The sequence below is a fragment of the Falco rusticolus genome, chromosome 5, assembly GCF_015220075.1.
Source record: "Falco rusticolus isolate bFalRus1 chromosome 5, bFalRus1.pri, whole genome shotgun sequence".
NCBI lineage: Eukaryota > Metazoa > Chordata > Aves > Falconiformes > Falconidae > Falco > Falco rusticolus.
The window spans coordinates 51,052,434-51,340,791 of record NC_051191.1 but is presented as its reverse complement, the minus strand read 5'-3'; the positions used below and the strand labels follow the sequence as shown (position 1 = coordinate 51,340,791).

The following is a 288,358-nucleotide window of genomic DNA, read 5'->3' as shown; positions in this document are numbered from 1 at the left end:
GTGCACACATGAAATTGAGTAATCCAGCAAATATTTTGTTTCATATTTTTCAATAATTTAGGTTATATTTTAAATTTTCAAAATACTCTATTTTCATGTTTGCATTATAAACGTTCCTAATGATTGCAGCTGAAATCCAAACTCTCTTTAGTTAGGCTCTGTCAATATGTATGCCATAGCAAGAGACAGTCCCAGGCATAAGCAGCATATATTATAACTAGATAAATAACAAACAAATAATTTTTGTCCCATTTTTGCATATAAAAGACTAAGACTTACAGAAAATTTAAGTCTTGCCCAAAATCACATATAATTTTTCCAGCTTTTCTGCTACAGTGTGTGCTGAAAGGACAAAAAAAGCCAAAACACATACATTAAAGTACAAAATTAATTGCATTTTTTTTTGGCTGGGTTTTTAGTTTTCAAACATTTGTTGTTTTTATTAGTTTTGTAATTAAAATAATTCTGTATATGGGACTATAAACAGTCCTGGTTCATAACTGTTTGGATTGATATGCAGAAAAATTACACATATATATACAAAGTATATTATGCTTGAATATGTTTTTAACATCTTTAATTTAATATTGACATAAATATGTCAATGTGTTGTATTTAATTTCAAATTTGTTTTCAGTTTTCACACAAGCACGTTTCAGGACGTGACTTGTAACTACCCCCTTCCTGTTGTAAAAAACTTGACTCTAACAGAACTTCCACAAGTATTTTCCTCCATTGTAAAGCTAAGCAGATCCTTTTGTGCACCTTCTGCTGAAATAATATATGATCTCAAAATAGAGCTTTTATGCCTGAAAATGGATAATGATGGAGCCTGGTGACAGCTATGGACCCAAAAGGCAAACAACACTGATGGAATGCTTCACATCTGAATTTAGTTGGCTGCAGCACAGACATTTATAGCTGATTTGTTCCTTTGCAACCAAATGAGAGAAACAGTAAATTTTGCAGTCAAGGGACTTGACCTCAGGACAAGGTGAACTCTTTCTGAGATGCCCCAGTTTCTCTCCGTTGATTACAAGGAGGGTATGAATGACTAGATGTGATGTGTTGGATACATCAAGTGAGGTGATTCCTGCTCTTGGTGTCTATTCATGTCACTATTTATCAATCAGAATTATTAAAATACACTATTTTTCAGTCACTGCTCAGTGAGTAATGGTCACTGCATGGGTCACTTAACCACCAATACAAGTGGTGTACATTAGCAGGTGTCTTTAACTCATCCTGATTCCTCAAAGACCACAAGGTCACCTTAGGATTGCTGTGCAACAGCTTTACTACAGCAGTGGCAATAGCCCACCAGGATCAGTGTATTAACTGAAGACTTCAGTCATCTGCCTTAGGCACCATCACTCTATACTAAACTAACATATAAGTGAGGAAAAATTGCATATATCAGTTATATTTCAACTCCAGTTTCCTTAATTTTGCTTCCAACATCCAAACTTCTACTTCCTGCACAAGGTGATTTTAGGGCACCTTCTATCACCAAAAAAGAACTAAGAAATGTTAGAATTTGCATAAGCTTTTTTGTATGGCTGCCATGCCAAAAAGAGGTGAAGACTGACATTCACTGAACGCCATATAAACATAAACTACAAAATAGTTTAAACAATGACATTGAAAATATTGACAAAAAAAACCCCAAAACCACAAAGAAGTACCTGAAGATATGAAATTGGTATCTTCAGGGAGAAAAAATGCTGCAATTTAATCTTTTAAAACTTGTATGACATAGTTCATTTTCAAGGGATGAAATAAACTTAATGATCACTGTGCTGAGGTTGAACAGGCACAAGATTAGGATCTTTTCCTGATTGTTTTAGCTGTCTCAGCATGATCATTTAGACTTTTAACTTCTTTGTCTGTTACAGAAATGACTTCTCTATTTCACACCCTACTCTGGTTCTCACAGACTTTGCCGGTACATAAGTTCATGCAAATGCTTTGCTTGTGGTCTGCATATCACATTTGCTGCATTTCTTCTGAGGCAGAGGTGCTTATGCACCAAGACATTTGTTTCTAATTTAAGAATGCCTTAGCCTGACTAGGACAGATGACATTATAATCCCAGTTTTACCCATAAGATTTTAATTACCTTACACTCTTATATACATATGCCAACTATTGTCAATATTCATATGTAGATGCCATTTTAATTTCATCTTACATAAAATAAAAGTGTGTCTGGGTATTTTGAATGAGAACAGAATAAAATTGTCATCATTCATCCGTGAAATGTTTATTCCTTTGTTATGTCTCCGTGACTCATGCTGAATTGTATATTACCCCTCAATGAGTTCTATGGCAGCCCTTTGGCAACTTGTAGAAAGATGCAATTTAAAGATCCATAAAATGTTTTGAAATATCTGCAGTTCTGATTTTCTTAAAGTTTGTACCAACATGGATGTTGGTTACAAGCTATGAAGTGGAGTGGCCTGGCAAAGAATAGACCAGACTTCACTCTTAGCTCTGTTAATGGGTCTTGTAGTGTTCCCAGGGCTTTGTTCATGCATGTATGTATGCAAGTAGGTACATATAATTTTAAAAACTTCCAGGCTGTTCTGTTTTCCCTCTACATGTTTAAGGCTCACTTGCGTTTTATCTACTTAGCAAGTTGGAATTCACATGCACTTGAGTTTGGTTTGCTTTGGAGAATCCAGAAAATCTAATTAGTTTTTCAAGAGATCCTTTGAACAGAGATTCATGAGACCTCATGCAGATATTTCTTGCAGAAGTTCTTAGAATCACAAAGGAACTTTCCTTGTAGGTGGACCAAGATTTGTAATGAATGCTTGACATACACGAGACTATGCAGTAAACCTGTCATTACAGAGCACACCACTGAGTCACTACAGGGATTTTATTCACTTTTAGTTAAAGTTTGGAAAAGGTATGCTGATGGCTGTTGTTTTAGTGTTTGGGGGTTTGTTTTAATTTTTCATTGCTGGTTTGTAGTCCTTTTCAATATTGCTAGGGGACAGTATTTATATTCTGAAGCAGTCCTGAAAGCAAGTTATTTTCATATCAACAATTCAATATACAGGCATAGCTGGCTGTTTTGCTTCAATATCTATTGTATTTCACTTTGCCATTTTTTCCCTCAGCACCACTTTTTCAAGGGTTTTCAGTTCTTACTCATTTGTCTCTTGGTGCAAGAGTATAATTAAGATAACAGGAATTAGGTTTTTCTAGCACACTCTGGTATGGAAACTAAAAAGTCCAGCCCAGGACAATGTTGTCCTGGCGTGGAGCAATACTGCACAAAGTCCACTTTCCAGAATACTGGGGAACAACAACATGCAGTATGGCAGGCTAGAGGCAGGTTGCAACAGGCAGTTCAGTGATTTCAGAATTTGGTTTAACTTAACCTGAGTTCTTCCTTGCGATCCTGAACTTGTTGAACTGTTTAATTACTGACTCTACAGTGAGATCAGTTGTTCAGTGCCAGCATTTGTCACTGTAGATGCATTTTCTCTGACTTTCTTGCTCTTTCCTTTTAGGAAATACCCTAAATACAGTGTAATATTCATGTGTCACTCATTTTCCATAGCAAATGTCTACTAAGTGACTTTTCCAAAACATTTACACAGATATGTGGTTAATGTGTAGATTAAAGGTACAAAAGATAATTGGGGTTAATTACAATACATTACTGGTGCATGAAGCTACATGTTCAGGAAAATTTGCTTGCCAAAAAATTAAATATTTCTACTGTTATGCATTTCTAAATGAATATAATTTTCAGCATCTTAACATGTCTCCAGCTCTAGACAAGTTGCAGCTATACTTATAACGTAGAAAAATGTAGTACTTTAAAACTAGCTCATCATTATGGCAGAAATTTTATTCCATTGTTTGATTCCTTGAGGTCAAGATGGGAAGAAATTGAGCTTTTTTCATTCCTAAATACTCTGAGTACCTAAAAAAAAAATCTTACAGATAAATTTCTTTTATCACACTTCCTCTTAAAAAAAATTATCTACCCAAATGCTAAAACAATTAAATGCAATCAATAACCTAAACTTCTCATTGTGAACTTAAAAAGTAATCTTCATTTTGTTGAGCTTCCCAACTTATAATATATACATATGCATATATGTATGTATATATATACATATATGTATGTATGTATGTATATATGTATGTATGTATATATATGTGTGTGTGTGTATGTGTGTGTGTATATATATATATATATATATAACAATAATGAATATCCAGCTTTCAAGGACAGAAAAATTCTTAATTACACTGACAAGGCATCAGCGATGCCCATTCTGTCACACTCTTTCCTTCTTCCTCTGCTCAGAAACATGATACGAATGGCTTGTATTGTCTTAAGCTATGTTGATGACTCAAGCTGTGGCAGGAAAGAAGTGTGTAGTTATAACTTTTTTTCAGGGACGGCATGTCTTTTACAAAAATCTTAGAATAGGTCTATGAGCAGTCATGATTTAAACAGGTTTTCAGTCTCATAGTTTATTTAATTTGGGAAACTGTTAGAGCAATAGTAGAAAAAGCATGGAGTTTTTTGCTGTAGTGTATGCAGACCTTTGCTGTTACAGTATAGCTGCCATGTCCGTTCCATACATCACTGTATTCTGATGCATTATGCAGGTATAGAATGATAAATTTAAGAACATATGTAGAGTGCTGTCCCAAGGTTGCTTCAGTGAAGCACTATTTACTTCACAGTTTTGGTGGCTGGCCCACTATTGAAGTAGTAGCCTGAGCCACTCATATATACTAGATCAGGAAATATAAACTGTGGAGTTCACTGGAGGCAGAAGTCTTGCTAAGCTGGATGCTGTCTTTTTACCCTAAAGAAACCAATGCTAGTGGTAGGAACCTTTAGCCACTTGGGATCTCATCTGCCAGGAGAAAAGCATGATGGAAGGAATATGGTAACTATATTTACCTTGTAGCTCAAGAGTCAAGAAGTCTAAACCACTTTGTTGGGAAGTGAGAGACCTAGCTTGCAGACCCCATACAACCTAAAAGTGAGTCAAGGTACAGCTTCCACCTGGCAGATAACTCTTTTAATTAGTAGCCCATGAGGTATCTTCAGTATGGATGCTCCAGGGCACTCATCCTGAACTTGATGCAGTGTGCAGCTAGGGAGTCGAGGGTGATGCTCCCCAACTGAGCAACAAGAGCAAGCTTCTCATTCCCAGAGCTTTCAGTCACCATCTGTACAATAAAAAGAAATGGCAAGATGCTTCTGATTATTCTCTCTTGTCATTCCAAGTTGTTCAGTCACTACTGAATGGCTAGCTAACTAACCGGGGAAATAAAAATCTATCACATACTGAAAATCTCCTGAGAAGCAGAATGAATGTCCTGCCGACACTGTGCTCAGCTGCAGCATGGGTACACTGCCAGCAGTACCTCAGCTAGCTAGTTTCAACCCAAGACAAGCCACACTTGGATGGGCCTTCCATGGTGTTTTATTTAAGATCATATTGAAATACCTCAGATGATGTTGCAGTCATGTCAAACCTGGCCCATTTAGCACTTTGCAGTAGAAATTATAGAGCTTTATTTTAGAGATGGCTTCCCCAGATTTGGTGGTTCTGTCTATGGCTTTGGTTCAGTTAAGTACACTTAATGTAATTTAGAAGACTCCTATTTTTAAGTATTAATAGTGTAATTTAATGGCAAAGTTGTGTACATCCTTAAATAATATGATGAACTGAACATACATTTACAGGATATGCTATGAATTATGCTACCAAAAATGTTAACAGTATCTCTCTATTTATAGGACATCTGTAATTCAAAAGTGCTTATCACCTCTTTCCATCATTTGGGGTCATAAGACAAACAAAATCTTTGTTCCCTTCTGAGTATTTTGAGCTGAGTATTTATGTCGTACTGGTCCCTCCTCATATTTTTTTCCTTCCTTTTCCCTGCAACACGAGTTAATTGTTCTCAGACAGTATGTCCACAGAAAAATATGATTCCTTAGCAGATTTTTTCAAGTGTTCTCCTGAGGTCATCTTAATAATTCTTCATCTGCAGTGTGGACATTCACATGATGTTCAACATTCCTCTGAGAGACCACGATTTAAGCTCTCTCATTTGTTTCTCTGTGCCCTTTTGAAGTATCTGTCTTGTGCAGTCATACAGGAAGGTTGAACATAAGCGGTATTTTAGTAATCTCAGGAGAATGAATAACATAAAATTCATAGTCTGCAGAACTGCATTTGAAAGATAGAGAACTAAAACTTTTCAATCGGTATCTTACTGTTTAATCTATGGCAACACAACTATTTGTATTTTAAGTAAATGTGGAAACATTTTTTTATATTCATGCTAATCTTCATAGCTGAACACCATTTTTCTATTTAAGTTCTGCTGATGCACTCATCATTCAGTGGCACAGCTCAGGGAGGGGGACCCAACAGCAGGACACAATTGCGCAGCCTAGGAAAAATCACTGGGGTTATATCCTGAACATAGGAGAGGCTTCATACCATGGGAGACAGCCTGCTTCTGCAACTGGTGATTAGTTGCTGTATGAAAAAACATAATGAAGTCGTACCCTAAATAGTAAAATAGAACTCATTTTTTCACCTACTTCACATTGTTTTCACCTCTAATATGCAGACAGTCTTTTTTAATTAAAATTCACACCTTCTAGGATATTTTAAACTGCCTCTTGTAAGAAGAGATTTTCAGCTAGTGAAAATGAAATCCAATTGTATCACAAGATTTCTTCTTAATACCTAGCTAATATAAACTATTTCTGTCAGGTCTCCTTGTACAGCCTGAGAGGCTCAGACATAACCACAAAAATCCCTTTTGGAGACTAATTTATAATCTGGTCTGGTGTGTGCATATGCATCTGTCAAAGGATATTTGTCACCTGATTACAAGTTTTCAAGTACAGACTAAGAGTCAGGTTTTCAGTTCTGCCTTGAAAGATCCAGACATATTTATATGTCAACATTATTTTGCTATATACTTTGTAAATTATGAAGTTAAAAAATACAAGGAAGGCATAAATGTTGTTTTAACATTTGAAGGGAAGGTGATCAAAAATCAAGTGATTACTACTTTGGCAGCAGCAACAGATCTAACTAAACAATCCCACAGCAATTTATGAAACTGAGTTGTCTCAAGGCTTCTCAACAGTGTGGGCAAATTGAATTTCAGTATTTCAGAAATGGAACCAGGATGAGGATGCTTATGCCACGGTAAGGAGAAGTAAAGGAAACATGGAAGGGCAGGAATAGGAATAGGCATGGATATACTGCCCTTGGAAGTATGGGAAAGTTGGACTGGATGACTACAGGGAATCCCCCTTCTCAGCTCCAGCAGGTTTCCTCAGCAATTTCCCATCCCACTTCCTTCTTCCATTGCTGAATGGATCAGTAAAGTAAAAGTAAACAGGTTTGTGCCAATTACAGTAAATGTTGGTTGGGGGTGGGGGGTGGAGGGTGGGGGGTAAGCTCAAATCCCACAGGTTATAATAAGAAAATAAGTTAGGAAATCTACATACCGAAGTATTCCCAGGGAAACAGACTATCTTTTGGTCCTGTCCCACTCCCACTGAACTCAAATAAAATTCCTACTGGCTTCAAGGGAAACAGAACCAGAACCTATTTTATGAGGTGAGTGTGTTGTATTGAATTTTCTTGATTCATTTTCAAATGTAACTTCAAAACTTAGTTCTGCTATTTCAGACTTCAAGGTTCTATAAAGACCTATAAAGTTGATAATAAGGTATTATTGAAAAGATTTGTATACGGAGAACAAGGTAATTTAATGACCATGTAATTTTACTCATATGTTTAGGAGAAAAAAAAATGCATTGGTTGTAATTATTAAAAAGACATAGGAAGTATCAGGTTGTTAGTATAGCTGGTGTACAATCAAACGTTACTCTTTTTTCTCATAGTAACAGGATTAATTAATATCAAACAAAGAATGCCTTCAGAGAACTTTCTAGCCATAGTGCAAGGTTATTTGTATTTTATATGATATGGAGAGACCAGAGTCTCACTGATTTTTACTTTTTTTTCCAGAACCTGGAAAAACCTCAGAAAATCTCCTTCACATACACAGGGCTCTCTGTGAAATAATTTTCTGACAAAAGAGCTGCCTTTGCCTAGCCTTAGCCAAGCTACTGACCTTGGCCTTTCAATGCCAAAGGTTTCATACAACAAAGGAGAACACCAATGCTGAAGCTTATTTTATCTGACAGTTCCCTAACACAAACTGTATCTGAGTAATTATGTTCCAAAATATGAGTGTGGTTTAGTTTTCAGAACTTATTTTGAATTTTTGAAAATTCATGTCTTTTTAAAAGCAAACCGAGGAGCCCTAAGAACTGTGTTTACTGTGAGCAAAGATGAAGATTCTCTGACTCAGAGGAAAGGAAGAGCAGATTATGTACATATATATTCATCTTCTTTTTCTGAAGGCTTTTTTTACCCTCAAGAGAGAGGAATGCAGTGGGTAAGTACATGTGTATCCCTCTTTTTTATGGGGAGGGGAGAGGAGAGTGGAGACAGGAAAGAGATGAGGGAGGGGAGGTAGATGTCTCTTTTTCTCCCCCTTTTTGTTGAAGTAAGCAGTTCTTTTGTCTTCCTTGTCCCTAAAGAAATGTATGCTTTATTATAAAGTGCACAGGCTTACACAAAAATAGCTCATCAGATACCTATAGGTTGCTGCTAGTTTATGCTGAAAGCGTCAGTTGATGGAAACACCTGTTTTTCTATCCCAAAACTCAGCTATCAAGTGAGTACACAAGGAGTTTTTTCACTGGGGCCACAGGACTTAAAGCAAACAAGCAAAATCTGATGGAATCTTAGGTTTGCAAAGGACCTAAGTTTAAACTCTCAGTGTTCAAATGAGTTAGAACTCAGGGCAAAAGTGTTCTTTCATGCCCTGGCTATAGGATTTTCTTGAGAATCTCTTTGTCTTTCTTGTTAAAACACTCATAGGCAAGCCTCATTTTTCTTCTATAACTAGAAATAGCAGAAGCAATAATGAATAATAATCTGATCAGGGTCTGCCAGCAAGCCTGGACTGCATGAGCCTTTCATACAGAGATTAGGAGTTATGACTCTTTCCTTTGATCTCTAGTCTCGTCTTTGGCAGTTGAAACATTGCCAAAATGGACCTTCTACACTTCATGTCCACTCTGTGCTCATAAGCTTAGGCTTCTGTGAAACTGTGCTGTAATGAAATCTGTCTCTATCAACAATCATAGGAGATTTTCTTAAGCTGTGAGGCAGGATGCAACATTTTTGAGTTCTGATCCATTTATATAATGACCACAGGTTGAAATTAGAAGTCTCAAGGATTTACCTTTCTCTTGCTTATACAGAATATTAGATTCACCATAAAATGAAACAGAACATAGCAGATACAAATCAAAATTAATACAACAGCAACAAATGAAATGAATGTAGAGAAAACTGGCTCAAAACTTAGTGCTGCTAGAGTTAAAAGCAAAGCATCTAGATATTTTACAATTGAGCTCATTTTGATTAAAATAGTATGAGTGAAAACATATTTTGTGAATCTGTACCTTTGTAGATTATCTTTTTTATTGCAGATGTTTGAAATACGTTTTCTTGGAATGAACAGCTGAACAAAAGAAAAAATCAATTAATTCCAATAGGTTACTATAACCTGAGCAATCAATTGCTATTTTCTGTTATAACTTTTGCTCTATAAATGACCATCTCAAGTATTAAGGTATGCCTTACATACCCATTCTCATCTTTACCAAAGACCACAGTTTTCTCAGCTGTTTTTCTCCTTTTTTTTTTTTTCTTTTACACAATTTTCTACAAGCTTACAAGAACAGAAAGTTGAAAAGAAACAAGTATTTGTACTACTGATAGGGTGGAGTATTAGTTTTAATTTAATTATCACTAATATTTTGCCTGTGTTAAGTCTCCCTGAGTGCTATCAGTCTGGCACTGTTAGTAGTTTATTTTCTTGAACCTGCTTTTGCAAAAAAAAGTACTTTGACACTTTTACTTTACCCTTGTACTGTAAGATGTTTTATATGTTTATTGCTTCAACTCTGAACATAAAAACTCTGATAGCTACAGTGAACTCATTACTCTGGAATAGAGCAAGTGTCCAACAGAGATCTCAAAATTAGGATTTCTTGTAATCTGAGTAGAAAATTCATTAACTGGCTTTTCCTATGGACTTTTATTAAGGAGATAACACATTCATTTGAAAATCTTCATCACTTCCATATGCTTGCCATCTCCAGGCTGCATTACTATAAACCTATATATCTCTGGCTCTAGATGAGAGCAGGGCAGTGTTCCAACTGCAGGGAATGGGACAGCCAGGTCCTCAGTTAGGTGAATCACTACAATCATTTCCCATTCCCTGTTCAAGAAGTTGCATTGCTCAGCTTCCTAAAAAAATCAAGAATGTATAAACACTTTGCCCCCAGCAATGGTATTTCCAGATGTTAAGCACATTTCAGGATTCCAGAATGGAATGAGACCTCGGGGTCTCATTATTTTCTTTTTTTTTTTTTTTTTTTTTTTTTTTTGGGGGGGGGGGGAGGGAGGGAGGGAGTTGTAATGAATAAGAAATTACTTTCTTTCCTCTCCATTTAATAAGCAATAGTTTTAAAGTTATCACTCTTGTCTTGACTATGGGGGACAGGGCTTAAAATTCTGTTCTTTCTGATTCAGATTATAAAGTTACTTCCCCAATTTCTCAGGCTACATAATTTGTTTTGAGAGGGATACCGATCGTAAGATCCTGAAATGTAACAAATACAGGTTCATGTCCTCATTTGAAAACATTAAACCAGCACTTTAACTTGGGACTTCTATTTTGTAATTAAATGCCTCCACTACAAGGCTATGAGCTGTAGGTTATGAGCATTTAATTAGTATTTCTCAGTTGGATCTAGACAGGACCTGGGTACATCAGTAGCTGTACCATCCCCTATGATCCATCAAGACAAGGGGGAAGTACAGTTAACTACAGTAAACACAAAATACTTGCAACTTGGACAAATTCTTCTTCTATAACTGCTCATAAGATGCAGAACTACCACAGCATATTCAAGTAACTAAATTCCTTAAGAAGTCTTTTCTATTATGCTTGAAAGAGTTATACCTTAACATGCGTTTTCCAGCTTTTTGCAATCTTGAGGAGCCAAAATCCAGGTTCCTTCAGTAAGCCCAGCTCCTAACATTTGCTGTGCTAACTGGGTTTATCTATGACTATTTACATGCCATTGTGACAGGACCTACAGAAAACCCTACAAGGAGAAAAGAAGTAAATTCCCTAAGCAAAAATCCTAGAAATTTGATTCTGTGAAGGACATTCAACAGTGTCTGAGGGTAAGTCTCAGTTCCTATGGTATTTTAGGTCTTTCACCATACATTTTCCTCTCCCATTAATTTTACTGCTCATTTCCTGCAATTGATATTGGCAATATAAATAAAAAGATGTAGAATGAGGAGTATCTTAGTGAAATAAATACAATTTAGAAAACTGCCATCTCTCCTGCCTTACCTGGAGCCTAAGAAATTTCTTTAACTATTAAACTCACTTGGTTATCAACAGATCATCTTGATAAAGGACATGGAATAACTTCTATAAAATCAAACATGAAAGAACTAAAAAAAGCTGAACTTCTGATAATACAAAGTTCATTGTGGGTGGTTAATTATGGACAGTGGATTTTCTTTCCACATTGTGTTCTTTTTTATTGGAAGTTGAGTGAATTGTAAATACAATAAAGAGAAATAGCTTTCATATGCCCCAGCATGCAGCAGGAATGATTAAAAAGACAGAAATTTAACCCACAGAGTTTCTGTGTTTTGAAGAGAGCAATGATTTTAATCGGTGCTGTTTGTTTGTTTTCCAAATCTGGGGTTATGGCTTAATTCAGAGACTCTGCAACTATTTAACATTTTCCCACATTTGTCTTGAAGTGAAAGAAAGTCCTCTTTCTGCATTTCTTCCCCTTGGATACATATATATGTCCTGTGGAGCTCAGGTAGAGAAAGATTAGATGAGACATTTTAAAAATGTGTGAAATGAGATGACTGTAACAATTCAGTGTGGATGAGTCCTGTAGTCTCCTGGCTATGGGCACACCCATTCTCACCTGTAGTCACATACAGACGCTACCCCATGCTAACATTTCAACCCAGGCATTTTGAAAAGACAGGCGTTAATAATCTAGAGTGTAAAGGGCTATTTTATGATGATTACTAAGTGTGATAAATTGTGATGAGCAGTTCAGCTGATTTGATAAGCACCATTTCTTGAAAAGCAGGATTTTGTGTTCAGAAGATGCTTACATCTCTTGAAATTAGAGTAAATAAAAAATATCCAGTATTCACTCCCCAGAAAATACTTCTAGTTCCTGCATTGTTCTGAAGGTTTGCAGCATTCTGGAATCTATGTTTAGTCTCTTAATTGAAACCCCACAAACCCAGCTACCAGCAGCCCCTAACATCCCCAGTCTGGGGTAGACCCAGTTCTTTCTGCCCTGTGTAAAGAGGACCAGATCTCCTGGGACCCACATACCAGAAGTCACCTGCTGAGAACTCTCTGGGTAGCACTGGATTTGCTGAAAGTTGGTGAACCTGAAGATATTTGAAATAAAACTTTTCAAGTGAGCCAGTACTAATACTAACAAATGAAACATTATTTTTTTAGAAAACCTCTAACCAACTCAAACATCAAAATATGTATTTAGTGATATAATCAGGTTGTTGAGTTTTACTTATGTACTTATGCCTTAAGTGTGGCAAGTAAGAATGCAAATCTGAGAATAGATTTTTTTTGCAATAATACCCATCCTAATTTTCATGGTAGTGACAGAATTTTATTTTAGAACTGGGTCTTGTATTTCTGCCAATGCACAGCATGCTTGACCTGCAATGACCTTGCTATTCCAGTACTAAGCCTCCCCTGAGCAAACTCTGACAGTCATGCAAACTATGGTAATGTGGATGTGTAGCCAGTTAATAGGAAAGTAACATCAAGAAATTAATTTCCACTTGTGACCTGAAGCAATTCTCCAGATAAGATTGCTTAGAGATGTAATCCAGGGTTCCCCAGTTTATAAGACCATGGCCTAATAACTGGTTTTCAGCTGGCTGTAATTTTTAAGTGAAGAGTCCAAAAATATAATTTGCCGATAAAACCAAATCTGAGATACCTTCACAGCATGAATTAATGGGACCAAAGTAGGACAATAAATTTGCATTAGCTGGGTACCCCTTCTTTTAGTGGAAAGTCAGGCATGTGCTTTGATGCAGTTGCTATGCAAGTCTATTGAAGTAACAAAGAAAATACAATTTTATTTTTGAATGGCACTAGTATAGTTCTTGGAAGATCATGTGATCTTAACATCAGCTTAAGCAATTCAAGGAGAGGCTGGAGCTCACCATGTGATGTACAGGGACCAGCTCTCACCCACCACACCGTTGCCTGTAGCAACAGGGAGGCATGTGATGGCTCTGGTGTGTTACAACCACACAGCAACAACAGTGAGAGCTCGTATTTAGATGAGAGGGGTGGAAGTATTGATTTGGACAGCTGGAGTTTCCCAGTGCATTGCAGTCATAATGCAGATTGATAATTCCGGTGGAAAAGGGGACAGGTATAATGAAAACCCTGTGGGCAGAAAAGCCAATCAGTTTTCTAAGATGAATTTTGAAGAATTATCCATTTAAAAAAAAAATCAAGCAGGTATGCTTATCTCAGCGTTGAAAACACTAGCTTCGGGGTGTTTTTTTCATCTTTGTCTACTATATCATAATGTAAGAAAAAAGAATGGCCAAGACATTAACAGAGGGTTATCATATATTCAGTAATGAAAATAAAGAATGAAGTAGAATGTATAAAGCTTTAAGAAGAAAAGGTAAGATTTATTCAATTTTCAGAGTCCTTTTACCCCCAGGAACTGAAATAATGATAAAACAAAGCAAGCTGAGAAATTGTGCTCATAGGCTTCAAGTCAATATACCCAGATATTAAATTTGCATTAGCCCACTATGTACCTGCAGCCAGACAGAATGGCATGCTCCTGCCATATCCCAGAAACTCAAAACCATTAATTTTATTTTTCATTCATCTTAATTCCAGTAGATATCTAGAAGCATTATCTGTACAGCAAGTTAAAAGTCTCCAAGTGGAATTGTGTTATATCAGAAAATACTACACAACATATTTTGTCGAGATACGATTTGCACCATAACTACTCAGGGTAGTCCCACAAGCTGGAAATTTTTCCCATGTTGCATATTTCAGTGTTTCAACTTTTTTTTTCTCATAATCAATTTTTTTTTAATTTATTTTTTAAGCATATATTCTGGATAATATATTGACTTCAGTGCTGGTTCAAAATGCTTTTTAGATGTTCGAGTAACTAAAAAGTAATTTTGAAATGTCATTTCATGTAAATCAATTTTTCTTTTTCTAAACAAAAAAATTGTCAAAAAGTCTGCAGAAGTTTAAATCCTTTTCTGCTCATAAACCTGTATTTGCAGCAAAAATTTACTCATTAAGTTACAAAACAGGATAATGTTGTCTTTTTGTCATATCCTTTCTGAAAATGTTTCACAAACATTTTTCACAAAAATACCTAAACCCTACACCTTTGCAGTTGTTATGAGTACATGCTGCAATAATTAGTTATAGGCTGTGTTTGAACAACAACAGCAGCAAAAATGACTCAGATGTCTGGTAAATAAGGAGCTTTAAGTAAAATTCTCCAAAGCATTTGATTGAAGCAGTTTGGGGGTTTGCATTCACCTGAGCCATATTTCTAATAGTAACAGTTTATTTGTTATACTTTAATTATTTAATATTTTCTGAGGAAATGCTTTTTTCAGCAGAAATTTATTTTTGCAAGAATAAAATTACACACAAGTTGTAGAAACCTATGCTGTCAGACCATCACATTGTGCAAGTGTTCAACACCCTAATTCAGTCTGCAACAGGATCTTTCTATTGGATGTAGCAGAGAACATAATGGGACTTAGGCAGATCTGAGATGTCTAAAACAAAAAAATCTCCTCATACTCCCACACAGTGGTGTCTAAACCTGCTAAGATCAGTTGGTTCCTCCCTGTTTGATTTTAAAGTTCTCTAAACTCTTAAAATTTTGTTTCAGTGCATGCCCAGGGCTTCCCCAGCCCCAGGAGGTGCTTATCTCCTGCCTAAGCCTGGTGAAGATCCAGAAACAAGGCATTTCTCTGCCAGGCTCCTCCAGGGTCTGACAAAGGCTGACAGGACCTCACAAAAATGTTGTGGCTGCTTTCTTTCCAGTTGCAGCTGGGGCGGGGAGGTAGTAGCCACAGAGATTCAAGCATTCAACCAGGAAACAGGCAATCTGGACTGAGTTCTCTCCTTCGCCTGAGGGATTCAAACCCACAACACCTACCTCCCAGGAAAGTCATGTAAGAACGAACCTGTAGGTTATTTGAGGGAACAGATGCAAAGCAAGTATTTGAAGGGATGCTCTCTGAATATTTATCTCTGTGGGTTAAAAACAGAAGTCAGATGGATTTAGGGGTTCTTAGTTGGGCATCCGTCTGAGCACAGGGAGTCTGTGTCATGGCTGATGTAAAGTTACAGTCTTTGGAGAAAGGACCCAGAAATCCCCCAGCACTGTTCAAGTCCTGGCCATTAGCCTACAGCACTAAGACCCTCCTGCACTTGCATCATGAATTTCAGTGCCAATAGTGGAGAGGGACAGCAAAACGGGATCTAACCAGGCATAATAATCATTGTTCAGTGAATGTGTGGCCTTGCTACCATATAATGAAGCTTTAGGGCGTTGAACCTCTCTTACTAAGAATTTTGAATCCAAGTGGGGACAACTTCTAACAGAGGTGTAAAAGACAAGCAACTACACCTCTCTTTCTCTCCCTGTCTCCCTTCCCTGCCTCCACACCTTAAATTTAAAGAAGAGTAAGTCCCACAGCCATTTAAAAGAATGGACAGAAGTGTCTGCCATAGTTTGCATGCACTCATCTGGACCTTTTAAAAATACAGTGTTCTTCTGCAGCCCTTGCTCTTCCTTTGCAACCCACTATTTCAAATGTGCTGTTCCTCAGTGTGCTGTGCAGACTGGCCACTTCCCAGCATCTCCTTTCTGGATCCCATTCTGAAACAGCTAATTCTCCACTTCCTTTTTGTTGGAAGCCTATGTGCTTCATTCAAAACTTAGTTTCTGCCAGGAAAAAATGCCTAAAACATAATTAAACATACACATTTTTATGTATTAAACATTATACTTCTTTAAATGCAGAGATTCAAGAAATGGAAAGAACCTGGCTTAATACTCAAAGCGTGTAAAGTAATTAGAAAAAAACCCAAAATATTATTTTATATCAAAGCTAAACATTTGTGATGTGAAAAGCCTTGTATTACTTTCTAAATTAGATAACTTTCTCATTAGGCTTGCTTTCTTGGTGCCACCATTACTGGAAATCACTTGTAAAAGTAATTTGGATGCCGCACATTCAGCCAGTTACACTCAAAAGGCTGGTTAAAGTGAAAGTGAGATGACAGTTTGAAATGGAATTATTATTGCTTTTTCCCTTCACATCCAGTCAATCACAGTAATATAATGCAGTTTAATTCTGTGAATCTTTGTATATCTTATATCAAGATTACTCTTTTGATTGTTTGCAGATCAGAGATTTCAGAACAGAAAGAGGGAGTCTGAAGGACCGCTTTGATTTAAATACACCATTACCACTTTTGTTAACATTTTCCCTGCTTCATGGTATCACATAATTGGGAAAGTCTTAAAAAGAGAAAAAAGCATATGATTACAATAAGCACCATAGTTATAAAAGTTCTACATAGTTTAGCACTGGGAGCCTGAATTTATTTCATTGCTACAATATCACAATGAACAACAACATGTGCATACACGTATATAGGTATAAGAATGAACATATAGACATATGAACATGTAAGTACCTATTCCATACAGAGAAATATAACAAAAGGATGGTGACAAATGCACTTGCATTTACATGGCAGTTTCCTTTTTTCCTTCATGCACTTCTTGTTTCTGCATCCTTAAATAAATTCTGAACAGTTAGTTTCATATAAACAACATTTTGGTCAACCCCCCAATTTATACTGAATCTAGACTTTTGGCTTACCTTGTGTAAGTGCCATCATGTACCTTTGGATAGTTGTTTCACTGAAAAATAACATAAAATGAATGAACAATAAACAAAGGTATTTGAAGAGTCTACTGCTAGGCAGAATGATCTTGTTAAATCATCTATTGTTTTGGAAAACCTACAGGTGAAATAATTTACAAGGAAAGAACCTGAACATTCCCTGACATGCATTCTGAATTTATTTCTCATAGGTTAGGAACTTTAAACTGTAGGGGGAACCTGGCCAAACAATATAACATAATTGTAATTTTTATTTATATAGGCAAAGTGCAAGCTAGTAGATTTGAAGACTATAATTATAATAGTTGCTGTTTAGGAGCAACCCATGCCAAATGTTCGGAGGGACTTAACTAGATTTACAGTAAAGTATGGGTTAATAAGAAAATTAAAATACGAGAAAAGAACATGACACCCAGAATCCAGAATTTAGGTTAATGTTTCTACATCTTCTCTAGATACACAACGTTAAGTATCAAAAATCTTGGTTTTGTTCCCAGTTCTACAAATTATTCCCAGATGGGAGTAATGTTAGAAATTGCCAAAATGCAAAAACCCCCATATTATTTTCCTTAACTTGTTCTGTTAAAATCAATGACCTCTTAAATTCTCTAAGGATTCTTGGAGATGCAGCAGAGTTCACAGGCTGAGAAGAGACAGCTAAAGCAGTTTCAAAAACTTGGACTCCAGCAAAGCGTTTGACACTGTTAACCGCAGCCGCCTCCTCCTAGACAAACTGGCAACATACAGACTAGATGTGTGGTCAGAGAGATGCGTAGGAAATTGGCTCACAGGCTGCACTCAGAGGGTGGCAATCAATGGTTTTTACTCAGGTTGGCAGCCTGTCATACATGGGGTCCCCCAGGGATCAGTCCTGGCCCCCACGCTGTTCAACACCTTCATAAATGTTCTGGACAATGGGACTGAAAGCACCCTCACCAAATTTGCTGATGATACTAGCATGGGTGGTGTCTTTATTACTAAAGGAAACAATCCAAAGTGTTCTATAGAGTACTTTTTATGCTGTTTTTATGTCCAGCCACTTCTTTTGATACCATTAGTCCATTACGCCTAAGCAGAAAAGGTGCTACCCACATTTATTCTGCCTAACTTCGTGCTTTTGATGGTATATGCACTCTGCTCAGCAGTGGCGGAGAAAGGGAGGAACAAACAGAGCACCCCTGTTGTATTTTCTCACAAGTACTGTCTGATGGCCTTGTACTAATATTTTATCTGAATTTGAAATTATGAAGCCAGTTTTCTTATGTATTTGTATATGAAGATTGGATTCTTTGGTGTCTATCTAGGAGTGAGAGTGAGTTTGGGTGAATTTTCTTCTGTGCAAGTTGTTTATTTTCAGAAAACTTGGATTTCTATGAACATAACAGTTTTGAGGCTTCTTTTTACAGTTTTGAGGCTTCTTTTTTCTCTTTCATGGTTAATATCTACAAATGGATTCAAAAGAATGGAATGTGCCTCCACCAGCACTCACACATGAAGTATGACTGTATAGAATTTTTTTTTCTTGACAAAGTTGTAATCCCACTCTCTCACTCTTTGGAGCGACAACAGAACTCCTTTTATTTTAAAAAAATCACTTTCATTGTTAAATAAATATTCTATTATAAAGCAGATTTTTTTTTAAAGTGTAGTTTATCCCTAAATGTTGCCAGAAGTCAAACTCATGTCTTCAGGAAAGTACGTGTGATTAGAAATGTGTACTACATAAGAAGCTAATTTATTTAACTTTATGGATAACCTGAGAGTTCACCTAGTGAGAATCATTTCTCACCATGCAAGAAGTGCAAATTGTATTTGAAATCAATATTTCTGATTAAAATCAGCACTTCTGAGCCTCATTTTGACTAACCCCAGTTTGCTTAAGCAGTAACCTCATTTCAGCTGAGAACATTTTCAGCACATGCACTTTCAGTTCAGTACTCCGCTCCACTCTACTTTTGCAGGATGATTCTCAAACACTTGTCCAAGCCATAGCCACCAGGCTATGGATATGCCTTGAGTATTTTCCCTGCCATTTTTGCAGCTGCTGTGCTGAAATAGTTGGCAGAGTAGTAGCTGAAAATTTCTGCTTTCCTCTCAGTTGGTGTCTCTTACGATTCTTCTGATCACCTGCTGTTCTACTACTGCCTTGTGATCACTGGCCATCTGGACTTCCCAGTGACAGCCCTACTATTTTATCTTGTGACATCATTCTGATGCATTCCTACATTTTTCTAGATGTGTTTTAAGATGCAGCAGCAGCCAGGCAGAGAGCTCAGTGCCATATTTCTCATTCTGTGAATATAAACACATTTCTATCCCAAACCCAGAGAAATACTCTGGGGAAAAAAAAGGGGAGGGGGCAAAAAAAAATATCAGTTTTTAATCAGTTTTTTAATCTGTTTTGATTTTGTTTGTACTACATCCACCTTCAGCTTTTAAATTGTGATCTTTTTGACTTGCAAAATTCACATTTTTACTTTTGAAAATGTTGAAATATTCCTTTGTGAGGTGCTTTGTATACCTCCAGAAAATAAAACAAGTCAATATTTCTTCTTTTTCTGAGTAGAAGTAATCATTTCTCCAAAGTGAAGAAAGTAAAAGAAACCTGGTAAAACATGTTTTTGAAGTTTCCCTGTTTCAGTGTTTGTGTTTTTTTAATCTTTAATATGTTTTGGTTTACCTCGAGAAATGTAGCTGACCTTATGCCATTGCATCTTCATAACGTCCTCTCAGAAATGTTTCTAGCATTATCATTGGGTGACCTGACAGTGCGAAAATTTTCATTGTGATTCTAAAGCAACACTTTCTTTTAATCCAATATACTTGGGATCATCTGGAAAAGGAGAGAAATAATACTGCTAGAAGCTTACTAATGGTTTTAGTTATAGATAACTTTATTTGCTCACCAAGAGAACCAAGCTTGACTACAAAATGGTTCCTCAATAGGCCAAAAAGGTACTGGCTATCCAGCAGCTGCTTCTACTGCTTTAGTACAGACATGTAATTAAGTGGCTTCATGAAACTCATTTCCAAAAGCCTAATAGTAGTAAGGTACAGCTAACTGCAGTAACTCAGATGATAATTAGTTGGCTTAAACAACAGAACTATGCCAAGCCCCAACGATGTGAACTAGAGATTTATTCATGTAGCTTCCTCTCAAGAGCGACATCACAACATTTGGATTGCCTGGCATCACAAACAATAAATAGTAAGTAAAATTAGTGATGCAGCCAGACAACAGTGCAAAACTGCACCCCAAAAAGCACCTACTCCTTTACAACAGAAGTCATATTTTGTTGGGCCAGTGCTCTAATTGCTCTGATGTCATGCAAAGGTGGTCACCGCCCCTGGCAGCTATTTTTCAAATGAATAAGCATAACTGATCAGATTAATAATTTTCTGACAATCTGAAACCAACTGTTCAGGTTCTCCCCCTGAAGAAAGCCAAATACCAGCAGCTGTGTGCTTAAACACGTATCACAGGGATTATTAGCTGGGAGATAGGTCCCTCACCCCTACAGTAGGATACTTTTATTTGCTGTGTAGTTGTCTAGAATTAGACACCTAAAGAACTAGCAAGTATACTTAAAGATTTTTAATACTCAGAGTGATAATTTTTTTTTTGAAAGATATGGAATGTTGGTCTAGATCTCGCCCTTTGCCTTATACTTTGTCCTGGGCAGCATAGCAGACCTGCTGGCACAGAACCAGCTACTGAGATTGTCCTCAGTGGTTGTGACAGAGATGATACCCATTGCTCCCAAGCAGGCACTGGGAAAGGGCTAGGATGAGCTATACCTCTGACAAAACATAGGCCCCTTCTGCTCCTGGTGGTCCCCTCAGACCAAGTCCACACTGAAGAATTCAGTAGGCACAGGAGAATCGGATGGAAGGAGTTGAGTGAGCAAAAGTTCACTTAGGAACAATACAATTATAAGAGCAAACCTGGGCATTTATGGTTCAGTTTTGTTGTTCACAAGAATGATTTTAAGATCATTCATTACAAAGAGGAAGGCACTGCATATTACTAATGTTGAACTGTTCTACCGCATTCAACACTACTGATTTCCAGGAGTGTGAATAGTACTATGCAAATGGGATAAATAGAAAGTAGTTCTCATTGTTGCTGGAAAATATATTTAAGTTGTGTATGAAGCTTCTGTTGTTCTTGAGAAGCAGAGGCTCAAAATTTATTTGCCAAATGAAATACATAAAATGCCTTTCATTCTCGCCTGTATCTTTGAGAGAATACTAAGGAGACAGCAAGGGAAAACATAGTCTGTGTTGATTGAGATAGAGCTTTAGAAACGTATCGCAAGGCTAAGAGTATAAATAAACTGTAAAATTATCCGTATTGCTTGAAATGTTGTCACCCTTAAGAAAAAACATCCATTGTAATTTCATTGCCAACTAACTTACACTGAAGTGAGATAACTGATTTTTAGAAAATTAAGAAACATTTGAGCAGCTGTCAGACTGTTCTTAATTCAAGCACCACCTTTGACACAGCCCTTCAACAGTCACAGCTGGATTCCACTGGGGTTTATGGAATACTGGTAGCTATTTATTCTAATATCGGTTCTTTCAGGTCAGTGCCTATTTGGCACTTAACTGTCAGAGGTCAATTCAATATGGAAGAAATACAGGTTTTTCACAGTACTTGGGTTTTCCATAAGTCACATCACTCTGCATCAATAAGAGGTTTGGAGGTTAACTTTATTACCTTGACTGTAGTTCAGGAGATAGAAATAGCTAAAAGTAATTTTTCAGAGATAAAGTAGCTCCATGTTGTCCCATGAAGTCTTGGAGGGATTGATACTGGGAGATTTATTAGAATATATACAAATGGTTGTCAGGAGGACCAAGCATTGGGCTTTTTTCCCCTGAAAGTCACACAAGGAGAGCAGGAGTGGGGGAGTCGCTGTAGCTGTGAATTCCCTGACCAAGGTGATATCTCCAAAAGAGACATAGCTGGTTACCAACATTCTCCTTTCAGTCTCCAGTGCACAAGGGAAATGTAGACAAAAAATACTGCAAAAGTGACATGCAAAGGTGCTGACTTTGCTGGTCAACTGGACTTCACAGCTGTGTTACCCTATGATTGTAACTCTAGCATGGCTGGGGCTGGGCAGGGAATCACAATACTGGTATTTTGTAGATGGCTGGCAAGCTGAGTTCCTGAAGAATAGTTTTTTAATGAAGGACTGTTTATTGGATTACTGTTTGCACCTTGGATATTTTTTCTTCTACGTACAGTGAAATTTTAAACTGTAAATAAACTGGTTTTGATACAGTAGAGAGCAGAAAGACTGGAAGAAGAATTTCTCTGACCATTTTGTGCAAGGAATTGAATTGTAAGTCTCCAAAAGAGGTAGTCATGTTTTTCTTTATGAAATGGATCTCATTTGAAATGTCAACCTTTATTTAGACCGTTAAAAATATACAGAGAATTCTCAGAATAAATGGCTGTGTTATTACTAGGGCTTTCTTCTAGTGGTGGAGGTTGGGAGTTCATCCATTCTGTTTTCAGCCACATGGGTATTTGGATTTAACATAAAATTTGATTTTTAGGAATAATTTTCAATAAGGTTCAAATAAAAGGTGTATGTTTAAAAGGTCAAACATACTAGAAAATTCCCTGATCACTCTTTTAATTTAGAGAAACAAACTGATTTTTTATTTATATTTTCAAGTTTGTTCTGCATATGAAATATCTTTCATTACATTATTGATGTCCATGAAAGAAAGGCATGATTAAGATACAAGATACACAATTACCATTTTTCCATGTAAAACTCTGAAGACTTCAGATTTCCTGAAAAATTTCTTATACAAGAAATGTCTAGTTGTTTGTTTACTTGGTCATACAGATTTATGCACTCAATTAAATGGATCTTTAAAAACATATCATAGCTGTTATACCCCTTAGAAACATTGGAAATTTTTTAAGACATCTCTGCATAATAATGGTGTTATGTAAACATAATCCTGTTTCTAACTGTTTCATACATTTCATAGAATCAAGGACAACTTTGTCTGCAAGGGACCATGGGACATTCACGGTGCCTCCCAAAGCAAGGTTAGTTTAAGTGTTGGTACAGGTTGTTCAGGATCTAGTCCAGCTGAGTTCTAAAAATATCCAAGGCTGAAGACCTCACACCTTCTTGGAAAGCATGTTCCCATGTTCGACGAAAAAGGCTTTGTTTCATCATAGATGGCTTTGATTTTCTAAACACTCTTAGTAAATCAGTTTAAGTACCTCTGGTCAGTAAATGTGATTAAAGCACCAATTCAACCTAGTTCTGCAGTGTTTAATTTTAAAGACATAAGTAGTTGTTCTGAATTGTCTGACTTCAAAGGTAAAAGTAGTTTGACTGGCAGTCCTAAATCCTATTTTAGTTGGTTTCATTGGAAAATTCTAGCTCTGTGCTAGGTGAAAAGAAAAAAAATATATAGGAAGGTATGTTTCCTCATACAGTACCTGGCATTCCTTAGTTCAGTTGGCTTTTCAGGGAAATATTTTTATTTGGGGGTAAAAAAAAAGCAGTTTAGAAAAGAAAAGGAAAAAAAAAAAGGAAAAAAAAAAATCCTGGGTCCATTATACCTACCTGTTTAATATTTTTCCAGTACAGTGAGATTCTACTGGTCTTTTTGGTTATTTATATTGGCATAAGACCAACAGCCAGGAATAAATTTTGGATGTAGATTAGACAGAAGTTTCTGCATCAATTTTCCAAATACAGCAGTAGAAAAAAAAATTATCTATTTTTAATATGGACCAAAAGAAGATCTATGGCTTCCTTTAATGGCAGCGGATATGCTGACACAGAAGATGTCTAATTAGGGTTTGCTTTGTCGTAGAAATATGCTATAGCTGATTCATGAGTGACACAATAGACATAACATGGCTAATCCAGGAAGTAAAAACAGTTTATGTATATATACACATGTGTATGTGTATTTATTGCCTTAAAGATGTATAGGTCAAGATCTTATAGAAATGTATCCAAAGGATTACTCCTTTAACCCAGAGGTTAAGAAGGATTTACTCTTTTGACCAGGAAAAAATTCTGCAATGTAACACACTGTAAAAATCCTTATGTATATATATTTAAAAAAAAAAAAAATAGACGTCCTAAAAATATTTTACAACCTTTTAAAATTCTTGTCTAAAATTCTTTTTAAATCTTCTTTGTTTTCTGTTACCAATGAAGAGAAGAGGTATTGAAATTTGTCCTAATCTAAAATATTTAAAATTAATAAACTTCCAGTAAACCTAAATATGGGAGAAAGACTTTTGTGGCAATACAGTGAATGACAACATGAAATCAAATGGTGCAGCTGGGGTAACTGACTAGTACCTACACAGTTAATTTCTTTTATAATGCTTTTGTAGGTAAGGTGTATATGGTTGCAACTTTATTTGTTATCCATGTGAAGAGTCTTACATTTAAGAATGACTTATCCATGTGAATAAGGAGATGAAGTTTTAACAAAGTATGTGAAGATCCTTGTAAATGTAAATGACTGTGTAAATTTAAATCATTGTATTAGATTAATGAACCTAAGAAACTGGTAATTTAGAAACTAGAAGTTATGACCCTGAAGTATAGCAAGCTACTTCTACAAGACATTTCTGCACTCTCAATTATCACTACGTACAGCAATGACTGAAGATACTTAGTAACCTTAATAATCCAGTTCAAAAACCATATCGTATTCTTGTAATCCACAGGCACCTGCATTTACACCATGCTTGAATGTTTATTTTAGTGATGACATAACTAACTAGTCAAGCCCCCTCATCCTACTCAGTAATTGGTACAAAGTAGATGTGACAATGTCGATGAACACAGACATTTTCAAGGGTCATAGCAGTTAAAATTTCAGATAATGTGTTGTAAATTATAATCCTATTAGAGGAATAAGAACAACACCTGGGGGAAAAAAAACCAGGACTGGCAAAGAGATTGCTTTGTAGAAAGTGACTATTAAGTTTCATGCAGGTTTAAGACTTGAGAAGTCTTAATTGGTCAGTCACAGTCTGAGCTACATTGGCTCACAGCATAAATGCAAACCGTAAAATGCTAAAGGACCTTCTTAGTGAAAGTATTAAGGGCTGAAGTCCTCACACAATGACCAGGATTACCAAAAATATAATTCTCTACTGAGGATCCATAGCTAAAAATGACTCAAATTCCATTAATCACACTGAAGATTAATAGCATGTGTAGAAAAAACACTGCAGATACACAGAACACAATGAGATCACAGTGTGTGTGACAGAAACCTGGGGACACTGCCCAGTCCATTTTGTGATTTGTGTATTTGATGAAGACAACTGGTGAGTGATATCTGAGAAACTACTGTTATATTTTATTTCCCTGCCCCACTGCTCCACTCCACTACTTCAGTTCTCCAGAGGTACTTCTTGTCTTAGTAATACTGAGCTAAGACATTCCAATGGAAGAACATATCATGGGACAAAAGATAACGGCTTATGAAGTGCTCTAATGGAATCACATGGAGAGAGAAGATCATGATCTATGCAGGGAATATTCTTGGGACAGCAGAAAAATTTAGGCTTGAGGAGGTTTCCATCCACAACGTTAGCACAAATTAGTAGTGGCTGAAAAGGGGTAAAAATCACAAAAACTATTTGGAACTGTGGGAAGTATGAATCATCCTGGGAAATAGTAGATGAAGGCACTAATTTAGTCCAGAGCAGTACCTAACCCATCTGCCTGCACTAGAGATACAACAAAGTCATGGCCCCACCACCACTTGCGTGTTGGGAAGCTCATGTTTGCTGAATCTTTTAAGAAGCTACAGGTTTAAGACTTTATTCTTTCTTCCTCAGTGAGACGGTGTGGTTTTGTAACACAATTCCTTTGTGATTCATGTTATTATGACACAAAATGGAGAAAATATCTATTAAGTCTGATCTTTCTTCTTTTAATTTTAAGCTTCTCTCTAAGACAATAGACTGTATTTTTCCAGTCATTATTACAGCCATTATTACATTAAATTAAGAAGAAAACTGTAATATAGTTGTAGTATTATTTTAGAACAGCCTATTTGCCTTCTCCAAAATTTTAAGTGTTTGTGGAATCATGGTTTTATATTCCTAACACAAATTTGATCAATCTCTAAATCAGTTGCAAATTGTAAGTCTAAACCCCTCCTAAGCCAGAATTTCAAGTTAACAATTAGTTTGAGATAATCTTCAGTTTGAGATAAATATTTCCTATTTTCTTTTTATACAAGGGTTTCAGAAGTGCCTTGGGCAAAGCCACTTATAACATATGAGTGGCTTACTGCAGAAACCTAGCACGAAGCTTTTTGGTGAAAAGTACTTCTAGCTTTGAATGTTGGTGCTTCTTCACAATTGATTTTATTTCTCACGTCTGCTGCACTTTCCATCTTTGAGGCACTCATTTGTGATTACATACGATATAGTCCTGGAATTGACTATTTGGGCCACTGATGTCATCCCCTGGGTATAACTACATTTATTTTTTTTTAACAGAAGGAAATCCCTAATTTTATTTTTCAGCCCTAATGAGTCCTTCCGCTGTTATGACCACATGAAGATTACCCACCATCTCACACAAAAGACATCAGCTTCCATGTAGGTAGGTGTAAAGGTAGGATGTAAGAGAAATGTGATTCTTCTCCAATCTAATGCACCTGCCACTACAGCTCAGTCAAAAACTAAAAGGGGTAAATAAGTGTCACCAAACATAAATACTTGTGTAATATACTTCCTCCTGAAGGAAAGAGAGACAAGAATATGAATTACAATTTAATCTAAGCATTAATCTTTCAGAGCAAATAATTACGCTCTCTCTCATTAAGGGGTTGAGCTAATTATTCAACCTACCATCATATTATGCATCTTTGGACTAAGGAGTATGTCATCCTGTGTTTTAATAACACAAACTCACAGCACGGTCAGTTCCAAAATTCTTCTAGGGATGGCAAGGCACTTGATAATATGTGTTGGTGGATACACTTCCAGTCCTTGAAGAAGAATATCTGCATTTATATAAGATTTTTCTGTGTTTGTGTATGCAAAGTAATTTTGTAGATAGCCATTTTATTTTATTTTCAACACACTCAAAGAAATCTTTGCCTCATTGAGTAAAAAGGTTTTTTATGAGAGAGATGAAGGTATAATGGGTTAATTTAAAATAAACTGCTAGCCATTCTGATAGTGCTGGTTTAAGAATGCTTTTATTCATAAAAGGAGATTTTGCCACTACATTTTTTCTAGTAATTGAATAAAGAAGAGTTTTCAAATTAGGTTAATGAATAATGCTTTCTCATACATTTTTCCTGTAAATAGGGGGAAGAATACATCACAAAAAAATCATGCAAATTCTACCCCGAATTGAATTCACTAATTTAAAATGTAATCTGTTCTGTTGGGCTGCTGAAAGTAATTACTCCAATAATTAGGGCAGCAGAGAATAAGGCATACATCTTCATCTTCTCTGTGTTAGAGATGCAGATGTGATTCTCTGCTCACTGCTCCAGCTGAAGTGTATGGGACAGCCTCTCAAGGGGAGCAGAAAGTGTGCTGGTCCCAGATTCCACATCCCATTCTCTGCTGAGTCTGCTACAAGGACAGGCAGGTGCAGCAGACTGTGGGACAGCTGCCAGCACTTCAGCAACTCCAGCACGGAGGTGATGATGTCTGACTTGTTTTCTGCAGCTGCAGGCAAGGGGGAAACAGTTCATTGCAGAGGACAGGGGTGAGCATCTGGGAGCTAGCTTGTAAGAGCAAACTGTTACAAAAGCAAAGATTTTTCTTCTGATCTTGCAGAATTTCCTCTAAGAGTGACAAGCATAGTTTTTCACTTTTCCCTTGTTCTGAGATAGTAATGTACTGTAGTGGTGACAAATTGTCCTCTTTTCTCGACATTTTAGCTTGGCTGGCAGCCTGTTGCTCCATCCTCTCTGTGTTGCCAGTTCCCACTGCCTTATTGAAAACTTCATAATATTTGCTATTTTTTAAGTTTTTGCTCCAAAATGGTACAATTAGGTAGGAATTTAAGGTTTTCTTTATAACAGTATGCTGCTCTAATCCTACCATACATGGAAAAAAGCTTGAACATGAAACCTGTATGTAGTCTGGAGACTCAGAAATCATAAAGTAGAAAGAAAATTTTTCTTTTTCTTTTTCTCTTTTTTTTTTTTATTTATTTAATCTTGTGAGCATCAGGTCAGACAAACGGAATTTCCAGGCCCTACTCATGAGTCTCACATGTTTGGAGACAGTAAAATTAACCTCCTTCCCCACCCACCCACTTCCTGACCAGCTGCATCAGCAGAATGAGGAGGCACAGATATGCTGCCACCATCACCTCCAGGGCCCAGCATTATACACATCACCATGCAGGCCCAACATGAGGTTGAACTTCTTTTCCTGATCCCAAATGGCTTCAGATTTCCTAAAAAGGAACCAACTGGTAACACCTGAGCACAGACAGGGAAAACTGTTTAGTACGAGATTCTGCTTCAAACTATTGAACATTACTGCCTTCTTATCTTGACAGGAACAGCTTCTGCCTCAGAAACTGTGCAAGTCTGTTCTGTACTTTCTTAGTGAATAATAGCTCTTCCTCAGACACGCTGTACAGATAAAAATTGGAGACAAAGCTAAAATTTGTTCCTGTAACTCAAAAGTGATATATGAAAGTGAACTACAGAAATCCAATCAATGTCAGGGGGGACTGAATGGTTAAATCATTTCATTTATTTCTGAAACAGAGAGACAGCCCCTTGAAAAACACTGCATGAGGAGATGTGAATATCTCTGGCTTAGGTTATTTGTCAGAAAAAATATTGCATGCATACATATGGTAGCTGACCAATAAGGACTACATGGGCATCATTCTATTGCTTGCTCTGCTGTCAGGCTCTGCGGCCCAGGACAAATAACTTCCTCGCTAATTCTGCTGTACGGTTTTCCTTGGGAATAGAAGTCGTCATAAGCTTTATATCGTCTTCACAGGAAATTTATAGCATGGCAACAGCATCACTTCTGTAAAGAGAACCACTGCGTTGTAAACATCCACTGACTGGAGAGGATAGAAATCCAAGAGATTACCCCTAATGGAATTATTTAATATGACACATTTCTGAATACAGAAAAAATGAAAATGTTGTAATGCTAGGTAGTTTTTGACCTGAATAACTTTGTAAATCTTCAATCCTGTATATTTTATTTAAAAAAATATATATAAAACAAGTTCTTGGGCATGAAAACATGCTTCATTCTCACACATGCAGGGAGAGATGACGTGATTAAGGCAAAGTATTGAGCATTAAAAAATGTGTGGTGAAAGCCGAAGCATGCTGAAGTCAAAGAACACTCTACTAGTTTCTCGGGCTCAAGTTTTCACTCCAGATTGTGTGTGCTTTGCCAGAACCTCCTGTTATCATCATGGGCAAATTGCATATTTTCTTACTCAGAAAGCATTTACCTATTTGCTTGACTTTAAATGTATGAGATTTCTACTTGGGCTTTCTGAATCTCATTTTTCCTTATCTCTGTGATAAGCGTGAAAAACATTTCATTGTCAAGCACACAAAGACAACTCAAAGCAAAATTAAAACTGCAGTCTGCATGTAGAAAGCAGTCTGAAACATTCATTATCATTGCAATGTCTATAAGGAATCAATCTTGGTGTCTTACAATACTGGTCCTTCCACGGTAGAGACACCATGTCTGAGGCTAGCTTTTATAACATGTGTTACTATCAAGCTTGTCTAACATGAGTGAAGAATGAGTCAGCCCAGATCCAGACACGGGTGCAGGCTTTTGGCCCAGCACCAGGATACGTTTCAGAACCCCTCACAATTAAATCTGAAAACACCACGTGGGAAAATGAAATGGCCAAAGTCATGAGGGTGAGTGGCTACATTTTCACCTTTTTTAAAGCTACCTGACTGCATTTTGTTCCTCTTGGAAGGCAGAGCTCCTGAATCCTTTCTTAAAGGTAGCTACCGCTGTCCTTCTAGCCAAGGTGGAACAGAGATTGTTCCTTCCTCCTAAAACCCAGCTGTAGATGGTGGTAACTCAGTGGTTAGAGCACTTCTGCTCACTTGCCCGGGGGCTGTCTTACAACCTAGCAATCCTCCAGCTGCATCTGGGGCCCTGCCCACCCCTCATTAAGTTTCCAAAAGAGTGCATGAGAGGGTAAATTTCACCTCTGCCTTTGGAATAGCAATGCTCTGAAGGAAAATAACACTAGATTTAGTAGAGCACAAACCGGCAACAAGTGAAAGCTTGACTGTTTCATCCAGTGACTGGGACACTCCCCCAGGAGTGAGCTAGTTCTTAAATGGGCTATTAAACCTGCTTAATTACCTCTACCTGCTGCTGTGTCTTATTCCAGAAGGGTGTATCTACCTACTGCTGTGTCTTATTCCAGAAGGGTGTACCACCCTTGTGTACTCAGTAACATCACAGGAAATTTCTGCTGCTCTTCTCCTCTCTCAATAGAGAGGAAATACAACGTTAGCCATTGAAGATGTTCAAACTTCTTCAGCTGAAAATCAGTTTGCCTTTTATGCCTCCCTTCCCCTATTTGAACTTTGTTGCTTTCAGCCTGCATATCCCTACCTCTGAGTTCAGTCTGGGATTATTCCTTCCCTTTCAGAAGCCACTCTGTCATGGTAGGAGCAGAGGCAAAGTGGAGAAAGAAGAAGGTTGTTTAACTTGGCACAAAACAAACCCATAACTCCTTTTCTCTGTTGCATTCTGCAGAGCTCCACTCCCTGGTCCTATCTCCACCAAACCCAATTTGCAAGCACTCACAAGTCCTCCACGTGTTGGGTGAGTGTGCAATTGCACACACAAGTTTGCTTGTCTGCAATCCCACGTGGTCAGTGAGCTCTAAGGACACTGGCTGGGCTAAGCACCTCAATGGACAAGACCCAGCTGGTGGATTCTGCTTGGGTTTAGAGACAAGAAATGATCTGAGCGTTGGTCGTGGAGATGGATGAACCTCATAAAATACAGTTAAACAAAAGAAAGCAAGAAAAATCTAATGATTTTTCAGACCCACAGCTTTGGTTTTCTGTAGTGTCTGTCTATACTTCATTTTTTCTGATGTTAACTTTAGTTAAATATAGATTCTTTTATTTCTTTACATTTCAGATTATTTATTAACCTCAGGGCACTCAGCTGATCCTGTAAGCCTGGTTATTGCTTGATCTGTTCAAAAACTAAGACTTTTCCTGCACAAAGAGTTATTATTGTCAAATCCTAAATGATATGCTGAACCATTGTGAAACAATGTGTCTCATGACACATCTGTCAGTGGTCATATTTAACTGGTTTGGGGTTTATATTTTTTACACATAAATTGCATTTCCAATTCCTAGTTCTTTATAACTGAAACTATATGAATGATAATTAAGCCTCATCAAGCTACTACAAGTATAGATATGAAGAGGCTCACATAACACCATTTACAAAAGGATAAAAAATGTACCAAGAATCCAAGAATGTCATTCATTCTTTGAAGAATATTAATAAAATCAACTACTAAAGCTATGAGCTCCCTCTTTGACATTCAGAAATCAATCTGATATTTCTTTTGAACTCATAAATCAATTGGAAATAAATTTGTGGAGGAATTTAGAAAGCAGTTTAGGAAAGACAAGTTGATGGTAGATGTTTTCATGGTTTTGGTTGTAGTTGTACTTCTCAAAAATTTTCTCCATGAGACTGCATAATTTCTGGATTTTGACTTCTTTCAACCCCATTTAAAATAAGTAGTTTTACTCAAATCAAAAGCAGACCTCTCCCCCAATTAAATTGGGGCTGTGACACTCCCCTCAGCTATTTATGGCCTTACCTACGGTTTTAGGTAAACATGATTTTTCAGCTTTCACTCCTAAAAGACAAGGAAGTTTGCTGTTGTGCCCTGATGGTGAACAGAGTCCAGGACTGCGGCAGAAAGATCCAGAGAATAATGTCCATGCATACCTCATTTCAAGTGTCTTTTACAAACACCTGAGGGTTTACTAGAACTTCCTGGACTCACTGGGAGAAAAGCAGCTTATTATTCCATATTTCAGGGATCCTGAGTATTTAAAATTTTTCCATAGATCTCAGATGTAACTGAAACTTCTTGGTTTAATGGCTAAGCAGTTTCTGGGAGAAAAATCTTGTTTACTGTCAACAGATCTTTCCATCAGTCATTCAAAAATAGATCCAAGGGCCTCACTGCACCACAGGATAAGTCAGTCATATACTCAGGTTCAACAAAAGATAGTACAGACCCAGTCTTGTGTTAATGCACAGGACAGGTATGTATAGTGCAAATTCATTTCAAAGAAATTTCTAGCAAACCTGAAAATTATGAATGGTGACTTTAATGGCAAAGAATCCAACAGCAGTGTGGTTATGAATAGAAATCACACAGGAATTCTATACCTCTGCATTACTGAGAGTGGAAGAAAGGCTGTGTCCTGTTTAGGAAAATTACTTGAAGCTAAAGGGGAAACACATAGATGCTTCTCTGTTAAGCATGAAGCCTGGGCTGAATGTGGCCTCACCTATTTCAGTGGAGCTGACCTTCTCATTCTAGGATTTGAATTTGTTTCTGTAGCTGCTGATGCAAGAAAATTGTTGGGAGCTGCTGTTAGTCAGCTGCCCTTAAGGCTAGTTTATAATTATTGAAGACAATTACAAGATATGTTAAACTATTATGTGATGCTATTTGAACAGGTTAAAACTTATTAGAAACCACATAAAAACTTCTTTCATTAATGCCATGAAACAGTCCAGTACCTCATTTTTGTGTCATAGGTAAACTGCTTTTACAAACACACCCTCTCATGTACAGTACTGGCCTACAATCACAGCCAAGCAGATTAAGTATAAATTCAGAATCATTAGATTTGGGTTATAATTTTCTTTCGCTACCATTAAGGTGTAGGTTAGGGAACAACCTCTTAGTAGGGATGGTTTGAATCTCTTTTGCTCATCATTCCCTGTTCAGACCTGCTTGCTCTTGCTGCCACATTGTTCACTGCGCTCTGCCAGCTGCACAGATTCTTGCATAATGTGTACCCATGGCCTGAGTCCCTGCGTATGACCTTACAGAAATCATTTACATTCTCTGAACAACAGTTCATAGTCATCACAGAGTGCAGAGAAACTTTTGTTATTATGTGTATTTACAATTTGTCTGCAAGGCTGGTCTTCAAGGATGACTACTGAGTGCTTAGCTGGGCTGACCTGCCACCACAGCTCAATAAACTATCCTGTTGAGTTAGTTGCTGACTGATGCCTTTTCTCACATTTAGAAGCTCTGTTTCATACAAATTTCACATATGTTTTCTTCCATTTTGCATGAAGTAAAAGTCTGGGGATTAAATAATTGTACTTATTCCATGAAACAGCATGCTTAAATGCATTTCAATGTCAAAAGACCAAAATAAAGTTTTCAGGTGTGAAAATTAAAAACTGAGGTCTCCATTTCTTAAGTACTAGAATTTAAAAAGAAAATTAAAAACCTAGTCATGCCATGAATTACAGTAAAAAACTTGAAACTACAGAGCTAGGAAATAGAATACTAACACACCTTTTGATTTGGGAAATATTTGTCCTGACGTGCCACTTGGCACACTCAAGTAAGGGGCGCAAAAGGTATGTAAGTAAGTTTATAGCACTCCATTAGCTATACATATCTTGGACCTGAGATTATAGTAATAAGCAGGTTTCTACCATTAAAATTTCAACAGCATTACACTTCCTGTGTCTCTTGGTTACATCTTGAGTGCTTGATTTACCTTCGCCTTGGATCATATAAGTAGGAAGCAAAAAAGAACTGTTGATGACTGCTGCCTCTAAAGAGGCAGAGCTAAGCTGCAGGTTTCCACTTCCTTCGTGAAACATGAGGATAACAGGAGGAAAATCAAAAACTAACTGTTGGTGTGAGGGTCCTTCTGAGATCATGTATTCTTTTGGCTATGGAGAAAACAATCTTTTTAAGAACTAAGAAAAAAAGTACAGCTAACTTGAAAGATGGGGTCAAAGCTTTTCTGATTTGAACCAAATCTGGCCTCTATCAATGGAATCATCCTAACAGAGTTATCTGACATATAAAAGAAAGTATTTCCCAGTGTGTTAGAGTTCACACTTCCAGAGGAGTTCTCGTGACTCAGGAGTTGTCTAGAAGAATTCTGTAAACCTAATTAGTTATGATGATCTTGAAAGTTTGTATTTTGGACAGCTTAGCTGACCCAGTTCTCCAGCCTTTGAGGTGAACTTGTCAAGAACATTCAAAAATTCTATGAAACATGTCAGAAGTCTGACTTAAGATATGAAAAAGATTCAGATTTAACCTTGAAACTCCCTCTGCCTTGTCATTATTGGATGTCAGAATTCATAAGACAAAGAGATTACGTATCATTTGATATTTTGTAGAGTAACTCTTTTTTTGATTCACAGACTGTAAAAATGTGTCTTGTGTCAGGCTTTCCTCCTGGTCATTGAGGGCTAAATTTAATAATAAACTAGTCTGGATTTTACCCACCACAAGTAAGTTAGTTTAACATTCAAATGATCTTGTCCACCAGAATCCTCTGTCAGCATGGGGATATTGCAATCAATAATCTCTTTATTAAAGAAGTTCTTTAAAGGCAATTTTGCATAACAAAGCAAAAGCAAACAGCTAAAAATACTAGAGATTCCAACCAGAAACCCCCCAAAAATTTCAAAACTTACTCCATTGTACTATCATCTGGCAGTACATACTCAGAAGAATTTTATTTTCTGTACTTTCATAAACTTCTCGCTTTTCTTTGCCAGATACGTATGAAAATGTCTACAGAAAACCTAACAACACAGTACTAAAATGCATTTAGTAAAAATACCTTTGTAATATAAACAGAAATGCTATCCAAACTTGTGTCTTCTTAGACTGGATTTACTATTGATGGTATAAGCTTTGTGCAAATCTGTGGATGAAGCTGTCTGGCCCTTGTCTGGACTTAACTGGCTTCAACAAAAGCACTGAACACCTTCTCACTGATAAAGAGCAGAAGCACTGATTGTTGCTAATAGGACTAATATGTCTAATATGCAGACATAGCTTGCTGATGGCTGGATTTGAAGCAGCTTCACTTGAATTTTATAAATGAGTTTATTGTGATCCTAGCATGTGAATTTTGACTTTTACCATTGGAGAACCCGACTCAACTAACCCTACCAATAACAGTGGAACTACTATTTATTACAGCAGTGCCCAGTGACTCCCAACAAAGACCACTAAACAAATATACAGAGTTAAAAAGCAAGTCCTATATCCAAAAGGCATAACATTTAAAACAAATACGTCAGACAAACACAAAAATGAAGTGTCCTTGTTCCACTTTACAGAGAGAGATTTGGAACAATAAGAGATTAAAAGATTTGCCTACAATGACCCAACATATCAATGGCAGAGAAGGAAAATGAATCAAGAATTTCTGAGTCTTTGCCTATTGTCCTAAGTGCAGTGCTTTAAAGCTGATTTCAACACTTTATTTCTACATCAAGATCCAGCCAATGATGGTCTTGAATAATTTTTTTAAGCTTAAACCTCTCCTTTCTATTTACATTTCTAAAAATACTCACAATAGTTTATCCTACCTGTAAATAACACATTCAGTACATTACACAATATATTTTATAGAAAATACAATCTAAAGGAGTAAATCTAAATTTTGACACATGAACAAATACTCATCTATTGTTATGAAGGCAGGAGAGGGAATATATACATTCAATTCTTTGGACATTCCTCTTTTCTCCAAAAAAGCTGGAGAAAGCACCGTGATCCAAGTTCTGTTCTTGCTTGCACTGTTATTCATCTTGAGGAACACCACTAAATGTGGTGGAGTTATACCCACGTGAACTGGTGTGAGGTAAAGAAGAACCTGGCCTTCCTCTTCCTGAAGAATTCCTCTTTGGCTTTTACAGTTACACAGGACACAATGAAACGAGTGCAATGCAAAGAAGCCAATTACAGCATTATTTGAAAGATATATTTTTTTCATGATGCACTTAAAATCAATATGTCTTTGAGTGGGAGGAAATTGAAAAGGCTATAAATAAATATAGAGAAATATTCCAGTGGCCTTTTTCCCCTTCGTGTTTGCAGAGCCATGCCAACATTTTAAATATGTTTGCTCTCAGATCTTTCATATGTATTTATTATTTCAGCAAAACATAACAAGTCTGTGCAGGAAAAAAAAATAATCGCGACCTGGAGGTTTTGAGCTAGTGTATATAAGCAAGAATCACTTAGAAATCTATGATCTTTAGCACTGACATGATCTTTAGCACTTTGGAAAAAGCATACCAGTGACTCTGCTATTTGCTTTTAAAATATCAGACTACCTCTGTTACTTTTAGTCTAGTTTCTCTAAAACATCACTACTTCTAATATATGGATAAGAACACAATTAGCTAGTGTAAATTACCACAGACGACTGAACTTACTGGGGTTATGTTCAGGATTTGAAAAACATAAGGGCACAAAGCTATCTGTCAGAAGGAATGAAAAAGAATACTTTTCTTTCTAGTAAATTAGTATTTCAAGCTATTTACATACAGTCATAACCCAGTGTAATAATGAGTGTGGAGATCACATCACACGGAGCTATAGGATAGCAGATTTAGGAAGTATGCTAACAGTCTAACACTTCAGCAGCATTTCTTAGGAAAAGAAGACCTGATGGCATAGCCATGCTGTAATACCTTTGTGAGCACACAAGGCTACAAGTGTGCATGCAGGGACATGCAGACGCATCCTTGCCTGAGGGTCCATCTGTCATTCCTTCCTCATATCTTTTGCATCTCTTTGCCACTCTCATCCAGATTTGCCAGAGGAAGGTTTGAAAGGTTTGAAAATCTGAAGGTTCCTTCCTATTATAGTAGTGAAAGCAGATGACTGAGGATAGGAGAAAGCCTCTTAGAGGAAGGGCTGCTACATAAACATACCGTTGATTAGTAAAGTAAGATATTATACAGAAAAGAAATGGTCAGAATACCTAAGCACAAGAATCCAACAAGGGCTTGCTTAGGAGTAGCAAAATGAATGCTAGATTGAGACTAGGGACATTTAAACCGTACTTATTGCCTTTACTTTCTGTGGTGAATGTAGGGATGTTACCAGAAGTTTTTATTCCATTCCTTTGAGCTGCTCAATGAATGATACATAACTGTGTCTGAATTGGCAAAGGAAGTAAGATGGTTTCACAGAAACATTAAGAGTGTATCTAATCCACCTAACCATATAAAACATCACTCTGATAATTACTGATGAATGGTGTTACTTAGAAATAAGAGCATGATCAATGTGATATGAGAACATATCCCAGTCCCAGCCTGAGCATACTGGAGATGAAGGTAACAAAGGTTGTAACAGTCGTGTTTATCAAATAATCCAGCACTGAACCCTGGTTCAGACTGAAAAGCCATTGGGAAAGGCTTTATTTACATTCTGCAACATTTTTTTTTTCCTGTAACTACACCTATTAAATGAAACAGTGCTTTGCCAAGCTGTGCTGCAGACTGAAGAACCACAACCAGTTTCAACGTAGTCATTCAAAAACATGGATGTCGCCTTCCTCAGTCAAAGTAGAATGATGATGTTCATGATCAAACACTCACTGTCAATTCATGGTGTTTACAAGCAATGTAGCATCTAAGAATCATGTGCTGTACTAGACTTCAATACTTCAGGTTGATATCTGCAACCATATTAAAATAAGACCAACAGCCAAATAGTAAACCCGTGGCTTCCAAAGCACAGGGAAAGTGTGGAACTACAGGCAGAGATCTAGGTAGGACTAAGGCTCAGGAAACATTAAACCATTTGCATCTGTTTCATACAATGGAGATAATAAGGGTTGCACCACCCAGCCATTTCGGACACCATTAAATTCTTTATCCTACATTCAACAAAAAGAGGAGAGGTGGAAATTCTCTTATAGTCCCTGCACTTCCCATGGTCACCATAAATGTCTAATACTAGCAGTCTGTTCATCCGAAGCTGCCAAGTCCTTTGCCTACTCTGGAAGGCCCTTTGAAGTTCCCCTTGCACTTCATGATGTCTCAGCACACTGCAATGGAATTGAATTTGGGTTGAATTATACATTCTGTCTGATAATCCAAATAAAGCGTTTACAGGCAAAGAGGCAATCATCTCTCTCGCAGCTTTCATTTTCATTCACTGGATTTGAACTTACAGTTCATTGACAATAGGTGCCCTGTTGAGTGTTGGCAATAATGAGTTGGGCTGGGCCTGCAAAACATACAGACCCAGTTGGGAACCCACACAGTAATGCAAATTTAATCCAGCTGCAGCTACACCAAAACCCCAAGACATGCAGTATTACTAACTACAGCCAAGCCAAGCACCCACAAAATAGAAGATTTGATCATTTTCTACAAGCTTTTTAATAAATTCAATCTGTGGCTCCCCTCCACCCCCAGTCTTTTTTTAAGCCTCTATGTTTTATTGTAAGCTTTTCTTTTCAGCCAGGAAGGCTACACATGAACTTTTATAATGAAAGCCACTGTTCTCACATGAGAATCTACTTTAAGAAACAAATCAAGTATTATCTCACATTTAACAAACCCTAGGAATGAGCACACTCTAAGACTATTAAAAGCTTTAATTAAAACAAACCCAGTGTAAAATGTGTTTACATAAAAGACAACACTCACTGTAAGCTAATTTTACAGTTACTTTCCAGTAGTTCAAGATTTTGAAACTGCTAATGCATGCGAACACTGATTTTTATTTGCAGACAGAAGTATTTTAAACGATCATTTAAAGAGGCCCAAATTCCAGTAATTTGCAGAGGAAAAAAGTCTTTTCAGGGTATTTAAATGCTTTATCCAGTTTATCTGGAATTAAACATTGATCCTTTGTCTTTGGAAACTCCTTATTTAAGTCAATATAAAACAAATTTGATTTACTTAAAAATAGTTCAGGCTGCGAAAAATTGAAATATAAACACGTATTATTTCAAGGGACAATAAATGATGGAAATCTAGCTGGGAGATTTTATTTTACAAAATATGAAATATACAGATCATTCTAATCACCTTATTGTCATAAGGGATAAATTCCATGAGTTCTGTGATCAAAGCATTGTGCAGAACTGCCTGCATGTGTATTTAGCATAATTGAGGCTTAAAAATGTTTTTTAAAGAAAGAAAGGTCACCTTCCATTTTGAAATATTATTAGATCGCTGGGATCATATGTTAATGTCACTACATGTGTTAAAGCAAGAAGGATAATATTTACTGTAGTCTTTTTGGAATTCTGAATATTTTTGTAAGAATGGAGAACAGGAGCTTGGCTAGTGATTATTCAAAGAGCTAGCAGCTCTGACTCAGTCTAAAAAAACAACTGTTCACACCTTACTTTTTTCTTTTACATTTTCATTCTGGGTGTTTTTGTTGATGGATGATAGTGTTGTAACTGCTACTATCCTTCTATTAAAAAGTGGTTTCCATTTTTCATTACAAAGAGCTTTTCATCCTAGACAAATTACCTCCTTGATCTGTCCTGTTCTTTTAAGTTTGTAACCTCAAATTCTTGGAGACCATACCTGAAATTACCCCATCTGTTCTAGCCCAAACTAATATTTAAAATATCTGAACCTGTTCCCCATGACTTTTGTAGCAGAGTAGCTTTATCTATAGTATTATGGGAGCTCCCCTTTTAGAACATACACATGACATTGACAGAAAAACTCACATCGATTAAATTAGCTTTGTAAAAAGTACCAAACAACTTAGAAATGCCCTCTGGGAAATGCAGATTCTGTTCCCCCAAAAGCTGAGCAGTATGGTGAATATAAGTGCAAAGCAAATACATATAAAGCAAATACATATAATTTTTATTTCTTTCAGAATATGAGAACAAAATAACCAGGAGACATTCACACCACTGTTTTTCTAGGACTGCCTAGCCATGTAGGCAGGCATATAGTTCATTTGTGCCTCCCTACCTTGTTCAAAAATTTGCTGGGAGCTTCAGTCACTATGCAATTTCAAAGTGCCTGCTCTGTTGGTATGTGGCATCTAGCTTGCAACTGTAGCTCTATCAAAATTCAAGCCTAAACTGAGCAGTGTGGGATTTATTTAGAGTCACTTGAATTCTCCTTAAGTCCCCTGGAGAATTCCCCAAGCATTATTCACAGTGAACACCATGACTATTTGTTTGATGTAATACTGACAGTGATTCCATCCCCTTATACTATCTAGTGTTATAATACTTGGAGTACCAAATACAGAGCTAGGAAACCTGAGTTTTCAGTCTCATTCTCCTCAAAGAGTTGAAGCCACATTGATATTTTAAGTCATGAGACACTGCGAGTCAGAGCATTCAGAGTACTTTTACTGAAATTTAACCATTGTGTAGCCAGGCACGTAACACCGTCAGGCAGATACTAAGGAAGAAAGAAGGAGCCTTATTTTAATATAGGGGTTAGGACACTCTATGTACTGAGAGGCAGAACAAAAATTCCAACCCCTGAAATGTATAAATATTTTACACTGGAGAAGTATTTGCCAAAAACACCCAACAAACAAACAAAAAAACCCACCAAATACAGAAACCAAACCAACCAAACAAACAAACACAAAAATAAAACCAACAAAAAAAAAAAAAAACATAAATGCATCATGTTTTTTATTGTAGTATTATGTTTTAGACCAGCCAGGGCTTTGGACCAGTTCCCCAGAAAGCTGCATGTGTATCAGTGCCAGTGCCCAGCCAGGGCTGGGAGCAGGGCTAAAGGCAGCAGGATGATCCCTTTATCAGCAGAGTGCTCTTAGGCCACACGAAAGCAACTGTGCAACTACAGTCTCTAATACCAATTTGTGGAGGGGATTTATGCAGTTATAATTTCCCCCTGCACTCCCACACCAATAATCCCTTTAGGGACAATCTCCTAATTTTGGTGATACAACTTTTGAATTAGCTGAACTGGATCCACTCACTATCTTATTGAGTTTTAACACAGTTTCCCATGCCAGTCATGGGACAACACACTGTCTCTGAACATAATTTCTCTGACAGTGTAGTGCCACATGGCTATCACCTTCAGACTTATTCAATATATCTTAAAGTGTGAACTATGTATAAGATATGTATGTTATGGCATTCTGTAAATCTTGTTTTTCTATGTCCTGTATTACTCTTAAGCTCCCTGTGTCCTCTAGTGTCTGCCTATCAGAATTGCACTAATTGGCAAATATTTGTTTCCATTTTCTTTTCTCAAAACATTAAAAAAATTAACTTTCCACCCTACAAAATTTCTCCTCTGTTCTTTCTTATTCCTTTTTTTCTACATATTATAGTAAAAGTGATATTTTTATAGCACTATTTTATCTTGTTAAGCACCAGCAGCATATGTGGCAGTATTGCCAATTACATATATGATCTTATTGCACACACACACATGTCTATTATCTCAATATCTGTGTGCTTGCTGGACATTTTAGCAGCCAGTATGTACATTTTATTGTGAATGTTGGTGCAGGTCTGGGTAGTAGTGTAGTATTGGTAGTATGGTATAGCTTTTTCTTATGTACTGAAGCACATTCTCCTCTCACTTGGGCATGCCAAACTGTCACTGAGGACAACAGGCGCTGCTTCTAGTCATCCTAAAATAATATTAGGGTACAGATCACAGTACATTTTTACAGAATTTGGATTTTAGCCTATTGTGGAAAGCCAGTATGTGAGCATATAATTGACAACCGTTTTACAATACAGATGCATTAGGAAAAAAATCAGATTCCACATGTGTCTTTATTTGGGGCCTCCTAAATTCTTGACTATGTAATATTGAAGTGTGATCCAATTAATCTAGTGTTAGCCATTTCAAGTTGTAGAAACTATAAGGTAGTGCAGCTAGGCTCCCACTCAAACCAGAAAATTTAAGGTGCTTCTAGAGGATGTCATTCTGTAATATCTACCCAGGAAAAGTAGGATGAATCACTCTACAGGAGTACCTTACTCTCCATATGTACTAGAATACTTGTCCAGCTTTTACATGGCTGCATTTACCCAGATAATCACATCCTTAAGTAAGTGATTGCTCAGGTATCTGCCTAGCAGGATCACGTTGAGACTACCATGAAGAACAATGGGGTCCCAAAGAGCTGACTGATTTGCTAGGACAACCTCCTCAGAGTGCAAGAACTATCCATGCTGATGTGCAGGAATTTGTGCAAGTGTGGCAGGCTAGTATGAATAATGGTCAGCTGGTCTCAAACACAAAACTGGGGTAGCTGGGTACTGGTCTCAAATACAAAAAGGCTGTATACAGGAGGTGGAAATAGCAATAGGCTCCCCAGGAGGAAAAGACAGACACCATCCAAGCATGCAGGGATGGATGCAGGAAAGCCAATGTTCATCTGGAGCTGAAACTCTTGAGGTGTAGAGGAATTGTAGAGGAACGAAGGCAGGTTAATTAACATTGATAATATACAGCGGTGGGCTTGTTTCAGGGGCCGTGGGTTGGCTGATATGGATAATGTGCAGCTGTGGCTGGTTCCTGCTAAGTAGTTAAATAGCTCTAAGGGGTATGGAAGAGGAGGACTGAAGGAAGAGGAGTGCTAGATGAAGGGAGACCTGGAAGAAGCAGAGGGAAGCCCCTGATGTAGGAGAGACAAGGAGAGGTCCTAGGAGAAGAAGAGGGCCTGGATGAGGAGAGGCTGGCTGGAAGAGAAGCCTAGAAAAGAAAGATTCTAGATGCAGCAGAAGCAAGAAGCAGGGTGGACTAGCCTGAAGAGGATGAAGAAATGGCATGGACAGTAGGTGAACTTTTGAAACCTTGTGGGGGATTGGTGGCTGTGCTGGGAACTACTTATTGAAGTTAACCTGATGTGTGATGGTAACAGCCTTGTTGCAGCTGGCTAGTTTTGATAGTGCTGCAACAACTGGTGCCCTGTGTGAGGCTGAGTTGGACTACAACATTGAGGGATGTGAATGGTGACAAGAAAGTCTTCTGTAAAGTAGACTGGCAGCAAAAGTCTAAGGAAAATGTGGACCACTGCTCAATGGGGTGGGGAATCTAGTGATAAAAGACATGGAAAGGCTAAGATACTCCGTATTTACAGGCAATATTTGTCCTCCAGCACCTCAGATCCTTGAGCCTAGTAGGAGGGTCTTGAAGGAGGGGAGAATAACCTATGGTACAGGAAGCTAGAGTGCTTCAACAAGTTGGACATTCACAAGCCCATGGATCCATGTGGACCTGGCTGATACCACTGAGCAGCCACCTTCTATCATCTTCAAAAAGTTATGGGGTGTGTGGGAGATTTGATAGCTGCAGAGAAAGAAATGTCATACCTATCTTCAAAAAGTACAAGGATTGTATGGGGAACCACATGGCAGTCAGCCTTACCTTACACTCTTGGAATATGATGGGACAAATCCTCCCAGAAGCTCTTTCTAAGCACATGAAGAAGTCCAGTCATTGGAAACAGCCACCTTGACTTTTCCAAGGGTGACCATTCTTGATTACCTTCTATGATGAGATGATTGGCTTAGTAGGAATTAAAAAAGTAATGACCACTAAGTACCTTAAGGCGGCCTTTGTCATAGTCTCCCATAATATCTTTATATTCAAAGTGATGATAAAAGGACAGTATAAGAGGACTATGGGGAGGAAAATTGGCTCAAAGGATTGTGATCAGCAGTATAAAGCTGAGGTGGTGGCTTCTTAATTATGTTACCCCTCAAGGATCAAAACCAGGATTAACCACCTGTTAATGACAGGAATGATGGGATAAGCCATACCTTCAGCAGTTCTGCAAATATGTAGGAAGAACAGTCAATAATCTGGAGGGCAGAGCTGCTATTCAGAGGGACCTTAACAAGCTGGATAAGTGGGCTGAAAGTACAGGTTGGGGGGGGGGGGGGGGGGGCGCAACTGGGAAGAACACACTTGCAGAAGGTACCTGGGGCTTCTGCTAGAAAACAAATTGAACATGAGTCAGGAGTGTGCACTCACAGCAGAGGCCAGCTGCATCCTGGGATATATCAGCAGGTGTGCAGTCAGCAGGCTCAGGGAAATAATTCTTCTCTTGTGAGAGAGTACAGCATCCAGTCTTGTGGTCCCCAGTACTAGAAAAACATTGGCATACTGGAGCAGTTCTAGCAGAGAACTCCAGAATAGTGGTCGATAGGACGTGACACAGGGAGGAGAGGCTGAGAATTGGGTTTGCTTAGCTGGGAAGAGAGGGGCCTAAAGGGAATTCTTAATGCTGGCTTCAACTACATATTGAGAAGTGGCAGAGAACATGGAGTCAACTCTTCTCAGAGGTGCACAGTGACAGATCAAGAGGCAAAGGGCACAAGCTGTGACATGGGAAGTTCCAGTCAGATGTAAAGAAAAAGTTTCTCACTGGAAGGGTGGTCAAACACAGGAACAGGTTGCCCAGATAGACTGTGGAACCTCTATCCCTGGAGATACTCAACACTTACCTGGATATGGCCTTGAACAACCTGATCTAAGTGGACCTGCTTTCAGCAGGGGACTGGACCACATAGTCTCCAAATGTCCATTTGGATCTATGTTATTTTGTATGGTTCTATGATTCTGTATTTAGTTTCCATGTTGAATATTACATGCATGGAAAAGAACTATTTTTCACTTGCTTATATCCTGCTCTGTATTACACACCTATTCAATGAAATGGATCTAATTTCTAATGAAAAAGTATCTTCTATTATTTTACCAGATTGTTGGGATTTTTAAACATAATGTTTGTTATAGTGAATTTAAGTTATTTTGATATTTTGGAATTATATTTATGAACTAAAATTCAGATTCTTCATATTTTCTGAAGTATTCTGTAAATTGCAAAATGAAGATTACTGAAAAGAAGTGTTGTTTGCTTAATTATTATTTAATATCCTCCTGAAATTGTATTTTCAGACTGAATTACATCAACAATGAGATCAAAACCTCTTCTACCATTACAAACATAAAGTTAACAGGTATCTGTTATTCTTAATGCAAATAAACACTTAAGTGTGAGAGACTTCATCACTGTGTTCCTTAGATTTTTTTGCTGGTGGCAGAACAAAAAATACAAGCTTAGAATTCAGATTCTGTTCCAAGCATGCCATTTACCTGTGGACTGACATGTTTCTTTTATATTAAGTTCTCCAAATAAGAAATTCAGCCTGTGGCAGGCAATTGAAATTGAAATCTTTTAGGCTAAATAAAAAGAAGTTACCAAACTTATAAACATCAGAAAATGGTTAATGAAAAGGAAAGTTTTAGACAAAAAATAATTCACAATGCTATCATTGTAAAACCATGTCTTCCCCAGTTCTCCTCAAGATATTTCAGGTCACCTCGCTGCTCAGAGGACAAACTGTGTTTTAGGGTTTCAAGCTTACTCCACCTGAACCACTGAAGCAATTTCATTAAAAGAATAGTAAGAGCCATTCAGCAAGAAGGAAAGATGTCTACTACAACACTTCCTGGAAAAGCTGATAAAAGTCCAATATTTATAAAGATTCAGTGACATTTTTTGAGATTAAATTGTACAACAGACAAGGATAAAACAGAGAAAGACTAGAAGGAAAGGTAAAGGCCTAAAGAAGTATCAGCTATGTTTAGTAAATATTTTTTCTTGACTGAACTGGATAGAAGGTTTCTTCTGTTTCAAAGTGCAGTATACTATACAGTACTATTTACAACACCTTGAACAAGTTGTTCTGGAGACTCAGGAACTAATGTTCAGCTTATCTGGAAGTTTTATTAACCAGCTAGTAAACAGCATAGTACCTTGGACTTTAACACACACAATTTTGTAGCATACTACCATAGCCATGAACAATAAACAAAGATATTAAAGCCCAAATGTTAATATATTAATGATTACAATGTGTAAAGCCTGATGAAAATTTCAGTGGAAGTCACTTCATTGACTGTCATAGGCACAGATCAGATAATTCTTGCATCACAGCAATGCTCAGAAGAGTTCATGATTCATTTGGCTAAATCTTATTCTTTCTGATGTTTCTGAATAGCTGACCAGTTAATTAGTGAGATCAAAAATATCTGAGAAAGTAAAAAGGGTGAGTTAAAAACAGGAAAAAAAAGTGTTGCTACTCACTCTTGATGGAGTCAATCTGACTGCTAAACTGGCTCCTATGAATAATAATGCAGAAGAATAAAAAGGAGAATTATCAGGACATGTGCCTGAAGACACACACAAACTGAAATCTCTGCTCTGGCACAGGCTTGCTGTGTAATCTCCAGCAAGTCACTTGGACCTACATTTACAGAAGTATCTTGAATCTATTTCAAGTGTCACACAATTCAGTTAAGTGCTAAGTGTTCCAGTGCCCTGTGAATCTAAATACAGTTGGACTCAATGATCTTAAAGGTCTTTTCCAACCTAAATGATTCTCTGATTCTTGGTCTTAACTCCTTGAATGGGGATAACAGCTCTTTCCCATCTGACAAGAAGGTGTCAATGATGGTACATGGAAGATCACAAGACACATACTGCGCTAGCGAGGATTAGATGAGTATGAATAAGAAACATTTTCATTACTGAACTGACCCACTCCATAGCCAGAATATTTCTATTACGTACCTCTATGGGAAGGTACTACATATGGAAGAGGTAAAATAGGTCATACTTTTCCCTGAGTAAAAATGAACTACTCTCATGTTCAACCTCACAAATTGAGATATTAAAAATTATTCTGCCTGCTTGACAATACTCAACTTTCAGGGTGTCTGTGGAGTGAACAATCAATTCTTGTTGCCATTATTCATATGATTTTGTTTTGATATTGAAAGCTTTATTCCTTTTTACCCAATAAAATTTTCTCATAGATATGTGGGGAGCATGGCTTCATGATTTTGTATTGTTTGGTTTAGCATATTCATGGACTAGGTTCTGTACAAGTAGAGGACAAAAGAGGTCTTTTACTCTACAGATTTTACATTCTCTTTAACTACTTCCTGTCCTTGCAATACTGTTTGCTTTCACAAGTCAGGTCAAATATTTCACACAACAAACTTTGGACATCTGTGATGATCCTTGAATACATGGGAGTTTGTTGGCAGACAGTGCTTGATTTTCTAATTAAAACTGATGGAAAGCTTTACAAAATTTCAGAAAGCCTGCCAAAGCCAAATGGCACTGAACTGATTTTTACCCCCAGCAGAATATTAGTATTTTGTGGGGTTTTGCTTAAAACTATTCTTACCTGGCTAATCAGCAGGCTGATAGTAATCGCAGTTAAGATCAAAACATTGTTTTCAAAACACATATTTAAATATTCTTCACATCCCTAAGCAAGTACAGATGAACAGTTTTCAGGAAAAACAATTTCAACTTTTGAATTCATATTGCATCTTTATAAGAACATACTTTTAAAATATTCAGAACTTTCTGCATGTTATGATGGGTTCTGATATTTACTTGCCAGAAAGCAAATACATTAGTAATGTGTACTGCAGAGAGTTAGCTATAACATTTTTAAAATTATCCAAACTAAACAGATGGTTCTTAAGTAAATCTGATATTTTTGTATGGAAATGTTCCAGAGCTTGTGACTTAATCAAAAGGGAATTTGCTTTTATGTGAGCATAACTGAGAAATTACCTTACAAGTAAAAGCTTGAAAGAATATCTTCAAATTTTCACTATTTTCATGCATTATGCATCCCAAAATGGACATGGGTATTTTCCAGACTACAGTCTATGCTTATTATATTGCTTTTACAAACAAAGTATAAATTATTACATAGCTTAAAGTAGCTATAAATATGATAAAATATATAAATAAATGCTTTCTATACTTTGGAGTGATCTTTTAATAATGACAAGGGTCTGTAGAAACAGGGAACAATTCCAAACTGATGAGTGAGGGAAGACAAAACTAGATGCCATTTGACAACATCCTTTCTATTATTTACTGTCCTGCATTCTCAAGAAACAACCTTTGCCCATTTAATTTTTGTTCTCATTGGATAGTACTATTGACACTGGAGAGTTTATAGAAGACAATATTTATCACTTCGCTCCAGCTCAGGTGATGATATCTGATGGTCCTATGCAAACTAGTCCCTTGATATTAAGACATGTAAATGCTAACATGAACTGATCTCAGGAAACACATAGCCTATTTCAATGCCTTGCTCATTCCTTCTGTCTTGTAAAGTACTGGAGATGCTCTGGAAACAGATAATAAAAACAGGTGGAGACATTGCTGATGTTCTGTAAGTAATGAATAGTAATTACAAGTGGAAAATGTACTGTATGCTTTTTATATACTGTCACTTTCCGTTGTCATCATTGATTTTCCCAGCATGGATTTCAGAATGCCAAGACACCTACTACTTCTTAAACTACTACTAAATGTCCCTGTGATACCGACCAGGCACAACTCCTGTTTTCTTGAAGTATCCTTAATTTAGAACTGCCTACATGACTGACACCTAACAAGTAAAAGCCAAGGCTTCAGAGTGACCAAAGACAAAATAATGAATATTATTAATACTTTGGCATTTGTAAAACAAGTCTTGGTGGAAAACACATTGTACATATTGTTTTCCAAAGTCCATTTAGTAGCAAAAATTACAGTCTTCAAGACAAGTTTTTTATTTCTTACGATACTGTATGTTGAATCACTTGGGACGTCACAAAACCATTTCTTCAGACTGGATTTTGTGCATGAACATGGGATCTGAGTACTATTTTCCTTGGTTTTGTTCCTTTCCCACTGTGTGACATTGTATCTTCCACAGCATTCCATATAGAATAGAAATCCTGTAATGTGATAATTCTAATATGTATAAAGACTGTTGCACAGAGGCATTTTCACCCCAACTACTGCTAGCTATTAGTTGATTAAATTAGCTACATAGTTTCCCTCTGTATTCAGTAGAGAGAGTTTTCTGCAGGGGATGATTCCCCTTTGTGTATCATTTCCCATCATATGCACTGGACAGTACAGACTTAAGAAAAATATGAATTTAAAATACACTTTTGAAAGGAACTTTCTTTCAGACTCGTAAGTTATCTTCAATGTTCGTCCAGAACTATGAAACTCACCTCTGCAAGAAGTTATATTAACAGACTCACAGCTGGTCTATAGAAGCATATTAAACCATATTAAACTGTTAAATTGTAGTGTAATTAAAAGCTCATGATGCAGAATTAAGTTGAAGCATAGATAGCAGGCCACTGGTCAAAAACATTGCTAACAACTTCTAGAATAACTGATCCTATACAAATGCTTTAAAGGACTTTTCTGAAAAAGGAAACAAATTAAACAAATTACATGCTGCCAGGCCACAAAAATTACTATGATTAATAATTAAGTATGTGTGCTGACAGTATTGATTTGCAAGCTCATTTGAGGCTTTCAGCATTATTTCTGAGTCTCAGTGCAATACCTATTTAAATGCTCTCACAGTAGGAGCTCTGTTTTGACCTCATAGTGTCTCTGCTTGTCCATGGTTCAGGTCAGTATTGTGACCTAAGCAGACCAAGTGTTTCATGATATCTAGCAGTCAAAGATATTAGGCAACTCATCTTTTTTTCAGCAGCAGTAAACTTCAGTGACCTGAACTTCTGCTCCTACATAGTCCTTCAAAAGCCTAATCTCATCCATAATATTCCATATAACAGCAAGGAATCTGCCCACTCACATCAGATATTAGCAGCAGATCTTGAAAAATTAATATTTTGCTAACGGAGGGTTTTTTTAAAAGTTCTGATTGCTATACACATTTTTGGTTGAGGCAATGTATTTGGTGGTGATATTTTGTGGGGTTTTTTCCTTACATTGTGCTGCACAGCATTCAGAATGTTCCGCAGAGGTACCTGCTCAGCCAGATTCTCATTCCCATATTCAGAAATAACTTAATCAATTCTTTTGTTCCATTGATTGTGGAGCTGTTCATAAATACGTATAGCATTTGATATATGCATATTGATAAGAGTGTGGACAGATCATACAATCTTTGATCTTTTGTTGATATTCAGGTTTCTTCAAGGGTTACTTGCAAGCAGCAGCATTCTAACCAATTTGCCAAAATGATCTAAGACATGTCATAGCCATTGCACTAATGGGAAAGTTGAAAGCAAAAGATCAATGAAATGACCCAAATCACATACATAGCACTAGCAGACACAAGGTGATTAGCCTGAATGGAGCCCAAAGAGCCAGGGAACATAGTTAGATGCATCTGTTCTGTCCTGAAGTAGTAATTCCTATCTCTCATTTTTAATAAGCACAGAGGCATATAATAATAAGCATAAAACCAAACTTGATTCTATATCTAATGTGATACAAACTTGTGTGAGCACAAATCTGGCCAGGGCGTGTTGCTTTGGGCTAGGGGAGTTAGTAATTCATATTGGCCCTTGATTAGACATCTTTGCAAAGCCCATTAAAATACACCTTCAGCAGTAATTGAAGTGGGCAAGCTGATCACAGTGTGATTTATAGACACTGTAGCAGGGAATACATACAGAGGATAACTCCTAGGCCACTGAAAGGTTTCATTGCAAAACAAGAAAAAAGTGAGGCTTCTCCAACTCATTCCCCTTGCTACAGCCAGCCTAAGAACAAAATTCAAAACCTTGCACAGTGAATGATGATGTTACCGTCATTTATTATACTTCAGCAACACTTAATTAAGGTTGAGATCAACTGCAATTACAGTTACTATAAAACAAATTTAACTGCAATCTTTCAACCAATTTTCCTAGCACAAATAGCTGACTCCAGAATGCATCATTCCTGACAGTTCAAATCTTTCAATATGCAAAACTATCACATAAAACAAGGAGGGCTCCACCATTATAAATTAACATTTAATGAAAAAAATTTTGATGATATAGATGCATTTTGATGGAGTAAAACTAATTTATTTGCGCTATACCCTGCCTGAATAGCAGCTGGATTGGGAGAACTGTATGAACCTTACGAAACCACTGTCAGGGGAGGTTTTCTCAAACCATATATTTTGGAATTATGGAACAGGGAAGCAGCAGGACCAGTATGGATTCAGTATAGATTACCTTTCATATAATATTGTGAGGAGTGCTCAAGCTATTGGAGTTGCTATATGTAAAAAAATTAAATGACTGAATAAAGCTTCAAAGCAGAAGTTACTAGTGACAACAGTTATGTTGGTATTTACTGTTGCTTCCTCTTGTTAAAAGCGAAAATACATATTCCTTATATTAGATCTCTACTTGGACCTAAAATACAGGCTCAAACAATAAAATTAGTAATTCATTAGTATATTTTGCATGCCATGATACCAATGACTCCTATTATCAATTGTATAGTAGAGTACTGTTGTCACCTGCTAACAGACACAGGTTAGCATCTAATGCCTTCTCCTTCCTCTGCTGATGTCCAGGAAAGAGGGACAGGCCATTCCTCAAAAAGGAATAAAGCTGTCCCTTACAGTCTTGATTCAACATTCCTGAACAGGAAGAGTATGTTTTGTTGCAGAGGAGAAACTGAAAATATATTATCATGCACTCCCCTTTAAAATCATTGAAGCATCTGAATTCCTCAAATTAAGTTTTCCACATCTTCTATGTCTGGTTGACGTGTAGAATGCGTACGTTCAAACCAACAGTAATACAGCATACAGTGAGAACTGACTAAAAGCATTTTTTTAATTAATTGCAAGAAACTATTTTGAAATTATCAGCAGTTTCACATAATTTATTTACATATCTCTTCTTTCTTCAGGAGTATCAACACCAGTATTGCCATCTGGGTAACAAACACCAGGATTTGAAAACTCATATACTGAAATAAAACCCCCAAATTATGTACAAACATAATACTGAAAGTGAGCAATGCAACAAAAAATTCCAGAAGCTCATGTATAATCCTTCATGACTATTATTTAGAGTCATTCCAACAAAAGTAAGAAATATTCTTTTCCTGGAAACCCTTAGAAAGTGACATCATAGTTTAAGAGGCATGCTTCCAGCAGAGCACAACTCACTGTTTTGGGCTTAAAGACAAAGCCGTAACTGTCTTGGACATGAAGAACAAAAGCCACCGTTAAGCAGCTACGCCCCACTAAAGAAAACTTTCATTTCATTATTTCCTGTTTGAATTATCAGGGTACTTACCCTAAGTACCTAAGCAGGAAGAAGGAACAAGATGTCTAGATATAGTACCTGGGCTCCTCTTACTGCTGTGGCAATTGGTATTTATAGTGCTTAACAAATGAATCAGTAGAACAGTTCTCTGCTTCAGCCTTCACATAGTCTAAAACAGATCACTGAAAAAGGGTGACAATAAACAAAAGGCAAAGGAAAAAATGTAATCAAAGTGATCATAAGAATGTATAGTTACAGTGTAATTTTTAAAAATTAAAGTCTTCTTCCCTTAAAAGGCAGGAATTGTATGTAACTGGAGTATCCAGGTAGGTCTGCATAGGTAACAACTTCATAACCATACTCTCAATTTCCATATTTTGGGGCAAACTTTTTATTTCTTCAGCACATACTAAGCACATGAGCACATACTGAGAGATAGTTACTCTGCATAATTTCAATACTAAATTAAAAACAAAACTCCCTTTCAGTTTATGAGAAAGTTGGAGTCTGATTTACACTTACTCTAACTAGTAGACATTTGATTTCCACAACACTTCCAAGGAATCTCAAGCTGATGTAAAAGTAATAACAGATCCAATTCCAACTAACAGACAAGAAATATATGCCACTAGCTGGTTCTCACCTGAAGAAACTGTAACACAATGTATTCATACTGTCACTTCTCTTTTTTTCTTTTTTGAGACTTCCATTTACAAACTTATTCTAGAAAAACAATTCAATCTTTGCAATGCAATTACTGAAAAGATGAAATAGTTGTATGATAAAAGGGTATTATTATTATTTATGCTCTCTACAGTCACAGAAATAAAAAGAGATATTTTAATAAATTCAGAGGATGGTAACAACGTATGAGATGTAAACAGAACATACTAAGTTGAACAATGTGAACCACTCCCAATGAAATCAGAGAACAATTACAAGTTTACAGATTTTTCCTGTTTGCCAAAAATTAGTAGCACATGTACAAATACTATGTGGACAAAGATATAGTTCTCATTAAATAGAACAGATTCAATGCTATCCTCCCTCTTTGTCACTGGCTGGTTTTCTATTTCTACTTTAACCATTTACGCACAGATATGGAAAGTAGCAGGGGTTTTCATTACTTCCATCTCAAATGCTTCGTCCCAGAATTACTGCATTGCATGGTTCCCATCCCATCAGCTGCGAACTGATGCTCCTTGGCATAGCCAATGCAGACAACTCTTTAAGGGCACAACTGTTGTTATGTGACCCAAAACTTTCTTCTCTGTGAAACGATTTGATAGACACCCTGGGAAAAAGGAATATGTATATGGAGAGGCCCAAGCTCCAACCTGTGTTTATTTCACCCACATATTCATCTAAGGGATCTAAACTCTTGTCAAATGCAGGCCAAATGCAGTGTGGAAAATTATATAAGGAAAAGATCAATAGAGTTGATTTATATAGTGATTCATCTATATGCCATACACCAACAGAAATAAATTGTATAAATTATAATGATATATAAATTGTAGATATAATGATATATATTTTCCCCTATTTTGATAATCATACTAACAATGAAAAATATACAGAACAAAAAAAACCCTATGCATTTCAATCCAATACTGCCACCTTGTGAAAAAAAAAAAAATCTATCACTGTTTCTGTTGATTTATCCTGCAGTCATTTGAAACAAAAGAAAAAATATATTTATACTCACATAACACACTCAATAAATTGCTTCTGTCAAATAAAAGCCACAGACCAAATGTCTAAAGCATAAGACACAGAGCCGGGGTGGGGCGGGGGGTGGGGAAAAGAGGATTACTCTTTTAATTCAAAACATTTTTAAATTATTAGTTTGAAGCTGCTAAATAAGAAATTGAAAACAGAATTTTTACCAAGAAAATTCCATTGAAGACATTTAAGTAGTACTTCTGTATTGGTATTTTCTATCTTATTTTCATTCTTCTGTTTTCAGTTTTGAATCACAGCTGAAAATATAATCATATATTCAGTTTAATATGAAACAGATATAACTAAGCCTATCAATTACAACAGGATTTATTTTCTTCAGGTAATGCTTTATAAATTTAAACAGTCACCTGATACATTGAACAAGATAATAGTAGCAACAGTAGAAGCATCAAGATGGTGTCTGGTCTCAGTTTCTTTTAATGTTACATTGTGCGTATGTATTTCTTTTTTTAGCATTTTTTTCTTAACTACTAAAGACATTTGGAGGCAGCATGTACATAGCAAGATTTATATCGCAAAGATGGCAAGAGTTACATAGCCTGGCATACACTTGTCCGTACATTCTTCATTACACTTAGTTTACTAATTACTAAGGATACCAGCTGAAATGAAGAGAAAGAACGACAGTAAAGATATAAGCCCTCCTTTGTCTACACAACCTGATTCAATAGCAGATACAGCCTAATGATTTCAGCACGATCCAGCACACAATTCTAGCAAAGCCATGACAGCTGTCAAACAGTGCTACCAACTGTCTTGGACTAAACTCTGAAGTAAAACTTTATGCTTGTGAAGTGAATCTCCCAGTCATCCCCACTTAATTTTTCCCCCAATTTCTGTTGCAGAATGTAACAGGGTGTGAAAAGTTGAATACCTTTTAAATTAAATCAAGAAATCATCTGTCATCAATAGCAAGTGGGTGCTTGGCCAATGGAAGGGCAAGCAGAAACCCTGCCCGTAGCAACTGCCCCTGAAATACATGTAAGGTGTGCTTTAGAACCTGAGTACCAACTCAAAGTGCAAACACTTGTAGCTGTCAAAAGGACTGCAGTGAAGTCATATGAGCATTCTCACCTTGAGCACAGTTTAGCATATTTTAACGGGAAAGATTGCTAGCACTGTAGACTCTCTGCTACAGTACTTTTATATGTATATATTATTATTATTATTATCATCATCATCATCATTATGGGATACCATGTCTTCTGGGCCTGTCAAGATTTTTGCACAGAGTGAAACTTGTATTATTTGTCCCCCACTTCCCTTTGTTCCCTTTCGCCTGTCTTGCCTCTTCTGTAAACATACCCTGGCATTTTGGTCTGCCTGGCTTCATGGTACAAGCTGAGAGGAGTCCAACAGCAGCAGTGTTAGAAAATGGTTTCTGCAACGGCTGCCAACGGCAGTGGTGCTACACTTCTCATATGTAAGGCAGGCAGGCACACAGATATGCACAGATGTGTGAACATAACCAGCATAGGCATACTCTTCAGAAAGTATTTTCTAATGCAAAGGGATTTGTTTGAAAGGAATTGTTCTCGTCTGCTGTCAGAATTACTACAGATTGATTACAATAAGAAGTTATGTCTTCTGTTACTTGTAAAACAGAAAAAAATGACAAAGATGAAGCTTCTGCGGTCACAAAATACCTTGCATTAACAACTTATTTTACATACAAAACATATGTAACATATGTATCAAATTTGTTGAATAGAAGAAAAGATTCAGCAAACACAAGTTTGCCTGGCCTGTGGAGATCCTCATTGCCTGGATTATAAAACTTCTGTTGCTGAACTGCACAATGAAAAAAGCTGTAAGTTTCTCAAACTAGCTCAGCAGTGGATTTGGGTCAATAATGCACCACGTAAACTTAATAGACAGTATTAGATAACTAGTTTTGCACTTTCCCTGAAGAAGATCCACTACTTTTAAGAGTAACTAAACTTCATCAGAATTTTCAAAACCAGAATGTATTAAAACACTAGTGCAATGCATCGTTCTAGTAAAAACCCCTGAATGGTTACATACTTCACTTGAAAACTGCCACCTGCAATAGGTCTGTTGTAATAACCATGCTTTATTTTGTTTCAATGCTTTATTTTGAGCCATTTTAATAACAAATCAGTTTATCTGAAAAATAGAAATATTATCTTTATAAAATTATATAATTTGACATTACATTGTTACAAGAAAATCCTTACCACCTCTGAAAACTTCTCTCCTACCTTAAAGAGCACAGTCTCATAACGATGTTTTTTACCTAAAGTCCAACTTAACCACATCCTTACATAGAGAAGTTTTCTTGTGTTGATTGGTCCTGACCTCCTGGTTACAGGTAACAGGCCAACAGAAACATCTTTTTCATTGGCAAAGTTGTTTGCTAAAGGCATGACACAGTGCCCATGGTCTTCGGTCACCATGATCACAGCATAACACACATTACAAAACAACTATCAAGTGCACATTCAACTCAGTGCTTGAAGACTTGACCACATTGAAAAGTTCGCTGCTGTAAAGTGAGAGAAATCGCAGGGTGGATTTCAAAAGCGTGAGTTCCCATTGTTTTAAGATTTAAATGTCTTACTCATCCATTAATACTAGTGACAAAATAGTAAATGATTGCTCATGAATCCTGTATTTTGCAGTTAACATCTGTAAGTCATTCAGAAAGGTACTCGGTTTATTTTAAAGACAGTAGATGGGAAAAATGCCTACCATCCTGGGCAGATCCTTCTCATTGCTCATAAAGGTGCTCATTTTGTATGTAAAACCTGTCTTTACCTTTCAGCTCATATTTTTCTGTTAACCTTCCTTTGCACCTTGGTATTCGTAATCAGACTTTAAGGACAGATGCATACCCTACAAGCACCGCTACATACCGAAATTATCACCATCTGCACCCTCCCTGCCCCGTATCATTTTTGCTAGACTGAATTGCACGGAGCCTTTAATTCTCCAACTACTGGCCATTTTCTCCAGCTCTCATGTCATTTGTATGAGCCATTCCCTGCACTCTTTGATATATATTTTTAACTCTCATTTGTCGCTGTCGGCCCCCAGCGCAGGCCCCCGCCCCGGCCCCCGGCGCCAGCGGGCCGCCGGCCGTTCCAAGCCGCCGCGGCGCCCCGGCCCGCGAATGCCGAAGGGCTGCCTGGCGGGCTCTCATTTCTCACGCCTCTGCAGTTCTCCTGGCAGACAGGACGCCAAACCATTGTATTTTAATCCACCTTTGCTATACTTTGGTCTGGTTATTATTTTTTTTTTCAATTAATTGCTGATTCCAAGTTATTCTAAACACTGAATTCCAGTCTACTGCTTAAAATACGTTAAATAATAATAATAACCAAAACCAAATAAACAGTACGAAAAGGGCTGCGCGCTGTTGTGCCCCGCGCTGACGCAGGGAGCTCCCGCCGGGGGCCGCCCGCCCCAGCGGCGCCACCCGCCAGCCGCTCGCCAGGTTTGGACCCTCCCGCTCGCCTTCGCGGCCGCTGTTTCCCGTTGCCGTGGAGACGCTCCCGGTTTAACAGCACGGCGGCGGAGCTCCGGGCTTCCCCGCGGAGGGTCTGACCAGGGGCGGTTGGGAACTGTGGCATTTCGGGGCGGGAGGGCGGGCGGTCTCCGCAGCCAGCTAGAAAGGCGGCGACTCCGGTGGGACCTCGGCTGAACAAGAGGTGAGTAACCACACCGAGTAGGTCGCGGAGGGCTATAGGTGCCTTGAGGAACGGACTGCAACTCCCAGTATACAGAGAGCGGCTCAACGGTCCTTCCGGGAAACGGCGGTGGGCGGGCGGGCTCCCCGCCGCGGGGCCTGCTGGGAGCTGTAGTTGATCTGGGGGGGACTGCTTCCCGCCCCCACGGCTGAGGTGCAGTCAGCGCCGCCCTTCTGCTCCAGGGGCCGGCGAGGGGCGAGCAGTTGCTCGCTGCTTCTGAGGTAGCGGGTCTAGACTGCCGCCCTTATCCCCTAATCGGAGCTACGGCTGAGGAGAGGGGTCCGCATTGCGGAGGGACGGGGGACTGTGAGGGACCCCTTCCTCTCCTATCACCATCCGTCTATAAAGTCTTGTACTTAAGTGAGTTGGGCCATTTCTCATGGCTTTCTCTGTATCATTGCAACTTCATGGAGTGCTTCCTAGGTTCTTAGTCTTATTTCGTAATTGTTAATATGTATTTATTGTTTGAAGTTTTGTTTTTTTTCTTTGCAGCTACTAGGGCTGCAAAAAAAAAACAAACAGCCTTGTGAGGCTTAGGTATACCGCTGATCCTGTCCACAAGGAGCAGCAATCAAGCAGAGGTTTTTAACACTCAAATTTTGTAACACTTGCAAAATTTAGAGAGGTAGACTGAGGACGGATTCTCTTATCACAAACCACATTTTTCTTGTTTTTTTGCTTGTTGGTATGGAGTGAGCTGTTCAGAACAAACTGCTGTTCCTTTTTCACGTTCAATAAATACATCTCAATAAATTTATGCTAAATGAGCACCCTCTGGTTCATGCACTGCTGAAAGTTTGTATTTTCTTTGTGTAGCTTTGAAAACAGATAAGACACTGTGAAAAGCAGAATGTCTGAAGATACTGAAGGAATTGAAAAAGAAATAGAAACAGAATTAAGCAGAATTAGTGTTTCTTCCCTTGAAGCAGATAATTCTGACACAGAGGTATTAGAAGAAGCTTTGAGTGACAGTGAGACAGTAAGTATTTAGTGGGCTAAAACTTACTCTATTTCTGCTTGAAAGTAATATGGACGTAGAAAAGCCTATCTCGTGAATGAAATTTTTCCTGAAATACCTAGCCTGAAGATTTCTTCTAAAAGTAGTCTCAGTAATATTGCTTCATGAAAAATGTAACCTCCAGTGGTGACAAGCCAATAAATGAGATGGATATTGGCATTCTGCTTAAGTAAGAAAATCAGATGCTGAGATAATGATTTGTTTTAGAATCCTCTGAAGCTGGAAGCTTTTATTAAGCTGATGGGTTAGATTAAATACGGATGAATAAGCCAATGATTCTTTATTTAAATCTGTATTTAAATCTTAAAAAGAGACTGACTTATGTTTTAAGACTTCCAGATACTAATTTCATCTAAAGTAGTGCTTTAGGTCCTCTCTTTTTGGATGGCTTCTTATGTTGGGGAAAGATTTTCCTTTGAAATCCAACCAGTTATTTGGTTCCTTTTCAGTTATTTAAATCTTTCAGATTTGTAGCAAAAGGATTGGTCTGTAGGATATTGGGGCACATGATATTGGTCATATGTGACCATAAATCATGTGTTTAATATGACATAAAGATAGGCAAAGGCATCAGTGAGAATTATTTAAGCACTTACATGCTGAATGCTAGCAATGTTAGCTGAATTTACATATCTGAGAGAAGGCAGTCCATTTTCCCAAATCCGTGCAGTAAAAGGCGGTCTTTTGAATAGGAAGTGTGCAGTAAAGAAAGTTGAAGCATCTGATTTGCATGCATACTTTAAACATTAGTAAATTTAAAATTAATTTATTTTCTAAAGAGTCTGAACATTTTTAAGAAAAAGATCCTGTGCATCATAGGTATTCATTAATTTTTGTCTTAACATTTTCCGTAATTTCTTGGTCCAAAACAATTATAAAGAAAATGTTAATTGAAACATGTTTCTGAAGATAGTAGAAAATAAGTTACTAAAATGTGTTCCAATCAAAACTTAATTAGAATGTAATTAAAAATGAGAATTATTAATTGGTCAGTGGGTGGTAAGACAATGCGAAGAGTACAGGAACTGGGAACAATTTTGTTAGCAGCAGGTACTAAATCTCCATCAGTGCTTTATAGGTGAAGCCAAAAGTGAGTCTTTGTTCTTGCATGTCAAGTATTTACCTCTGGTAATGGCTGTGATATGAAAATGTAGAATTTATGTCAAATGCCATGTTTTTCTAGATTTCAGATGACTTGCCAGAATCAGTTCTCTCCTATTTAAACTTTATAAAGAGCAGAAATCAAGATGCTGAAAAACTTATACTGCAAGACTTAGAAGATGAAGGAACGACAAGTAAGCAGGGGTCACAGTTAAATGAAATATTTATGCACCTTGTATTGCCAGTCAAAGTTTGACTAACAATCATCAGTAAAACGATGCAAATGTTTAAGTAAAGCAAGCAGTGAAACCTATTGCAACAGCTTCTGAATGCATGCTGGAAATCTCTAGGAATAAACCTATGCAATGCTGTCTAACATCAGAGTATGAATTGAATTTTTCTAAAAATTCATCTGATGCCAAACCATAGATCGAGGTAAGGTGCAGGATCATTCCCTGGACCAGGACCTAGGCCAGACTCTTAATCTGAAATGAAGTCATTAGGAGATGAAGCTAAGAGTTCAGATACAATTGAACCACATAGGGTATGTTTAAAGTCTGTCTTTAGAGATATCCAAGCTAGCATTAAATGAAATGACCTTGTCATTGGGGAACAATATTGCCATGTCAGCTGTGTGACTGAGGACAAGCTCATAGTCTTATGTGCCAGAGAGCTGGCTGCTCTGTTCTTTTTCACATCATCTTGGGTTTAACACTCATTTAGTGTAACAGTCTTTGTGAACAAATGTTCAATATTGTCAATATATTTTAATATTTGAGGAAGGTTTCTTTCTATCTGTTTTTTTGTAATGGACACTTTTTTTTTTTTATTACTTTTTCAGTTCTTTGTCAGTTTTTGACCTGCCCAATACAAGTTCTACTGTGTTTTTCTACACAGAAGATGTTGTTCTGTGTTCTGTGCTGTGAAATTCTTTCATACTTGCTGTCACTGGATTCTTACAATATCAGTGTGTGTTTTGGTTACATGTATTTGCTGCTTTTAATGTAGAGAAATGACTCCCATACATATTTGAGTAAAAATGGGGTGGGGGTGTAAGAATTTTAAAGGAAAAACAATCCTTTATTTTAGTTTATGGAAATATAGTAGCTAAGCAATATAGAGCAGAACTGAGTGCTGGTAAGGGATTGTCTCTTTATGTACTAAATTATATTTATTTCTTCTTTAGGTAACATTTATGGAGTAGTTTCTTGCCATGCTTCAGATTACTTGGCAGAATTGGCTTCTGAATATAATGAAAATCCGGATCAATTTAAAAAAGAGGTATACTCCATTTAAACAATATTTATATTGAAAAAAAAATCTATTAAGTAATTTAGATAATTTACACTTGCTTTGTTGGCCTCCTGAGGAGACCGGTAGATGTGTTCAGTTTTGTTGCTGTCAGACTATCCATAAAGTGTTAAGATGAGTTTGTATATGCTGTTCTTTAGAACTGGGATATCAGCTGTAATACACCACATCTATAAGTTTTAAAATTTGGAATAAATTCTCTGTGTCAGTAGTTGAGCTGCTGAGCACAAAAGCCAAAATTAAGCAAAACAGAATAACTCTTTATTGTTAATTATTTGCAGAATATTGTCTCAATAGTATGATAACACTTTTAAACTTCTCTAATCGTTACTTTTATGATGATCAGGAGGATGTGCTACTGTTAATCTTGCTACTAATATATTCCATTATTTTATAGAAAAGGTAAACATAATGTCTGTAACTTTCAAAGACAAATCAAGAGTTATGAACCTAGGTTCTCTTATATTTTCATACGATTCGATTAAATAACTTGCTAAAGTTCTAAGAAAAACATAAAACTGTATTTAATTCAATCACTTTTAATTTGTTGTCTGGCTTTTATTGGGAGCACGTTTGCAAACATGAGTCTCCGAAGACCATTGTTTAGAACAGCACAATTACTTTATGTGACTTCAGCAGCATTACAAATATTAACATATGCCCCACGCATGTGATGAACAGATGATAAATGAGAAGGAATAGATTACTTCTTGCCAGCAAAGAACAATGAAATAAATATAGCAATCTCTGTGCCTATAGCATTATTTTCACATAGACTTCTTAAAAATTTACTTTGTAACTATCTCCTCCCCTATGTGCATAACAGTATTAATGCATAAATAGTGCTTAGTTCCACAGAAAGTAAAACAAATCCCAAACGCAAACATTTATTTTTCAGGTAAAAATGTAAAATATATTAAAAAAACACATAGAAATAATCCAATATTTATTACTCTAGCAAACAATATTTTGATGGGTACATTTGCGTTATTCAATGTCTAAGGATTCCAGTCAGTAGTAGGTTTTGTATTACTGTGCTTGTCATATCATGAAAAGCTCATTCTTATTCTGGAAGATTTTTATAATGTTATGCTTTTAATTTTTTCTTGTTCTTTAATGACAATATTAAATTATATTAGGTACGGTTTGAAACTGAAGATGAAGACTTGCAGATTGCTGCAACACCTAGTTATAATAGTCGGTCCACCAGTGAAGTGGTCACTGATGACCATTTTGTTACAGGTAAGCAAATGCATTAGTTGTTTGGGTGAGCTGATCTTTTTAGTGTCACATCACTGTTTCCTGCTTTTCTGTTTTCATAAATATTGTAACATTCTTTGTAAAGAATGACACAGCACAGTATGCAATAGATTTTTTTATTTCATGAGCTGGACATGAGCAAATACCTGTGCTTTTATCTCATTTCAGGATCACAAAAGTATCCTAGTCTTTAATGTTTTGATAGAAATTTGTTTCAAAAAACACTACCCAAAAATTATTTAAATAATTATGAATACAAATGGAAGCCAGATTAGAGACACTAAGTAGGCTGTGCTGTGGCCACAACTTGTTTTATTTTTTTATAGCCACACTGGCTGAGAGCATTTCACTTCACTGTACCCTTTACATGTTTTGAGGTAGAGTGCAACTGTTATAAAACCCCTGCTGATAGCTACAGATGACATTAATCCTGAAGCCAAAGTGTAATCCTGAAATATACATTGATAGAATAAGTACGATTGTAGCAGAGTCAGTAAGTGTGCATCATGATAATAAGACTTCTTTGATAGAAAAGACTCATGTTGTAGTTTTGATTTCCTTGGGGATATATATACCTGGCTGTATCAGCACAGAATCCTTTTCTTGTCATTAAGACTGTTTAATGTCCCCCAATATTTACTAGGAAGTTAAATAAAAGGTTTTCTTGGTTGATTACAAATTCATAGCTGATGCTGAAATGAGCATAAGCCTTACTCACTGTGAAGCAGAAGAAAGGTGTGGACAGGTGTTTGAGTACTGGGTGAAAAGACAAAAGGAGCTGGAAGATGAGAAGAGGAAAAAGTGGAAAGCTGAGGGGGAAGCACATGAAAAATGGAATGAAGAGGAACACACAAGAAGGGTGCTGCATCTGGAGGAATTTGAGGCTGAAAGAATAAAGTTAGAGCTTCTTCATAAGGTAATTAATGATACTGAAGCCAACCTGTTCCCATCTAGACTATGTGAATTCAACATATAATGTGAAAAAGAGAGTACTATCCCAAACTGTATAACTGTCCTAAACTCTGTCTACTTGTGATACCAAAGCGAGATGTAAGATTTATATGTATAATCCATTGGGGTTTATGTGTTTACTGCTTTGTTCAGCAGTGAATGAATTTGCTATGCTAGATGTTAAATTATTCTTTAGGCTTTACCCTTACTCAGTTTTTATATTGTGACACCAGCCAAAGTACTGGAAATTAGAGTTGTGCTAAATTATTTGCAAATGAAAAATAGTCACTGTGCCTTAATAGAAAATACTTCATTACTTTGGACCTCCCAACCCAATTTCATATTTAGATGAAAAATCGTAGGTGAGGTAATCTGAACCAAAATTACTAATTTCAGAAATGCTGGTGCTGTACCTCATCTAGGTAAAAGTTACAATATGCCCTTTTCTTGTCTGTATCTGGGAAATTGAGTCAGACTTCATCTACGGAGTTCTGCCACAACAGAACATGTCTCCGTATGTTGACCGGTCACATTCTCAGAGTATTTAGTTGTGTTTTGCTGTAGTGCATGATGCATACTGAGGGATAAAATTTGATAGCTCTCCACAAGAGCATAAGAACATGAAGAAATGTAACCCTCAGACATTATACATGTGGGGCCACAATATTTTATTATTTAGCCTAAATATTTGTATTTTGAGAGATGCATTAACACTGCGTTTTCAGTTAACTAATTTGTAGCTTTCTGAAAGAAGTGGGCAATTTGGTCCCAGCAAGGTAATTCAGGTCACCAAAATTAAGGAAGAGCTCAGTAAGTGAAAAGACCTTTGATGTCTGAAGGCCAGCTCAGTGTCTGATATAGCTCCATTTTCAATAGGCCACAAAATTAATAAGGCTTCCTCTGTTCTTTGATGTCACAAACCATTTTTGGATGTAGAATGGCTTTCTTTCTCCAGACAAGTTAGGGCACATCCCTATTTAGACACTTTGATAGTACTGTCACTAGTGCACTCTTTTTGGAGGTGAGAGAAGTGACTAACTTCCTCCATTACAGAATTATCTAGAAGTCTAGTCTCCTGTTGTCTGAACGGCATGCTTCTGAATATGCATGAAAAGCAGTGCTTAGGCACCTGGGAGACTTCATGCTCCAAGTTGGAAATGGTAGTTTATTTGTACTTGTTCCTTCATGTCCTGCTGTGTATTTGATTTGGCTGGTACTGATTTATCTTGGCTCCACCAAGAACTATGTGATTCTGGATCAGCCTCTGGTTTTTAGGTGCTTACTGTTTGCTAATTTTCAGTCAGATGTAATTCCAAATCATTTGGAGATTTTTTTCTGATCGAGAATATGTTGGGAAAGGAGGGACATGCTATTTATTTGCAAGTAGCGAGAAAATAGACTTGAACTTTCATTTTCTGTTTAGAAACAATTCCAGTGAAAAAAAATTCTTTAGCTTTACTGGACAAAATTCCTGTTTGAAAGATTTTAAGATTACCAGCATCATACCAGTCTAATTAAAGGGAGACTGCTACTTTCAGAGTGTTTGTTTCCATAATGTTTCTGTTATCTACCTGTACTTTGAATGGTTGTTTCATAAAAGTAGGTTTCATCTTCAATAGTAGCATGGAATTTGGAGAGGAAGATGGCAGTTGTTTGGGTCAATACCAATACACTGAGTCTCTGAAGGTATGCATCTCTCAGAACATGACCCAATCTGCATTACTGATGCAAGTTTCTAGTTGTTTATTTTGATACTCACACAGCTGAATTTCTCATTTTAATTCAGGCATTCACAAAAGTAGACTGTTAGAAAGTCAAAAAGATGGGGGAGATTGGAAAGAGGGTGTTTTGTGATGTTCCAGGTTTCATACAATATTCATTTAAGTTAAATTGTTGCGCAGAAACACCAAACTGCAGTAGAAGATGAGTTACAGAAAGAAAAGAAAGCTTGGAGAGACAAAATGATGCAACATGAGGTCTACAATAAGCTTTTGTCAAAGAACTGGGAGGTTACTATCATATATTTGGGAATAAATATTATTCTGGAACAGTTAATACCCCAGATTCTGTTTATTAATGATAAATATGTACCAACACCTGTCCTATTTTAAGTGTGTTTGAAGTATATCCTAATTGTTTGGCCTAGGAATGGATCACGAAGCTACAGCTGCAAATGGAAGAGGAGAAAAAGGCCTTGGAAAAGCAGAAAGCAAAAGAAAGACAACACCTGGCAGAACAACAGAACAGAGCAGCTGTGAAAATCCAAGCTAGATTTAGATCATTTTTAGTCCATAAAAAATATGCTCCCATCTTAAAAGAATGGAAAGATGAAGTAAAAAAGAAGCAGAAGATACTAAAAGAAATAGAGATAGACATGAAAGAAAAAGAGGAAAAAATGAAGATGCAAATGGAAGAAAATAGGCAAAAAATAGAGGGGAAAAAAAGACAAGAAGTACCTGAAAGAGAGGAATATTTGGCATGGGTGAGGAGGTGTGAGGAATATGAGAAAAAGAAAGAAAGCCTGAGACTTGAAAGAGAAAACAAGCTGCAAATAAGAGAAGAACACAGAAAACTAGGAGAAAAAAGAGCAAAAGCTGTCATGAGTGACAGTGAAGAAAACAAAGAAAGCATAAAAAATGATAAGCAGACAGAAAATATGGAAATAATAAGAGAACAGAAGAAGGAACTAAATAAACAAGCAGAAGAACAAAAAGAAGACCAGGCTGAAATGATGGATGAAGCAAATAATTGGATGATTCCAGCAGAAAGAAATTTGACACCAACACCAAATATGCTAGGTTCAGAGAAGAGGGAATACTCTTCTCACGTAAATAATGAGAACATGTACCTGAATTCAATACTACATGTAGAAGAAAATTACTCACAAACTAGAGTTCTTAATAAAGCTTCGGATATTCATACTTCCAAGGATGAATCTGTTAATTTTGGAGCTAATGACATGATAGAAAATAAGACAAACAATATACACAGCAGTCCACCAAATGTCAAGCCAGATGCTAGTACTAGAGAAGTCAAAGATCAGTTTTCTCAGTCTGACACAATGAAGAAAACTATGTTTCTAATGGGAGATGCTAATGAGGAAGTCAGAGAGACCTGGAACAGAATTCAAGATGTAGCTGAGTGTTCCAGCAGACTAATTCTTCCTGATGATATCGAAAAAAAGAGAATAAACTGGATGAACACATGTAAATCTTGGTCTAAAGTATATGAAGAAAACCAAAGAAAGCAAGCAACTATAAAAAAAAAACCAAGGAAAAGTTCATTTAGCAAGATGCCTTCACTAAGTACAGAAAAGATAATTCATAGTGGCCCCTGGAGTACTCTGCAGCATGTAACTATATAGAAGATTTAGAATGAAATGATAAGCCATGCTATTTATTTTTTTTCCTTGTATATCAGCAGAATGCTGTTTTGAAAGAGCAGGTTACAGATCTCAGTGAGAGTGAGAGTTCCTCTGCACAAGTGCAAAATAAGAGCAATGAGAATCACTTTGCAACTCCTATGAGCACTGTAGAGCACTGTGGTATTAGTCTTCAGATGATTGATAGTATATTAAGCCTATAAAAGGCAGGAGCTCCTAGCTCCTGTTTTCTGCTAAATTAACATGGTTTTGCCTTTGTATGAGGGTCTGCATTTCAGCTCCTGCTCATCTAGCCCCTTCAGAGTTTTGAGAATACTAGTCTCTTCCAGAAGCAAGTCATTGCCGATCAGCTTACAAATGGTGTTTTTCCATAAAGAACATCTCTTGGTTCCCAGCACTTACTTTTCCTATCACTTAGTAACTTACCACTGTATGTTTGCTCTGTGCTCCTGTCTTGGTATCCACTCTTTGATGACATACTAGCCTACACAAACTTAATCTGAACTACTTTTGTCTGTTCTTGCACAGTCACTTATTATTTATGTTAGTATGATGGGAAACAGTTCACACTATTAATTGTTTTGCTCAGTGTTAATCTTCCATCCATTCAAAGCAATGTCATTACCAAAGTATAAGTTGTGTTTATTTTAAGGTGGATGTTGAAATCAAACAGATTGTTTTCATAATAACTTCTCCCATTTAACACATCAAACCCAACGTTGCCATCCTTTTCTATATGAAAGTATTAACATTAGTTACTTGCATTTTCTAAAGTGTTGGTAGAATGCAGTTTTGGTCTCTTTTTTTAAAAAAAAAGAAACTAACCATAATGTGACATTATATAATGAATTTTCAATATACAAATAATTAATTTTGTTTATCAATAAATGCATGTAGGTCACAACACTTACACTTGAAGATTTGCCAGCTTGCAGCCTCTCCACGTTATCCAAGTGTTCAAATCTTCAAGTTTTGACCCTGAGGCGCTGTGGACTAGTTGCACTGGAAGGACTAAGTAACTGCAAAGACCTAAAGTATATCAACATGGAGGTACCAAGTGTGTTTGATTCTTTATTGCAACCCAGGAGGACTACCTGTTTTGCTGCTTATTTGGCTGTGCAGTTGCATCTAACTGAATATGTAACTTGTAGTGCCTTAAGACTACAGGAATATCCCCAAAGTTATACCAGCAGATTTGCATTGCAGATAATAATGTGCATTGTACTAAAGCAACATCCTGCAAATGAATCAAGATATACTAAGAAAAGTGCATGATAGTATCAGTCTAGGATTAGCATTAGGTATGGCACAGTGATAGATCTTTATTACTTCATTCCCTCTGACTCATAAGTAGGCAGATGTGGTTACCATAGCAGATGCTCATCTTAAGCAGGAGGAGGCAGAACGAAGAGTCCTTTGCAATACACACCTTGAATATTAAAATACTCGCATATATGCTCAAGGAACAGTATATTGAGTTACACTAGAGACATAATGTCCAGATACTTGCTACTGCACAGTGTCTTACATGGCCTTATAAATTTAATGACTAAAGAGAACATTTTGCTCTGTGATGCATCTTAATTCCAGAACTTGACGATTTACATGAAGCAACTCTATTCACATTTTTTTATTTCATGTGCTTTAATAACACCAATTCACAAGAAAGTTAATATGCCTGGGACATAGAGAAGGCTGAGGTACTCAGTGACTTTTTTGTCAGAGTCTTTGCTGGCACATGCTCCAGCCACACTGCCCCAATCACAGAAAGTAAAGGCAGGGACTGGGAGAATGAAAAACTGCCCACTGTAGCAGAAGATCAGGTTCTAAAGAACCTGAAGGCATGCAAGTCCATGCAACCTGACCACATGCATCCATGGGTCCTGAGGGAACTGGCAGATGACATCTCTAAGCTACTATCCGTCATATTTGAGAAGTTGTGGCAGTCCGGTGAAGTTCCCACTGACTGGAAAAAGGGAAACATAAACCTCATTTTTAAAAAAGGAAGATAGGAAGACCCAGGGAGCTAAGGGCCAGTCAGTCTCACCTCTGTGCCAAGCAAGATCATGGAACAGATACTCCTGGAAACTATGCTACGACACATGGAAAATAAGGAGGTGACTGGTGACAGCCAACATGGCTTCACTAAGGGAAGATCATGCTTAGCAAATTTGGTGGTCTTCTATGATGGCATTACAGTGTTGGTGGACGAGGGAAGAGCAACTGATGTCATTTACGTGGACTGGTGCAAAGCGTTTGACACTCTCCTGCATGACATCCTTGTCTCTAAACTGGAAAGACATGGATTTGATGGATGGACCACTCAGTGGATAAGGAATTGGCTGGATGGTTGCACTCAAGGAGTTGTGGTAAATGGCTTGGTGTCCAAGTGGAGACCAGTGACAAGTGATGTTCCTTGGGGTCAGTACTGGGACCAGCACTGTTTAAGATCTTTTTCAGTGACATGGACAGTGGGATTAAGTGCACTGTCAGCAAGTTTGTCAATTATACCAATCTGTGTGGTGTGGTCAACATGCTGGAGGGAAGGGATGCCACCCAGAGAAAGCTTGACAGGCTTGAGAGCTGGACCTGTGTGAACCTCATGAAGTTCAGCAAGGCCAAGTGCATGGTCCTGCACATGGGTTGAAGCAATCCCAAGCACAAATACAGGCTGAGCAGAGAATGGATTGAGAGCAGCCCTGAGGAGAAGGACATGGGGGAGTTCGTTGCTGAGCTCAACATGACCTAGCAGTATATGCCTGCAGCTCAGAAAGCCTACTGAATCCTGGGCTGTATCAAAAGAAGCATAATCCCTCTACTCAGCTCTCATGAGACACCACCTGGAGTAATGTGTTCTGCTCTGGGGCCCCCAAAATAAGCAGGACATGGACCTGTTGGAGTGAGTCCAGAAGAGGGCCACGAAGATGATCAGAGGGCTGGAGCATCTCTCCTGTGAAGACAAGCTGAGAGTTGTAGTTGTTCAGCCTGGAGAAGAGAAGGCTCCAAGGAGGCCTTATAGCAGCCTTTCAGTACCTAAAGGGGGTCTACAAGCAAGCTGGAGAGGCACTTTTTGCAAGGGCATGTAGTGATAGGACAAGGGGTCATGGCTTTAAACTGAAAGAGGGAAGATTTAGACTGGATGTTGGGAAGAAATTCTTTACTGTGAGGGTGGTGAGGCACTGGCACAGGTTGCCCAGAGAAGCTGTGGATGCCCCATCCCTGGCAGTGTTCAAGGCCAGGCTGGAAGGGGCTTTGAGCAACCTGGTCTAGTGGAAGGTGTCCCTGCCCATGGCAGAGGGGGTGTAACTAGATCATCTTTAAGGTCCCTTCCAACCCAAACTGTTGGAAGTTTTTTCTATGGCTGTTATTTGTAGAAATCTTGAATGTTTCTACATGCTCAGTAACTGGTGTTCTTTCCAAAGTATGGGGCTTTTATTCATTTGGGTTTTTTGTTTAATTAAATTAGAAGAGAGCTGATAATAATTACAATTAAAGGAATGTTGTCTGTGCAGTAACTAGAGTATTGCAATAGGACAGGTTGAAATACCTGTGTCATTTTCTCAGTTTTCTTATCTATCCAGAACGTAATTTCTGGGATTCAATAATTTTGGGTACCTCAAATTACAAGAGCAAAGTATTAGTATGAGAGTGTAAGCTGCCAGTCCTACTAAGATTGTTATGTGATATTTATTTTTTTTAGATCAGATATTGTCTCTTGCATAACAGTTTTGGTTGTGTGGTTTGTTTTGTTAGTTGTTTTGGGGTTTTGGGTTGGTTTTTTTTTAATTTTAAAATGGTATGCTTTAAACCATATACAGGATTGCCTCACTGGGATGCGCCAGGATAATTTAGTCAGGGAGAAGACCCTGAGAAATACTTTTAAGTATGCTTGATTAATACTTTAATAATTATATAAAGTATTATTATTAATAATATATACTTTTGCTGTGCCAGCTGATGTGGCAGTTGTCTTCCATTAATGAAGAAACAGCCTCTTTTGTGATATTTGAAACAGTCCAAGATTGTTCCATGGTTATTTCTCACATAGCTAAAGCAGCTGCCTCTGCTTCCCTTGGACATTCATTCCTACTTGATATTGCCTCTCCTTTCAATTGATAGAAAACCTAACATCTGAGCCGTATCAGTTCTCTGCTTTAACTTACTGGGACAACTGAAGGGGCTGTCCAAGGGCAGGAATCAGTGTTATGGCTTCCAAAGGAAAACCTGTACACATGTCTGCCTGCAGCTCTAGCTAGCACCTAAATCTAGTTGGCATGTTAATTCTGGAATAGGAATTAGACTCTTTGGCTTAATCAGTTTGTCACAAAGGCAGGGAATTTTAAGTTTTGTGTGTTTGAGCATCTGCAGGTGAAAAACAGAAGAAAATAGCAAGGGCAGCAAATAGTGAAATAAAAATCTGAGGAAGCATTATTAAATGACCTGGGGAAAGGGATGTTAAGAGAGCAAGATCTCTTGGGGGAAGAACGTTAACTGACAGCAGTGTCAGTGTTTGTGACCAAAATACCTTTAAAAGCAGGTTTTCGCTGTTAGTAAATAGGATTCCAGCAAAGTCATAACTGTTTTCATGCATGTCTAGTAAATATGATGGTTTCTGTGCCATTTTTAGTTCAGTCTCCCAGGGTTTGGGAAGCTGGGACTGTATGGAAAAGACCACTCTGTGCTTAACTTCTCCTTACACTTTTTAACTTCTAGGCTTTTTCAGAGCCAGAATAAAGTTTGAGATACATTTTTATTCTATCCCAGCAGGACACAAAAGGCAGTTTCTATGACTCATTTATCAATTTATTTTCCTAATGGAAAAAATAGAGATGCCCTTGCTCCTAGCTAGAAGTTTAGGATAAAAGTAAGCAATGATTACAATCTACCATATTTTTGCACTTAATTCTGCTATTTCACTTAAGATGTTATTTAATAGTCTCATTTTCCTTTATTGCAGGAAAACAACATTCGGATGATCAGCTGTGAAAATCTAGAAAATCTCTGTATTCTGATTCTGAATAAGAACCATCTTTCATCAGTTTGTGGCTTAGATGGCTGCATAAGTCTCCAAAATCTTGAACTTTCCTACAATAAAATCACCCGAATTGGTAAGAAAATTAATGTAAAATTATTCCAGTTTGTATAACAATATTTGTGCTGTTTATATTCAAAATTCTATTTCCCTTGGTTTCAGGGCCAGCCAACTGCTAAGCCCAAGGAGAATGAGGAAACAGACTTAGAACAGACTTGCATTTTAAAGCATACTCAACTTCACATTTATTTGCAGCATGGTTTAGCTATTGCCGTGTATTCCATCTACCAGGTCATGTAACTGTTCTCAGGCAAAGAGAACTAAAAATCTTTCTAGAAGGACCCCTAGTATTACCTGCACTAACTCGGGATATGTGAGTAGCCTGAGTTCAGTTTAACTACAGAAACAATTAATATAAAGCTTAGCCTTGAAACTGCAGAGAATTCCGGTGTGTTCCTAACACAGTAAGTAATTATATAGAAATCATATTATTTGTCTGACTCTGTGTATCATGCTAAGACCGGACCATGGCCTCTCTTTCTACTAAAATGCTGCCCTTTCAGGCTCCAAACTGTTATTCTATAGTTTCCTTCCACTCTGGCTCTTCCTTGCTGCTCATTGCACCAAAGCTGGAAAAAAGAAAAAAAAGAGTCTAAGGTAAAATCATTTAGGCACAGCAGGTGTGGTAACCCCTATTATATTTACAAAGGCAGTTTTTTATATTTGTTTGTCCAACAACTGGCAGGCAATAGGTGTACCTTTAGCAAGCAGTCAACCTGTTAGAATTTACATGCACCCAGACCACTCAACAGCTGCATCAATACATGAAATCCTTCTGCTAGGAGACAGATGCTTTCTGTTGTCCAGCCAGGATTTTTTCATGCAGTGAACAAGTGTTTGCCACTTTATTTGTGCTGCTGCTTGGATTATAAACTGCCTAAGGTATAGATACTGTGTGTCAGCTTTTGGCAAGCCAAAAATACTGCATTGTGTGCCTTGTGTTATGTAGACATGGTATAGATGCAAGCAGGATCCAGAGCCTTTTCTACTGACAAAAGGTTAGAGAAATGTAGTGCAGTGAAAATAACGAAGAGCTTTGCTGCATGTAAGTGGAGAAGCCAGCTTTTTGTTTTTAGAATGATGTATGTCTGGAGGACCATGTTAGTAGTCCTCCAAAAGCAACATTAACAGTTGGGAAAAGGTAGTAGTAAATTGCCAAATCTTTACTTGAAAAGGAGCTCACAAGGCTTGAAAGTCACAAATTTCCTTCAGGAAGGCAACACATCAGATAGAATGGAACTAGATTTAACAGCCTCCCTGTATTCTAGGGACCTGGGTTTTGGTGCATGACATGCTGTGAAATTTGTAAAGGCCACCAGAATACAGATGACTATATAACATCAGTATTATAGTCTTAACAGAGATAAATCTTCAAAGATTTGTCTACTGAAATAAAATCTTATGGCCTAGGAAAAAAATTGCATATGATGAACTAATTAATTTTGTATAAATTGAAACACAGAATCTGAAAAAGGGATTTTCTAGTTGTACTCTTAGTTGTGCTAAATCTAAAGATGTTACTTGGAAAGAGTGCAGAGCTGGGAATGGAAAGGAGATAAGAAGATTTCAATTTTGATTTTGAGAAACATAACCCAGCAACATGCATTTGCAGCCCAGAAAGCCAACCAAATCATGGGCTGCATCAAAAGATGTGTGGCCCGCAGGTCAAAGGAGATGATTCTCCCCCTCCATTCCATTCTTGTGAGATCCAACCCAGAGTACTTTGTTCAGATCTGATGCCCCCAACACAAGAAGGACATGGACCTGTTGGAGTGAATCCAGAGGAGGGCTGTGAAGATGATCAGAGGGCTGGAGCATCTCTCCTGTGAAGACAAGCTGAGAGTTGTAGTTGTTCAGCTTGGAGAAGAGAAGGCTCCAGGGAGGCCTTATAGCAGCCTTTCAGTACCTAAAGGGGGTCTACAAGCAAGCTGGAGAGGCACTTTTTGCAAGGGCATGTAGTGATAGGACAAGGGGTCATGGCTTTAAACTGAAAGAGGGAAGATTTAGACTGGATGTTGGGAAGAAATTCTTTACTGTGAGGGTGGTGAGGCACTGGAACAGGTTGCCCAGAGCAGCTGTGGATGCCCCATCTCTGGCAGTGTTCAAGACCAGGCTGGAAGGGGCTTTGAGCAACCTGGTCTAGTGGAAGGTGTCCCTGCCCATGGTAGGGGGGTTGTAACTAGGTCATCTTTAAGGTCCTTTCCAACCCAAACCATTCTATGATGCTATGGTTTATTTGTCTTAATTTAAACATTTGAAGTTCTTTAAAGTTGTGGATATACATTCTTTTCCTGCTGGACAGCAGGAAAATAATGATAATGTAGAACAATTATTAAGATGATAGATGAAACATTCACATAAAAAATGTATACAAAGTTTTGCACTATTAAAAAAAAAACCACTGAAACAGTATGAACATGGATAATATGATTCCGTGATAAATAACAAGGCACAGCAAACAGGAAATGTGAAAGCTTAAAAAAAGATAATCTGTAGATTTAGAGGGTTTAATAGTGATATTTTTAATATTTTTTGCTAATATGTGCAAATTTGGAATGTTAGTACTTGTGAACAGAGTTTATAATACCTGAGAATAAAGGTACTGGAATATCCATGTTTACTGTAAAAGCATATCACTACCCTAATGAGAAACAATTAAATCAACTGGTTAAGCTTCTTCTGTATCCTTGTGGCAAATAATGCTGGATAAGATTCTTATTCAGATTTATCTCATTTGATAAGTGTCCACAACATGACTGTAAGAATGATGCAGTATTAGTCGGTGGCATTTAGGAATGTGGCATCTGTGTGGAATGTACTATCTTTGCACAGGCCAAGTCGAGTAAAATCATCTTGTATTTTCTGTTTTTTGCAGTGTGCTGCCATATTTACTGAATCTTTAATGAATTTAAGTGGGTAAATGTTCACAAAAATCAGCTTGGAATCTGTCTTTCTGCTCTCCAGAATTGCTTTGAGGGTCTCTGGTTAAAACAGGTGTATAATACAGGATTTATTTCATATAAAAACATATTGTTTATAAGTAGTCACATAGAATGCACAAAAATGGATTTATGGGGTTTAAGAAGTTAATGTATCCCTCCATCTGTATATCCTGCAGGATGTCCCTCAGCAGTTTTGGAAGCTGCAGTACTGTGAAATATTCTCCATTCATTCAGCTTTAATAAAGCTTTTCCTAAATATTTTTTTTCCTAAGAAGTAAGGCTTATTTATGATTGTAATACTCCTGTTTTAATAACTTATTGTAGGAAACTTGAAGCATACTATGATTTATTTTTTCTTTTTCCTCCTCTCACTGAAATATAGCATCAGTAGGAAAAAAATCAGTGTTGCCAGAAAAGCCTTAAAAATAACAGTAAAATTATGAGAACTATGTCTCAGTTACGCCTTTCCAGTTAAGAACTGATCAAAAATCAAGTAATTGTGTCAGCAAACACTGAAGTTCAGTGCATATGTTTGTATTTTGAAGATGAATGCTTTACTTAACAATTTTCTTACACAATTTTGACATGAGTCATAGAATATGCTTTTTTGTAGGATGTCTATATTGCCAGAGTGTGTTGGCTAAAATCCTGGCAGTGCTAAGAATAGCAGTGCATAACTGTAGATAGTCATAAATGCTTCTTTGGACCTACTTTTTTTGAGAAAGCACATAGAGGGTTTTTTTTTAATCAGACATCTTTCAGTTTGGGGCTTTTTTTATGTGGTTTTTCATCTTCATGTTCACTGTCAGCTTTCACTCTTCTCTTGTCATTCATCTTTGTCCCACATAGAAGTTATTTCAGAACTTTATTGATAGCTAAGATAAAGTCCTTAGCTAACAGACTCCAGCTGCGCTTTGCAAATTGCTAAGAGCTACTTATATAAAGGTTCTCCACAAATCTTGCTGAAACCATATGTTTTTCAACAGAATGTATTTTTCCATATACTGCTATAGCTGTTGTTAGTTCCATCATATGTAAAACAGACAATATCTTCTGGAAATGTGCAGAAGACTTTAATGCTTATTTTTAATTTTGCCTGTGTGCAGAAGAAACATTAAAATGCCATCTGTTTGTATTACATTATTCTCTCTTGTGTATACTTCTGTTGGACTGCATTTGATGGTTCCAGAATAGACTGTGATCCCAATGTATATGGCCTTGGCATGTCTGTTCCAAATGACATCCAGTCTAATTATAAACAAGATAGATGAGGAGAAGGAGATGTAGAAAAGGTGCTTTGTGCAGCATGCAGAATAGGAGATTTCCAGATCCTGTATAAACTCCATGCCTTTTCTTACTGTGTGTGCAGTCTCTCCTCTTTGTTCTACTCCAGACTAATTCAGAGCTTTTAAAGTTTCCAGTACTGGTATGCTGATAAATTAAAAGTGGAGATTTAAGGACTGCTCTTGTGAGAAGTCTTGGGAGCTGTGAATGCTGCCTGTAAACGATATTCTTTTGAGACCACTAGATGGTGCTGGTTCCTTTTTTGTTTTTATCCCAACATAAAAGAATGCCGATGAGGCTCTTGCAGTCAGAATAGTATGTCATGGGCATGTTTGAAATTCTTTCAGAATAATTAAAGGTTTGATATTTATTTCCTAAAGTAGGGGGTTTTGAAGTTACAGCGTGGCATATTTTTTTTTAGATTTAGGATGCTGTCTCTTTAATATCAGGCAACTGTTATTTCCACTAGGGGAGTTCCATTTTTAAATTACTGTGATTTGAAGGCCTATATTTGATTGGTTTTTTTTAAAAATGTATTGCTAGTTTTGGCATTTATTTTTTTTATTTCTTCTCCTTACAGATAATTTTCTTTTTTAATTCTTCTGTATTCTCAATAACGTATGGTACCAGCTGGTCTCTGGTCTCATAAACCAATTTATTCTCAGAGGACAATCACAAAGACATTCAGTTCTGAAAAGCTTTCTCAGCTTCATTTGGGAACTTGGGAAGTCTTGGGTGAGAGAAAGATGAGACCAAGTATGACCTCAAACAATCCTGTGAAGAATACATGAAAGACAAGTAAATTCAGAAACTCCTTATTTTAGATATGTTTTGTAAAGGGTGTCCCTTCACAGGCATTTTACTACAGAGATACAGAAAAACTGCTTGGACCTGTAGCAAGTCAGATGCATCAGTGCCATTGCAGAACATCTAGCATGTGTAAGACCATGGAAAGACAGTGTGATTTTTGCCATTGTAAGAGGATGATTTGGGAAAAGTTCTGTGAAAGAAACAGACACTGACAGGAACCTTTTCCTTTGCATCTTTTTGGGGTAGATATCACACACAATCTTGCTCTTTGCACTAGTTGGCAGGAGTTAATCTGTCAAGAGTGTAATGGCTCTAGAAATACAGCTTTATACTTAAAGGCACTGAGTTTTCTTTATAAATTTAGTCATTAAAAACATTTTATGCCATAGTTCCTTAAACAAGATGCACTTATATAATAGAGGTGATGTTGGTCTATATTTTAATGCAATTTGTTCTCACCTCACTGATAACTTAAAAAAATCTTCTAAAATGATAAAAAATAACTTTTAATCATAAATACTGTTTCCATTCTGAAGGGTGATTTCAGGAGGGCTGTTAGCATTTCACATAGCCCACAGGATTCTAAGTAGCAGTTATAAAATTCTTAAAGCATAATAAGTATAGTTTTTCACTAAAAGAATGTTCTATTCCAACAGAAGTGCTAAAGAGGTTATGAACTATTATTATTGCTTGGTTAACAGGATCAGAAATTTGAACTATATGCATTGTATATTTGATAGGGTCAAAGTACAGTAACTGTTTTTAAGCCTTATACAGGACTAATATTAATGGTTACTATAGATAATATAAATACATTGAAAGTTCAGTTTTCTTAGTATTTGAAAACCAACAGATTTTTTTTTCATTGTGGCTTGATTCAGCTAAAATCTTTAATTTTCAGGTGGTCTGGAGTCATTGAAAAATCTTCAGCAATTAATTGTGGACCATAATCAGTTAATCAGCACAAAAGGTCTTTGTGAGGCACCTACTCTTGTTCACCTAGACTGCTCTTTCAATCATCTCACAGAAGTTGAAGGCATTGAGAATTGTGGCCTACTTCAAGTTCTGAAGTTGCAAGGCAATAACCTCCAGGAGGTAAAAACTTCGAATTTAGTGGCTGTTGTGCATACATCTTTGTTAACAGTCATATTTTTCAGAATGCTGATCATGCACTCATTGTTTGCTGTGGGATATTTCATGCTCTTAGGCAGTAGGCTTTTTCTTCCCCTATTAGAGGGAGGTTTTTCAAAGGTAGAAATGCCTAACAGTTAAGTACTTTCTTGCTCCTAAGTCCTCGAAAAAGTGGCCCTCAGTAATATTTCCCTCCTTCATTTACAGCATCTAGTCTTGTTTGTATTACATGATGCTGATTCTCTTTTAAAAATGTAACAAAATATTATTATCGTTATGTATAAATAATAGTTCAGGCTGTTTGAATGTATGCTGATCCTCCAGAAGTTGATAGAAGTCTGTGCTGCAGCATTTAAAATAGGAAGGTAGTTTCTAGCTGTACACTTAGTCATATTTACTGGCAATGATTCTCTTATGAATCCGAGAGACGAAAACCATTGTCAATAAGCAGCAAATAACAGCTTGGCTAAAAAAGAAAGACTGTGGCTCTTGGGCTCTTGACTTTTTTTTCCCTTCTTTTTTTTTTTTTTTTTTTTTTCCTGTACTGACTATTTAGACTAGGTAGAAGACTTAAAAAATACTCACCACCTGATACATAGAAACTATGTGTGACAACTGGTACGTACATAACAAGGAAATTATATATATATATATCTCCAAAATGTGTTTTTTGCTTGTATTTAGTAATGATTTATGAAAAGCATCTGGTAAGCATTCCATTATTGTTTCTCTAATTTATATTAATTTTAAATAACCATCTCTTTTCTGTTTAGCTTCCAAGACTGGAAAATCATGTTCTCCTAAGAGAACTGTATTTGGATGACAATAGCATTTCTGCTATGAGAATGCTTTCTTTGTATTGGTTGCCTTTATTGCAGATTCTTTTGCTGTCTCGAAACAGGTAAGCAAGAAACATTCTTCCACCTAAAAAACCGATACAGAGGAATTTACTAACAGGGAACACTTACCTGAAAAGTATAATTCTCAGTATGGTTAAAATATCACTATCTTTTCCAGATATTCTTTGAAAATATGAGGTTGACAAGTAATGATATTGGCTACCTTTAGCTAAGAAAATTTGAAACAGCATTAAATATGAAAAGTATTTTTTTCTATTAGATGTTATATGAAAATAATTTTTGAGCATTGTGGCATTATTAAAACCATGTTGTTTCTTTCTTTCCCTTTCTTTAGCAATTGTTTCTAGAGTATGTCTGTCAAACTTCATATTTCACAGCCAGCTTATTCAAAACAGACTCTGAAGGCATGGTTAAGTGCAACTACTAGAGTTAAAAAGGACAAATGAGAATGTTGAGTTTTATTTTAATACATATGTTAATGCCCTCCAAAACAAGCATAGTTGCTTTAATTTTTCACTCTTATGATTCAGTCGGAAAGGTATAAAAAGTAAGGATCAAGACAAGCAGCGTAAAACTGGATCATGCACTCAAGTACTCTGTAATAAGCTTTCTGTTCATTTTCTAAACTAGTCTGTACAATTGCAGAGTTAGAATGACCAGATATTCTGGAGTCATAATTCTGATTTACCCACCCCCACCTCCTTTTTATCAATTTAAATACTGCTACAAAAATAAGGAACAATTATAATTTATAATGTTAGCAGTAAAATGAATTTTAAGTTAGTATTTAAATTAATTCTTTTTCTATGCTGTGACCATTTTGCTCTGAAGAAGATTGATCTCTGCTAATAAATGGAATATACTCTATTACAATATACAGAATATACTCTCTGAACGAATCACTTTACTCTCCTGTTAGTGAACAGGAGATGCTTTTAAAGTGTGGTTCATCTGTCATTTTCAGCTGTTTTCTTTGAGGCTAATCATACCCCATAACTGTCTGTTCATCTTCATTGACTATTAACAGAGTTAAAATGATGAGCTTGTACGTAGGTGTCCACATTTGAACAGATGAATCCCATCCTATGTGACATTCAGTTCAGCAGAGTCAACTGTAGCTGGGAGTCTGTGGGAGAAAAGATTTGTAAGACTGAGTCCTGTTATTATAAGGAATACCCTTCATGGAAAATTGGTATTATTTGAGTATATACAACCTGTATTTTTATATAACTTTTCTGATTGGTTTTATATCATCTTTAATTAATTAGTATGCATGTACTCTCTTGGAAAGAATCTAATCTTCAAGTTGCTGGGCTTGTAGGGTTTTCTTTTTTCTTTTTTAATTCTTCTGGAGTTTGGAGAAAGTGCTGTCTGCCTGCGATTAACAAGAACATTATTAGTTAAGTGTTAGATTCTGAATCACACATATTGATTTAATTCAGGTTCTTCACAATTTTTTTCCTTGTCCTGTTTAGTTTTTTGTGGAATGTACAGTAATGTGGCTCTATCTTCTTGTAGTTTCCTCCTCTTCCTCTGGTTTTGTTTTGGTTTTGGGTTTTTGTTAATATTAAGGTGTAGCTATGCTGTGTGTAGTAAAAAGTTTTCCAAACTGCTTGAAGGCCTCATATGCCTGCTAGGGAGAAGACAAACTGAGGAGCACAGTCGCACAGTCTCAGGCATAGCTTGAATGCAGCCTCTGGAGCTAGGTTGTGCTGGACTGACCATGTACTTTATGTCTCTCACCTATCCCATAATCCTTCAGTCTTTAATGTCCATTGTAGTAGTGCTTATTCTGGTTTTCCAGTGGCCAAGCTGAGAGACAGTGTTTGGTCCACTGAATTTTTTTCAGCTGGACTGGGAGAAAGCACATTTTTGCATCAGCAAACCGGATGTGCTGAAAATAACCACACACCTCCTCCCCAAACAATTCCTTTTCTTTCCTTGATGTATCTATAGCTTATGTCAAATCTTTGTGACAGACAGGACAAGATAGCCTTAAATGCATATTGAAAGCCTCAAAATTCCTGGCATTTCAGTAGCCTGCTCTGTTACGCTCACTTTATGTACACTTATAAGCAGCTCCATATGTGTGGGCTATAGCATAAGTAACTAGATGTTCTATAGAAACAGTGAATGTAATGGAGTAAGCTGTTGAAAGAAAAGCTGTTTCTTTACTTTTATCCTACAGCTAGTGCAATTTTGTGAATATTTTTGAGCATGCACTGAGTGCCATTTCCTTTTTACTGATTGCAGGAAGCCCATATAATGGTAATGCTGTGAATCTGTATTCTTTCTAAAATCGAGTACTGTGAAAAGAAAATTCTTACACTAATTTACAGGATTTTTTTATTCCTGAGATGCTTTGTCTGTATCATAAACCAGAAACTGCCAAAGATAAAACTCAAAAAATCAATTGTTTTAAACCTACACCCTAGCAACAATGAATTATAATATAATAGGTAGTGATTAACTCCTTCAAATATAAAAATGGCAGTTATTTCACCATTACTGTTTTTTTAAAGTATTTTATTGTGGCTTTTACATACAAAGCATATGCTTGGTCAGTGTGCAATTGACCAAAGCCAATAATGAGTATCCTCTTTGACTTGGTTACTGCAGAATTGGGACTATGAAGATTCATGCTCTTATATTACAGCAGCTGGAGAACACACTGTTAAGTTAGTTTTTAAAAGGCACATTTTCTTTGTTCTGCTGTGGGTAAAGATTTAAGTGTAGGAGAGAAAAACCGTGCCCCTAGGACTGAAATTAATATGTATTTAATGTGTTAAGAGTTCATGTGGTATTTATATTTACATGTACTCCCACGTAATTATGTAGCTTGTTAATGTCTTCTTCATTTAAAAGTTTCACAGTGAGACACTAAATCAATCTGCTGTTCAGGTAGATACTACTTTTTTTTCCCTTTTCTTTTTTCTTTTTTTCTTTTTTCCAACTTTAAATAAACAAATCTATCCCTCTTAAAATTTTTTATTAATATGGCAAAGTTCTTTTTTTGCTGTCTCTTGTGTTTCATTAAGATAGCCCAAGTGTGATAGATAAAAAATTAACATTTAGAAAAATTCAGTCATCTGCAAAAATTCCTTTTTTGGGGAAACAGATCTAGCCAGAATCAAATTCTTTCTGAACATGTTGCTCCCATGGTTTTGCAACTAGGTGCATATTATTCCTAAAAGTCTTATAATAGAAATGCCAAAATGTCAGCTCAATTCTTTCTTAGTACATATTGTTCTCCGTGCTTTAAATATATATGCTATCTATGTTTTTTGCCTAATTTCTCAGATGTAAGCGTTGAACTCACTGTCATTGCAAGCCATCATGTTTTGAGAATTTGACTACTTTTCAGAGTCATCATAATAAATCTAAATGTCATTGGATGTTGAAATAAGTCAGTCATTAAAGAGCTATACTTATGTGTAGTGGTTTTCCCTATCCCACCCTTATCAGTCTAGATATTTTTGATCAATTCCAGTAATTCTTCACTGGTGATAAGTTTATCTCTAAGTATGTGGCACCATGGGCAATACAGTTGAAGTACTGCCTGCTAGATTATTCAAGAAACAAGTGGCTGACTGATTTCCTACATTATATTTGATTGCTACTTATAAATATATTAACTATTGCAAATTAAAATATTTATTAAAATATTTTTATTTTTAAAGAATGAGAAAGTAATATGGGCTTTACTTAAAGGTCTGGATTAATATACACTTATTTTTAATTATTTTGCCCTCCTTCCTGCTAACCTTTCATTGACATCAGCTATAATTTTTCTGGGGAAAAGCAAGATGCACAGAAGGATTTGGACCATCCTGAGCAGTAAATGCTATTCATGTTCAGAATAGAAATCTGTTATTTTCTCTGATGCATACTTAGAACTCTTTTAGTGTCCTAAGTCTTGCTTTCTGACAGAATTTCTGTGTCTGTCTGTGTCCTGTCCTGCTACAGCCTTAAATGGGAGCAGAAAGAGGAAGCTATAGCTTGCTTTTTGGTGAATTTTACTTTTGTGTCTTCTTTGTAATTTATCTCTCTCTTATGCCCAGGGCTAATGTGACAAGGTCAAGTAGTATTAAGTTTTCAGTAATGTCCTTTGTCTTTCTGGTTTGAATTTTCTTAGGAAAAAAATTAACAAAGAATGTCAGTAAAGGGAAAGCTATAGAATGACAGGAAAATATTTTAACTCTTATAATGCCACCAGCAGACAAGGATAGTCCAGCAGACAATTTCTGATTCACCACAGCATATACTGATGAAGATCCAGAGAACTCACTCATTATAAATAAAAATATACTGCATTATCTTTCATCTCTTGTGCAAAGTACAATGTTTATTTTCTTGGATATTTCTGAATATGTGAATCTATAATCTGAGTCATGGATTTTTAATCTTTGCAGCCATACTGTTAGCCATTAATATCTATATATATTTGTGTACTATTGACTAGTCATGAGAATCTAAAATGGTGATATATGTAGTACTATGTACAGATCTGCATAGAAGGCGATGCCTTTTAGAGTTAATACTTGATATTTATTTGATTCTATGGAAAACTGGCAGGGAGGTAATAGAGCTAAACAGGACTAGAACCAGGACTTTACAATATGGTTTGAGAAGGAAATAGAAGTATAGTGACGTATACTCAATTAACTTTATGACTGTTTCTCTGAATTTACTATTAAAATGTTATGTTGTCATATAGAAATACTTGTCAACTGAACATGGAAATTATTTACTTCTGTTTTGCATATAGTAAAATTACCAGTAAGATTAAAAAATCTACAACCAATTTGGTCCAGAATTTGTGTACCAGAGTTAAATCTAGCTCTGCCTTTCAGTTGTAATGCCTGGCCACACATTCCAGCAACAAGTAAGCATTTTTGGCTCTGACCACTTGTAAGTTCGTGGAGTGAGTGGGTGTTGGTATTTTGCATGGTCATGTTTCTGACCATAAGAATTCTTGTTTATAGCTTTCAGTGGCACCATAACCCTCAAAAAGTACTGCTTTCCATGAAAATTAGCAGTCATAAAGTGACCATACACATTGCCATTGGTGTTGCCATTCTCTTCTTATGCTTAGGGCTTGTCCTTACAGAAGTGAAACAAGTTATCTAAACATGTATTTTATTTTATTTTTTTAAGATACAGTTGATTTAGTATGTGCTTATACATAAACATTCCAGTTTTAGTTGAAGACTGGGATTTTTTTGCATCTTGGTTTTAACCCTCTTTCATTTAACATAAAACAAAATAAACTTTTAAAACTGAAAAGTGATAGTTGGAAATAGCCTGGCAACTTACCGAGCCATTCAGCATTCATTCCTAGTTGCACCAGTGCAAGTTTTTTAAGTAAAGAAACTTGAATAACACTGGAAAATAATGTTTTAGTAGTAGAGGTAATACACATCTTACAGTCCAAAGTCCTTTGTACAGGTGAATTTCAGCTCATTTCAGCTCTTGCATTTACTCTTCAATACTACAAATAAGAATTTTGTCACCGTTTTACTACTGCTTTGCTGCTTTATTGCACAAGAAAAGCTCTGATATGCCAGAACAGCAATTCCATAACTGTCTGTATAACAGGCACCTGTTTGACACTGTGTTACAGAAAGTAGTAAGACAGAGGAAGCACTGAAAATATATTACAGGACAGTGCAGCCTTAACTTGTTAAGAAATACAACTCTGACAGCAATTATGTTAGTTTCAGGATCTAGAAAATAATGTGTTGAGTGGAGAAGAGAAAAAAAAAACTGACAAGAAGTTTGACCAATGAGAAACTAAGGGAAAGAGGAAAAGCAAATTTTATTTCTTCTCCAGAATCAGGGCCTTCTGATAGTTTCATTCTAGTTATGGTGCCTAATGAAAAGCCAATTGAGTTTTTTTACAAGACTTCAGATCCCCAGCACTAAATGCAAGAAACAGAATTAAATATTTACCAGATAAAACATTAATGAGTAAATATTAAAACCTGAGCTACAGAGAAGGCTAATAAATGCTTTCAATTTAAAATTTCAGTAATTAATTTTAGCACCTTGGATAGCTAAATGAGTATTTTCATATGTAAATAAGCAAATTGTCATAACTGTAAAAGGTTCCAGTGCCTTTCTGTTCATGAACTGTTGCTTTATTTACTTGAAAAAAAAAAAATATCTTCTGTTTTGTTCTTAGATTAACTGAGCTTGTGCCTTTAAATTCATTTGTATCTTTGGAAAAGCTGGATATCAAAAATAACTGTTTGTTAGGTGAGTTGTATAAAGAACATAAAACCTCATCCAAACAAGAACTTCTTTATTAGATTATGAATTTATTTGAATGTGATTGCTCCAATTTATTTATGAGACATTTATACAGAAAACATATAAATATTTCCCAAACATGAACATTATAGATATTAATTATAACTATATAGTATAAGTAACAGAATAGTTTGTTGTACTTCATGGGTTTGGTACATTTTACGTTCATGTAAGATTTTATGAGAAATATTATGGTTCTACATTCAAATTCATATTTAATTTTCTTTCCTACTACAATACAGACCTTAAAGATGTCATTACATGGCTAAGTGGCTGTCATAAACTAAGGGAGTTGTCACTCGGTGGAAATCCTCTTCTCCAAGACAGGAATTGGAGGTAAGAAAAATTTGTTAAATCAAAAAATCACTCAGGCAAAACCTAGGCATATATACTTCTTGCTCATCAATAACAATCAGCCAAGAACTTGGTGTATGTATGTTAGTTAAACAGTAGAAATGAGGTAAGTATGAACATTACCACAAATTGGAAGACAATTACATGAAAATAAAACAAAATGCAATTCTGAGATCTTTATTTTCTAAGAATTCCAGTTTTTAGTTTTGTTCAAACAAAAATCTTGATGTTTGAACTAGTACTTCAACCTTAATAAGAAGCAGTTTGTGCTAAAACTGGCAGTGGTCTCTGTATGCTGTTTAATTATTATCCTACATGAGTATTTTTCTTTATGACAGTTTTTTTAGGCAAATAAAGAAATTATAAAGATGGTATAGGCCTTCTCTGTGCTGTTTCTTTGTAACTGCTTCTTTGTCCATTGATCACAGTGTCGTCTTTTTCAACATGAATTCTAGTTATTCCTCTTTACTGACAAATTTACCACCTTTGTTAACTGACTTTTGTCTGACCCTTATTACCCTATTGCACATTCCATTAAAACTTTTACACAAAGACATAACCATCCATTCAATCTTTTTCTCCTTCTCTTTCATCTGCACTGTTTCAAACCTTTATTTTTTCTCTGATTAATTACGTTCTTTCACTGCTCACTTGCCCTTCTCAGAACCATTACTTCCATGTCTATCATGTACCTTCTTGTAGTTTCTGCTTTGCTGTCTTGGTTTTTTTTTTTATTTACTCCCATCACTTCATCCATTCACTGCGTAACAGTCTTGCTGCTGTGACAAGTTCACACTGCACATAGAGAAAAGGTGGTGTCTGTAATAAACGTATCATTGAATCCTTGACTTACTATCTTTTAAGGAAAAAAAATTTAGAAGAAGAAAAAGTTGGAATGAATGGTTGATTTTTGCTTAGACTGTTTTCTTGTTCTGAGAATTCCTTATCTTTACACCAAAAATTAATAGCTCTTAGACACAGGTATAAAAGGAATGCTGTTCTTTGCTCTCCAGTGAGGTATAACACTCATAATCTGAAAAAAAAAAATAAAAATTAAAGAGCTGGTCCTAGAGGCTATTATAGATATATATATATAAACTGGATAAGGTAGAAAGGCAACTTGACATATGAAATGAGACGCAGTCACCAGAATCTCTGATATGAGTAGTTGTGATGGGATTGTATTTGCAAGCCATATGAATAAAATGGTGCATGAGTAGGGGGGTTTTTGTGGGTTTTTTGGGGGGGTTGGTTTTTGTTTGTGGTTGGCTTGGTTTTTTTGTATTTTGTAGAAGTCTCCTGTTTCTTTGAGAATTCTCTGATCTGATATCCTGTATGTATGGGCCAATGCTATCAAAACTTAAAGCTGTTTGAGAGAATTGCTCAGCAAAAGGACAGTTTTTAAACTTTAATTTAAAACTTTAAAAAAATTAAAAATTTAATGTGAAGTGTTCTTTCATCTTCCTTAGAATTAATACTTTCTAGTCTACCAGCCTTCAAGAGCAGAACGACAAGTTGGAAATGCAAGTTTAGATTTTTAGGTGATGTTCAAGAATATGTGTTGAAATGGTAGTGTCTTTTAGTGAACTTTTACCATCATTTAATTAAACATACAAAGAAGAATTTAATTCTTAAGAATTTAAATCATTACCAAGTCTTTCAGCTAAGGAAATAAAGTATTTACCTAGGAAATTGTTGACATAATAAAATGTCTGAGGTAGTAAATAAGACACAGCAGTTGGACTTTTATTTTGGATGTAATTATATCAGGTGATTGAAGTTTTGTGTTTTTTAGAAAAATATGATTTTTTTAAGCTAAGCAATTTTGAAGAATGGCCAAAATTGTTCTTTGTATAATATCAAGTCAGTTAAATTTGAGACTTTACACTGCAATGTTATACAAGAATGTGGTTAGATAAATTGTGTTCACATTTGCTATATTAGATTACCTAGTATAACAACAGCAAATTTTGGGGTATATGTGTTTTGGAATATATGTTGTATTTTAAGACAAAAAGCAAAAAAAAACCCCACTCTTACATGTGCATCTTCCATTAGAAGATTTTTGTACAAATTTTTGATTAGTATTCCAATGGAAAAAAACATCTATTTGAAACTTTTGGTTGGAAATATTTGAGTAGTTTAAGAGATAGTTTTACAAATACATTCTTGGTTGGTTTGTTTGGTTTTTAATGAGCAGACTTATTTGCACTACTATAGTTCCTGCAGGTAATTTTGTGAATAAAATTCAGTGACTGTGACAATATTTTAAATTCCCATTTACATTGTTTTAATTCCCACTATTTTACAGCACTAACTAGTGTTTCATTTCTAACCTGGAGGGGAAAAGCTTTCTGAATTCCAATTTAACTATAAGAACTGACACTTTAGATTGCTTGACCCAATAGAGCTTTTGTGATTAGACAAGAGATTCATTTGTCTAAAGGATTTAAAGTATGGGATACTATAAAATATGGATTTGCTGAATACAGCATTGACCGTAACTTCAGGCAATATGTTCCAGTGAACTTTACATAACCCCTTGATACCAACAAAGGAATTAGTTGTAAAATTTCCCAATTGGTTTTGTACTTTCATGTCCAGCCAGTGATAACACCAACAAAAGTGAAGTAGTAAGAAATTGCTTTTTAAAAATTAAACCCTGGGATCAGTATGAGGACTCCTAGGGGAATGTGTTTCAATGCTGTAATGATTAATAGAGCCTCTTAAGTGACAGAATATTCACCAGGAAGTTTTCACTAAATGAAATATTGACTCAGCCCTTCACCAGGAGAAACCCAGCTGGAAAAACTAGTGTTGAGATCCCATAGCTCTAAGACACACTACTTCCAGCATCAATCAACTTCGATATGGCACTTTTTTGATGCATCACTATTCAACATCAGCTTTGGTAATTTCTCCCTGTTTTTTCAGGGACTGTCTTATCTACACCCATTGTTTTATTCCAAATGTATTTCGGACAGTGTTATTCTTACATTAATGGGCAGCAGAGAATGTAAGTTTTATATTTGCAAAAAATTAATATTCTATTCTATTGAGCTACGTTTTGGAATATTCTATCTCAGTTATAGAAACATTCTCTGATTTTAAATTTAGTCTGTATTGTCTGAGCTGAGTAACAGTCCTTTACTTTCAGAGAATAGTCAGGGAGTTCTAAATTGTTGAAAACATTATTATCTTCTTTACTAAGGGGACTTACAGCCTACACTAAGTGTTCTTTCAAGAGTTCTGAAGTATTATTTAAAACTAACTTAATGAAAATATTGACTGTTGATGTATTGATTTAAACAATTTTGCAATCTTGGAACTTTCAAGAAACATGGTGTGGTATAAAAAATATGTGAAAAAAGGTTGCAGTACTAGATTATATTTCAAAATAACCTAAAAGAGAGAGCATTGATGGTATGGGTTTTTTTAATTGATATATATTGTTTTATTACATCAGTGGCCCCAGTTGTCTTTTTCATAACAAGGAAATGTCATATCTACTGTCATCCCTTTCACTGACCCAAATGCAATATTTCAAAAGTGAACTTTTTCCTGTCAGTCAGACAGAATATCATATTGCTTTGTCTGGTATATGCAAATGGTAAATGCAGCAAGACTGACAACGTTAGTACTCTGAGCAGTTTTTAAATCTAAACCTTTCAATGTGTCAACAAAATTTGAGCTGTATCTTAATCCCATGACTTAATTTGTTGTGTGCCCTACTAATCAAATGCATTACAGGTGCCTATGCACAGGTGTGTCAAGTTTTCTTGTTATTTAAGTAGGGAAAATGCTAGCTCTGGTGAATTGAGAATGTTGCCATTGACCCCCCTGGGGTCAGTGTTTCAGCAGTGGTCCTTGTGCCAATAAAGCATTAAGAAATCTTGCTAAGTTCTGTGGTTTATTAAGAATAAAGTTTTAGTTAATATATAAACATATGAAATAAGGGCAGATATATACAAATACTTAGGGAAACTGTCATGTTCTGTCTTGTTAGATGATTATATCAATAAAGTGGGAGTTCTAGCATTAGATATATATTTTTATTTTTTTTTTTGTAAAACTAATTCTGACTCTCTTTTCTAAGGCCTTCTGTGTCTAAGGTCCTTCCTAGTTTACAGGTTCTTGATGGTGAAGTCTTAAGGTGTCACAGTTTACCCACAACTGAAAGAATCAAAGGATCAGAATCAAGAACTTTTCTGGAACTTTGTCAAGTTCAAATTGAAGAAAATGTTCTACTAAAAAAAAAGGCTGCTGAACTCAGGTATGCATTTATGTGAATATAAATTGCATCCAGAAATATGTTTTCGTGTATTAAGTGCAGTTTGGCATCTCATAAACGTTACTTAGCTTTTTGCCTAGAAATGTATTATGTTAAGAAAGAGATTAGAATCATTGACTTCAGTGCAGAGAGTACTTCAATCAGATATTTTAATATGTGGACCCTGACTTTTGATTGTTTGTTTGAGAAAACAGTTTCAAAACCTTTGAAGTAGTTTCAAAACCTTCAGTTAGCAGTAGTTGAATGAATCCATACACACAAGATAGTACAGTGGCATGCAGGAATAGTAGCTTAAATCCTGGAAGTGGTATAACCATATTAACATGATTTTCATCTTTACCTTCATAAAACCTAGTTTGGCTATTGGTGCAATATGCATGTATTTTTTTTCCCTGCATTTGTTTTCCATGTCTGTATTATTCATGTTCTAAATGATTGCAAAAGATTTGACCTCTTTTCTCTTAAAGTAGTTGATCAGATGGCTCTGTTTACAGGTCTTTGATTTTGTCATACATGCTACCTTTATTATTATTACCATGGCTAGTTGTCCAGTGACTTCATCTTAGACATTTGTCCTGCTTTTGGTTGGGATAGAGTTAATTTTCATCCTAGTAGCTGGTGCAGTGCTGTGTTTTGGATTTAGTATGAGAATAATGTTGATAACACACTGATATTTTAGTTGTTGCTAAAAAGTGCTTACTCTAAGTCAAGGACTTTTCGGTTTCCCATGCCCTGCTAATGAGGGAGTACACAAGAAGCCAGGAGGGAGCACAGCCAGGACAGCTGACTCTAACTAGCCAAAGAGATATTCCATACCAATGACTGTCATGCTCAGTATATAAACAAGAGGGAGTTGGCTAGGAGGGGCCAACTGCTGCTTGGGGACTGGCTAGGTATTGGTCAGCAGGTGGTGAGCAACTGCATTGTGTGTGACTTGTTTTTCTTGGGTTTTATTTCTCTCTTGTTTGTAGTCTCCCTTTTCATTACAGATATTATTATTATTATATTTTATTTCAGTGATTAAACTGTTCTTACCTCAACCAATGTGTTCTGCCTTTTTCCTGATTCTCCTCTTCATCCCGTGGTGGGGGGAGGGGGGTGCAGGGGAGTGAGCAAGCAGCTCCATGGTACTTAGTTGCTGACTAGGGTTAAACTGTGACAACATTGCAAGTAGCATTTTATCGTTTATACCTGCTATCTTCATCATTTTGCAATATCTGACTTTCTCATGTTTTCACACTTGGTAATATTGCATGTCTTCTTTCTTGCTTCCTTTTAATTTCCTAGCCAGTAGTCCTTTCAATATACAACTTGTCTGCTGATGCTTGGAAAGATAGTTTCCTTGATCCTAGCAGGTACTGAACATTATCCCAGAGCAGGTGAAGCATGTGACATTTAACAATGCTTTAGTCTGGACTTCTTGTGTATTTTGTTGGTTCAGGAAAAGTAGCCACATTTTTTTCATAATCTAACTGCTTTGTATTTACCTGTAAGCCCGTATATCCATGGTACCTTGTTACTGCCTACAGGTTATTACATTGATGTATTATTAGCTGTTACTAAGCTGCAATAAAATCTTCATAGCTCACAAAACAAATTTATTTGAAAAGAGCTTCATATTAAGAATTAGATTTAAATTAGTTTGGGAGAAATTATATAGTGCAGTTTTCTGGATGTAAGGTCCAGGTGGCTCCTAGAACTCCTATGTGTTTCTCCATTAAACCCTTAAGATATGTCTTCTCTTTTGTGACTTTTGGCTTCTGATTTGCAGGTGGGAAGCTGATACTTCCTAATCTATTTACCATTTTGAAAAAGTGTTCTTTCACTTCTTTTATTTTTTCTTTTCTTTTTTTTTTTCCCCTCTCCTTTTTGCCTTTTAAGAAAAAGTACTCCTCCTATATGGTAGAGAAAATTTTCTTATGTCTAAGATTTAGGACTGATTTCATCAGTATCCTTTGCAGAAAAAAATGCCAATCTGTAATTAGGATATAACTTCTGAGAGAGCTGTAATAGAATCTAAGGACCTAGCTTTCACATAAATTTCTACAAGATGGTAAAAAATGGGAAGGAAAGATGATATTTATAAAATCTACTGGTTCATTTAACCATGGTCTGCATGAATGGGCAGCTAGGCAAGTAAGAATTCTGTTGGGTAGTCAGCCTCAGGTCATCCATTAACTATTAATAATTAATGCTCATGCTACCTTACGGAGGCTGACTTGTCTTCTAACATCTTTATCGAAGACCTGGAGCAGGAGGTGGAGTGCACACTTACCATGCTTGCAGACGACAACAATTTGGAGGAAACTGTTTACATGCTTGAGGGCAAGGCTACCATTCAGAAGGACCTAGGCAAGATGGGGAGACAGGCCAACAGGAGCTCTGTGAATTCAACAAGGACAAGTGCAAAGTTCATTACCTTGGAAGGAGTGACCCCTTGCAACAGTACAGTCCGGGACTGGCTGGCTGAGAAATGTCTCTGCTGAAAAGGACCTCTGAATCTACATAGATAAGGAACTGAATGTCAGCCAGTGGTGTGCCCTGGTACCAAAGAAAGTTAAGAACATCCTGGGCTGTATCTACAGGATCATAGCCAGTAGGTTGAGAGAAGTTATCATTTCCCTCTCTTCAGCCCTTGTTAGTTTGCATCTGGAACAATGTGCCCATATTTTGGGTCACCAATACATAGAAGATACTGAATGGTCAGGGGGTTCAAGCACATGCTTAGGAAGATACAGCCAGGCTGTTTGAAGTGGTGCATGACAGGAGGATGAGCAACAAGGATCTAAGCTGAAACAAGAGAGGTTCAGGCTGGTGTGGTTGATTGATTGCAGTCAGTAACTAGGCACCTACCAGCTGCTCACTCGCTACTCCCACCACCGCCAGCAGGATGGGAGGGAGAATCAGAAGACCAGAAGCAAGAGATAAAGACAGTTTGATAAATGAAGGAAAGAGGGGAAGAAGGGGAAGGAAAGAAACAGCAAGGAAGCGATGCAAAGCAGTTGCCTCCCACCAGCAAACTGATGCCCAACTGTTCTCTGAGCAATGGCTTCCTTGCAAAGACACTCCCTCCTCTGCCCCCCTCGAAGTTTTGTTGCTGAGCATAATGTTACATGGCATGGAATATAGCCTTTGTCAGTTCAGGTCAGCTGTCTTGGCTGTGTTCCTTCCCAGCCTACTTGCTGAGGGGGAGAGAGAGGGCCTTGACTCTGTCCAAGCACTGTTCAGCAAAACATTGATGTTTTATCAATACAGTTTCAGTCACAAATCTAAAACACAGCACTGTATGTGCAGCTATAATGAGAATTAACTGCATCCCAGCCAGTCCCAGTACAAGTGGACAGCAGGAAAAACCCTTTCCTGTTAGGACAGTGATGAATTGCAACAGGTTGCCCAGAGAGGTTGTACAGTCTCTGTTCTTGAAGGTTTGCAAGAGCTGACGGGATAAAGCTCTGAGCAACCTGGTCTGATCTCAGAGCTAACCCAGCTTTGAAGGAGAAGGTTAGACTACAGACCTCCTGAGGTCGCTTCAGTTGAGAATTTTTCTATGGTTATATATAAGTTTTATTTGAAAAAGCTTGCAGGTGTTTGAGAAGAACAATACTAGGGAGCAGAATTTATGTAAATGTCTCTCCTTTCCTGAATGTATGTTTTGCGGGGAGGGGGGTGGGGTGGGGGGGTTGTGGGTTTTTTAAGGTTTTGCAAATCCATTCACAATCTTATAAATTGGTGACTTTGACGTGGTTGAAGCATCTTTATCAAATTTAGTCTTAAAATTAATTTATTGCGTGTTAAAACCCTCTGGTTTATTTTGACTAAAAGTACAGTTTATGGGTGATTTGAAAACCATTGAAAACTGCAGTTCATAAAAGGAACTCTAAACAACTTGTTTGTATATAAGCCTTAAGAGCATAGCTATTATATGTACATACTGCAATACTTAGAATTAATGTGACATTGCTAAAGAACAGTCCAACAATAGAGCAAACTTCTGTCTGTTTCCCATCTTGCTAAGTTATGAGCCCCTGTAGGTGTGACCTCAAGTATGTAAGCTGCCAAAAGTAATCACTGCTTGCTTCCCTAATCCCTGTTTCATACGCCACTGCTGCCCAATTAAATTTTCTGTGCTTTCTGCCTGAAATTTCACTGTTCTTGCCATGCTTAAGAATGAAACACATTTTAAACTTAACTTTATTCTAATAAATGCTTTCTGTCACTTTAGATGTCTTGTAGTGAGTAATCATATAAAAAAAAAAAAAAACACGACACCTTGGCTGCGGTAATTTGCTTTCGGTCATCTAATATGCAGATGTCTGGCTAGTGGAACTTGGACTTTATAAATACTGTATGTATAATACAGTGAAAATGATGGGGAATTTCATAAATGGCATTACAGGAGAAAATATGTAAACAGTTACTTCTTTCATGTGTTTGTAAGGGACTTTTGTAACCTGCAGTTGAACATCAATAATGATTATTATAGAAGTTTTCCCAAAGGCAAATTAGATTTTACCACACTATTACAAACAAAAGCTCAGTTAAAGTTGGAGTGTACTATTTGAGTAGTCCATGTATCAGAATTATGAAAATTGCAGTAGAGCTGCAAAGGGAAAAACATAATATTAAGCAAAATTCTGACTAGCACACAAAGGGGTAGAATATTATTTATGATTTAGCTGCAATGGCCAGGAGAAAGCTGCCATTGCTGATTAGAACCAGCTTGTTTGTCTACTGTCCTTTTTGCCTCCAAGAGCTTTGTTCTGCTGACTTCTCCATATAGTTTTTACTGTCTCATTTGGACAAAATGATGCTCTTTGAACAACTTGGCTGTCATTTCCTACTGCAATTGCATCTGCAATTCTATACAAAATGTGTCAGTTCTGTAAGCAAGCTTCCGCTGCCACCTTAAACTTTCTAAGTGCCAACATTTTGGCTGATTTAAACTCCACTGAAAGGCCTTTAAGAATGGATAACTTGTTCTTTTCCATATCGGTTAAGTCAGCCTGTGCATGGGTCCTTATACTTCCTAGGTGGTGTCAGTAAGGGTTTGCTGCTCCCCACCTCTACTCTTCCTTCCCCAAACACTGCACGTGAAAGTAGGGTTTGGTCTAAATTAACCAAGATGACAGTGATGGATATCCTTGGTGGATTGATGTTAGGACTGAAGCTGTAGCAGGCATTAATAAATGCCTGGCTTGAATTTCTAAATAGATTAAAATCTGTTTCTAATGCTTTTATCTTTCCTCAAAGTTCCTGGAAAATCCTGGCACAAGTTGAGAGGTATTTTTTGGTAAGAAAGCTACAGGTAATTTCTGCTCTTAGCACTTGTTTGTGAAAGTAATATCTTGGTCTTTGGGTACTATCAGGGACAGATCTAGCACATTGGTACATTGCTGTGAAAGACCCATCCCTTCCTCTTCTGGCTTATTATCCCATCCTCCCACTGAAAAAGCAGTATATCCTTTGTGGCTGTGCTAAAATTTACATATGTCATAAATTACTTCCACTTGTTAAAATCAAAATAAAGCTGTGGGTAGCCATTGAACATGAGAGAATGTGCTGGTCAAAGCTGAAAGCCATAAAAATTTTGCTGTAGCAAGACTGTCATATTCATCTACATTTCATTACATACTAAGCAGCCAGGCAGTATATGGATTACTGGTGCTTCCATCAGGATAATCCCATTTCTTGTTCTGGTCTAGATGCCAATTTATGCTTAAAACCTTGGCTGTATCTTAACCAAGAAGCAATTCCAGAAGAGTTAATGTGACCAGACCCCTTGACCTATAAAGCCAAGAGAGGTCTGAAAGGCAAGCAACTGATTTACTTTTCTGATACCACAATATTTCCTTTTCAGGTAGTCTTAATACTGTGATATTTCTTACCTGGTCTTCTCTCCTTCCTTGTATGTGTTTTGGGTTTTTTCCATTACGGAAGTAAATCAGGTCTGCATATTTTCCATTATAGCAGCTTCCTTTCTGTGGTTTGAACAAGTGGTCTTCAGGAACAAGTCTTCAGTGCCAAGAATGCAGTCCTTTTGAGACACTGAGAAAGCTGCAGTGCATTGATACAATAGCTCTACCCCAAGTCTATTGGATGGTTCTTTTTTTCTCCAGAGCTGCCTGAAATCCCCTTTCACCTAAGGGAACCACCAAGCTGACTGCCACCTAGCCCTCAGGCTCCATCTTAATATTTGTTATCTGTGCTTTGGAACCTCACCTTTACAGAAGAATCCCAAACACAGTTACCAAGCCACTTCATTGCTTGTAATTCTCTGAGATGTCAATACAGTTTCCGTTACAGCTTCTTGAAACTTAGGCTGATCTGACCGCCTAAAAGGAAAGACACTGAAAGACAGAGGGGAGCCTAAAAAAATCATACAAAATCAGAGTATGATTGTGGATTGCCAGGGAATGTGTCAGCTGGGACATGGGGTGCATGCCCACAGCAACAAGTCTGTATTTTGCAACCACTGCTTGGAAAAACTGCCCAAAAGCAGCTTCTGTGAAAAAATCAACACATAATCCCTCGTGACCATATTACTCCCTGCCCGAATTTTCAGTTGCCTGCAGCCTCCCCTCCCATTTCTGCTTGCCCTATCATAGCCACTGGAAGGGTGAAAGAGCTGCTCAAGATGCCCCTACATCAGAGGAAAGGATGCAAAAGTATTCCACTCTGTACACTGTTACGGTGTGGTTTTTTTTTTTTTAATTTGTCTTTTTTTCAGAATGAAAAGTATACTTAAGATATGTTTTTCACACAGAAGTTTGTTTTGCCCAGTATATAAAACATTCTGGGTTTGTCCACGATATTTTAATCCTTGAATAAACAAACAAAGAAAACTAAAACAAACCAACTGGGGGGGAGGGGGCGGGAACGGGGGACGAGACTGGGAAGGTGGGAATTTATTTTGGAGGTTTTTTATTTCTTTACTTTTTGGTCTTCTAACCATAGCATGTTTTGTAGAAATTTGGTAATGATCTTGTACCAAATTTGTCATCTTAAATTAGTTAAAGTATTTAAATAATGTTTTAAGTATTTCATGTTGAAGAAATTTCTATTCTTATTGTGTGGTAGGAGACAGCAAGAATTTTTTAGATTCTTAAGCACTGGTTTAAATATTTTTAGGAATTGTCGTATTTGTGGAATTAACAGGAGTAGTAGTAATGTGTAATGGACAATCAAATGTACAGCTAATGCGCAGTGAGTTGTGTAATTAGGCTGTGTGGATTTGGCTTCTAATTTAGCCATTCAGATTTTGTCCAATAGCACCGAGGTTGCACTAGCAGAGTTAGTGAAGAGTTAGGACCTTTTTTACTTTTGTAAGACCTGATTCTGTATGTTCTTAAAAGTCTAAAAAGTCCTTAGTTGAAATTCATTAGAGGAAACAGTTCTGTAAGTAAAGAGTCTTTTCACAATAAAACCTTGTAAAAGCTTCCTCTTTCAAGAATTCTTTTCACAATAAAACCTTGCAAAAGCTTCATCTTTCAAGAATGATGAACAGGCAGGAAAGTTCTGTTGTTCAAACTACAATCTTAAGACCTGATTTTTCCAGACTCCCAAGAGAATTGATCTTATTTCTTCTTTTTCTCTTGGATTGGTGACCTACAACTGACTTTGCGCTCCTCTGAAAATAGCGACAATTTACAGATCTCTGCATCTGTCAGTGCTGTGAAAGGAAAAGTTTCATAATTCCAAAAGTACCTGCTGCCTAATACAATGTACACTGTCCAAATACAGGCAGCTTTCTGAATCTGTAACAACTAGTTCATATTCGCTCTTACTCATCTTTGTCAGTCAGATAGTATAACACAAAGAACTAATGAGCACCAGACTTTATAGATTAATGTTGCTTCAGTCTAGTACCTTCCCTTCTATTGATAAAAATATCTATACTAAAAAAAGGTTTCTGTTTTCTGAAATTCTCTCTAGGCATTATGGTTTGTTGGTTTGAATCTGTGTTTGGGTTTTGTTGCTGTAGTTCTAATCTATATTTTAAAATTACTGTTGCTTTTGTATTAGCTTTCACAGTTCCCAGATAAAATTGAATCATTAAGAATATTACAGGATTTATAACAAAATTGCCTCAAATCCTCTTATATTTTTGGCATCTTATGCCTCTAACCACACAGAAAATTAATAGTGAAATGCACAACTTAGTGCCTATTTCAAACTGACTGAAAACTTAAAAAAAAAAAAAAAAAAAAAAAAAGTCAGAGTAAAATAAGCAATCTAGTATATGTGATTATATTTGATATACTACCAAAAAAAGAAAAATACAATTCAAATTTATAAATACTGAAACTGGTTTTCAATCAGGATCATTACTGTTCACTGTAAGAATATGGAAACATGTAAGGATACTTGAGGTAGTTTAGAAAATAACAGAGTATATTTTTTAAAAAGCATTTAAGTCTGAAACACATGTGAAAACGTTTTTATCTTCTTTCAGGATTGCCTCTTGTATTGATTCTGCACAGGAACAATGCTGGTATTTTAATCAATTGATGAAACTTAGTATTAAACATCGTCATGCACATGAGTATGGTGAACTAAACGTTACTGATGGAGATGGACCAGAATCACTGCAAAGTCATTTAAAGCAAACATCCACTGGCTGCCTACAGGAAAATAACCTCTTTATCATGGGTGTGACAGAAAATAAACAGGTCTTGTGGGAGCCTTCTGAAAGACGGATTACTACTGGCCATATTCAGGCCACATTCATTAACTCCTCCATACCTGTGCACCAAAAGGAAAATAAAGAAGATCAGAGAGTGAAGCAGAAGAGCATTGAATCTTGGGTTAATTGCAGTGGGGAGAGGAAAGACAACAATAACACATTAGCTCAAGTCACACTGCAACAGTCAGTGACAGTAGCAAGTAATATGGGAAGAGATTTTCAGTATTTTGAGAACGATACAGAAAGGTAAGACATGTCAGATTGTTTTCAGATAGACTATATGGATAGGCAATAGGAGTAAGGATTTCTTGTTTAAAAGAGACAGAATTTGTAGTAAGAAAACAATATTTTTAAACTTACTAGACATTAAAGAGTTATATAAAGGTGATGCACCATAGACTTCCATATTAACAACAATCCTTTATGGTGTTCTATCAGTTGATATATTACAATATAGATGCATATGTACTTAAAATAATTTTTAAATACTGTATAATAAGAAAATTTGAAAACTTTCTCTCTTGGTTTCCTACCTTTTTCTTCTTTTTTTGCAATTTATGACATCAGTTCAATGACATACACAATGTTAGGGATGAAAATGCTCAATGGTTTGCAGGAATTTTGGGGCAGTTTAAACTACAAATTGGGGTAAAGCTTTTTTGATATGCTATTCATTAGGCATTCAAAATTCATCTGTGTAGTTTACAGTCAATATTGTTTAGAAGGCAAGAGGTAAAAGTTGCTTAAATCTACCATCCTGCTCCCTTGACCTTAGGCCAGTCTCCTGCTGTTGTGATGACTGAAGAGTTAAAAGCTTGCCCTGCCCTTGGTACTCCTCCAACATGCCTCGGCCTGCTGCTTAAAAGTAGAGGCTGGGGTGAGGGGCTAGTTCAACTTGTTCTCTGCCCCAAAATATTCTCCTACATGAAACAGACTGGTTTATTACCTCTTTGGAATGCATTTACTGCTGGTTTGTGTGGTTCTGGTTGTACAGTCAGGGAAAAGAGAAGCTGAAATTTTTGCCCTAAAGGTACAAAAAGTCAGATACAATTTTATAAGAATTCAGTTTCAAAAATATATCTTGAGAACGGTATGAAGAGCAAGCATGGAAGGGGTGATGCTTTATGCTGTTTAGACTTGGGGTAAATATGCAGTAGTGCTTAGTAGGTGCTTAAGACACTAATAATTTGTCATAAAATCTATTGTTCAGGAAGACAATAGAATTCATTGCCTTTCAGGAAGCTGAAAGTAAGAGTACAGTAGTCTATTATGAAAGATGAATTCTTTAGAAAAATATTTTTAAATATGTAAAGTTTGGGGAAGATTTAAATCTCTTCTTAGACCCGCTGTCCAATTGAAATGAGAATTTTGTGGAGAAAAGCATTCCAAGACAGTGAAGTCATAATGCAGAGCTACCATTAAAACTTTTCTCCTTCAGTATAAATTAATTGAACATATATTTAGGAATTTTAATCACTGAACAAATATAAATAGTCTGTAATCAGTGCTTATTAAACAATGAGCACATTAAAAAATGTAGAAATATAACCAGTGGTCAGTAGGGTTAAACTGAAGGGTAAATGTAGGCAAAAGGTGAAATTGCACTTTTTCCGTTTTCCTGTCTGCTTCATTGGAGATACTTGTCTCATGAAGTTTTCAGCATTTAGCTCTCTTTAGTGGTTTGGTGGTGGGTTTTTTGGGTTTTGTTTTGTTTTTTAATATGGACAGTGGAGATAAGCGAATCCCTCCAATAGTTTATTCAGTCATTGTTAAACCACTTCTGCTCCTAATCCTTCCTTTGAGGAGACTCTTCCTTTCCAGTAAATACACAGGGAACACAGCCTAGTAGAGATTAGTCCTCTTAACTCTGGAAATCCAATTAACTATGTGATGTGAATATCCTCCCATGATTCTGAACATATATGTCACATCTGGATTGTAATTTCTTTAATCATTTTACAGTCTTCCATTTGTCTCAACACATAGCACTGTGTTCTATGGTTATAATCTGGCAGCTATGATAATCCAGTTGTACTGGTGAGGTTATGTCAATCATAAAGGTATATTTTTTTCTCTACGAGGCTACATATGGCAGCATCAGTCATCCAGTCCCTTTGGCGGCAGTACCATGCCAGGAGGAAAACGGACTGCACCAAAACAGAGGATCATCAGTTTATAGAAGCTTTGAGAAAGAAACATGAAGCTGCCACACAAATCCAGGTTGGTTGATGTTATTCCCTTTACTTATTTTGAAAATTTAATAAGAAAAAACTTACTAGTTCTGCATATTTACAATCTCTCTATTTTTGTTTATGATTTTATTCATAGTTTCATAATTGAACATTTTTATTTAATCAGCATAAGCTTGATATTTCTAAAAGAGAGCCTTCCTTACAAAAACTTTTATAGAAGCATAAAAATATTTTCTGGTTTTTTTTCACCAAGTATTTCCCTGAATTAGTTTTGCTTGATTTAATGCTAATATTATGCTTAAGACCTATTGTGTCCATGTTCTTACTGGGGCATGTCTATGCTATTAAACTGACAGATGCTGCATAACTGGTACATCATGTCTGATAGCTATACAACTAACTACTCTTCCCATCTCTTCTCTCCTACCTACCTGTCTTTCCGTCTCTCCCTGTCTCCCAAAAACGGGATTGCCTCATCCATACTGCCACTGGGAACAGACCATAGCCTAGGCTGTCCTATGGTAGATACTGAGCTAACAGTTAAACAGAATGGATTACTGTGTGCAAGAATTGAAGTCGATGCCTTGACTGTTTAGTTTGCCAACCAGATATAGTATTTACCTGTCAAGTTGCCAGGGTTCGGGGGGGGTCTGCATTTTTAAGCAAATGGAACTTTATGGATTTCAATTTTCAAGTTAACTTAAAAACATTTGATATTGTAAGTCTTCTATAAAAATGTCAAAGGTGCCAAAGTGATTTAGGAGCCTAAGTTCCATTTTCAGTCTGAAAATCCAAGTAATTCATTAGTATCTATTCCACAAATGGGCAGCAGCAACATGTTTAGTACATGTGCGTACTAAGAAACAGGACAAATAGAGAATCATATTACAGCAGTCAGTTATCTGGGAAGTTGAGCTAAAATTCGTTTCTGGAGTATAGTGTGTAGCTCGTATATTAACAATTGATCTCCATAAATTTATTTAATCCACTTTTTTTAACTTATGTATTTGACCTCTATTCTATATTAAAGTGATAAGTTTCACAAATTTATATAGGGATTAAAATGTGCTTCCTTTTATTTTTTTTCACACCTGATAATTTCCAAAGTTAGTATGAAAAGAGTCTTACACTATTTATCTTTGTGCATTTTATAGGGGTTCAGATGTCTCATATCCATTCTTATATTTTATTTTTTATAAATACTAATTTTAATTGCATTTGTAAAAATTAATTGTTTGTTGAATGAAATATATTTGTCATTTGATTACTCAGAAAATTTTATCGGAATGATTATGAAGATCTGTAGGAAAATAACAACAATGAAATTACAGGAAAGCAGTTCAAACACCTTTAGTAATTTTTATAATAATCAGGAATTCTGTGTGTAAAAATAGTAACATTTTCATTAATATATGCAGTTAGACAATCACTTCCTAAAAATTAATAATCTGAACGTTAAGCCAGAATGAGATTTACACTTCCTATTTTAGTGCCTTCATTGCAAAACCATTAAATGTGGACAACACTACAGCTTTCAGCATAGTGGAAAATGTTTGCATGATGTTTTAAATGTTTAGGACATCTTGAACTCTAGTGATGCCAAACACTCATTTGGGGGGAAATTGCTGTCTTGAATTTAGTTTTCTTAATTCTATCTATGTCACTTTGATCTCTGAAGTGTTTTCATGGATCTCATTCTACGGCTTGACATGTGTTCCTTACACCCTTCCTCTTTTTCCAGCATTTAATTCCTAACGTGTTTCTTTTTCTTAGGTATGATTATGCCTACTGGTAATATTTTTTTTTTAAATAAAGATCTTCGACAGTTAGGAAAGAGTAACTGACCTAGGTCACTTGCATGAGATGTCTCCAAGAATTGCTACTTGTAAACTATAAGACATTTAGTACAAGTGTATTTTTATTCTCAGTAATTTGAAAGTTGACACTCAGCCTTTTCTTATGTAGCCTTTCCTTTCAGTTTGTAATAGTCCCTAAAGGAATTGTCAAATAATTAATTAGTTGACCCAGGTTTGTAGTTGAGGGAGTTGCAGGATTCCTTTCTGCTTACTTGGGGAGAGCCTCTTGAGTACTCTGAGCTTTAGACATATGCTGGCATTTAATTTGTCTTGAAGTTTTAAATGTCACATAAAGTTCAAAAAACAGATCATTGAGCTATTAAACCAAGGCCCAAGATGTTTTATCTTCCTAATGGGATAACATAGAGAATCTGGATTTGGGTTTGATCTATGGCTTTGTATAACATGCTTTAAATTTTTTGTTTAGGCATTTTGGAAGGGTTTTCTTTTGCGAAAGAAACTGGCCAGTGTTCTTGCAGCTGTTAAAAGTGATGAAGTGGAGGATGACTATGAAGAAATAAAAGCAGATGATTTCACATCTTCTGAAGTAAGTGCAGTCATTAGCATGAAAACTTCATTTAAAAAATAAATATTATTCTTCTTAAGCAATTGTGTAGGTATTGGAAATAAATGAAATTAAAATGACTACCAGGGCTAGAATGAACATGTTGGATGTCCAGAAATAAAGAAGCATTTAGTATATATAGCTCATTTAAATTTATTCATCATGGATTGTTTCCTGCTCTTTGTAATACCCTGGTAGTTACTGTGCTGTTAATGTCACATCCAGCATAGAACCCCATATATTTCTACAGTTAAAGGACAATCAAATGAAAATAAGGAAACACTACTTTTGTTCTAACATGTTCAGCTTTTTAGTGTTTTAGTAACAAGTTATAATGTCAGCAACATTTGAGTATTTTGTTCATTTTCATAATAGAATGAGAGCAATAATATAGCTGAAAATATAGAAAAAGTAGCTGAGATTGTGTTGCAGTATTCCAGTAAAAGAAACATGCTCCCAAAACCAGAGGTGAAGCAAGCTGCTGTTTTGTTTTATAGGTGAAGTGCTAAAAAAACCACAAGTCTGAATACAGTAGTAAATTATGAGGACAGTTAAATCAGAAAAAAACCCACACTTAGAAGGCCTGTAATGCACAAAATCTAGAAATTGTTACTAGTAATTTTTCCAAGTTATATAGAGTTAATAATGTACTTTTAGTTTTAAAGGATTGAAATTGGTTCAGAAGTTTCCATTCTAAGAAATAAAAGCGTGCTCCAAAGGAATCTGAGGAATAACATCACATTCAAAATTCAATCTAGTGATAATTAAGTACAAAATAAAAATGGCTACAGGATCAGTATTGTCATTCAGTACGCAAGGAAAAGAATCTTTAAACCAATTTTATCTTTTATAGTCTCAAAATACACAGTCTACGTGGGAAGTTCTAGACTCCGTACACATAGTAAGGCGGCTGTTGATGACTTAACTATATGTTTGTCTGAAGCCCTGCTTTCTCTAATTGTTCACATTCATTGGCTGATTTTTTTTTAATGGTTTCAGGTAAAGCAAAGAAAACTGATAGTAATGTGGCCATCTGAGATCTAAGAGGATATGACAGAGGGTTTTTTCCATTAACCCATGTCTCTAAATGTGCTTATTCAGCTGCTGCATCTTTGCCAGGGCCATTTGTCAATATTCCACTGTAATTTTGCAAATCAGAATGACGTGATAGCCCTGCTACTGGCAGGAATAGATCTCGGTTATGACCACATGTTTGTATGGCTCATAGAGAGTTATGAAACCAAGTATGCTGTTAACAGGAGCAGGGCAGTGTACAGTTGATCAGTCTTCAGTCATCTGAGTATCAGCCTTCTTTTACCACCCCTCTCCCTTAGAAAATAGTTGGCCTTTGTATGAAATTATTACCAATGACTTGATGTCTTGGAGTATTCTTTTTTTCCTTCTCCCTTTCAGCAGCTATTTTACCATTCATTTTAAGTATTGCTGTCTTATTGTAAGAAGATGCAAAATGTTTAAGGCAGGAGTCCCAGGCATCGTTTGGTAGACAGGAAATGTGTGTGTGTAAACATAGAGATCTGGCTTAAATTTTGGGATTTTCTTCTTTTTAATTTGAAATATATATACAAAAAAGAACAGTCTCATTAGTTGATGTTTTCTGATCCCTGGCTTCTTTCTAAAATAATAAAAAGCAGAAAGTTGGAGGATTTATTTCTTCACACAGGAAGGAAGTATCTGTTCATGTATTAAAGAAGGAAAATATCCTGTTTTGAATTATTCAGCCAGTAGGCCGGAGTCTTATATACTGTAATTGAATTGAGCCGTTCTTGTTTCACTCTGTTCAGCTCAAATAATCCTGTGATTTTTTTTTTTTTTTAATTGCTAAATTTAAAACTACATGGGCAGTTTTGTTCCATCTGTCTGTCAGCAAGGCAATTGCTTGTGGGCAGGTGCTCCTGAGGCCAGCAAGAAAAGAAAGGAGTGGGGAAGGCAGGAAAAAAAGGCCAGCTTATTTCAGAGGGGTTTTCACTGTGTCACCCTCTGGTGTTGCCACACATTTCTTCTTTTGTTATTTTTTTTACTTGTTATTGAGTTTATTACAAAAGAAATGGGTTTAGGCAGCAATTCTCATAGAAAGTGTTTAGGTTCAGATGATGATAGGAGAACCATGAGCTGGCATTTTAATTTGCACTGCTGAACTGGGGACTGATGTCAAGTAAGTTACCTTAGCTTCTTATCATGAAAAATATAAGAACATCTGTTTTCTACAGAGCTGTGTATGTGATAAACTTACTGTGTGTGCGCCCATGAAGTATATACTGTGTTCAGTGAGTGAGCATTTCGGTGTTCAAGGTATGGCTCCAACTAGAATTATACTCTGCAATTTTATCACATTTTTTTCCTTCCTCTTTTTTTTTTTTTATTTTTTTTATTTTCAAGCGTATATCTTGTCTGTGCTGGAGTTTGATTGTGAGAAATGTGTGGCTTAACTGTAATGGCCATACACTCTGTTCTGCCTAGCCCAGACTAGCCATCTTCAGTACTAGATTGCCTGATTCCATGTGTCTTTAGCTGTTTCCTTCTCTGCAGGTGGGTGATGCCAAGTCACATGGACTTTCTACTTTTGCAGAAACAAGCAGCAGAAGCTGGGAACAGTCTTTTACTTCCTATTCCCTCCTTTCTGGCCTCGGTGTTTCATAGGAAAGTGCTGAAGCAGAGCCAAATAATGGTACATGACATCAGTGGCTATCTATTGGGTCTCAAACAAGCATGTAGGGAGGAATACATATTGCTGGGCTGAGAGATCCCATATGCTAGGGGTGAAGGAAGAGAAAAGTATCTGCACGCCATTTTGTACAGATTTTACTGTTTGATAGGGTGAGTGAAATGAGAGAGAAGGGCAGAAAAACATTTCCTTATGGCAAACCAATACAAATGTATTAAATCTTGTCCAAAAGTTTTTTTGGAGTAGTCCACTATTTTGTAGTGTAGTCATTATTTGGGGTTTGGTGGTTTGGGTTTTGGTTTTTGTTGTTGTTTGGTTTTTTTTTTTAATACCAGCATTAGGTAGATTTCAGTCATAATGATTTTATTCAGTGTTATCTGGAATTCTACAAAATCACTAGTGTGCCAGCACCTATTTAAACCATTTTTAAATACCACAATGCAATGAGTCATTAAGCACCAGTCTTCACAGAATTGCTGTTTAATATCTTCATTATAAACTCAGCGTACCCAGTGCTCTCTGGAAGGTGAAGCTGCAAAACAGCATGTGGAAAACTCTAGTCTTTGCAGAAGATCTTCTGTTTACTTCATTTAGGCATGTTGAGCAGTGGTATATTTTTAGTCCAAGTTTGGCACCATATCACATAAAGATGATGCCAAATCCATATCACATGGAAGATGGATGGCATGAGATTGAGGTGGAGGAAGAGCCTTTATCTTGCTCAGAATAGCATGACTAGTAATCATTTCACCTGAACAATTACTGATACTTTCTTGTATTCATGTCAGCTACCATATGTTGCCAAAGACATTCAGAGGCAATTGATGGCAGTAGTGTTTTTTGTCTGTTGTATTGTGCAATGTCAAACAGGCTATCCTAGATGAGATAAAAGATCTGGCCAACAGATGTCTTAGAAAGTATGAGCCTGGTATTTAGTGATATTTTCATGTCTTTCATGTGGACTCTGAAGAATTCCAGCCTCTATGGTCCAGAAGGCTGATCTTAAGGCAACCTTTCATCAGCAGTCCATCCATGTAGCAAATGATCTACAAGGCACAGCTCATTTTACCTCTGGTGGACAAAATCTGACAACACATTTGCTTGACACAGCTCTTACTTTCTGTACCATGTAACAGTCAGCATTGTTGTTTTCTTGATGAGAATATCCTATGAGCCAAGTGCAAAATGACTGAACTTGTCAGTGTGTCAGAAAGCCTGAAACAATTGAATATGATCAGTTTTATGACAATTTTGTCAGAACAGTAACCATTGAATAAATTATTGTTTTCCTACCGTGAGTCAGCAGATGGACATATCTTTTATTCTCATCAAGATAAATATCAATATTGAGGGTTACATGGCACAAGAAAGCAAGTACTGTATTTTTCAAAACCTCATTATTTTTTTAATTTAGTTTACAGCTATGTAGTCATACTTTTTCAAAAAGGAAGTAGCTTTCTAAGTTGTGACCAAACTAAAAAGAAATCCGTCACTGCTTCCTTCATCAAAGAGAATAAATCTTTTGCCCTGAGACAGTGTTGCTCTGCTTCTGAACTTGATTATGTAGAACTTTAAAATCACAGTCTTTTTGACAGCTTTTGAAATTATTAAGCAGGAGTTTCCTTCACATTTTTTTAACATATCCACACTCAGACACATAGTCATTTCTGCTTTTTTTGCTTGCCTTCCATGGCAGCTATGTAGCAGGGGTTTTCTTCCTCCCCTTTTTCCTTCCTCCTTCCTCCCCTTTTTTTGTTTTTCCCCTTCCTCTTCTTTTTTTCAGAGGTGCAAAGTATGAACTACCTCATGTGCATACTTTACTCTTGAAAAGCAAACAGCAGTTAGAATAATGTCTTTACATCTCCCATCTTTAGTATGCTTATCACGTATCCAAACTAGACACATACAATGTGTTTTGTTTTCTTTTCAGATAATCCTTCATGGTGTGGTTTGTCTCAGGCTGTGAGCTTGTGATTGTGGGCTTGGGACAGTGATTGCTGTTTTCTTGCTAGTGCCAGGAAATAAATGTAGCCTATGGATTAGAAGGTCCCCATAACATTTCTTGTATCTTGACATTCTTACACATGTCTAGCTCTTGTAATTGCTTATAAATGTCAGATCAGAATCCACCCTTTCCATATTGTATACTGCAAAGAATATGATCCTTTTTTCGTCAAATTTCTTATAAGGTTAGTGTTGTAGAAAAGCAAAAAATTGTCATGAAAATTTGATTAGATCCATCCTCTTCTTTTAAAAAGGAGAAAAATTCTCCTAAGTAACACATTAGAAGATCAATGTTTTCAATGTGTGTGTATCAACAGTCTCTTGATGTGATCCTGCTTCTTCAGCTGCTATGTTAATGAATCGCATGCCATTCTCAGTCTGTGGCATCATCAGATACATAAAGCATCTCTTCTTCCTCTTTCATCAATGACACATATCTAAAATGCTGAAATCCTGTTTTCTAGTTATCTGATAGATATCCTGGTCTTGGAAGTAGATTGTTGCAGTCAGTATCTGATAAAATAAACACAAACACAGCTATTAGGAGTTGAGGCAGCTTCACAGCTCATTCAGAATGTGGCCTGATGGCTTTTGGGCTTCCACCATGAGATCTCAGTTCTCGATGCCACCTGAAATGCTTTTAATTTTTAAACAAAAGCTATATTCATGGCTTGTCTCTGCCTAATTCTTGGTTAAATAGCTAGATTTAAACAAATACTTTCCAAAGGAAAGCCCACTAATAATGCATGACACTAAAGATATCATTTGGAGCCTTTATTTAGCCAAATGGTATAGTGTTTTTCTAAATTATATTTAGCTTGTGTGACATATCAAAGTATATCAATGACATTAATTATACTTCCTAGTCTTAGTTCTGTAAAGGCAAAGTCAAGCATCAGAATTGAATAAACAAGCTAAGCAATGGAAAAATATATAAAAGTGAAAAAATGTCTTTGTGGAGTTTTAGACTCATTACTGTAGCCTCAAAGGAAAATCACTTGAAGCCAACTATATCCTTGTAAATGGAAGTAATAATAGAGCCATCAGCTCTTCTCCATGAGTAAGTACATTTGCATCTGGAGTCTGTTGAAAGCTGAGCTAAGAATCTCAGATCATTGAATATGACTTCCCTGAGTTCTTTAATTTTTATGTAATGTTAAAACTGACATTTTAGTGTAAATATAGATTGTGTTTAAAGGATCTCATAAAATGTCTGATATTTAGCACGTCCACGTACATTGATCTCCATTGAAAAAGATTTATCTTTTGTTTAGTAATGCCTATTTAGAAATTTCAGGAGCTCTCTGGACTGACTTGTCTGTACTCTGTGAGAACAGGCCATTGAAGCAGCCAGTATTGTAATTGAGTTAAACAGCAGTACTTCTGAAGAAAAAGAGGAAAGTGAGATGTCAGCTTCCTTTCTTCTCCACACTTAAATTCATACACATCGCATTGCCTGGAGCTTATCCTTTTTATTTTAGAGCATAGCAGATGTTACCCAAGCACAGTACAGCTTAGCTCACCTGAACATATAATAAGTCCTAGGGAACAGATGGGATGCATCCAAGGGGTGTGAACAAGCTGCCTGTTGTCATTTTGAAGGTCATTCTCTATCATCTTTGAAAATTCGTGACAACTGGGAGAGGTTACTGGTGACTGAAAGAGGACAGGCATCACACCCATCTTCAAGAAAGGCAAGAAGAAAGATCCAGGGAACTAGAGGCTAGGCAAACTTATCTCAGTTCCTGAGAAGGCTGTGGAGCAAATACTCTCAGAAGCCATTTCTAAACCCATGAAAGAAGGTGATTAGGAGCAGCCAGCATGGGTTTACCAAAGGCTGATCAACTCCATTGCTTTCTGTCACAAGGTGACTGGTACTATGAATAAGGGGAGGACAGTGCTTATTGCATGCCTTTATTTTAGCTAGGCCATTGACAGTCTGCTAGAGTCTTGTTCTCAAAATTTGTTGAGGTATGTGCTGAGCAAGTAGACCGTAAGGTAAATGGCAAATTGACTGGACTACCAGTCTCAAACAGTTGTGTTCTGTGATGCAAAATCCAACTTGTGGACTTTTTTATCCAGAATTAATTTTAATCAAATTAATGGAGCCCATCATAGATGGTAGGGGACCAAATTAGTTAATGTTTTAGTTAACAACCTGTATGATGGAACAGAGTCCAATCTCACTAAGTGTGCAGATGATACCAAATTGGGGGCAGCAGTCAGTATACTGAAGGATCAGGGTGTTCTTTAGAGCTTGCACAGGCTAGATAACAGGCTGACCAAAGCCTCATGATCTTCAACAAGAGTAAGTGCAGTCTGATATATGGGCTAGAGTCACCCCATGCAACACTGTTAGCTAGGGGCTGACTGTCTAGGAAGCAGCACCACAGAAAAGGATCTAGGGTTCTGATGGACTTGCTTCACCATGCAATTCTTGAATTTCTAATAGTGGAAGCACAGAAGAGGAAGAAAACCAAAAATATACCCTATAAAGCAATCTTAATTTAGCTAAAAAGCTTTTTAACTTTGTCTAGTTTGTCCTTGAATGGAGTAGGCTAAGGAATCCTAAATGCTAAATACTGTTAAAACCATCTTCCGGTATTCAATTTAACTTTTTTTTTTTTTTTTATGGAAAATACTGGAAAATTTTATATTATATGGTAATAGCAATAGCTATTGATCATTTCACAAATTTGAGTTTACAACAGGAAACCAATCCAAAGAACCAGATCCTGAAGCTCTTGAATTTCCCCGAGTGTAGCAGTGCAGGTCCCAAAAGATTTGAAGTGCTAGGAATGTATAAGAAGAGTATGAGTAAAGCTGAGAGATGATTAAGACGTATCTTCTTTAGAATTATGCATTTTTAGTGTAATTAGAGATTCTTTATTATCAGTTTCAAAAAAATATATGCTTACAACTTAGTCTTCTTTTGCTCTTTATCTTCCAAATACTTTTTTGTTCTTATTTCGGAAATAGGGACTTTTAAACAAAAAGGAAAAGTTGTCTTGAATCAAATTTCTCATCTGACGTGAATTTTGAAATATATTAAAGGCTAGATGACTATAAACTTGTGACTAGTCTACTTTTCGTTACCCTGTGCTTCTGCCTGAGATTCCTTCTTTTGACAAAACTTCAAGCTAAAGTACGGCTTTCTTTTCTATTGTGTTTTTAGTATTCAGTCCCCAAACTTGATAGAACATTTGGGGTTATCTTCCTTTGAAACTGTGTATTCTTTGAATGTGCAGTATTTAAGGTGTGGGGATGAGGGGTCCCTTAGCTCTTTTGTTTGTTGGTTGTTTGTTTTTTTTTTTTTTAATTCATTGCCCCTTGAAAGTTTTATTTGTTTTTACAGAGGTAGAAGAACTTGGAAAAACAATTACAGGGACGTACCACCTAAAGTTCGTGTAATGTGGCAGTCAGAGTGGGGAAGACCTGAAGACTTGTGACATTTTAAAGGGGAAAGACTGCATCTGGGGTCTTAGAGCCATTTTGAGGGGTGGCCCGAAGGTGCCGGTATCCTGATGTTTATTGAGATGAGTGGGGGTATACATCTCAAAAGATTTTTGAAGCATACATTTCTGATGCTTACTTGAACTGTGTCTAACCTCTGAAGCTGAGGTTACCATTCACCCATCTGTATTTTTTATTCCTGTATTCAAAAAAAGATGTAGGACCCAGAGCTTCCTTTGAACACTGTCAGGCTTAAGACAAAAATGCATGTCTAGAAAAGTTTGGGTCATGTAGGTCACGAATGACTGGCATCAACTACAATAAGATTCAGGCTTTTGGAGACGTAATTACATACGTATACATTCAAACTTTTTTGTGAACGAAAACTTACAGGGTCACTGAAATTTTCATTATTCATTTAGTTTTTTATATTCTGAAATTATTTTCATAATTTTAGTATTATGTATTTAGAAAAACACATACATATATTGAATTTATAGATATGCATTAGAATTTGAGAGAACGGTTAGCTTTCTGAGTTTATTAAACAGTTTGGAAAAAAGATATTTGGAGTAAAAGTTTCCTCCATAAAATTTTCTTGAATGTTTTTCTTAACAGAGTGTTGTGATTTTTCTAGTAACTGTTAATATATCTTTCTTATAAATGGACAACTACAAAACTATGTTTGTCCTCTGATTTTCTTACAAGAATGTACTCCAATAATTAACCAGCTTTTGTAAGTCTGTAAGATCTCTTGGGATCAATTAATCGTTGTGATGTTTCTCTGGAATACATATGATACTCACTACTATTTTTGGCTTAAAAAATTGTTTGGTTTTAGCAGTCATAAGAATGTAGCCGTGCCCAGCTTTCTTTCCTAATTCTGTTGTCTTATATAAAGAAAGGGTTGAAAAAGAAGCATTGCCAAAGGTTAAAATAACCTTTATTAGGGTGCTAACCTATTTATCTTCACCACATAAAATATGTGAAAAAGCATGAAAGACAAACCCAGACAAAAAGACTATTTTTTCCTACTGCTTGGAGTTCAGAGATCCATTTTCTATGAAATGTATATTCACTAAACTGTCTAATTAAAAAGACGTCTGTATACAGTTTTTTATAAAATAGTTCAAATCAATACATTTACATATAGTTTTAAAATGGTGGAAATTAAGACTGAATTTTTGTGGCATTAGAAATGGAATAATAATGCAACTAATAGATGATTTAGTTAAGGTTGATCATATTTGATATTGGCTTAGCTTTGGAAGTTTTTTAGAAAGTCTGGGCCTGAACTGACATTCAACTTCCTGACACTGAACTAAGCTTTACACGTGAACTTTATTTTCTCAGAAAAGCTAGCCCATAGAGTAATCTGATTCCTGAAAAGACTGGATGAAAGAAAAGGCTAAATACACAAAAATATCTAGATCTTTAATTTCTAAAGAAGTTTTCGGTCGCAGTCTATCAATATGTAAGTGAGCATAGAAAAGTGATCTGGTCCTTTTGTATCAGCTATAAGAGCTAAAAATTTGTGATTTCTTAAGAAGTTTGTTAAAATTTCATTATGCCCTTAGAGAAGACATTTCTAGCAAAGAATACTTGGGCCTTGGCAGAAATGAAGTTTAGTTTAAAAAGAAATTAAAGATGTTGTCCTGCAGTAGCACAGGATTTGAACAAAATATGCCACAGAGTTAAATATGTTTGCCATAAACCAAGAGAGAAAGTTACAGCTTTCTGCCAGATGAAAGACAGTACAGCATGGCTGGCTGTGGTATGCCCTGTTCTGTTGTGAATATCCACAGGGTTAACCTTTGGCTTATGATCCTTCTGCCTGGCCACTCCTTCTCCCAGTCTGAGCAATTATTTAACCTGCAAGGTATCTAACGCTAGAAAAAATAGTTCTTCATGTGGCATGTTGCCCAAGAAGAAATTTTGTCAGTTTATTTGAAATACTCATAGAAAGCTGTTGAACATTCTGCCTTGGATTAAAATACTAGCTTTCACTTGTCTTTTCATTTTAACTTTTTTTTTATTTTCTTGGAGCGAACTAGATTTTAACTGTGCTGTTCAAATATACTCACCAAAAACTAGGAAAGTAGAAATCAAGGACATCACCCTGAAGAACTTTATTTAAACTTGTATTCTGTAGAGAAAACTAGTGGAAAGTTTAATTCTGATTTATTTATTTATTTATTCATGTTACATATTATTCTTATTAAAAAATAATTTGAATCTAGAAAGGGAAGATACTTAGTGAAATCTTGTTGAAAAAGGGCCATTCTGACTGAAAATGCCACTAATGGGCTGCCTCACTGTGGGGAACAGAAGTCCAGAAAAACAGGTTAGACAAAACCAGGCAGGGGAACTGGGAGGTGAATGTTTTTTTTAAAAGCAAAGAATTCCACACATTGTTTCTGTGAAATTCTAATGTGGAAATATTTTTTTTCTTAATAAAAGATGCTCCCCAACCCCCATCCACCATTCCTCCTATTCTATTGTAATGCACAGGAGCCAGTCATGACTCTGAGTTCAGAGTGATTTTTGGATATTAATTTTGTTCTGCTTGTTTGACTTCTGTAGGGCAATTTTCCTATTTTTATCTTAAGATACTATATAAATAAAGCACTACATAAATATCAATAAAAAAATTTCTGGCTAATCCATTGCTATCCTGCAAACAGTGAATGAGTCAATGAAGAAGTGAAGGAAGAAAGGAAAGAGGTATAAAGAGTTAGTTCTCCCAAATTTTCAAAAATACTTCCACAGTTTTATCAGATGATGATTCATCTCGTGGTTCTGAGGTCCACTGTGTTTGGAAACCTGGGGTAGCTTCAGCTCCCATGGCAGCCAACATGTTGGCCTTTTGCAGTTCACCATCCTCTGAGAAATGTAAATGATTTGCATTCTTTCTGGATTGACGCAGAAATGACCTTGCAAGCACACTAACTGCGTGGCTATATTTGTCATAAGAAGTTAGACTACTGTTTTGAGTTAAAGAATCTTTTCCTAGATGTTAGCAGAAAGTCCTTAAACCATAGTTTCCAAGGTCTGAAAGAATATACTGAGGGAAGGATTGTCCTGAACATGTCCAGGTCCTTTCATTCTTTCCATAAGCACTTGCTGCTTAACTCTTCTCATAGCAGAGTACTGATGTAGATAGATACATGGTCTGACCCAGAACTGAGTTGTTACATACCAAATGCTGGCCTTTCTTTTCAACCTTTATTGTTAATGCCTTCTTGCATCCTCTGCTTCAACCATAGTACAGGTTTGGGAATTGGCTAGGGTTTTATTATACTCTTGTGATCCTCCTTGACCTGAGAGATGACAGGCAATATGTGACAGGATTATTCCCAGTTTGGACAGTTACTTGCAGGAGTGCTTCAAAGCTGAGTGTAGTTTAAGACTGTGTCCTGTGACCTGTTCTTTGTTCATGATTTAAGTATGACTCAGAACAGCCCAAATTACATGTATAATCATCAGAAATTATTATGTAGCTCCAGAATATAATCCAGAGCATATAAAACATGCCTAGATTTAGATTGTTTAAATAATGCTTGCACTAAAACTCTGCTTTTCAGTAGCTCATTCAGTCTCCATTTTAGTAGAACTATTCTCACTGACTGCGGTGGTTGTAGGATTGGATTCTGTTTCTGAGATCACAGAAGTTTAATATTTGATGGTAAACAGTCATTATATTTTGCAAAGAAAGGGATAAATTAAATATTTGAAAAATGAAGGAATAACAAAACAAAAAAGGTTAAATACAACATGCCGTGAAAAACAATCCCTAAGCCTCCAGAGTTCATTGGTGAGCTACAAAATCAAAGGGGAGAGAAGAACCCTGGCAGGCTTAGATTCTTAAAGGGTGAAAAAAGCCTTTTGATTCAGAAGAAAAAGTTCTTAATCCTAATGGATAAATGGAAATGGCAAATGCTAGGTTTTATTATTAAAATCCAGAAAGAAAACCCTAAAACCAAGTATATTCACACCTTCTTGCTGAAGAATATCAGGGATAATTGTGTTGTGTTTAACAGTGAATTTGGTTTTCTGTATTCTTTCTAGTCTTGGAAGTATGTTGTTTGTGTCCTGAGCAAGAGCTAAATGAAAACTAACATAAAGTCATAAAAAAAGGCCCAAATAAAAAAAAAAAATCAAAAACTTTGCCAGGTATTAAAAATGTGTTTCAAACAGTAATTTGAAGTGAATTTATTTCTATGAAGTTTAAAAAAAAAATCAGAAAGGTCTATATATGTTTTGTGTGCTCGTGAAAATTGAAACTTAGTCTTTGATTTGAAACAAACAATGGAACTGAATTATGGATGACATAAAAGCTTCAGATAAAATGATGTGTGTTAAATCAATTGTATGTGATTTACATGTGTAAAGATATGTTATATACCTCAGTATTTATGAAATTAAGGAATTAATTTGGCTTTAGAAATAAACATAAATATAGTATGCCTATAATTGTTTATGTAGTTCATACAATTAAACATTATAGTTTTATTTGCTTTGTAATTTATCTGGGATGATTGTGGGTGTGTGTTTTTCTTTTAGTGGACAATATCAGAAGAAATTGATCTAGTTTTTAGCCTTAGGTATTGGTAAATCTGTCATAAACTTTGCATTAATTATAATTTAGGACTGTGCTTATGAGAAAGGTATGGACAGTTTCTTGAACTTGGTGCTGTCAAAATCTCTAGGGATAAAAGTAGTTGAAGAGCATATATTTGAAAATCAATTATGTGTTTATTTTTGTTAGCCAAAGCAAACAACAGTGTGATATACTTCCATAATACGCTACAAATTCATAGGAGTGCCTAATGTGCTTAATAATAAATCATTATTTTTTTTTACTTGTGTATTTATACTTTTGAATCATGCTTTTATATTTTCATTGATACTTCTTTTCAACAGTTAGAACACTGAAAGACATTTTATAGGCTATGAAAGAAATAAAAACACTGTGGGGAATATTAAATTAGCAAATGGCAGACACTAGGCTAAGAAAATATTTGTGAGAAAAGTTTCAACCTAAATATTAAGAACAAAGAACTTTAATTGGATTATGGTACAATTATAAAGCAAAAGGATTCGATCAGTGCACTGCTTAAGTGATTCTTGTACATCATGGTACACACCAGTTAAGTTGATTGACATTTAAATTGTACATGTAACTCTCTCCCAGCTGTATTGATTCTTTTGCAAGTAGAGGAGGAAAAAAATACTTAAGAAATTTGCCATTTTTGTATAGCTTTATATACCAGCAAGATAGAAGACACATCTTTTACAGACATTGAATTTACCTGTGACTAGATTGCATGCCCACACTTAGAAAACAAGTGAAAAATTCTTATCTGAAAAACTACAAATATGATTTTCATAGTGCAGTTGAAGAGTAAATTCAAGGAAGAATAACATCTAATTATCTAATTTCAAGGCAAGTTTTTGGTCAGATTGTCTCCCTTTCTCATAGTTACTCATTTTGACCGTTCTGCCCATAAACCCCAGGTAAATGCAAAACTTGAATGTGTCATAGCTGTGTCTCAGCTGAGATATGAAGTTGTCAGTCTTCTGTGTCTGAATTGTACCAATTTCACATCTTTGAATGATCACCTTTTGGGATTTGATTTACTACAACCTGTTTCTGGAATAGATTTTAACTGTGAGTTGTTTTTTTTTAATCAACCATTCAATGGTTGTCAGTGTAAGAGTAGTAACTGAGGAGAGGTAAGTTAGTGGATTGTAGGTAAATGTAACAGTTACAGAATGTGGTAGATTTTATTTGTTGCCTGGCTCTACGGTTTATTTACATAGATTTCTTAATACATATGACCACCTGAGAGGGGAGGTGTGGTAAAAAGTTAACATTTTATATTTATCCTGAATTGAAATGGTACGAAGGAGAAGAGTGGTAAAGAGGTATTATCTGTTAATAATAAGTGCGTAGAATTTGTCCAGATTTATTAAATAAAAGAATAAAACCCAAATCATACTGTAATCAAAGAATACAGAATTCCAGAAACAAGGAGTCAAAGTGTAAGAATGCATCCCTTTTAAGACATGCAAATAAAGTCAGAGTTTATTGAAAATTTATTTTAAAAAGCTATGTCAGAATGGAAGAATAGTGGCTCACAGTTACCTTATAAATAAAACAAGTGGTCTTAGAGTCACCAAACTATGTGACTAGTACCTGAAGCAACCTTCTCAAAATAGTTGGAATATAGTTTGTCTGTCAGAATTTCAGAGAGCTCGGAAGATCTTGTTCACCAATCTAAGGCCATGCAAAGTCCTACACAAAATACATATTAAAGTATCCAAAGTCAGGATAATTTCTTAGGGTCAGAAATCAGTGCAATCTGAAATATTCTATGAATAGGAGAAAGGTAGTCCAGTTTTATAAATTAGACATTTTAAAAGGAATGAACCCCAAACTCTTTGTTGCTGAAGTGAGAACAGCCTGAATGACTGAGCCCTGTTTAAGTGGAGCCAAATTCTTCCGTGGTGTTTACTTGCTGTGTGGAAGTAATTTGCTTCTCTCGCTTATCAAAAAAAACACGTGGTTGAAAAACTCAAGGATGTATAAAAAAAAATGTCATATACAGGTTGAGTTTGAAACAAAATCTAAATTCTCTTTTTATGAAAGAAAACTGAATTCTGCCATGAAGTGCTTGACACTACAGATAGCACCTATTCAGTCACCTCTCTTCTTTGCAAGCTATTATTTTAGTTTGCCAATTATTCTGTTACATCAAAAATAAATTAGTTGAAAAAATAAGTACATATAACATTCAGGCTTTTAATCCAAATTTCAGTGAAAACTCTTCACTAATTCAGTTCAACTCAGCAAAAGCAAGTTTGACCGTCAGGCACCTACATCTGATATAAAATGCTCAGTCAAAAACAGCAAACAAAGCTGTTCATGGTCTTTAGGCCTTTTTTCAGAGTTCAGCAGTCTTTCTTAATAACTTGAATTTACTAACAATGTTGGGATAAAATTAGAAGAATTTGAGAAGGAAGGGATGCATCTTACTTAAAAAACAAAACAAATGCAAAAAACCCAAAACCCCCACAACCCACAAATACTGTTAATGTGATTTGTTTAAAATAGAACAATACAACACAGCATCTCCAAAGGTGTTTGAAGATTGCTCTGCAGGTGGCAGTTCTGATATACAACTTGAAAACACTTGAAACAGTATGCATCACAATTTAAAAGAGACTTTGCAAAAGTGATCAAACTAAACTGATTTTGTCAGTCCATTTTTTGACTTTACTCATTCATGCAGGCTGCAATAGAGAAGGAATGGCTAATTCTAGATTCCACCCATTTCCCTTCAAAAACACTCCTGCTCTCAAACAAGCTGGACTGGCCAAAGGTAACATGTCACAGAAACTTCTTACTCTTCAGTCTTTATTCATTCCTTAAGGATATGCTAGTCTGGGGTGATTAATAAGACAATCTATTGACTTGAAAAACACAATTACTTTTAGAAGTCTCAGACTTCCTCCTCATCTCCAGATGCAATTTTTCTTTTAGATTTTCTTTCATTTGCTTAGTTTTTTCTTTATTTTGGATTTATTTCAACACTTTACTTCACAGTAGCAGAAAAAAAAGATGATGTGCTTCATCTGTACATTTGGCAATGGATTAAAAATTGCTAGTTGACACACTACTTTAAAAATACTAAAATCTGCATTATATGACAACAGCTGAATGTTTTCAGAACAGCTAAAGGTCATTGAACTGTAATGTCTGCTAGTTATTTCTTAAACTTTGAAGTTTTAGCTTTTTGTTTTGGTAGGGTTTTCTCTTCTTGTTACAAGTGTAATATTACTGATGTTTTATTTCCTACAATTAAAATAAAGGAATCTTATAAATTCATTATATTTGGGGACATTACTCATAACTAAAATAATCTTTTAGCTCAATTTAGTTAGTTGAAAGTAAGGTCTATAATGGGCATGTCACCATTAAGAATCCTTTCTGTTACAGTAACAGACTGAAACCCTGGTGCAGGTTTACTTGCACATTTTAAATTCAAATTTGCAGGAATCATCAACTGCATTTTTCTTCTTTCTTTTACTTAGAAGTATTCTAGGCCTTCAAATTCCAGTGAACATTCAAATAGCTTGTCATTGTCCCCACCGGACACTTGGCAGTGTGTTAAAAGATCACATTCATATGCAGCAGAAAATAGCCAGTTTCATGGCAGGTAAGTCAAATAATATATTTTTTTCATTTTATTTGGTTCGTTTGAATTTTACAAAAATCAATTAGGAGAACTTGAGGCTTTTCTGATGCTTTTGCTACTTTTGGTTAATATATTATGGGAGATAAAAGCCATTTACTTGTTAAAACCAAATATCAGTTGTCATTTTTCATTGGCTACCAGAATTAAGAATATAATATATATGTGTATTTTGATTTATCTAGGTTTGACTATAAATCATAAAAATTATATTTTTTCACATATATCATAACATAGATGTTGAAATAGAGATTTGTAAGACTAGATAAAGATTAAAAGGGATTTCTTACACAGCTGCATTCTTTTGGAGAGAAAGGACTGAAATATGCATCAAGTAATTGAAATGTAAACATTTCAAATTGATGGCAGACTTTTATTACTCTCCAAGATAAAGCCTTCCTGGAGTATTAAAATAGATTTTTTTGTATTATTTCCAAGCTTCAAAAGTGCCTTTAAAAGGCACAAACAACTTGCAGAATAACAAAGGCTGCAAAATAATCATCCGAGACCCTTTCTTTTTTACCTGCCTTTCAGTACCACTCTTGTACTTTGTTTTCAGGTCAAGGAAGGGAAAAACGTCACAGCTCTCTGACTGGAAGGGAAGAAAGAAATTTTCATTCATGTCTGAAAAAGAAGAGAAAATTTCAGAAGAATGGTATGTTAAGGTATTTTGCTTACTTAGTGATTTCCAGGACTAGATACAGTATAGCTGGCTGTTGCTTGCTGTTACTTAAGTTCCACCTTTCAAGAATCTCTGTTTTCTACCAAAGTAAAAATTACTCTAATCACATCTACAAGTGTCTGGGAGACAGTTGCAATAATGTAATGTTAAGATAAGCATTGCAGCTATCTGTGTAATTCAGAAAGTTTCATAAGTTTCATGCTATGCATAAGAAATACTATACACGTTGTATTCTTTCTGAAAAGTGCATTATACAATAATATGCAGCTGGTGTAACATAATACATGTGAAATGTTTAGTAAGTTATTCTCTTCCCCTAGGGGTTTTAAAGATATTTCTACTGCACAGCTAATGCTGAAGAGGTCCCATAAAATGAAGCCCCAGAAATACAGTAATAAAAATTTAGGTAAGTCAACAGTTTAAAAATGGTTATATTGATGAAACTTTTCTACTCTTAAATCTCAAAATAGTGTCTTTCTCTTAAGAAGTTTGCCTGCACAACATTAAACATTAATTTGAATAAAGGTGGAGTGTGATTCAGTAAAAGCAACTCAATTTAAATCAACTTGTTCCAGTGATAAAATATTCAGATTTTTAAAATTTTTCTACTGCATTTTGAAGATGAGTATGTGACAACTATGCTAAACAGAAATTTTGTTTCTTTTTGTTCATGTATCTCTTTTTCTAGATATGGAATTTATATGTCTGCATTTTGTGCTTCTTGTATTTTCCTCTTGGGAGAATATCAGGTTAAAATTATTGACTTAGGCTGGAACTATTATGAAAATGACATTTAGAGACATATGAAATGAAGTCATTTATTATATTAAATATGCATTGTGGAAATAGATTGTGTTTATCCAGCTTCTCTGTAATTGTCTTCTGGTTCTTCTCAGATACTTCTTATATCAATGAACCTTTCTTAGAATCATTAACTGTTAGTACGATATGCTAATGGAATACGTTAATAAAAATATTAAGAACATACTGCTAGTATAAGAAACATTCACATATGTAAGAGCCTGATTGGCAACAGGACCTAACTCTAAATAGTCTTTGGAAAGTGTATCTTTATTTACTTTTTTTTAAAAAAAAATTCTATCATAAGCTACAGTTAATTTTCATCTTTTGTATAACTTTGCAAATCTCTTCTGCATTAAGTGTTGAAAATATTGAAAGACATTTTGCTCTTCAAAGGGAAAAAATTCAGCCTACAGATAAAGTTAAGAAAAATGTTTCTTTGTATATTTTGTTCTACTTTAAAAATCATTCCTAAAAGTAAATATGACAAAAAAAAATCTCTAGTTTAAATTATATTTTTTAAAAAAGGGGGGGGAGGGTGGAGACAGGCGTGTAATCAGCAAACTATGTTTTTTTGTTAAAGGAGAAAAAATGGATAGGAGTTTAGTTATTATATTTAAATCTTGTTAGCTTCCCATGATGCCCTACCATGTTACATTAGAAAAAAAAAGAAGTAAATATCTGCTGTGTAGCTGAGTTGTTTACATATATTCCATGTGGTAGCCTCTGTATCATTTTTAAATGAATAGAGCTTATTAGGTTATATCATCTTTTTTTTTCTATATGCTCTCTGGTTTACATTAGTAGTAATTAATCCAGTCATAAATGTCTGATTGAGCGTATCAAATTTGCTATCCTATTTTTGTTGTAGTTCTAATAGATTTTTTAGATATGTTTATATTCACTTTGTTCAGATTATTCAATATGGTATATGGGTGTTGAGATTTTTAATGTACCACTTGGAATATTCTCAAAGTATATTACTATTTTTTAAAAAAAATTTAAAAACTTTTGCATAATGTTTTTATAGGTTCAAATTTTCTCTTCTCGACACTGCCTCATATAGACATATTTTGTATTTCTGACTATTATCACATGCACAAAGATAACCCATATATATAATTTTTCTCTATAGAGTTATCTGACAGTCATTGAAATTGCAGTCTTTTTTCACATTGGAAGAAAGCATAATTTCCAGAACCAAGAAATATGACTGAAAATATTGCATACTCAATCATTTTTCAGTACAAAGATTATCAAGCCAACTATTCTTTCTTATATACCACACTGGCAAAGTCAGGCCTTCCTTGGTCAATAAGGACCAAGTAGACCTTATCAACTAAACAAGTATTTTTATCTTAAACTGATGCTAAATCTCAGCTGTTGCACTAAAAAATTATCCTGATGGAATATTCTTCATGTAAGAATCTCTGTGTATATAACTATATTTTACATCAGCTAGCTCCTCTGAAGTGGTGAGAGCAAGCCAGGGTCTTTTTGAGGGTCTGGTTGAACAGAGGGACTTTACAGCATTTAAATTAGAGTATATATACCTCCTGAGGCTAGCCAGCTCCAGATCAGGAAACTGTAACCAGAGCCATTAGGCTGTCAGTATCTTTCTTGGATCTCTGTGTGGTACAGCTCATGCTAGAATACTTACTGCAATTCCAGTATACCTAGAGAGAAAGAGTTCACAATCTTAGGCCATTACTGTGAGTTTAATCCTACTGAAGCAGGAATTTCATAAGAGACTTTATTCCTTCTAGTATTTAAAAGCAGATTGAAATGCATCTGAATAAGTAAATGTCAACACTGTCTTGTAGCGTTTCTATAGAAATTAGCATCCCATCACCTTCATCTCCTCTGAAATGAGCTTTGCCCATCTTGTACTTACTGAAGCTATGTATGAAATGTCATAGAATATATTTTAAGTATTATTATTTCTGTTAGAATTTCCAGGTCCTCAGTGTTACAAATGCAACTGTTTCCATTTTAGCTTCCTGAATTAACATAGTAGAAGGTGTGCTAATACCTTCTAAATAATTTTGTTAGTGATAAAGATTCCTACCCACTAGAAAATAAGAAGCCAGCATCCACTTAAAGTGTGAATTGTAAGGTGTAAAAAATCTATTTTCTATGTTATATCCATTTATTACTACATATCTGACTTAAGAGCAAAACACTAAGTTCTGACAAAAAGAAAAGCATCTAAAAGTTCTAGATACATAAATCATAAGCTATTAACAAATAAACTTTTAGCTTTTATTCTAAGATTTTGGCATCATCCCAAACATCTTTTATGTGCTGTTGAACAGTCTATGGTAATGGTCTTATTATTGCAAGTACTGCTAAGTTACTGATGGGTTTTGTAGAAACAAATGTCCTGTCAGAGTATGCTGTCTGCTTCCATATGCTATCAAAGTTTTGCCTTATGCCTTAGATTCACAAATGCAAAGTGTTAAATCAGCTTCCATTCAGAGAGTTTTACAATTAATATAGTCAAGGCATCTGCTGAATTGGAGCTTGGATTGAACACTCATGAACAGGTTCAGTTCTTAACATCCTCAGGTGTAGGAATTTATTTCTTTCCATTTTCCATCTAAAACATTTTTCTTCTCTTAGCACAACAGTGATGGGATTAATTTGATAAATTATAGAAGTCTACATCTGAGCTAGTCATCTGCATTCTTTTATGCAAAGAAATAGATACCTTAAATGCTATTAATTTCCTCCTAAAACAATTAAAAAACAGGCTACTTGAATCCCACTGTAAAAGCACTTATAGTTCTCCATTGCCTAGACACAAAACTGAGAGTGACTGGCTGAAATACAGAGTTAAACTGTAGATATGTAGAAGTAACTGAGAAATATCTTACCTCATATGTCTGGCCATGTACCTTCTCAGTAGTGGAAAAAATATGGAAAATACTGGCAAGTGCACTGAATCCTGTGGTTTGTATTACAAGGAAGAGCTTAAAGTAGCATAACCTTATAACACAGAGTGATTCAGGCAATGCTTATATTGCAGTAGACCAGTCCCACCAACTAATGGCCTTAAGGCCTGTTATGCCCTAATCCACTACAGTTATGTATGCTTGTTTATGTAGTTAAATAAAATTGTGGCCTGTATTTTAACAATACCAAATGTAGGCTGTGTCTGCTTCAACTATTTTTACTCCACAGTAAGATAATACAAAAAGTGTGGGAAGAAAACAGAAATTTTGCAGCCAAGTAAAACTGGCATAATGTCAGAAATATTCCTGTTTTATCAGGGGTGCCTAAACTTCTATGGAAATTCTAATTAAAAATTGAAATACAGCAGACATTAATTCACCTCACTATGCTTAAAAAAATTAAGCATCTATGACTCATAACAATCTTATCTTCCTAAAGATGTCTTGGCACAGCAGTACAGAATTTCTTGCTTAACTTTGAATTTCCTTGATTCAGTGGATTTTGTAGTAGCCTCTGAAAGTTAACTTCTTTTTCTTTTAAGGTAGCTGGAAGCCATGTCTTGCTTTCAGCTTCTCTCTCCTAGAGCTGTATTACTTTCTGTTTAACAATTTATTTTCCAATGGAAAGCTCTCTTGTCAGTGACTGACCGCATCAGATGGTAATTGTTGCTGCCACATAGGTAGGGAAAAAAAAAAAAAAAAAGGTAAAAAGCAGCTGGAGTGGGCCTTGACTCCTAGAACCAGAGCACAATGATAAAGATATTTCACAGAGATCAGCAACTATTTTTAGCAGCAGTTTAGAATTTAAGACAGCAATGCAATACTAATTAAACAAACAAAAAAACAACCCATAACAAAATCCCAACCCACCCCCCTCAAAAGCCACAACTCCAGAACAGATGACCTGACTGCACAACATGGATTTGTGGAATTAACAACAGTCAGAATAAAAACCTGGGGGAAATTATTATTCCTTGTTACACATTACATAAATGACTATTTGTCTATATTTTCTTAGTAGCAGAAAGAAAGCTACTTCTGTTGTTGCGGTGTATTCCATGTAGTGGTATAGTCTAGGAACTTCAGCCATGGATGAGTTGGAGTTCTCATTGCTGTTTAACGATGGAACAAAATGTGGTCTTTCTTCAAAATGAATTTACAGATTTAATTATCTTATAGATAAGTATCTGTCACTGTGTGCTACTTTCATTTATCAGCTCTTTAAAGTTGGCACAGATATGTTTATGTTTTTCTAATTACAGATAGTGCACAACAAAAATGAATGACAAATATTAATTCTTCCAGTTTCACATATTATCAAGAAGTTGTTTAACAAATGTGATGCCAGATCAGGCAGTAACTATTCCTTCCATATTGTTTCTATAACATTTCTTGTGTTTGTCCGACTTATCTTCTATATTTGGAGTCAGCCAAGCAATGTGCATTAAATTACCTCCCTGGTTCCTAGATTGCCAGCACAGATCATTGTCTAATAAGCCACATTTAAATGAGTATGCCAGAGTCCAGGAAGATATTTGTATGATTTTGAATTATTGGACTCTTTCACAGTTCTCTGTGTGAAATCTAAAACATTTGATTGCTTGTCATCAAAGCGTACATGCAGTTCATTTCCCTAGCTCGCTCAGAGACTGAAAAGCACCAGTATTATAAAATAATCTATGTAATATTGCCTACATTTGGGACTAGGTAAAGAAAAGGACTCATTTTTAATAACAAAAGAGCTGTAGGCAATGGTTGAGGTGATCCAGGTAGGTACAAATTCAAGTAGTCTGGCACTGTGTTAAATCCCTGTAGGTTATTTAAATTATTTTGCAAAGACTCAAAGATAAGTCTTCTGATAGAAATCTCTTAGAAGAACAATTTCCATCATTTCCCTCTCTTCCCAGTTCATGGACCTTCTTTACTACTGATATCCTTGTGCACAAATAAATCTTTGAAAAATCTAGGTTGGAACTAGTAACTTCATGTGACTTCACCCAAATATCCTTGGTATAGTTTAACTTTGGACTGGATGGAGTTTTCATGGAATTGGGAGGGAGACTGGATTAAGGAAAGATGAAGTTTTTAAGCCATTTTGAAACCATTTCAATAGACCCACATAGGCAAAAAGTATGTTATTTAAGGAATTATAGAAATCCTCAATCACATTTTGTCATAAGAGTTTTTAATCAATTTTGTCACTTTGTCTTTGGTCTTCTGTTGATGAGAAACACTGGCTTTGTAACTAGCATAAAGCTAGAAGAAGCTAGAAGTCTTTTTACTAACACTATTAGTTTCCAACAGTGGGTGCTGGAAAAATTGTAATTTTAAAAAATATTATTCTGTAAATTTTTTATCCATGTATAGCACTTGTATGGCTATTTATCTTACAAGTACAGAAAACACAATAATAATTCATACTTAAAATATTTTTATAATTTCTGTTACTTAACATTTCAGCGAGAACTGTTAAAATATAATGTATTACTATCACAAGATATTTTTATCACAAATCTTACTGTGATCTACTCACCCAAATATTTGCTACCATGAAGAACACTAGGTTGCTACAAATTTATTTTTGACTTGGGAGACATGCCAAAATAGGCATACTTTATGCATCTCTGCAAAGTGAAAATACCTACAAATCTGGTAATCCAGTTTGTGAATAAAGTGATCAGAGTAAGTCTAATAATTACCTTTAAAACTAGTGGAGTTAATCATTATTTATTGTACTTCTTGTGTTGTTTCATTGAATTTATACTTTAGTTAGTAAAAGTGGGTTAAAATTCTTTAAATTTGACGTCTGGCTTAATTTGGAAGCTATAATCATCATACAAGATGAGAGAGCTTCTTCTAGATAATTTGAGATAACAAAGTGTAAAGTATTGCCAATTCTGCCTGGGGAAGAAGGCATGGCCTAACTTCCATTTGATTCCTTTGTTAGTCAAGTTTGCTGCTTTATGAGAAATCAACACCATTAAGAACATTCTGTCATCCAAATGCTGCTGCAGTGTGGGCTGACAAATACCATAACATTCTGATGTGTTTTCTCAACCTGCTCTCTCTTAAAGTATCCACACCCAGTTAGACATCTCTGGGCTTACAAGGCAAAGTTCCAATATGCCTGCATGTCTTGCTAATGTCAAGAGAGCATTCTCTGAGAAAAAGTGGAGCTCTTCAGATCCTGTTATGTTCCATTAATTTGTAACTGAAGAGTCTACTGCAATTATAGATCTAGTCAAAACCAACTTTATAAATTGCTGTTAAACTTGGTAAAAAATGTTTGATTTTTCGAATTAAAAATAAAATAAATAAAAAAATGATTTAACAGGGCATTCTGATCCTTTATTTCCATAAATAAGGACACACACAAAAACCTACTTACTTTGATGCAGTATTATAGATGCTCATATAAACTCTCAATAAATACCAATAAGGTCATGTAACAAACTCTAAATGAAGCATCAGATGTGAATAGTCATGTAAATGTATTCTGTCTGAATGCTCTTTTGAGTCTTTCCATCTCATCTGTTTTACTGCTCTGTCTGTTCTGGCAGTGTCTTACATATTCATTTTTGCTACACTTGCATTCTTTGTGAAAATTTAGATCCTTTCCTTGCTATATCTACTTTCTTGCTAAGTTCTATTGCTGTTCCTCTTGACTTTTATTAGTTTCTACTCTTTTCTGATAGTTTGTAGTCACCTTTGCAGACAAACCACTTCTGGCTTATTGTTTCTCAGATATTCAGGAATTTCTCTGCTTGTGTTATTTTCTTCTTCTTCTAACCATATGAAATATATTCCTTTGATTTTTTCCTTTGGCTTTCTCTTACTCATCTTATGTTCAGTGTCATACCTACAAAACCCTGTATACTTTTGCTCATTATTATGTATCTGCTTTTGTTTCTACATTCTTCTCAAGGGTTTTTTTTTTTGTTTGGTTGGGTTTTTTGGGGGTTTGGGTTTTGGTGTGGGGTTTTGGGTTTTTTTAATAACTGGCTGGTTTGTTCTGCACTGTGCTTAGAATTTTCACGTTCTTCCTAACCCAGTTTCCCTTAAACTCCTACTTTCCTCCTGTGTCAAGCAAACAATTCTTCCTTCGCATAAAAAAAAAAAATGCATCAGAATCACCTTTCCTGACTTCTGTGGTTTGGCAATAGTTTAGTCTTGTTTAATTAAACTTCTTTTTTTTTTCCAGTCTAGGAACATGTTTGTCTAGGTTTATATACAATTCTGTGTTCATTTGCTTCTTTGCAAAGTTTTCAAAATAACAGGAAACTACTCAAGATTTCATAATGTGGTATAAAAAGACTTTTGGAGTATTTTTTATTTCAGTAAAGATGGGACGTGAAAGAAGGTTAGCTTATTATCTCTAAGTTTAGCCTTTAAAAAATAAACTTCCTCCTGTTAATATTTTATAGGTATAAATGACTTGATTTAGCCTGCTGAATAGTTCTGAACCAAAGCTTTTAGAAACAGTGCTTGGTATATATTCTGCTAATATTTCTGCTTTAATTTCAAGCTTTAAAAGCAGGATTTTTTTAATATTTTCTGGAAATATATGCTTTAGAATTTATTTTTAATTTGGAGATGAGCTAGCTAAAAGATTACTAGTGTTAAAATCCTGCAAAATAGTGACTTTGGTTCTCGGTTGCACGTGTATTTATGTTGCTTTATTTTACAAAGTATAATCCTTTGTGAATATAAAACCTAATTTTAAAGGTATTTTCATTTATTAAGTGGCTAAAAGGTGAAAAACTGCTTGAAGGAATGAATGAGCCAGGTCTGACCTTTGATTTTAACTTGTTCTTGTCATCTAGACCCAGCTGTGTGCCTGGCGTTGTTCAAAAACAATGAAAATAAACATCTCCATGTGAAACCACCAAGGAAGACACAGCCTATATATGCTGGTTACTTTGAAGGTATGAACAAGTATTTTACTTAGCTTTATGCATATAAGCATATATAACTTTTAATGTCTTTTAAGCAAGCCTACTTGAAATGTGAAACAATATGCACAAATAGAAAGCAGGAGTTTAAGGTTTTTATCTGTTCCTGGATATCTCAAGTTACATCAGTGAAACATTTCAATTCATTGGGGAGGGCAGGGGGGGTGCTCCTAGACATTAATTTGTAATGAACTAGTGACTAATTTATTTATTTATTATTATTATTAAATCTTCATCATAAAAACCATCAAAGCATGTCACAGAGGTATAAAATACAAAGCACTAGAATAAAATTTTATAAATGAAATATCACTTCAAATTCTTCATCTTATTTTCACTTTTTCTCAAGCTAGCCATTGATTCCTGACAACCGTAATGTTTTTAAGAAGCTACTTTCACATATATTCCCTAAAACTCCACCATTTGACATTCTTCTCTTCTTGAAGACAAGAAAAGAACCTTCAGCATGTAAATATAAAATTGGCTTTCCAAAAACATTTAAACACTGATGTTGCTGTTTTACTGTTGAAATTCATGTTAAAACTCTCCTTGGTTCAGTAAGGCCAGGTCAATTTAAAATACCCATGATGTTAGAAGCTGAGCATCTCCAGAGGCATTGTTTTTAGACTGTTTTGATTCCTTTTGCAACTCAATAGTGTGCTCAGTAAGTTGTCAGTTGTTGCCTCTGTCTTTTTATCTTTCTCAAAGACACAGCTATACTCTATCTGATTTATTCCCAATCCCACAAAGTAAAATTAAAAATAATAAAACTGTATTAACATTCACTGAATAAGGATAGAAATTAGAACCTGTCTGAGACAGGTGTGCAATCAGAGTATACCCAAACTGCAATTCAGTCAATTAACCTAGCTATATGAAAGTCTGGATTTGCCTCACATTCATAAACCCTGCTCAAATTTGGTTGGAAACAACTCTTGGTGAATTCTGAAGAGGAAAAATGTTTGCATGATTACTTGCCTTGGACCCAAGCATGAATTTACCTAGAATATAGAGTCTGTATATACTGTGCCTGATTTAGCATTCCCAGTGTCTCACATCTGTTCCTGTGGCATATGCTTATATGCTCAAATGTGACATATGCTGGAGAAGTAGGACATGCAGACTGTCTGCAAAACACTGGGTGCTCAAAGCCTACAAGTAGTAGTGTGAATGTTCAAAACCATGTTGAAGAGAGGAGTTTGATCCCAGGTTCAGTACCCTAAAGTCAATGTACATTTAGCCTAGCTTTTCTGCCACCAGTTTGTCTGTTCCTGCCTGGAGACATTTCCCTTTGTTTAGGAAAGCCAATGCATGCATTCTAAAGATTACCAAAATTACTTTTTGAATACATGGAGAGAAGGCACCACAGCAGGTTAGACATCAAAAGGCAAGCACTGTAGTGGCACTCTTGTTTATCTTTCATTTCAAGGACCATTGTACTCCTTTGGCCAGCTAATAATCTGAGATTCTGTTTTCAGCAATCTTTTATTGGGTGCTTACATACAATCTGTTGCCTTCAAGAGGACGAGCAATACCCTTTTTCTTAACCAAAATATAAAATTGTCCTTCTACCTGAGGCATTGCTACTTCAGATGGTATGGCCAGAAAACACTAGTTGTGAACTAGAGCCCAGAGTGCAGCACAAAGTATTTATTTATGCGTATATGAGATACCGTCAGACAGAACTAAAAGGTTCTAAATTTAGAATTTGGTAACACTTTGCATGTTATCTACTGCAAAGCAAAGCACCTGCAGGATAATTTCAGAGAATTGTGTTATTAGTCATTTTTTCCCTCACTCACAGAAAAGTGTGTTTCCCATTTCCCCTCTCTCACCTTTTGACCATTTCTTCCTCTTTTGCCTGGAATAGATTTCTTTGGGTCTGTTCTGTGACAGGAGTTCTTTCTGTAACAAGAAGGTGGACTGTTTTCACTCTGTACCTATAAATCTTGTGGACACCATATTTTAGGTCAGGAGAGAATGCAGGCCAGTCCATTGCATGGTGAAAATAAGCTTCCTCCATTCAAGGAGGAATTCTGTTAAATAACAGAGTCACTACTTTTTAAACAGGATGTCCTCAGAAGTGAAACAATTAGAGTGGTTTTAGATTTTCAAACTGAACACATCATGGTAGTGAATATTTAAGAGGTAATCCAGTTAAAATGTGTAACAAATGTCTTCTGTCTTTATTGCGTCTTTAGTTTGTGTTCAAAAATACAAATAAGAAAAAAGAATAACAAAATAAGAGGTATAAAAGACTGAAAAGGAATGAGCTTAATATCTGATGGTTGTGTGTTTATGAGATAAGGGTTATGCTGTGTCATAATTTGCCTTCTCATCTAAGCTACTGCATCATAGTGATAGTGTAGTATCATGCAGCATCTGTAAAGGGATATCTAAACAGAGTGAGGTCATAGTGTTGATGCAATATTCAACTATTTTCATGTGACAGAAGTTGTGATGAGCTGGCATGCAAAATGCTAATATCTGACTTTGAAAACTTTTGCATAAATTTAATCCCCTGAGAAAATTCACATATCTCTAATTTGACATAAATGTTGTAGGAAAATACATTTTCAAAACTTGAGTGACATCATAAATTATTTTAGAAGAATCATGCTTTACTCACTGATGTTATAAAAATCCCCACAGGGGACCATTATTTCACATTTGTACCGCAATAGCACACAGAAGTTAGGCAGACAAACCCCTTTGTATGACATGCTTCAACAGCACGAGGAAGCATTGTTCTGACAGACAAAAACCAAGCATTTAAAAATACAAGGAACATTTGAAGGTGTGAACTATGGGAATGTAATTAATTGTTTGTTAGTGCATGTGTTTGTTATATATATGTGTATGTGTCAATACATATCTGTACAATATACGTGTATATACGCACACAAATATGTATGCATATACCATGAGTATAAGTAGGTATATGAATTCAATAAGCATAGCAGTTATGCTTTCATAGTTGTATGTTTTGAAAGGAAAGTAAATTATGAACAATTAATCTCTGGCGTAATTTCTAGTATCAAAGTGCATATTGTACTACTAATGCTTTCTCTCTAGATTCTGTTTCAGTTTCTTTAAAATTCATTTAATGCATGTGGTCATTGTATAATACAGTTTCATTAAAACTATTATTTAAATCATATATTGTGACATTAACTTCAGTAGGTTGTGAAGCCACAGAATATGGAACTATAAATATGTGTTTACTGCTTCTTTTAAGAAGCTATAGCCTGATCAAAAACCTGAAGACAGAGGAAAGCCTGACTTTTGATGTACTTTCACTTCTGATGATTTGTTGGACATTTCCTGGGATTATGTCTATTACACCGCTTTTTTTGATGTGATAGGGTTATGCTTCCACCATAATTGTTGATTTTCAGTTAGTGCTAGTTCATTGACAAAAGAAATATGCCTGTTTACTCTTTTAATGAATATTCTTGGACATTTTTGTGTTTTGTAGCTGGTGACATTTCAAAGATCTCAAAATTTTGGAAACATTGTAAGAAACACAGATAATTTTTATTATTTCCTATTTTGCAGCAAAGCGTATTTTTAGAAAGCTTTTTAACTGTGTTTCCTCTTGCTGTCTGGAGGCTATTTCAGTTATTGATTTAACGTAAAATAGTCTGACTATTTTGGATAAAGTAGATCAGGAATTGAAGGAAGAATCTACCTTTGACTCCTTCTCTTGGGAAATTCCAGTTAGTCCTGGCTGAATTGTGTAACAGAGCATCTCTGCCGGCTGTGGGTCTGTAATTACAGGGTCTGTAATTTCATTTACACAGAGGAAGGATACCTACTTTTCCAACCAACAGTGTGAGTGCTTTGTCCTGGCACAGCAGCTGAAAACTAAAGAATGAGCCCCGAGGCCTAGCACATTGTTTTGCTACAAGATTTGGGAACAGTGTATATCTTTTGGAGTCCTCTTTAATCCATCTACCTCAACAATTTGGGTGGGTTATCCAAATAATTTCTGTTCAGTGGAATGGGAAACTGGATTCCAATCTGCAGAGCAAGTTGGAAGGATACAGTAGATCAGCTGAAAGTCCAATCAGACTAGCCAAGTACTATTTGGGTATAATTCACTTACTTTCTCAGAATTTCATAGACTGTGCTCTAATTAATTATGTAGATTAAGTGATTTATTGGCACATATAGTACATTTATTTTTAGTCATATCCATATCCAGCAGTGGCACGTCTATACCATACACTTCAAAGGAGTGGAAACAATACAACTTGACTTTACCCAGGAGTGTGCTCAATGACCACTGCCAGGAAGTTTAACTATATTAAAAATGCATTGGACTATGCTGTCAAGATATGTTTACTGTAGTTTGGGAACCTGTAGTTCTAATTGGCAGTACTGTATTTCCTGTCATTTTATGCTAATCGGTGACTAAAGAAAACGTAATGGGTATAATGTTAAGACAGATTTCACCAATACAAATTTAATAATGAACAGATTATGCTTTCTCGGGTTGCTTTTAATTATGGAAATATTTATTCATTTCTCTTTAAATTGTCAGTAGAAATAACATTTATTTTTCATACTGGAACAAGAGTAAGAGGTAAAATGATCTTGTGATTATGTCATATGACTGGAATATAAATATCAAGGATCCATTTAAAGTCATCTGTTTTCCAGCTTTCTGATAGTTCACAATTATGAAACTTCTTGTAATCTCAAGTGAAAAATACGGCGAAACATTTTTATAGATTATTATTACTAGTGCTAATTAAAAATGTGAACTAGAGACTTTAGAGAGTGGAATTTTAAGGTTACTTTTGAGTTAAATGTGTAATCTTATTAAAATATGGTTACATAATAATCAACATAGTTTCTTAGATTTTCTGTTACGCAGTATGAATACATTGAAGAAAAGGTATATGCAGTAATTAAATAGAATTTATATTGATTCAAATTGCTGATACTTTTAAATATCTGCAAGAGAGTTAATAGAAGGTGTTGAGAGTGGAATGCTAATGTTCATTATTTCTGTGCCTTAAATCATTTGTTGTTTGTTATTTAAGAGCGTTTAAAAAGACATTGAACTATAGCTAATAATTTGTGTTAGCTAATTTCTAAAATACAAAACCAGCTATTTTCAATGGAAAAATATAAATGGCTTCAATTCCCAGGAAGTACATTGTTTGTAAACATCCATTTCTAAATTAAGTCATCTTTTACTGAGCTGTGGTCTGAAAAAATTAATAACCACATTCTAAATCTGGCCTTGCTGCAATTCTACTAGCTGAATTGCCATGTTTACAATACCAATGCAATTATTACATATCTCCCACGCTTTAAATTTGTATGCCACATTAGGGAAGCAGTTTCTGAACCATACAGCACTGAGAAAAATGACAGAATAGTGCATTTCCAGAGAATGTATGATCTGTCCTGAGATGTGATGAAAATGTGTTACAGAAACCTGTAGTGTGGAAGGGGATCTATCTTTTAAACTCAAAATTCTATAGCTTTGTTTCTTATTATATAGTTTGAGCTCACACAACAGAACTCTCGCACTGAAATATTTTCTCATTTTAAGGAATTAATGGCTCTCCACCAGCCCTTTAACATGTAAAATGAGTAGGTTACTTGTGTCCAGTACATCCAAAAAGAGCCAGGATAAAATAAACATAAGGAGTTGGATATCTTGGAAAAAATCTGTCATGGGTTTGGGTTAATCATCTCCAGAAGAAATTCAACTTGATGCCTGAAATGTAAGACTTCTTGGAGAAAGCAGTAAAGCCTGAGGCAGTGTTGATCTGAAGGAGTGCTCTCCATGGGTCAGAGCTGCTCTGCTGGCAGAGTGCAAACCCAGTTCACAACAGCGGTACGCTGAAAAGTTGTAAAAGACTTCAGGGGCCTTACAGTGCACACACTCAAGCTTCGGTTACATAGTTCTAGTGGCCCAGTTTCTTATTATAAAATAAAACTAAAAAATGAAATCTGTGCCTAATTTTCTAGCCTCCTGTCCATCAATGACACTGTAGGATTTTTTCAGCCTTCATGGAATGAAGTAATCCAGAAATTATGGTATATGTTTAAAAATAAATATGTAAACCATCATTTATGTGCATTTATACCATGTACTTCAGTGCCTGAATATTTATAAATGACCTAGACATACAACATTTATTATTAATATTTTTGCTTTTCACAGTCAATTAAAAATGTTTTTTTTTCTATTTGCCTGAAGCTCCTGAACAGAGGTATTTGCCCTAAGTACTATACAGTAGCTTAATTTTATGAATTCTCACCATGGTTCTAGTCTTCAGGGTTCCTGTATTCATATGTTAAAGGTTTCTGACCGCATTTCACCTGCCTATGTATTATCTCTTTGTTCCTGTCTCTATTTTGCAGACTGTGGTAATTTGTGGTGGTCTAAGGACTTTATTAGTGCATCAGACGTAAATGAGGTCTCTAAGCTAAGAGCGTATGTGTGTGTTCCAAAAAACTTCCAAAACCTGAATTTTGTACAATGTGTAGGCTGTCAGCTGTGCTTTCATGGCATAGTAATTTACCAATCTTTAACCTAAAAGGAATTACATGTTTAAAAAAAAAAAAAAAAAAAAAGTCTTACTGCTTTTTTGCTAGTAACTATCCAATGATGACTTCAGTGGGAATGACATTTCACCCAAACTGTCATCAGAGGTTAAGTACTATTTTTTCTCATTGTTGAATAAGGTAACACAATAGTTCAGATAATTTTATTTGCACTTACTGAGATTCTACCTCTTTTCTTTCCTTGACATTTTATGGCCAAAAGCTCAGTAGTGTAGACATCTGCATCTCAGCCACTGTATATGTAAAGAAGTTGACTCCACGTTCAGAACCACAGGTTTTAATACTGCATAAGGCAGTCATTTTGGATGAATAGATCCCTGAGTACCGAAGCATTTCAAATCCTTTTTCATTTGACCATTCAGTGACCTGATAACTATTTCCTGTCCCTAAGTAAGGTTGTGACCCAGGTCTTAGAGTGCAAAAGAGATAATTTTAGCAACAAGTTAAATCCAAATGGTTTCGTTGGAGGGGGTAAGGGAGAATAGGTTTGGCTAAATTCCTCTAAAATAATGTTAACAGCACTTGGATTTAGTACGTCTAGTTAAAGGTAATTGTTGAATTTGTTGCCATCTGTTTGGATGCCTGGGGACTGTAGTCAATAAGGGTTGGTTTGTTTATTTGTTTTGCTTTTTCTGAACAGTATCCAATAGTCTTTTTACACTTCAAAAAACTAATTGCTAATGAAGAGGTCATTAAAAGTGCATTTTGAGATATACCCCAAGCATTTTCCAAAGTGAGTGTTTCAAGCATTAAAATCATATTGCTATACAAATGTTAGTTTCATATAGGCCACAGAAATTGTATAGTCTGCGTCATGAATGTTGCATTGCACAAATGCTTAGCTGTGGACAAGGGATAGAATGTATTCTTAGAAATATTTTATAGGTACAAATCTTATTTCAGTTGGACAACATGACATGTTTTAAATGTACAGTGAAAGAAATGTTTCCTGTAGCTATAAATTTTAGTAGTACTACCTATGCATATTTTAAGTACTTTCAGAGGTGAATTAAAGGAAGGCCTTCACCCCAGAGCTTTTCATTGATTGATTTAAGTTTTTTATACAGGAATTCATTTTCTCCTATTCTGTAATGAGAAATGTGGTGTTATGGAGAATTAATAGTGTTAATGAGGCTAGAGATCTACAGTATTACAAAAAAGCCATTTTCATGTATTTAATATGAAACACACATTTAAGTCTCTTTCTTTTTTATAAATAATATTGTAATTCATATACATTATATATTTGCATAGTGTGCAACATTTTTCAAGCAAAACATTAAAACAACTTCAAAATTGAAATCTAGGTATTAAAAATTCTATGCTGTTCAATACTAACCCTTATAGCAAAGTTCTATAACTTTTAGAAATTTCATAGAATCTATAAAATGGTATGTGTGGTAGACAATGATATTACAATGAACTGCAAGTAAATCAAATATTTTAGTGAAGATGTTCAATCATGCAGTGATATCTATGTAACTTTTATACTGTTATTTCTATAATGTACATCTTCCAACTTCATAACTTCACAGTTCAATTCTTATCACCTGCAATATGAAAACATGTTAGCAGTTGTTTGAAATTTGTAGGTTTGTGCTGTTTTGATGTATGCACTGCAGATATTTTATGTGGCTTACACATATTAAAAAGGCAGAAATACTGATTTTTCCACTTTTATATATATATATATGTATTTACATATGTATTTTTTCTTGTATTCCTAAGAAAGACTGCATACAGATATAATATTTTTGAATAAAATTTTATTTACACGACATTCTAGAATAGTTCATCCTTTGCAGGTTTCTTGTCCGGTTAGCTAATCCAACACGGTTATAATTTCAGTAATTACTGTATTTTTAGAATCTTGTAGATAACTCAGTCCAGGTAATGAGATAACAAAATCCATGTAGCTACACAAAATAACTTAATTTCTCTTTCACAATCATCATTAAACAAGCAAATTATGAATAATTTTAATTTTTTGAATGGTTTCTAAATGCAGATTGAGTATCAGGCTGACTAAAAAATTGAATGTGGAAAGTCATTTTGCTAAAGCACTTGTATGCTTTTTGTTTTCTAATAAGAAGCAAGCTCAGTAGTTTTCAGTTTATGAAGAGATCAGGATAGAATTTAACTTTTAAGAAGAATGAATTTAAACACTACTGTGTACTTCAAAGTTAAATTTACTGACAATATGCTTTAGTAGCTGAAGTATATTTGGTAATTGAGAAATTAGTAGTGAATGTAAAAAGAAAAGAAGCTATGTGCTGCTGAGGCAGAAAGTTCTGATTTAACCTACCAATGACCTGGCTTTGTTTGTTCAGATGACAGTTCTAAAAGTGTGCATAGAATATTCCCTTTTAATACAGTTATTTGCCGCAAGCCGTGACCTCACTGCCTGTCAGGGAGCAGGTCTGAATTGGCCCTTTCTCTGATATCGTGACATTGCTTCTGTTGCCTCGATTGTGACCCCTGATTGCATGATACCCCTGAGAGTTCAATTTAATAAGCGTGACTCCTGACTCTTAGCCAGGTCTGCCTTCTTAGTTTTTGTCGGACTCTACTTGTAGTCTGGTCTGCATATGCTAAAAACACTGCATAGGCTGTCATCATTCTATGTGAGTTGTGTGCACTGTATTCAAAATTCTCTTTCAAACATCTTTCATTTATTGCAAATGGAAATATTTATGAAAGCTTACTTGGAATAAATTTTAAAATTTGCTTCTTCCACAGTTATAGCTGCTTGGGATTTTTGTTTTTTATACCTTTGTACAAATAGTTAGTATTATTTCAGTATATTACTAAGCATGCTGTTATCCATGCATCATACTAATTCCTTACTTTGAAATTTATTTCCCCTGTGCAAGTGTTACATATTTCTATGACTTCCCATCAACAATATGTTCATTATGGAAATACTAGGGGCAAATCCCCTTTTTTCATTGCATAATTAATATAGTTGCACAAGGAAATAGTACTGATGAGCACCCAGAGCACTGTGAGATGTAATTATTCAGGATCAGTCAGGTGAAAGCTGAAGAATCTGGAAACCAGGAGAAGGTGAGTAGAATTAAGACTTTTAAATATAATTGAAAATTAGATATCTTGGTTTTCGTTATTATTTTGCTACTTCATTGCATTCTTTTCTCCTGTTTTCTTCCTCTTCTAGCCAGAATCCTGAAGGAAAGGCTATTCAGAGACCTGGCTGCCTTGAGGGTGATGGTGCTATTCAGGCATTTCTCCAGTTTTAGTGTCCATTGATGCATTCACTGAACCAAAATATGGAGAAGTTCAAAGATCTGAGAGTTTCAAGAACTGTGGTACAAGTTACAGACAAGTTTCTGTATTGATTACATACATATTTTGTATTCTCATTGCAGATGTACACTTTTTTCTATCCTCTGTTATCAGTACCTCTAACATACTGCTTCTATTCAATGTATTTAGATTTACAGAAAAAGTAGAAAGTTCTTGCCGAACAAAATAATGCTTTGTGCTTACTTTTGTAGTTACATTAAAAATTTTTCTGTAAATATTTCCATTGAATATTTCAATATTTCTCTTAACTGTTTTAAAGAATTCTGTTCACCTTTTCACTTAGATTACTTTGTGTTAAAATTGTTATACCTTCTATGAAAGGGAAACTATATTAGAATCTTGCTTGTAAAACAAGTTTGATGCAAGGCAGAAAGCACGTATTTTCTTGTTACATTAAAACTTGACCATGAAATGCTCTTCATTCTTCTTCATGACAGTGACTGTTACAGTGGAGGTAAAATCTTTAGCCAGTTATATATTTTTCTTTCTTTTTTTTTAGCAAATTCCCATGTGAGATAATACAATTTTAATAGCCTAATTTAGTCTATAATGTTGTAAAACACATAATATAATCTTCTGTTCCCTTCTTCTGGAGTAAATAGTATAAGACTAACTACTGAAGTTCCTTAATCTCAAGTGGGAGTTTGCTTACCTAATTGGAGTTTATGGGATTTCACTCCTTTCTGGATCAGACCTTAATGCTCTGTAAGTTCCTGTGCTATTTGCTGGATCTTAGATAATTGGCTGCAAAGGTAGGGATGGACAACTGTTTTACCTGTTGTTAGGCAACAGATAAAATAGATTATACTTTTAAGTTAGTTATGGCTGTCTTGAAAGCTATTGCAAATGTAAACAGAATACACATGAAGAAAACTCACCTATTCAGAGTCATCATGGTATTTAGCTTATTCCCTCCTTTCCAAAAAAAATGTATATATATGTACATAGAAATATATATGTCAGTGAGTTGCAGAGTTTGATACCAAGTTTAGCTAGTAAGTTTAGTGAAAAAGAAACTAATTTAAACACACCTACTTTAAGAATAAAATATTTACTGTCAAGCTTAAGGAAGATTAAATTATTCAGTAATAGAACTAGGTTTTTTGTTTTGTTCATTTTCTCATTAGAAAAAAAATTAAATAAAGGTCTAAAAAAAATTCTATAAAAGAACAGGATGAATCAGGGCTAATTTATTCCTTTTTCAACTCTGATTACTTCATTCAGTGAGGTAAATCATTCAAAACTTCTCTGCATGGATAGAAAATAAAACCCACAAGACCTGTGCCATTGTAACTATAACTGATCCAAAATCAAAATAATTAAAGCAGTTCAATTCCCATGGGGCTGAATACTCTTGAATAAGTGTTGGTTTCTCTAAAATTATATACTGTGTTTCAATTATTGCATTTTTCATGTGTTTACAAGCTGAAAATTTCTATCCAATTAATCAAGAAATATATAAAAATACTAAGTTCTTTGAGCCATATGAATTAAGAATTAACCTGGGGCAACATAGCAAATTGTGGTTTTGTTTTGCTTTTTTTAAATGTCCTTCTTTAAAATGGAATTTCCTTTTTTTTTTTTTTAATAGATCCATAAGACACTGGAATTTCATATTGTTTATTTTCTTCCATGATGTATCAGCCAATTAAGTATAACTTAATAAGAAGAATTAGTACTTTTATGTCTATATTTATTTATAGTCACTTATAAGTTTAGTATTTATGGTTATTTTTAAGCTATATGTAAGAATTGTACACACTTGGGGATTAACTCACTTTAGATGTAGAGTCTTAAGAAAAAAAGAACCATTTCTATCTGAGACTTTTTTTCCATTTAATTCAATGAGCATTAAATCAAGCCTTGTTTATACAATGTTTGGCATAATGACAGGCCTGATCTTCAGTGGTACCTCTGGGTTTTACTATAAAGTAAATTCAACAGCAGCCTTGCACTTAGTCTGTGTAGACTTTGTGTGTATATTTGACAATGTAGGGTAGTTCTGCTGTTATGCATTACAGCACTGACAAAGCTGTGAATTATTGTCGCAGTACATTCATCAAGTACCAACAGGTATTTCAGGTCAACATCAGAAAGTAAGTCAGAAATAGTTTCACCCACACAAAATAAAACTTTTAAATTTAAAATGTTATATATACATAATAGATACAATATATAACCTCATAGGTATTCATAACTGAACTGCAAATTGACATCGATACAATAATTTCATTATTTCACTCTCATTAATAAGTACCAATCACATATGGTACTTGTGTACATCACGTGTTGACGAACATGAGTTCATTAAAAAAAAGTCATATATTATTTAGATAACTATCTAGGAAAAATGTTTATTTTCAAGGGTAAACATAATAAAGACTTTTTAAAATGTACATTCCCAAGGTATGAGATAGAATTACCTATTTTAATTACTTGTTCATAAAAATTATGAGACAATTATTAATGTGGTGTAAGTCAGCTTCATTGACTAACTTCATGCTGCTCCTGAGTAATGACTTTTTTATTATATTTTTATATTTGGCACATGTATCTTCTTGTCATATAGAAACCTAAAATTTTTATTTTGAACAAATTTTTGTTGGGTTTGGATTTTTTTGTTCCTTTCTTGTACTTTTAAGTCCTTCAATACAAACAAAACCTACCTTAATGGTTGTCACACTCAATAAAATTTGCTACATTTTGTATTTTTTACCCTCTTGATAGGGGACAACATAGTAGTTAGACTTTCTTCATTCTTACAAAATGTTCCTTTGTATTTTTTTTTTGAGAATTCCTTTGGAAGATCTGACGACTTAAATAATTTTGGTTGCTTTATTGAATTTAGAGAAAAGTATTCCTCTGTCCTCCATATGAAGTGATAATTTTTTCTTGTTTGGGAATGCTGTTTCATTACTGAGCAACTAAACACTTTTGTTCAAGCTTCTTGTCAGTTAATCTCAAGAACAGGGAATGTATAGAAATAAAATCTATCAAAATATTCTGTAATTTTTTTTTTGTTATGCACCCATTAATTTTCTCCTGAGCAATATAAAATCCATTCCTCTTTTCAGTAGAGAACGTCCATCATTAAGGAGTTTATTATTTCCCAAAGATTATGAGAAAAACTACAGTAAGGGTCTGTACTAAGCAGGTTTGGGGGATGAGAAAGAAATCATGTGAGAGTGTAGGTGGTAAGAAAAAACTAAATGGGCTCAGTGTACATCCATCTTATTTATTCCTTACATTTACTAATGGATAACTAAGCATAGAAATGCTGAACATACCATTTCAAAATATTTTTTTACTCTTCCTTGGTTTCTTTAGTTCTTCAAGGGCCTTGACTAGCCAAAGATCTCTGGGTAACTCTTGGCTGTACTCCAAAATTTACTTCTCAGCAGCACTGTTGAAATTTGTCTGTGCCAAGTGGCTGAAGCAGGTAGTATATAGACTACAAAACACCCTGTTCATAGAAAACTATACAAAAGAATACTCTCAAAGTACAGCATGGTGCTGTAAGGTTTTTTTATGTGCCTTTTGAACTTGTAAATGCCTGAGTGGATCTTGAGGAGTGTTGATTGCAGGAAGGAGTAGTTTACATCAGGAACTCTCTGTGTGCTTTTGGGTAGAATATCATCCCTGTAGTTTCTCCTTTGTAGAGTGGGGTTTGGGTTTGTGGTAATTTTGTTTGTTTTTTAAGAAAGAACCAACCTAGTTTTTCAAACATGAAGCTGTTTAGCGTTGTTTCCCAGCCTATACATAAAACAAGTCTGCCCTTGGGTGGCTGGACTGAGAAATGTTAGTTGTAATGCAACTTTCATCTTTTCAAGTTTTGGGAACCTGAGGAAACTCAATTTTCAATTTGTGTGATACTCAATTCTTCTGTATATATACTCTTAATCATATCTGTTGTCTCTTGTTTTACATTTATTCCTGAGTAATATACAATCTATCTTCACTTTCACAGCAGCATTAATCCAATATGAAAATTTCTTACTATCCTAATAGCAATGCTGTTTCTTATACTATTACCACAATGTAAAAGTCCTATGTACTGGGGCTGAAGAGTCTGATGCTTGGATAAAAATACCCAGAGCAGCTGATATATTTCAGCTGAATGGAGTCTGTGACTATGTAGCATTTAATCAAAATTTTAGTAAATGCAAAATCATAGACTCAGTCACCAGAGCTTGGTATTTGCATTTCCAAACTTGGGAGGTTTCAGAGAAATTAGAATCTCAAGATCTCCAAATGTTTGTGCAGTTCATTCTCTTGCTTTTTCTTCTACTTTTCTTCTGATTTTATATGGTGAAAAATCGACATGGGCTTTGTCATTTACTGAGGTAAATAGCCATAACTCTGTTTAATCCCAGTGCTAAATGACTGCTGTAGCATTCTGAAGAAATAAATCAATTTTTCTGATTATTTCCTTGATATGAATGTGTTTGAACAGTAGTCTACTTAAGTCTAAGTTTAATGGTTTAAATATTACAAAATTAACCAGTGTAATCAAATGGCAGAATATTGTTCTGTTTTCTGGATATTTTTTTTTAAGATACAAATCTTTATTTGGTGGACAAGGGAATCTCATATAATTTAATAGAGACTGTGGATCTGTGTTAAACCAGTGCGCAATTGTTCCTTTATTTTTTCTTCCCACCTCTGTGACTTATTTTTAATTGACCCAAGCAACCCATTCTTGCATTATTATTATTAGCCCTCCACTATTTAATCCTTATGTCTTCCTTCAAATAGATCTTCAAGTTCTTATTCCAAAATTCACTGCCTGAATCAGATCAGAACAGTCATAAATTAGCAAAAAAATGAAATCAGCAATTGCCTATGTTCACACCTCAGGTGAAATATTTCTTTAGGTTTATAGATAACTCAGGTGTTATATGTCTTAGGAAATATCATGATATGAAACTGATATTGTTATGAAGGAGGTTATAGAAGATAATTGAGAAATTGTGTTTAACATAATTAGAGGAGTACAGAAAGTGGTGACAGCCCAAAAAAGTTGTGGAAGTTGGATAAGTTGGAAGAAACAATGTTTAATGCTGCCTTGAAGTCAGTGCCAGGAAAGTGAAGCTTATGAAGCCATTCAAAGGGAAACATACCATGTTCACAAGAGTAAAAGACACAAGAAATTTAGTATGGAGTAATAGTTTGCAATATGTTTGTGTGATCAGAGGGCTGCAATGAAAGAAAATAAATAATCAGGACATACTGGGAGAACTTCATCATCACTAATGTGATATGAATAGAGAGAAATAACTTTAAATGAGGTTTCTTGAAAGTACACCATTGAAGATTAAGTAAGACATGGCTTTGCCTCAATGTGGGGAAAGGGACAAACTGAGCATGAACAATAAGCTAGGGATAAATACTAAGTACTACTGATAACTAGTAGTAGTGGTGTATTCTGCAGAGGCAAGATGGAATAAGTGGCAAAATAGAAAATAATGTTTGGGAAGACCCAAGTATGAAATCCTGTTTTCCTTGAATTCAGAAACTGAAATTTGTACAGTTTCAGTGGTTTAGGAGCATCAATGAAAGGTTTCAGCTTCTGCATAACTTAATAGTAAGATACCAAAGAGAGAACTCAGAAGGCACAGGCTGAAATATGGTAACCACTGAAGCAGAATTAACTAAGTAGGTGAAGCTTTGTTACTGGTTGTTAATCACCCAGAAATAGAGCCCAGTGTGAAAGACAGCAAAAAACAGGAATGAAAACAGGGAAGAAAAGGACAGCCAAAATAAAGACTATGGTCTTAACTGACGGTGTGATCAATACCTAGATTCAGTGAAGGAAGAATGATGTCAGGATGAAGCCAAGAATAGCCATGTGGTAAAAAAAAGGTGATTACAATAGCAGATGAAGAGATTAGAGGAGGTTTACAGATGGAATAGTAACATAGTAGACCTCATTTATAGTCTGAAATAAAAAGAATCTGAAATATCTGGTTAAAAAAAAAGTACAAGCTTTAGAAAAAATACTCAGAAATGTTTTATTTCTCCTTTCACTATTTTCACTTTTATAATTTTGGAGATGTGCTCTTGTGGGTTGATCAGCACTCCCGTGTTCAAAACTCCTTGTGATGTAATTGATAAAGCATTTTTAAGCATCAAGAAATTTTGTACATAGTAACCTGATGTGGTATTCTCGTGAAAAAATTCTATTTCATCTTTTATTCAGTTGTGGGCTCACTCAGACACCGCTGTATTTTTATTTCATTCATTCTGATCCTAGAGATGGAAGTTGATTTAGTCAAAAGTTACTCAGATGAAAAAGTAACACCTAGAATTAACTAACTTGTACAGTATAGCTCTCACAAACAAGTTTCTGTGTTTGTAAGGTAGAAATATGTTTTGTTATCTGAAAATTCCAGACCCAAGTTGTAGGTAAACAATCTGGAGATACTATAATTTTAGGTGAAAAGAACTCTGTATCAAATAATGCCACACGATACTACCAACTGTCTGAAAGTCTTATATATATTGCTAATATAAATGTGTTCACTGAATACCTGTGAGCTAAAGACCACTATTCTTTTTCCAAACCCAGTATTTGGGGCATGTAGTGATTGCTATGTAATGCTTAGCTGTATTTAGTGACTTCTGACAAGTAAGCTTCTGACAAATGTGTCAAGCTTTTTGTGGAAGAGAAGAAATTCTTCTGATTTCTTTTACATTCTACTGGAAGTTTCTGGGTTGAGGTGGGGGTGGAGGTGGGGGAGCTGTGGTTTTTCTATCGTTATTTTCCTGTCTGTTTCCAAATTCTTCAGTTTTCTTGCCTTGATACCAGTATTATTACTAATATTGTTGTTCTTTCTGTTCTGCAAGTATTATACAGATTGTGACAGAAATGATGTGGTTTTGTTTTTGACTAATGTATGGAGAAAAGCTAAAATGTTGGATTTTAGTTTTAGGATTTCAAGATTATTTATTAATGTGTATTTATAACATTACTATAGAAGACATAAAGGCAATTAAAAAATCATCGCAGGATATCTATATTTTTAATTTTCATTAAGTATAATATTTCTATAGCATTTGTACACTCATACACACTCACATGCACATGCCCTCCTAATATATATTGCTGACCACTAATGTATACCAGAATACTGACAGATAAGAAAAATTTCAATGTATTAATAGCACAGACATTAATTTTGTATCCAAGCTCAGCTACTTAATTCCTGTATTAAGAGCACCATTTCCACAATACATATTGAGAAAATTAACTCTGGTCACAGATTTTTTATATTAAGGGTGGAAAACTTAGAATGCTGAAGAAATTCCAAGCCTTTCTTTCACATTGTAGGTCTTAGTTTTCTTAGTCTCTTTCTTTATTTGTATTCTACTCTGTATGAAGCAAGTTTTGAAGTGAATTAAATCACCCTCTAAACACAGAATTTAATTTTGAAAGGTTGGATACAACGCAGACTTCTCTACGCATTTCTCTGTTTCAAGAAACATGATATATTAGTTAGACCTTTTATCTTCCCATCAACAAATAGATTTGGAAAAAAAAAATCGCTGTGTTGAATCAGGTTGAATCAGCATCCTCTTGCATATAAATTGACAGAGCTGAGTAGCTAACTGGGATTTACAACAATTAGGATCGATGTTTCCAGGGCATAGAATCTGAAAGCTAGAATGCAGAATCTGAAAGATCCCCCTGAATGTACACATTGTGTAACCATGTTCCTTCTTTTTGTATACTTGCTTGCTATTAAGAACACTTGCCCTAGGATTGGGGAACATGGGTATGACGTGCTCCTTAGGCAGTGGGAAAAATAGGTTTCAAATACTCCTTGGCCTGGTGAGATTTGAATCTCAGGCTTCCACATGCCAAGCTATTCCCTTTGGGTGTGTTTCAGTCCTCTTTTTAAAGCTGACTGGTACAACTGAGGTCACAAGCTGCATCAATCTTGAAGAAAAGTCCATGAGAAGAAAACTGACTCTATCTAGAACGTAGGGCACTTCACCAGAAGTAGTTCACAGATTCTTAGCCCTTTTCCTTTAACTCACTTAATGGAATATCCAGAGATAGTAGAGTACATAAGTAGCATCCATATTTTAAATTGAACATGAGTCAATGCTGTCTCAGAGCATGCCCAGCAAATAAATTTGACAGAGGATAACATTTTTCTGGATCCCAAAATTCAGGTTCTTATGGGTTTGCATGTTGATTTGGGGACCTAGAAAAGAATATCTTATTTTCCTGTAAAGTTCAGTTCCAAGGACATTTCAGGTGCCCAGGCTCTTCTGAATAAGTTCTCTTTATTTAGATGCCCGAATTCTGTAGGAAAATGGCAGTAGGTGCCCCTGAAAGCTGCATTGGATCTGGCCTACAGTGCACAGTATGGGTACAGATGATTAATTGGCAACACCTAAAAATCATTATGATATTAATGCCAAATGTACGGCTATTCCAATCTTAAATTATTAACGTGTGTGTCATAAAAAAAAAAAAAAAGTCAAAAAGATTGAAAGCTTAGAAGTGATAATCTAATGAGGGTATGATACTTTAAATACCTCTGAGATTAATTTGGTTTTTGACAGAGTTGTGCCTTCTTTGATGTATTCCTTTTTCTTTGATATTCTAAGAGTTGTCTGGGTTTAACAATTAAAGATTATAGGTCTGATCCATTTCAAAGATGCATAATGCTTACAGCTCTTTGGAACTTCTGTGGAATTTGTGAGTGTTAGTACTTCAACAAAATCAGGTCCAGGTTTTTAAAAAACCCAGAGCTCTAATTTAAGAAAGCTATCAAGCAAATGCATGTTAATGATACTGTTACACCAGATCCTCAAACACATGATGTTCATAAGTGGAATAGAAAAGTGATAATGCTGTGTTTTAATTCATAACATAGTATTTTTATAAGAATTAAAAAGAGAGATGTTACTATTAAAAAGTAATAATACGAGTATGTTCCAAATAAGAAAACAGAATACAGTTTTCTGCAGTATTAGTAAACAAATTTTTGAACAGTGTCTGCCCATTTGAGAAAAAAAGCTGCTATTAACACTAACATGGAACAAGAATACTTTGTTTTATAGCATATATAATTTTAAGGGAAAAAACCCACTATTGTTGTCGTTTTATCTTGGGCACTCTTGTTTCAATAATGTTTCAATAATTAATATGCAAAACTATATTAAAACAAATTTTAAATAAAATTTTACTAAATAAAGCCAGTTGTGTTTCAAACAATTCAGTCAAAAATTCAAACTGCACCTGAGGCAAATTATTAATCATTTTGGAAAAACAACTTGTCAAGTTAAAAATATTCATTTTTTAATAAGTTTTATCATAGCTTATTGTATGTGCACCTTCTTTTGACCATCACAGATTCAGACATGAACTTCTAATGCTGATTTTAAATCCCTACATTGATTTTAATGGAGGAAAAGGAAACAAACATTTTAGTAAATACATAAATAATACTGATCCTTTTAATAGGAAGAAGTAATTATTCTGAGAAAGATGATAAAACTGGGCCAACTTTTCTGTAAATATGGATAAGAAAAAACCTAAAGATAATTTCTTGGGGAGTTATTCCTCTTTGGAGAACATACACAGAAGGCTCCATCTCCAAGACTGCTCTTATGAAGTCATGCAGAAAATTTCTTACTCCTGTTATAAATTAGCATCTTCTTCATCTGAAGAGCTATAAGGGTGCCAGTGTAGTTGCAGACTTGGTACCTATACATTTTCAAAACTTAAAGGTCAGAAAACTGTACTTCTGAACCAAGAACGGGAGAAAGCAATATCATACGCTTAGAAAGGGAGAAATAACTCCCACTTTAATCCAGGAAGGTATGAACTCTTTAATTAGAATTCTCTATATTTTAATATTTGGTAGTAATGGAGCAGTTCATTGCTTGGCCTTTTTAGTCAGGCCTCACAACCTCATTTGAGTAGATACAGTGACTGTCCATCCAAGTCTTCCATTTTCTGTCTTCCTAAGGAGGTAAATGAGAGTTCTTTACATCAACTGAGAATAAATTCTTCTGCCTAAGCTCTAGTCTGTGAGGAACTGGCAAGACACAAATGATTTCATGTTCTGGACCAGGACCTTGCCTATTTTTACTAGGCCAAGTATGGGTTTGGCAATTGAACATGTTCAGCCTAAGAAACAGATTTGGTATGAATAGAGATTCTCTATACCAACATAAATGGAAAGGACAACTAAAAGACATCTGTGTTTCAGACTATGAAATAAGAAGCTATGATACTTTAACAGTATTCCCTTAGAGCTAAAAGATGAAAGCAATGAGCTCACTGCAAATCCAGGTAAAACGCAAGTGAGAAACTACATTTCACAGCTTGTGCAAAGTAAATTATAAGTTTAAAAATTAGTGCAGAGAATGCAGCAGACTTCTTTAAAAGTGAGTTGGTGAATAGTCTGTTACTTCAGTTTGTTGTGAAAACATGAATGAAAACTAAGGTTTAAAATATGGAGTGTGGGGAAACCATTCACCTCAAAGACAGTCTGACATCTCCTCCCACCTCCTTTACAGTTATTGATACTTAAATCTTTCATAGTGGACAAATGAACTTGGTACAAAGTGAGGTGACCTACATTCTTTGCTGGTTCAAGTCAAAAGGACAGGTATGCTCCTACGGTTTACTAAGCAACTTCTAGTAGCTACTGAATTGACCTATCACTGAGAGAAAGAAAAGTCTTTGAAAGCAGAAAACAAATAATCAGCAAGAGGGGGGATAACTCAGTGTCATCTGAAATAACATTAAAAAGAAAATCAAAAAACTTTTATACAAAAAAAAAAAAAAGGTTTTCTGATGTCCCATAAAAGCCTTCAGTCAAAGGTACCACAAAGACATAACCTGTAAGGCTGATGTACAAGGGTAGAAAAAGAAAAGTTATTCTAATCCATGAATGTCCCCATGCAACAACAATGCTTCCTCTGCAGGCTCTTCCAATTCTGGAATCCTCTTCCTTGCGCTACAAAACATATCTGGGATTCAGCGGAATAGTCCCAAAAACTGAAGGGCCTCCAGAATCGTACAGCTTTTATCCATAATGTCACTATTTTATTCTCTATCTTTGGGTATCTTCAGTGATACAAAAGTAGGTATTCATTTGTGAAAAATAATATCGGGTATGCGATTGCTTTGAAATCTAATATCAGAAATTGCCATTAAAATTTCTTAATAAGTCATTTCAGTAAAAGACAGAGCAGAGGAATAAGATTGCCATGTGTCCACTCTTGCATATAATGATGACTTTTTTTACCTTACAGATTGGTAAACAGAATTGTATTTTTAATGATGGAGATAGTACAACAAGAAACATTCACAGATGCTATGACAAGCTTTATGTATAATATTATATTTCTGTATGTATTTCAGAATAAAGAAAATTTTACTTTCCAATAAAAATAAATGCATCCAGAAGGCCAGTTTCAATATCAAAAGGGAAAATAAACCATACAATTCAAAATTTATTTAAAAATATTTCTTAAATATATCTGAAGAAATTTGAGTTAGTTGGACTCTGCAAGAAAATTAAGTAAATGCCCTTTTTCTTTTGTAAAAGGCAATATGCTCAAAGTTTATGTGGGGAATCTTAAAAAAAATAATAAAAAAAAGTAATGAGACAGGAGTATCTTTTTTCTTCCCCAGGTAAAAAAGAAGAATTTTCTCAGCTGGATACTACTTTAGATGAGAAATTACAAAGGAGACAAGACTTTACGTATCAATGGCTTCATACACAGCTTTTGGATTATGAAGCAGCCAGTTCCAAAAATATGAACTGGTGAGGTCATTACCTTTAAATTAGACTTTTTTTTATTTTAAATTTATCTTGCAAAGTGAAAGCTAGGTTAACAGTTCTAAAACAAATATGACTTTGTAGCTAGCAGGCAGTACACCATATTTCTGGGTCCCAAACATGGAAGCCTTTAGAGGTTTTTTTGGTAGTCATTGCACAGATACTTCTTCCACAGTGATAATTAAATGAAAAATACTGCAGAATCTTATGATAAATATCTTCATAGCTTTATGCTAGCAATGCAGTGATTTTTACATTGTAAGGAGTGTAGAAAAAAGTGCTTGTCATATATTTTATAAATTTATTGATATATATTATGATTTTATGTAATTAGATCAACTGTAACATTACCTATATTGTTAGATTTGATTAAGGAAGTAAAAGACCCACTTTTTAACTTCAAAACATAAACCCAACTTTTACATGTCCATAGTATACTTTAGTAAAATGTTGTAAACATGCTACTTCTATATTTAATTTTGGTTATTAAACAGGTAAAATATCAGTACAATTAAAGAAAAAGTTAATCTCATTCTCTAAACTAACATGAAGACATAGTAAGTATATTTTGGTCATAAATTCAATATAAACCATTGATATCTTAGTGAAGTCATTAGTAGACACAATGCCAAGCACCTCTAATAAAACCAAACAAGATGTCAGTAGGCGAACTATGGATTTAGTGTAAGCATTTTAACTTTATTTTCATTAAAAGTGTATTTAATTTGTGATGAAATGGACTGCATATTGTTATGCTTTGTATGGAAAAATATTCCACATTTCTAAATTGTATCAATGACTGTAGGTAGTATATGCAGCACATATTCTTTAGGAAATATTTATCTGTCAGTCATGTTCCATAATAGTGAAACACTCTAACTGTTTGTTTAAAAAAATTGCCATGACTTTTATTTTGAATGAAAACACTGGAACAGAACATGTAATGATGTTTGAAAGTAGGGAGACGTGGAAATTTATAGAACAGTTTTTTAAAATGTTATTGTGTTACCTCTGCAGGTGTGTGCTATGCGCTAATATTTGTATTGTCATTTTTTTAAGATTTTGATACCATTTTTGAATGTGGCAAAATTCCCACTGATCTCCTTTGGAACATCACTGGTAGACTGTTTAGAGCAGCTCATACATTTATGTAACTGAAAACAATTTTATTCCTATGTAATGTGACAAATTACGTGGCTATAATTTATGTCAATACATACAAAAATTCATACGTGGTTGTTTATTGACATTTATATTTTTAATTCATATTCTTTCATTGGAATAAAAATATTAATTGTTAATGATTTATTGATTTTAAACTTAAATTAAAAAATAATTACTCTGATACTTTAACATTATCAATTAATATTAATTACTCTGATACATCTTAACCATGGAATTATTTTAAATAGTATCATTTCTACTTAAGCAAGAGTGTTTCCAGGAAAAGATTCTGTGCAGGTATTTTAGTGAACCCAGTACAGTGGGTTTTACTGAAATTTCTGTTCTACATTTTTCCCAGCTGTCATTTTTTGCCTGAGTTAGATCCTACAATACAGGACAGTAGACAAGTACAACTTGCGGTAAGAACTTGTTTCCTTGTGGGATTTTTCAGAATTTAGCTATGCCTTAATGGTGTTTCCAAATGCATACTTGATTTAAAAAAAGAGGACATTTTTTTGATTTAATATAATTCTTTAATGATATCTCTATTTGGCCATCAAGTCAGCCATTGATGGAGATCAGAAGAAAATGAGCAGAAGAACCTATGTGTATATAGGGTTCTAGTTCATAATCTGATACTGATTTTGTTTTTAAGACAGCAAATGTTACTGTTTTTTAAAGTGTCTAAATTGACCTTTTAAGTAATGTTTTAAAAAATTAAATACAGTTCAGCACCAATTATATTTGCTGAAAATGTGTATTCTTGTCAATGAAACAAGTTTAAATGTTCTTAAATTCTGTAAGTCACATACCTAAATCATTCTAATATCCCCACAGTGTCACTTATTGAAAGACAGTAAGTTGGATGTGCATATTAATACAGTGACATTATTAAAAACAGTGTATAAAATCAGACTTACTCCTAAAATTTCTTTTCTCTATTTTTTTAAATCATAAAATGCCCTCTACTCTTTTCATGATGCATTCTTTCCTTTGCAGCATTTAAAAAACTTGTATTTTTGGAAAAGGCTAGTCCTGTAGATTGGGAGGAAAGGGAATATGAACAATTTAATGATCTGAAGATTGACAGAATGAAAAGACTTAATGTCAGAGATACTCAAAATTTCCTTTGATAGTGAGCACTGTTATGAGGCCTACAGGCCAATTTATACTTTTTTATTTATGTATATATATACACACACATACTGACTTCACATTTTATTGCCAAGTTAGCAATATTCTTCTAAATGTGATTGTGGATGTTAAAAAAAATGAGGCAAAACCTTGCAGACTACACAGAATTAGTGTCTTACATTCATATACATAAAGTAAAATGTTGCATAAAATGTATTTCCCAGTTAGATGATGTGTCATATGCCTCATTCTGTAGTCAGAAATCTTGGCCCTTTCTAATCTTTGTCTTCCTTAGCTTCACCGCCTATGTAATATGCATGTTTTGGAAATGCTTTCATAAACTCTTCTAAAATTCACTGTTGGAAAAATGCTTTTAAGACTTAAATGTTGCTATTACTATTTTTTTTAAATTTTGTCCAAGATTTTTCTCTGTGTTGTGTCCAATTCTTAGGTTCCTGTTAAAGTTTAGTGGCTGAAATCGTGAACCAAGTGACCATTACAATGGGTTTTGCAGCAGCACTAATAGTTATTTGTTACATAATCTGAAATAGTAATTGCTGTAATTTGAGCAAATCATAATCCAATAAGGTTATCTAAATTACATATTATGTAATTATTGGTAAGCATATGTGCAGATAGATAGGTTGTATCTTATTTACAGTAAGCAATTCTGTCCACAAAATACTGCTGCAATCCCACAACAGTATTATGTGGTGTGTCCACATAACTGGCAATGTTATGGGATTGTCGCAGCCTGTGCCACATAATTACATAGCTGTTCCACATGAATGAAATCCAGAGAAAAATACAACATTCGGTCAAAAAATAGAAAAAATGAATAAAATATCTCTAATGCAGAAAGAAGTACTGTATAGGCAATGAAATAATGATGTGGTTTGTACATATATATGGCTGGAGAATTATAGTTTTAAAATTTATATGGGTTCTTTTAACTTTTAAACGTTGAAACGTGAACATACTTCTAATGCTTTTGCACAGTAACTCAGATAAAAGCTATGAAATTATAACAAAACCAAAGTTAACAGCTACAATCCTTATCAAAAAGTAGGAAAAGCTCTGGTAAACTGAAAGAAATAGGAAAATAAACATAAAAAAAAAAAAAAAGATACTTCAATGAGGAAAGCATTCCTGAGTATTTCCAGTAGTTTATTCATATCTCATGTGCTCAATCATAAAGTTTCCTGGTGTATAATAGTATCCCTAATTTGAATGTGTTCCATAAGCCTGCATTCTGAAAATACTAAATTAATATAATTTTCTAAATTATATTTGTGCACATTCCAAGAATTTAAGACATTCTTTTTCATGGATACAAAATGGTATTTCAGTGGTTGAGTATTAATAATAAAGTCTTAGCCCTTCTCATTGAGGAATAAACCCTATGTAGTAACCTGCAGTAAATCTAAGAATTTATTATGTTAATCTTGATAATTTTGATAATTTTGCTTACTACTACCACTGCATAATTTTTTAGGAGGGCATGCTGACTAACAGTTTAAACTGGGCTCTTGAAATTAATATGATTTTGCTGAATGACAAGTAGGATAGACTTCCTGATTCATCTTTGTATATAGTTCAAGTTACCTGCATGGTTAACCACTTGAATATTAGTCAGTGTCTCCAAATCATTAAGATATAACTTGAATTTAAAAGCGCTTTTTACCTCATAAGGTTACAGAATTTCTTGGTAATTTAACATAGGAAAAGAAAAATATTCAGGTGCAGAGTTTTATTCAAGGCAAAGATTCCTCCTGATTGAAATTATTTCCAATTGAAAAAAGGATTTGTAGCAATAAAACATAAGGGCAAAAAGTCTAAAGGGTTAAATATGGTGATCACTACAGATGAAAGTCCAGTACTGCACTCTGTGAAAAAGTGTACCAGTACCTTAAATTTCTTCCAAATTTTTGGCTTTAAGCTATAGATGTAAAAGAGAAGGCTCTAATTAGCTTCAGAGGGCTTTCAGTCAGGTTCTTTACAAACTTGAAATTAAGTTTGCTCCAGTGATTAATACAACCTTAAATATTACTCTGACTGTAATTGGGTGAAAATATTTATCTTTATTTGAAAGAAAATAACAAATACTTTACATCAGAGCGCCAGGCAGCCCTATTAAAATCTAGCATATAACACTGAATATTGTTGTCTGCAAGATGATGAACATCGGATTCTACGATGATAGTTGTTGGATAATAATTCCATGGAAAGGTTAGCTGTTTAAAATACTGTGGCCTCTTGAGTGGTTGGGATTGGGACATTAGAAGACTTCTGCTTTGTGTTGAAATAGGTTAGATGGAAATAAGAATTATCAGTTCCATTGATTTAAATCTCTCAATGATTGTATTATTTTTACTAATGAAATACTAAAAGCTTTCAGTTTAAAGATTTTGAGCATATGGAGCTCTCACAAGCTTATAAAAACTGTATTAAGGTGAAAAATATAAAGAGTTGGCAGGGTAAAACTGTTACTCTTTTACTTACTCTTTTCAAAGTTTGTTGACACTGCTATGGAAGAGAAAATAAAATATTGATGTTAACTGCAATAATACAGCCTGCTACTTGTGCAAAGCAAAACTTTAAAATCATGGTCATTAAACATATAAAAGGCAAGCATCAGAAAACAAGGGATAAACTTTCTGTGCTGACACAAAGGGTACACAGTCACTAAGGAAGAGGGTAAAATCTCTGTATCTTTGGAGTTGTTGGTTTGAAAATGCATGAACTTGTTAATGAATTTTACATTAAACAGTGACTGGGTAAAGACAAAGAAATGAACCAGGTCTACATTTCATCCGAGTTCTCTAAGTTACACTGGACTACAAAGCCTGTCTGCATTGGTGCAGTGCTGCTCTTGGTACAGTGAGCTGGTTTGAACAGGAAGTCTGGAGATCGTCTCCTCCAGAGTAGCCTACAACTTTATAGTAACGACATTTTCCTGAGAAGAAGGGAGCTGCAGGCTTCAGCCCCCCGAGGGAGGAGTTGAGACCCAGTCTTTCAATTCCTGATCGAGCATTCTAGCTACTACAATATTCTGCAAAAGTTTGGTGGCATTACCACTAGCATAGTCTTTCCTTTATTGTTGTTTGTTTGTTTTATGAAAAATTAGCCTACTCAGTTAGACACCTAGCTTCTCAAAGGATTTGAGGCTTTTCAGCCCAGATAGAGGAAGGACTTAATCTATCTTCTGGACTCTGCTTCTGAAGGTCCAGAGACTAGAAAAGTGTATCCTTATGTTCAGTACTTCCAGCTGACTGACTTTACACTGGAGATTTTGTTGATCGCTCTTCCACAGTGTCTGATTTTTCCCCGTCATGGTTACCAACCCTCAATATCTAGTTAACAGTATTGTTAGATGGATGCTTTTGGTGTTGAATAGCTTTTCATTTCAAGGAAAGGGAGTTCTTGTTCAGTAAATGCAAAGTCATTTCCGCGAAACTAACAATCTACTGTTCACAGTGTATGTTATCTTCCAGGTCAGTATTTTTAACATTTGTCCTACCTGTTCCCAAAACAAGGACCCATTGCTAAAATTAAATGTGATTTTCATTTATGTTTTGCCATATTTATGTGCAGATACTGTGCCTCAAGCCAAAACGTACCACCACTGGATGTTAGAAGTTTATAATTAATATAATACTCTTACCTAAAGTGTAATTAAAATGCTGTCTGATGGTTATGGTTAATTAGCAAAAACCTAAAAGATTAAATTACTTACTGGGGCCCTTGACTGATTGAACCGATACGTGTCCTGGATAAAACATAAATATTGCAGAAAATAATCCAGTATGACATCTCTGACATTCAACTATAACTTAAATTATAGACTGGTCAGTAAATGATCTTAAGCTGTTTAAGGTTTCATCAGCCATCTGCAAGATTGATTTTCTTCAAAATTACTGTACTAAAATGTTTTCTTTTGTTGTTGCACTGACTCAGATCACAAACCACAATTTTAAGATCGGCTCTTATTTACAAAAATGCTTTGACATAGTGCATTTGTTCAGCCTAGGCAACAATAAAGGATTGTGGTATCATTTTGAAGAAGGTTGTTTGACAGACCCTGTTTGTTTATTTGGGGTAATGTGAGCTGCATTCAGAAAATGTTATATTTTGTTTCATGATTGTGTACATTCTCTCCCACTGCTTCCAGGCAAGCCCTGTAAGCAGAGAAGACACGGATTTAGACCTTGTTTCCATGGCCAGTGGAAGTACTTTGACTGAGAACAGAGAAAAAAATAAGCAGCCACACAGACACTCAGAAAGAACTTCAAGTAAGTTACATTTTTTTTTCAATATCACTTCTAAAGATCACTTTAAAGTGCTAGGTGGTACTGAGCATGCTTGGAATCCCTGGTAACACATGCTACTTATCTTTCCGTTTCTTTCTTACATAAAAGTACTTTTTCTACAATTCTGTTTAAAAACCATGTCACCAGTATCAATAGATTTTCCTCTTGTGATTTTCCAGGAAGTTCCCTGTGATGTATGCTAGGTCTTCTGATGATTGTATTCTTAAAATACTTTCTTTTCTCTAAATTATAAAACATAGTGGGTTTTTTAATGTTCTCCTTCATTTTTTTCCAAAAAAGGTTTGAAAAATGCATGTTTTGTTAACTGAATACCAGAACATGTATCCTAATCAAGCCACAGATTTCTGTCATGTTGATTACCAATTATGCTGTAGTATAGGCATCCCACTGAACTTACTATAGCTCACTGGCAGAGGATCCTTTTAAAGCCTTATATTTTTACCACTTTAATATCCCACAAATTAACAAAAAACTGTATATATAGAAAAAATGAAAAAAATAATACTGAAAATCATAGAATGGTAGCATCATGAATTTCATGGTTTATTTTCTGTAATATAACTGTAGAAAATGTTAGTATATTTCTAATAATATGACATACTATATTTTGTCATTTCTGTACAATGTCTTTTCCAGATAAAACAAATTTCCAAACTCCAAAAATGTACATTACAGAAAATATAAGCAGTATTAAATAACTTTGGCAAAATTATTGAAATTCTTAAAACCGTTTAAGTAGTGAAGTTTCTTGAAATGTTTTATGTCAAAATAGAAATCAGATTATTTTGTAAATTATATGTAATTGCTGGATTTGCTTTTTTGATTGTTTTCATATATGCTGACTTTTCACTTTCAAAACAAATTAAAAATCAAGGAAAACATGCAAAAAATACTTGATATCTCTATTTTTATGACATACTTTGTAAAGACTTTGGAATAAATATGTATTTACATTATATTAGTCCACACAGGCAAAAAATAGCAGTAAGTACAATTTATCTGTGCTTATTCACTTACATTCCTAAAATTAGATTAGATAAAATTTATCATCCTAGTATAAATTAGTTACATCCACTGAGAAAGAATATGATTCTTTCTTTCTGCCTGCCATCTTAGAATAGAACAAATTGTGTCCTGAGTTTTCTCATTTCTCTCTATTGGCTAGTGATGAAGCCCCACCACTTAAATTAGATGAGCTTCCTAACTGCTAAGTTAGGTGAGACATGTCTAAGTTACTGATGTAAATGGCAAAATTATTGTTATATTCATATATTCAGAATAAAACATATGCATATCTTGAATAATTGAGTTAAATAATATACACTGCATTCATATTAATGTATAACTGCTGTCTAGATTGTAACCTACACTATACCTCCATCTAGAAAAATAAATGAGAATAAGCTTTTCCGACAAAAATAGGCATGTCGAATTTTCCTGTGTTTGGAGCTTGGGAACAGTAAAAAAAAAAAAAAGTCATTGTATTATGCCTTCAAAAAGAGGAGACTAGGAAAGAAGCAGAAAGAACAGTCAACTGGCAGAGTTTTAAGTGTGACAGACAGAGAGACAGTTTACAGTGTCCTTTATATATATGATTTTCATAAAGTACACATCTACTACAGCACAATTACATATTCATTCTCCTTTCAGTAGTCTAGGAACTAAGGAAAAAAAGGCCCGGGTCTTACATCTTTCTATATACGTTTCTGCATGTATATCTATATAAAATTAAAGTGATGAAACATTAAATTGTAATGCATATTATATATAAACTCAGACATTACTATTATCTTTGTACAATTTATATGCCATGTATAAACATATTCATTATATAGTTCTGTTTGCCGAAGACTGCTTCTTTTCAATGATCGAAATAAATTATAAGCCCTATAGTATCCTTAATCTGAAAACATTAGAAATTTGCCTTTATTTATAATCTATTCATTATAATATACTTTCCTGTTGTACTTGATTTTTGCTTTCTGAAATATTCAGTGAAGAAGCCTAGAAACCAAGCTTCAATCACTAAATTACTGATTTAGTTGTGTATTCCTTTTGAGTTAGCCTGCACTTGTATTACAGAAGAGCTTAGAAAAGATGCTGTGACCTTAGAGGTGCTTCCATTTGAGTAAATTGTTAAATCAAGTTCTTGTACTGTTTTTTCAGGAGTATTCAATGTCAATGGTTTAGTAAGCTTTAATTAATAAAATGTTACTGAATTTACTTTGCAACATCCATAATCCTGGTTGTTGCTCAAAATTCTTTTTAATTATTGGTAAGAAGTCTTTGGCAAACTGTGTTATACAACCAAGAGAGATTTTAGTATATATCAGAGATATTAGTTGAGGGTAACATCTATGTTTCTTATATATTCTTATATTTCTGTATATTTATATATATTGTGTGTATATATTGTATATTTATAATTCACTATTTATATCAGTAAATAGTTGACATCTTAAGGCCTGAAAAGTGAGGTCTAAAAATGCAGGATAAATTATATTTTAGGTATATTTACTCAAAAAATATATGATACTGAAATAAAATGCATTTTATATACTACAGGGACATGACCATGTGAACGATCATGTTTTCATAAAGACAAAACATATAGTGCTTCCAAATTATTATCCTTTAATTCAGAGGGGTTTTTAGAAAGTCTAAGTCAAGATTTTCAGAAATATTTTGGGGCATTGCTCAACTTTGTTGTACTTTTTATAGATCTTATCTTCCAAAGGTAGGTTCTTAGAATTCCTGTTTAGAGAATTCTAAGGTTTTTATCACTGAAATTTACAGATCTTTTCTTCAAAGTCTGGACGGGGTAGTTTAATCCTAAAATAACTGAATTCTGTTCCTTGACAAAATAAAATGAATTACAGAATAAAAGAAATGCTGTGGACATAGTATATCTCAGTTTAAGGAAAGCATTTATGTACTTAAAGTATTTGATGTGGTTCCATGTTATATGTTCAAAGGGAAAATTGACGGTGCATTAAATTCACCCAGTATTAAAAAAAAAAAAAGTAAAAAAATATATATAACCTAAAGAGAGCGTAGCAATTGTTCAGTTAGACTAATTAGTATGTTATGTTCTCATACTACTTTATATTCCTTCCAGAAATCATAGTTATTTCTTTATGCTCCATGGTAACTATTTCTTTTTTTTATTTCTTGAGGTGGTATTTTGCGTGTAGTTTTTTGTTTGTTTGGATTTGGGTTTGTTTTGTCATCCTTGTTTTACCACTGCTAAGATTTTAATCTCTGTTACCTAGTGCCAGCAAGTTGCAAAAGTAGGTGTGTTAGAACGACCTTTTGTTTATTATATTTTCTGCCTTTCAGTTTCCCATAAATTTACCTTCCTTTTGTAAAAAAGGACAGAAAAAAAGTTCTTTTTACATGATGTATAATTTCTCTTTAATACACATACATCAGCCATGATGGTTAGTGGCTTACAGTCAGAGTTATGCAAGATTCAAATATCAGTCCTACACTCACTGGTATTTTTATTAATTTCATAAATATTGATGTGAATTGCTAGTTATATTTTTTTGGTTTAATACTTTTCTAAATAGTGTAGTGTAGTCAGCACCAAGTGGCAAGATGGGCATTGAAATATTCTGCAAGAATTAGGAGTTAAATAATTTTATTTTTTTTTTTACACCTGGGTAGACAGGATGATTTTTTTTATACTAATGTCCAGTTTGTGAGAAGACTATGACAATTGTCAACTCCATTCTGTCATCCTAATCTGGTTCTGGTCAACCAATATTGGACCTCCTACATGTTTACATTGTTTACCTGTCATCACATTTTTGTCATTTTATTTCTCTGCAAATTTTAAACTTTATTTTCATTTTGCTTCCTGTCTTGTGAACTGCAATCTTTTGACAGCGATTTCCAGAAGAATCAGAATTTAAAAGTGGAATGCAATGGGAACTGTGCCTCTGTTATTTGAAATACTGCCCAGAATTCTTAATTTTTCTCTTCCCCGAATTCTAGTCTTTCAGGGAGCCTCTGATACCAGTAAAACACTGCTTTCCAGAAAAAAAATTAAAGATTTGGATGTGATTCTTGTAATTCTTTAATCATCCCTCATTCAAAAAATGTCCCATAAATACTGTCTCCACTACAAAACATTTATCAGTTTCATTTCTCAGATAAATTCAAACTTAACCATTCTGTTAATCAGTGAAAGTAAAGTTTAGTAATGCCTTTATTATAGTGGAAAGGCTTCAAACTCAATGGAGAAAAAGAAACAAACACACACCAATAATTTTTATTTCACTTTCCTTTTTATACCTTTCTCTCCATTCTTCTTTTTCCTCTTGACAGAACCGCTGCCTTGATTTTTTTTTTTTCCCTTCATTTTATTGATAGAGTCCTTAGAAAGTCTTCAGCTTTGTTTTAAACAGTGTATGGTACAGCTACACGTCTTTAAAAAAATCCTGGTTTCCTGCATCTTTCTCCTTAGCATTAGTATTGTCTATATATTCTAGTTCCATAACTGCTGTCTTTCATTTAGGATTTATAAACTCCCTGTGTGCAGTAAACATCTCATTTTTGAGCTCTCTCTCTTCATGCTTTTACTCATATTTTACCAAGGGCTTTCTGGTGGTCTGGTGGTCTTTTTTATTTTTCTCTTTTCTTTTTTTTTTTTCCCCCTCTTATGCAGTCTGAATTAGTTTGCCATGTTATAGAAAGTGAGTAAAAAACATCTTAGAAGCATGAGATCAAATATGGAAGTACTTATTTAGTAGTCCTCTCATTTCTCAGCATTACCTTGCTTAGTAGAATCCCTAGAAAATAATAGTAAAATTTATGATTTCTTCTTAGAAATTTGTAGAAATACTGTAAATTTATAGAGCGTATTTACAGTACAAACTACATATTATCATCAGCAAAATGCTGAACTCAGTTTACCAACTGTTGTCACAATTTTAGGAATAAAGCTGTCTCTTCTGTAAGCTACATCAGCTTATGTGACGACATGAATATTAAAGGACAAGAATTTTGTCCAATGAAAGATGTTTAAAATTTTTGTGCTCAGAAAATGAAGACATATAGTGGGTGACAACATGTTCTACTGTTCTGAAGTAATTAATATTTACTAGGCTTTGATACCTAGTAGGAAAGCATGAATATTGTTTTGAACATCCTTTCAACACTTTTTTTTTTTTACATACTAATATCTCTGTACATCTTACCAGAACACAAAATATGCCTCAGAATAAAAGCTGTCAATCCACCATACATTAATTCATAGCATATATTTACATAGTCAGAGTAAACCAGTAGAAACTAATTAAATCTATGTTATAGGCTGAAAGAATGCAAAATACCTGCAGTCTTGAAACCCTTAAACGTGTTAGCATAGCCTGGTACCTAGGCAAAAAGCTATACAGAGATAGGGTAATTTAGCAGTGGCACAACTCTAGATATATATTTGAAATTCTATAATGACTTCCAAACAAGAGCTCAGTCATATCCTGCAGACTTACAGTGCAGACAGGTAAATAATTCTTTTAAATAATTAGTAAGAAAAGGCACTTTATTAGAAATTAATTAATCTGTACAATACTCTTCATTATATTTTAAACATTCTTCAGTGTGCTGAACTTTACTTGGTGTCCTGTATGTAAAAATACACAGCACAATGGAACTTTTTAATGTGCAGACTTACATACTAAAACCTACTTTTCTGTGTGTGGTGCTGATGGGATACATTTTATCCACATGAGAGAAGGTATTTGACCACAGATCCAAAAGTTTTGCCTTTTTGCAGTTGTGTCGCTAGCCTGTTAGTTGATATTAAGAATATAATTTTGAATCTATATGCATCAATTTTCCTATCTGCAGAAGTAATAGTCATTATATATACCATCCTTGTATAATGTTTATGTATCTGCTGGTGAAAGATGATAGCATCAGAATGTTTAACTGTTAGGAGGGGAAGGGGCCTTCTCCTCATTTGTGAACTGGATAAACTATTTGGAAGCTGCCATGTCAACAAAGGGGTAATGTTACAGATGGATATACACAGGTACAGCCATGCCAATGACAAACTGGTTACTGTATGCTGACAAAATCAATGGATGTGTCAAATGGTGGAATGATTAATTCACAAAATAAAAATAATTGGTGACAGCATAGGTCTAACTCAGTCTTTCAGAGTTTCTTACATTCACTGATTCTTTTTTCTTAACTGGGGAGATGATATATTGATTAACAATAGAAGTGCAATAGTCCTTGAAAAAACGTTATTAAAAATTCAATGAGCAGTTTATAAAGATGAAACTGGGAACCAGTATAGATATAAATCTTGTGTTTAGAAATGAAGTACATCAGCATAGGTGTCATCATTTATGTCTGCAGAGAGCTATTTTTCGTAATATTATCTGCTTGAGAAGAAGGCTTCTCTCTCAAAAATTAACATAAAATCATGAAGGTAGAAGTGAATTTCTGAGGTGAGATCCTGGCTTAATCAAAGCCAGTAAGCTGGATTTCAGTGTGATACATGCATCTAGTACATACTGCAAAAATTCAATTTTTTACTGTTTTTTTTTCTATTCACGGATATAACATCTGAGTATTCCCCTAGTTTCATAGTGTGCAATCTTAATACCTTTTTTTTTTTTTTTCCCGCAATTTAAGGGAACACACATGTAGGCCTGGCTCATCAGTGTAGTTCCACTGGTTTCCATGCCCAAGTGTTTAAAAAATTTGATTAGTTGTGAGTGTGATTAAGAAGAAGAAAATCTGGTTCAGGAAAGTACTTGTGTATAATTTTGCATAATAAGAATACTCAAGCATGCAATTTGACATATTCTGCAGGGTCAGAGCTTTTTCCTATTTGTTAAACACAGCTGAAGGATGCTGCTTTCCTCACCATTTGAAATTATTATGGAGATGCATATATATTTTTCTATGTATTAGTTAACTATGGATAGCGCATACATAATGTTTTTGAACAGACTACAGAATGATAATTTACAAAATGCTGCTTAATTCACTTTGAGGTTGCATATTTAAAATATTATTTAAATGCCGATTTTAAAAGTCACTTAGAACTTGCTTTCAATAAATTTAGCAGGCTAGAGAGAGAAATGATATGTTATCTCATGTAATTTCATCAACTGTATTTTGAATTATTAAAATAATTCAAGAGCTATGTATAACAGGTACACAGAGGCATTTCCTAATTTTTAAGTGTGTAATTTTACTGCCTGGTAGTCTTTTAGTAGGATATGGGAGTTCCTGGGAGATGTGGGCTTTTTTGAAAGAGAAACCAGGTTAAAAACTAAAAATCTATTCTGGAATGTTGACTTGCATGTAACTTAAATACCCACTTGGAACCCTGGAACCATTAGGCCTACCACAAGGATTTCTGTCATACGATATAATGAGGTAATAACAATTTTAGCTTTCCTTTGCTGTGGGATATTTGTCAAGTAGCTTCAAAAATATTTCTCAAGTCAGTGCACAGAAAAACCCAGTAATGAATGTTGGACTATTGCAGAGTTGTTGCATTGGCTGACAAATATGTGTCTAGATATCTTTTTCACCAAGACTTTCTTTACTTGTTTTTTTACTTCTAATTTGTCTCTTTTTATTGCTGACTTTTCCACACTTGTGTTCCGTAATCTTTTCTTTTATTATGAACAATTCTTGTTTCTGCTCCTCCAACTTATTTCAGTATAAGCTTCATCTCACAGCCATTCTTAGGCTTCCTTTCCACAGTCACCATCAAGTCTTGTGTTTATTTCCACAGATCTTTGTTTGATTACCTTTTTCCCCTCTCTCTCTCTCTCTCTACTCCCTTTTGTATCCATCTATTTCTTGTCAGTATTCATCAGATTCATTGTGTCCTAGTTTAACACTCCCGCTAATTTGGCCTGGTTTAGTGTACTATTTAGGCAGATCTTGAGTCCAGACTCTTAATGTCCTTATTCTCTGTATCCTTTATTATCATATCCTGTATTTTCACTTCTTGTAATTATGTAAATTCTGAGAGTTAGGATCCATTCTAGTGCCCCTTAATCCATCTTTATTCTTACTCAGTCCCCCTTTGCCAATTCACAACTTTCTTCCCCACATTTTCTCTCTGCTCTCAGTGTCAGCTCTCGTGCCAGCTATGCCAGGGTATAGTTTGCCAAGATAGCCTTTGTTTCTCTCACCTAACTCCCAAGTCAGTCTCATTTCTCTGCCAGGTTTTAATTCCAGCCCTGTGCCTTTTCTCTCACTCTCCTTCCCGTAGGAGCTTTGGCTGTTATCCTCTCCATGGTTCCTGTAGCTAGATTCCATCTGCCACAGAGAGCATGAAACATACAGGCTCTTAAGTTCCCTGACCTACCGTGATCTTCAACATTCTTTTTAGGAATAGTTTTGCTTAGCTCTGTGTAACATCATGGTAAAGCACGTTTCCATGCTGACTGATATTTTAGGGAATGTAGCCCAAAAAATCAAGAACCCTTCCAATCATGTGGAAACTTCAGTTTGTATATACTTGATCCAAATTTGGACAGATCCTAAAGCCAAGGCTCTGTTACTTGGCATACTTCAAGCCTCCTCTGCAAAGGGCAGCATAAGTACTTCACATATATTATTGGAAGTGACTAGCATTTCAGAATACTTCACCAAAGGCACATACTCAGTATGTGAAATTTCATCTTAAATGGTCAAAATTTGGGAAATAGATAATAAGCTGAAAAGACAAAATAAATATCGGGCTTTCATAACTGATGGTGCTAAAAGTCCTGTTTGTAGTTAGGAAAATGTTATATTTTACAGGAATGTATTTGGAACATTAGGTTTATTATGTTGTTTATGTTAAGTGTGTAGAGGCAATTAATAAATGTTTATAAATTATTCTTGTAAATGCTTATCTACCTGAATTCCTGCATGTGACTGTGTCATATCTTAGAGTTCAGGTTATTCAAGCATGATCTGGTTAGAACAGCATCAATGTTTGGTAAACAAATATGTCCAAGTTAATTGTTTCTATAAATTTTTAAGATTAGTCTCTAGTCCTACCAACTTGAAGTCAAGGAGATTTACAGACAAAATTAATTATTTGCTTTTAAAAAAAAAATATCATGAGTATGTTTTATCTTTCCATATGGAAAGGAGATATATCTTTACATGTTATGTGGGATTTTGTTTAAGATGCTCCTGAGGCTTCTTAATGCTATTCAAATATAAGTATGGAATACAAAAAATTAATGTAAAATTGCAATACAATAAATATATTTTTGATCCAACTTCAGTATAGCCATAAGTAACATTATTAAAAAGTAACCTTTCTGAGATTGTAGCATTTACCTTTTTCACAGACCTGCTGAACCTAGCTTCTTTCCAGAGCTTAAATTGATGTAAACGCTTTGCTGCTAAGGATTTGTTCTGGTCACTTTTATTAAAATGTTGAAGTTTTTTCTCCATGCCTTCTTATGCTGTATTTGCTCTTAAGTAATACAATATGGTAAGGACTTTGAAATAAATTATATCTCCAGACACACAATGTTAGGTGGATCGATAAATGCCCTATGACGTCTACTATACATCATAAAATTTCTATCATAACCTGTTTAACAAAGCTTTTCTTCTTGGACACCAAGAATTTCATTCAAAGCATTTTACATATTGCATTACTTATCAAAACAGAGGATATGTAAACCTTGACATTTGTTAAAAGACCCAGGCTTTAACCAAAAAAGACCAGAACAAATCAATAGCAGAAAACAGATTAAGCAACAGAAAAGTGACTGCTTAGAAATAGAAGCTTGTGAACTTAACCCAAGACAAGCTTTCAGCACATACTCAAAAGAAATGGTTATTTGATATATACAGGCACCTGAAAATCTCTCAGACTCTACTTGAACTTCATATAGTCAAATATTACAATTAAGTGAAAGTACAGTAAATAACCATTACAGCCTGTCTTCCAAAGCTTAGTTTGGGATAGGAGAAATTAAATTGCTTTTCTTGGCTAAGATTTTGTTCCCATATAAGTGGGTATTAGAATAACTGTGTTATTATTATGTTATTATTCTACATCTTAAGTTATACTTAATACACTCACCAGGTTCTATTTAATTCTAGTACCAGTAATATTAAAAATAATTATCATCATCATTATTACTGTTGTTATTCAAAAATTTTAGTACTCTATAAAGAGAGTAAAGCCAATGTAATAGTCCTAACTTATATCTACTAAAGATATGTGTATCTTTCTGTTGTTGCCTTTGGGTAAGGCCCGCTACAAATACATTCATGAAAGATAACATGAAAAGAAAGTATTATGATCATGTTTACAATTATTCATAAATCACAAATGCACTTGCGCATACCTATGTGTATGTATGCATATTAATGAAATATATGCCTTACAAATCTCTTTATATTTATAGCAAAATATAACTGTGAATGTCACCTTTTCTTTTACTGGTCAAAATGTCTGATAATAGTATTTTTATTCAGTTATATATGCTAATACATGAACCATTCATTTGCAGGATACATAGCAGTTTAGGAAAAAACGGAGGTATTGCAAATCCAAGCTTGCTGTAAAAACTGTTCACATCATTAGTAATGCTGCAAGAGAAAGATATAAGCTCTCTTAAAAAAAAATTGAGGCATGAGATAACACATTCAAATAAAGTGCACCCTGAAGAACAGTTAAAAGGTCTCACAGAGATTTTAATATTTTAATAATACCTGAATATCTGACCTTGCAGCACATAGCAGGTGTGTGCTTGGTAGAATATTTTAAAATATGAAAAATATTTTCATTTGCTATCAATCATTGGGGCTTTGGTAATATTTGCTTTATTTTTCTGTATGTTGAACTAAGTGCGCTCCCCACTTTTTTTTATTTTCTCCCCTATTCTTGAAATCAAAAAATCTTATAAAGCAGTAAATCCTCCCCTGAGCAGGCATAAATGTATTTATGTCCAAGGAGAAGTAAAGCACAATAAATATAAGAAAAGACAACAAATATAAGTGAGAAAAATATAATGATTCAGTTACCTTTTCTTTTTAATGTTTTGTTTGGTTTGGGGATTGTTGGGTTTTTTTGTTGTTGTTGGGTTTTTTTATTATTATTTAGAAAAAGACTATTTTTAAGGAAAATTTCTGTGTTCCATCTCTTAATTCAAAGTGGCATTGTCATCCTTTACTAGACTCTTTGTCTTCCCTCATCCCATTGATCTAGATAAAATTCTAACCATTTGCTAATGAAGCTGTCTTTATTAAACATCTCTGAAAGAAAAAATTGCCTGTTTGAGTACTGTAGAACCAGAAAACCTGTTGTAAACACAGGTATTGACAAAAAAAACCCACCTAAGATTAGTTTTAATTTATATGTAATATTGTTCCTTCTTGCAAGACTCTACCTAGATGCTTACTTTACTCTTAAGTACAAAACTGCTCTTACTTCACTACAAGTGCAACAAAAACCTTTCTCATATTTGACTAATACTTTAATGGTAAATTAGGTGTTTCTTTGGTTTATGACACAATTTTTCAATCATAACTAACATTTAAGCCACTAAGCAATCTATGAAGTATAATGTCTGAGAGTTAGGTATAATATGAATAGGAGTAAGGAAACTTTATCACCAAGTTTATGTGTTTTTCTGACTCATTTTGAGAATTCTTCAGGGAATAGGCTGTTGGATCTCCATGCCAGTTTTGTCTTTCGTCACCCCATTTAGAGTGATAACTGGAACAGCAGTGTTGATAACAATACCCATCTCTTAGTGCTATTTAGTTATTATCAATAGTGCTTTATCAGAAGAGCAAGCATACATATTTATGCCCATTTCAAAGATGGGAAGATGGGACATACAAAGGGAGCAATTTACAACAAACCTGTCTTGTCAATATTTAATTCTAAATTATTTGATCATTCCCTACAATGGTTTGATTTTATTTGGCTGAAAGTGCTGAGAACTGTGTAAGGGATGGAAAGAAAGAATACAGAGTAGTCTATGCTTTAATTCAGTTTGTGTAGGTCACTACTGTACAGTGAAGTTTAAAGTAGAACCTAGGAAATGTAACCAGCACTTCAGGATAAAGAAAAAGGGAGTTCTCACTGTCAGACTTTGGGATAGCCTCTGATTTCTTAAACCTGCATTCAAGGGAGCAAAGAGTCTACACCTTTAGAGCCTCTGGGATTATGCAAAAATACATTCAGGCTGAGGAAGTTATCCTGCTCAATTACTGAAGGTCTACAAATCCTGAACTATGATTCTCACAGACATGTAAAACATTGTTTTGTCAGACAGCTTATATGCACTCAAGACTAATAAGTTATTACATTTTACTCACAGAATATTTGACCATGCTACCCTCTAAACAATGCATAAATCAGTTACAATTAAAAATTAAAAAAAAATAAAAATTGTGAACTTTTGACTCTGAAGTTTAGAAAAGTAGAATTCATGCTATGACAGATGTGGCTGTTATTCTGCCAAAATAAAAGGATATATTAGTAACTTAGGAAGACTTTTAACAAGTTTCTTGGAGCAAATTACAGCGAGCCTCTGGGGATTTTTTTGTGGAATAATAATAAACATTTCATAGTAATGGAAGGACAACATATCCATTCCAATGAACTGCATATAGTTATAAGTGGAAAGGCAGGAAAACCTATATTTACAGATTTCTGAAGTCCATCATGAAAATAATATTTAGCAGCACAGACAGGTTCATAAACAAGTAAATTTGTTAGTCCAGAAACAATCCAGATTAGGCAATTAGGATGAGGTTGGCATCCTGATTTGCTAAATTGACTCTACCAATTCTAAACTAATTTTAAAATTTATTATCAAATTTTTTATTCTGGCATTTGTATTTATTCTGTTTTTAAAATAATATAATAAAAAATATTTGATTTTTCAAAACATAGAAATTAATAACTGGTATGTCTACTTTACCTATCATTGATACAGCTTTGAAGATGAATGCATAGGGAAGTCAGTCTCAAGCATGATTTAGCCCCAAACTTCTTTTCCAGTCTAAACATGCAATAGCTATTCCCATGGTTTGTTTTTTTTTTAACAAAGAACATATTCCAGTATTAATTTTTTTTTGTTGTTTAACAATTTTTGCAACTTCAGAAAACATCCCTTTAAATTAAAGGGATGCAATGTTTTGTAATATTATTGCCATGTCAGATTTACTTTCAAGTCTCACTAACTAACCACTTAATTTACTAATTTGAGGGTTTCAGCCTTCAGTGAATATGTTGTGGTTCTCAGTCAAAGGAATTAATGGCAATTTTACTGCTTGATTAAACAACTTTATTCTTTGCTCTTTAACAAAAGCCTTTCTGCACCAAGAGATATCTGCTACCATTTGAGATGTTAAATAAAAGGATCCAAACACAAGGAAACTGGAAATGCTGTAAAGGCAAGACATGAATATTTTAAGTATTTATGAGGTACACCTAGAGTGAGTTAAATATTTTAAGAAAAAAAATAATTTACTACATCTGTGGAGCAATAAGAAAATGAACAGAGATCATGTTAAAAATGCTTGAAAGCTCTTGATTGCAAAAATAACTATTTAGTAAGATACATTTGCAATAATTTAAAACTTCATTAAAAAGGGGAACTGTAGGCTGGGAAAAGCTCCTGACATTTAGATCTAGCAGACTAAAAAAAAGCATCCATGTGAAAATGAAGAAATTCTTACTGTTTTATATGTATAACTATGTTGTAGAAATTAGTAGATAGAATTATATTTAGTCATATGGTTTAAGCTTCGTTTTGTTTTGGGGGACTATTCATTGTGAGAAATTTAATTTTGCTATTGAAAATACTTAAAAGTTAAAATATCAAAAATAATTACTAAAAATGAGTGGTTAGTAACCTTTTACTTTGATAGGTCACAAAAGGTGTTTGTAAAAATGTTATTTGATAAGCTAAGATAGTGTACTAAGTTTATATACATATATATATATATATAAAAAAAACTGCTCTACTGTGAACATCATCTCGTTCTCTTACAAAGTTTGAGTTGTCTTCTACAGATGCTTTCTTCCTTACAGACGTCTAAGATATTTCCATCTGTAAAGTGTTGGTTTGTGTAGAAGAAATACTATACCTTTGGTCAGGTCTAATGGTTCTTTTATTTAAGTAATTGTCTTAAGTATTTTGTAAAAACTAATGTCTAAATTACTCAAGTGTCTATATGCATGACAAAGTGATTATTTCACTAGTTCTATATGTTCCTAAACTTGCTGTGTCACCATTCAGCATAAAAGTTTAAGTATTCCTGGGCTTTGAAAAAAAAAGAAGTCACTCTTTTATTTGATCTAATGTACTAAACCAATAACTTGCTATGTAGATATATCTTCTGAACTAGTTCTCCATCCACTTGAAGGATGAATGATGTTAGTTTCTCTGTCAAAAACATTACAGAACTCTGCATGTGTTTAAAGTATGTTCAAAATGGACAGATAGTGGCACTTCTAAAAATATGATAATTTGTGAGTAATGTTACTGTATTTTGATAAGGAGTTTGGTTTTTTAAAAAAGCACTACCTTGTGAAAATAATTGTATTACTTTTAAAACAGTGAGCAATACATAATTATGAAAGTTGTGTGCTATAAAATTAGACATATTGATGTATAGTTTTATCTTTAAAAGAATGTAATGCAGTGAAATTTAGGGAGTTTTGTTTGTTTGGGTTTTAATTTCACATATCTGTTTCTTGTTTAGAAAAGAATTTACCTACTCCAGAAAAATCATGTTTAAGTCTATCTCACAAGGAACGGATATCATTTCGAGACCATCCAGTGCAGCTCAGCAGAGGATGGGGAGCTGGAAAGAAAAGGCAAAAGCTTAAAAATTCTAGCTGAATATTGGAGATAATGTAACTAGTTGATTTCATCAAATATGGAGAGCATATGGAGAGCTGTTTCTTTTTAAGCCTGTGAATATCAATTTTTGGATTCTTGTTTATTACCAATATAAACAGTTTCAGTTAACTACATTTGACTTATTTTATTATACATGGTTACAGTGGTTTGGATTTTTTTTTTTTTGGTCAAAGTATCTTATACCTGTCAGTAAGTTATCATAATTTGTGTTTTCAATTGCTTGTATGTTCATGTGGTGTAGAATGCAGAACTGATTAACCCTACAAGGATTGTTGTACAGTAAGTAAGTTCAGGCTTGCTTATAAGAACTGATTGAGATGTGCAAATGTAATAATGGTTCATGCTCATGTGATATATGTCACATATCAAAATACTGAATTCTCATTTTCCCACAAATAAAGTACATGCTTGAAACTATGTTGTGAGCTATAACAGCCAGCAATGCCATTCTTAGAGAAGTCTGTTTAGAATATTTTACTGAAGCAGCAAAAGTTCACAGCAACCTACAAGGTTGGGATGCACTTACCTTTTTTTAGTAATACAAGTCCTCTAGAGCTTTCATCCTAAATTATAGTCATAATATAAAGCAACCTGTTATAATTTTGTACTTTCAAAGACTTCTAACATTTTCGTAAAGGGTTAAAGAAAAAAATAAATTTACCAAGTTCTTTTTTTTTTTTTCTGGGGTAATGTAACATTGCATCTACATGACACTGTTAACCCAACTTTATTTGTTCATGTAGCTGGAGTCCTCCAGACCCATGTGTAAATGTTTTGTGGTGCAAGGGGATCTAGAGAAAGAGAAGAAATATTATTTCAACTATTCATGGGTACCTAACTCATTACTTCTAGTGAATGCTTTGTCCATCAACTTACAGGACAGAAAATGTTCCTTGATTTCAAAGCTTAACATAATTTTAATGTTTTCCACTTTAAGGGTAGGAGTTGATAGCTGGATCTAGAGAAGTCTGTCTTTAGTATTTCCTCATCTGTTTTCATCCAATATTGTGCAGCCTCAACCCCCTACAAACTGAGAGAGAGGTGGGGAGGGTAATGGGGCTTGAAACTTCAGTCAGTAAAGAACATAAATTCTTATGCTGTGGCTGTTTTAAAAATGTACTTCCATTACATATGACATTATTTTGTGAGGTGCTTTTTATGCTAACATACCCATATAACTATGGATTGAAAGCAGTTATCTCCATTTTTGTGAATACTTGCATTCATTTTCAGATTAAAAGATGGCTGATCTCATGGAAAACCTCCAGTAAGTAACCTTGCTTGTTTGAATCAGCATGCTGGTTTTATCATTTTACTGTTGAAAAGTCAATGCAGCCTACTTCAGAAGAGATTCCTCTACCTTTCTGAGGAGTGATGGTCAGTGAAGGTTGCTTGGCCTGACTCTAAGAACGCTGTGGTTGACAGCAGGGTATAAAATACCACTAGATGCTTATGTTATCCAGTTAGTTTCCCAATGTATGTAGTAAGTGTTAAACAGGATTTCCGGATCTGCTATATAATGACTTTTAAATGTCACCCCCGAAGACTGAAGCTTTTGTGATTTCACTTGTAGCATCAAGGATATAAGTTTTGTAGGAAAAACTTTGTTACTTCAAAAATGTCTGCCACTATACCTGGCAGTGTGGTCAGTAAATAGATACACCACTGTTATGGGTGTTAACTGGAGACCAAAAAGCAAAAACAAGCAGTTCACAATTTAACACTTCTTGCAGAGTATTCCCTCTATTTGTCTAGAGTGTCCATAATATACAGCACATTGCCACAGCCATAAATAAGAGATACTTGTATTTCAGATTTCACAAATCTTTCTACATCTATATCTACCTCTATGTCTAAAAAAGATCTGCTGTACAAAAGTCATCATACCTGATCTCTTTTGCTTTCCAGGTGTTTCTGAGTGAGAAATAAAAAAAAAAAATAAATATGTTTTAGCAACATTTTTAAAGGCATTTTATTTTGAAAAGGGAAAAAATAGTAGCTTTTTAACATACAATTTACTAAATTACAAATTGGATTGACAATATTCACTGACAGGCCTTTTCAGATTATAAAATGCTCAGTCTGCTATTCTGTAAGTTGATATTGTCAAGTTAAGTAGTACACCCAACAGGAATTAAATATGCCAAAACTTGTTGCTGTTTTCATTACATAACGTTGCGATGTGTAATAGGATGATGTCATCTTATTTTATCCAACACATTTTTTTAAGAATTGCAATGTTGAAAGCATAGTCTGTCTGGTCAAATACGAATAAACATGCAAGCTGCAAACTTCTGTTCAATCTAGCAGAAAAATCTGTATTGCTTTCAAGAATAAGCTGAAGCAACCCTAGATCTGGACAAATGCCTACTATTCATAGTCAACTCTTACAGTATGTAAGGTCAGAGGTAACACGAATGCTACACATGGTGACATATTTGACATGAAGCCCTATTTTGCACAGCAGAAAGCTGTTCCATGCTTTCTTGGGTTTTCTTTCCCTTCTCTCTCTCTCTCTCTCTTTCTTTTTTTTTTTTTTCTTTCTCCCCACCCAATACAGCGATTCCCGTTTAGGACAATAACATGCTCTTAAAAGTTAAGTTTCTCTGGCAATCTATTCTGATGTTGGAGCGCCCGAGCCACAGTGACAGCCCAGCAAAACCTGCACCAGAAATCCCTGAAACTGCAGTTTTCTAAATGCACTACTACTGCCTTTGTGGTGTTCCAGACCTCTTCACAGCTCACTAGCATCATCTCCTCAGAATTTTTTTCTGATCCCTGTAGATTGTCTAACATGAAAGAGGAGTGAATCTTCATGTGAATAAGCTCTTGAAGAAACCTTCCTTGGATGTTTGAAGCTCAGGTCTCAGAAATGTGGAAGGGTGTTCATTCAAAATTAAGAATGAAGCAACCGACTTCATAAATGCAACCGAAGTGCATTTATGCATTGATCCTTTGATGGGTGTCATGTGCCAAACCGAATTAAAAAGCTTTCTGGGACTCTCCTAAATAGATCCGTGGAGTGCCTTTCTCTGTGCAACTTACCTGAAGGTCTGCACATTAATTCTTTAAACCCCCAGTCGTTTGAAGCGTGGCATTAGGAGCATCATTACCTGCTGCAACAGAAAAAATGCACCCCAAAATGCATATTCTGAATGAAAATGAGGTGTTAATGGTAGTCAGATAACCCGTACCTGAATGACAAAACACTGTGAGGAAACGTTTCTTACTGAATAGTGGGTAGATTTTCCTACTCTAAGACACTGAAACAGTAACCATGCTGCCTCAAAAGATTATTGCTCAAAGAGATTTCTTGTTTTAACAGATCTGTAAATAGCAGGGAGACAACGTATCTGTAGCCTAGGCATTGCTTTGGTGCAAGTGAGTTGGTGTCACGTTTCAACTTAGGATTATGAATAATTAATTATAATTATTTACTATTATTCAAACACACATTCATTAAAGAAGTCTCCAGCATACTTTATGTTTAACATTTTTCAAAAACATGCCACAAGAGATGTCTAAATCTGGCCTCAGACACATGGGTGCAAAACTGCCACTTAGCCTCCCACTACAAGTGTTGTACACACTATGAAGAATATACTGGATTAATATCCTTTTGATTTTATTGTCATATCATTATGATAATACAATGTATATTCATGAAGGTACAATCTTTGATACACACTGAAATTACTTGTATTAGCATTAATGAAAGCTAGGATAATATTCTGGGACACTGTGCTTTCTTAGTATGCTTTTCTTTAATCAGAAAAACACGTATGAAAAATAGCTATTACCACATGGCCCAAAAAAGGCAGGAAAGGAACTCAACCATATTATAAAAGATTGGGTAGCCTGATATCACATCTGAGATCCAAGCTGTTTGTATTTAGCTGTACTAGCGGGGGGGGGGGGGGGGGGGGGGGGGGGGAGGGGGGGGGGGGGCGGGAAGACACCAGCATACTTTCAGCATACTTTGTTGTTTTGTTTATTTCTTTTTACAGTCATAAGTGAAAAACAAATTAACTAATTTTATTTTTATAGGAGTTGCAAAAAGCTTGGGAGCTTTCACCAGTAGTCTGTGGAAAGCAGATGAATCACAGTCACTACTGATTTCATTATTGCATAAGGGCTTAGAGAATGGAAATCGTGCCCCACAGTGAGCTACTACAGCACTTGTTAGAGCCTGTATATATCACCTGTCTGGTAAATATATATGAAAGCGGGATGCCAGCTGGTCATGGATGTAGCTGTAGTTAAGTAGGAATGGGATGCTTCTCACAGAGGGGCAGAAAAGTGTTCCTAGAGTAGGGAAAGAGATATAGGTATGGCCTGCCAGTATTGATATAGCTGAGTCTAAAGCAGCTTTGGGTCTTCTGGAGCACTGCTTCCCTGGTTTTCAAGGTAGATGGTGTACAGGGGAGTGCTGACCACATGTCCTTGGATCCATCCTCAAGGCACTTTCTGGGTACCAAGTTGTGCTGAGGGTTTGTTAGCACTAAAATCCCTACTGGAGAGATGTTCTTTAAGTTCCATGGTGGCCAATGGACAGGGACTGAGTTTGCAAAGAGATTTTTGGTAGAAATATTGTGTAACTGCCCCAGACTGGACATCCTTACAAGGACTGGAAGTTGAAATGAATGACGTTATGAACTACACTGTTATTTGCAAGGCAGTTGGACAAATGGATTGTTCTTCACGAGCACAGATGGACTTCCTCCATTATTTTTGAGCCATAGATGCTGACACAAGAGGTTAGCACAGACCTAGTTGCCAAGGACTAGCATTTGTTCCTCTCATGGTCTTCACTTGAATGATAGATTTGTTTGGGGTTAGCAACATTTTCTTACTTTCTTAGTTGATTGATTGCTATTTATATAGCTAGGTTTTGGGGGGATTTTTTTGCATCAAACACTAAAGAAGCTCAAATGCCCGGCTAGATGCAAAATTTCTTCTGGATGAAAAGCAATTGATATCTCTTTGACAATAAGCAGGTAAGAGCATTTTGTATTGATAACAACCAATGCCGATTTCACAAAGTTAAGACATGATAAAAAAAAAATGTTTGTTAAAAGCTGAGGGGTGGGTTTTCTTTATTCCTAGTGCATTCATTTATTAAATTTCTCTTAGACAAAGAAACCAGAGGTTAGCATATATTTTTTTTTCGTGAGGCACTACTTCAAGCCTGAACGCAAATAAGCAGCAGCAATTAACGGAGCCACAGCCGGTGTGCGCCACAGACATTCCGAGGTACAAGACAGACAGCTTTCTAGTCAAGATCGCTATAGCTATTTAGTTAAAATTCTAATAAAGGATAAATGCCTCTGTTCCAAGACAGCTTAATTTTCTGTGTGTGAGAGCCATGCTTAGAAAAGGAGAACGTAAGAAAAAAAGAAGAAAAAAAATTATATTTCCCTGCTATGCTCCGTTAATTAGGTGAGAGCTGTCCCTTCAAAATTGCGTGTTTTCTGCCACCATCGCCATGCGTGGGAAGTTCGAGAGGTTATTCATTGCAAGAACACAAGTCAGCCGTAAGCTTGTCTCTAATTTGCCTAATACGTTGCCGTTCGCGCGATTTAATAAAATGCTCCAGCAATTTGCCTTTAAAACAACAGTTCCCTTAATGTGAGAAAAAGAGGCGTGCCGCGGGGCGGACAGCACGGCTAGGCGAGCGACGGCAGGGAAAAGGAGAACATATCGACCACGCAGTCCCAAGAAATGGTAATTTCTGGTGGCGTTTTCTCTTCCGTTGCAGTTTATTCTTAATTTGCGGCTCCTGTGAAAACTACCGAGGGCTGAGCGCGGGCGCGGGGTGCCGCTGTGTGTGTGGGGACGGCGACGGGGACCCCGCGGGGGGATCTGCGTTTGGGGCGTCCTCAAGTACGTTCGTTCCCCAGTTTACGAGCCACGGCTTCATTCTTCATTGCGGGTGCAACCCCATTGATTTCTGTGCGACTTTTGCCTGCCGGGGGGAAAAAAAAAAAGAGGGTAAAAAAAAAAACCAACAAAAAAACAATAGCAGAGAGCTGCCCCTTTGGGCAGCCGCCTCACGTTAGTGCCATTTTCACTGGTTTTTTTATTGCAGGTGATGTCTCGGGAGGCTGCTGCGCTCTGGTAACGTGCAGCTTGGCCGTGCGCCGGGTGAAGCTGGGAGCCTCGCCCGGAGGGCGCGGGGAGGGCTTGTCCCGGCTCTGAGGGATGTGCTGGCCGTGGTGTCAAGTGGTCCAGAGGGCGACGTCCTCTCTCTTGGCGGGTACCTCTTGGCCTGACAGCAGGAGGCGAGGTAAGGCTTCAGCTCGCACCACCCCCGCTGTCCCTAATAACACCCCGCGGCCCCAGCGCGAATGCGGACGCAAGTGCGAGACGTGCCCGCTGGGGCACGGCCCCTCCTGGCGCTGCCCGAACCCCTCCAGGAAGAGCCACCGCACAAACGGGCTGGGGAAAAGGTCTCTGGCTGTGACATATGCCAAGTACGGGTTTTGTCAGGAAAAGTGAAATATTCCGAGGCAATTTGTAATACACTGGATTAATTTTGATTGCCCAGGGTAGCAACAAAAAGAAGACTGTTTCTAACCATAGGCTGGGGGCTGGCTTTATTTGCCAATATCAATATTTACGTGGAAAACTTAAAATATGTTGTTTTTCCAAGAGCTGAAGTTTTAAAAGGGGAGGAGAAGGAGGAGGCCCGTGGATGAAATATTAGCAGCATATCGGTTAACCACTAAATCCTTTTTTGTATTCATCTAGCTGTTTCTGGTAAGAAGGGCAGAGAGTCTGAAGACTCGAGGATAGATGCTCCTTAATGCAGGCTAGCGTTTCAAAAGATACAGGCAGCTCTCAGCAAAGGACAAAATAAGGCTGAGACTGTACAGAGCCGGGCGCTGAAAGACCGGAATAAAATTGCTCTGTGGCTTTCAGCATCGCTGAATTACACATTTTTAATCAGATCTAGCACACATCGCATGGGGGGGGGGGGGGGGGGGGGCGGGAAAAGCAACGGTTCTTTCAAACGAGCTAGCCTTGAAAACCAGCAGTCCCTGTCAAAGCAGCTCAATGCATCCGTTTGTTAGTGCCTCCAACCTGAACAGGGATCTATTTCTTAGCCCCTGTCCCTCTGTCTCACACCTTCCTTTAGCTTCGTGCTTAGAAACCAGAATGTCGACCTATATTTCATGCCTTAGAAGAAATCAATTCATCTGAGATGACAAGGCAGCCCCCCACACACTCTCCAGGCCCCTCGATACATTCAGAGCCGCGGGGTCGCTCCGGTAATGTAGCCCGTATATTTTCGGAATCGTCCCAATATTAATCAAACTGCCAGCAGGCGGGCAGACGGAGTACCTGGCAAAGGAGGGTTTTTCTGCTGCTCTGCTCGTTTGCAGAGGTGCGCTAATGCTCGGTGCTCTGCAGTCAGCGCTCTGCAGCGGTTCGCGATGGGAGAGCGGGATGAGCTCGTCGGCCAAAAAACAAAACCAAAACTAAACAAAACAAAACAGCTTTATTTAATTAGACTTCTACATTTAAAACTCTTAATCAGCTCCGTTGGGGGAGCGCCTCTTCCTTGGAAATAAATTCCGGGGAGCGGGGGGAGAAGCAAATGTTCACCCATAACATACTGCGTAACCTACTAGTAAGCTTTTTAACGTTTGGATTTTTCTCCTAAGGCGTCTGTTTCTTGGTATGAAGAATGGTGTTTGTATTTTGCCTTGCGTGTATCTCTATAATCTGCTGTAAAGCAGGGCGGAGCGGGCGGGGGGAGGACTCAGCTTCCCTAGAGCAGATGCAGCCGCTGGGGCACAAACCCGGCTGGGCTAATCCAGGCAGCAGGTTTGCCCCCCTCCCTCCCCCGAAGGCGGGTGGGACAGGCGCCTCCGGCTGAGGGAGAGAAAGGCTGTGCCTGTCTTCCCTATGATCCGGAGTGGAAAGCGCGATCCTACTCTGATTTGAAGTGCAGAGGGAAGAGAGAGGGAAAAAAAAAAAAAAAAAGCGGATGCGAGAAGCGTCTTTAGGAACAGATCTCTTCTTCCTGGTAATGTTAAACTGCACGGGGCTTTGAGTCCCACGGCCCGACTTTCAAATCCTTTCTAAACTTGATAAAGGGCTACAATAGCAGCCCGATAACACAGAGATTAAATTCTTGTAGGATTTGTTTTTATAGCACATATGTAAGTAGGATTCATTATAATTTGGACTAGATCAAAATAAGAGATTAATACTTTTATAGAGCATCTTTGCTGAGATTTCCTATGGGGCTAAGATTAAATCCACACACTAAATATTATCTCATTCCGTTTTGTGTTGAAAGAAACGTTAGACGGTTTGAGAAGAGTCATTACGTGCTGCAAGAAGGAAAGTGTCGAGGTTTGTCTAGCTCTGACAGCCATCCCGCTTTCCCAACGGGAAAAGAGGGACGGGGCAACTTTCCCGTTCACCGCAGTTTCTTCATTTTATCTGCGCAGGTGCCACGCAGGAAACTTCCCGAACAGCTGAGGTGCTGTCAAAGCGCCAAACTGCAGGCACCGTGAAATGACTGCTGTCGTTACGTGTTGGCTGGTGTGTGGGCAAAACCTGTGAGCGTCTGAACCTCGAGTGTGGCTGGGATATGCCCCGGCCTCGGGCCCAGCGTAACGAGGAACGACACATCGTCTTCCCTGTGCGAGATGAGCAGGACTCTCCGGTTCCGTCCCCTGCCCCCGCAGAACTAACTGAAGTACCGAGGGGAAGCGTAGTCGGTTGGCTCCTGCTATTCCACTTACATCCGAAAATACAGATCCCAAGGTTTTTGATAAAGTCACTCCAATCATTCCAATGTCAGTTAGACACTTCCCTTCCAAGCGGAAGGGTACCCACCCACACCCCAGCCGATGTTTGTTTGATTTCTGGGGTGAACACAAACTGCCTTTTAAGAAGAAAGTTCGTTAAACTGGGCTTGGATCGGGACCTTTTCGCAGCCTGGCTGCGCAGATCCGAAACGCAATCGTTACTTTTAGGCTTTAGGATAGTGATGCTTAACATACTTGGGGGGGGGGGGGGAAGGACGGACACCCAAAAAAAGTCTAACAGCCCCCAAATCTCGGCTTCTTTCAGTGTTCATTGAGATGTATTGCACGAGGATTTTTTTGCTGGCAGTAAGAATACTTCACATGATTCTTCTCACAAACAGGATGTCTGGAAAATCCTAACTCAGCCGAGCTACATTTTGAATCTGTAATTTGCAATTCGCCACATTCCGCTGGGAGGGAGATGTGGAGCAAGTCGCGCAATGTCTTTCTACACCTTCTTTCGCCTCCGCAGGTCAGGGCGGTCGTTCCCAGGGCCAGCCGATGGAAACGGGGGTGATGGTCTCTCGGAGGGTCTCTCTGTAGCCGAACTGCTGAACCGACCTAGCGCCATGAAAGCTCTGGGTCCGAACGTGGAATGAGCAACTAGGTAAAGCCTCACCAAAGAAAACAAGGCTTGTGGAAATACTGAACCATTTGAGCACCTGTTTTTCGAGATAGTTCTCTTCGCATTTCATGGACCCTCCTTTCCCCCGCGGATGTTGGGGTATTCGATCCCATTCAAGGAAGCGCATCTCCCCCCTTCCGCCCCTGCCGCCAGCCCCCGGCCGCCCCTCGCTGCTGGAGCTGTTCCCCCCGCCGGAACACCCAGCTCTCACCTGCGTAGCTTCCCCTTCCATTTTCCCGGGTAACTGGAGTGTGTGTAAGTGGAAGGAAGCGAACAGTACCCCCAAAATTCGTTAAGCCCAGTCCCAGGTACTGCTGTTTTCTTCCCATTCAGTCCCTAAATAAATTTCCTGTTACAACTTTTCTGGAGGAACGAGAAGTGTTGGTGAAAAATAAATTAAATAATAGAAGTATCTTCTCTGTGTCCTGACATCCACAGTTAAAACCCGGTATTAGAAATGGGGAGGATGGGACCGGGGGGGTGGGGATTCCTGGGCATGTGGAAGGGAGACCCTCGCCCGCAGTGATGCCGTTCTCACTATACACAAACGCAAGAATGCGAGGAGGGCTGTTGAGGAGACCCCTCAAACATGCAGCAGCAATGTTTCGGCTGGGAACCGCGGCCCAGAGCAGCCGCGGCAGCATCAGCTGGGAACCCGCTCTGTCCCGCACCGCGCGTCCCGCACCGGGCTCGCCCATCTCTGCTCCTAAACCCGTTCACTCTCCGGCAGCGAGACGCTTGCGATTTATGCGGGATCCTCATTCCTGCGCTCGGGTCTCTCTAAGTTCTGGTTCTGGAAGGGAAGGAATGCGAAAGCGGAGGGGGAAGGCAGCCCTCCTTCCCCGCAGGAGCCCCGCCGTGCCGAGGCGGGGAAGACTCCCGCGGTGTGCGCGCCCGCCGTGTCTCCGGGGGCAGGCTTCCCCCGAGGAGCTCCTAGGCACGGCAAGGGCGAGCTCCCTCACACCACCTCTGGCCACGAAACGTCTCTCCATCACACGTAACACCCTTTCACAGAAGGTTTAGGAGATAGTCCATCTCTGGAAACACAGCGGCACATCTGCACACAGCTCTTAATAACCGGGGCTGCCTGGCGGAGGGAGTCAGTCCCTGAAGAAAGATGCTTTTCAAAGCTGTCTCACCTCAGCACAGGATTTTTATTTTATTTTATTTTATTTTATTTTATTTTTTGCTTTGCCGCCTTCTCTCCCGGGATCTGTCCAACCCCTTTTAAATGGTTTTAGCCCGCTGAAGTCAGCTTTCTGTTTTCAGGCTTTTAAAGAGAACGAACGCCATACGTGGCGCCAATTCTCCCCTAGGTTACATCTCCCCTTCCCTTTGAAGTCAGCTGGGTTGCGCAGAGGTAAATGAGAGCAGAATTTGGCCCCTGGAGCTAACAATGATGTGGAACTACTCTGATTTTTATTTTTTTTTTCCTCCGGGGTGGAGGAGGAACGGGTTTTGAAATCCGGTTATAATTCGTGTCGCTCTCTACCTTCAATACTCCGGCGCTGCGAGCGCGTGCATAACTCATGGCGCTGCCCTCGCCGGGGAGCGCTGCGCAGAGACGGGGCGCAACGCGCGCGCAGCCCCGCGGGGTGAAGATGCTGAGGGAGGGGCCCTGTTCTCCGCAGCGGAGCGGGGGGGCGGGGGGCACAGAGGACGCGCAACCCGCCCCGAGCCCGGTGCCCAGCCGGGCCGGCGCTGCCCCCGCCCTGCGGGTGAGCCACGGCCGCCGGGGTGGCCGGGGCGGCCGCGGGGGTGGGCGAGGAGCGGCGGCGCTGCCGGGGCGCGGGGCTGTTCGCCGCCGCCCGGCAGGGAGCGAGCGCCGTCGCCGGCTCGTCGCCGCCAGCGGGACACGCGTGTCCCCACGGGCGGGCACCCGCGCTTCCTCAGCCGCTCTCGAAAAAGCCCTGCTGCTGCTGGGAGCTCTTGGCTTTTTTACGGGCACATGAGATGCTCCTCGTCCCCGGCTCCCCTGGAGTTTAATAGCTGCCTTTAAAGAGGGACATTTATTGGGGCAAAAGTGGATCGCAGGCTGCAACGACGTTGCATGTGTCTTTCATTTAAAAGACACCGAGACCTCCTTTTTTTCTTCTCATTTTTGTCCGTCCCCCAAGGCATTTAGAGCTTTTAAGGCACCGCTATACACAAGCTGCCGAAACGCCAGCACACGGAGATGCGGGCGGCAGGGGCGGGGGGCAGGGACGGGACCTGTTTCCCCGAGGCTGGAGCAGGCGTTGCTCCAAAAGGTGCAAGGAGGAACCGTACCGCTTCTTCAAATAAATCCAGGGACGGTAATTACCCCTGGCTCGGCTCCGGGGCCCAGCGCTGCCCCTCGCCCGGGGGAGGCAGCGGGCTGGCCCCCGTCGCACCTGGCCGCGCACCGCGGGCACCGCTCGCCCTGCGCGCGCCTTCCCCCGGGAGCTTTCGGGAACGGCTGCCCCTTCTCCCTCTCCCCAGGCGGGCAAAGCAGCACCCGCGCCCACGAAAACACCCCGACCAGCGCCGAGCCCCCGAGCGCCACCTCTGCGCTCTCCCCCGGCGGGGCTGAGCACCCCTGCGGCGGCAGCGGGGGCGGGGGCGGCCTTCCCGCAGCCGCAGGCAGGTAGCGCTGGGCAGCGGGCGGGGTGCGGGGGCGGCGGGCCGGCTCTGCGGGGCGGCGGGGAAGGGCAGGCTCGGCTGTGCTTGTCTCGGGTGATGCTCGCAGGTACTCGACTGTACCTGAAACAATCATCCCTCACTTGGTACCCGTTTCTTCGGGGAAACATCGAATCGGAGACCAGCTGGGGAAGGAGAGGAGCTGCTCGCCGGGAGATAACGCGGGACTCGAGCTGGCCTTCTCGTTCCCTTTGGCTGGGCTCACAGGTCTGTCGAATGCTCAGTGGTCCCGGCCGGTCATTCCCGCACCTATACTTCAACCGCTCGTTAAAGCTTATCTCCCCCCGCCCCCGCCCCGGGGGACATGGGGGAAGGGGCCACTGAAACTATTTCTAAAACAGCCTTAATGGAACAGACAAGCTCGGGCCCACGATGCCGAAATACTCATCCGAAGTGATTGCAGACGCGGTTTTCCTTTACTCCAACAGGCGCTCCTTTTACCGGGAAGCAGGGAGCAGCTCTTTTCCATAAAGTGGGCCTTTTCTAAATAGTTCCCTATCTCTCTCTTGCCTGTGTTGTAAATCCTGTCTGTGTGCTAAAGGACCAAGGAATTCAACACTTCAAAGCTCACACTTTGGGTGAAAACCACGCGCCTTTTCAATATCCATAGGAATGCATGTATACATGGCTCATTTCTTTTTCTTTTATTACCTAAGACTCTGTTTTAATACTTTCATTTAGAAGTTGTATTTTTTTTTCCAAGTCGGTAGTGATAATATTTCAGGAGATTTAAAATAAAAGCCGTTTTAACCACTTTGCACAAACACAGAGAGAGACACGCACACAGGGGCAGATTGGAGGTCTGTCTGACAGTGGCCAAATTCTCTTCTAGGCCAGTTTCTGATGGGATAGATTTCTAGTTTGAAGTTCCTCTATTCTTTGTTCCCTCTGCACAAACAACGGCCTATAATATTTCTTTCTCTCTTTAGGACCGAACTTCCTCTCTAGGACCAAACTTCTGAGCTTTTTCATAAAGAAGGAACACCGGTTCTTAATTTTACAGCTTCAGAGAACAGGACTGCAGCTACCGAGGTATCAGTCAAATTGATTAAAGAAGATCCTTTACTTGAGGGTATGTGCCCCTGAAATTACCTTGCTCTAAGCCTCTCGGGGAGCTGGGGAAGAGGGAGGGAAGTGAGGGATTACTCTTTTTCCAGGATCCCTGGAGAAATGTGAATAGGTTGCAGAGGGGAAATGTCCTTTTCATGTGTCCTTCCTCCCTCCCTCCCTCCCTCCCTCCCTCCCTCCCTCCGTCTCCTCACCCTCTTCGCAGGATTGTGTGTGTCTGTTTGTCTGAAACAGATCTGTCTGTTGAAAATGGGCCTGGAACTCCCTCCTGTGTTGGGATTAGGTCTTGGGGGACCTGGGGTGGAGTTACATGGCTTGCCTATTTTCATATTCATTAGAAATGGGAGGTTGCATAAGGAGCCCCGCTGAGCTTCAAGATATAAGAGCAACTTCGGGTTCCCCCTTTCAAGACGAGACAAATCAAAGGCTCAGAGGCAAAACAGCTCCCTGAGCGCCGAAAGTCTTTCCCTCCCTCCTTCCTTCCCTCCCATCCACTCACCCACTCTCCCTCCCTCTCCTGCTCACAGTCCAGCCTCTGTCTAGGGAAGAGGCTCTCAAGCAGCCTTAGATGATTATGGATTTTCTGAGCGAGAAGTTTGCCCTGAAGAGCCAGCCGAGCAAGAACAGTGACTTTTACATGGGAGCAGGAGGCACTTTGGAGCACGTTATGGAAACTTTGGACAACGAGTCCTTTTATAGCAAAACGTCAAGCAGCAAATGTGTGCAGGCCTTCAACCCTCTGCAAAGGGCTGAGCATCATGTGAGGCTGGAGAGGACATCACCCTGCCAGGACAACAACGGTGAGTTGCCATCCCGAGGTTATTCTGGCTGCCACGCTTTGCCCCTCCTGCAGATGAACGGGGAGGTCAGGGCTTCTCCTGCCCGCCGAGACCCAGGGCTGCACCGTGCCGGCGTGCCGGGGGCTGTCAGGTAGCAGTAAATCATTACAACAATAATGATAATGACTACGGTAATAACAGTAGCAATAGCAACAACAGTAACAATCGTACCACCCGGAACTGGGAGCAGGCGATCTCCCGCTTCGAAGCGCTCTGCTCCTTCCAGCGCTGCCCTCCGGCTGCCGCCCTCCCTGCCGGCCCGGCCCGGCTCCCGCGGCCTGTCCCCGCCGGCGCGGGGCGCGGGCAGCGCAGCGCGGAGCACGCAGCCACGGACCGCCCGGCCCCGCAGCCGCCCGCCCGGGGCACCCCCAGGCCGGCGGCGGGGAACCGGGCGGGGTGGGCCGCGGCGGCCCCGCGCTGCCGGAGCGGCGGCGGCCGGCGGGGCCCGGCGGCTGCGGGAGGGCTCGGCCCCGGCAGCCCGGTGCGGCTCCGCGCGGCGCCGGGGCCGCCGTGCGACGTCCCCCGCGGCCGCCCCGCCAAGGGCACGGGGAAGCAGCGGCGGGCGCCGGCGGCTGCGGCGCCCCGGGCACGGCCAGGCACCGGCACCGGGGGGAGCCTGCTGCTTCCTAGCGGCGCCCTGTGAGGCCGGCGGGGCCGCTTTCGGCTCGTTACCCGATAACGCGCAGCGGCCGCTCTTCACGCCGACCGAAACGACTTCGGTAACTCGGCCACCAGCGTCCGGGAGTGTTTTTTCCCAGATGATCGGCACGGAGAAAGTGGAACGTTTCACTTTTGAAACGTTCAAGGTAGCCCCCGTTTTTCCAGCAGGATATAAACCATGTATAGAAAAAATAATTAAAAAATATTTTCCTGGCAGAATCGGAAAATGTGGTTAACACCAGCTACGGTAAGGAGACTAACAACATCTCACAGGTTTTGACTTCACAGAGGCATTGAAATATTAGTTTTTCAGAACGTACGAAACGGTTTGCGAGAAATAATGACAGATTTCTGCAAGTGCAACTTAAAAAAATAAACCAACCAAACAAAAACCAACCAACCAAACAACCCTACAGAAAATTGGTTTATACATTGAAGTTTTTCTTTAATGTGTACCTTGGGGGCTTTGGGGCATTTCCTATCTACATGTGTGCTGGTAGCAAGTGTCTAAAAATTGTGTTTGGTTAAAATGAGCTCGGACTGAAAGGAAAGAAATTACTCGGAATGTAAGAAAATCCCAAAGCAAGCTTCTTATCATGTGTTACATGCCATCTTTGTCGATTTTAAATTCAACAGAGTTCTAAACTTTTTTCGCCTGTGTCAGAGAAAAAAAGAAAACCAAAATCTTTTCGAATCTTGTAACATATCGCATGACATTTTCAGTGATGTGAGACGTGTAGAAATCGAAAAGAGTAGGAAATATTTCCATTTCTGATTAAGAAGCTACGGAGGAATATTTCTTCTCTCTCCTACTCAGATTTTACCTAAAGACAAATAGTTCCTGCAATCCTTATACAAAGTATATGAAACGATCTCTTTTAATAAGTTAACATTTTGCAGAAAGTCTCTGTATTTTCTAAGCATAACAAACTTAATTGGAAACAATTCCACTTTACAAATCCAAAAGAAGGTATATGGAATCTATTGAGTTTGTAAAGCAAAGTTAATTTTCGGTTTCAATCGCTTCTTGATTTGTCAGTTTACAGCTATTTAGTTTACTTCACAGTTATTTTTTACTCTCATAGAAATAGTTTTTCTACATCTGCTTCCAAGTTTAAAGGCACATTTGTCAATAGCTTTATGCCACTTATCTTCTATGAAAATCTGTTTGGGCTAAGGTTCCTTATCTGTGCAACAATACTTGAAGCTGATTTCACGGGCTATTAACCAGTTTAGTGGCAGAGTAAAAGTATTCAAGTACTTTCACGCAGTCTCCTTATACTGAAAGATTTTAGATGATATTTTCAGATACAATTCTCAGTTAAAATTCTGTGTGATTTAGTACTTTTACCCTGTGTGTTGTTAATGCTACAGATTCCTCTTCCACCATCTCTTATAGAAACATGCAGCCGCATAGGACCTGGTTCCCTGTGAAACTGTTTGATATGAACTTTTGAATCTAAAGCCCCCCCTCTCTAACTAGTTATTTCCCTCCCCCACCTTGTGTACAGTGAACTATGGGATTACTAAAGTGGAAGGACAGCCTCTTCACACAGAGCTGAGCAGGCCCATGGACAATTGCAACAACCTCAGGATGTCTCCGGTGAAAGGGATACAGGAGAAAGGGGAACTGGATGAGCTCGGTGATAAGTGTGACAGCAATGTCTCCAGCAGTAAGAAGAGGAGACACAGAACAACTTTCACCAGTTTGCAGCTGGAGGAACTGGAGAAAGTATTCCAGAAAACTCACTACCCCGATGTCTATGTCAGAGAACAGCTAGCTCTCAGAACAGAGCTCACTGAGGCCAGAGTCCAGGTAGGAACCAAACTTCAGCATTTCCATGACAAGTTGTGCATTGTAGGAACTAGTAAACGACACTCTTGGGGTTTGTACAAAAGCCTGTAAAGCTGAAGTAAATAGCTCATTTTGCTTTATTTCTTTATGGATATGAGCTGTTATGCTGCAGTACTGAAATAACTTCTTATTTTAAAAAATAGCTTGTGTTGCTGTTCTAGAAACTTGTTTAAATGATGAGAAAATAACATCAGTAGTAAAGCAGTCTTGATCTCTGGTAGTCCTTTTTACTGTCAGCATTCCAGGCGGTGAATAAATTGTGTGTTACATGTAAAGATCCCGCTAAAGAGAAGAGTTGCATGTAGTTCAGACAGATGATGATGCAGAATTAGGACGCAGAGGATTCTGTGTGTGTTATGGCATGAACAGTACAATCTAAAAAGTAATCAAATTCCTTATTTCTATCTAAGGAGCATGCAGTGAAACTGCACATACATAAAAGTGGATAAATATGTATGTGTCTGTGTAAAACAAGGATGTAATCCTTTCATCACTGTTGAATGGAATAACTTAAAAAATCAAAAAATTGGGAAGTACATTTGTTGTCTTTTAAACTTGCACAGCGGATGGATAATGTTGTGCTAATTTTTGGAACAAAGCATGCTGTTCACCACTTTGTGCAGTATTTGGGTATCTTAACTGCCTATGAAGCCGATTCATGCGGTATGTGCTTGTACAGTAACCTCAACAACATTTATGGCTTTGGATGTGTAATGGTGAGAAAAGAAGCTGAATATCCAGGAAGTGCAGCCCTTAACCCGTTTAGAGATCTTTTCTTAGAAAAGGCTGTGAGCTGCATTTTGGAGTCTATCCTGTTTTTAGAAATATTCCCCATTCTGGTAATAATCATAATTTCAATTTAGAGGATAGGAAGTCCTGTCGATTCTTATAGACTGCGATTAATTTTTTTAATTTAGTCACTTGAATATGATAACAACTTCACAACTTGTAATTAAACACATACTCACACATGCATATAGAGAAATAGACATCAGTGCACATGCACACAACTGAAATTAATCCAGGATCACTTTCAGAAATGAACTTAGCTGATTAATTTTGTAAAGAACTGTTCTTTTCATGTCTATTCAACTGTAATGTTGAAATGCATAATGTTGAAATACTATTCTTACAATTGCATAAATCTGGAATAATGAGACCTAGTCCAAGAATAAATTAATTGTCAGAAGAGGGAGGGGAGAATTTGTCTAAAATGGGTCAACTGAATTTTTGTCACCTTTTTTCCCTAAGTTTTAGAAGCTTCATATTGTAAAAGTATTAAAAATTAGAGTAAACTATGACTCTGTATGACTGCACCAAACTTCCATAGAACATCTATTTCTATTTTATTTAAACCTGTTCTCCCCTTTCTTAAAAGATTATTGATCTTTGCATTTCTCGTATGCTAAATATGAAAGGAAACGGTGATCATTTCTATAGAGTAGCAACAGTATTCCATCACAAGATTAAGCAATTTAAAAGGCCTTACATCATTAGAGGCAAGCATCTGGCAATTCAAGGATAACAAGCAGCAGATTTTTATATTGCTTTGTGGAGGCAAATGGTTACTTTATCTCTGCCAAGAGTCAGTTTCTAGTAAAGTGATGTAAACAGAAACATTTTGGGGGATTGTCAAAGGAAAAAAATGTGCACTTTTTCCCTTTAGTTTCTATAAATTCAAGCAAATTGTTTGATTTAGTTTAGCAGAGTGATCAGCTGGATACCTTACCCACATTTCCCTTCACCGCCATTTCATCAACATCCAATTTAATATTTGTCCTGCATACACGCAGAGAGCGCCAACCTGAATCTAATTTATCTAAGTTGTTCTCTTTCCTGCTGCATGTCAGTGAAGTAATTGGCACCCTTTTTAAGGAGATTGTCAAGGTCTTTTTTCAATGAAAAAGCCTCAAGATTAAATTCCCTTAGTGTGTTCTTAATGCCTCCTGTGGAGACAGAATTTTTTTTTCTTTTCTTTTTGCTGAGCCTCAGGCATCATAAATAACACAAATTTACCAACAAGGTCCCTAACAATATATACTCAGCATATATTGCATAGGCCTTGCTTTGATTGCTGAGTACACTTTAAAAGATTGCACATACTAAACTTGCAACAAGTCCTTCAGAATTAAACAGCATATGCTTAAGCAGCATCAAAGGACAGTTGAGCTCTCCAAAGATCAAGGCAAAAACAGAATTATAAACCAGTGTTATTTTAAGTATCCTACCATCAGGGATAAGAATATACCCCTCAAAATGGGATTCGCAGGCAGTGTCTATATATATATATATATTAAAAAAATTGTTTATTGTCTGTATCTATCCAAATAGATTCACCGTCTATTTAGCAGGAAGACTAGCCAATGGTATTGTTTCCATAAAAAAAAAAGTAATGGTTCTGTTAGTAGTGTGACTTATTTAAAAAAAGTTGGAATGAGTTTGCTCATAGTTGAACAATAAAGGCTTAGTTGGATAATATTACTTTTATAAAGGAACAATTACTTTTTTAGCAATCCATTTAATGCATAAGGATAAGCCTTAGCCAGTCCAAACTTAACTGTTTGAAAGAAAAAAATAAATCTGAAAACCACAGGAGAGTGACAGGTATCAGACACAGCAAGAAATGTGCATATAATAGGTTTTGAGATAATGTCTGATACTCAAGACATTACAGAACAGTGCAAAGGTTATTTGAGCATAAAGAAAATAGCTTTTAGTTGTCAAGGACACATTGTTTCAGGTCTAAATTATTTCATAGTCTAAATGTAAAGTGTCATTCTTTAGTTTTAGATTTTCAAAAAGAGTTATCACCTAACAGATGTGAAAAAAATGTCACAATAGTTTAAAAGTGATCTCATAATTCTTTTTTATCTTCCTGCCCTGTTAGCCTTCCTTATAGAAACCTTTTCTGCATTGCAGACTACTGTCCTGGTGCCAGCTCTCCCTGCCTTTTCATTACTGAATTTGGTAAAGATTATATATACCTCTGGGAGGCAGATCATAGATAGTCATATCAAATCAGTGGGCATGTGAAATTAAGAGAAAGTTTCTTTACAATTTGACTTGCTGCTTCTTATTGATTTTCCTCTACAGAACTGAACTCTGTCAGAATTAGCACTTCCTGACAGACTGATCTTTCCTCTGCGTTTTTTTTTTTTTAGATGCTAGAAAGAAAATAATATAAACTTTTAAAATATCCAGAAAAAACTTAAGCAAGTCTGACACTGAGAAGATTGAAACTGCTAGAAGTTCATCCTCAGACAGAAAATTTCCCTTTCTTAGATAAACAGAAATTTCCAAAGCTACTGTCCAAAACCTCTTGGCTTTTTCCTAAAACTCTTTGCACAGTATGTAATTGAGTTTACCTTGGTGATTGTTTCCACATATACTATAGGTTTGGTTCCAAAATCGAAGAGCAAAATGGAGGAAAAGAGAACGCTATGGTCAGATCCAGCAAGCTAAGAGCCATTTTGCTGCCACCTATGACATATCTGTTCTTCCAAGGACTGACAGCTACCCTCAGGTATGGTAAAGACCAGTAGTACTTTGGTTCTACATTTACCTTCTCTTCCATCCTTGGGCACATATGTGCACAGAAGATGCATGAAGATGTCCCTGTGTTAGGTTTCAGTGTTCTTTAGCCATGTCAACAGAACCTACCACCATGAACAACAGTTTTGACATCTAATATGAATAATTAACTCTTAAAATACAAGTTTTTTTAAAACAATTATAGGAGCTGCAGAGTTTTGCATAAGTTGTGTACTGAGAATGGCTGGCAATGTGGTTGTGCAGCTAAATCTTCTCTGCATGTAAAATTTTGCAGGGATTTGAATCACTTAACAACTCTGGTCTTGTATGCTTTAGTAAGATGAGGCATAAACTCTCTGATCTCTAGACAACTTCCTTTTAAACAGGCACCATTTCTTTACGGACCTCAACAGACCATTGAACACAAGTAGTCTCCTCCTAGCATGAAACCTTACTACGGCAACGTACAATCAGAATTTAATGGATATATCTGGGAGAGGGAGGCAGAGAGACAAAAGCTCTCTCAGACAGTAGTTGATTGTTTTCATGTGGTTGTTCCCCCCCACCCCCTGTAAGGTATACTGTGTAATAAGATCATAATCTTCTGTCCCTGTTCTCCAGTCCCTTGGTTTACTGCCTTGTTTCATTCTCTGCTATTGTTTTTCTTCTTGCTTGTTTTAGTACATTGAATACTTTTATTCTGAAACCATTGTTTTTCATGTCTTTAGCTTCCCAGCCCTTTTACCACATAATTAAAAAAAAAAAAAAGTACTATACAAAGCACAAATCTTGTATGGGTCCCTGTGGCAGAATCCTTCCACTGCTGTTGTCCTGGTGCTCTTCTAGTTCATTAGGTAGCAGAGTTTCTGCTAACCTGAAGAATATGCTCATTCTATGAGAGCTTGCTTTGGTCATGTTCTACATTGACTGAATGTGATTAGTTTTGAACCAGAGGCCTTGGGCCCGTGTGTTATCTACCCAGCTTAAAGTGCTTTACCTCTGAAAAAGTTGCATGTTACTAGATTTGATGCCTGGGACAGAGCTGGTTTGTGTTCCAGCAGCACAGAATATGGGTACAACAATTTCAGATTTGGTGGCACTTCTGCCTGTTTTTATTTTATAATGTAATTGTGCATTAGCTCAAATTACATCAGAAACCACTGCATGACACGCTCTGTATTTAAGTTTAAGTAGGAGGAGACCTATGTAGGTGGAGCTGTGCAAAAAGACCTTAAGCACTCCTAGGCAGATTCACAAAGACAGATGCACAATCACTCACAGATCTTACTCAAGGTATTCAAGTATCTTTTGATACCTGACTTATCTATAGCATCACAACAGATGACAAAAGGAATAGTACTTAAGCTTTGGGCCTGACTCAGTTCTTTAGAATAAATTTTGTGTCTCCAAGTTAATTTTGTAATTTTAGTAGGACTTCATCTAGAAATTTACCCAACTGACAGAAGTTTCATGAGCATAAGATAATGGAATAATATAAACAATTGGTAAACACTTGAAATGGTTGTCCTAAAATTCAAGTTCTAAAAAAGAAACATTTTTTAATTATATGAGAGTATCATCATAAAAACCTAAACCAAATGAAATATCTCTTCTGTACTTTCAGATTGTTAAAAAGATGAGTGAATTAATTGGATTTCTATTTATAAATTTGTTACAAAACATGTTTTGTAGGCTGATGACAGAACTAAATTTCAGGCTGGCAAAACTTTCTACCATTAATTTATAAGTTCTTAAAAACGAGACATTGAAACAGAAATGTTGGTACGATAATCTTAAATAAAGCATCACTAATGTTTATAGAAATATAAAATATATACTCATTCATAAACATAAATGTGTAGTACTCACCTACAATCACTGACTAACACACTGCAGGTAAACAGGCACAAACATGTAATTGAGTCTGGTCACTTGCATGTGAGAGTTGTGTTGTACTGCACTGTACTGTACTTCATGAACAGGAACAAGGAGCTAAATGAAGGCGTGAGTCCACTTCACATTGGCTGTTTCAGCTGAGTGCTTGCATGCATAGTTTGGCTACATGATAAAAACAAGGCATCTTACTCCTCAGTGAAGAAGGTGGCTCCTTTGCTGTATACTGGGCTATGAACAGGTATCCAGGCGATTATCACAGAAGAGTCAATGCAAGTTCACATTCTTGCTAACCTGGTGGTAATTCTTCGTAGTTTCACATTCTTAAATCCTCACCTTCAGTAAAACCATGTCTGTATCACATAAATAACATTTCCAATGAGAATGTTTGAGAGAATGAAAATCTATATTAAACAACCACTAACATCACTACATTCAAATCTTTTGAACTAGCCTCACTTAAAGAAAATAAATCTACAGTACTTGACTTGCTATAAACCTATTAATGTATCCCACATTTCAGGTAGAAAGTTATTTAAAATTGTTATCTGCATATTTGGTTTTAGTGTTATAGATTGATTTCCCAAACAATTCCATTATTTCAGTGTAGTTAATGCAAGAAAAGAAATAAAATATTTTCCCTTCCTTTCCCCTTCTCTTCCCCTTCCCTGCCCCCATGTACAAGCACTCTTATTGAGACCCTGAAATCAGTAAATATTGGACAAGCTTTGCCATACTTTTGAGTAAATAATTTTTCTTGAGGATTGTGGAACACAGATCACTAGAGCTTATTTATGAAGCCTTTATAAACATAGGGGAAAACAGACTCTGTTGCTGGCAAAAAATATAGGATGAATGTTGAAAAAGGATCAAATCAAGCTGAGGTATTTACTGTTGTGTGGCAGAAGGAATGGGAACAAATGTGAATTTCTGGTGTGCATTATATGATTTTGCATTCTAAAGATTTCTGTTTTGAATCCTACCATGGATATGTTATGTTCACAAAATGGACATCCCACTTGCATTCCAGCAGAAACATCAGTCCCTTTTGCAGTCAACAGAGGGTGTGGAGACCTGTGCTTACTCTCTTTACCAATTATCTTCATCAAGTACAAATTAAGAACATGCTGCTGCTATGTACCGTACAACTATGCCACCTGAAATGTTTTCTTGTGAGGAAACGATCTTTTAATCTTATTTCAGATAGAAGATTGGCTCTGAATCAGAGAATGTTTGAGGTTGGAAGACGCCTCTGCAGGTGGCCTGGTCCAACCCACATTTCTATAATCAAGTCTAATTTTGCTATTAAATTACACATCTTTATCTTCAAAATAGTAATACACAATTTAGTTTTTTTCCTAGATCATAATTGTTTGCTTTGCTAATTCAGTATTACTTTAATTATTTTTACAGTATGTTGGCTTCAGGTGCTACTTAATGTGCAAAGTAGTGGCTCAGCTGGCTGCCAAGAAGTTCAGTGTGTCCTAAACTGTCCAAATTCTGCACACATACATCTTCTATTAATTACACTGGCAACACCTAGATTGCAGAGAAGGATAATCATCTGTTATTCATGTGTTGTTTTTTTTTTTTATTTGGCTTCAGCATTAAACATACCACAGCATTGTTAAGTTTTCACTCAGATGAAATATCTAACTTTTGAAAACACTATGCTAAAAATCAGTTTTTTTCTAGGAAAGTGTTATATATGGTACTTCTCATTCATTTTAGTAAAAGGTTTAAATTGCATTAGTTTCAGTATTTAAGCTTCAAGTTTCTCTTGCAGATGCAACACATTGTAGTCTGAGTCATCTTAAGTGCACTCAGAAAACAATTCACTGGGTAAAACTTTTATCCCAGACACTTTGAGCCTCATTAACTAGCAATATTGTGCTGATGGTATGAAAGCTGAGAGGGGCATCTTAACATCAGTGGGGAAATGAATGCACATTCACTTCATGGAGATGTTTATTTCAACTCATTCTAGTAAATGCCACTAAACAAGTAGTAGTTGATTTGATCACCTAAATATAGTGCCTAGTGTTAATAAAGATGTCATGGGATATCTGAGACATTGTTACAGTGCTGATGAACAGGACTTATGAGAAGGATACATCCTTCAGGGGGAGGCAGCTGGTGATTGGATAAACATTAGACATTTGTGCTCAGTCAAATGACAAATACTTAGTCAAAGGGACGGTTCCCTTCAAAGTTGGTGAAAATCTAGTAGATTATTTTTTTCTTCCTAAAGTATAAGGTGTAAAATAGGTAAGATGATCTTTAAAAATGTAATTTTTCTCCAATGCCTGGTTCAGCTGCAGACATTTACAGTCATCTTACATAAATCTATACATTGTGTGGTAGGAAAGGAACAATAAACTGATTAGTTAGCCTTGCTCTTCTCTTACTTTATTGGTCTTTACCTGACTATTGCTGTCCCATGCCTAGTGAGAAGGCTAATGTTATAAAGGGTACTTGACCTTCTCAGGTTTAATGTTTAAGTATGAGAAGTAGCAAGGGAACAAAATACCTGAGACAAAATTTCATTTGCATCCCCTCCTTATTCAGACACACGAGAGTGAAATTTGATCAAAAGCCTACACTGTTATCACACAGACCTAGCTTTCCCTGAATGAGTTAAATTTATAAAGATGTTATGTTTATAAATGTAAGTGCATCAGTATGTAAATAAACATGAAATTGTATCCTTGAAAAGCAGGTATAAGGGGCAACACTCTTCCCCTGGGTAGACTCTTTCCACACTTTGCATCTTTTCTTCTTGTTTCCTCTTTGAGTCTGGTTCATTTGTTGCCATTGTTCTTCTAAGTTCTTTTGGAAGGGTTTATATTGTCACACCATTATGCTTTCCCTCTGGCTATCACATGTAAAAGGTATTGTTTGCTTCTTTTATTTACTTGAAAATGCAGGCAATAGTTGGATAGGACTGAATTTAATCTTTTTTATTTTTGGTGGAAAAAAACCAGCCTAGTGCAGGTGGGAATCCCAAGAAGAAAAAAGCATTTCAATGGTACGGGAACTGGAGTGATACAGAAGGTATAGAAAGAAGGGAGAGTGTTGAAATGTCAAAAATAGAAGGAAGAGGCTGAAGTTTACATTCCATCCACCAGACTGATAAAACAAATAAGTTGAACAGCATGGCATCACATGATATGTTTTGGCAATCAAAGAGTGTAGAAATGGTATCAGTATACATGTGTTATGTACTAAGTCCTTGGATCATCATTACAGTTCTGCTCTAGCCTTAGTACATATGGGTAATTCTCATTAGCAATAATCAAAGTTACATGCTCCAATTAAATCTTTCATATGGCATATATTAGACACCACATGTTATATGACTTAAAAATTCTTTTAACTGTAATAGACATATAAATGACAGTTAATCACAATAGTTCATTAAGGCCATGGGTACACTGATTAAGTAGGAGTAGATGTGGTAGACATATCTGAGCTAGCTTCAAAGAAGTTTTATTATATACTCATGCTGTCTAGCTGTGACAGCATGGATCTCAGGCTGGGCCACCACCTGGATGGTACATTGCTCGCTGCATATGTGCTGACTGCTGCACTGCTGTGGCTGATCTTCCAACAAGAGTAACACTTCTAATCTTTTTGGGTGGTGTCTGTTCCACACAAAATAGTTTGTGCACTGTGCTTTAATTTTTTTCTTAGTTCTAAATCATCACTGTATGTGGTCCTTCTTGCAGTCTCAAAATTCGGTATCTCGCTTTGTTATATTTTTTTTGTGAAACATGTATTTCTTTAAGTGTGTAAGTAGCTTTAACTGGGGTTTAATTGTAAGGTAAATCTGTTTTTTTCTGAGATAGAAACACTTTTTTAATAATATTTTTCAAAGTATGGCATTCTGTCTTTAACTGTATCATAAATGTGAAATATAATTAATTTGTATTGTAACTGGCCTTGAGATTGCAGTATGGAGAAGTTACAGTTTATCTAGAAAACATCCCATACAAGAATGAAAGCTTGATGACTTTTTGAATCCTGCATTATTTTGCACTTTAGCAAACTTGTTAAGCATGGAATCAAATGAACAGGTTGTCATTTTGTTCACCATGTGTAAGGCCCAAATGTGGACTAAATGCATCTATCATTATTTTAGAACTGTAGCATTAAGCCTCTCACTACCAAGGGCCAACCTGCATTTAATGGACATATCTGAAAATGGCGTGCTGCATCTCTCTCATATGTGCCTGAATCCAATACAGTACAGATGATCTTCTCATGTTCATTAGGTACAATGGCTCCAATAAAATGATCACAAATAATACCAAGAAATATTCTGTCTAAAGGAAAAAATACAATGAGAGTGGTAAAGCCTTGGAACAAGTTGCCCACAGAAGTTATTGAATCTCTGTAACTGGAGCTACTCAAAACTTGTCTGGATAGGGCTTCAGTATCCTGATCTAAATTCTAAGCTGTCAGCAAGGGTTTGGAATAATAATCCTAGAGGTCCTTGTCAGTTTAAATTATTCTGAGAATCTACAAATCTGCAAACTCAGGAAGTACAGGCAAATCTCTGCCCATAGTTTGGATGTCCTGAAGCGGTCCCCAGAAAAAAAATACTGTAGCAAGTGACAGACCAAATTAATTGTGCTGATGGACTAGAAGTAGCCTGCAGGTCATAAGTTGTAAACTAGCAGTTCTGAGCAGTTAAACAGCGATTTCATTTAATCTGCCTAAAGTAGCTCCTTGTTCAAGCACAGGTTTCATGTTTTCTGGCAGTGCAAGGATTGTTGCTTCACATAAAGAGAGGAGCGACAAAAATTTAACAAATCAGTCCCTGACTTTTCTACAATTAGGTAAATTCTTAACTCTTCAGTTAGTGCCACTGTTTTCTCCCTTGCAATGCCCAGGAACAGCCTGAAAACAGTCAATGTGTAGTTCCGTATTACTTACTAGAGTAATTATAATAATGTACAATATAACATAACATACATTATGCAATATAATAACAATAATAATTTATTACTTCATATCTAGACATCTTAAAAGAGATTAACATTTCCTATGTGAAGCACTAAACCGCATGTCCACTCAAACAAAAGCTGTGTGTGCTCATATGTGTGTCTGTTGGGAACAGACACCAGTCTGGATAGGTAGGTGGCTCAAATAGCGTGAGTCAAGACATTTGGTGATGGGAGAACCAAAGATGGGTAAGTGATAGTAAAACTCTCAGAAAATTTGGAGATTTGACTTTATGTTATTTCTCCACGTGCTGTGTAAGAAGACTGAAGCTCCAGGAGCTTGAAATTTTAGCAGAAAAAAAGCAGTAACATCAGATGGGATGACCAATTACCTCAGCTAATTTTCCTCTGCCGTGTCAAGCAGAAGGTCATATACTTAGGAAATGATATCATAACCATGTTAACAACCATAACTTTCCAGTTATGTTCTTGTCACAGCTATGAAATTCTATTTCTTTTTTTTCCACTGGGAAGGGTGTGTATGTGTGTGTATAAAACATACAGTAGGTAAATATATTGAAGGGCTCTGGTAATTTCATGGTAACCACAAGAGCAAAGCTCAAGTTGTTTGTGATGTTAACAGAAACCAGAGATGTGCTGTATGTATAGCCTCATTCACAGTCTCTGAATTGCCTTTTATATAGTTCATGGATCACACAAGAGTTTAAGAGGAAAAATATTTTTTTAAAATTCATGTACATAATGTCCCTTTTCCTTCCAACATACCAGAAGAGGGTCTGATAATTTTGACTTATTGTAAAACATTACTGTATTTATTTTTAATACAGGAATACCTTCTGCACCTAAATTTCACTACAAGATATTTATGTTGTAAATCCTTGCTAAAACCTGAAAATGTAATGTCAAAAGTGAAGTGACCTGACCAACTAAAATGAATAGAAAGTTGATATGACTGAAACATTCTTTCAAAACACATAACTGTCTCATGAGAAAAGATGTAAAGTTTTCCTAGCAACTTGTGACACTTTTCAAGTTAAGTTTTCTAATTTGGATTCCTTTCTCTAAGGAAGAAACCTAGGGCATCCCTTTGAAAGTTTTAGGAATTAATAACTTGTTCATATATTTCTTTAACAAGACATTAGTATGTTTTAGGATTTGCAGCTGTAGTCTGTTCTCATTTACACCTGTGCAATCTCACTGAAATTAAATTGAAAGAGATTTGTCTAGGATAAAAATATCAGGAAAATTGGTCATACGAAACTTAGTTTGCTGCAAACCAAACTACTAGAAATATGGGGGGAAAAGGTGATTTTGTGATGCCTCCAGACCACATAGGTTATTGGGCACTTCCAAATTGAGCTTCCGAACCTCTTGAAGTCTTCCCATCATGATTATATTAAAGGTAAATTCATACACGTTCCTATTTAAACAGATTTTTTGGGAAAATTCTTCTCATAATTATACCTGTGCAGCCTGGTCAACTGCAGCATTTGGCATAGTGTTTCTTAGAAAGAAATCTTATTAAGTCAGGTAGATGAGACTGTCACATGTGTGTTAGCTTTGCAGATGATGAGCTCCTTCAGAATTAGCTTCTGTATTAGATGCTTCACAGATGAACTAGTGTCTCCCTGGGTAAATTCATCCTGTTGTGAAGGTTTTAAGGCTGACTATTTGGCCTGGAAATAACGTAAAAAAAGAATGAGGTTCTCTGTGCATGTGTTTGAAATGTCTCCAACTCCCCCCCAGATTCTTTTTTAGCTGTATCAGCTCACTGTTTCAATTCAGTAAAGAGTTGTACCAGCAAAACAAACTGAAATGGAACAGCCCAGAAATAGGAATGGGTGACTTGCTTTGTAGGAAGAAAGAAAAACCACTCCCAACAGTTGCTTAGTCTTGACAATGCTGCTGCAAGAAGCATATATGTAGCCACAAAATGATACATTTCATGTGCAAGTTAAAAAGTACAATTAAAAGTTTCTAATGTTCCTGAACAAAAAACCCAAAAGACAACAATTTTTCTACAGATAACTGGGTTTCTGATTTTCACAGTTCATGACTAAGAATGTGTGCAGCTTGGGCTTTCAGGCAAAGTGGAGATATTCTCTGGATTTTATAGGCTTTCAGTGACTACATTCTTTACTACTTTCCTCTGTACTCTAATTATTCTATGTGGCTCCAAACACATTAAGTCTGAGGAGGCAGTAAGCTTTTTGAGTCTTAGCAGATGACCTCCCAGTTGCTGCACACTTAACTACCACACTTTGCAGCTCTTTCAGGGTCCCTTGCTTCCTTCTTGTCGTAATCTGTAAATCTGTACTAGGATTGGAGAAACCTTCCAGGCAACAGGACACAAAAGAATCCCTGAATTTTGAGCCATTAGAGATGTACTGCTCTCTTTGGGAATATTCTGTGTGGTTGAATGCAACAAACTTTTGTAAGCAAGACAGTGGTTCATACATGTCCAGATAAGACATGTCTTTTAATCTCCAGGTAAACCACCTGTTCTCTGAAGAGCAAAAAAGTTTGATTATAAGTCAAAACTGGCTCAGGTGGGTTAATTAAGGAGTAATAAGGCAGCTGAGGGTCATGACAAGCTGTAGAGCAGGGGTCCTCAAACTATGGCCCGCAGGCTGGATACGGCCCCCCAGGGTCCTCAATCCAGCCCCCCGTATTTACAGACACCCCCCCCCCGGGGTTGGGGGGGGAAACCAAGCAGCCGCAGATGACTGCCTGCCACTGCATCCGCGTGTCGGCCCCCTGTTTAAAAAGTTTGAGGACCCCTGCTGTAGAGGGTCTCCTGTGGGCTGTTGTTTGAAAGTCTTCTAAAAACTGTTGAACGGAGGAGGGAAGGATGGGAACTAGAAAGTTCTGAAACTCTCAGTTGAGCCTCTTTCCTCCTGTAGATCTCAGGAGGCCCACACAAAGGAGGAAAAATTCTCAATATCCTTCCCAAGCACCTTATTCACTCCATTACCTCTCAGCAGATCACCTGCAGGAGCAGATGACTGAGGTGTGGCCAACCAGCTGTGTGTGTGTGCGCGTGTGGAAAGGCAAGCTGCATTTATGTGAGTGGGTGTGGAAGTGTACGTGTGCCTGTATGTATGCACGTCTGTGCGAACTAGGAGTTGGGCAGACTAAGAGTTTGGGGAGATGTGTTGTTACCATGGCTTTTCCCCAGCCTTCTGCAGGAAATGAAAACGGAGTATTTTCTCGTTCTTTTTTGTTGCTGCAGTTGCCAAGGAGCCCATATTAGTTTGCAAGCTCCTGATGACCCCTGCTAATACAACTGTTCAAAATACTAACTTTTAAAATAAGACACTATCTCATCCTTGCTATCTGCACTAGATCTCAGCTAGATAAGTTCAGTGAACCATAATTTATCTCTAGCTTGCTGGTGGTTTGGTGGGTATGTGTTGTTGGAAAGTAATAGGGCAATGGGAAAAAAACAGCTCAGCAGTAGAAATATGTTTTCATTCTCTGTGTATGTGTGTGTCTTTCATAATTCATTACTTCCCCTGACCTTACTTTGGCAGAAAAAAATCACTCAGCTAAAGTGATAACCTACATATCTGAAAGCCAAAATTCCTTTGTCTATGGGTTTGGAACGTGAAGACAAAATTAAGTTTGAAGTGGAAATTCACTTTACAGTGCTAACTGAAGAGTAATTGCAATTACTTCAATGTACAGCAGAGAACAAAGACATGTGGGCTCAATCCCAGTGCATCAGAGAAATGATACACTGAACAGACAACAGATTTTTAGGATGAAGACAATTTTAGTGAGGTAAAACATAAAAGTATATAGTTACTGGCTGAGAAGTTGTGTACTATGAATGAGGGCTAAAAATGTCTTGTGTCATGATATTTGTACATTTAAAAAAATCAGTACTCAGGAAAGAGATATAAGTAAAAGTGGAGAAGAAATACAGAGCTGTACATTTTATAATGGTGACTACAAGTGAGAAATGACTGTTAGAGTATGTCAGAAATTACATCCATGTAGTACCGACAGAGACATATGGAGTGGAGAGTTTAAAAAGACAGGACAGCTGCTGAGTGTGAAGTTTGATTCAAGCACAGTGAATAGAGGAGGAATGAAAGAATGCACAGTTTGAGACAATGACGGAAGCTGACTTGTGCTAGGCCTTGCTAATTCTTACTATCTGTTCATCTAGCAACAGATAAGTGAAAAATACCTATCCATAAGTAGCATCTATGCATAGAAAATAGTAGAAGGCCTGAGGCTCAGAATGAAGCTTTAAGTGATTGCTAAGTAAAGAAGGCATTATACATCAAAGCTTGAATACGTGGTTCCTCCAGATCTTCAGCAGACATTGCTGGTAACCACAAAGTTTGTGTCCTAGTCTGTCATGCAGCGTTTTCCAGGGATGCACAGCGTAGCCAGTTAAGGCTGAGAGAGCTGAAACAGAAATGCCCTCAAGTATAATTTTGTATAAAACCATCATGAAAATGATTTTTATCTTTAAACCATCTTTGAAACAACTTTAGGAAAAACTCTTGAATTTTTATCAACCGTGCCTGTATTTTATGGATTAATTTGTTTTAAAGTAATTACGCAAGGATTCTCAGTATTTAATTTTGCAAATCTTTGTTGGGCTTTGTTGCTTGAGAAATCCTGGTTTGTTTTGTTCACCCTTTTATACTGTTTCCTACCGCTGCACTAAGGAAGAATTCTGATGAGGAGAAGCTTTGATGGTGAAATCAACTATGATATTGTCCTCTTTTGACATGTTTTCTTTGAAGTCAGTTGTTTGCTTCCACTAATTTTACTGACTAGCTGGGCTGATGGCATCCTGAGGTTCAATAGTTAAACGCTAAGGATAGAGCCACAGAACAAATGGATGACAGAGCAAGGAATATGATTCGGTAGCCCTTGCTCTTACGTGAATGATCCAATATTTTGACTCATGTAATGTCTTCATGGTATTTTCTAATATGATTGCGGAGAACTAGTTAAGTACTTGTTGCTTGTTTTAGAGGAGAACTAATGATGGATGTGTTAAGCAAACCAAGCATTGCAGAAAACAAAAGAAGAACTTTCTAAATTTGATCTTATTCATTTTATATGTTCCAGATTCAGAACAATCTGTGGGCAGGGAACGCGGCTAGTGGTTCTGTGGTTACCTCCTGCATGCTGCCACGAGATACGTCCTCCTGTATGACACCTTATTCCCATTCACCCCGGACAGATTCTGGCTACACAGGCTTTTCAAACCACCAGAATCAGTTCAGCCACGTGCCCCTCAATAATTTTTTCACTGACTCTTTACTTTCTGGGGCAACCAATGGACATGCTTTTGAAACCAAGCCGGAGTTTGAAAGGAGGTCCTCCAGCATTGCAGTTCTACGGATGAAAGCCAAAGAGCATGCTGCCAATATTTCCTGGGCCATGTAATACAGCCATACCCTTTCTTAATTTCCTTGTTTTTTTTTTTTTTTTTTAAATAGCAAACTGAAAACGTTTTTATTTCTCATATTTAAAGGACACAACAATAAGCTGCTGTGCGTGGAATGCTAGAAATCACAATATACACAATATCTGCTTAAACAAATGCAATATAATATTTAACAATAAAACAAGAATAAACCAAATAGATTTACCATGCATCAAGCTCAACAAGCCCTCTTTGTCTTGGATTTTATATATAAATGTGTTTTGTTGTACCAGTTGATGAAATATGATTATAGAATCTGCAAGAAAGAATAAAACTATTAAGCAAGTATGTCTACTTCATTGGTTTTTAGCAGTCCTTTAATTAATGTTTTACAATTGAATACTTCATAAGGGAACAACTCTGTGAAGGAAAATAAATTTATTATACTAAAACCATGAAGTAAATCTCTAAGCACACCATGCAGAGAAGCAAATATATGATCGCTTATGTTGTAGGTGGAACTTGTAGACCTAACTCTCTCAGCACTGTGCTGCTGTTCTGAGCCAGTTCTGCTGTTTTGCTAAATGCATGTTGACCTTGTTGGAGTTATATCAATGCACAACTAATGTAATGAGAATAGAAGGTACTCCTTTATTTTATGCGCCTGAGCATATTCCTATTTAAAGATGAGATTTTTTTCCAAACATACCACTAAAAGGAGGGTCACAGTGTATAACAGAGTTTTCGAAGAAGATGTGCACAGATTATGGAAGTCAACTAGTGTTTAAATAAAATCTTCAAGGTTGCAGATAGAGTATCTTGAAACTGAGGTGACTAGAAGAGAGCATGGAATAGTACTGAGACACTTTCTACAGAACCCAGATTTAGAAAAAACCCACAACAGCAGTGTTACTTCCAAACTAGTCAGTTTTAGTTTTTTTTCAAATTGAAAAGAGGAAACTTCGACAAGGCTTGCCAGTTTCAGTCTGTAACTGATCTCAAGATGTTCTAAGAGCACATTTAGTTTAGTTTTAGTTACAGTTTGTTGATACTTTGCTTATTTGTTTTGGGTTAGGGGTTTTTTTTTTTTTTTCAGTCTAAGACTGGTTTGCTCCCTTTAAAGTCAATAGGAAAAATCTTCGACTGCAGTGGCAGCAGGATTTGGCTCTCAGCTCCCAGTCTATCACAAAGGAATTAAAATGTCAGCAGACTTTCTGACATTTCTGGTGGAAAAAAAAATAGAGGAGAAGAAAAATACTTTACATCTGGAGAATTGCTATCTGCTTTGATTTACTTCTCCTCCCTTTCCCCTGTCACATTCCAAGCTCCTTCAGATGAGTGAAATGTCAGCCTCTTTGAAAGCAACAGTCTCTCAGGTTCATAAAGGCAAAGTAAATTAATTGAAATAAAGAAGGACTTGCATGGCTGTGATTAGAACAGGATACGACTCTCTGGGCACCTCCTGCTCTTTCTTGCTTTTCTCTTTGGCCATTAGTTAGGAATGGAGGGCGGGTGGGGGGAGAAGGGAAGATCAGGGAAGCACATTTCATCACAGCAACTGCAGAACTATCAGTACTTGCAGAAACTCACAGGAACCCCCACATTGTCTCTGCTCCCACTCATGAGGCTAAACTTGAAAACAAGGGTAGGAGATGGGTCCATTCTGTAATCTTCCAGTGGAATAAGCAAACTTAACTTTGAAACCATTAAGATCATCTGAAAATGGGAATTTTACAGCAGATTCTTACACAAATGATTGAAAGGAAGGTTGTGCTACCTGCCACTAGTAATAAACTCAGAGTTTAACACATACGTATACTCCAATTTGTGGTTTCCTAGTTTTATTCTCCTTCCAAAAATTAACTTCGACTTTGGCCTGAGGAACTGGGAAACAGTATTCTGGCTAGAATTTATCTTTTCCTTTTTTATGATCTGTTTAGACAGTAGCAAAATGAACTTTATGATTCAAAGCAAAAGAATAATTCTATTAGTACAGGTAAAGATACTAATTTTATATAGACACTTGTGCCCCATGCAGAAAGAAGGATGGAATTGGTGGAAATACAAGGGTTTTTTTAAGCAGGTCAGTGATCTCCAGTTCCAAAATGTGTTTCTCTTTTTTCTTTTAGTTTTTTTTGACATAATTATTTTTACAATTTTTTTTTTCCATAGTTTTGACATAATTATTTTTAAGGTATAGAATTTAGAACATGTCAAAGTGAAAACGAGATCATTTTTATTAGAGTATCATTAGTGGATAAAGAAGCAAGATCTTAGCTGGTAAACTTCAAGCCAATTTTATTGTTACCTCTCTTACAATTTACTTATTTATTTTGATAGCAGAATTCTCTATTATTGTCTTGTGAAATCCAGAAAAAGTTCATTTTTATAAGGCTTTTTATGTCAAGAGTAAAATTAAAGAATTCCTAGGAATTTATTGCAGTGACAGAGTACTTGGGGAGAATAAATATCTATTTTCAAAACATTACAATATTTTTAGATGCCTGAAGCCTCCAAAATCAAAGGGGAAAATAAAATACTATGTCATCTTCCTGCTGATTTTAATTAAGTGAAAGGGACACAATTATAATTAATTCTTCATCCTCAATTTTAGCAATGGAAATTATTTGTTACATGTTGCTAGCATAACTTTATGCATTAGACAAACAGGTATTCAAGCCTTCATTAAACCTGAGGTGTGATGAGTTGCAGGCCTGCATTAAGCTTGTCGTGCTCTTGCATCAGCCTCGTTTCAAAGAATGAATGATAGTCTGTTGGTTGCAGTGTTTCATTTAGCTAATGAAAAAGTATCTTCATGTTAGATGTCAAGTACTACAACAGGGTCACATTCTGCCACTTTTATTTAGTAGTGCTTTACGCCATGAGTAGACGCATTGATGTGAGGGGGACTACTCACATAGGCCAAATTGTGAATCACTTGTAAATGTTTATTCACAATGGCCCCATTCATGCATAGAGCCGCTCAGCACAACATGAGTAATTGGTTCATAATCAGGCCCAGCTTAAGGTAGGTACTATTCAGCTCTGGTAAGGATGGCAGAATCTGGCCCATGCTGGCTTAAGGCCAGGCTCAGGTTTTTTAACCAAGATGAGTAGCTCCTTATTCCACAAAAAGTGAAATAGAGCCAACAGGGCTATTTGTAGGGTTATTTTTTAATAAGAAAATTCTAGAAAAAACGTATTTCAGTATATGTAAATAGTTTGAGTAAGTTTCTATTAAAAGTATATTATTTTATTTTCCACTGGACTATGCTCCCACATTTGACAGGACTTGTGTTCTTGTGCTTTGATTTTATCCACTCAATGATTTCTTAGCATGAGCAACTAATCTTTTTGCTGCTTCTTCAACATGTGGCAAATGCACTAAAAACAAAAAGAGGTGATTTACATAGCCTTCCTGCCAAGTACCTTAACTAATGTTTGAGATATGTGATCACCATGCAATGCTGAGAAGTAAATTTATAGAACTTCTGGGCAAAGAATCCCTATCCTGTTTAAAGAGAAAGTGAAATATTGTTGTAATTATTGCTGTAAAGAATTTGTGATGACATAGCACTGCGTTGTTTTTTTTCCAGTGATTGATTCATCAACAATTTGAAAATGTTAAGCCTGTATTTGAACAAATTCTTGAACAGATATAAATTTATCTATGAAAATTATAAGTACTTTTTAAGATTTAAGACTCGTGTGAGTGATGGACAACACTGCATTTAGCAGCTAAAGACTCAGTCTCCTTACCATAAAGATGGTCAGAAAAGTTTGACAAAACTGATTTCTACCTACAGTTTAATCAGTAGTGTTACATACCACAGGAACATACCAATGAAGGCATCTTTTGTTGCTGAGAATAAGCTGAAATGAACTTTATTTCTCACTTCACTTCTTTACTGTCATAATATTTTACACTTTCAGGTGTTGAAAAAATCCAGTTCAATATGTTAAAGGCATTTTTTTTGACTGTGAACTTCATGGTAAGGTCCTGAAGTATATAATTTAACAAATATGACCAATATTGTCGTTTAATACTGAGATACTTTAGCATGATAGAAGTAAATTATTTTGTTTGCAAAGAATAAAATATAGTGTTTTCAAAATGACACAAAGAAATTAATATTTTATTAATAAATTTCTAAATATCAGAGATATTTAGAAATCAGGCTAATCAGAGTTAGAACTCATTTAAAACACTTATACTGCTAAAGTTCTAAAAACCAGGGGAAGTTTTTCCTGTGACAAGGCACCGATTTTTCCCCCAGCACTTTCATACCCAATTAACAAGTGGCCCACTCATCTACAGAATACACCCTTCTTATCCCTCTACAGTGATCTTTTTACATTTGGCCCGCATCAGAATGATAGTGAGACATAGTGAGTTATCCAAAGATTGGGACCCATTTATTTTATACCACTTTTGAGTAGCCCAAAGAAGCTGAAGTATATATCTAGTTTAACTAGGCTTACAACTGATTTGTATTTCCAGTGCAACACAAAACAGCTGTGGTACATGGGTGAATTATATGAAATATTGGTGGTATAAGCCAACTTATTAAGTAAACATCCAGAATGTAAAGTTGTGGTAGTTGAAAGAACATATTTTAGATATAAGTTGTGTAAAATATGCAGCAGGCTGGGCAAACACTGATTGTGAGGTGTGGGTATGAGAGAAGGAGTGTGCAGTGAGTGTGGTGGTATGATGACTGAGAATGGAAGAATAATCTGGGAGGAGAGTCAGGGTGCAGTGCCTTAGTAAGAAAGAAAACTAAACCCAGTGCAGCCCTCCCTTCCCTCTCTTTTCTAAATTCCCCCTTCTAAGTCTCATGAGGACCTGTGAACATAAGATTTATTTTATTGCTACCTCTCCTATCTCCATCTGCAAGAACAATATGGGTTTAAAGAAGGGTATAAAACCCCACAAAAATAAGTCTTGAAGAGGCAGGGCTGGTAGGTGTATGACTATCACTGCCAAAAAAAACTTATTGGGAAATATAAGAGTACTTTTGGGCAGAAGCATCTCTAATCATGAATTCCAGGTTTTCTTTCCCTGCATTTTTAAGGCAGCACGAAGGCAGAACATTAAAGCATGCTGATGGTTGGGCCAGTGACTCTACCATATTCCTGTAGTTCTCTTTTGCACCACAAACTCACTAAACCTCGTACAGCTTTGGCATGCGAAAGAGAACATAACACAACACTCTCACATAGGATGTATTTGAGATATTGGTTTGTTTCTTCTAGTTATTTTTTACTCTATTTAAATAACAATATAAAAAAATACATAACACCTCACCAAATCTGCTTGTTCAAATGCAGTTCACACATGAGATATCATTGATTTTTCAATATATTAAAAAACCCGACAACACCCAAATAGGTGACTCTTCCAAATCCATTATCTTCTCAAAGAATAAGAGATGTTTGAGGCCTCATACTCAATAGCTCAAAACTTCAACTTAGCTCATGCTGTCCACCTTCATTACAGTGATTATTCTCATAGGAATAAGCAGTAGACTAGACTAATAAATAGATCAATGTATAGGCAATAGTACTGGTTAAAGTAAATGATGCTTTTACAATGAAAAGCATCATTTGGAAAACTGTAGGTTATAACATCAGGACTAAAATTGTGCTTTCTGATTGGCTTATACAGTAGAACTTAATGGCTCACAAGAGCCTGTTACATGAGTGCTTTTCCATGCTCTGGCTCTAACTACAGCAACCCTCTGTAACTAACAGCTGGCCACTGCATCTTTCAGAAGCTGACGCAATGATGGTTTCTGCATCCTTTAATTATGAAAAATAATTGTAATAGGCTTGATCCTCCCTGCCTTGTACTCCTGTGAGAATATCCATATGTGTACTAAACACAGTTTAGTATAATCCCACTGTCGTTACAGCTGGGCAAAGTCTTCTGCTATAATCCAGTAGTTGTAAAAGTTTAGGTTCTTGTCCCCAAAATTCCTCTGTGAATATATGAATAGCAGTTTATTCATATGGAGAGGAATGACTAAAAAGACTTAAAGACTTCTTTTGTTAAAATCAGGAAAATCTTTTTTTTTCTTCTTTTAATGTTAAATCCAGTCTCATTAACAAACTGCTTGTAGGTGGAATAAGGTCCTAGTTAACACTTTCATAATATTTTTGTCTTTCTGAGAAAGACAAGGGTATAGGTAAAATGAAAACTTCATAAAACAATATCTTTAAAGAGGGCCAGAAGTATCTGAATCCTTATAAGACTGTATTTAACTAGTTGTATTTACTCAAATGGTTTTGTTTTAATCACTAAAAATGGAAAACAACGGAGATCTTTAATTGTGAAAATGACAATATAAAACATGTTCATTGCATTATTTTTCCTAAGTGATAAGAAGGGAACAACTCAGCTTCTAGAGTGCTAAGTATGATTTTAAGTATGATATAATGAAATGCACATTTACGTATGGAAAAATCTGTCAGATATCACTCAAACACATAGGGTAAATAAAACACTGAATGATTTTGGAAGCCTTTTAGAAAAAAATCTGGAACAGAGATCTGAGTTAATGAGTATTATTTAGCAAAAGCTTTAGTATATATAAAGAGAAAAGAGTAAAATACACTCATTGGCTGGGAGTTTATTGAATATTTAGAGCCAGAAAACTCAGTGTTGGCAAAGAGGGATGAAATTTCCTTAACTCTACTCAAAAATCTCCTTATGATCAAATTCCAATTGAAGTTAATGGGAATCTTGCCAATGACTTCATTTGCGAGCAGAATATGATCCCTAATAAATATAGAATAGATTTACAATGCTAAATCAAATTGTCCTAGAACAAAATTGCTTGGTTTATATGAATGTTTTTTTCTTAGGTAGTCCATTCTGTTAGTTTTAAAACACTGCATTTTATTAAATCAGTGTTTTACACCTAATTTACTACAATAGTTTCCATATTTGTGTCTGATTTTTTTTTTAAAGAATCAGAGAGACAAAGATGGACTGAGCAATGTTTTTTCTTTTTAGGGAAACCTGTTCTAAGGAGGAGTGTTAGTTTTAGTCTGAAAACAGTTCTATGCATATGCTAAATTGCTAGTCCAGAGGCAGAGCATTAACCCTTGTATCAACTAATTGGGCTAATTCTCTTCTGAAATTTAGGCAAATAGCGTAACTGAGATAAACAGAAAGTCACTTATATGTCTACATTTATCTACACTTCCTATTTATACTGCTAAATGCTTAAAACAACACTGGCCCATAAATTTGCCTTTTCATTCTCATTCTTTTGGCAGTGTTTCCTACATGCTGCACTTTTAAGAGTGCAGTTTGGTCTCCTCTCAAATAAATAAGAGCCATGGAAGGAAAAAACTGCAGCTACAAAGTAGTTCTAACCCATTAAATGCAGATGGCCCACAGGGGGTTTAATCATAAGAGAGAGAACACACATCATGCTGAAATATAGAGCTGTTTTCTATCACTTGTTACCATTTGAATGTCTGTCCCAGGAAAGTGAATTCAATATATCTTCCTGGCCATCAGTTGCCCTCTGAATACTCCTTCTCTCTCTGATGTAGCTAGATTTCCCTTTAGAACATACAGAGATGAATGAGCTCTTACCACACGTAGAAGTGAAAGAAAACATTTCTTTCTGCACCAGAACAGATGAGATTCATCATTAAGAGAATGGATTTGACCTTGTCAAGTGGACCAAAGCAATTTATAAACAAACTCCTACAGGGGAGGCTACTTTTGGCCAAGTACTATATTAGCAGTGTTTTACTTATGCCCGCTGCTACCTTACAATAACTTCACAAACAGGCTGACTTCCTGAAATATAGGGTGCTGAGAGATATCACAGATGTATCTAGAAAGAGTGGGATAGCATAGGGTTACTTCCCTCCCTAGAGGCTGCATAGAAATATGTCCACCCACCTTGCTATCTTGTTCTTGGCAAAAGTTGCTGATCACTACCCAAATTAGAACTCCATTTGATATTTAGCATATTTATCAGAGCACAAATTTATACTTTAATTTGCCATTATTATAATGTTGTTTGTATAAGCAACACCTATATGGAAGATAGTGTCCAGTATGAAATTGGATGGCATCTACCTATCAGAACACTAACAGGATAACAAAATCAATTCATTGTGTTTCTATTTTATTTCCAGTATTGGAAAAAGAATATGAAGAGTCAATGACTTGCTATGAAGTTGTTTAGACCAGCCAGTGCTCCCATTTCTGCTGGTAGCTTTTCTTCTTTTAATAGGATAGTTAAACTGCAGGTAGGAATTTTAACTCTTCCTCTCCCAAGCCTGTACCACATGTGCTTTTTAAGTGGGAGCAGTGTTTCAGTGTTACAAAAGCACAATGACCTGTATCTTTTTGTCCTGTCCAATAATAGTAAGAAAGGCAAAATAAAAAAGGATTTTCAGTGGCTCAAAGACAATCCTGTTGTGTGGGAAAGGAAGACTATATGCCAACCCATGGCAATACCATGGCAATCAGCTTCATGGCAAAGTGGAGGAAAGGCTCACTAGATGTATAAGCTACATACTGACAAAAAAGCTTTTACTGTAACTTCTAGAACATACATCCCCCTCTGGATCAACCTTAGTTGTGCCAGCAGAGCCAGTAGTGTTATAATCTCCTCTCTGTCTCCAGAAAGGGAATCGTGGAGCATTTGTAGAAGGCAAATGACCAAAATATTCACTGGTCTCTTAGACTCGCTTTTCCTATGGCATCTATCCAAACACAAGAGGTGAAGTTACTACATACCTCAAAGTCTAGAGTAGTAAGCCTGTGCACAGTGATAATGTTTTACTGCAGGTTTTGTTGATACTGTTTTAGAAGTCGTAGTTAGGGTTGATGACTGTGAGAAGGAACTCCTTCTTCTAATATTTAGAAGCTTTAATAGACCGTATGTGGAGTCTTTCAAGCCATTAAATTTCCCAAAGCTTTCAGAAGACATGGAGCCTCTATCTTTTATGAGTCTTATGTGAATAGCCAAGATCTCAATACATATTTTAGGTCAGGAGAAATCTATGCTGTCCAAGTCTTGCCTGCTTCGTCACAGAAGGTCTTTAATGTTCAAAAAACAAAACAACAGTCTCAACTATGTTTCATTGCCAGGAGATAACAATGCTGACCCTCTTGAGGTCAGAACAATGAAAAGAATTTCCCAAGTCCTTAGAAGGCACTATATTGCATACATTCATAGCTGCTTAGCAGATTTACGCCTTATTCTTCAGTAGGTCAGGTTCTAAAGGTCTTCTGCTATTTGGCTGAGAAAAGAGGAAAGGCCACTTGCCTGCTTCTTACAGCTATTATTCATTATTCATGCACCTCTCTCTCAGTGTTTGCTGGGTGTTTCTGAGTCAAATACAGAGATGAGGGACCCAGTTCTGATGTTATTTTCCCTCATTTTGTAGTCACATCTCCACTCTGATTTCCAGGTGTGTAAGGAAGAACGGACTCAGGACCTTGGGCCCTGGACCCAGTATACTTACAATTAAAATATACAAGTTACTGAAAAAGGAGAAAACTGTAGCAAAGAACAATTCACTGAGTCCTGATGTGTAACTTATTTATCTTGACTCACATTTTTTGTAAGTACGCATCTGTTTACACTCTTTAAGAGGAAGATCAGAGTTCACAGAAAATTTTTATTACCCTGGGAAGAAATTAATCTTTTTTTTTTTTTTTTTTTAAAGAAGAAAACATGGTTTATTATCTGTCTTAAATGAAACAAAAACAAATCTGTCCCTCTCTCCTCTTTTGCACCAGGCAGGAAACATTCAAGATGGGTGATACTTAGTGAAAGATGTTCTACTATGTCTCAAAATTTCTTTAAAAGCACTAATTCATCCTGAAATCAACTGTCACAGTTTTGTTTTGCCTGAAAATTCATTAGGATGTTTGTAGAGATGATTGCTGTGCTAAATTTGGCAGTGGATTAATGGGGCAATCACATTTCTGTTGTCCTTCAGCTTTATTGATTCTGCTGGAAACTATAGCCTAGGATAAAAAGGTGCTATTTCCATTTTTTTGGTGTGTCAGTATTCAGCTGAGGGACCCTGGGAAGCTGTCAGAGGCAAGAATTCTATAAACTGCAATAGCTTGCTACAGAAGACATTTTATTTATTTTTAACTTCTTTACCTCCATTCCCCTTTGGCATCTAATATGCATATATAAAGTGTAGCTGGTACTTTCCAGTTTAAGTTTAGAGCTCTTTGTTTTTATATAAAGTAGTTCTGTTACATTTCCGTAGTATGTCAAAACAAAATCAAGTTTATTGTAACTCTTCAGGGCTTCACACATCTGTGCTTTTATTTTGTTAATACGCAAGCTGGCTGTTACCTATTGTCTCTGTTTCACTGATGCTTGCAAAGTTATTGTGGGGAAACTTACATACTCCTTTTATTTAGCCCTGATAGAGTATTGGAGTCTTCCCGTGCAATATTTGGCTGACTCAAAAATGAGTTCTTTTAAATTGTCTTCCTTGGTTTTGTAGGATGCTATGGATTTATACAAAAATGATCTAATGCCATTAGTTTTCCTGAATGTTCAGCTTGTGACACCTCAAAGCAGAAAATAATTTTATGCAGAATGATTGGCACAAACAACTATGTAAAATAATTTTTGTAGGTCACCAGATTTATGCATCCTCTCAGTTTCTTCACTTTTAATTCTCATTCTGAATAAAGATTCTATATTTGCTTCCTAGTGGATACCTTCCATCTATTCAGGACCCTAACTGTTATAAACTAGTACACTTCATCACCATACAGAGTCCATTTTCTTTTTCAGCCACATCACTCCTCATTAGCCTAGTCCCTTTTTCTGCTTGCAGGCTCAATACAGTTTCCATGTACCGGCCAACATATTTTTCCACACAAGTGTGTGCATTATTTGGTTTTGCTGATGCTCTTTCATATGTGATTCATACTCAAAGACTTCTTCCATTCAGTGTTTACTACAAAAGTGCTGTCAGCTTCTAGCTTTTACTAGCACCATACTCATGTTGCAAATATATTGGTAGTAGGAAAATCATGGTAGAAACAAATTAACCATAAGTTATAAATTTTTGCTCACTCAAGGAGTAACAAGCAATGGGCACCTGCCTGGATCTGGTTAGTTCTTTACCAGCTGTCTTTCTGCAAAGTTCCAGCTGCATGAGAAAAATTCCAGCGGCATGAGAAAAAAATACTTGATTTCTTCATCACTGCATAAGTATCTCCTGAGGAGATCCTTTACATGCAACTTTCTCTTTGGCTAACAAACACGTGGAACAAGTTCATATACTGAATATGGAGAGATTAGTTGAAAGGGAAGAACTATATGGACTATATGCTGCTGGGTGATTTATTTGTTTTTTAATATCGTATTCATATAGAACCAATTGATTTTGCATATGTCACAGAACATAACAGATTTCCTGTTTTAATAGCCACGATGTATCATTTTCCTTTTTTGGGCATTTTTAAGTAAAGATGCTGGCCATCACATTTCTGCTGCCTTATGCTACAGATACATAAAACTGTATTGTCCTCCCACCTGTCTAATTAATAATGCAAATAAGGGTTTTAAAGGTAGAATTAGAAATCATAATCTGTATACTTGACTTATAGTTGTTCTTCCCTAAGAATTTACCCAATGAGTTTTACTTTGCCTGGATCATAGGAGCTGAGAAGTGGCTTTCCAGCTCCTGGTAGAAAACTTAAACTAACATCTGAAGCAGAGGAATCATTCTTTAAGACTGAAAAAATCATTAGGAGATATGATGGAGCTATTATTCAGCTCAAGACCGTCAAAGGGAATTCTGCTACATGAAATTTTTCAAGACAGGAGTCCAGTTTTACTCCCATAAATACTTAATTGATGAACCTGGCAAATATTGCTGGAAGAGGATGGAAAACTTTTCAAATGAGAGCCTACTAGATGATAAAAAAAAAGTCAGTTTTACTCATATTTTCCTTCATTTCCCCGCTTGCATGGTGATTTTTTAAGCTTATGATTTCAACAGAGGGTAATAGAAGGACACCTTTCCCTAAAATACCCAATTGCTTGTTCCAAGGATAGTGTTTGGGTAAAAATTATTATAGTTTTTCAAATAGAAGAAGGAGTGGAGCCTTATCTCATAAAAACCAGAGCCCAGTAATAAACCCACCTATGTGAGGTTTTCACATACTCTGAAAATTCAGATCCACCTTTTGCAAAGAATTTTGCAGATCCTGAAAGTTTTAGCTGTGAGCTATGCTTTGTGTTCCTGAAACCTAGGGAGAAGGTGGCCTTTAAGGACATGCCCAGAACAGGCTTCCCCACACCTAGAATACTTGAAAGTCAAAGACACAGGTACCCCTTGGGTTAGGTTTCATCTTAGATGGGGTGCTGGAGTTGTAACCTTTAGATTTAGGCATATAAATTGGCAGCTAGACACCTAAATCTTCCACAGCTCCTATGTGGGTCTATCATAAAATGTTGACCCTGCTCCCAAATTCTTCTCCCTTTTGTCTCTTTTAAGTGGTGTGTCTCTTAAGGTTCATGATTTGCAGAGCAGAAATGACCCTGTGTCTCTCAAAAACTCTACATCTTCCATATGTGCATTACATAGGTTTTAATATTTATTACCATATGTATAAAACAGTGTTACCATGATTAAGGATATCCAGGCTGCTTTTTCATATTTCAATATTCAAAGACAGCATAACACAATATGTTGTTGATATATTCCAAATATACAGGCAAATATTTTATCTGTCATAAAATATTTATGTTTGAATTTCTCTACATATATTTTAAACAGTATGTCAAATTCTTTGCAGAAAGTTTTGCGAATGACATTAAAATGCAGAAATTGAAACTATGTGGCTTTTCTGAGATAGGTGATATTTATATTAAAGTGTTGATCAGTCAAAACCACATGATCTGCAATATTTACAAGCCTTAAAGTGGGATTTGTATCCAGTTTCAGAAACTAATCTTAATTTCTGACTTTGTCTTCCATAAAAATATGGTTTTTATTTTTCACATTTCAGAGAAGCTACAGATAAATGGTGTAAGCAATTACAAGCACTGGGTGCAAACCGTGGCTGATCAGTAGTTGGCACTTGCTTAGATGAGAACGCTTGGTGTGTATGATTAACTTAGAATTTTAATGTCATAGTGCTCATGCTCCAGCTCTAGTACCAGTTGCTGGATATTACCCCCTTCCCTTGTGGACAACCATGTTGTGTGTAGACACCAAGGTGCTGGCAGTGGGGGGCTACAGGCGAGGCCTCTGTGGGAGGAGACAGGGCTGCCCTGTGCCAGGTGCATTGCAGGACATGGCTGGGCCCATCAGTGAAGCTGGCGGCACCTCTGAGAAAGCACTGAAGAAAAGGCAATGCTGCTGGACAGGGAGAAGAGGAGGTAACAAAAAGAATGAGAAACAGTGGAGGGAACAAGATCAGAGGAAGAGGAGGAAGAGGTGGAGGTGGAACCAGGCAGCAGAGCAGGCATCCATTGCAGCCTGTGCAGGACTTGTGGCAGAATGGTTATTTCCTGAAGGAACTAAAGCTCGTGGGGAGAGTCCATGCTGGAGCAGGGTAGAAGTGTGGTAGGGAAGGAGTGGCAGAGAGGAACTATTACATATTGACCATCACTTCCCCATCCCCCTGTGCCGCTGTCAGGGTGAGTAGAGGAGCTGGGGGTGAAGGGGCAAAGCTGTGCCTGGGGAAGGGGGGAAGAAAGTTGTTTTAATGTTTGTCTTTGTTTCTCACTGCACTGCTCTATTTTAACTGGTAAAAAACCTAATTAATTTTCCCCAAGGTGAGGTAGTTTTGCCCATCACAATAATTGGTAAGTAATCTCTCTGTCTTTATCTTGACCTGCAAGCTTTCTAAGCCTGTTTTCTCCCCCTCTCATGCTGGGGTGGGGAGTGACTGAGCAGCTGGATGGGGGTTTGACCCTTAGCCGACCTTAGCCCGCCACAATAACCAAACTGGTTCTGGGTCCCAGCATACTGGGTCTGGCTAAGACATGTTCTTCAGTCATCAGTCTGAAGATCTCAAGCTATTAAAAATCTGCCACTGCCCACAACAAATTTGTTCCACTTGGCAGTCCTTCCCATTGTGAAACATTTTAACATTGTTTCTCAAAACAGTTCACCAGTCCTACTTTGCAAGAATTCCCGCTGATTTTATAGGGAAGTTTAGTGACTCTAGTTTACTTAGTGACCACATCTAATACCTATTTATGGTGAGCTGGATGGAAAAGAGGTTTTAATAGTCTGAGTCAGAGTTTGAAGAAAAGGTTTCTTATTTTGAGCTTAATGTCACATCTTAGAAAGACCATCTCCCAATTTTGCTCTTTTTCCTTTGCAGTATATTGGAAATCATTGACAGCAGTTACGAGTATTCACAGTGAAAGGACTCACACAGTGACAAATTAAACGGCTCCAAAACTTTACAGGGGTGAAGAAGATAAGAATACTGCAGAACCAGGTCTTTGATGAGTAGACTGCACTTCTTTAAACATCCCATTAGCCACAAATAGTAGCATTACCTTAGGAGTAGGTGAATAAAAAAAATAGCCAAGTAAGTATTATAAGGAGCAAAACATGCACTGTAAAACTGTAACAGACATGCAAGAGGGAGTAATAAGAACTATCCCTTTTGTGGGTGCTATTGTTTACCCTATTTCTACCTGTTAAACATTTTCTGTATATTCTAACACTCATTTGTGAAAACACATGTAAAGGATGTTTTCCTGATGCATTCCTAAAGTGCAAAGGATAAAAAGTGAGTTGTATGATACTTTCCAACTCCTGTAATGACTAGTCCATGGAGATGTACCAATCTACTACTGCTAACCTGTTCTGCAGGAAATAAGCATGACAAGATAAGGAAGCAGCAATATTCTGTAGTGGTATAAAGGAATATTTCTGCTCAGGAAACTTCCGTATTAATAGAAAGTGATAGTCTCCTCAGATATTAAAGGAAACTCCTAACCAGTATTTTTCACCTCATTGGCTGTAAAGGAAGTCTAGGAAAGCTGGCCTTGGCTATCTGAGCTCAGTTTTTGTGAACACTTTGGGAAATTAATGGTTTTATTAAGGCCTTACCACTGGCTTGCTTTGCAGAAGGTACATATATATTTCTGGCTTTAAGGCACAGGAATGAAAGGTGATTGCAAGAGTCACTACTGGTGTAAATTAAAGCCTTCCTAGGTTTGCAGTGGCTTACTGCAGCCTATCCCAAAATGACTATGGGCAGTAAGGACAAATATAAGGTGAATTCTATGCTGTCTCTGTCTAAGTGCTTGGTTGCTGCCCAGGCTGGGACTCATTACTCTGAGTCTCTGCCAGGAGCCAGAGCAAGTGTGGTTCTACTCACCCTACATGAATTCGCCTCCTCTGGCTCTTTCTTTCATAGTGCTGCCCCTGCTATTTAGCGGAGCCACACGTAAAGTTTAAGATGAGAACCTGGAAGGAAATAGGGAGACTATATTTTTTAACAAATTACATGACCCAGTCTCTACATTTGTAACATATCTCACAAAAGTTATGGGAGTTACGTGGTTAAAGCTCCTAAAAGTCTTTACATTCTGTGGCAAGAAAGTTCTCCTCCCGCTGTCCCTAAAGGGGAAGGGAAACCCCCCTGGAGAGGTCATCTGTGATGTACATTATCTCTGAAATGCAACTATTTTATAAATCAGGTTCAAACAATGTGGACTGCACAAATACATGCAAACCTCTGAGGGCAAGTATGTGGAAAGGTTCCTCCCTCTTCCTACTTCCTTCTCCACCCCCATCCCTCCATCTCCCCCCCCCCCCCCCCAAGCAAGGCTTGCAGATGTTTTCTTCTGCTCTTTATTCTTTTGTTCCTGTTTGACTGTGACCCTTACTCCCAACTGATTCTTTTTTGTCAAACTTTGTTTTTTCCTGAGCCTTTGATCCTGTGCTTTGACTCTTGCAATAATGAACATGACACTATTACTCTGCTAGATTCATTTTGTGATTCCTTACCTCTTGGAATTCGCATAAACAATAACATACACTTCTTTTGTCAGTGTCTTGCAGAAGAGGAGGTCTCACAAAAACTACCACCTCACCTAAGGACAGGTGAAATAACCTTATGTATGTAGATTAAATACTTAGAACTGTGCATTATAACTATACATTTGCTTATCCAGTCTGTCTTTGTTTATATTTCTTCAATTTCCCAGCTAGGGGAAACTAGTCAAAGGTTAAAAAAAAATGCTAATAAAACCAAGTTTAGAAGACACAGAGCAGACAAGAGGCTAGGGCTCCAGCTCTGGGTCAGGAATAACAGTTCCTTGTTCTCAGAAATAAATGTTGCCTTATGCCAAAACTGTATATACTTTTAGGTCTTCTAATGCTTTTTTTCCCTGATTTCTGTGCCCAGACATCTCAGTTTAATCAAGTGAAGTGGGAGAAACAGGATCTCTGTCTGCTTCAAGGAAAATAAATGTGCCTACACAGAAAACATTTTAGTTGTAGTTGAGTATCAGTCATATAGTATATGACATATGCTGTGAGAATATTGTAAATGGTGAATCTAGACCAACCAATCTAGACCTTACTAGCAAAGTACTAAGGTTTTCCTCCATGAAACTGAGTCAGATGCATATATTGAGTAGCATACATGTGTAACAATATTTATAGTAAGTACAACTTGAGAAAAACTGCAGGCATGATTTTTCATACACCTCCTTTCAACTGCTCCAGTGATTTACTAGAATCTTAAAGTTGGTGCCTCACTTTTGAAGTAAGGTGACTCTCTAGCTCTCTAGTCAATACAAAGCTGATCAAGGAGGCTGTCTCTCCTTTGCAACAACAGTGGAGGAAGATATTTAAGGTTACTACTGTCAGTTGCACACAGATCTTCAGACTATTTTAATTTATGTCATAGACAGGCAGGCCCCAAGCTGCGCTCAGATGATCAGAAGCAGCATTAATAACTTGGAAACAATATTTTTTCTTAAGTGTATGTATTAAGTACAACTCAGCTGAAACAGGGGGAATCAAATGCAACTTTTGTAATTTGATTGGGTAAAATGAGCAATAGATGTGGAGAGAAATAAGGGAGATGATAGTGGCTTGGACAGTAAATCATTGGTCAAAGATTTCTTTTCCTACTTTTTTTCTTCTTAAATAAGGACTTCAGGTAAAAACAAAAATCTAGTTAATAACTGTTATGCAGGATCAGAAGAAACAAGGAAAAAGACTGGATAGGAGAAAAATGTTCAGTAAAGAAAGGTAAGTAGGATGGAGAGATGGGAACAAGAGTTTTCTGCTTCTTTCCATCTTTGTAAAATATCTTCTCATTAAACAAACCTAAAATGTGAAAGCAGCACCAAAAGAGGAAAAAAAAAAAAAGAATGGCTCCATAGGATCAAATCCATATGAAGAAAAATACCTTTGGCAGAGAGTAAATCAAAATTGTCCAAGGTGGTTCACTCTGAGACTAGCTGTCTACAAAGCTGCCTGGAATCAAAGGAAATGCTGGTGAGATCTGTACTTTCAGAGTTCACATTGGTTGCAGCTAGCAGAACCCCAGATAATTCCACAGCTGTGTCTCTGATCCATTACCATGGCAAGTGGCATGCCCAGCTAGCAGTGCTGGGAAAGACACCTAGTGCTTCATTCTTTAGTGACTATCTTCATGTAATTTCATATTTTTGTTTCCCAGATATATGTAACAGAAAAAATGAGTAGTGCTTATTGCAGAACTGCTAGCAGAAAACAATGATTTATTGAAAATATAAATAAAACCCCCTGCTGGTAAATTGGCTGAAAGCTGGCAATGTGGGGTAGGCTTAAAGGAAGGTTTTTTCTGGGTAATAAATTCAAGCGGCATGTGTACTTAAATCATGTTGAACCATTTCCATACTATTAGACAAACACACACATTTCTGTTACATTTTAAATCGTAGAGTAGCCAAGGTTTGGATCTAGTTCAGGACTTCCCCAAAGTTTAGAAGGATTCTGAAATTGTATATAGAAACTGACATAAAGAAGTGGGGACAAAAGCAATTTAAACTTCATATTTGTAAGTAAACTTCAGGAAAATGTAGGCATGTTCTGCTTTGGGGTTACTTTCTTTTTTTAAGAAGAGATTTTCTAAGTACTTACATAGGCTAGTGCCAGATAGTAACTAGTCCATAGATTTATTCTTCTATTACACCCTAAAAACAATTTAAAAAAGTCTTAAATACAAGAATATGGAATAGAGTGCCCTTAAGTTTTCAGTGCTCCTTAATGGAGATAGAAGATATACGCAGAACAGAGAAGGTTAAATCCTGATTTAGATGAAATCAAAGAAAAACCTCCCCCAATTCCTAATATGTTTATTCTTGTTCTGTGTCACCTCTACTATCCTAGCGTGTTTACATTGTTTTCCACAGACCAAATGCAGAAGGTTTTGCATTTCTCCTCTACTTTATCTTAGCATGATTTGCTTTCAAACCCCAAAATTCATTGTGGTGTTAATAGTTGCAGATTTATAGTTCAATCAGCTTTGTAGTTGCTTCTTCTTTTACGGGTGGGCTTTCTTTGAATGTTATGAAATATATGCTACCTCTTTCCTTTTTGATTGGAACTTTTTTCAAATCCCACTAACTTTTCTGTAACATTTACAGAACATGGATTGCATTTCACCACTTAACTTAGATGATGCACAAACCATTTGCCATGCCCAGATACTCCACTGAAACAGTTTTTCAAGGTATGACCACACATTTATTGCTCAGCAGTGAAACAACTAGCTATCATTATTTGAAGTGCTGGAGTTCAGAGCTAACAACTTGCGAGGAGCCATGGTAGTCCTGCTTCTCACACAGTTCTCTTAAGAACTACAGTTTGATGATAGAATTAATCCGGCTTTTGAGCTTTTGGTATTAGATAAAAAACACTATGGTAACACAATGTAAGTATTTCTCTGATGTAAATTTAGTTTATTTCTCTAAATTGACTTCGTTGTTAAAAAATTTGATTTTTTTCCCGCTACTTTTTTTCCTTACAGGTACCTCTTAAGGTTACTTTGTAATGTATGGTTCACACCAGCAGTGTAAAGCCTACCAGCTTTGTCGGTTTGTATGCAGGCTTTTCCTCTCAAAATACTACCCCATATTTATTCTGAGGTAAGAACACAACAGGGTAAATGGCAGATTATAAAGCCACATTCTAGATTTTTTAAAAAACTTATTTATGTGACTGTATAATAATTTTATTGTTATTGTTTTTAGTTAGTCTTATCTTGATAGAAGATTTTGTTCAAACACTTCCTTTGTGAAAATGAACATATTTGTTAGCATCCTGGAATTAAGTTGAAGCTCTTAGAGTTAGATTTAGAAGTCCAGGATTCTTAGCTTGAGCTAGAGCAGGCTCAGGCTGTTTGGTAGAGACTAGACAATATTGTAGCACTTGTTCATCTCTAATTTACACTTACCTTCTCTGAGTGCTGAATTTATTTTGATTTTATATTCTTCTATTAAAATTGCTATCCATGATTTTCCTTTTTGGAAGGAGCACCTGAGATGCAGTATGCAAGTTTAAAACTTTGAGATGTATTGAAAATCTGACTTCTAAATGGTGTGCTTATGAAATCACCTCTGCAGAGGTGAAACTAAGCATATCCAGTCCTGAGCTAAACTGGAAAACCCGTCCCTAGGAAAACAATCTGGAGCTTGCGCTTCCTTGACTTGCAGCTGGTACACCCACTAAGCTCCCCGCTAGTTATTAGATAATAAAGTAACTTAAGACTGATTTTACTTTTTTTTTTTTTCTGTTAAAATTATGCTATTATTGGCAATTATCTCAAATTAATGTTAAAAATAATATTTTTCAATTCTATGTTCTTAGGACTGATCAAGACTATTTATTACTGTTTATTTTTTTCTCAGTTATGATGTGAATTTAGTTTAGAAAAGGGGAGAAGGAAATACAGACAAAATTCTGCCTTTTTCCTGGTATAAGACAAGCAGGTTATGAGATGCAGTGTTCAGTCAGGGCCGCTACCAGATACATTTTCATATCCAATAACTTCAGAGGACAGATTTTTGCTCTATCTTCTCCCACTGATGGTAAGAATTTGGTACCACCTGTATACTTCCCTCAAAGGTGAAGGGATTTTTTGTGAATTGCCATTTCAGATATAAACTAATCACTCTGGACAGACTTCTTTGGCCTTGTCAAGCAGCGTGTGGAAGCAGCTCTAACTGGAGTTGGTCAAACTTTGTCTAAGGGAGTGAGCCATGTCAGAAACTGATAATATGTTTTTATTATGAAATATCTGAATATAGCACTTAGCCAGAGAGATGGCCTTGTATATGAAAGAAAAACAGATTATATGTTACCAGAAACTGTTTCATTAGAAACAATTAGGAACAGTAAATTGGAGCAAAGGAGAACTTCTTGTGTCAAGGATGACACCTGAAACAGAGCCCCTGTAAGACCTGTGGTGAGTATGAAGTGGTATTATTCTATCATGAGTCTCCAGTTTCACTATAGCATATGTAAACATTAGTATTTCTGCTCTTTGACATATTCTGGAACACGGGAGAAACCACTGCATTCAATCCAAGAATGTGCTGTTGGTGACACACTGATGCTCTATGTCCAGCTAAGCTGCTTTGTGAAAGGCAAAAGGTTGTGCCACTCAGGCTGCATTTGGAATTCTTGCTGTATGTAAGTGGAGTGATGGATGAGCTGTGTGCAAGAAATGGTGTAAACACCTCTTAAAAAACCACAGCTGCACTTACATCAGAGTCCTAAAAGGCAAACCAATGGGGGAGAAATTATGAAAAACTGAAGAAAAACCTAGTCCATTCATATTTACATAGGAAACAATTTTGAAACATGTATAGAATGCTAAGGTAAAGCACAAGCTAGTTGGAGTCCTCTGTTTTTGCAATATTTCTGAAGGCTTTCAAAGTCTCTTTCTCATTGTGACCTTACTCCTGTTGTGAACATATTTTATATTTGGTTTTCCATGGAATGGTGAGTTCAGATCACGATTCTTTGATTCTTGGCCCCCTGTGGAAGAGAAGAGATCATGTTTTAAAAATTTTACACTCAGATAGCTCAATCTTGCAACTGGTAATACACAAAGAGATGTAACTGTTGATAATATCATAATCTCAAAGATGTTTGTTTAACTGACAGCCATAAAATTTCATTGCTTCAAGCACATTTCTATTTCCCTAGCTAGAAATATATTTTTTTTTTAACAAATAGCAACTGGAAAAATTTTCTTAAGGATGTGATAGATTCTGAATGCACTTCTAAAAGCTGCTATAACTCATACAGAGGTTACAGGTTTAGGAGAAGTTAGTAGATGAATTTCTTTTACCTGTGTTTTTTCAATCATGCTAATCAGCACAGGTGACATCTGACATTAAGATGCACAAATTTGTTTACTAAAAAAAGAAATGGAAGAAGTAGTTTTTCCAAAGTTAAATTCATTAATAAATGTTTATGAATTTATAAATATTTGGAAATATAACTTTCAAAGCTATCAGATAAAAATAAAAAAAATCATTTAATATTTTAAAATTTTCTCTAATGACCCTTATCATTGAATTTGTGCCAGGGATGAAAACACATGTTTTTAATACGTATTTCTAATTGTCTAAGATACTTGGCCAGTCAAAAAAAAAACCAACCCAAACAAACAAAACCAAGAAAAACCCGCAACCCCCAAAATCTCCACACAAAATACCTCACTGTGTTCTTAGTGTTAGCTCTATCCCAGCTGAAACCAGGATGGTGTTTTGGCCCTTGGTAAAGGCTGGAATATAGTAAGATGTTGCAGAAAAGCTTGTACCCTTCCGGGTTGAACTGGGTTTGTGACAGCAAGACTGGCTTGTATTAGATTCCTCTGGGTTGCTGCTGCCTGCTTTAGACTAATGAAATCCATAATACTCCTCAGTTATTTTTCCATTAAACAGTCCAACAGTTATAGTCCCTTCCCACCGATTATCATCATAATCCTATGCATAGCTTCAAAAAACTAGGAAAGATGTATGATATCTCAGAGGAGAATGCTTGAAGGATGGATGCAACATCAGTTTAATTTTCTTTTTGGTACGCTCATATTTATTGTAGAAGCATAGAATCATAGAATGGTTTGGGCTGGAAGGGACCTTAGAGATGATCTAGTTTCACCTCCCCTGCCATGGGCAGGGACACCTTCCACTAGACCAGGTTGCTCAAAGCCCCATCCAACCTGGCCTTGAACACTGCCAGGGATGGGGCATCCACAGCTGCTCTGGGCAACCTGTGCCAGTGCCTCACCACCCTCACAGTAAAGAATTTCTTCCCAACATCCAGTCTAAATCTTCCCTCTTTCAGTTTAAAGCCATGACCCCTTGTCCTATCACTACATGCCCTTGCAAAAAGTGCCTCTCCAGCTTGCTTGTAGACCCCCTTTAGGTACTGAAAGGCTGCTATAAGGCCTCCTTGGAGCCTTCTCTTCTCCAGGCTGAACTACCCCAAGTCTCTCAGCCTGTCTTCATAGGAGATGTGCTCCAGCATTTGTTAATTAAGATCATGCTTTTCCTCTTTTTATCACTCCAACTTGGGTTATTTTTCTATATGCTACTATTTGTGTATAAGTGCACCTAAAAAAAAAAAAAAAGGATGGCCTCAGTACTAATATAGTCAATGCCCTAAATATGCTATATTTCTGATGCTGTTTTTTAGTAAAAAGATTACCTGAAATTGTCTTATTTTGCAGAATAGGTATTGCTATTCCATGCATTTCTTCTGTGGAGCATTCTGTTTACTTGCTTTACATTTGTGGCTTTTTAACCCACTTGCTTCTGTACCAAGAATTTAGGTACACCCACCCACATCCAAACATACATATACTGCACAGACAGAAGCTTTCATTTTATGTGCAGAAACATCCATCTTGTTAGTTGTGGAAGGGAAGGGAAGTCTCTCAGGAGCTCATTCCGAATGCAATGTCAAGTTTACAATAAACAGAATAATTGCACTGTTTACAGGATTTATTTTATTACTATCCTTGTGATTGCTGCAATTGTAAATAAATGTGCTCCTTGCCACAAATTTATTTTGTTTTCCAGAAAGGAGGACAGATTTGCTTCCTTTCCGTGCAATTATAATAATGGGCAATATATGGTTGTATTTAGGTTTCTTTAGCCAATGTAAGCCAGACAGCCAGGCAGCTGTTGATCTTAAGGGATTATCACAAAACAAGTTCACTTAGCTTTAGATTGTAATTTATCATTCGAGACAAAATCCTGATTGTGTTTTTAAAACAGTTGAATTTTAAAAATGGCAACCCTGAAGTATATACAATATATAAAAAATGATGTACTTTTCCATGAGAAACAGCAATAGTCCATGGTGATCATGTCTGAACACTTAGTTAGGCTATCGAGATAAACTTGTGCTTGGATCTGCCAAGCAGCAATTGAATACAAAAGACCAAAATGTGCTGCCAAGAAAGCAAGTTTCCTCCTGGAACTTCTGGTTGCCTTGACTCAGTCAGACTGGTTTTGTACCACCTCTTTCCCTAGAAACTGGAGGTACGATTAAGGCCATAAAATGCTTTAAGGACCTCCCCAGGACCTTTGGAGGCTTTTGGATTTCTGCAACGTAATTTTATTTTTCTAATAATAAAATTTTTCTAATTTTATTTTTTCTAATTATAATTTATATTTCTAAATCTGAATCAACCTATATGTAAATGTACTATTAATGTAAATAGATGTACAGTCTACTTAATGAATTGATATACTACATTCATTTTGTGGTCAATTGTTTGGGTAATAGTTTCTCAGGTGGAATTTATTGTTGCTTCATGCTACAACATCAGCAGACCCTATAGTACTACTGGAAAACTGTCTCAGTGCTGGACAGTCCCTTAGAGCAGAAAGAAAAGGAGAAGACAGCTGCATCCTGCTCACCTCTGTCCTTCTGGTTTAACAGAGTAGCAGCAAAGAAATGTTCCCCTCTTGTGTCAGGCCCAGCTACAGTTTTGACCTCCTGATTTGCCTTTTGTAATTAAGGTAATCTGAAGAAGTATAAGGATTTTCAGGTACAGAGCAGGGGCAAAAGCCTCAGATCATTTCACTGGAAAGACACAAAGGTGTCATGTCATGGCAGTGGTTGGTCTAAGCCCAAGAAATGAGAAAAAAAAAGGTGTATGGGAGGTTCTAGTATAGTTTTAAGATGCAGACAGAAGCATCTTATTTCAGCTTATGTAAAAACTGGAGCTCTTAACACTGTCTTGTCCCAGAGAAAATTTATTATGTAAAACTTAGAAATGTTTTCAGGTAATTAATTTCCCATTAAAAAAACCCTAAGAACAGGGTTTGCAGAATTAACAAACTTAATTTGATTTCAGCAAATAGTTTAATGGAAAAAACCTAAATAAATCTCAAGGAAATTTAGGAAGACTCTAAATTTCGGTATTTTGGTTACAATTACATTTTAATAAAGAAAACATACTAATTTAATTAAACTCTCAGAAAGTTCAAAACTCATCAATAGATTTATTTGTTATTATTCTTATGTTGAGCTGAAAATATTTTTTTGCTATATTTTCACTCTACTAGTCAATCAAAAACTGAATTCTTGCTGGAATCTATTCTATCATGATTTAAAATGCTTTTAAATGGCACATTTCTTGTCATAAATTACAAATGGGTGAACAAAAGGGAGAAATAACTCAAAAAAGGTAGCTAGATTTTTAAAATATGAATTATTAAATATACAGTGTACAAAGCATTTTGTTTTTAAGAATTGATCTCTCTTCTGTACAGAAAACATGAGAAATTTTTTTATTCTGCCACTTCCATGTATCCATCAATCCATGTGTCTCAAGCATTTATAAGTATCTGTCATCACTTTCCTCTGAAAAACATTTACACATAAACCATTTGGTTTTTCGCTATTTGATAACAAGTAAATCCTGTGGTATTATACTAGTATACAACACAGGACATCATTAGCAGAGGAAAAGAGTCAGCAATAAAATCAACTGGAGATTAAGCTCATTCACAAAACTTCAGTTCCTGTTGAGCACAGTGTTAAACATGCTTGACTGCTTCGTTCAATAGCACAGCCATTGATGGGGTCCCAAAACTCTTGTTAAGTTTTTATAAGGCTTTTCACTAGAGAACATCACTAGAGAACATAATTGTTATTTCCACATACCTACATTCAATTCTCAGGGATTACTTTAAGTGTGAATTCACAGGTAATTCTACCAGCTGTCTCCTGTCAACCCATAATCCCATATACTGAGCTCTGTCCCTGCAGGGTAGGCACTTGATCCTAGGGTCAAAGGTCTTTTAGCTCTTGACTAATGCACCTCATTAGAAGAGGAAAGCAGAATGTCTCCAGCAATTCAAATGTCATGCGAAGTAACAGAACTATATATTTTTAATCATGTTAAACAGGTTTGTTTCATTTTAGTCACAATGAAGAAAAAGCAAAAAAAAAGCTGAAGGCTACCACTGGAAGCACCAAGTGTCTAGTTTATTATGCATCCAAGTGTGATGCAAGTAAATTGGGAGGAAATAAAATAATTAATAGTTTAATCATGCGCATTATCTTTTTTTTATTGTGGTAAGAGGCTGTTCATAAATTAATAACTGTCATTACTCAGGTATTTGGACTGAAATGAACACATTTGTTAAGTCAAATGTTTTTCTAAGTGTTTTATGTTAATGTTAGGTAATGGTTTTATCCTGTGCTAAAAAAATAATCACCTCATAAAACAAGTTTTTGATTAAACAATGAAACTGGAACTTAAGAACAACTGAATCCCTAAACAAATGTAAGCTACTACATTTTCTGCAAAAGCTTTTTAGGAGTTTACTGCAGACTCCAACAAATTCCCTTTGCTTTAGAAAATGAACAGTTATTTGCATTTGGGCAAGAATGTATTTTTAATGCTTTTTTTACTTTAAAATGGCATCAGTAATTCTAGCTATTTGTCATCATTGCATTCTAAAGGAGCTTTACAAGGTAGTTATGTGAGTAAATCTTGTCTGTTGAATTTGAACTATATTCAATTATTGAGCCTCATATATTGCAGTAAGGAACATACACACTGACATGCAAATAGCTTAAAAGAAACAAATATCAACTATATTAGTACAATATTTTTTTTTAAAACAAAAAATTTTGTGTAGTCATTGGATGGAGATATAGAAGATGAAAATTTGATGTCAACAAAGCCAGAAGCATTTTCCCACTGATTTCACAGTGGTCTGAAATGTCCCTAAAATTTGTTCCATAGGGCTTCTGCCTGACAAACATTCTGGGATTGTATGTAGGATTTCCTGGCATTTCCAGACATTTTCTGGAATACAGGTAAGCTTTAAACATGTGATTTTAATCATTAGAGGAAACAACAACACAGGGATAGATGGAATGTCACAATCTCTGTTTTTATATCAAGACTAAAAGTGTTTTTCTATATTATTTTGATGTCACAAAAATTCGGTCACATTTATATTTGATTACATATATATGATTTTATATATTTGATATATATATATGAATCCTTCTAATGTAATTATGAAACATAAATGTGAGACAAAGCATTTTCTTTTATTGGATTAACTGATAAATTTGAAAAATGTTGGACAATTCAGGCACACAAGTCTCTTTTTGTCTCGAGATTGTCACAGTTGTAACAGCAGTACTTCTCCTTGTTTATTTTACTCAGAATGAGAGACACTGTGATTTCAAACTGGTTTAGCGGTGTATTAGTATTTTTATTATCCCTTTATATCAAGTAAGTCTTGAAGACCTGTTTGCAACATGTTAGGTTTGCTACCATTATAGATAATACATATTATTTTAACTTATTTTAAGTTAAAAGACTACACAAAATAATGTTTTAGTCCATCTGGAGACAGGGCAATTACACAGTAAATTATCTTTGGATTTTTTTTCCTATTTATTAACAAGAAAAATAAAATGTCAACTTTCTTAAAAGGTGTGCCATCTAATCAGGTGTTTTCCCTACCTACACCTCTTTCAGCCAGCACTCCTATTGAAATAAGATGACCATTAAGGTTCCTTTTCAAGCCAAAAGTCAGCTGTTTAAGCTGAGCAACATTTTTCTTTCAGTCTTTATGTTAGAGCATATAGCTATGATTTTCTACGCAAGTTCACAACCCAGCTCATAAACAGTGAGTGCACTGACTACTTTCTGCTAAACACTTGGCTCACACTGTTCACTTCTCTTGAGCAGTCTTCCACTTAGGTCTTTCTCCCAGCAACTTCTAAATGAAAACCAGTGAAACTTAACAGCTCAGGGAGACTAAATCATCCTGTAACAATAACACAGTTTAATTTGGGCTGTAGTAGTGAGAGCAGAGTTACTGGACAACCTCAATTTTGTCTCACCAGTACATATTATTTCAAAGTGTCATTTACTACAGCTGTAAACTCTAGCCTTCTGGTTTGTAAAAGTTGTATTAAACCCATCCTGCTCATTGAAGAAAACCAGTTACATCTGAAGTAGCTCTCATTACCAAATTGTTTTGTACATTTATTTTCCTGCTGGCTGTTATTAGCTGCTATGATTCTCTCAATAAATGAGCAAAACAACCTTGCTGACCCTCAGCCCTCTCTTTACTGTCTTACCCTAGCCTTGCCTTTAGTTTTACAAACGAATCCACACACAAAAAGCTCAACGTTGCCAGAAGAGGAACTTCTCTCAAGGTGTTTTGGTGATGGTTATTATTTTACAGCTAGAGATGTAAAGTACAGTGATAATTATGTGCATTTGGAGACATTTACTTATGTATACCTAACAGGCCTATTTGCAAATAATCCGCACAAGTACTTGCTTCCTCAGGACTTAGTAATGTTATATCTCTTATGGTACCTGACGATAACAGTAATTTCTACCCTGCATTTCAATGGGCTTGCCACCAAATTCACGCTGGTGATGGTCCTGCTCCGTAACTGGCATACTGTTGAAAAGCTGCCAGCTAACAACATAACAAAAAGCTTGAGGACTGACAGTGCCTTTCTGTGTCTCCCGTAGTGCTGGGACGTTAAGTCTGTCCATGATGTTTATCAAGAAGCATCAAATATTTTGCATATTAACAATATTCTGCTCTATTCAAGTTGCTTACACAGGAAGAAGAAAGTATCTTTCTGTGAAGGCTACAGATGCAAAAGCAGAGCTGACTGTCAGAAAAGTAGATTGGAAACATACTTGGGTTAACGTAATACTTTTGCTCCTTCAGAGATGTTGAAAGGCACACATCTCTACTTCATTTCCATTAGTGTAGTGAGAAAAAGCTTCCATAGACAATAGTTAAGAAGCTATAATCTCACTATTGATGCAAGAGCTATATATTTCATATTACTACTGTTCTGCATCTGCAGGCTTCCTCTTATGTGCCCTGTCTTATGAACAATATGTATGCTTTTGATTTAGGAACCAATAACTTTTTAAACTTTAACATTAAAAGGAGAAAAAAAAAAGAAAAAGAAAGGAGTGGGGAAATTATTGAATTACAGAGAACATATTTTTCTTTTAAAATGCAGTAAAAGATTCAACAGTTCAAATTGCTCAGGGGTGATCACATTTCTTTCAGAAGGCGCTCTGTATTTTGGGAGCAGTGTATGTATCAAATCCTGCTGATAGTTCAGCAGATGCTTTTTTTTATTGAAAGTCACAGAAAAGGGTTGCAATAAAACCTGCATTAACAGCCAGAGCTCAAAGTGAGGCTGCCTTGTGATTTACGCACTCTCCTTTGGTTTTGATCTTTTAATGAACGTGACTTGCCACATTATATACTCCTCTGGGATTTTCTTCCTCACCATTCTCATTACTATATTCTCACTGTCGATCTGATCATGCAGTTTCACATATTTCAGGAAAAAGAAAATCAGCTACTAGGAGTCGACTATGCATGATTTTGTACTTTTTCATGGCTAGAGCTCTGATTCAGAATGCAGTCAGATGAGTGAGAGGACTCTAGTTGTTTTTAATGGGCTTGGGTCAGGCTATGAATAACATGCTTTTTCAGGGCATGTCAATTTAGGCTATTCCTTGTGCATCTGATTGTTCTTTTCAAGCGCCCTTCATCTCTGCATAAAGCTAGTCACAGCAAAGAAAATAAAATAAATTCACATTTTCTCTATTGTTCAGAATGTACAAGCTGGATTTTTTTCTTAATTTTAAGGAATAAAATTCTATGGGAACCTTAGTCCAGAGACTGCAACATATGGAAAGTTCTTCAAGTACCATCTGTAGCTCTTATTTACATTTGAGACTGTACAAGTTTTTACATTATACTTGCCTCATGAAAATGACTTGGGGTAAGAATAATTTTTCAAATGTTATTAATAGATAAAAAGTAATCCAAGGATAAATGCTTCCAGACTGCAGCTACTGTGTGTATCTAGGCTAGACATACATATCTCAGTGTTTTGTTTTTTTTAGTCTGACTAATTGTCTTTGTCTTTAATGACTCTCCTTTAAATGTCTGCTTTATGTTTCACAAATACTTAATCATTGCTTTTCTTCATCTATTTATTGGTAGAGTTTAAACATGCACATATGAACCAAAGTGACATTACCTGAGGAACTGTTGGGCAGAAATCTGATTTTTTTCCCATCTTTCAAATAAAATCTTTTCTCCTAGCTGAAGCTAGCAAAACCAATCATGCCTTTGCTCCCTTGGTGTAAATACAGGGGAAAAAGCTGTGGATATGGGAATTCTTACAGTACACATAAAATATACTTAAAAGAGGACCACAGGAGAAAACATCCCTGCTCAGAACCTCATCCAGGCCTGTACAAATTGCACCAAGAAGACTAGTAAGCCTGCTCATGCAAGTAAACATTACACACGTGTTAAAGAGTAGGAGAATGGTGTCTCATAGATGGAAGCTCTTACACTCTAATGAAACACCTTTGTGTATGATGTTATGTTGATGGAACAGCATGTGGCTTTGGTATATATAAAAGTGATTATGGAAGAAATATTAGAGCCTGACTTACCTTTTTCCATTGGTTTCAGCGTTTCAGGCTTCCTAATAGCTCTACCCTAAGTCAGAATGATAGCACTTTCCTTCTTGTCATCATCTTGCAATAAAACTTTCAATTCTTTTAATAGCCCAGAAGCCCTTCAGATGTGTCACTGGCATTTATATTTGAAACATTTCCATTAGCTACGATTTTATAATTTGCCTCTGATTTTTTTTTTTTTTAAGAAACTGTATATAGTCTGAGATATTTTAAATATAGGGGTTTGGTTTCTAGTTATTGATTAACTTTTTACACATGACGTTTCTTGAAATTATGGGATAGCGCAGGTCCAGATTTCTGAGAAAACCAAAAATGTAGTGTCAGATGATGTAGCTACAAAGAGTATGTTATAGTGCTAGCTTGACAGTATTGGCCACTGATAACCTGCTCCATCTGTCTTGCCTCTGACATGTTAGCTGGACAAGGGAGAGATGGGGCAGCCTCTAAAAACAGGAGTCATTATGAGAAGAAACAGCAGCCCAGCAGCAATCGGGTATTTTGTTGAAAAGTTCAAGAGATCATCTTTGTTTCTTCTTTTACCTGCTTTAATGTCTATTATCACAGCAAACATGGTATTTCCTTAGTGATTTATAGAGGATGACTCAGTCTTTCTACCCTTCATCAGTGTAGTGTTGTTAGTTAAGATTCTTGGAGTCCATTTGATCAGCCAGTTATCTGGGCTTGTCTCTTCCTTCTTCCATTTTTGTAGCTCAGGACTTGAACCCTTATCAGCTTTGGCACAGTTACACTGCTTCAACACTGCGTACCTATCCTCCTGATACATCTTTGGGATGAGTTGTCCTACAAGTAATAAAAGCTTTCTCCCTTCCTCTTCCTTGTAAACAGCTTTGAAAATGTCAAGTTAGTATAAAAATAGTCTGATTTGTGTACTATACGTTATGTTATTCATTATATATTACTGTATGTGGGATATATGCTCACATATGCACATGTGTATGTAGCTGGTTAAGAAGGATTAGTATCATTTGTTTCTGCATACACAGGAAGTATTAATTTTTAAAATACTTTGTGACCTAGATGATATATCTGCATGTGGTAGACTCCTCTCTCCAGGAAAATGTAAGCTTCTTTGGCACAAATACTTATGAAAATGTATTTAACCTCTAGTGCTCTAATAGAGAAGGAAACACAGTCCAAACCCATTGTTTTATTGGAGATTTTCATTTTGGCAGTTAACGTCGTGCTTTCTGGCTACTGACTAGATGAAGTGGGAATTTGAAACAGCAGAGTAACTGTCTTGGTACTTCAGAGCTTAGCATAAAAACCTGGGCTTGGGGGAAGGGGGAAATATTGAAAGAAGAATTAAATATGGTATGCATGCCAACTATTGACCACTCATTTATATCACGCTGTGTTTTGAAGTGGTTCTCCCTTTTGGTTAGACAATAAAACCACTCCATGTGTAAAAGGACTATAACCTTCCATTTCAGTGAGAAAAGTCCATTATGAATAATAAGTTTTACCTCATTCCCAGACTTAATTTCAAATTCTTCCTTATTTCTTCAAATGATATTGAACTTAAACACAATTGTTGGTGGCCTGTGACACTCATACTGAGCTGAATACAATTCCAGCTCTTCTGTTTTTGCTTTCATAGCTTCCTGAGCTCACCCTGTGAACAGAGCATGAAGCTCTGGGGTAGTGGCTTCTATTTATTCAGATGTATTTGGTTTAGTTCCTTCTCCTTCTAGTTTGAAAGCTAGCACTGGCACAGTAGATGGAAGTTTTCTGGAAAATTATTGTAAGCTCCTAAACCCCATAAGCCTTACAATATCCCTAGCTGTGGCAAATACCAGACACAGCTACTGTGACATAGTGATTAAGATGCCACTTACTTTATCAGAAGCATGTCAATTTGTATGCTAATATGTAGTCCTGATCACATCCCAGGTCCCTGGTGTAGTCCCTCCCAAAGGTCTGGAGATGCCCAGGTAGTCCCCAAAAAGCTAAATATAAGAGATTCAAGAATGCAGACCAAATGGTGCTCTTTGTGCCCATATAGAATCTGTAGCTATTTCCCTGCCTTAGTCAATCATCTCTGCCACTTTTATCTGTGGTCTCATGAAGACCTCAATAAGGTCTTAATAATGGTGTGAGTATTGTATAGCAGCTTTTATTGGCCCACTGTGATGAATTTCTTTCTTACTATGAGCTCTGTTTTCTTAAGGACTGCCTATCCATGAACATTTAACCATTTGTGATCACATAACACCCTCCCCCAAAATGTGTGTCTAAAATTAAACTACAGATGGTGTTCACAAAGGTTAACCTTAGCCTGAGGTGCCAAATCCCCTTAGAATCCCTCCACAGTCAGTTGAAAAAGGAAATGTCTCCTTTAATGCAGTATTCCTCAATCTGTGCTCTGGGAACCAGTAGTGATCTGGAAGACATCTGATGGTAGTTCATGAAAACATTGGAAACATTTAACCTTCCCCTGCAGAAAACACTTCCAAACTATATACAGAAATCCCTGCGTATGCACACAAGCAAACAATCAATTTGGGAGATTTTAAAAGTAATAAACAAACCTTGAAAGGGCACTTGGCTGTAAATGAAAACCATTATGACAACACTTCATAACACTGTACTTAGATTTTTTTTCTTTTTTAATTCTTTTTTTAAGGTTATGTAGCCTTTCAATTGGAAAAATAAAAGACTTGAAGCTTATTTTTGAGCCTTTCTCTCCCAGGTGACTACAAAAGAGTGCTAAGGAGACACACTTTCCTTGCAGAAGAGTTGGTTCTCATAAAAGCCCTTACATCTTGAAATAACAAAATAAAAAAAAACTAATGTCCATGGGGTGGTACATCCAGCATGGTACGCTCAGTGGTCATTTCTTGAGAATTCATCCATTGGATCATTAGCATTATATCATATATTTCCAAAGGATGGTTTGAAGAAATTATTTTTTAAAAAAATTCAACAAATTCACCTTAAACTGAGTGACTGGCATCTTTATTTTTTGAAATAAACCTGGTGGTAGTTTTTAATGCAAAGAGTTTATATCAGAAGCATTATTGAAGTCAAATAGACTTATGCCATGTCACATAAAAATATTCCAAACTGCATCTAATAAAAATATAATCTAATAAGTGAACTTTTTCATTTCTTATCTGACTAAAGATTTTGCCAATTACAACAGCTTCATGGTTATTTGTGTCAAGTAAAACTCATTCCCATGTGGAAGGCACCATAAGGATTTCTGCCTAACAGATGGGCTTCTCATGCTTTCAATTCCTTTCGGAAATCTTAGCTTTGTTGTGCATGAAACAAAGAAGAAACCGTTGTGAAGGCCTTTTTTGTGCAATCCTTTGCTATTGCGAGCTGCACCAGGGAACAAATCTGATGCTATGCGCAGTGAAGAGGCTAGGTTAAAACCAATCTCTTTCAATCCATCCCTTTGGCTGTGCAGCATCATGAATTACATATATTTACTGTTTTTTTGCTCATTTGCACTCTAGATTTACTGATGGTAATTTATAATAATCTGTACTGTGATCACAAATCAATGATAAATCATAAATCAATCCTCGTTAAGATTTTCATTCCAAAAAATCTGTGCTTAGCTTCTGATCCCATCCCTAAAGCTGCTTCTCAGGACATTTGTTTCTCTTCATTTAAACTATGCCAGTTCATCTCATGAAGTGTATTTCTTACATGTCTCAAGATATCTCCCATTATAAGCATTCTGAATATTCATTGTTCCAGGAAAAAATAGTAGACAAGAGGCTCTATGTAAGAACAAAATAGTATCCAATCGAAGGCTTGACTTCGCCAAACTTCTAGATTTTCTTATAGATGGGTAAAGTACTTAAAGAATAGACTAAATGCCAATTGTAAGGAACAGAGTATTGGTGACATAATAAGCTGCTAAAAGTTTTGCATGCTACTTTTAAGGAACTGAGCTGTCTGACCAGAACTTTAGGCTACAAATAAATTTAAACAGTGTAGCACACAAATCACACCCCAAGATGCCTAATTTTCCAGATCACTCACATTTTGGAGTACTCTGTGACTGTTTACAAGACAGCAAGTCCAGAAAAAGCATTTCAGGGGAACTAGGGAGTGAGGGCAGTGGCTTCAAAGCTGACTCTTGCCCCAGCATGGAGTATTGCCATTACTTGAGGATTACACCAGGACCAAGGAATTGTAAATGCTTGTCCACTGCCTACATGTAACTGTAGAAAACTAGATACAAAATACAGATTTTTGAAGATTCATTGCATTCTGGAGGTGTCTAAATGTCTTATTTCTGCCTAGGTTTCTGAACAAAAAGTCCCACACATTCTTCTATCTATCCAAAACTAGATAATGGAGGAGGTGAAAAGGCATCCCTTTCAGACAAGAGTATGGAAAGCAAAAAGTTGAAATCAGAGAATTATTTTTCAAAGAGCTGACCAAAACTCTGATTTCTTGATATGATTTCTTTAATATGATGACCTCCATTTGTGAACTGAATATGAAACCACAAAAATTTTAATGAACTGGTGTTTAAATCATGACAGAAGAATCAAATACAGCTAAATAGTCAAATGTTGATGAGCAGATATATATAACAGAAATGCATATAGGACTAAGTTCCATAATTTTTTGTGAATGTGAATATTTGATTCTATTTTTTGGTCCTTACCAAAAGCTGACAGGAGAATGAAGTTACAATTTGGAAGATGAGGTTTTGAGATTGTTCTGACTAAGAACAAGCTCTCTGCACTTCCATACAATCCACAAACAAAATGCTAGGAGCAGTTAAGTTTTCTTTTCATTCAGTCAAAATGTTTTATTTGAATTTGACTTGTATGTTCCATCACAACATGGAAAGTTTCAACACAAAGATCACTCAAACAGATTTTTTTTTTTTCTGAAACAACAGTGTAGAGTATTTTGAAAAACCTCTTTTTATATTTCTTTCCTGAATTTGGTATGCATTTTCTACAATAGTAGCACAATTCTGTGGAGTGTTTTCATTTCAAAGATGCATTTTTTTAAAATGTAAAAAGATTTAGATTTTTATAAATCCAGTCTTAACTTAGGCCTTTTCAGATAGAAATAGTATTTTTCAAAGATCTTACCATTTATAATTACAGAATAATCTATCCTCACCAAAAAATTGCCTCCTAAATAAGAATTTGCTTCCAAACACACTGAACACAACTGCTGGGCAAATAAGCCAGTATGGAAAAAAGGATTATTATCAGAGAAATGAGACGAAGAGACAGTATTGATTCACCTACATGAAACAGTGCAGTGCTGTTTAGAGGCATGTGATTTAATTCTCAATGAACAGCAGGGAGATGAAAAAATGTTTCTTTGAAAGTTTCCCAACTGTTTCTACAATGAAGTCAAACAGTTCACTTATCATAATGCTATTATAGTACCCCCTTCTAAATGAAGATTAATAGTTACATGCTGCATTTGTTTCTAAATATAAAGATTTCAATTGAATAAGCTTACCGTGAATTATATCCTCAATGCAACCATTTTCCCCATCTCACAAAAGTATCCATCTTTATTGGCTTTTAGCTGTAATCCAGGGCAATGTCTCTCTTGCAGAGTTCGTGCATTTTTCACAAACATGTCAACATACACTCCTCGAGGAGGACATTGTTTACTTTGGATGCCTTATGAAGGATAAAACCATTCTTTGAGAACACTCATGAAAAACAAGAATGAGTGTGCTACTTATGAAATGTTTCGTTATACAGTATGTGGTCTCCATTATATAAATAATTCTTTCCCCCTCATATACTTCTCTGTGGGAATACTGAATAAATAATTAAAGGGGAAAAAAGAGTAGGAATAAATAAGTATAAACAACTTGAAAGATGATTCATAAGTTGAGTTATGTTAATTGTACTTCCTACTGAAACATCAAAGTACATTTGGTAACATGAAATATATGCACCTTTCCAAGATTTTTCATTTTGGCTCTCTTTAGGGTGCTGATAATTATACACAATAACTTCATGGAAAATATCCCCAAAAGCTTTGTTTAGTGTTTATTTTCACAGAGCAACACACCACTTATAATCTTTTTTTTTCCCCAGGGGTTAGTTCTTTGCTCTTTGTTATGGAAGTCTGGGGAGAGACACTGCTGAGTCAACAGTCAGAGTATGTAAGTGCTTATCACAGTCACATAACTTCTCTATTTGCTGCCTTTATGAAGTTTGTCAGCCACGAGAGAGAGAAAAAAACCCCAAACCACTAAAACCAGACAGGAATGGCAGAGCACTAATAAAGACGACTGCATTTACGCTACTTTCTTAGAGAATTATTACATTCCAAAGTCTTTTTTTAATTTGCAGTATTGTCTGGAGGCCCTAATCAGAGATTCAGCGGATAAGTAATGTGGCAGCTACAGTCATAAAAGAACAGGAGTAACAATTTCACATTTTAGGTCCATAAGTCCAAATTTCAGGTACTTGAAGTCTAGCTCAGATGTATTGCCCTGGCAGACCATGGTTGCCTGTATTTCTGCTGCTGGATGTTGGCAGAACTTCCCCAGACTTGCCAAGACAGAGGGGATAATGCACCCATAGGTACACCAGGAGTCATGGTATGGACTCTCTACCAGTTATATGTCCTGGTGGGCCTGCTCTAGAAGACAGTTCTTATCAAACAAGTGGAGCATTCCTATAAAATCTGGACTGACTAGAACAAGACTGAGAAAGCCACATCTTCCTCTACTCTCCTTTAAGAGCTGCAAAATACCCCTGCAGCTTCCTAAAATAGTGGGAAGATGCAAAAGGCAGGCAGGAAACTATTATGCATAAATCAGCCATTTTCTTATTGTCTTTATCTGAGGATAATTTGAATGACAAAAGCCTATGAAAAATCATCAACAGAATGGAATAACACACTTTCTTTTTTTGCACCTCTTCTCTGTGCTGCTTCCACCCTCATAGAATGAACTTGGTTTGCATTTGCTGGGTATGGCTGGGAAAGAATGGTTGAAATACTCTGAGGTTTTAACCACTGTTTTTGTTCTACCTGAAGACATCTCAAAAGAGAGAATTTCCAAGACAAGGAAGGGGGGAAATGGCAGTAAATACCCGCCTGAGCTACAGCACATCCATTAAGGTTCATCGTCTAACACTATGTGTTTCAGAGCAAGTTCTTGAATATATCTGCTGTGTGGCATGGAGTTCTCCAGAAACAGCTGTCGATGAATATTTAATGAGAGCAAAATAGTTTCAATGGGAGTACTTTAAAGACTGAGAAACTTGCTTGCTAAGCCAGAGTGAAATAATATACCAGGGAAGAGGGAAAGATTTCATATCAAAGTCATCACTCAGCCTGTGTTTTTCTCTAGAATATTAAGTCTCAAAAATTGCACAAAGCTGGCTCTTCAGGAAAATTTCTCTAACTTTTAGGAGTACTGCCTATTCTGAGATCTTGTTCATGCTTTCTGGCTTCCACCTAAATTTACAAATGACATTGCTGAGAAATGTATTATAAGCCATGATTTTTCTAAGAAAAACTCTTCGTTGGCTAAATTGTGAATTTCCTAGTTACTCAGAACTTCTGTTGGCAAGAGTATTTCTTTAAAGATGGAGGAATTTGTTTTAACAGAAAATGACCAAGCTAGTTATTTTCTCCGTGCATAACATAAGACTTGTATCATGAACACTGATTTTAGACACACTTACACACAACATTCTATTTTCTACTGGTTGAAAATTATGGGCTTCAAAATAACTGTGCATGCTGCACATAAATTTTAATTTTTACCATGCTTCAGGATATATTTGACTGTATTCCCCACTGATAATGTTTAAAAGGTGATTTGTTTATTAAATAGAAGCAGTCTGAATAAGGCAGTTTGAAATCAGGTCACAAATAACAGATTGTTTTGTTTAATCTTAATATACATTTTACTTGTTTGATCTTAACTTGTTTTATGCATCCTGTATCATCAGCAGGATACATGAGAGATGCCACGTACTATATATATTCAGACTGGCTGCTATGGAGGGATGACCAGCCCAGCTTTGGCATAAAACCTCTTTTAATATTTGCTGACTGCAGCACTGTAGCCACAAACCACTGGCAATGACAAGGAAATTAGGAGCTGGTTAGCAACATGAAATTGTTAAATCTTGCTATGGGACCTTGATAAATCCTTCTGTAGTTCAATTGAAACTTTTTTTCACCAAATTTGCTCCTTTTTCCCCAGATTTTCACCTAGTTATGGTTGATTTTGATTGCACTGCATTCTGTTATTAAAACAAGACATAATATAAAAACATTGTGATTTTTTTGGAACTATTTTCCTTACTTGAAACTACTTTCTTTACATAGTTGGCTTAGGTAAAATCCTTTTTTTCTAGGTGTGATTGTAGCTTCATGGTGATTCCTGCGCCTGCCATGAGAGGTCTCTTTGTGTGTGACAAACCTGAAGACTAAGCCAAACATCCTCATTTTTACCGAATGCTCTTTCAGGCTCATGTTCATGTTCCAGTGCCAGTGAAACTTCAGACATACTTGAGAATAAATCTGTTTGCAGACTGCAACAGTGATCAGAATCTGATCCATAGTTTCAGAGTAGAGAGAGATCTGAACGCAGAAAATAAGGATGATATTCCAGTGCTGAACTTTAGATATACTCCAATTGCCTCTCCAGTTTCTCCTTTTCCTTTTTGTGCGTCACATCAATTTCCTTGTTTCTTCATAAAATGACGAGTGTGACGAGCAAGTGTTCTGCTCTCAAGCCCAGTGCTCCCAATGTAGGATTTCATACTTTTGGTGGAAAATGAGGATGAAGAGCTAATAATTTGATTTACTGCATTTTGAGACACCACAAATAAACTTCATGCCCCCTTTGAGAAACTTTTCATTTGCTCTTTCCTTTAATCTAAAATTTTCAGTGTTTGTTTTTGGTATACGAAAAATGTAAGACTTGTGAATAATGTAGTCTTCTGGGATGCTCTACAACAATGGCCAAGTTTTTAATGAGTAAGATGCATCTGTTTCTCTCTGTAGTCTTCAGACTTAATGTCATGGTTTTATTCACCAACTGCAAGGACAAAAGGGAAGAAATAGATGAGAGAAGAAGAAATGGAAATGTGTGGAAAAGCAGCTAAAAACTGATAGGACCTAAGCAGAAGATTCTATCACAACTCCACATTTTTTATGTTGAGTGATAAATGAGCTATTCAGTTGTTAGTATGGACCATGAACTTGCCAGATAGATAATGACATCACTTAGGCCTTAGGAAAGTTTTGCTGCATCCATATTGGTAAAAGACATTTTTATAAAGTTTGAGTAAACTACTAGTAGTGTGAGTACTATAGCTTTGAAAAGCAGCTCTTACTTAGCATCCAGTAACATGTAGATGGTCAGATTTTATTAAAAAAATCATAATATCTTTTCTATTAATTTTTCTTACACTTTATTGATGATAAATGAAGTGGTACTTGCTATCAGTAATGCAAGAGAAAGGAAAAATTACCCTATGTCAAGCATATCCATGTTTCCCTTCTTTCTTTTTTTTTTTGTTCCCCCCATGCTAGGCATAGGCAATGTCTAATGGCTGCCAAAATCATCACAGAAAATTGTGCCAAGTACAGTGGATCAGCAAAATTTTAGATGGAGAGGAGCCAAAATATGTTTTTAAGCAAAATAGTGGGGCTGCAGGTTTGGGGTGAAATCATAAAGAACCATCCTCTGGCAGGCTAGGATTCAATCTTATTTAAATTCTTCCTGCTTTTAATGCCGATACTTGCAAAATTCCCCATGTCAGGTAAAGGCACCATGATTTCTAAATACTGTAAACTATTTATGTTACCTGATAACATACCTCATTTGACTCCCCTTTCCACACCCACTCCAGAGGGATTTGCACATAACTTTATGGAGAGAGAAGCTGGACTATTTTGGCAGTCCTTCAAAATGGAAATAAGTTTGAACAAAAAATATATGTAAGGAAACGATTTGGTTATGCCCTCTGATTCCAGAATTACTATATTTTATTTAATTTAGTTTCTATTGCCTCAGGGAAAGTATTTTCCATCCATGAAAAACTAATCGCTGGTGGTGTTCATGCACATAATCCTGGTGTTTTCCCACAGCACTTAAAGGATGCTGGTCCCTTTACAGCTTACTGTACATTTTACCTTGGGGACTTCTGTAGCCAGCTGCATCCCTGAGAGTAAGTGCATCCTGCACAAAGGGCAGGCAGTGCGCATCCTAAATAAGGAATGTAAGTGACTTGGAACAGAAAAGATCAGGCCCAGAGTTAGATAATGCACTTTTTTCTGAATTGTGACCAAGACAGTTTCATCAGTGCTTTCCACACAACAGCATACCTGAGCGTTTCTTTACTAATTTTGAAACAAGTGATATTATTCACCAAGTTAAAAACATTACTTGGCTGTGTGTTTACAACAACTTTGCAAAAGCTTTTCATTGCCATCATGCAATTGTTAAATTATACAAAATTTTGGAAGGCTGCTTACAGATTTGCCCTAAAATTGCCTAAAATACAGTCTCTAGATTTACAAATAGGAGAATGAAAACAAAAGTACATTCATGCAACAGTGTAATATACTGATGAATAGTATATACCTGGGACCCTGCCAGACTGTTCCTAAAGAAGTATGTACCACATATGTGGTCAAGAAATAAACTATATTTATCATCCACCTTTGCTTGCCTTATTCATCCATCTCTGCCTGGACTACCTTAAGCATTCCAAGCACTGAGCTGCATCAAAGTCTCTGTCCAAAGCAAAAAGAAGAGAAGGAATAGTGAGAAAACAATTAATTTTCCCTTGCCCCTCAGCTGGTACAACATTCATCTTTCTCTACAAAATACTGGCACTTGTTGCTGGCAGCAGCAAAGCATTATCTAACTGTCTGGATAGACAACTCATAGAGCACTTGACCTACCTAAAAAGAGATGGGCCAGTTTACTGAATATTTTAGGGGATTTTTTTGTAACCTCATTTGTCTGTATTCCAGGTGAAGAAATTAGAATAAACTAGATCTGCAAGGGGTTTGGTAGGTCGTCTAATTAATCACCTTTTGCAATATTCCTTATATTGTTTTCTAGCTTTTTTTTAAAAAAAAATCTAGTATTGTCAATTTTCATGGATTAAAGATTTCTAAAAATGTTACATGAACCAAGATAAGAAGCTACAGACCAACAACAGTCCTGGAAAACTGCAGACCATTGATTCTTATCTTTCTATCCTTGTTCTTTAACAGCAAGTTCTGTTTGATGTCAGATACTTTTTTATGTTGGAAAAGATCTCCCCTCCCTTGCCTTGCTTTCCCTTGCATTTCCTCATTCCCTTCCTTCCTATCTGAATAATGATGTAAAAGGGGTACAGAATTCATAAATACCTCCCAATTTCTATTGTCAGACTAAAGTTCCAGTGGTCCAGAACTTCTGGAGAGTAAGAAAACCTTCAGCTGAGGTCCTACATGAAAGGCAAAAGATTTTGATCATTATGTGGGTGATTGGCTTAGGCTGAAAGAGGTATTGCATTAATGGAGTCATGCCGTCCGCATTTTGAATAAAACCAAAACAAAGAACTACAATGGGAGGGATGTAAAAATCCAACAGTTCCTTTCTCCATTACATCCTTTCATGTATGTGAAACTGGGAGGAATATAAAAGACAGCAGTTTATGGTGGAAACTGAGGAACAGGAGGAGTTTAGGAAGATTGCTAAGAGTAGCTGAACATTTCAGTTCTTGCTAAACTTGCAATGACTGGTATTTTAGAAGAGTGCAGACTTTGTGTAAAAATTTCTTTTGCGGATGATAAATATTGAATGATCACAGGCCAAAGAGTAATCTCTACAGAAGACATATTCCTCTGCCTGTCCCACCTTTTCCTTCACTCTTTATTTTGCTTCCAGTGTCCTGCTGACATGGTGATCTCTTTGACATGCTTTCTGCTTGTCCTTCCAGTGCAGGAGTGACCAGGGATGGTGCAAGTACTTTGTGTCATTTTTGTGCTCCCAAGCGGGTGGATACATACATAGAGTCCACTATGGGTCCACCAGCACTGAGGTTAATGCTCTGATAATTCAAGATAAAAAGTTAAAGAGTTCTGGATCTTGCTGAAGAAAGAGAAACTGTTCAATTCAAAAACTAAGATTAAATACCACACTGGCTGAATAATTAAATTTGAAGAACCATTAAATCACTAATCACTACAGCTCAAACTAGGCAATGGCAGACCCCAGCATTTTTTGATAAAGGTAAACTGAGACTTAAACTCCAAACTAGGGCTCGAAAAAGACTTCACGGAATCTTTGTGCTCATAAAATTAATATATGCAAATCCCTTTGGAAACTGAGAGCAATTCAAATTTCTAGAAAGTTGAATTGTTACAGTTTGTGTGTTAAAGGACTGTGAGGAACAGAGACTGTTTTGATAATCTGAGTGGTATGCCATTCCCTGAGTGTTAGGTGCAGAATTGTTTATAAGCCATTTTGCACAGGAAAGCTGGGTAGGACTCACTCAACAAGCAACAGAGATACTCTTAGCATTGGGAATCCAATCACATAAATTTGAATAGTGCTTTTGTTCAATTCAAACCAAGAAATAAAGTGTGGTTAGCTTAAAAAAGCATCAGTAGTTCATAACCACCCCTTAAAAGAGTTTAGAATAATGCAGTGAGAATGCTTTTATGGATACTTTGAAAATTTAAATTAGTTATTTAAGCAATTACTTCACCTAGTTTTCAAAGGCAAATCACCTATTCAAGTCTATGGCAATTTTGCCTGTGAAGTCCCCAGTAAAGCTTGAGAAGACAGAGCCCATGATGTTGCTATTAACATAAAATATCCTTTGGATTTTTTACAAGCTGAAACCAGGATTTATAAAAAACGGACTCCATGTGCTGTTATTTGTGGTACTGAAGGCACAGCAGTGGGGAAAAGGAGATGTTTCTAATAAAGTTCCGTCTCCAGCCTGCTACGAGGCTGGAGGATGTTCAGGCTGTATCCCACTGGGAGCTTCCTTGTGGACCTAGAACCCCTCTGGGGAGACTCCTACTTTTGCCTGAAGCTAATTAGAATTCGTGTTTTCTTAGCGAATTAAGGGCAGTGATAGCCACTCACCCTCTAATTGCAGTTAAGCCTAATGGGCAGCCCAGGATGGATAGTTACCCAAAGTATCTACCCAGCAAATATTTAGACGTTTTCCTCCATTTCACATTTACCACTGAGCACTCAGCAGGTGCTCCCATTTTAGAAAGGAAGTGCTAATGCCTCCAGTCCCTCTCTTATTCTGGTTAGTATGCATCTAATTGATGGCTCACCTCTGGGAAAACAAAGACAGCAAATTCAGGTTAATGGTCCTGAAGGCTGGGAAGCATGGCTAAGTGTATTAACCCAGCCAAGTCCAAACCACTGACACCTACAATAATATGAGAAGAAATTACAAGATTCCTTAGGAATACCGTTGTACATCAAAAGTAGTCTCCAAATGGTATCAGAAGAAAACAAGAATAAAGTTTAGACTGACTTTTCTCATGTTCAAAGGGCATTTACTTATAAAATAAAAATAAACATGTTTTGTGGGAGAAGTCTGAATAAAGAACCAAACGTTAAGGCCAGAGGATTGAGGCAAAGATAGTCATTCTTGTTACTCTAGCTGCCGCCACTGAAGAGTAACACTTCTCCTTCAACACTGAGTTGAGGGTGGTGCATTCTCAACAGAGGCTGAGAAATTCACCTTACCTAACTGTAGGTGCCCACGTTTCAGGGCCTGGCATAAATCTGGACTGGTCATCCTTGTCTCATACCATCTGAAGAATGAAAAGGATTTCACAGCACAATTTATCAGATTGTTTCAAGTGTCTTCCATAGGATGAGATTTCAGTTGTGGTCTATCACTTGCTATTTACTTCTCCTCTATTATCAGGTTTCTTTATGAAATCTGGTACATAAATAATGGTATGAGACTATAGAAAGAACTGGTATTCAAAACACAGCTGTAAAGCTAAATATTCAGCTATGGAAACATGCTTCACTGTAGCTACTGAGACCATTTATATTTACACCAGCTAAGAAAGTGTCAGAATGATATACAGCACAACTCTGAGCCTCAAAGATTTGTGGTCCCCATGAGAAATGTACACCTTAATACTTCCGTAAAGTACAAGGTTATTATTCAGAAATCTTCTCTTTTTCATTTAGTAGCTTATTCCCTTACAATGGATTTCAGAAGTTACTAATTCATTACACTACAGAACCTAGAACCAGCTGGGAAGTAAAAAGCATGAAATCATATTTATTAGTTATGCTGAATTGCCTCTTTATAAAATAAATTTACAGTTTTTCTAAAGACAGATGTTCAACATTGTATTACTAAATGGCTCAGCTCCCAGAAAGGATTTACTGATTTATATGGTTCAAGGTTAAAGAAATCAGCAAGTAGTAATCAAGCATCTATAGAAAAAAGGTAATGGACTAAGGCTGACCCTTGTGCCATGTGGTAAAAAACAGCTCTGCCACATTTATATTCGGAAAACCTGCACACAAGTTGTTTAGAATCATGTGAATTTTTTTGTATGTGACAAAGGAAAGCGCAAGTAAACTCAAAAGAAGATAAACTCTGAAACTTCAGGAATAATCACTCTTGGTTTTTTCTCTCTCTTAGTAAAGTCAGGTATTATCTGTAACAAACACTGTTGGCTTTTTATGTTAATTCTAGGCAATATTATGACATACTGAAATACACTGGTAATAAACCGAATCTCAGCTACTTTCAGTGTTTGGGAAGTGGACAATGCAAAAATGAAAAAATTCAGCTTGGGGTAGTAATGAGATTCTGAGATCTGTTTCCTCTGTCCCTTCCACAATCCCTCATCAAAAAAGATAATGATATTGTGAATGGTACCCACACTGACAAAGTCATCTATATATTTTCAGTGCTTTGGCTAGAGAGACATTACATCCTCCTAGGTGAGGTGTGGGTTTTTTTGTTGTTGGCTTTTTTGTTTGTTTTTCATTGTACAGATGCTGTTGTTCAAACTCATTTGGATGAAAAAGAGCTCACACATATAACAATATCCTTTTTATTTGGACTTACTGCAGTGTAACATTATGAAGTTTTTCACTAGTAAGAATTACGCTATCTCTGTGTAAATTTCCCCCCAATATTTACCAGTAGCATTTGACAATAAAGCAAAGCAGAAGAGGTGGCAGCAGATCTCTTATCTTCACCCTCATAGGCTTGATTTTGACATTCCTTAGCCTTGATTGAAAGAGTCGTTCAGTGTACATTTTAAACTGGCATAAAGTTACTGCTAGTGAAAGAAGCATTCCTATCTTTTATCCACATCCTTGTTTCCTGCCCTTACTGCCTCAGTTTTGCAGTGTCACAAGCACTTGTGTAGCTGAGCAATAAATCAGACTGGAGAATGTATCTAGTCCATAAGAAAAAGAAAGGCAGTGTCAGCACAGACCAGTTTCCCAGTTCAGCTGACCACAAATGAATGCTTTTGTTATTCTGTGGGGCAGGGAACAGGAGGAGGGGGGCAGTTTGTGTGGACCACTTATTTTAGTGCCAAGGACTGTTTAAAAAGAGAACTAAAGAGAGCTACAGTCAGAGGTACCCCATAGTTGTATTAATATTGATTAAGTGCAAAAGATGATTTTATAATTTAAATTTTTAATCTTAATGGGAACAGGAGTATATATATCTCAGTGATCCCCAGTAAAGAAAGACAGTACTATTTCCTAGTCCTGTGAAATAAATAAGTAAAGTTTTTGAAGCTTATATTTTTGTGGCTCTGATCTCTACTGCAACTAGTTTATTTCATCCCACCATCTTTCACTATTTTAACTCTTTCACTTTTGAATTATTCTTTTGGAGTCTTTTTTTTAAATTGAATATGTTTTATTTGTGTCATCATTATTATGAAGTGATTAGAAAATAGCTTTGTTTTTATTAAACACAAATTACTTATCACTAGACTGCATCTTGCATTCATTACATTCAGCATATGATTTTTAGATTTTGTTCTGTGAGAAACAATACTTGAGCCCAAAACAAATGAAAAGTTAATGTATGGTGAAATGAAGAAAACCTGCATTTTAAAGACAACAACAACAACAACAACAAAAATCCTCTCATGCCTACTTCTTAATTTATATTTTTGATTATATTGAATAAATATTCATAGGTTGGATTGAATTCTGGAAAAATATCCAATGAAGGGACCCAGGAAACTTTTTTTTTAATCTGTGTCAAGTCTAAAACACTCAAGGACACCCCAACAGAATTCAGAAAGAGTAAAACACTGATTAAGGACATTCCATGAATAATCAAAGTTGCATCTTGCAGTGCAGTTAGATAGCAATATAGGAAGCTGGGTTATATTAATTTTTCCAATGAGAATGTACCTCAGTCTTTAGTCTTGTTTATGCAAGACCTCACATGCAAGTGTACACACAAATGCAAAACACCACCATGTTTACATACACCCTGTGGTGTGTTACTCAGTCCACAGGGATGCGATTGTGATGACAACTAAACAGTGATGAATGATTCTCAGTCTTGATATGGCAGCTCATATTATTTAATATGTACTGATATTTGGCCTTAAAATGGTGTCAAGCACTTGATACCAAGGTAAAAAAATCACAAAAACCCCTCAAGTGTATGAGTAAGAATATGAGATGCAAAGAAATTGCATCCTCTGCACTAAACTAGCCACAAAATATAGTAGGAGGAAAACGTTACTTTTGCTAAAATGGAAAGAAAGATTTTCCAGGGTTTTTTTTTTGACAAAATTAACAAAGAACTAAACAAAACTACCCCAAAAATTGAAACCCCTGTCTGCCCCCCAAACTTCCCAGTTAATTTTCAAATGAAAAATGGTATTTTGAACTAGAAACAATTTACAGTATACCCTAAAAGCATTGTGGAATTCCAGAAAGAAACATTTTGAAAAAAGTGAAATTTCACCACTTTCAATCATTTCCCATCCTTGTTTTAGCCACCCCAGTTAGCTAGTTCCTCAATACATCCACGAACATTCTGAGCTCCCTGGAAACCCAGCTTTCAGAGACAGATTTATTCTTCACTGAAAAACCAAAGTCGGCTGTTGAATCTGGATCACATCTAAAGATCTCATCATTGTGAATTTTATGTTGTAACACTGCAATATGATTTTTATCTTCATTCATTCAGTAGGAAGGGAGAGCTTGGGCCACAAATTTTATATATTTTAGTTAAAAATAAACTGTTGCATAGATAACATAGAGCAATGATCTGGTTTTATTTTACATTTCATCCCGCTTGTTGTTAGGAATGATTTAACTAGATTATTGATAGCAGCTTATTAACTGTTTCTTCTGAATATAGCTTTGTACATCTTACAAACTTGGCAACACATCTGTTACACGATTTACAGTACCTTGAGATGATAGCATCATACAAATTGACTTAATAATAGATCATACAATGCATTGACTACTTTAATGCATAAAGACAATGCCCAGAACTGGATTTTCAGTGAGAAAAGGCACAATCACAATTTTGAAATTTTTCTTGCCATTACCATTCCTTAATAGTGACTGAATGCTATAGATGCAAAAAAGTAATTTCTTAGAATAAACACAATATATATATAAAACTACTGTCTAGATGTTTACAAATTCTGAAGACAGCTGCAGAAGGTGTTTGCAATGTTTACAAAAGTTGCTGTAAATATGGAGAAGCACGTGCAGCCAAACAATAATCCATAACTATACACACCCAGACCAAAATATATGAAACCTTTTTTCCATTAAGTCTTTGGAGTAAGTAGAACCTTCTCACTTAACCTCTGTACTTCTGGCCTCTAAGTTTTATTTCAATGAATAAATGCTTCCCTTCAGATTTAAGGGAATAGGAGTTTTCCCATTCCCTACTAATTTTTTACGACCTTACTAAATATCAACAGAGAAGTCATTTAGCAGGAAGGGCCATTTAACACTAAAAATAAATAATATAATAATGAAAACGGTTACTGTAAATAAAAAAATAGCATAAAATTGTAGATGATAGGTACTTTCCTGCTATCAAGAATGAAGAAAAAAATATTTCTTCTTTTTCTCACAGATCTGAGCATGTGCACTATACAGAAGTCACACAAATACATATTTATCAATAATTATATCCATAACATTAATTCATTGATACATTTAAGCCAAGTCATTAATTTAGAGTCACAGTCTTTTGTAATACACTTCTGTACAAAAGCTGTTTATGTGGAAATCATTCCAACCCATAAATAATGACTGAGGTATTTTTGTCATGAAAATGGAAAAAAGTATTCTTGAGCTGACTCAAGACAGTACTGTAGGTGGTCAGCAGATAGCTTTGCAGGCTGGAGTGGGTTGTCTGAAGAGATGTGGGTAGGATGCTGTAACCTAAATGATCTGTCTGTGCTACATGCTTCCTTGCTGTAAAGGTGTGGAAGATGAATCAGTTGGTCTGTGAAGGCCACTGGAGGACAGACAGAAAACAGTGAGTGGGTGTGTGGAGTGCTGGTGTGTGTGTGAATGCAAGGTGCTGGGAGGAGCGTGTTGAGGTCTCAGCTTCTGAATGATGGGATGTGAAAATTAAATTTGTGGAAATCCCTCTGAGGCTTTTCCCTACATCTTTCTCAAATTGATACTGATTATTTCACCCCTTTGTTGATGACTCCTGATGCCCCCCTCTCCTATCAACCAACTACACTGCAAAAAAATTACACTGCAGTTCTCTAGACTTCAGTGTTCGGGAAACCTTTTACTGATGTATCTATCCTAGTGCAAAGCGGTATCACTCTGAAAGTGAAACCTTGGTTGTTCTGAAATCAGTCTCACATGAGCTTCAGAGAAGACTTCACCCTGCAGACTACACTGAACCCAGCTAGTCCTTTAGTCTGGGCCACATGAGCTGTAACTGTAGGAGAGTTAGAGAGTCTTTCTTGCTTATCAGACAAAGGCAGCATATGTTATAGGTGCATTATACATTTCCCTTTTTACTACCTGTTTACATGCATATTGAGAACATTGTCCTAAGTCATCTTAGTATTTTATGCACATGTTTAAACTTAAGCCAGAGTAAAGCCAATTGTCAAACACTTTGCTGAACTGAGACCAACATCTTTAAACACAGTATTGGGGTTATTTCTTCTTTTGGATCCAACTTGGCATGCACTGGGTTGAAGAGGGCCAAATTTCAACTGTACTATTACAATTCCCTCCTTTTAGAGCAAAATTATTTTCCTGAGGTCTTAATGCACAAATGAACTAAGACTGTATTTCCAGACAAAATTAATTCAAAATTGAAGGTAATCAGATTTGGCACAAGTTGGCTTGGTGTGAAAATCTGGACAGTTGGCTAGGAGAATGATATTTAGAGGAATTTGTAATCCAGTTTTGCTCCTGCCATTCATCTAAAACCAATAAAACACAGGGCTTGTCTGCAAGTGGAAGTATTTGGGAAAGAAGTAAGAATGTGAATATCACAACAGTGTGATTGTTATGTTTTATTTCTTGCATGGACACCCTTATTTATGTTCGTAGGTGTAGTTTAACTGAATCCATACCCAAAGGAAGAATAAGACAATCTATTTACAGACATCATCTGGTGTTGAACTGCTATTACAGAATCATTCTAGTCTATTTTGCTTTGCATAAAACAGTCTCAGTTTTTAGACATCGGAATAAAAATGGTTTTATTTCACATTTCTTTTGCTGATTGAGTTTCTGTGTGGCGTTGTGGGATGTTATCTATGCAAATCTACAACACTGAAATGTTCAAGACTTCAGAAAAGTTTGAGAATAGGAAATCTGTGTGTCTTTTATCCTCTGAATATGATTAATGATGCTTTGTGTTTTGCAAGACATTATTAAAAACAGAAGCCTATGACTTCATTGTCTTTGACAATGACTTTGAACATGGGGTCAGTTATTCCACTTTTACATTTCTTTGCAAGATTAAAAGAAAGTAAAAACAATTGCATTGGGAGGGGGGAAACTTTACACAGATGTAGCAAAGCAGGATACACACACGTTTTCAATATGCTTCTTCCAATGAAACTTCACCTCATTCATATGATACTGCTGGTAAGCAAACACTAGTGACAGGCAAATCTAGCCATCAGGAAAACATACCGGGTTCAGGATTATCTCAAGTACCACATGCTAGAATTGTTGAAAATGTTAAGGAAAGAGTTCAGAGTTTGATTGGGGAAATTACAAGTAACAGATGCAATTTCTTATTTGCATTCCTGGACATTCAGTGATTGACAAGAAAGTTATCATTATGCAGAACTGAAACAAAATGCATAACAGCGAGCAATGGTATGGATATATTAGCCAGCTATTAAATATCAGTACTTTTAAATTTTCACTTAAAATGCACTACTTTTGCAAGTTGAATGTGCTACATATTTATACAGCTTATATACAGTATTGTTTAAAGTGCTGGAAATGCTAGATCTTCCTTTAATATCTAAACAGGAAATTATTTGCTCTTTTTGAGCTATTCTGTTCATCTGTGATGCATTATATTATTGAATTTCTACAGTGTAAGGGTTATTCTTTTTTGACCGATATCTTCACCTTTTGTGAATGTCAACAACATTTCCATTGTACTAAAAGCCCAAAGGGGGAGCTTAAAGCCTCACAGAAATTAATGGGAAAAATCAAAATTATTTCAGCAACGTTGAGGTTTTGTAAGTGAGGCTGGGAACATGTTTGCAATAAAATCACCATCACTTTGCCCATTGACAGAGGAATGAGTATTATCTTAACGCGGGCAGTTTTCTGCCTTCAGAACCCTCATTCAGAGAAGATGCTAGAAAATCATGGTATTTTGTTAGCCAGTTCTGTTTTTCACTGTCTTTAACTAACTCAGTTGTAAAAAATTGGTCTGTCTGATGAACCTTGTCTGTAACTGGCTAGAATAAATATGAGACTCTCTCACACAGTAACAGATTCATCTTATGCATTATCAAGGTCCCTTTTCCTAAGTTCTTCTCTGACCTTTTAGTGTATGATACTGTAAACAAGCAACACTGTAAAATAAACTTTATTCAGTACACAGTCAATGAAGGGGTGGAAGAGTCAATATTGCATTTGAAGCTCTTCTATTTGGATGTTCTCTGCCTTAACCAGAATATTTTCCTGAACTGTCTGATTTGACATAAATCTAAAATGTCTGCTGTAATCTGATCTACTTTTTCATTTTAGACCCATCTAATGATTGTAAAAAGGGATTAGTATTTCCCTCCACTGATGCTCAAGAATCAGATAGGAATTATTATTAAACAGCTCATATTAACACTGAAACTGTTCGTACTAACACTGAAGTTTAAATGAGATGATCTTCACACTTAGGTCTTAAAAATCAATCAAAGCAATGCAGAGGAACAGGACCTTTTTTGTTTCTCTGCAGTCAAATAAAGAAATGACTACTATTTGCAAGGGTGGATTTGCCAGCCGTACTTTTGGAAAAGGCATTATGGTTCAGTGAAGATGCTCACATTTGCAGAATTTTTGGCCTGTGTGATACAAGGATAAAATCAAAACATTAAAAAAAAAAAAAAGAGAGAAAGTAATTTTCACTGTTTCACTTCACACTGTAATGTGTTATTTTCACTGTGAGCCTTTATGTGACATTCTGCCTGTATGTCCTTTGCATCCTCTGCTGGCACCTGGTGGCCTGTCGGTTCTTGTTAGAATGGCACTGGCTCCCTGGCGCTGGCAGAATACCTCAGGCTCCCAGTTACTCACCACTAGCTAACAGCCAGATATTTTTGTCAGGCTTTTGTTGTTAATAGTATGCTTAGGCTTAGTATGAGTTTTCATACATGGCAATATCTGACAAGAATTACATAAATGTGTTTGCAAGTTCTTTGTTGCAGCCTTCAGTTGCAGGATTCCAGAGTCAGGGTACATGGAGATAGCTCAGGCCAGAGACTAGAGGGTAGCTGGGGTCCCTGTTTTTCCTGGATTCCCAAGTTAGCTATATTTTCAGGCCTTGAGAGTTAGGGAGTCTAAGAAGCTACTATATATAGCTGTACATACAGTTACTATATAAATCTCTGAGGAAGCCTGCACAGCTGGAAGCTCAGGAGATAAGCTTCAGAGAAGGCAAGTAAGAAAACAGAGAATCAGGACAGTTTTGAGGTTTCCTTGGGTTCCCTCATGAATTTATCAAAGAAGAAATATTTTACATTCCATCATAGATAGCCTTTGTAATTTTTTTCACAGACTTCAAAAGAAAATTCAGTGCATTGAAAATTTAGGATTAGTTTCTGCAACATGAACCTTTATAGTTCTGCTGAGGGGTCCCCAACAGCCTCTGCACATCCCCACAACTTAGGCTCAGCATTGCTTTATTGCACTGTTGCAATAAAGCTAGACAGAAAGTACATTTCGATAGATCCTGTCACATTTTCAAATAACCTTTCTGTCAATACAGAAATGTCTGAAAAAAACCACAAGAATATTTATCCCTGACATATATGTATTTTCTTAAATAAGAGAATGTGTTTGCATAAAGCACAAGCACGGGGAGATCTTTTATTTAACAAATAAATGTAAAAAACAATGGAAGCTCTTTAAGTGTTGCTGTACTGATAGTTGTCCTTTTGCTTGTGTAAATAATGAGTTTTCTATTATAAACAATGATTTTACTATCTAGTCAGAAATATGTGGCAGCATATAGCATATTGGCATGCTTTGATACATGTATATATGTCTTTTATACACCCAAACATATATATATAAGTATGCAAAGTATATAAAATGCATGTACATGCACATAAAAGATAATTTTCTTGAAAGTCTAAGAGAATTGTGTCATTGTTATCCACTGACAGATTCTGCGCTTACTTAACAGCAGCATAAATCTGAAGAAGTCCATTACTCCATACAGTAATGGAGCTGATCTAGTTTTAGTTTAACCAAGAGCAGGCTCCTGTCCATTCTCCCTGGTTTCTCCTCATAATCAGTTTCAGAGAATTACTGTTCTAATGTTACATACACCTCACTGGTTACCAGGCCATAACCTGACCTTAAATTTGTATGAAAAATTAAGTGGAAGGCAGACGATTGAGCTGTGGTTTCTTTCAGTTTCATATCATTGCCCTTGCATCTGGCTGGGGGGAAAAAAAAGCAAAAAAAAAAGCAGCTGCCTGATACCATAATGTCACTTTTAAGTTTTACACTGAAAAAGCACTAAGCAGGGCTTACTCAGAGTCATTTTTCAGCCAATTCTTCTTCCTGGAAATGTGATGATGTGAAGACAGACAGAACTGAGGGAAGAAACAGTCCAAAAACCATCTCCCTCACTCTATTATTACGAATCACCCCTGTTATAGAAAGAAAACTACACATACCCAGCATGCTTCAAAGAAGGAAAATGATGTGACAAAGCCATGAAGTTAAATTAAACAGATCTGATCTACACAACCAATTTTATGTCTGCATATTTTTTCTTTTAATTAAAAATTAGCTTGAGACTGCTCTTGCAGTAAGTGATATCAAGTTAATATAGTAAATCAGAATGTAGTTAAGTAGAACATCTGTCCAAAAGAACTTCATGGCTTGAGTTTGGTTGATCAAGTTAATTGAATTAGGGATTTTATTTTGTAGGGCTAATGTAAAGCTAGCTTATAACTAACATGCACTTTGAATTAGTTTCTACAGTGTTTCAAATATGTGTCTTAACAACCATTACTTTAGGATTTTAAAACATTTACATTTCAGCAAGTACATTTTAAGGTAGCTAGTTACTCATACTAGCATGTGTAGGTTCCAGAATTAGACAACATGTGACTCTTAGAACGAGACTTCTTGATTCTTAGTTCACATTTTTCTTTATTTTGTAACAAACTTTACACATCACAAATAAGTACAGCAAAGTTATTAAGTAACACATTTAATCTATGCCCTCAGTGAGGAAGGTGATCTGTCAAATAAGTCATGTGGTAGTTATAAAAATGTGGGCAATTAACAGGGGACAAAATATTCACCGCTGCATTACTGATGAATTAAAAATCTTCTGCTATTCATGGAAGAGCCCAAAGTCAGCTTTCAAGAATGATGGAAATGTTCTGCTGTGAGCATTTCAACAGAATTGCCAGTAGAGCAAAACTGCAGAGAAGTGATAGGGATTTTAGGATGTCAAATGATTTGCCAACATGTTTTACTCAGAAACTGTGTTCAGAAAAAAAGAATAGCTTTTCCATTCCATTATCAGCCTTGAAGAAAGGTGTTATCCTTGGTGTCTCTGTTACTCCTTCCTTGGGCACAGGCTGCAGACTAAAGAGGAAAAGGAAGGCAGGATTATTTCCTTCATATACACAAAAATTGCCAAAAAGTATTGTAGCCTCCTAAAAAAGGGTATTGTAGGTGGCTGTGGACACTTAGTTGATAGTGAAGGTAAGTTTTGCCAACCTTTAGGCATCTCTATACCTGAGTTAGTAATACTAAACTCCCCACTAATTAACAGATTCAAGCCAGAACTTCTAAGACAGGGTTTGCCTGACCTATTTTAGCCTTTGTCCCTACTTTATGATGGAATGAATCTGGCCTAGGTGTTCCTGTCTGTCTCCAGTGATTCGTATGATTAAAATATATATAGATGAGATGACTCAAGCTCCTAGACATATGGCTTAACATAGGCTTTGAGGAGACAGCAGATAATATGTCAGCAGTTCTTTTCATGTTGTAATTGACATCTCCATCCAAATTGTAGTGCAACACTGGAAAATTTGAAGAAAAATGCTTTTGCAAGCCTTATAAACATCGTTTTCTACCACCCAAATGAATTAACTTCTGTAGGGTCATCTTGATCTTCAGTGGGTGAAAAAGCAATTAGGTCTATTGTTTCTGCTGACTGCTATCCAACATCTAATGACTCTCCGGACAAAAGATATCTTTGTTAAAATGTCAACACTCTTTCCCTTCAACCATGATGCAAGAGTTCACAATAGACCTTTCTGATCTTTCCTTCCTCATCCCCTCAAGCAAAATTAACATACATGTACTCAACAGGTGACAAGTTAGCTTTAAAAGAACTGGGTTAATATAAGTGGTGGTGTAACAGACCTGTAAAGACACAGAACTGTGTGTATGTCTTTAATACATTATATAGAACAGGGAAATGTTATATTCCAACTCTTTTAAATTACTAAGGACAAGCCAACATTAATATGCCACAGTCAAACTCAGATCGCTGGCTAGGTCAAGTGTAGTTATTACTGTAGCTACAACTTGACCCAAATCAATTGAAGGATTTACTATCTCTGGTTGTGCTATAGCTCTCCAGGCCTTTCCTAGTAAAATTTTAACTTCTTTTTTTTTCATAGCTCTTATCTAGTTCGTTGACTTCCAAAATACTGCTGACCTTCAGTCTTTCTCACATACCAGCTTGTATAACATTTAACTGATCTGATTGAAAACAATGTAAATGCTCTACGGATTCATGGGCTCGCACCAGGCCACTGACAGTGACCTCAGAGATTACCCACAGTCCATGGATCTCGGTGCTGAACAAGTGGTTTATGTCTTTTTGTTCCCTTGTTCACTCAGGGTAACCAAACATTGTCATATGACCTACTGCAACTGGTAATACACAAATAATTAAGATGACTCAAAGTGAAAACACTAAAGCAACAAAACTTCTTGTTTCAATAAACTTCCACATTCCTTTTCAATGTATGTGTTACTAAAATTTGAAGAATAGAGAAGTAGATAAAATGTGGCTTTGATTAAAAACAGTATTTGTTGTTTTTTATAGCTTGGGTGTGAAAAGGCCTACATAATCAATAAGTTCCAGAGCAGTGGTAAGTTATTGAAGTCATTCAGATGCAGAAAAAAAACCTGGGAACACTAATCACCACTGGGCAAGAGATCCTATTTATTTGCTGGAAAACCAATTTTTAACATTATGTTTTTGGTTTATGTTAGTGTGCTTGTTAATGAGAGATTCAAATTAATTTCAGCTGATGCCAGGAAAAGAAAATGATCAACATTATTGGGTAGTACATATGTGTGGAATACCATTGCTGTTTTATTAGACTGTGAAATTACTAGTCAATCTTATGGAATAATAAAAAATGTATTTTGGAAAGTGTCTTTATGCAATTTCTAGCTATAAATGATAGATATGTTTTATACTATAGGCAATAATATTCTTTCTAAATGTATACCATACAGCACTTTAGTTTGAAATGAGGGAATAGTCTACCCAGACTCAAAACCATATGCTATGGCTAATGCCCTATGGAATTTGCAAGCAAACTTTTAGTATAATTATTCCTACTTAACAGCATTATGGAAGAGAATGCAGCAGTGGTTGACAGGACTTACAGTATTATAATCTAATTAAATCCCTCTGGAAGTTTTCTCAAGCTTTATTTTAGATATTAAATTCTAATTTTTTATTATTGTTTGGTCTAAAGAGAAAATAAAAACCATTCAGAGGAGAGATAGAGAGTTTAATTACTTCGTTATCTATTTCTCCAGAAAGAGTCACAGTATTGGTTCATTTAAAAAGAAAAGAAAAATAATTTAGCTTTACCTGGGGAAAGAAAACTGTGGAAACACAATTGAAGGAAGGTTTCATTATGCTTAGTGAAGTCAATATATTATAAAGAAATCTGAGAAAGGTTTTGGTAGTTACAGAGTGGCAAAATTTCTATTTCCCTTAGTGTAAAGGAATAAATTAAATATTGCATAAATTTATTTTAACATTCAGAACATTGAAGTCACTAAAATTACAATATTATTTGTTCAGTTTTACTGAAAAGATATGGAAAACCAAAACAAATTCTTTATCATTTTTTGTGTTTCAATGAAAATAAAATTTAAACAAATACACATACTTCAGGAATTATCATTTATTTATGTTCCAACTCCACTCATATAAATTTATTTAATGAATTGCATTAGCATTTTATTATTTTAGATTATTTTGTATTTTTTCCTGTCTAGTAAAATTAACAAATAATGTCACTTTTTGAAACACAGTAATCTTTTCATTACTTAGTGAATCCTGAAGCCCAAAAGGGAGCAGTCACTCAGCTTCAAATACAGCCTAACAGCTCTGAATAAGTGGAAGCTGCTCTTGATAGACATAATTTTCTCTATACTGTGGTAAAAAACCCCACCAGATCTTTCTATGGAATTAAAAATTTTATCCAATGGGCCTTTTCCAGAAGCCAGAAGAATGTGGTCTATAGAACATACTTATCAGTTGTGGAAGTATTTTAAAACTCTCCTTTCTTAAAGGTTTGCAGTTGGTTGGTTGGGGTCTTTTTTTTTTTGTTTTTCTTCTTTTTTTAAATCCTGTATCTATTTATAAATTATATACTTTTTTATATAAGGAGTGTAATTTATTGGTACTTAAAAGATAGAACAAAATTCACAGAAATGTTCATCTCTTTCTGCTGTATTTCATAAGATTTTTACACCAGATTGTTACTTTATTTTGCTAGTCATAGAATCCCCCCACTGTAGAAGTACAAAGGCACAGACACTAGAAGCGGTAAATGTGATAACGTCAAGCCTCTACTGGTGCTTTGCATCATGTAGACCTGCTCTGTGAAAGGTTAGATGACAACATATATATATATATATCTGTCTTAAAAAATCCATCATAAGCCAGTCTGTGTTTGTTTTTCTACGAATTGAATTATATCACTAACCACTCCTCAATGGAAAATTTTAGTGAACAGAAGGTTGTGTCAAGATATGTTAATAATAATAATAATCATAATAATAATAAAAACAATGCATGTTAATCTCAATTGAAAATGTCTTATTTTTAATTTGGTGGCTAAATATGACAAATCAAGTATGCAGTTTTCAAGTTAGTCTAGACATCTTCTTTAGCAATAGTGTCTTAAAGATTTTGATTTCTGAATACCATTCAGTTAGTATTAGGTTTTATTTTGGTTTTGAATTTAAAGTATGCAATAATCCTTATTAATACTTCCAAGCTTTCCTTGAAAAAATACAGTCCCCATCTAGCAACCCCTTTAAAAGGTCTTTGTTAATATCCAGAAGCATTGAGGGGTAGGACCCCAAATAATTCATAAAATTCTTAGGATTAATCAGCAAAAAAACTGTTTTAGGGCATGAAGGAAAATAGATGTAAGATGCCCAATAAACCAAGGCAGCTTACAACACAGAGCAAAAGGGGAACCATGAAGGTTCAGAGTTCATTTTGAAAAGCATTTTACAATCTGAATTTTTTTCCTGACCCTATGGACATGTTGTCATCTTACATGTAGCAACTTTTCCTTATACATCCATTCAGTAACAGGATTTGAAATCCACTCAGGTCACTAAGTAGTACACTTTTTTTTGTGTGTTACTTTTTTCTCCCTTCCACCCCAGGAAGCATAGGTAAAAGGGTTTCTCTCTCCAGGATTTTTTCTGCAGATGTCTTTTTCCTGGAAACCCGCTTATATAAGTTAAACCAAACCAAAAGTTGTGTGCATGTCTGTGTATTATTAACATTTGGTTAGATAAAAATTCAGTGATCTATTCAGATTTAAATTTGAGGCCCAGCTTAATGGGCTAAAATGTTTCTTTAAAGACACTTACTTAAAAGATTAATTAAAAAAATGTTTCTTGCCCACAATAGAGATTAAACTATATATCTGAATAGTCTGGGTGTCCTGTGGAGCCATTTGTGTACTAGTTAGGGTGACTGACAGGACTACCCAGTGTGCCAATGTGTCTCTTGTTTTGGTTTATCAGATAGCTGGTGAAATGTAACACTGGGGGTGTCAGCTTGCTATTTACAGTATTGTTGGATAAACAAAAACTGCATAAGATTGTTTGGGATTTTTCACTCATTTGAATTCTTACTTTGTCCTTTCTTGTAATGTCCCTGTTTCTAATTAACAGCATTTAAGAGGGTATTAACTCTCTTTGTTTTTTACCAAATAGACCATGGCCAGTTCTACATGCAGAGAGGAGCTTCCTACTGTACTGTCACAGAAACATAAAAATAAAAACATAAAATGATATCTTTACCTTTTATTCAAGCTTATGTTGGCCACCTCAATTGATACATGTATCTGTATCTGTATCTGTGTATGAAATTGTATATGTATATATGTATATGAAAATGATTTTTTACTGTGTGGAATGAAGTTTATACTATGTGGAATGAAGTTCTTGCTGGCATAGAAAAATTCAAAAGCCTCATCTCAATAACTCAAATAGCTATACTGACAGAAAATCTCAGCATGCATCAAGAATTCTCAATTTTTACTCTCCAAAATTAGGAGGTTTTCTAAATTAGTTCATTTGACTAATGAAATTAGCTCACCCTACTTTAGATGAAAGCAAGGCAAGTAACACAATGTAACCCAAACTTAATTACCCTGTATTTCCAACCTTAGCAGATAGTAAGAAATTTGGACCCTCAGTGAACTTCCATCTCATCCTTAAACTGTCTGTCAACATAGATAAGATGAATGAAATGTCACAGCTTGTGACATTTCCTTCATTATTTCCCATTTATCATGTCATTATTACAATATATTTGGTATTGTGTAGGTACAAGATACAACTAAACTTTTACTTCTGTCAGAAAAAGCTCTTATCCTCCAAATTGCTCATGCATGGAATTCTTATCCAACAAAATCTTTATATGACTAAAGTTTACAAAGGGATGAGGTTCAAGACTACCAAAATTTACTGATATTTATCATCAGGCTTCTTTGTTGTTTTGTCAGTTTTTAAATTTCTATCAGTTACTCTGCAATAAAAATACTAAGAAAAGCCTTAATTGTTACAGCAATGGAATCTGACAAATGTCATCTACTATGAATTATTGAAAATTTCCTTTCATGCATTCTAAGTAGGATCAATAAATTATAAACAATCTGATATTTCAAATTGTATTTACCCAGTAATTATGAAATATCTAGAAGTTATAAAAAAGTTAAGTCCATCCTTCTCAAATCAACAACCTGATGAGTTTAAAACAAAATTCCACAATTTCCCTGAAATCGCATGAATATGAATATAATTAAAGTATGAATCTAGCATGTAACGCAGAGTGACAGGATTTGAAAAGCAATCCCCTTGTATTGTAAATACTGCAGTGGGTAACATGGTGATGGAACAAAATAGAGTACTACTGCAAGCCTATTGCAGGCAGACAGGGTGGGGCTGGGGTTAGTTTTCCAACAAATTTTTCTGTATTTACAGTTAGATTTTTCTTATAAGTTAGACCATCGACTGATGTTTATCTGGAGCTTCATGTGTCCCAAAGCTGTGGTTGAGATGTTCCCTCTCTTTTTGTAGTATAGGATCAACAGCAATAGGATGACTTTATTACAGCATGTAGAAGCCTCACAATGAACATCTTAGAGGACTCAGTTCAAAGTACTTGAATAATAGCTGGTACGTGAACTACTTGAGCCTTTCCTTTACCCACAGACTGAGCCCTCACAAACTGATTGCGTCTCTTTACCTCACAAGTTTACTAATTTTTGAAAAATGGTATTAACAATAAAGCAATAAATGATAAGACAATCTTGTAATATCCTCAGGAGAAGTTTCAGCTTAAGTTAGATTCATTTATGCAATACATAATCTATTTTATTTTTATCTAATTTGCTTGACCATCTAATGTGATTAACTGTTGTGGGTTAGCACTGGTAGACAGCCAAGCCTCATACAGCCAATTGCTCACTCACCCTGCAAAGGAATGGAGGAGAGAATTGGAATGGCAGAAGGAAGAAAAGCCGTGGGTTGAGGTAAAGACAGTTCAGTAGGTAAAGAAAAACTATGTGCACAAGCAAAGCAAAAAGAAGGAATTTTTCACTGCTTCCCATCATCAAGCAGGTGTGCAGCCATCTCCAGGAAACCAGGTCTCCATCATGCGTGATGGTAACTTGGGAAAACAAATACCACAACACTTCCACTCCCTTCATCTTCCCCCAGTTTTTTGCTGAGCACAACATCACATGATGTGGCATAGCCCTTTGGACAGCTGGGATCAGCTGTCCCAGCTGTGTCCCCTTCCAACTTCTTGCCCATCCCCAGCCTACTCACCGAAGGGGTGGTATGAGAAACAGAAAAGGCCTTAACTCTGTGTGAGCACTGCTCAGTAATAGCTAAAACAGTGGTGTGTTATCAGTGGTGTTGGTCACAAATCCAAAACATAGCACTATACAAGCTGGTGTGAGGAAAGCTAAACCTACTTCAGGGGAAATCAGTACAGTAACAAAATAGCATCTCGGGAGATACTCCTCTGGGCAAGAAAACTTAGAACTCTTACAAAGTTAGGAAAAAAAACCAGAAAAACATCCAAAGATCCGTAAACAGTTCTCCAAAATAGTTTAAATTAAACTTTATCCGCACCAGGCAGAACCAGACACAGGGTAACAAATAGTGGTGACAACATAAATTAATATGCTCCTCATGAACACAAAATAAGGAGCATAATCTAAAGATTAAAGTATTCTCTGCTGTCCTCTATTAAATTATAGGAGCTTGGAAAAAAAAAGCTAATAAAGCATGACTTCAAAAGAGAAGTTGATATACAAAAAGAGGAAGAAGCAACTTTCTAAGTATGTAGGAAGGAAATTTTGGGCACATTAAGTCAGTCACACCATTTACTGACCTGCCAACCTACCCCTTCACATAGTGGCGCTTTAATCTATTTTAATTTTTCTTTCTTTATATGAGTTATCCAAATAAAATTCAAACTGATTAGCTGAGGGATAAGAGGTACTAAAAAGTTTTGATACCTTTCTGAACTGCTTGACTATGGGAGAGTGGAACAGTTTTTCAAAAATGAGAATTATGGCCACACTGTTAATATTGTCAGTGTTTATGTAGATTAATTAAACAGGAAGAAAGAAGAAGCATAAAATATTCCCTTACAAATCAGAAAACACTGTAAAACTTCCATGACAGAATATGAGTTGAGTGACTTTTCTTCTGGAAATGCTGGAATGAGCAATGGTGGTGACATAAGAACGTGGCGAATGATTTGTTATTTTTTTTTTCTGAAAACTCAAAACACTTTTCCCTGATTTGGGGATTTAGTTTCAAAATTTAGTTTTACTTTTCTAAGCTCTAACTCCTGGAGATTCTCTGTAATCACTAAATTAATATTATAAAAAGAACAGCATAGAAGTCTGTAAGAACTGTACTAAATAGAAGTATTTCTATGTAAAGGTTGAAATCACATCTGCAGTATTGTTGTTTTCCATGTGATCCTTTTGGTGACACAAGTATTACACAAGTCTAGGAATCTGAACAATTATAAAGGCTGAAAACAGGACCAGTTACTGTTGAGAGACTCTCCATTGTACATATGTGTACAACTAAACTGGTTTGCAGTGAAAGTCATTACTTCATGCTTTGTATAAAACAAAAGGTTATAACAAAATTATTCTGTTTTTATATTCGAGGAAGGTTATACATACAATGGGAAACTGTGCTCAGGGGAAAAATACTGTACCCTGTGAAAGCAGCAGTTAGTAGTAACACTTTTCAGCCCATTCTTCTCAAGCTGCCAATCATCTTCAGTGTATGTCTTGCCATGCTGCAGGAGCCGTCTTAAATCCTGTCTGTGTACCAAATAACAATAGTTTAACTGACAGAAAGCAAGGCAAATTTTACGATACTTTAAAAAATATGTTTAATCCTCTTGATTTTATTTAACTTCTGACAAGCAACCACTTTTCATACTACATAGCAAGCTTAGAAAACACAGGTTAGGAGTACCTTAGACATTTAGGAATCAGAATATGCTTAATATTGCATCATTTTGCTTTGCACACACCGATGGAACAAAATCTAATTTAAGGACCAGATGGTCCTTAATGCAAATGTAAATTTTAATTAACCTGAGGATCTGGGCCTTCTCACTTTGGAATTAGATACTGTCTATAGTGGGTTCATATCCTATTGACTCCAGGAGTTCAAGACCTGAAGCAGCAACAGTTCCTTCAGGTTTACAGAGCTGTTGGATTTAAGACTAATGAGATCCCATTCTTCAGGTGAACTTGCACAGGTTTGCCCATTGACTTCAGTGAGAATAAGAGCAAGATCAGCCTCCAGATTTCCTTCCACTTTTAACTTTTAATTTGCCGTATTGAACAAACAGATTGTATATATGGACATGAGGCTTAATAGCACTGAACCCTTTGAAGCACACAAGATGATTGTTAATGGGTTAAAGGCTCCCCACTTCTGTCATCTAGCTACTAAAATCTGCAATTACAAAAAAGGTCTTGATCTCTGAAACCATACCTTGTTAAATTTCCTTAGAAGACAAGATGGTACTACATAGCATTACATGTGGTTATTGTTAGTCACATCCTTGCTGTAAGTTACCATAGTGTAGCCAAGGTAATACGATGTGACAAATGGCAACATGGCAAGTCATTCTGGGTAGCTTCTTCTGGAATATAAAAAATGTATAAGAAGAGGCTTATGCTGCTTTTCACGCATTATGTTAGCTTTGAGCCACACTTACCTACAAAGAGAAAAGGGAACTGCAAGAAATCTGCGAGAGAAATGGTGAATCAAGACAGAGTGAGACACTACAGAATGGATATACATCTTGGGTCATTTATTTTTCCCCAATTACTTCACAAATACGTTCAAAACAGTATATTTAAAAACAAAATTCAAACCCCGATTTTGCCATTTAGGCCCATGAAACTCTAAGATTCTGTGACAATTGCCCCTGAGGTGAGGTTTTGCTGTGCAAAGCCAAGAGCAATGAAATGATTCTATTGCTCTGCAGTCTTGATCTCCAAAAGTAAGATTGTCAAAGTAGGAAATGACCTCCTCCATTTTTTCCAGCACAGACACAGCTTCTTCATTTTGATTTACTGATGCTGGTACATTTTATTAATTGCCTTATAAATTACTCTTTACTCCTAAGGGCTTTTGATTAAAAGGAGGAGGCTAGAGGGAATAATAATTTCCTTCATAAGAAAGAGGTAAATGCACAGCATTTCTTAATGATAGAAAATTAAAAACTTTTTAAAGGGGTTTTCACAGCTTTTGGCTTCCCATAGATGATAGAACTACCAGAAATAACTGCAGGCAACAAATTATTTCAGTGTTTATTGGGAGTGTGGACAAAATGTTAAGAAACCCCCACAATTCATTTATATTCTGGTGTTTACATACAGCACAACAGTAACCACGTAAAAGACGCTACAGGGAAAAATCAATTATTTTGGGAAAGTTTTTTTTTAACCTTGTTTTTAAAATAAAAATTGAAAACATTTTGTTAAATTTATTTTCTGACTTTTGTTATAAGACAAAGTAGGCTTGAGTTTTACAAAACCATATGATGGCAGAGATAAAGTTTCATAGAAAGACATGAATTTTCATTGGTGGCCATACTAATGAAACAGAAATTTTTAACAAAAAAAAAATTCCATTCCAATGTAATAAATACTTTAGTAGACATATATAGATATGCAAGATAACAAGAGGGCAACACAGATCTCCTATATGCTTCAGTTTATTTTTTGGGAAGACAAATGGTGACAATTCAAATTTAAGTAGTACAGAATGGTTCCTGTCACTGCTGTTGAAACCACAAAGAATTAAAAATTTGTTACTGGAAACTTTATTTTGTGATTTTGAAAAAACAACAACAACTTTGAAAAATGAAACAGAAGGTTACAAATGGACCTTGAAGAGGCACAATATATTGTAGAACTGTGCTTTAAGTGCTTTCTCAAACATTCTCTTCATTAATTTTGAATTTGTTCTCTGTTAAAGTTATTGCTCTGTAACACCATTTGTTTAATGTTTGCCTATGTAAAACACAAAACACCCTTATGAAGGGATGATATTTTGGCTCTTTTCTCCACAGAATTCAATTACAATGCTCCTTTTATTTTGGATATGAGGTTTCACTGTAGATGTATTATGAAAAACAGGCATCATCATCACTATTAAGATACATAACAAGACCACTGTAGTCATGTAACATGTATAGAACATGGATAACACTATTTTGAAAACATGAGTTGCTTTTAAATGGTTGTATTATTGTGAAATTCAAATATGTTAAAAATATTTAAGGAACGTGAATTTTGCAATTCTGTTTCCTTTTCCCATTTTTAACTAAAGGTAAAATCAGTTCCAGTCTCTACATGCCATTTTTCTTCTGTTTGTTTTTTACCCTCATCTAGCCATTTTTGAAAAGAAAAAAAGTTCCTCGTAACTTCTACTGAAAGAAGTTGGAAAAGTTTTAGTGACAAATTTACACTTTCCATTTGGCACTCTGAGTACTCCTCAAAGCTGGAAAAGACTTTAAAAGTTAGCAGCTAGGGAAAACAAAATAGAAAACCCAAACTGAGGCATTTCAAACAAATCTAAAATATGGTATTTTAGTGATGAACCAGTTATAAGATATCCCTCTGACCATAAATTAACTCAGATGGTGGGTCTTTGTTATTCAATTTTTCACAAATTTTGCTGTATTCAGGAATGACTTGTCCTTTCCAGGACAAGTATCTGTACTTCCAATGATGTATGCCCCACGGTGTAATCTAGACCATGCACTGAGTCTGAGGTCAGAGCAACAGCTCCAGCCAGGGGATGCGACTGTCCCACCTTGCCTGACCATCTGCATTAAGAGGTTACTGTCCCTGGCCGTTTACTCCTTGTCCTTTCCCTCCTCTCACTTCCTACCAAGGTCGTCCCATCCTATCCAGTTCTGTTAGGTCCTGGGCAGAAGAATGCAGCCGCTAAAAATATTAACCATGTTGACTACGGAATTGGGACCAGACTAGGGATACAAACCATTTTACATGGATCAGTGAGAACCAGAACAGCATGTCTGACTCTCTATCCTTATTGCACAGAATTGGCGCATTATGTTCCCCTTCACAAGCCTCAGACATTTGCCTTCTGAATACTCAAATATTATATTAATTCTCCTATGGAGTTAGAAAGATTTCCAGCCTATGGCTACACTTACATCTCTTTCCTATGGATATTTTGGCCTTTTCAGATATCTAAAAGCTATTGATTTTCTCAGTTGCTAACATAGTTCTGAACAGCAACAGCATCATGGATTGTTTTATTTCTTGCTCTGTTCAAGACTTGCTCTGTGATTATGAGCAAGTTCCATTGTCTGGAGCATGTGTGAGTCTTGAAACTGGGAACAAAATGTTACTGCAATGAGATGATAGAAAGGTTGAGATGTGCATCCTCTGCACTCTTGGATTCCATTTGCTATAGTTAGTGCATGATGCACATGAAAGGGGTTTGGAACTGCATTACTGGGGACAACAGAAATATTAAGCCATTCAGAGCTGCAGGAGGATCTAGGTGGAGGAACATGCTCCTGTGCAGGCCTTTTGCAAGGCAACAGATGGGAATTCAACCAATCTATTTTTCTCTTTCCTGATCTAAGAAGGAAGAATAGCATTCCTGTGGTGATGCTGAATTCATTAAATATTCTACAGTCATCCTGAATATCTGAGTATAATTTGTGAAGAAAGTATTTCTTCTGTGTTGAATTAAGTTAATTTTAAGGAATAGATAGTTAATTTGGAATAGTGCATGAAGACTCTCAGGTATCCTGGTTCTCCCTTACTCTCCACTGATTTGATTCTGATATTCTGAATATTCTTTTCTAATAATAATTTAATAAATATTTTATTACAGAGCCAGTTGCTAATAATCAAAAATTTACTGTCAAACATTTCACCCAGAAGTTCATCACAGCTAGTGCCAGATGGTATTTTGTTTTATATTTCTAAATTTTGGATTAAAATCACAGCTAATTTCATCCTATGTTTAATTTAGTTTCATGAGAAATAGTTTAAAATATCTCACCTAATGCTGTTTACCAATCTGCATTTGCACCTGATCAATCTCTGTAAGGTATGCATATATTAAAAGTCACTATGTGCTAGAAGTCACACAACTGTAGGGGAAAAAAATCTGTATTTTAGTCAATAGCTATAGTTGCTGTCATTTCGTAAAACATGTATATAAATCATTTTAGTTATTACATTGAAATGTGTTTTCTAGAGAATTATTTCCAGTCTGAGTAACCATATGGAAGCAGAAAAACATTAAAAAAATGAAAATAAGATGGTTTATATCACCTGCATAACTTGTTTTGTTCTCTGCCTTCGGGCTTCAAAACCCGCTTCCCATATTTTTTCCTTTCTTTAAAAATAATCTACATCAGCTTAATTTATCCCAGGTCGCAACAGAAGGATCCGATTTTAAGCATTTAATGCTGTGGTTTCAAATCCAATTTTACAGTGTTCATTGTTTCAGAAGTGGCAGAATCCAAAGTGAGCTTTAAAAAAAGAAAGAAGGAAAAGAAACAAAAACCTCAAGCTGCTCATTGTGCAAACTCATTTTTTTTTAAGGTACAGTTTTAGTATGAAGCTGTAACCTGGAGAATGTTTCTGAAGATGTTAGGAATAATCCTCATTTTAAGAATTGCTTCTCATTCAGAAGAAGCAAAATTTTGAAGGATGGCATTGTGCGTCTGTGGAAATTTTGGTGTACTTCCTCTGATGAGCCCTACTGAAATAGTGCATGGGAAGACAGTACTTCCGATTACCAGGAAAAGAAAAATCCACTTGAATGCAGAGTGTAGAATAATACCAGCAGAAGCTGGTATAATATTACCTGTTTTTTCCCCTCATGGGGTTGCTTGAGCAGTTTTGGCTGTCTTTCAGACTTGAAAACCATTTACATAATACAGTAGCATCTCTTTTGTTTTGAAAGTACCATTAGTAGCACAAAACCCTTAGCTTGTTTCAGATAATCTCTACTGCCTTTATGACACGTGCCAGGAGAACCTCCACCATCTGGGACAATCTGAACATGAGTTTACTTTCCTCCTGGTCAATTCTACCGTCATTAGGGGATCGCTATCTGCATTTCCACTGTCTGTAGAGTGCAAACCATATAGCAAAGATCCTATGCAGAGGAGAAAATATTATCAAGTGCTCATTAGATAAGAATTTGCAACGCTTCTTTCAGCAGGTAAAATTTGCTTTGCAAGTCTCTATGCTTCTCAGTGAACAGCAAGTGCTATTTTCAGGTTCACTTTTATTAACTTCAAAAGTGGGTCTGTTACTGAAAATCAGTGTTGGGTCTACAGGACAAACAGAACTGGAGTAAGGATTGAGTTTTGGGTCCACACAGAGGTTAAAATTGATGGAGACCAGAAGGGAACTTGCTGAGAAAAACAAGTCCTGGCAGAGGGTGTTCACAAGTGTAGTAAATGACTCCCAAATACAAGATTGTGATTGTCACATATCTGCTTGACAGTAACAGAAAATATACATGTTAGTGTTGGATAACTTTCTGCCCTTCCGAGAAAATCCTTCTCCCCTTGGAATATTTTACCTCAAGGAAATTTGTAGCTGATTGTAGCCCAAATGTAAATTTAACAAATGAAATGGGAATTGTGGACTGAAAATTGGCCACATGGATTTTCTTACTGCACAAAGTTGTCTGTTGGAGGACACTTAGGTACAGTATCTTAGCTGAATGGAAGTTAGCAGTGGTGGTACCACTGAGGTTGCAGACATAACAATGAAAGAGCACCTTCTTTTTAGTCACTGTAAAATTACTTGAATTGACAGCTTCTCACAGGTTGCGACAGAAGACTGCATGGGTAACCTGGTTTTGATGTTGGAAAGAAGCCAAAGGTTTAACGGATACAGAAGGTGAATTACCTTCTTCACCATGAATGAGCTCCCACAGGTCAGGGTTCAGACACATTAGTGAGGTAATGTGACAAATCTTGCGCTGGTACTACTTCTACGGCTGCTTGGAGGGTGTGTGTCAGCTGGGTGTCACAGACAGTCCTAGACAGACTTTATTTCAAAGTGGGTGGAGAAACATTACATCACCCATTTTGACATAACAATCCCTTCTAAAACATTATAAAATGAGAGAAAAAAATGTAGTTTTATTTTTTTTAAAGTGAGTTGTAGTTTAATTGTTTGTATGTAGCCTCCCTGTATTACTTTTTCTTTGCAAGGTATGTGAAATGCTAAAATTCACTCCCTTTTTAACAAAGCATAGCCAAAAATAGCTGGGACACATGATACTGAAGCTGCTCTTGTGCTACCCATTTAAGTTATGTATCACGTCCAAATTTAATCAAGGCCACATTTTATTTATACATTTCATGAATTAAACTCATTTAAACTTTTAGTCAGATTTCATTAGGTGAAATACTACCGTGCACATCATGCAGTAGTAAAGCTAATGTGCTTCAGGAATTTGAAAGGATTTAGAGATCAGAGGGTCTGATTTCAAAATTTCTTTTTCTTTTTCTGCTTAGTGCTTAGAGCAGGTCTGTATGCTGCACAGTTTGTTTCCTAGGACACTAATACAGTCAGCATGGTCTGTACAAATGTGTAAACAGAGACCTTCTCTGTAATCAGTGCGTTTGGTATCTTAAGGCAAGATTATGTTTTTTTAGGAAATGCAATTTATGTTCAAGATTAAATTTCTCCTCCAGACTGATAACGTCTTGAGGTTGAATGAGATCATAAATATTGTGTCCTGACTTCTTGTTCTCCATCTTAGATCTTCATTCCCTTTTTCAGTGTTTTAGGAAAGGGGGGGCTGAAAGAAATGTATCTATAATGATTTAACTACACAAAAATATAGTCTGCAAGGCTTGATAAAGTGCAAATAAAAAAAAATCTAAAATTATTGATAACTATAATAATAATCCTAATCAACAATACTTTTATTCTGATTTCTTCCAAGATTAAAAAAACCCAAACAAACAAACAAAAAAACCCCACACATAAGAGAACAGTAACATAGCCCTAAATTAATTTTAACCATTCATGTTTATCAGGTCCCTTTTGGTCAGATTCTCCCTGATGCTTAGTCACCCCACTGTCTGTGAAGCTGAGGAAAATTCTTGTGTCATTTCTTTTAAATTAAATAGGTATATCTATCTATCTATCTATCTGTATTTTCCCAAGTCACAAGGCAGATTCATTTATTTTTGCTACCAACTCCACCCCCCCACTCAAAAAAAAAAAAAAAAAAAAAGGCATTAAAAATACCGCCCCACCCTCTGCTTTTTCAGGCAAAGCAAATGGACCTTGTTGTAGCATGGGCCTTTTTCCCTCTTTGTGCAATTTCTCCATAGTCCTGAAGAATGGAATTTTGCCATTCTCATATACATTGTAACTTACAGTGCTGAAAAGCCAGTACAAGGCAAAGCCTTGGTGACCCAGGGCATATTTAAACTTGTGATCTAGAGATGAAAGGCTTCATATTCAATTCCCAGTCCCATGACTCATCCAGTTCCCCAGCATAATTTTGGTTTGGGAAAGAAGGTTTTGAATTATGAGTGTGTAAAAAGCTTTCTGACAGAATTGCAATTTAAAAACAGAATAGCCTGATTTACAGACATGTTGAACCCTCAGGGTCCCACTGAATTAGGAGTATACAACAGTCAGAAAAGCAAAACTTACTTAGCACCTGTCTTCAAAACATGGCACAAAAGGTAAACATATTGCTGTAGAATCTAGGGATCGTAATCCTAGATGCAGGCACGAGGCCAGGCTTGGAAAGGAATGGCTTCTATAGCATTGTTCCTTCTCTCCTCAGCCTGCAAGGAAACCACTACAAAACAGCTTTTGAAAGCTCTGGACATGTGTGTCCTGAAGGGCTAATGAGACTGGGAGCTCTGCCTTCTGGCAGTGGAGAGAATGATTACACCCCTGATCTCTGATTGTACCCCTTTTTGCCTCCATGTCTTATTAGGCAAAAATATTTCTCTCCCTCTTAACAGCAGCTGTTATGGTGGAAATCAATTTTCCCCCAAGCTCAAGTACTTTGTTTCTCTGACAGAAATTTTCTTCACAACACGGAGTCAGGCAATCAGAGGGTGCATGAGGAAACCTCAAGATGCACAAAAAGAATGAAGTCTTCCCTGCTCTGAATGTTGTATTACTTCAGGTCCCAAGACGAGCACCTCAGTTCTACCCATGTCACACAATTCAGCTGACCCCTCGAGCAAGCAGCCTCTCCAAGTGGATAATTTCAGCATTCATATTCATGCTCAAATCTGCCTTCCTATTTAATGTACTCAAATCCTGCCTACCTTAGCAGTATGAACCCAGCTTGTGAGAGCCATGTGCTGTGGTTAACTGAAAGCCCAGGCTCATGCATAGCCAACAAAAGCAATGTAATTGTTCTTGTAGGTCTTAGATAACCTCTTAGCAGTTGAACTCCCTTGTGACTACATAGTCATACCATTATTCTTGGTGTTTGGAATGTGGTAGCTAAGTTAAAAATACTTTTAACAGTATTCAGGAGAGATGTTGCCAAGACAAAGAAATCGGGAGATCAGAGAAGTGGCAAAATAACTTGTCTGAGGGATCTCTGTTAACCAGAATCCTTATAAGCTCCTCTGCTTTTTGCATTTTAAATATCTTAAGCACAGATTATAATGCTTTTGTGTACCAAAAAAGGCTTTCCTGCTAAAATGAAAAATAAATACTCCGGGCTTGAGCTAGGTAAACTATGACTTATCATAACATAGATTAATGTCTCTACCCATACACCAGGAAGCTGCAGTGGAAACTGTGCTGGTGTTACCGGGCCTGTTTGGCAGAAAGAGATGTGTAATCAAACTTTCATGTAGCTTATGAAAGAGGTAAAAAGCAATCAATACAAACAGAAATAGCTAGAGTAGTTACTCACACTTCAGGCAGTTGTGCCTCTCCCTTCATTGCCTTTGAGTAGCACAAGATGATCACACTGATTTCACATATATCATCTGTCTTCTTGTTAAACAAAAGACAGGATAGTATCCTGTAAGAAACTGGAAAATTCTCATCATACAAATATGAATTTTTCAATAGAAGACTTACTAGAGCAGCTTGAAAATAGACTTTGGAAACAGAAAGAAGGATTTGACGAATTTGGTGGCTAGCCTCAGCTGCAAGGGGGATTACACCTTTGGGCCAAATTACTAGTGAAGGTAGAAAGCATTACTTTTTGACCTGGTTTGGGTGCAGATTTAGATTTCTGCAGAGGTTTTGGTCAGCCAGATTTTGTGAATGCTTCTTTTCAGGTAAAAACCCAATATAATTGCTAGGGTTACCACAGTTTTAGGCAAAACCATTATTCCTTCCTATGGTCCTTTGAGAAGGAAGCAGGTAATTCTCAGTTTGATGTGTGTTCAGACACTACTACTAATAGAAGTGTGAACCATAAAATACCCTGGGATGAAATCAGACTATGCTTTTTCTTTCAACTGAAATCACAACTGACATGAGTTTCTTGCCGATCTGTATTTTATATCAAGCAGTTTACATAACTTCAGTGCACTTTGCATTTCAAAAAAACAAGATACAGGCATAACACATTTTTAAAGCCGGAGTGTTTCTTTCCTCCACGAGGTGTCACTGTAAGGCAGCGACACTGCGTTTGGAAATCTCAAGTAAAAAGTTAGATTGGAGGTTTTGTATTTACTCCAGAAGGCTGCAGTGGGATGAGGGTACTTGCTAACCACTGGAGAGAGACTCGTCTGGCTCTGAGGTCAACAGAAAGATGCCTACACCCCAGTGAATGTCAGAGCAAGCATGAAGGTGCTCACCAAAAAAACCCACACAAACCAAGCTAAAAGCCCAAGAGACTGTTTCTATGAAAGACTTTAAGTGGATTTTAAGATTCCTTTCTGGTGTTCATGAAAGAATTAAATGAAAGAACCTTCATGAAATACTGATGGTTTCATTGAAATGTTTCATTTGGGAGCAGAGGGTGCGTCATTGCTAGAACAGCTGCTGTAGGGAAGAGCATTTTATCTGACTTCAGAGAAAATTTATCGTAGTTTCACCTATCTATATCATTTCCACCTTCCATTGAAACAATTACCTCTAAGCTGTCAGTCATCTGTCATGGAGCAACAACTTACAGGAGTCCCAGATGACTCATAGAAAGAAATCACAGCATTACTCCCTTCACCTGCAACAGTTACAGCTGGATCTGATTGCCACCTAAATGGCCTGTGGCTACATCGCAGAGGAAAAAAAAATATATTTGAAAGGCAGGCAGCCAACAACCCTGTATCTTATGTTTTAAAAAATGTTTTCCCATAAGCTCTATTCTTTAAGGTATCATTCCAAAAAACTTTTCTCCCCACCGCTTCTTTTTTTTTCCACACAATAATTCTTAATGCCATAATCAATAATCTACACTAACTGGATCAATTGGTTAATTTTTTGTTATTTTGGATGCCTACCAACAATTCTTCCTGCTTATGTTATGAAAAGAATACTGAGATTTTTTTGTAAAACTGTCTACATTTGAATTCTGGCCAGACTGCAAATACAAAAAGCAGCTTCTGTGGTTTGATTCTTTGCTGCACAATTTTAGTCAAATTAGGAAATTCATAAACAGGACAAAATAACGAAGACATAAATTTGAAGGCTGGTCCATCCATCCCACATTATCATAACACTTGCCTTTTTTCGCTGTTCATGTTGAAGGTGAATAAACTGTAAGAGATTAATACTGCAAAACTGAAATGGATTTGAACACTCCAGATGTGTTCACATGAACTGACAGTAAAGTAGACAATATTTCTTTGCAGTTATCAACCTTTGAATGGAAATATAAAACTATCTGTGTAACCTCATATTTTCTTCAATCTATGGGGACCAAGTAGTGGGTTTTATTTCTGGGAACAGGAGAAGATATTTTGTGAAAACTGTTGAATTCTCATCCCAATACGACCAAACCAGACTTGAAAAAAGGAAGAAAAAAAAAAAAAAAGAAAGAAAGGAAAAAAAATATGTTATACTTGAAATGTCAGTAATACCCAGTAGATCAGGACTCCTACCTGAAATGTCTGAGTCTGAATATCTATTCTGAAATTGGTCCCCTTCCCCTCCAACAACTCAAACGAAGCCCACTGCCTGCTCTGTTGGGGTTTAATACGTGCTCTGGGCCTACTGTCTGCAGGTTTCTGAAGCTGTCGAGTGTATATGTCTTAGGGGATGGCCAAGAAGGACTGCTGGTCTTGAGCATCAGTGATGTGGTACAGAGACAATGCCACCTTCCCAGTGAACTCTTTAGCTTTGGGCTAAGACTATGTTCATCAGTCATTTGCAGGAATAAATGTAATTTGTGTTAGTCTAATTAAAATTATGAATTAGCTCTTTTTTCCCCTCTACTGATGAACAAGTTTGGCCAGCTTAAGAGATGAGATGATGACCTTACAACTTCTTTGAAAGGATCCTAACCCTCTTCTCAAACTAAAGTAGTAGAAGGGTATCAGATTATTCTGCTAACAGACTTTTTATAGGCAAGGTTGAGTAAGATAAGGGAACCTTACAGTTAGCACAAACCTTACTTGAATGATTCCTCTGGAAACATCAACCCAACTTCATTTTGATTGGATTTAAGATTCAAATACTTTAGAATAAATGCATTGTCTGGAGTATCATCAACAAGACTTCCAGCTTAGAAGACAGATCATTGCTAGAAATTTATAAACATTAGGACTTGTATAGCTACAGGTACGGTGTTTCAGTTATTTAAAAATCCAATGAACTCAAAAATACCATGCAATCCTTTCTAATGACAAGGAAATGGGAGCACAAAGCTCCAATAACCGTGGAGTAGAAAGGGGTTATAGGAATTTTATTTAGTTTAACATGAAGTTTGAGCATAAGTTTTATGTAAATTATGCTTAAAGTTGGAAAAAGTAGAGAGCATTTAGGCTGCAACAAAGGAATATATTGCTGGTACCAGGCTACTCATTCAGAGAATAAAATAACCATTTTATTTTTAAGATCTTCTGGTGTTTTTCCCTTCTATGAAAATATTAGGAGTACTGTCACCTGAAAAGAAAGAGAAGTACAGGGTGCAAGTTAGGTCTGAGTTTTTGTTAGACTTCAGTGAAAACTCGCTTTCCAGGTTAAGGTGATAGAAGTCTATTTTAGCCCTCGGCTTTAGATAGGCATCAATGCTGCCGTGTGCTCTGTGCCACCTGCTTAACATCAATCCAGAGAACACTCATTTTTATTTGATCTCTGTGCAGGTCTATGGCCTGTGCCTCAAAGCCACTTTCTGAACATGCTATCTGAGATGAATATGCATATTAAAGTTCTTGCAATTTTTTACAGTGTCAGACAATGAGTTTTGCTTTCAAAACACAAAATCATAAGGCTTCTTTATTCTCTTAGTTTTAACATCTCTGAGCAGAAGCTTAAAACCGATTTTTGTAGGACTGTTCAGTGCTCTGCCTTAAAAGCTTCTGCCAGTTTGTAAGAAGGACAAACGAGACTACTAAACATAAACTACTAAACTGAAGCGTAGCTTCAGTAGTCAGTTGTTGTTCACTGACTTAGTATAACAGATATATAAACATGCATTTGAAAACAAAGATAGAAAGCTTTGGTACTAAGAACCTGAGACCTCTCAACTTTCATAGTAGACAGTAAAGCTTGAAGCATATTATTTCCTGCAGTTTCCATGATGCCACCACCAGAAAGCAGCATCGCACATTGGGGTAATGTATTCTTTTTGGTAGAAACCAGGGGCATGTATCAGTAATTTTTGTCTGATGCTAGGAGCTAGACAGAATTTTCATTATGATCAAACATTTTATACTAGCAAGGTCAATGGGAAGGTTTAATGGGATTTCTGTGATGCCATTTTATGTGTAGCATCTGGACTTTTTCCTAGTGCAGAACTGTTCCACAAGGTTCTTGCCTTTGTTCTTCAAAGCACCAAATGCAGCAATCTTCACCTGAAAGATGATTACACAACACCCCCCCCAGATTAAGTTAAGTTGATTGATTATTCTTGAATACTCGCATGCTTTTCAGAGAATGACAGCAGACCTGATAACGTGATTAGAACAAATAGAAAACAATACAGCAAAGTACAGTGTAGGAGGCCCCACATAGTCTGATTTTTCCAATTAACATGATATTTACTAAATAAATTCTTTAAGGCTGAGTTAGTAAAACTGCAAACATTATGCTTGAAGCACACATTATTTGAAGATGCAATACTGAGCACAGAAATTCTTTCTTTGAAGGAAGAAGTGTTCATCTTGCTAACACACCATAATAGTCTATGGATGTACTTTTGCTATTGCATCTAGGGAAAAAAATAAATTAAAAAAGAGACTAACTTTGCAATTTATATATGTTTCTCATCAGATCTGGACCCTACTGGAAATTGATTCTTCTGACAGAGATCAGCATCTGAAAATTGGCTTGGGAGTCAATGTAATCTGGTGTACTGTTCTGGACTGTTCTCTCCGCACAGTCCAAAAAAAGTGTGGCTACAAAGGCAATGGTTACTTTATACATTGTGTTACAATTCTAAATGTCTGGATGGCATTAACTTCCAGCTTGACTTTGAGATGGCAATCACGTAAAGAATGTTTTTGAAATAAAAAATTATATGCCTTTCAAAAGGTCCAGATAAACTACTGAAAATTTATACAAAGTGGGTATTCATCAATAACAAAATCTGGATCAACAGATGTCCTAAAAAATAACAATGGGATGAATATAAGACTTTACTGGATTGCTTTCTAGGATTCTTCAGGGTAGTGTGCCTCACCTGACACATTCTTGTTCCTGAAAAATACCCAATCTATGATGTTTGGAACTATTCTTGATTTTCCTGAGATATTTCCACATCTAGGCTACAGATGTTCTACTCAGAATATCTGGCATCATTCATCTGCTTCCTTCATATTTCTATTCATGAGACAGTAGATATAATGGTTGTGATGATATCACTACTTTCATGCATCCACATTGGTGTCACCACAGCAACACATTGTAAGAAGTGTTCATTGTAAGAGTATATCATTGCGAGAGTAAACAACGGGTCTTGTTAGGCAAAAGGGGGTATGATTGGGATTACACTGCCCTGGGAAGCAGCAACATAAGGATTTTGGTTGAACTGGTTGCTATTTTACAATAGGACTGAGCCAACAATCCTTTTAGGAATGATCAAGAAAGGCAACATTCTTTGTGTAAGTCCCACTGTCCCTGTTACAGCAGTCTGTCTAGTAATTATCTCTCCTTGGGACATTCTCTAGGGATAGGCTGAATTAATTCCAGGCCCATTTACAGCACTGGGAGGTTCATATCAAGTTCTTTTGGCTCTCTACTTTCATTCTGAAGAGGTTCTATGGAAAAAACACAGGACCATAAGTAAGCTGGGTGGTGTGTTCTGCTTGGAACAAAGGAAACAGCTATGCTCCTTCTCTCAAGGATGCACTTCTGAACAGGAGGGAGGTGCAGTTCCTTCTTCCTCATCTAGTTCATAGGAAATTATAATCTTCAGGTTAGGATACACTGCTCTAGGCAAGAGAAATCTGGCTACAGCTGACTTTAGGTTTCTCATCTGATGCTAAGATCTCTGGCAGCCAAATAAGCAATGAAAGGGGCCAAGGGAGTCCCCTCTGAAGATGGAAGTTCAGCCTTGCTAAACTGTTGTAACTCTAGCTTTCTGACTTCTGGTAGTGATCTTTGCTCAACCATAGCTGGGTGGTACCACCCAGTCACAGGAAGTTTGCTGCTTACTGGTCATGTAACAGTGAAAAGAGGGTGACCAGCCACAGGTCAGCTGGTTTCACTGCTGCCTTCATTTCTCCTTCTCTTCCTTGTAAGCGATGGCTCCGTGTAGTCACCCACAGCCATATGTTCTACAGTAACTTCTTTGCTGAGGACCACTTGCAGCATTTTTGATTTTACCCTTAACAGTTTCTTCCTCTGTCTCATGAAAGCAATTGTTTCCACCTTGTCCTAAGCATATATATCCTTTATCTTTTTCACCATAATCTTTCACTGGTCTTCAAGGCTAACCATATGGCACAGATAGTGAATATTCTGATCAATAGTCTCTGAAAAAAGATGGTTGTAATGCTTTGGAGCCAAGCAATCCCAAGGTTTTGTCTTCAGTGTAACAGCTGCCAAAATTTAGATGGTGTGGATAGCTAGGGAAATTAGTATCAGGTGTTTGGGGCCTTTTAACAGAATAGTGTAGATGTGGCCTTCACAGCCCTGCCAAGCTATGTATCTTGCCAGCAAGTTTGCTTGATATGAGCTATGTCAAGAATACTTTCAGATAAAACGTAATGAAAACAGTTGACCATGATATAAAAGGCTCTAAGAGAGGTCATATCCCAAATATTTGTACCACGCTGTTAGGCTGAAAGCAGACTCGTCAAAGAGTTTTCAAGTCAGAAAATGAAAACTTTGTTTAGCTATAAATTTCTTAGTAGCTGTTTGCCACATGACTGGCAAGAGATAAAAGCACACTCAATGAGGGGTAACAGAACACCTTGTTCTGATGTTCAGGCACTCCTCTTTCTCTCTAATGTTTTTGATTTAGCAAGACATTTAGGGCCATAGGTCAGTGTTTTGCTGAGCTGAAGCCTATATTTCTGATAATGACAACACACTTCACGAATAAATTCCCTGCAAAACAAAGCAACTGCATGTACTACCTGGATTGTGGTGCGGAGGGTAGCTCCAAAGTTTCTCAGCAAGCTTATTACTTAGAAATATATTCAGAATCACTGTCATCATGGGACCAAGAGGAAAATAATAACTTTGTATGCACATCGCATACAGTAATCTCAAAGAGCTAAAACTTCAGACAGCTTCTACAGTTAAGTGAAAACTCAGAGCTGCACTGACAAAACAGAAGGGCTCCTCATGCTTGAAAAAATACTGGCCTGATTTTTTAACCCTGAATTACTGTTTGTAAAATGCAAACTCCAAATCCAGGCCACTGTTTTTAAACTAGGCACCTAAATTCAGACTCCTGGATAATTTGATTACCTCATAAGAGTGGAGCATGCTGACCACCTCCAGCTAGCGGCCCACGTCTGCATGGGTGACAGTGGTTTTGTCACATCGATGCTGAGCTGTGCTCTTGCACGTTGGAACACAGCACCATCTAGTGAGCCACAAAAAACAGATTCACAGTCTAAAAAACCAATGTAAATTATAAAAATTTTAAACAAATCCAGGTAAAGCCCCCCTTTTTGCAGAAGAGGAAAGCTTGCTTATAGAAGATTAGCCTTTATTGTTTCTCCCAGTACAAAGCTCCCAATATCTTAAAGTCATTAAATGTAATGACCAACCAGCAATTACTCAGTTAAATTGCATAAAGACTTGGCAGACTGTTATTCATTTAGTCATGCACTACCAAAATCAAAAGTACTTTTCCAAAGAGTGATAATATCCTCCTGAAAAGTTTAACATACTTTTATCTTCTGAGGAGAACAAGAGTGGAGTTGGCTGTCAGAAAAGCCACCACTGCTGTCTGTACCCAGCCTGATCCAGTGATTTATTTACATGAATGTAACAAGACAGATTAAAATAATGTCCTGTATGTTTAATACTCTATATCACTGTGCTCCCTCACTATGGCAACATAAGCTCAAATTTTCCTGTGCAATGTGCTATGCTGTACTGGAAGCTATCTGTAAAATGGCATATAATTTGATCTCTGTACTTTTCCTCTCCTGTTATCTCGGTTGCTCTTATGACATTTCCCTTAGTAATTCCTTTGTATCTTTTTCTTACTCTTGTATATATGCCTGCTTCCACGTCACCTTTGCCACTCTTTGAAAATCTATCCAGACTAAGCACTTTCTCTTGGCTTCAATAGCTTCTTTAAACAATATCCACTTGGGTACTTTCTCAGCAATGAATCCATTATTTGAAGCAAAACAATGACAACCAGTTTTGAGACTGCCCAGTTGTAATTAGTGGTATACTCAGTATCGTCTCTTGAAAAGCATGTAATACTTTCAAAAGCAGACAATCTGGTAAACAACAACAACAAAAAAACCCCCAACAAAACCAGTGAAAAATGTAGTCTCCAGTTCAGACGCTCTAGGGATTCTTTTTTGTTTGGTTTTTTTTTCATTGTTTGCATGAGAAATTGTTTGGGACAATCCAAAATCTTTTTAAAACACACATCTGTGATGGGCTTTCCTGTTGGCAGTACTGCATTTGAAGTATTACAAATAAAAAGGGTTTAGAGACATTTCATTATATGGATCTAGGAGTATCTGACAAACAAACTTATAGCTAGATTGTCATAGATATAGTATGCACAGTTCTCTAATATACATACAGGATGCAGATAAAAACTTCCAGATAATTTTCAAGTTCCTCTATCAGTGCAAAAGTTAAAATACAGTAGATCTACTTAGAGGAGGTTTTGATTTAAAACAAATAAACTTAACGAATTATCACTTCTGTACTGAAACGTTGGTTGCAGAATTAACTGGTTAGTGGAGGTACTTTTTCTACCAAATATGTACTTTGCCCCTCTCAAGGGTCTTAACTGTACCTTGACAGACTCTCAGTTGATCTGGCTGTGCAGCCACAGGAGGGAATGCAGGATTCTAACAGCAGCCCAGTATTGACATTCACATTCTTCTTATCAGCAAACTCCAGAACACTTCTATAACTTTAAAGAAAGGAAATGATCCTGATGCAGGCAAGATGCAAAAAACAATACGGCCTTTTGCTAGGAATGGACATTATAGCTTTTTTTTTCAAAGCCTATCAAGTTGATACAGACTTTTCTAGCTTCTATTTAGGCATATCTACCTCCAAAAAAAAGACTCATGTATGTTCTTCATTACAGAACATAATCTGTATTTGGGTTATAAAAATTTATTATATATCTGAATTTTCTGTAAATGCATTCTTTTTCACCTGTAACAAAGTTAGCTATTTTTCTGTTATTTCTGAACATCTGGAGACATTGTTAGACTCCTGGATGTATCAGGTTTGCACCAGCTGTGCAGTTTGATGGATGGATTGGTATTTTGTTCAGGCATGTTTTAGTCACAAAAACAGAAGTCCAAATCCCAAAATCTTTTGTAAAACAGAAAAATTAGCAATCTTACAAGTGACTAACCAAATAAACAAAAAAGTAAAAATAATGTTTATACATAATTTGGAGCAACTTATTTTTGTTAGCGTTTCTTTGTGATCCTGAAAGGGGGACAGTAAATATAATGTTATCAAAGTTCTGTAGCAGTAATGGCTTCATAATACCAGGCCATATAGCTATAAGTAAAGGGAGTCAGAGAACTGCTATGTGAGACCAAGCAAACTTCTGGGCAAACAAAGCATGGTTTGGCTGTACTTTGATCCAATTTAGCAGCTCTGATTCTCAAAGAATCATACAGAGTGAGCTAAGAAAAAGTGTTGATGCACTTCTAATGTATTTTTCCAAGATCTAAACTCATTTCCTAACACATTCTTTTAAAATGGCTAGGCACTGGTTCACTGATTCATTGATACCTGTTATTGTCTTCTACAATGCTTGCTTACAACAGTCTTTTTTTTTTTTTTTTTTTTTTACCTCTTCTGGTCATATTTTACACCTGCTTGGTAGGTCTCATCCCTGTTGAAACTTTCAGGGCATCTAAGTGTTAGTATAACAATGTAATGATGGCATAATGTCCTCCTACTAAATCCATATATAAATGATAATGAACATATTTAAGACTTTTCCTAGGTTTTAGAGTGTGAGATCAGACTCTCAATACTGATAACTGAAACCAGTTTACATACAAAAATAAAGAATGCAGTGAGCAGTCATTACAGTGTCTTGGACAGTTTTTGTGTGGCTTGATTCACTTTTCTCTCAGTATCTCCTGTACAGTCTAATGGTGTCAATAAAATGAGGTGATACACTTTGCACCTTGATGAATGTATGGATTTTACTATTTCAAAGTCAACATTTACCCTCTCATATGACGTTATACTGAAGTTGTGCATACATTAGCAATCAATGCAGCACAGTATGGGTGTATGCTGTCATAGTTTAACCCCAGCTGGGAACCAAGCCCCACGCAGCTGCTCACTCCCACCACAGTGGGATGGGGAGAGGATCAGAAGAGTAAAAGTGAGAAAACTCGTGGGCTGAGATAAAGATAGTTTAACAGGTAAAGCAAAACCAATGCACACAAGCAAAGCAAAACAAGGAATTCATTCACTACTTCCCATCAGCAGGCAGGTGTTCAGCCATCCCAAGGAAAGTAGGGCTCCAGCATGCGTAATGGTTACTCAGGAAAACAAATGCCATATTGCTGAATGTCTTCCCCTTCCTTCTTCTGCCCCCAGCTTATATATATTCAGCATGACATCATATGGTATGAAATATCCCTTTGACTACTTCAGGTCAGCTGTCCTGCCTGTGTCCCCTCTCAATTTCTCATACCCTTCTAACCTTCTCACTAGCAAGATCTGAAAAACTAAAAAGTCCTTGACTCAGTGTAAACATCACCCAGCAACAATCAAACCCATCAGCGTGCCATCAGCATTGTTACATCAAATCCAAAATGCAGCACAGCACCAGCTACTAAGAAGACTAACTCTACTCCAGCTGCAGCCAGTACATATAAGTAGTGTGTTTTTGGGCTATTTATTTCAGAGTAGACTATAAACTTATTAATAATTAGAGTACATTAGATGTGGTGCTGAAGGGTATCTAATTTAATAAGGAAGAAATCCACTGATCATATTGAGAATCCTTCAGGATGTAAGCCCAAGGCACATCAGGCAGCAACACCCAGGAGATTCACTTTAGAAACACAATGATCTGAACTAGAATGATAATACCTTTGGAAATATACTGAGACATTTCTGTTAATTCTTATTCAAAGTGTGTGAGGAAGTTGCATTGATTTCATAACTACTTGCAGTGGCAAATACTGATAAACATTCTCTTACACAGTTCACCTAACTTCTTTGTGTAAGATTCTTGATTTCCATAGTAGATTATGCAGAGGATGAAAAAAACCCATTCCAAAACAGATTTTGTTGAGTAGGACCTGAGCAGCAGACTTGTAATGCAAATTATGAAATAAATAAAATTCTGTAGCAAAGAGGAAATTCTGCAAGCACTACTGAAATGGCAATTTTTCCTTAAGGTATATTGTCATTGTTTACTGTCCAGAAATACAGGACTTCGTTTATAACTAAAATACGTCCATTGCAACTCTTAACAAAATCTTGTGTATCAACCAGGTGCAGTAAACAGGACCTAAGGATCACACTTCCAAGAATACATTTTGATTCTACTCCATTTTCAACTCAATAATGTCACAATTGTTAAATTTATTTAAATTTGTGAAGAATTTTAAGTAAGCAGGAAAATCAGATCTCAATAAGATTTACACCTGCATCTTTCAAGTGTTCAGTTCCCAGATTCTTTTTTCAAGGGGTGTGAATACCAATAGATTTGAATAGTACTTTTCTTTTTCCCTTTTCAAAGGTATTTTGGTAACTTTTCCTTCAAATCCACACATGTTGGCTTTACATTACACATCATGGCACTTTACAGCATCCATATCAGAACAGGCTTTTTATCACAGGATTAAATTCTTTATAGGACATGCAGAAATGATCTTTGCGTTTCATGTCTTCTATGCAATTAGGAAAATTTATGAGAAAGTAAGTTCCACCTGCTGCCTTGAAAACAGGCTGCTTTCCCTGTGATACACCCCAGCAATGAGTTGAGGAAATATTATGTTGAGAGAGCTGGAGGGAAGAAGAAAATGAGCACTGTTTTTCAACAGCTCCCAAATTCAGCTTTGGCAGCAGAGTAAGCAGCTACAATCTAATGGCATCTCGTCTAAGTGAATTTAAAAGCTGTCATTTTTAGGGATCATTTTCCTGTGATAGAGCACATGTGGTAAGTAAGAACTTTAGGAAGAAAAATTATGATTAGTTTTATGCATAGCTCTTAGAGTTTCTTTGACAAAATAGTTT

General features: G+C 36.4%; 3 protein-coding genes across 3 annotated transcripts; 2 read left to right on the top strand and 1 right to left on the bottom strand.

Moving 5' to 3' along the window:
- Positions 1 to 46,251: 46,251 nt before the first annotated feature.
- Positions 46,252 to 55,620, bottom strand: TSPAN19 (tetraspanin 19). The gene is given in 10 exon segments (XM_037388447.1): positions 46,252 to 46,308; positions 47,421 to 47,555; positions 48,878 to 49,023; positions 50,058 to 50,162; positions 51,967 to 52,045; positions 52,870 to 52,919; positions 52,922 to 52,999; positions 54,056 to 54,129; positions 54,238 to 54,329; positions 55,373 to 55,620. Coding segments are annotated over 10 exon segments (870 nt in total). The 5' UTR covers positions 55,427 to 55,620.
- A 3,033-nt stretch (positions 55,621 to 58,653) lies between these two features.
- LRRIQ1 (leucine rich repeats and IQ motif containing 1) lies at positions 58,654 to 172,200 on the top strand. The gene is made up of 26 exons (XM_037389905.1): positions 58,654 to 58,782; positions 60,005 to 60,116; positions 61,109 to 61,203; positions 62,373 to 62,475; positions 63,180 to 63,409; positions 65,346 to 65,420; positions 65,591 to 66,796; positions 67,724 to 67,876; positions 71,784 to 71,934; positions 77,856 to 78,049; positions 78,859 to 78,986; positions 85,130 to 85,203; positions 85,500 to 85,593; positions 89,708 to 89,884; positions 98,355 to 98,831; positions 100,667 to 100,805; positions 103,061 to 103,180; positions 118,634 to 118,723; positions 119,436 to 119,560; positions 120,156 to 120,251; positions 120,599 to 120,684; positions 128,857 to 128,958; positions 150,563 to 150,695; positions 152,233 to 152,293; positions 157,180 to 157,300; positions 172,061 to 172,200. The coding sequence occupies exons 1-26, from the start codon at positions 58,654 to 58,656 to the stop codon at positions 172,198 to 172,200; spliced, it is 4,611 nt and encodes a 1,536-aa protein (XP_037245802.1).
- Positions 172,201 to 185,934: 13,734 nt separating this feature from the next.
- On the top strand, positions 185,935 to 204,882 carry ALX1 (ALX homeobox 1). Its single transcript, XM_037390310.1, has 4 exons — positions 185,935 to 186,197; positions 188,408 to 188,712; positions 192,146 to 192,274; positions 204,237 to 204,882. Exons 1-4 carry the CDS (start codon positions 185,966 to 185,968, stop codon positions 204,555 to 204,557), a joined length of 987 nt encoding a protein of 328 aa, XP_037246207.1. The 5' UTR covers positions 185,935 to 185,965; the 3' UTR covers positions 204,558 to 204,882.
- The last annotated feature ends 83,476 nt before the right edge of the window (positions 204,883 to 288,358 follow it).

Excerpts from the sequence above, each read along its gene's own strand:
- ALX1 (XM_037390310.1), top strand. The coding sequence starts at position 185,966 with ATGATTATGGATTTTCTGAGCGAGAAGTTTGCCCTGAAGAGCCAGCCG. Across the intron at positions 186,198-188,407 it reads ACCCTGCCAGGACAACAACG|TGAACTATGGGATTACTAAA; the intron begins GTGAGTTGCCAT and ends CCTTGTGTACAG. Across the intron at positions 192,275-204,236 it reads GGACTGACAGCTACCCTCAG|ATTCAGAACAATCTGTGGGC; the intron begins GTATGGTAAAGA and ends TATATGTTCCAG.
- LRRIQ1 (XM_037389905.1), top strand. The coding sequence starts at position 58,654 with ATGTCTGAAGATACTGAAGGAATTGAAAAAGAAATAGAAACAGAATTA. Across the intron at positions 71,935-77,855 it reads CAATAAAATCACCCGAATTG|GTGGTCTGGAGTCATTGAAA; the intron begins GTAAGAAAATTA and ends TTTAATTTTCAG. Across the intron at positions 157,301-172,060 it reads ACACTCAGAAAGAACTTCAA|AAAAGAATTTACCTACTCCA; the intron begins GTAAGTTACATT and ends TTTCTTGTTTAG.